Source organism: Triturus cristatus, chromosome 11 (genome assembly GCF_964204655.1).
Source record: "Triturus cristatus chromosome 11, aTriCri1.1, whole genome shotgun sequence".
Taxonomy (NCBI): domain Eukaryota; kingdom Metazoa; phylum Chordata; class Amphibia; order Caudata; family Salamandridae; genus Triturus; species Triturus cristatus.
In genome coordinates, this window is record NC_140594.1 from 182,522,171 (window position 1) to 182,810,528 (window position 288,358).

Consider the following 288,358-nt stretch of genomic DNA (forward strand, 5'->3'; position numbering starts at 1 on the left):
CAGGAGCAGCACTGACCTCTGCTAGGAGCAGCACTGACCTCTGCCAGGAGCAGCACTGACCTCTGCCAAGAGCAGCACTGACCTCTGCCAGGAGCAGCACTGACCTCTGCCAGGAGCAGCACTGACCTCTGCCAGGGGCAGCACTGACCTCTGCCAGGAGCAGCACTGACCTCTGCCAGGAGCAGCACTGACCTGTGCCAGGAGCAGCACTGACCTCTGCCAGGAGCAGCACTGACCTCTGCCAGGAGCAGCACTGACCACTGCCAGGAGCAGCACTGACCACTGCCAGGAGCAGCACTGACCTCTGCCAGGAGCAGCACTGACCTCTGCCAGGAGCAGCTCTGACCTCTGCCAGGAGCAGCACTCACCTCTGCCAGGAGCAGCACTCACCTCTGCCAGGAGCAGCACTCACCTCTGCCAGGAGCAGCACTGACCTCTGCCAGGAGCAGCACTGACCTCTGCCAGGAGCAGCACTGACCTCTGCCAGGAGCCGCACTGACCTCTGCCAGGAGCAGCACTGACCTCTGCCAGGAGCAGCCCTGACCTCTGCCAGGAGCAGCCCTGACCTCTGCCAGGAGCAGCACTCACCTCTGCCAGGAGCAGCACTCACCTCTGCCAGGAGCAGCACTCACCTCTGCCAGGAGCAGCTCTGACCTCTGCCAGGAGCAGCACTGACCTCTGCCAGGAGCAGCACTGACCTCTGCCAGGAGCAGCTCTGACCTCTGCCAGGAGCAGCACTGACCTCTGCCAGGAGCAGCCCTGACCTCTGCCAGGAGCCGCACTGACCTCTGCCAGGAGCAGCACTGACCTCTGCCAGGAGCAGCCCTGACCTCTGCCAGGAGCAGCACTGACCTCTGCCAGGAGCAGCACTCACCTCTGCCAGGAGCAGCACTCACCTCTGCCAGGAGCAGCTCTGACCTCTGCCAGGAGCAGCACTGACCTCTGCCAGGAGCAGCCCTGACCTCTGCCAGGAGCAGCACTGACCTCTGCCTTCAGGGCTCTGGCCTGTCGCGAGGGAGGGCAGAGATGCAGAGGGTGCGGGGCCTGAGCATGAGCCGAGCTACCAAGATATTTTGTAATTGAACTCATGCATCGCGCGCCAGTACATACATTACGCACTCTGCAATATCCACAATTGGGTTTGCGATGCATTTACTTATTATATTAAACTAGTTCGCTGCATTAAGTGACAATTATCAAAAGCAATGGATTCTAAATCTGACCTTAGAAACACGCAGCCCCCGCCCCCGCTGTGCTGCCCGCTGCGCCGCTGGTGAACCCAGAGAGTAATCAGTTGAGTTGTGGCCCCACGCACGGCCCTCGGAGTTAAAGTGCGCGGAGTGACACTTTACTCTTCTGTTTTCCCCGGGTAAAAGAGGGGTGTTTGGACAGCGCACACCCTGTGCTGATAGATTTCAAGGTGCTCTCGTGTGATGATCGAAGGGAAAAGAGGCGCCGTGGAAAGACGCCATTGCCTAGAACCACACAACGTAGTGAAGCGGGAGCCAGGATTACTGAAAGGATTATTATGTTTATGCTTGCAATTCGTATAGTGTATCTCTTTTTTCTCCTGCTTAATGATTTATGTTTAATTCTTTGAAGCGCTAAATCTGTGCATTGTGTCAAATAGTTACACATATTACATGTCAAATCAGCTTGACACAAGAAGCCTTGTTGGAAAAAAATGCAAAGTTAATGGAAGCCGGGTACATTATTTCAGTGTTATCACCGTTTTCCCCACTAACTTAACCAAAAGACCAATTTCAATATAGGCTAAACACCTCACCTATTAACAAAACAAAAGAGCTGGGTTTTGCAACAGAGGTACCGCCTTCTCATCCACACGTGAAGTGCAGGCCTCAGATGCAGACACTCGCGTGAAGCTCATACAGTGCAGGCTTTTTGCATTTATCACCCACAGTGGTGGCGAGGCTGGTTCAGTTCCTCCAAACCCTCTATGTTTAAGAAAATCAACTGTCCGAACTCACAACAAATTGCAAAAGAATATGCATAATGAGCACTTTCACAGCACTTCACTGGTCTCAGCATATTCCCATCTGTAAACAGATTACAAGGCAGCATTCCTGCAGAGGGCCAGACGGGCAGGGACACAGCTTGATCAATAAGATTGGGGAGGTAAGCTTCAGATTTTCCGACAATCACGCTGGCATATAATGTCAAAATTCATAATAGGACAAGCAGGGCACATAAGAGGTTAAAGGGGTAGTGGAAAGGGAGACGAATGCGGATTAATTGGGATAGTAAGAGAGAGAAAACACAATATTTTGCAAAATCATCAACATTTTTGAAGACTTTCAAAGCAAAAAGGGAGATAGTGTGTGTACTTCTTAGGTCGAGTGTGAGCCAACGCGCAAACGCTGCTCTACGAAGAGCTGTGGTAGTGGAGTACGGAGAGAAGCTTCACCCACTCCCCCGCACTTATTTTTCATTGGCTTGTGTATTTGTCCTTTGTAGATGCTGGCTTCTGATTCATTATGAGGCCTGTTAGTCCCTCCTTAGTACAGCCATGTCATCATTTGTATCCCCCCATGGCTACTTCCCCTTTAATTGGTTGTTACACGAGGCATGTACTATTTCCTTCGAGCACATGTAGCATCACGCAGCTTGGTCCGTGCCTTCTCCTCTCTTCCCACCAGCCCACCCGCCCTACCGTTGTCCATGCCTTCTCCCCGCCTCCCCCGCCCTCCCTATTTACCGATGTCCGTGCTTGTATTCCTGGATGCTGAGCATCTCAAGTGCCAAAGCTGCTAAAAGATGGTGCGATATCACCTAAATACATCTGTTTCTTTGCTGCCGCCGTTCAGAGCTACTGGACCAAAAGCAGAGGCCCCAATTGTAAAAATCCCCTCTAGGTGTGGCGTTTCCACCATTACTGCCCTGTACCTCAGGACAGTGCAAGGTAAGATTAGACGCTGACCTGCACACGGAAACAAAGGTTGGTGCTCACTGTTCTTACTGCCTCACTCATTAGAGACCACTGCAAACCGTTCTTCTTCAAAGCCACCATTTCACATGCAATTCAGTTTCACATAAGTCATGTGCAGTATTGCCGCTGACCGCGGCCCCCGCAGGGGGCCACTAGGCGGTCGGCGCCCTAGTGCTGCCGGGGCACCGGTCAACCCGCCCCCCCTCCCAGGGGGCAGGGACGCCGGCCGGTGTCTCCCTCCCCTCTCTCTCGCCCGGAAGTGACGCACAAGCGTGTCACTTCCGGGCTCCTGTGGGGAAGGGGAAGGGGAGGCTATTTAGCCTTCCCCCACCCTCCTGGCGACCTCTTTGTTCGCCTAGATGCCGCATGCAGGTCGCAGCCCCCTTTGATCATCCGAGCGACCAGCGGCCCAGAGCACTCGTCAATTCGCGGTGAGTACCTGCCTCCACCTCCCACCCCGGACTTGTCCCTGGACAGCACCAGGTTGACAGGGCCCTGTGGTACGGACTACCACGGGTGGGGGGAGGTGCGAGCATCGAGCGTGATGGTCAGGCGGCACGAGGAGGGCCGTAGTTGGTATACGGGCCGCGGAATGCGACGGTGCAGGGAGGGGCTGACCTCGAGCGTGCCCCAGGCAACCTTTGTGGCCGGGCTCCAGACTCATGTGGCGCGAGGGGGTGCTCAGCATGCCTGAGGCCGTCGGCCGACATCGTCTCCCCCCCCCCCCACCCCCAGTTGCAGGAAGCTATAGACAGGAGAGGTTGCAGGTAAGACTATAGCGGTTTTGGTGGGGGGCCCTAGCGGCGACGGTGAGCCACCTCCAGGGCTGTGGCGGAGTTACAGGGCGATCTGGAAGCAGGCCGGTACCAAGGGTACTTCTGCGCGGCACCATAGGGGGTGCCTGAGCCAAATCCGAGGAGCTTCAGGGGAGGGCCCCGGAAGCCGTGTCGGCGCCCCGCTAGTCCTGCGGGCGGTTGTGGGCCTGAACAACCGGGGGTTTGCTATGCGACGCTCCGCCCGAGAGGGGGGGCGTGAGTAGAAGTTACCAACGGCACGTGATCCTGGAAAAGAATCACCTGGACGGCAGCAAAGGCGGGGTTCGCTCCAGCGCTGCCCGGCTCATCAGGCGGGCAGGCGGCCCAGTTGGTTGTCTGCCCTTGGATCGCCCGTAAGATAACCCACCCATTACATATTGGAATATGTAATAAACCTGCAGCAAACTTTACCCAACTCAACAGTCTGTGTGTGTGTTATTTGGGTATGTATTCTGGGGGAGGGGGAACTGAGGGGTGCCCATGGCGGTACTAAGCTACAGGCAAAAGGGAAACCAAGTCGGCTGTGGAAAAAAAAGTTTGAAAATACTTAAACTCGCCCATATAATGCCTTCTGCCCTCTTACCCTCCTCGCCCAGGCTCCCATTACCGAACAACGAGTTGGAGGTGAGCCCGTTTCACATGAGCCATTACGTTACAAAAACAATGTTTTTGGTCGTTATACTGAGCAGTGAAAACTGTCTTCTCACTACTCGGTATAACAGAAATAATCGGTGTTTGTCACTTTTTGTGTTGAAATAATGCACATACAACATCCGGTTTGCTATTCTCAAAGTACCTCACGTTTTCAAAGAGACAATATGGGGGGCATGGAACCAATGACTTTAAAAAGGACAGGTATTGAACAACTTTGCTTCCACCATTTGACAGGGAGGCCACCAACACTTCTCAGCACGGGTGTGATCATTTCAATGGGAAAACAACAGCACTGCTCAGGAGCAAACAGGTATTCTGGGAAAGTGAGTACCTGCGCGCCTATATTTATATTCCAAGAACTGACAGAACTTAACATGTGTAAAGCTGCTCTTAAACCACTCTGCTCGACGCACCTCTAAACGCTTCCCTTTCTCATCTAGAATGCTTTGCCTTTGGACTTTGAAACACTGGAAGGTGTGCCTTAATGGCACACATGTTTTCTGTTTTGTTTCTGGGTTTCCCCCCCCCCCCCCAGTGGTGAGCCCTATGTGCAATGGGTCTAGGGAAACGAGGGTCCCAAAGCTCGCTGTGCTATAGCTAGGAACAGGGCTTTAAGTAGAATGAAAAAACTAGGGGGTCTCTCAGAGGGGCGTGACGGGCATAATTAAGAGCGTGGCTTAAAAACACTTACGCTAAAAATCTGTGCTTAGCATAGTGTGCTGTCTGACTGGTATTTGCTGCTTCTGTCATTGCATCAAGATATATACTACAAGTAACATCACACCTACAACAAGCCAGGACCATTGGCTTTGTCAATGGCTGTTAGTTGCATATGATACAAAAAAGCAACAACTTTGGTGTCGTTCAATCAATCAATCAATCGCGCATTTGAAAAGCGCACTACTTACCCATGAGGGTCTCAAGGCGCTATTCTATATAATATTGAAAATGATTCAGTTCTAAAATGATGAGACTGTGAAAGAACTATAACCACTCTTTTTGAAGTTACATCCAAGACAGTAAAGGGTGGTACTGCTGCAGAGTTGTGATCTCTTATCCCACCGAGGGTGAGGGCAAAAATGGAGAGCCCGATAGGGACTTGTTCCAGCACCTGCTTTTTAGACCCGGCTCACTTAAAGCCCTGGCTAGGAGTCAAGCCGCGCCTAACTGATGAGCCCAACAAGTCGGGAACATGTCTGTCACTGCTTGAGTGCATGTACTGACAGGAAGTGTCATAGCTGTGCGGACTGGGCTACCCTTCCCTTTTGGAACAGAACTATGACTGATGCGATGTGCTTGGTTTGTAGTGGCACAGTAAGCCAAAAATGACTGCCAGGAATGCAGCCTAGTGTCTGGGACTGATCCAAGATTTTCAGCCATCACTTCTCTGCTTGTCTCTCTCACCTGCTGGAAGGGACAGAATGTGCCATTCACGCGCACAGTCACTGCCATAGACTGTTCCTTTAATTCGGTTGTTACATGGTATGTCTTATTTAGTCTGTGAGCTCTATTTTCTTTAATGAGTCTCTCCTACTGCAGGCACAACATTGACATGCTTTCCTGCACCATTCAGCGCGCCATGCGCGCTTTCACTTTCCAAGCAGCCCAGTACAATGGCGGCCGCTTCTCTGAAAAAAATAGGTCTCGCATTTTCAAGAGTTTGATCTATTGGCATTGTAAATGACAATGTCTTTTATTTATGTGTTAATTATCAAAACAGATAAATAAAAGGCATTGTCATTTACAATGCCAATAGCTTAAACTCTCGCAAATGAGAGACCTATTGCATTGCAAATGCTTGTTTTTATCAGAGTTTATGTAAAAAGTCCTTGTGAAATCTGACAGTCACTGCACCATATCCGACTGAAAGCATCTGTACTCAACTATTTACCTGAAAGTACATTTATTAGGTGAGTGTAACACCCAAAACACCCCCGTGAAGTACGACCCTGCAGACGGGGGAGGGAGTCTTGGACAATGAGGCATATTTGAGCTCTACCAGAGACAGGCATCTGGGTTGAGCCACACCCCATCCTTCAGTGGCTCAGCCACCCCACTGGCTGGCATGCAGTAGCCTAACATGGCAGGGAGGGTTAGACAATTACACATGCGCTTCCTCGCCTCACCTAGCCTCAGAACGGCCTGTTGGCCACTGCAAGCAGGGGACGGGGACATTCTTAATTACTGCACATGCTACAGCACCAGGCAGGTTTCTGACTTGGGTAATTTATTAAAACCTGAGACCTTTATTTCCATCATGTCCCCCGCGATCTGTGCTAAGGAATATTCCTTCAGAAACCTGATGCATTGGACAGGTACAGGAAAGGAGAAAGTTACAGCAGGAGAAAAGAAGATGGTCTGCTTCGCAAAATCAGCCAACAATGCAGTGTTATCTACCAAGCGTTCCAAGTCGTTAAATATCTTTTTTCATTGGCATCCATTCTGGAATGAATTCATCCACCCACTTCTTACCCATCCAACTATTTATTCATCATTTGAACTATTCAGCCATGTCTCCAATCTCCATCCATCCATTCTCTAGACGAGATTCTATAATGAGAAATGTGTTGTAAAATGGACAATTTTTACCATTTTGTTTTAAAAATTTTCTTGAGCGAAGAACTTCTCCCGTCCCCACCTTTGTAGTCTTCAGGCGTGCTTACTGAGCTAGCTCACTACACACAGTATGGGGGCCGGTCTGACAAAATTTGCCAGGGCGGCTTTTAGATCACAGCCTTACCCTGAGAACAGCTCACATACACCGGTATGAAACTAATAAGTATGTATAGGGATGTAGAGTTTTATAAAAAAATCTTTTTTCCACTATACATGATGCTTTGTAAATCTACATGTCCTGAAAAAATCTACTTCTTTCTTTTAGTGCCAAGCAGTGGAGTGAGAAATTATGGCTTTGTTCTCATTATATGAGAACTCTGAAATTAGCCTCTCTAATTATGCCAGGGCTCATTATATATCAATGTTTGGTTACTAACATAGCTCAGATTTTGCCACCTTTCTGTGAACCTACCTATTAGTGCTGGAAATAGGTGAAAAGTGGTCATTACTGGACTGGAATGCCCTGTGTGTCTGTGCACATCCACATACTTACATGTTTACGGTTTTCATAAGCCTCTCTCCAATGTGTTTCCATTTTTGTAATTTTTTTTTAGAGTTTAATATAGTGCAAACTAGACCCCATACATTGGGTATCAGAGCACTTTACATAGCACCAGTTTCTTTATAGAAAGACACATTCAGAATTTTTTTTAGGCACAGGGAGATTAAGTGAATTGCCCATAATCACAGGATGTTGAGCATCGTTGCCGAGACTCGAACCCATCTTCAAGGTTGACCGCTCTAGCCGTAAGGCTACATCCTCGGTTGTAAATGTACTCCTGATAAGAGCAGAAATACAACATTTTCCAGGGTGGGGAAAATAAGGTGTAATGAAAGTGAATTTGAAATTGTTCAACAGATTTTCACAAGAGCAAATAGACACACATATAATTGCTTGTGCAAAAATGGAATTCACATTTTTTCGAGAAGTACGGTTTCCACGCCTACTTCTTCTGTAAACGTTTGTGAATTGCTGAAGTTCGTAAATCTGCTATTTCACCAAAAGTACTCCCCTGATGACCTAACCACTGTTAAATGTTTAAGTTTCCTGGAACAATCCCTGAACTAACATTAGGTGGGAAACCCTATGTGAAGCTGTGAATATAACACCACTATAGAGTGGGAAAGGAGGCACGTCCTTTTATTTTATATTCCCTAACACACCCTAGTGGTGTCATGCTTCATCATCGAGACACCCTGACGCCTAGAAGTCAGGGTGGGCTCGACCTTCTTTCAGGGAGCACTTAATTAGATGTTTTTGGCCAGGGGGATAAAGATTAAAAATCCCGCTGTCGGATCCCAGATTCCCTTTATTCTTGGATCTGCCAGGGACAATAAAAACAGAGAAATGGGACAGTAGGCATATTATGGTCCTAAAACCCTATTGCCAACATGTTCTAGCCCGCTGTTGCCCCATGAAGGGTGCTGGACTTTCTTCAGGGCGGGAATGGTAGCCCCCTGGAACAAGGAATAGTAAGAGAATTTCCCTATACTACTTTGAATAAGGGCAGAAAGCAGCTCCTTAGTTATCTTGGACTTATGTGTCTCGTATAATCACTCCATCTGCGGAAGGAAAAGAAAGAGACAAAACACAACCACCGTTGTATTTAAGCTCAGAATTGTTCACATATTCATGCGTTTGTGTAATTATACCCGTGTTAAAATGTTATGACGGTGACAAACGCTGAGACTGCGTTTGATATATTGGCATTGTCTATCATACACGCATATTTGTGTAATGCCCAATTTGACAGCGGCAAGTTGCCGCATCCTGTCACCTTTCACTCATTAGTGTGTGATCAGCATTAATGAAACATCCTTGTCGTTCACACTCATTCAAACATGTAAACATAACAACGCTGTATCTCATCACTGTGGTAATTTGATAAGAAGACCCTCTCTATATTCAATTGAACATACAAGTTCCTTACCCCGTTCTGGGAGAGGTTTTACTCCACGTGGGACCTCACCTTATACCGGGGTAGCCCTGTAGTCAAACACTGTTTCTGTTTCAGGATAGTTTTAACGGCCATGTAAATCAGGGTTGTATTGCGGTAAGTTAGTATTCACGATCAGCAAAGCCAGAATGAGGGGAGGAAAAAAGAGAAACGGAAAAGCAGTGAGATAAAGATGGGGGAGCCACTCCCGAGTGGGGTGGAGCTCACTCATACCTTCCGGCTGCTGTTAGCTGCGTCATAACTCACACCATCAATGGTCCTGCCCAGCGTATCGTCCTATTTGGAGGGGGTTCCCAACGCTTGGAGCTACGAGTGTTCCGCGGTTGTAAGCGGAGTTCTGTGATAAGTGTGAGTGAAGGCAGGGGATCTTGGTGAGCTAAAATACCCTACGAAACCTAAAAACGTATTTAATGGCGTAGGTTTGGGGCTAGATTAAAAGTATGAAAAGTGACACTATATTAGGATATAATGATCCCAAGTGTCTAATCGGTCGACTGGTTTCAGCAGTTGACCATACAAGGAAAAGGTCCTCAGTGTATGGTCTGTATGTAAATATGCATGCTTTTTGAAAAAACTATGTTATGTTATGTTAAAGCATATTTATAGAGCGCGCGGCTACTCCCTGGAGTGTCCCGGCGCTAAAACCAAACATAAGTCACGCAACATAGAGCAAAACAAACCACCACTAAAGAGCTAATAACTGGAAGTCCCACGTTTTAAGACTTTTCCTGAAGGTAAGGAGATCAGGACTTTGTCTGATAGAAAAAGGAAGGCTATTCCACAGCCGTGAGACAACTGCATGAAAAGATCTACCCCGTATCCGAGAGAGTTGCACCTTGGGAGTAATAATCAGAAGTTGGGATGAAGATCTCAAGGTGCGCTGAGGGAGATAAGGTTGGAATCGATCCCTAAGATAAGGGGCTCCAATCTTGTGGAAGGCTTTAATAACAAGAACCAGGGCTTTAAACTGAATTCTCTTCCGTACTGGAAGCCAATGAAGTGAAGACAGGAGCTGGGTGGTATGGGTTCTAGATCCTGTCAGAAAGATGGCTCTAGCCGCTGCGTTCTGGATCACCTGTAGTCGGCCCAAAAGATATTCAGGAAGGTCGAGATACAAGGAATTAACATAGTCCAATCTAGACATTATTAAAGCCTGAACCACTGTCTTCTTGTAGGGGATAGAGAGCAAGGGGAGAAAATTTCGTAACATTCTCAACAGCCCGAAGCAAACCCCGGCTACCGAATGTACTTGGGCCTTCATAGAGAGAGTTGAATCCAACTTGATTCCCAGATTTTTCACAGTGGAAACGGCCGACACAGGGGGGCACATATCCTGGTGCCACCATGCATGCCAAGTATCGGGTGGCCGAGGGCCAAAGAAGATTATCTCGGACTTCTCAGAGTTACATTTTAGATGGTTATGACTCAACCAGGAAAAGACTTTAGAGAGACATGCATTAATTAAGTTGCCATCGAACTCGACTCCTTTCTCGCAGGTGAACAGCAGCTGAGTGTCATCAGCGTATGACACTATTTTGACACCAAATTTCTTGGCGCGAGGGGCAAGGGGGACCATGTACAAATTAAACAATGTAGGACTCAAAATAGAGCCCTGAGGCACCCCAACATTCAAAAGAGGAATCACCGCCGAGAAAGGAGGAGACCAGATGGTTTGGGAGCGGTTGGCAAGAAAGGACGCAAACCAACTCAACACCGTGCCTTCAATACCGCTGTCGCTGAGTCTTTGCAGTAATTTAGGATAGGGAACGGTATCGAAGGCTGCGGAGAGGTCCAGTAAAACTAAGACGGCATTACCTCCTCTATCCAATGTAGCTTTAATAGTTTCTGCAACTTCCAGCAGAGCCGTTTCGGTATGTGATTTGTACATGCAAATAGGCTGTTTATTATAACTAGCAGGGAAACCAAAGGTCCTGAAGAAAGCCAATTGACCTTCCGGGGCAGTTTGTGGCTGAAACATGTCGACCAAATATTTGAGAAGGGGATTATTCACTATTCAAACTTCTGTCCTGGAATATTTTTCTCTCTTGTTAAAGTAATAAGGTATAAAACCTTTTTTTGTGATTCATTCAATTAATTTATGGAGTCCTTCTGCCTCTTTGGTGCCCAAAAAGGTTACGTCAGGACCAATTGTTGATCTTACCTTAATGTACCCTTGTTCTCTGACGTATTCTGGGTTACTCCATTAGTTTGTAATGGTTTCTCTGTGCTCCTGACAGGTATGGAAAAAACGTATGTTTGAATTTCTGATTTCAGATTCTGCAGCAGCCCATTTGCAAGTCCCATACATGCCTATAGATTAGATGCAGGCCGTAATAAAAGTCAATCGGAGAAATACATTCTCTCGATTATTTTTTTTAAATCTCCCACTTTCCTCTTCCAAATTGTTGGCATGTATTTTAGTCTAACACCAGATGCTTTGTACTTGGCAGGGCTGGAAGTACACAAGTGATACAGCTGGAAAACAAATGCACCTTCACAGAGTGCTTAACCAAAACGAATAAGGTAGTTCCTTAAAAGTATTAAAGCACTTTGCTCCAGGGGAGGGACAAACACAGAAAAAGAGGGCAAGTCCAAAAAAAGCAAAAAGAAAGGTCCTATGCCATGGTCCCCCGCACCAGAAAGACCAGATCGGGAGGCCGCTCCTTCTCCTTTCTCGCGGCCAAAGCCTGGAACGACCTTCGGCTCCACCTCAGACAGACATTGCTCCCCATCTTCGCAAGAAACCTCAAAACCTGGCTCTTTGACTGACCCCCCTCCTTAATGGAATGGATCATGCACCCTCCCTACCCCTAGCACCTTGAGACCCTTACAGGTGAGGAGCCGCGTTTAACAAGCTTCTGATTGATTGATTGATTGATTGATTGCAACAACAAATGCAACCAATGATAAGCAATAGGAAGGCTCTAAGTTCACCATAAGAACACAAACGATCTTACACAACCAACAGCTTGCGTTGACTGGTAGGTAAGACCTAAAAAGGACTCAGCAGTGCATTGTTTCCAAGTTTTCCGTGTCCATGTGTGACTAGTCAGTCCAGTTCCGTTTTTTTCTTAGAATTCTGGGACATGTAGTGCTGGTTTTATACTGGGTTAGGTAAGAATACAAGTCCCAGAATTCTAAGCAAAAAAAAACAGCACTGGTCTGACTGGTCAACCATGGACCTGTGTAATTTAGCAGCTATGGCAGTGGGGATCCCGCAGTCATCAAAGGTTTATGTCTAAAGTTAACTATTTCCAAATCCTCCTATTATGTCTAAAAAAGAAAAAAATCGTACCATTATTCGCGTTTTGATCCAGTTGTTTCAAACGTAGTCATTTTTTCCCCAAGTATATGGTAATGACAATGAATGAGGGGGACACGCAATCTGATTCTTCACCATCTCACCATTCCAAGGAGGCCGCCCCTTTCGCACACATCTGACATGACTATAGAACAACTTGGCGTCTCGTCCTTTTATTGGAAAGCATGTATTCCGCCTTTTACCATCTTCTCCCTAAAATATACATACACTGCTCAGGTTACTCCAACAAAATGTGTAATCAACATATTCGTGCTATGAATCAGGCGTTTTATTTTTTGTACGCACCACTGTACAAAAATGTGAAAACTCGAAGTGCATGTTATAAATAAAATCGATAGTGGCATGTAATTAGAAAAATTAATTTACACGGAAAGTACAATTTCTGCATTAAACGCGGGGATCCAAGATGGCCGCTGTGCATTCGTTCTCTTGTCCGTGCTATGAAGCCTGCTATTCAATGTGGTATTTCATTCATGCTTTATGGTGCTTGAACCTAGGTGACGCTGTAGGACAGCCCTAAAGGGAACTGTAGTGAGCGGGCTACATAATTCCTTCCACAGGAGGAAAGTGGTTCAGCTGTGCGCTGCACGTCGCCTTTTGCCAATCAACGCTTGCTTACTGTGCCTGTACCTAGTATCAAGAAGAATGTGTTCTGCTGCCGCATATATGGTAAGGCGATGATGCTTTGAAGCCAGACGGCTATCATTTTAAAGATATGTATTTATTTAATGCAGTTTTATATAGCGCGGACTTTACCCAAATTTGTCAGAGCGCTTTACAATAGAACCAAGTACGTTACAGAAGGAGATTAAATCACTAACAAGTTATAAATGCAATCGGGATAATTAAAACAGTAAAAATAAAATAAGAGTTGCCAAAATTAGGTTAATACAGGTCTAGAATACATATTTACAACGTTGAGCTCAAGTGAATGCCAAGCGGTCCTGAGGCTCATCAAAAAGGGTTGAATTAATCCTGGAAGTGTCTTTGGAAGAGAAGAGATTTACGAGATTTTAATGTAGAAGGGACACATATCTCAAGAGCACATTTGGAAGTCAGGTTGAGAATTCGACTCACCTGTTGATGAGTGTTGCAGCGTGACCTCTCTATTCTAGCACTACCTGAAGCTCTGCTGTGTCCACAGCACTATCTGGCAGCATAAAGCTCCTTCACCACAGGGTGGCCTCATCAGCCCGTATAACAAAGGGTAAAGCTACTCTGCACATTGAGAAGTTATGCTAGACTCAGATGGGATGTCATATTTTCCACATTTAATCAGGACGTTGCATGTCATTTGCCAGTTTTTAAAAAAAAGATTTTGGTGGTGTTATTAATTTTACATCTAGAGCATTTTTAAAAATCACTTTAACCATTGCCACCCTATTGTTACATAATATGGGTATTTAGATAGTGATTTCCATCCTATTTGCAAGACCTAAAGTGTTTTTCTAGGTGGGTCATTTGCATTATTTATATAGTACTTTATACCACTGGTGAGGCTTGTAGAGAGCTCGGGTTTAAATCTGGTTCCTCTGAGTGCACGGCTTTAAGGGCTTGTGAGACCCCTTTCGGGTGAGCCATGGGGCCCAGGACAAACAGGGGCTACTGCTCCTCAGCCATGGTGGCTGAGGTCATTCGTCTCTATGTCCCGTTGTCCGCCCTACTATGGCTCTACAAACTGGCTCGAGTACTAACCCTTCAGCACTTGACTCTCAGGGGTAGCGATTGCTTGTAGTCAAAGCCTTCTATGGGGAGATACAGCTGCTTGTAAAACATGGGTGTTGCAGAAAAGAGTGAGACTAGATGGAGCTGTGCTCGAGATGGAGCTGTGCATGCATGTACAGACCTTATTTTGGGTGGGCAGTAGCATATAAAAACCACAGCTGATGTGCATCGGTAGTATTAAATGGAGTCTACCTAGGAGAGACAGTTGAATACTCCAGTGCTCAAGCTCAGAACTAAACAATCACCCAGCGGCGCAATAATTGCATGCACAACCCAGTGCTTACTTTACAAAAAGGAAGTCATGTACACACTTAAAATGCAGTACTTTGCAGCACAACTAAGTTACAATTCTATGCAGTGCTTGGGCTACTCCGCCATTGTAATCTACTCCCCTTTTCCTTTCCCTTGGGTGTCTCGCTCCCTTGGCTGGACTGACTAGGTCTCTTCTCCCCTGTGACACTGAGGCATGTATGAAGGCTTAGGTGCATATTAATCTATGGTCAGTGTTACCACTCAGTTCTTAGCATGTGTTTGCTATAGTCACCACAGTTCGAGCCTCAATACTCTGACTTTTGGCTTCCGGCAGGGACCCAAATCACACATCTCGCGTAAGTCCCGCTTCTGGGAGGAGATACTCTGGCTGGCAGTTATACCTGTAGTCCAGCAGGAGGTAGCAGCAATGAGGTAGCAGGAGCTTCAGTGCGACGTCCTAATTGACTCTGGTGGACCCTATTTTGGGTCGCCAATTAAGTACAACAGGCAGACCTCAGTGGCGTAACGAAATTTGAGCCCCCCCCTGCAAAGTACATTGGGGGGCCCCACGCTCTGGACCCAGTCAAGAGCTCTCAAGCCCGGGGCCTGACGTCCATGCACAGTGCCGGAGGGGGCCGCCCTGCAGGTGCTAATGTTATGCTACTGCACAGGGACAGAGGCATGTATTTCTGATCCACCTGTAATATAATTCATTTTCATAAATGCTTTAGATCGAGGATCCTTGTAATATGGTATTTTTGCCACATATTGTTTCTCAAAATCCGTTGGGGCATACCATAAATCTTCCTTGACTTTGTCTTTCAGTCTAATCTAGATTTTACCAATGTTTCTAGTGCAAAGTGCTTCAAAATGCAGTGTTTGATTCTACTTTGTCCCTAACATTCTTGGGAGAACCCCAAACCTTACTTCAAAACATTGATTAAATCATATTTCTTTTCACAAATTTCGCAGTTTAATTGTGCACCTAAAAAAGTATTTGCGATTGCCACAGATTTCCCTAGAATGCAACTGAGGGACAGCAGGACACAAAATCTTCTATAACGTTGTTTAAGCGCCATCCAGTTTTGACCCAACACACTGGGCAATTGTGCTTACAAATGCATCATTATCACAAAATAGGTAAAATAATAACAGGCCACTATCCAAAATAATAAAATGCTTTACACATGTATTATCGTTCTATGTTGTTAACTATTTTAAAAAATCCAAGCTGAGAATCACCCTTCCATCTTCTCCTGACCCCCCATTTAATTTGGTGTTGCTGGCGGCTATGCTCCCCAAAACCTACAGTCCTGGCTACGGGCATGTACGGAACCTTGAGGCCTCGGTATCTCATGCGTCTCTAACCTTGCTTCTTGAACCCTCTGTCAATCCACTTCTGTCTAAAGCTTGAAGCCCCCCACTGTACTTCTCCAAGCCAGAAACCTCCCACTTGCAATCCAGAAGGCCTTGCATACCCCATGCCTATCTCCAGGCTAGTCTTTGACTCTGTTCTGCACGTCGCTAGATGTGCTTCCCAACACCACGCATGTCCCATCACTACACTGCATAAGTTACTTAAAACAGAGAACATATGCCTTATTTATACACACCTTATGCAAAACGAGCTCATAATTCTTGGGGCTGGAGTTTACATTTGCATTTCTTGTCCAAAATAAAAACATCTGCTATGGGCAATTAAGATACTGGAAGCTCTGGCTATGCTGTAATAGCCATCACACATTGCAAGTGACTTCAAAGCAAATGGAGAGGCGACAGGGCGCTTGTGGAGCACAGTACACACACGTGCATAGCCAGATGCACACAATTGCATACAGAATAACTGACTATTCATTCCCTCAAACCAGAAATTGCCAGCCTCCAATGACTGACTCCCATGCCTCATGCAAAATTAACCACTACGTCTCGTGCAGATTTAACCACCCGTTTAACATCAGACTGCTTAACTAGTTGTATGTATGTATGTATGTATATAATTCCGAGGGCTTCTCTATCTACCTTACTGATGGGCTGGAGAAGGATTTCAAACTTTCCTCATATTATTCTAAATCCAATACTTCAAACAATTTACGCAGACAGACATAGTTGCCTCTAAAGCAGCTAACCTACAATCGCCCGGGACATGGGGTTGGTAGAAGGGCTATATGATGCTTGAAATTTAGTTTTACAAATGGGGCCACTTAAGCATTGTTGCTCTTTGGGTGGATGGGTTTTAACACCTCCTTCGGCAGTAAAACACCTGAAGTTCCACCGAGTAGTTGATGTGAAACCCGAGCAGTGGTTAATGACATGTGAATGTTGTGGTGCACATTGCCGGTACGTTTGCGCAGGAGCGTAACTAAAACTAACCGGTCCAAAATCTAGTCAGTGAGTGTTCAGTGCTAAGGGGGCCCCTGGAGCGAGGGCCCCCACACTGCAGGGGCTGCGGGGGCCTTTCTTATGCCCATGGCAGACCTTTGGGTCAAAGGTCATAGTGGTGTGAGGGCGGTCACTGCAGAGTCACGGTAGCAGCTGTATTAAATGCATTGGGCAGTCTTGAATCATAAAGGTGGATGATGTATGCTGCTACTCAAGGTCATGTGGGCATGTAGATTTAAGGCCATCAGATTTACGTACTAGATTTAGCTCACCTGTGAACAAGGCTATCACAGCTGAAATGCATCAGGGAAAGGAAATGCTGCCTCTGTGTATTTGAATAAAGCTGCTGTTTTACAGACTTGAACCCTCGATATCTCTTCCTGTGTTGTGGTTTTAAAGGACAGGAGACTCCTTGCCTGTTCAAACGAGGCAGCCCTGCAGGGACGGGGGCTCCTAGCAAAGTGGAGAACTGTGCTTGGATATGTGTATATATATATATATATATATATATATATATATATATATATGCCATATTTCTGGTAATTTGAGGCACTTATATTTTATGAGAACCTCTGTGCATACAGCTGCAGAGCTCGAGCTCCTCTTCAAAGTAGGCGTCAAGAGCATTCATGTTCCAGATGACTCAGGCAGCAACCACAGCTGTCAGCTCTTGATATTATTATCTGTAATGGAACAGCATTCCACTTTTTTTTAAATGTAATTTATTTTGTAATGTGCACCATCACTGATAAACTAGAGTTTTTAAACACAACATAATACCACACACCTCCAATGATAATGGAATACATATTCCAATAGCTATGTCTTCAATCAATGAATCAGAGGTTCTTGTAGAGTACAGCTTGACACCCCAGAGGGGTCTCCAGACGCTGGGTGGGGGTGCGAGCCTCCTTCGGAGACGTGGTGGTCGAAGAGCCAAGTCTCGAGCTGTTTCCTGTAGTCGTTCAGGGATGGGGCTGTGTGGAGGTAGAGGTGGAGGTCATTTTATAATTTTGCAGTGAGATAGGAAAAGGAGCGACCTCTGCAGCGGCTGCGACAGTTGTGGGCCAAGGAGAGGGTGGAAGACCGGACGTCTCTGGTCGGTTGTTGGAAAATGATGCGTCTGTTGATGTAGGCGGTCCGGTTCTGTGGAGGGCTTTGTAGGTGTGCATGAGGAGCTTGAAGAGACATCTCCTCTGGGCTGGGAGCCAGTGGAGGGCTCTTAGGTGCAGGGTGATGCTGGATCTTCTGGGGAGGTCGAGGGTGAGTCTGGCTGCCAAGTTCTAGATGGTTTGGAGGCGGTTCAGGAGCTGTTTGGTGGTTCTGGCGTAGAGTGCGTTTCTGTAGTCGAGTCAGCTGGAGATGAGAGCTTGGGTGACTATCTTCCTGGTTGAGATTTGGATCCATCAGGAGACCTTGTGGAGGGTGTGGAAGCAAGCAGAGGAGACGGAGTTGATCTGTTGCTTCATGGTGAGATGGGAGTCTAGGATGATTCCGAGGTTGCGTGTGTGGTCAGTAGGGGTGGGTGCGGGCCGAGTACGGAGGGCCACAAGGTGTTGTCCCAGGGGGAGAGCATGTTTCCAAAGATGATGACCTTTGTTTTGTCTGAGTTGAGTTTCAGGCAGTTGGTCCTCATCCAGGTGGCGACGTCGGTCATGGTGGTTTGGAAGTTAATTTTTGCAGTGTCTGTGTCTTCTTTGAGGGATAGGACGAGCTGGGTGTCGTCGGCGTAGAAGATGATGTCAAGTCCGTGGGTGCAGGTGATGTCTGCCAGATGTTTCATGTAGGTGTTGAAGAGGGTGGGTTTGAGGGAGGAGGCCTGGGGAACGCCACATATGATGTCCTTGGGTGCGGAGGAGAAGGGTGGAAGGTGGATCCTCTGAGTTTGGCTGGAGAGGAAGGAGGAGATGCAGTTGAGTGCCTTGACCTGGATGCCTAAGTGGTGGAATCTGGTGACAAGGGTGTGGTGGGAGACGGTGTGGAAGGCTGCGGAAAGGTCAAGGAGGATGAGGGACGCTGATCCGCCTAGGTTGAGGAGGCATCTGATGTCATCCATTGCTACGATTAGGGTAGTCTCAGTGCTGTGGTTGGGCTGGAAGCCTCTTTCGGAGGGTTCCAGAAGGTTGTTTTTTTCAGGGTAGACCGTGATCTGGTGGTTGATGGCTTTCTCCTGGACTTTGGCGGGGGAGGAGAGAGATGGTTCGGTAGTTTTTTAATTAGTTGGAGTTGGCTGAGAATTTCTTCATTAGAGGTTTGACCTCTGCGTGCTTCCAAGCATCTGGGACAGTGGCTGTGGTGATGGAGGTACTGAGGAGTACTGTGAGGGGGCCTCCGATCGCTTCTCTTCCTAAGTTGTAGATGTTGTGGGGGCAAGGGTCAGAGGGGGATACAGAGTGAATGGAGTTCATGAAGGAGGCGGTGTCTTCGGCCGAGAGCAGCTTCCAGTCGTTGATTCGGTGGGGGTGGGAGGCATTGGATAGGGTGCGGAGGTGGTTGAGGGTTGTGGTCAAAGTTGCTGCAGATGTGAGATCTTACAGTGAAAGTAGTGTGCTATAGTGTCACAGAGGGATTGGGTGGGTCAGATTGTGTTCTCAGTGGCGAAAGGGTAGGAGAATACTCGGACGATGTTGAAAAGTTCCTTGGTGGTGTTGGTTCTCGCTTCGATCCGGGTATTGAGGGCTTCTTTCTGGGTTTCTCTGAGCCGGTGGTGGTAGCTGTTGAGGGCAGAAATGAAGAAGTTGAGGTTGGCAGGGATTTTGTTGGAGCACCAGTGTCTCTCCAGTTTCTTACAGTGGCGCTTGAAAGTCAGAAGTTCTGGGGTGTACCAGCTTGCTTGATTGGCAGGTCTTCTGCTGTTCGTGCTTTTCTGGTGAGCGATGGTGTCGGCAGCAGAGGAGATCCAGTTGGAGAAGTTTTGTGAGTTGAGTTTGAGGGAATCCACGGGGCTTTGTCTCGCATCCTTGAGGGCAGCTGTCCAGAGGGGTTTGGTGACTTTGCTCCAGGTGCATCGAGGGAGGGAGTGGTGTCTCGTCAGGGTTCCAACGGGCCATCGATGGAGAAGTGAAGAATGCTGTGGTCTGTGCAGTTTAGTTTGTGGTGTCGGAGAAGTTGGTGTGGTTGCTGGTGGAGAATATGGGATCCAGGGTGTGTCCTACGCTGTACGTGGGGTTGGTGAAGATTTGAGAGTGGTCACTGATGCTCATGTTTTTGAGAAGCGTGGTGGTGTTGATGTCATTAGGGTCCTCAAGGTGGAAGTTCAGGTCTCCCAGGAAGATGTAGTGGGTGGAGTCTATAGCCAGGGGGGCAATGAAGTCTGGTATGGCGCTGCAGAAGCTGGAGCGGGGGCCTGGCAGTCTGTAGGCGAGGGTACATCTGATGGTCGTTTTGGGTTTGATCTGGAAGTTAATGTGCTGCATGACTGGTGTAATGCTGTTGTCCAGGGCTCTGCAGTCCCTGTGGATGATGGTGATTCCTCCGCCGGGTCTGTTGGAGCGGTCGTGGTGAGTCTTCTTGTCTGGGGTTTGTGGCAGTGGCTATACAGGTGCGGTTGCTGGGATGAGCCAGGTTTAGGTGATTAACATTACGTCAAGGCCGAGGGCGGTTATGCTGTCCCATATTTCTGAGGTGTGTTTCCAGAGGATCTGACGCTGAGTATGAGCAGTGGAGCTGTGGTCTCTGGTGGGATGCATGTTGCTGGGTGGAGGTGTAGGTTGTGCGGTTTATTAAGTTGCAGGAGAAGTGGCAGTGGTGGCAGGTGAAAGATCCTTCCGTGGTGCGTGGAGAGACACTGCTACAGTTGTTCTCTCGTATCTTGGGCTCAAGGTTTCAGATTTTGTCTGAGGAGTATCGTCGACGGGCTGAAGGACTAGGGGTCCTGGCGCTGGGCGCGGTCCAGACGCAGACAGGCACCTACAGGCTTGCCTTTGGCGCGCTGCTGGCAGCCTCCATTAAGTGGCCCTGGGAGGTTGGAGGGGCAGACGGGATGCGAGAAGGCAGGGGGTTGGGCGGGAAGATGGCACGGGGAAAACCGTAGCGAGCCGGTATGTAACCCCAAGGACGCAGCGACAATAAACAAAACAACACCGGCCAGAAAACAACAAAAGTGATGCACAGGCAACACTGACAAATGAACAGTGAGAGACTTGCAAAGGCTAAAACGTAAACATAGGCAATAATTCCAAATTAAGACTAAGCAAAATTAAACACATGCAATACTACGAATTAAGGCAGAACAAAATTAAACACAGGCAATAATTAAAATTAAATGGTGTAAGGAACTCGCCACCTGCGAAGGTGGGAGAACAGCACCCGGACCGAGGTTCGAACTGGTGACAACACAGAGCAGGAGGACAGGGCGGTGTTTATCTGTTGGAAAGCTGCAGAAGGTCGCTGGCTATTCCCCTGTCTCTGTCTTAAGAAGCTTTCTGTATCTCTGGTGATTTTCCTCCTTTCCTAGGGCCATAGGGAGTTCCAGAGTTTGGAGCTGCGATAGAGAAAGATCTACAACTCCATTTCTTAAGTCTGTATTTGGCATAAGAGAGGTCAAGACTATTTGGTGCTCTCAGTTGTCGTCTAGGGGTATATTTCTGGAACTTCTGAGGCAGAAAAGGTTTATTCTCATTATAGCATATTATGTAGTATTTGGTCCGGTTTTGAATTTGAATTCGCTTTGCGACTGGGCGTCAGAGAAGCTGGTTCTGTAGGCTGACACATGATCAGATATTCTCAGCTGGAGCTAGATGTATCAGAGCCAATCTATGCTCTTGTTAAGTAGGCTGAATTATATGGAATCATCGTAGTCTAGCTTTGCTTGTGTGTAAGCATTGGCCTTGGCGACTTTATGAGGGAAGGTCAGAAAAAGAAACTGAAGTTTAGGAGTTAAAAAAAAATATATATAAAAATACAAGATTTAGCTACAGAAATGATTTGGGGTTACCTAGTCAAATTGGCATCTAGGCTAGTTCTCAGGTTGCAAGCTTTAAATATATATATATATTCACTGAAAAAACCATAGGTTTCACACATGTTATAGTTAGCGGAAATTTTACTGATAAAAAACCAATGAAATTCCCCCGTTATAGTTAGTGCAGGCAACTATAACTCACGTGACCGCAATCCTCTGCTGATGCTAATACTGTATTTAGACACTAATTTGCCCATGTCTTCTTCCATACATTTTTAGCTATACATATATTACAAATATTTTTTTTTCATAAAGACACATATGTCATCAGCAGAAGATTGCGGTCGCGTGAGTTATAGTTGCCTGCACTAACTATAACGGGGGAATTTCATTGGTTTTTTATCAGTAAAATTTCCGCTAACTATAACATGTGTGAAACCTATGGTTTTTTCAGTGAATTTGCAAGGTTTTTTAAATGCTAATTCCTAACTATAACGTGTGTGAAACCTATGGTTTTTTCAGTGAATTTGTACGGTTTTTTAAATGCTAAGTTACTTTACGCCATTCGTGGCGTGCGCGCCCACTTAACGCAGTTCGTTCCGTGCGCGCACGGTGCGCTTCGCGCACCGTGCGCGCACAGTGAGCACGCGGTGCGCTTTGCGCACCGCGCGCCCACTTTACGCAGTTAGTGCCGTGCACGCACGGTGGGCACGCGGTGCGATGACAAAGCAAGAAAGCACGTCAACAAATCTGTTTCTGCTTTCCTCCGTGACTATGGTATGGGTGCCATTTACCACAACAACTTGCGTTATGACATGCAAGACATTTATAGAGGAGATGGTGTGCACTTCAATGATGAAGGGAACAGAGTCTTCCTCTTGAACCTTAGACTCTGCATCGGTACTTACTTGTAGGTACCACTAAAAAATCATTTCATAAACACAACGGCTCTTTTTAGAGCCCCCTAATATCTAAACACTTAAATCTGATTTTCATTTTTTTTTTTTTTTTTTTTCTACCGTACGCTTACCGTAAGCTTACCGTACGCGTACCCTGTGATTTTTTTTAAAATCAATAAATGTTTTCTTTGTACTTTACAGTCCTTCTTTGACCCCCTCACAAATGTAAGGGGGTCTGTAACTCTCCTCATTGCCCCCTTTTCTTGTTTTCACTCTTTTTTTTCTGAGTGAAATACACAAAATGGCGGCCGCCGCTTCCTGGTTTCGGCCGATTCGAATGTTTACTAAGATCTAAGAGCCAATCAGAATCGCGCTCGCGCACGCCACCGTACGCTTACGGTAAGCGTACGGTAAGCGTACCGTAAGCGGGCTCAGATATATATATTGATTTAAAGGCTATTTTCTCAGAATCTACTGAACAGATTTACACCAAACCTACAAAAGGCACTTCCTTGACCTAGGGACTACCTCTCTGCCAAATTTCGAGTAATTCTGTTCAGCCGTTCGGGCTGTAGCTCGTTCTAAAGGTCCTATGGAAAAATGCATGGGGAAAACGCGTTTTGGGACCCCCCTTTTATCTCAGCCCCCGCTTGACGGATCCCCCCGAGACTTTCAGGGTAGGAGCGGGGCGTAGCGCCCCACCTATTTTGAGAAATTCGCGAGGATTCATCGACCGGCGCCAAAGTTATTCAAAATAGAATGTTGAGGTTTTCCTATGGAAAAGGGGTCCTAACTATAACTATCTACTGGCAACTGCCAGTAGGTAATATATATATATATATATATATATATATATATATATTGTCCAAACAAGTGCCCAAAAGCTTAAGGACGCACACAACACCAAATGTGAACCATCCGGTTTATTTTTCAAAAGGAAACTTGCATCTTCATTCCAGTGTAATTAATCCTTTAGCCTGACGCGTTTCGAGGCTCCAGCCTCTTACTCATAGGCAGCTATGAATGTCTCACAGAGAGCTCTGATTAAATAATTAATTGCATGCTTGACCCCCAGTGGGCCTCGCTGAGTGCGCTTGCCATTTACTGCATGCTGGGACTTGTGGTCCCATTCAGAGCGAATCTCACCCTCCAGTGGGTTCTGTTTGCACATAATATTTCCTCCAGTAGGCCCCAGAACGATGTGCAGTATTAATTACACTGGAATGAAGATGCAAGTTTCCTTTTGAAAAATAAACCGGATGGTTCACATTTGCTGTTGTGTGCGTCCTTAAGCTTTCGGGCATTTGTTTGGACATCAATTGACACGGCTGCCCTGCCGTGGAGGACAGCACCATCCCAGGAATTTAATGGAGAGGCTGCGTGGTATGAACCGTGTCTACACCCGTCTTTGCAGCACAGCAAATGAGGTAAATTAAACCTGCACATCGTTCTGGGGCCTACTGGAGGAAATATTATGCTTTTAAGACATGAATGTGCAAACAGAACCCACTGGAGGGTGAGATTCGCTCTGAATGGGACCACAAGTCCCAGCATGCAGTAAATGGCAAGCGCACTCAGCGAGGCCCACTGGGGGTCAAGCATGCAATTAATTATTTAATCAGAGCTCTCTGTGAGACATTCATAGCTGCCTATGAGTAAGAGGCTGGAGCCTCGAAACGCGTCAGGCTAAAGGATTAATTACACTGGAATGAAGATGCAAGTTTCCTTTTGAAAAATAAACCGGATGGTTCACATTTACTGTTGTGTGCGTCCTTAAGCTTTCGGGCATTTGTTTGGACATATATGTATATATATTTATTGGTTTAATAAACTGTGATCTTTAGTAGCATAGTACAGAGTATTAAAATACTGAGTATTTCCAACATGTTTAAAACAGAGCCTGTTCCAAATCCAACAGAAACACCTCACCAGCACTGTCTAGCCTATAATGAGTAAAAACTCCTAAGTATCACTGTGTCAACTTAACAGAGTACCTAAGCAGAAGTAAAAGAAAACTGAGAATCAAGAATAAAACAAAAAAACTAGTGATCCTCTTTAGGATTCAATCATTAACCAATGTATGGTGATATTTCATTTTGCTAGTATCAATGCAAGGTCGGTGAATCTACTTGTTATCTTACTGGGTTTCGATCTAGGGACTACCCGAATTGACGCATTACTGGTTCGTGTGTGATATTTCTGTCAGTTGGGGCAATGATGGTGTTGATGGTGTTGATTATTTGCTTTCAATAGTCTCTCAGTTCTGTGCACCCCCATACCATGAGGAAGAAATCCCAATCATCATCATCATCATCATCAAATCTTTATTTCGGCCACCAGGGCCATAAAAGAAAACACTGTTCATCATTACAAAACAATAAAGACAATTAAAATTACATTAGTACAATTTTTAAAATCGTCCAGCATTAAACTCATTTAGAAAGACTTGATGTAACGCATGCGGGTAAACCACATAGAAGTTAAAAATGTTGCCACCGCAAAGACTACTGGAGGGGAGAGGTCCGTTTTCAATATTCTAAATGCGGGAGCACAGTGACTAAAACCCATGTTTTTAAGAAGGGGCCGAAGCCAGTAGTTCCTTGCTCTGCGGTAGGTCGGGCAGAAAAATTTGATGTGGAGATCCGTTTCCTCAGGGAGTAAACATATAGGGCATTGAGCAGAGTGGTTTGAGTGTGCCCAACGTGCTGTGTAGGCCCTTAGTGGCAGTGTGTTATATCGCCATTGCATAAAAAGTTTCCTCGTTAGGGGGGGACCCATATCATCATAAATAAGCTCTAAATGGAAGGTATCTTTGAAGCCCAAAAAGTATGCTGTTTGAGAGCCCTCGCGGGCGCTTGAGATGGAAAGACTCAGGTGATACTCATAGTAGGCCTTGGAGAGAGACCCTCGTGAAATCTTTGGAAACGCCTGTGCCGGATCTGACCACAATTCCGGTCTACCGAGTGCTTCACAGGTACGTTTGATGTAGGTGAACCATGGAATTGAAGTACTTTTGCACAAACGCAGAATCTCCACCAGTTCGGCTCTATATTTCCAGAGATCCTGAGACGACCAGATTTTACGCCAAAAGGTCAAGGGTTTAAGACCGAGGACCTCTGAAATCGGTCTTAGGCCCAGGTCCAGTCTAAGCGGCATAAGTGGAGTACTAGTCGGTAGTGCGGTCAGCCGTCTGAGAAAATCATTCTCCGTTGTCTGGACTTTCTGCCCCATAGTGTGACCCCATAATTCAGCTCCATATATCACCGATGCTCTTGCTTGGGTTTTATAAATCTGCAAGCGGGGCGCGAACGGCCTATACGTTAGACCCCTCGCCATCCTTGCAATACCCCCCACAAGCTGAACGAGCTTCATATTCATCTTGGACAAGTGGGGGTCCCATGACATGAACTGGTTTAGGACCACCCCTAGGTATTCAAACGTGAATACCCGTTCAAGCCTGACTGTCCCAATAGAGGGCGGTGCTCGAGTTCTGGAGGGTGGATTGAAGATCATGTATTTCGTTTTTGTGGCATTGATCTCCAATCCACGGTCTGTACAAAAACGCACAAACCCATCCAGGACTCTCTGAAGACCCATGGGAGATTTAGAGAGCAGCAGGGTATCATCCGCAAACATAATTGCGGGAACCCTGCTGCCATCAAGCTTGGGAGCGTCAGTGTTACTCAGCTGGTTGAGGAAACTTATGACCCCGTTGACAAAGAGGCAAAAGAGAGTGGGTGCGAGAACGCACCCCTGACGAACCCCCCTGTCAACGGGGAAAGCATCAGACAGGGAACCATCCCTACCAAACCTTACCCAGGCAAAATTCCCATGGTGAAGTCTCTTCAAGATTGATAATATGTCAGCCGGGACCCCTAGGTCCATTAGGACTGCCCACAGCTTGTCCCTTGGGACCAAATCAAAGGCAGCCCGTAGATCCATGAAAATCGTGAATAAACTGCCGCCCTCGAGAAGGACCGTTTTCCAGTAGATAAGGTGCAAACGGAAAATTTGGTCGGTAGTCGAGATCCCCCTCTGGAACCCTGCCTAGTATGGACTCATAATCTCATTAGCTTCGATCCAGTCCTGAAGGCGATTCAGCATGAGTCTACCAAAGATCTTCTGGGAGACATCAATTAAGCTAATAGGTCTGTAGTTGGCCGGAAGCAGAGGGGAGCCCTTCTTAAAAATTGGGACAATCTCTGCACCCAGCCAAGTACCAGGGATAGCCATGCCTTCAAGGATGGCATTAAAAAGGATCGTGAGATAGGGCGCCCAAACATCCGGCTCCTGTTTGAATAGGTCACCTGGGATGCCATCCAGCCCAGGTGCCTTCCCGGATGCCAGGCCAATCACAGCCACACGCACCTCATCGACTTTAAGAGGAACCACCAGCCCTTCTTGATGTAAAGTGGAGATGGTACTATTTGGGACATCCTGTGGCGACTGATAGAGGGACTGAAAATGGTCTCGCCAGACCTTTGGTGAGATATTGGAAAGTGTGGCCGGGGCCAGCTCCTCTAAGCCGGAGTTGACACAACACCAAAATTTGCCCGAGTCAGCTCTGGCTAAGAAAGTAGTCAATCTTTCCCACTTATCATGCTCCCATTCCCCTTTGGCGTTAGTAATTAGGGTTTTGTAGGCTACTCTTCTTGCCCTAATATCCTCTTTGTCCTTACCCACTTTAATGGAAAGTAAGAGATCGGTTTTTGCCTTCCGGCAAACTTTATTATACCATAAGGGATGGGGGCTTTTCCTGCCAAGCCTCTTTATTTTTTGAGTTAGGCATTCTGAAAGGTGTTTAACCAGATCAACATGGATCTGTCCAAGTTGCATAGAAATAATCTGGGGAGCTCCTTCTGTTCTAAGTGCCTCAAGCTTTTCAAAAATAGTAATGACCTGTGCGTAAAGTAGAGGGACCTTCTCTTGGTGTGAGACTAGATGTTCCCATTTTACTCTACGCCTATTGTTAGCGAGAGCCAAAAGGTTCTCCTCTGCAGTCCCTAGAATACCTCTCGGGTCCAGTCCAGGGTGGTCATAGACTAGTTCGAGGGCGTTATGATCACTGTCCTGCCTAGATAGAACGCTAAAGTCCCTTACACGTGTCCATGAAGACAGGGGGACCATGACATAATCTATACGGGATTCGCAACCCTTTCGGTTGAATGTACATCTCGAAGGGATGTCCGACTTTAGCCTTCCATTGCAAGCTCTGAGGCCAAATTTCAGGGACAGGGAAGTGATTTGTAGAACTAAAGGGGAGCAAGCTCTTGCGGCCGGAGCCTGTGTGGGGGGAATGGACCACAGGAGATCTTCTTCCGAGGTCAGCCCCTCTAATATACCTGGGAGGGGCTCATAATGACAATTTAAATCGCCACCAATAATAAAAGGGATGTCCTCGGGAATTGTTTCCAAGACCGTAGCTAATTATGCAATAGTGGGCGATTCCTGTGCAATGCTCACTGGCCGTGCATAAATATTGACCAGGAGAAGATTGTAGGAATTAGGCCATTCCAGCAATACCGCTAGAATGTCTTCTGAATCGGTTGGAAAGATAGTGGCCTTACAGCCCAGATCTATAGCCACCCAGATGGCTAGACCGCCGGACGGGCGGCCCCTCCCCCCCCAGGTCGCATGTACTGAGAATGTGGCGAAGCCAGTATGTAGGACCTCTTCTCTTGCCCAGGTCTCCTGGAGGAGGCAGATATCTTTGCCCCCTATAAAGGAGCTCCAGGCCGGGTTGGACCATTTGTTGGCCAAGCCCGCGACATTCCAGGATAAAATCTTGAGGGGAAACAAAGCAGCCGTCACGTTTTGAAATTCTGGGCTGCGTGCCTGGTCTGGGCATGACTCCAAGTACAGGTCAGTAGAAGAGTTAGGGATTTGAGCATTGCTGCCCATAACTAGATTGGGCAAAGAATAAGTAGTCCCCTTAAAACCATCTGCATTTAGATGATTAGAATGGTGCTCCTGTGCAATTAGAATATCAGAAGGCAGAGGGGAGATGGAAGAAGAAGTTTGGTGCAAGGCTACACCACCCCCCCGAGTGGGTGGTCAATCCACCATATCTAAAGGGCTAAACCTGTTGTATGTGCGTAGGTAGTCGTAACAAGGGGGAACCGCAGAAGGGGGGTCCCTACTGAACCCTTGGCCGCCCCGCTTCCCTCCCCTACCAACCAGTGCCCATCGTTCTTGCTCCTGGGCAAGCAATATATTCGGATAAAAAAATGTAAGTGGCTGGGGTAGGATCAGGGATCCCTGGGTGTTATGGGGCCAGTTGCAAATATGTGCCACCGTCCGGGGATCACGAAAGTTGATCAATACACAATCTCCCTTGGTAAGTTTGGTGGTAGACCCCAACCATGGAACCCTCCTCACCATGAGAACCTCGCTGTAAATGCCCTGGGGTAGGGGTCTATTTTGAGAGAGCCAGTGGATGACCTTATTTCTTAGGGCATCAACTGGCTCCTTGGCAAAAGGGCGAAGTTCCGGGATACCAGTTAAAACAACGATATATGGAGCAGCCTCCGGGGGCAAATGAATTGGGCCACAGCCAGTATCAGTGCCTCGTGTCCCTAGTGTGGGTTCAGATCTCAGCCCACAGGAGTTGGAATCAGTGGGACAAGGTGTGGGCAAAAGTTCAGGTATATGCAGAGTAGATGCGGTTTGGGTGCCTAGCTGTGTGGACTTGGGCGGAGAACGGCCTTCCTTCTCGCGGGTGATTTGGGGATTGCTTACATGATGCTTCTCTGTTCTGGGTGCTTCTATGAGTGATTGAATTCCCTTCTGAAGATTCACTAAAGAAGTTTCTACTAAAGCCAAACGGTCCAGTAGTGGCAAAAGTAGGTTCTTCAGGAGAGAACTAAGATCAGAAGTGAAATGGCCGGCCCCACACGATATTGGATTGTGTCCCAAAGATATATGGGCGGGTATATCTATGGGGTCTGACCCTGTTTCGGTTAGACTTGGTTGATTGGATATGATCCTCAAATTGGACTTAAAGATCTTAGACTTTTGCCCTTTGTTGATTTGTGCATTTCTTTTCCTCTTCGAGATTGCGCCCTCTCGCTCTCCCTGACTGGATAGTTTAGTTGGGGGGTTGCTACAGTGAGTGTTAATCTGTTCTAGAGTTAGAGGGGGCCTTGGTGGTGGAAGGGAAGAAATGCTGAGTTCAGTTGAAGCTGAAGTATCAGAGTCAATGTCAAGAATAGGCGGGATAACTGGCTCAGGGATGCCCGAATCAGAAGCAACAGAAACTACATTGGGATCCTGCGCGTGAGGTGGAGAGATAGCCTGAGCGAGGGGACCCACTGAGGATCTTCTTACCCAGTCGATCTCCTGGGAAATGCGTCTTTCCAGGACAGTAATCTCATCGATGAGCAAAGAACCCGCCTTGGCGAAGTACATATCTAAAGTGCCAGAGGCAGCTCCGGCGGCGAGTGCAGATTTGCTTCTGGTTTCCCTGGCAGACATGGGTGCGGTCAGGTGCAGAGCCTTAGGGGCCCCTTAATTAAAGCAATAAATAACAGTAATGGGGCCCTGGGCCTGGCTCGCCCGTTCTCGAACGGCCTCAAACGGCCCGCTCTTTGCCCGGTCTTCGCCCCGGACTGCGACCCGCACGCGTCCCGCTGTCGCGGTAGTGGGCGTGCCTTATGTGGGAGGGAGGGGAGGAGCCGGGAAGAGGTGCCAGGTGCGATGTCCTAGAGCACCCTGGGCCTCGCAGTCCCAGCCGCGGGAGTCAGCCTTTTCTGGATGAAAGTCACAAGGGTCCCGATATCCCCGCTGTCCCTCCGACGATGGAAAGCTCCACAGCAACAACCAGGTAAGAGTCCGCGCCTGCGAACGGCTCCCGCGAAGCGGGGGCCGTGAGGCGTTATCAAGGGAGGATAATCAGGGGGAGGAGCCGGGAAGAGGCGCCAGGTGCGATGTCCTAGAGCACCCTGGGCCTCGCAGTCCCAGCCGCGGGAGTCAGCCTTTTCTGGATGAAAGTCACAAGGGTCTCGATGTCCCCGCTGTCCCTCCGACGATGGAAAGCTCCACAGCAACAACCAGGTAAGAGTCCGCGCCTGCGAACGGCACCCAATCTCCCTCTTTGCATTTGGGGCATTGCGCACCCGATTCAGGGTACATCCTGTTAAGCCTCTCAGGGCTCATGGATGCTCTATGCAAATAAAAGAAAAGGATCTAATTAAATCTTGGGTTCCTAGATATCTTAGGGATATTTATCAGTATCCTTATTCACTCATACTCACTAATTTGTTTGACTAAATCAGTCACCTATTTGCTCTAAGCTAGTTCAAGATGCATTTTGTGGGGGCACTGAGCATTCCATATGACAGTGTGATAGCTGCTTGTTTGCCGCTAATGGAGTAGATCCTTATGATTCATGAGCGCTTCATTGCTTCGGCTTCTGTTGTAGGCTTCCTGTGAGCAGAATATTTAGGTACGAAATCCATTGTGTTGTGCTCTTTGAATAACTTGGGGCCTATCTCCCTGGCACAAACTCAGCAAGCTCTGCTTCAATAAAAATCTTGCTCCCTCCACTCATCGAGGCCATCCAAATCTATTTAGGTTAGCTGCAGAAACTATTACTGCAATACTTAACAAGCTTTTTATGTCTTTGGTGGTATCGCTGATGTTCCTTCTTGTTGGAAGAGGGTTAAAGTTATGCCTTTTCTTAAAAAAGCGTCTGCAGATCCTGCCCAATTATTGTGCCATCTCTCTGTTGCTGGCTGTTACCAAAATGCTAGAAAAGGTTATCAACATTCAGCTCTTCAACTATTTGGAGGCAAACAACCTTTTTCATCTTATGCAATCACTGCATAGCACTGAAACTGCCCTTCTTGAGGTGATGCAAGCAATCAATTTGTTTTGGATGGGGATAAGAGTACCGCTTTGATTTTCCTCAAGCTGTCTCCGGTCTTCCATACTGTGTCTCACTCTTTTCTATTGCATTGCATCGTATGGTTAAGCTAGGAATTGGTGGTTAAACTTATTGCTGGTCTAAATCCTTCCCATATGGGAGAAAACAGGTTTGCACTCTATTCTTCGCCTAGGAAGAGGCTTGTCTTTGGAGTGCTACAGGGCTGTTCTTTGAACCCAACTTTATTCAACATATAAATGCCCCCCTTAGCCAAACGTATTGAATCACATGGCCTTGTGACCATTTCATATGGTAATGATTCTCAACTGCTCCTCTTCTTTAAGCATTCTTCCACACTTAAAGCTGCATCTTCTGTTGCTTTCCTGAAGGATGTTCTACATTGGATGCACAAGAGTTGCCTACAAAGCAATGCTGATTAAACTCAGATTTTGCTGTTTGGGAAGGTCAGTGATCAGTGGACAAACAACAGTTGGCCAGGGTATTGCGTCCCCCCACTCCCGTTGCTAAAAATTTAGGACTGGCCTGCTCTGGTCAATTAGGATTTTGTTTACATCTTACCTCTAAAGGCATGCAGAGCAATAGTGCATGTGTTGATAACATCATGGCTGGATTATTCAAATTGCCTATATTTTACAGGATTAGAAGACCTCAGGTGGTACAAAATCCAGTGGACCGTCTCATGTTAGACATACCCAAGAGAGAATCAGTTACTGGTTTCCTTAGGGATTTACACTGATTCCCCATTAAGAAAATAATTTTGTTCAGGTGGCAACATTTCATCTATCGGGCCTTCTATAAAAGCGGTACTCTGTATTTGAACTCTAGGACGGTACACTATAAACCATCCAGAACTCTCCGCTCATCTTCGACGCTGCTTGCAGAAGTACCTAGATTCCACCTGACCAGGTCCATTGGGCATTCTTTCTCAGAACTTGCCAGCAAGGCATGGAATCAGCTCTCTCTCCATGCCGTTTCACTAGAATCGTTATTTAAGAAAACTCCAGAAACATTTCTCTTCTCTCTTGGCTCATAGGCCAGCCTGTGAGCTTGCCTGTACAGATGTAGCACTGGGACACCCTACAAAGATACCCCTTCTGCATGAGAGTTTCTCCTCTCTCCATCGGGCAGCCGACTTAATTTGGGTGACCAATTAATATATAGCTCTTAATCAGGAGCCGCTAATCCCACTTCTGACACCAGTAGACTCAGTTTGGGCAATGCATCACTGTGCCAATTCAAGCCACAGATTATGTCTAGTAAAATGGAGTCTATTTCCTGAAAGATTGTTTTTGGATATTTTGAGTGATAGCTTTGTAAAAAGATGTAGTAGCCTGGGTAAAGTGACCATTTCTGCCAGGGAGAACCTCCCAGAGACAGATAGGGGTAGTGTTACCAGAAATTTAAAGAACCTTTCATGGCTAAAACAGCTGACCTAAATCCCATCTAAAAGTTTTACTTCAGTTCTATAGCTGTGGACCCCCATCTTCATGCCAGACTGTAGTCTAGTTTGTCCTCTTTCTACTTATCTTTCTTGCTCTCCACTAGGGTATAGCCATTGGCGCATAGGATAAGCTCCAGACAGGCCCCAGTTGATTAATTCCTGAGATGTTTCCAAACTGTTCTATAGCATTGATAGAACGCGGCACATCTGGTGGGGGGCGCTGGGTGGTTGACGTCTCATGGGGACCCGATGTGCCATTTCTAGGGTGAACTACTGTGTGAGCTTGTCATGTGCTGCCATCAGCCATATCTAGGGTTCAAGGAAGGCAATCATGTTTTGCCTTGTATTAGAATAGTGGGAATACCCACTATTCTAAGATTTTTCCGTCTGGATCTATCACCCCCCCCACCACCCGAGTCATCTATCCTTCATTTCATGTATTTAACTCTTTTAGCTAAGTCCTTGATCTGCTCCGCATTACCTATGCAGTTTTCTGTTGCTCCGCTATAGCCTTTTCTACTTTTGTGACACTGTCCACCATTTTCCTGTGATCATCCTGCAGCAAGTTCAAGTCAAATGCAAAAGTGTCTTTTTTAAGTTTTAGCGAGTCTGTAGTGGAGGCTATAGCTGCAAGTATTGGATCAAGCTTGTCTTCAGCATAGTCCGTTTTGACTTCACATTGATGCAGTGTGGAGCCACCCACTTTGAGCGCAGTGTAATGTTCTTCTGACCTGTGTCATCTCTTAGCTTGGAAATTCTCCTCATTCTGATACTGGGATAGGAAGGCTCAACTAGGATCCTGTGTCGCCCTCTCTGCTGCTGTGCTCCTTCTCTCAAGAAAAGTGCTGTCTCCTCTGCAGTGCTGTGAAGAAAAAAAGGAGGCGAGGGGGAGAGGTACTCAACCTCCATATGGTTGGCTGCGCTTAGGCGGGGTTTTGGTACGAGGGTCAACACAGTTCCAACTCTGCTGCCTGTGATGCGACAGTTGGTGCTGATTCCATTGAGTACTGTGAGACCGGCCTCGTGGCGTGGGCCCTCCCGACCAGCAAGTTACCCTACAACCACGCCGCACCTCGTGGACACGGCCTTCCGGCTCCCGTGGGCCAACATCCCGAGGGCCGACCAGATCCCCAACACGCATGCCCGGCCGAGGGAGAGAGGAACCCCCCAAGCCAGACCGAGAGGCGCCGACCCGGTCACACCTCTGGTCTCTTCCCCGAGGGAGGTTTCGATCGACCACCAGGCCCCCGGTGAGCGGGCGCCTCACCTGCTGGGCGTCTGGAGTCCCTCCCAGACCCACCTGAACAGATCAAGGGGCCGAGCGATAGGAAACCCCATCACACCGCCCCCCAGGCACCAGACCCCTCTCCGTGAGGACTCCGGACTTCAAAGAGGAGGGGGAGTATAACAAGGGGGGCTGACGGGACGGGGGGAGAGAAGACCTGGACTGACGAGAGCCTGCTGACTTGGTCGCGGCTCGATCGCTCCCCGAACAGAAGAACGCTACCCGAACTCTGAACCACCTGATCCCTGCGGACGCTGTCGCGGCTCCCCGAACTCTGAACCATCTGAGCCCTGCTGACGCTGTCGCGGCTCCCCGAACTCTGAACCATCTGAGCCCTGCTGACGCTGTCACGGCTCCCCGAACTCTGAACCATCTGAGCCCTGCTGACGCCGTCGCGGCTCCCCGAACTCTGAACCATCTGAGCCCTGCTGACGCCGTCGCGGCTCCCCGAACTACGAACCTCCGGTGCCTGCTGAGTGACTCGCGGCCCGCTCCTCCAAGAGAATCGGCAGAGATTGCCGAGAGAAGCAACATCCCCTCAGCTCGAGGATTGAGAGCTGTGCGCCGGATACCTCGCAGAGACACTGATTCAAAGACTGTCCCGCTACCCCTTTTCCCCTCTTCACGAGATCGCTGCCGCTTGTGGCATTAATTCTGCACCTGCCTGCCGGATCATAAAGATCCCTGACAACCACCGATAAAAGCATATTATCTTACTACGAATTACTGTGTGGTGTCCCTCTATCCGAAGAAGAGTGTAAGTGCAGCGTGTGCGATCCTAGGTACGAGACCCTTCCAGGAAGGGCCTCCCTGCTCTTGCTCGGCCTATCTCTGGGTAAGGTGGGCCTCCGGGTGGTCGGGAACGCATTCCGCAGCCTCCCCGGGGAACGCCTTCCAACATTTGGTGGCAGGCGATGGGATCCGAGCCAACACCTAGAGATCGTGCAGTAGACGGCTTACGCACTACCAAGAAGAATGGAAGGAGAAACTTCCCTAGGTGCCACAGGCACCAACCCAAGCACGGCATTCCAAAAGGACCAGTTAGAATCTTATACGCACCGAGAACTGAAACAATTTTGCAAAGACTTTGGAATCGCTACCACCGGACTAAGCACGAAAGAGGACTTCCAGGGGGCATTAAAAACCTGGGTCGAGGCGGAAACTCCCCGGACACAAACAGAAGGAGAGCCTCCCAACGAACCACGAAGCACCCTGGGGAGGAACGGCGCCCCCGAGGGGGCCTATCCCCAGAGTAACTAGCGGACCGAGAAAGAGGTCGCAACCACGAACTAGAACTAGCAAAATTAAAAATCGAAGGAGAGCTAAAACTAGCTGGAAAAAAACTGGCGGTGGAACAATTACGCCTACAAGGAGAACTAGAGGAAAAGAAACGACAGAGAGAACACGAAGAGAAAAAACTCCAACTAGAGCACGAACGTAGCCTAAAAGAAATCGAGCTCAAGGCTAAGAGGGCGGAGGCCCGACCCTCGGAAACCCAACCCATCTCCTCCACCGTGGAACCAAAGGTCCACATCCCCAAGGATGTGGTGAAAGAATATTATAAGAACGACGGTATTCAGCAATGGTTCAAGGCCTACGAAGTCGCCATGACCTCCCACCGAGTCCCGCAGAAAGACTGGGGGGCTGGGCTGTGGGGCCGGTTCCTGAGCGAGGGGAAAGATACCCTGCTGGACCTGCCCTCCACGGTGATGAACTCCTACAGTCACATGAAAGAGGCCCTAGTAGCCAGATATGGGCTCACCCCTGAAATGTACCGGCAACGATTTAGAGACTGCAAAAAGATACCCGGTACCACCTGGGTGGAGTACGTGAACTTTTACAGCCGGGCCTTGGACGGTTGGATCAAGGGCAGCAAGGTCTCCACCTTTGAGGAGCTATTCGACCTGATCGCTTGGGAACACTTGGCCGCTAATTGCTTCGTAGAGCTGCGCCAGCACCTCCTGGACAGCAAACTCACAGACCCTCGAAAACTGGCCGTCGAGGCTGACCGGTGGGTGAACAACCGGACCTCCCGGGGCCCCGTGGGAGACTACGGTCGCCACAGTCAGGGACCCCCCGCCAGAGGGGCGGAGGGAATCAAGGCCGGCAAAGGGAGCTCCCGGGGGGATCCCCGCTCAGCCCTCCCAGAGGACAATCTCCGCCCTTTCCAGCTCCACCTCCGGCCAGCACCGGGCCACCAGGGAGGCTGGGGCCCCGAGTGAGGATCACCTGTTTCCGCTGCCAACAGACCGGACACTATGCCAGCGACCCTCAATGTCCCCTGTACCAGCGGACCGCCACAACAACCCCGCCGGCTCGACAGATGGCCTCCGTAGCCCTGGGGGAAGAGATGGAAGACTCCGAAGAATGGGAACCAGCCGCCATGGCCTTGGTCTCCCTAAGGGACCGGGAGATGGTCCCCGGAACGTCCCTGCCCGCCAACACGAAGAAGTACCGACAGCAGGTAACGGTCAATGGTCACCGCATCGAGGGCCTCCGGGACACGGGGGCGAGTGTCACGGCGGTTCATTGTCACCTGGTCTCCGAAGATCAGATCCTGCCTGGCGCATTTTGCCCCGTCATATCATCAGACAATTCCGAGAGCCTCTGCCGGATGGCCCTAGTCCCCTTCGAATGGGGGGGAGTCACCGGCAAGTTAAAGGTGGCAGTCCGAACCTCCCAACCCGTGGACTGCCTCCTGGGCAACGACCTTGAGAATTCCCCGTGGGGACAAGTGGAACGAAGAGCCCACCTCGAGATGATGGGCCTACCCGAGTGGGTATGCGCCACCACGCGCTCAATGACTCTCCGGGCGCCTTCCTCCGAGGGGGGAGAGGCCATGCCGCTAAACACCACCACCATCCCCGAGATGCAGAATACACCACCAGAGGCCAACGACCCCCTTCTGGACGAACCGACCGCTCCCGACGAAGGGTCAGTGCCTTCCGACCCCGAAACCCTGACCAAACTCGAGGACTTGCCAGAACTGGCCCAGTGGCCCTGCGAAGGGGGCCCCTCCCGTGAAGAGTTCTGCCGAGAACAATCCACCTGCCCATCCCTCATTGGACCCCGACAACAGGCCGAGGCACAAGCAGCAGGCGACCGGACTGGCACCCACTGGGTATACTGGGAGGACAGCCTCCTGTACAGCGAACAGAAGTCGGCCGAGTTGGGATCGGCCCGGGTACTAGTGGTACCCCTACGCTTCCGAAGTCTCCTCCTGGGCCTGGCCCATGATGTACCCCTGGCCGGACACTTAGGCCAAGATAAGACCTACCAACGGCTCGTCACCCACTTCTATTGGCCCAAGATGCGAGCAAATGTGGAGGCCCACTGCAAGTCCTGCCCCACGTGCCAAGCCAGCGGAAAGAGTGGGGGCAAGCGCAAGGCTCCGCTACAGCCCTTCCCCGTCGTCAGTACCCCTTTTGAGCGGGTAGGAATCGACATTGTGGGACCGCTGGATCCCAAGACCGCCCAGGGCCACCGGTTCATCCTCGTCCTGGTGGATCATGCCACCCGTTACCCCGAAGCCATCCCTCTCCGCACCGTGACGGCCCCCGTGGTAGGCCGAGCCTTGATGGGGATCTTCTCCCGCATGGGGTTCCCCCGCGAAGTCGTGAGTGACCGGGGTACGAACTTTATCTCCCGATATATGAAGTCCCTCTGGCAGCAGTGCGGAGTATCGTACAAATTCACCACCCCGTACCACCCCCAAGGAAACGGCCTCGTCGAGCGCTTTAACAAAACACTGAAAGGAATGATCATGGGCCTCGAGGAACCCCTACGCCGGAGGTGGGACGTCCTCCTCCCATGTCTCCTATTCGCCTACCGGGAGGTTCCCCAAAAATCCCTGGGATTCAGCCCATTCGAACTACTATATGGAAATCCCGTCCGAGGACCCCTGAGCCTGGTCAAGGAGGGGTGGGAAACAACCCCCCGGGGGACCCCTCCGGATGTGTTCCGATACATCTTGGCGCTCCGCAACCAGACCCGGAAATTCAGAGAACTCGCAGAAGTGAACCTCGAGGCTAGTCAAGAAGAAATGAAGCGCTGGTATGACCAGAATGCCACGCTGGTCGAGTTTCAGCCGGGCCAACAAGTCTGGGTCATGGCCCCGGTGAGACCCTGCGCTCTCCAAGATAAATGTACCGAGCACCTCCAGCACCTCCGTCAAGTCCTGCTGGCTCTGCGCCGGGCCGGCCTCACCATCAAAGCCAGTAAATGTCAAATTGGGCACGGCTCTGTAACATATCTGGGGCACCAGGTGAGAAGTGGGCAGGTCGCCCCTCTCCAGCCGAAGATCGACGCCATCTTGTCCTGGGAACCCCCCGCAACCCAAACGGAAGTCCGGGCCTTCCTGGGCCTCACCGGCTACTACCGGAGGTTTATTAAGAACTATGGCAGCATCGCAGGCCCCCTCACAGAACTAACCTCCAAAAAACACCCCAAGAAAGTACACTGGACTCCCTCCTGCCAGAAGGCGTTCGACACCCTAAAGGCCGCCATGTGCGCGGCCCCAGTGCTCAAAGCACCCGACTACGCCCAGGAGTTTGTGGTCCAGACGGACGCCTCGGAACACGGCATCGGGGCAGTCCTCTCCCAGTTCGACGACAAAAGGCATAGATCGGCCCATAGCCTTCATCAGCCGAAGGTTGCTGCCCCGGGAACAGCGGTGGAGCACAATTGAAAGAGAGACCTTCGCAGTGGTCTGGGCCCTCAAAAAGCTACGGCCCTACCTGTTCGGAACACACTTCCAAATGTGCAAACAGATCATCGACCCCTGCGGTGGTTGATGCAGATGCGAGGGGAAAACCCCAAGCTGCTACGCTGGTCCATCTCCCTCCAAGGGATGGATTTCACTGTGGAACATCGCCCCGGGACGGACCACGCCAACGCGGACGGCCTGTCCCGATTCTTCCGCTTCAGCTAGGAGAACCCCCAAGTGGATGGGTAGTTCTCCCCGCCTTTCAGCTGGGGGGGGGCACGTGTGAGACCGGCCTCGTGGCGTGGGCCCTCCCGACCAGCAAGTTACCCTACAACCACGCCGCACCTCGTGGACACGGCCTTCCGGCTCCCGTGGGCCAACATCCCGAGGGCCGACCAGATCCCCAACACGCATGCCCGGCCGAGGGAGAGAGGAACCCCCCAAGCCAGACCGAGAGGCGCCGACCCGGTCACACCTCTGGTCTTTTCCCTGAGGGAGGTTTCGATCGACCACCAGGCCCCCGGTGAGCGGGCGCCTCGCCTGCTGGGCGTCTGGAGTCCCTCCCAGACCCACCTGAACAGATCAAGGGGCCGAGCGACAGGAAACCCCATCACACCGCCCCCCAGGCACCAGACCCCTCTCCGCGAGGACTCCGGACTTCAAAGAGGAGGGGGAGTATAACAAGGGGGGCTGACGGGACGGGGGGAGAGAAGACCTGGACTGACGAGAGCCTGCTGACTTGGTCGCGGCTCGATCGCTCCCCGAACAGAAGAACGCTACCCGAACTCTGAACCACCTGAGCCCTGCGGACGCTGTCGCGGCTCCCCGAACTCTGAACCATCTGAGCCCTGCTGACGCCGTCGCGGCTCCCCGAACTCTGAACCATCTGAGCCCTGCTGACGCCGTCGCGGCTCCCCGAACTACGAACCTCCGGTGCCTGCTGAGTGACTCGCGGCCCGCTCCTCCAAGAGAATCGGCAGAGATTGCCGAGAGAAGCAACATCCCCTCAGCTCGAGGATTGAGAGCTGTGCGCCGGATACCTCGCAGAGACACTGATTCAAAGACTGTCCCGCTACCCCTTTTCCCCTCTTCACGAGATCGCTGCCGCTTGTGGCATTAATTCTGCACCTGCCTGCCGGATCATAAAGATCCCTGACAACCACCGATAAAAGCATATTATCTTACTACGAATTACTGTGTGGTGTCCCTCTATCCGAAGAAGAGTGTAAGTGCAGCGTGTGCGATCCTAGGTACGAGACCCTTCCAGGAAGGGCCTCCCTGCTCTTGCTCGGCCTATCTCTGGGTAAGGTGGTCGGGAACGCATTCCGCAGCCTCCCCGGGGAACGCCTTCCAACAAGTACCTTCGGTAAGCTTTAGTGCACCATGATGTTGCATAGAGTTTCCCTCTTGTCCCCTGGAATGCTTTTGTCTACTAAGCACTCATCCATGCAGGGCCAGTGGATGTCCATTGTTGCTTTCTCATGACGTGCAGCGGTCAGGTGGAGGCGGGGGGGAACATTGCTCACCATCTACCTAGATGGAACCCAAAGCAAGAAAAGTGTGGACCTCCTGCAGTGCCTACAATGTCAGGCCTCCGCCATCGCCAGCGCACCTCTGTTACATTAATCATTCTGCTGCCTCATCTCACCAGGTTAGATGGATAATCAGGAATATGCTATTTTCATTCATCCCCTTTTATTTGGCCCTGTTTCTTTTTTCCTGTGGGTGAGAGAGGCAAAATGCCATCATTCTTATTGCAGATGCCCAACTCCTCAAGTTATTTCTTCGAGACCTGGTTTCAATGAGATGGGGAAAGAGGTCTGATGCCCAATGCATGTGGGGCATCCTGCACCCTCCAGCAGCACCTTGTCAAGGACTTCTAACTCTTTGCTACCTGTGTCCACTGCTCACCATTCGCCAGCCCACCTACCTCAAAGGTGACCGACCTTCATCTTGTCCAATTGTGTCTCCAGCTCTCCATGCTGAACTCTCCCCAGTTTCCTGCTGCGATTGTGTGCAATTTGCCTCTGGATGCGGACCAGGAGGCCACGTTTCTCTCAATGATTCACCAATCAGGCCGGCTATATGCCATACAGATCTCTTCGTGCCAGACTGTAGCCCCACATCATCAGCTGCGGCTGTCCAACATCTTGATGCTGCATAAGCCAGCCACTTCATGATCTCCCATTGCTGGCTGTGGCACAACCAACCTGCTCCAGATAAGCGGACTGTGATTGGGAGCCCTATCCCTTCACAGGATAAGTAGAAGCCGCCAGAGGTGATCCAGAGCTCTGCGAGCACACTCCTCACTCCATTGCATCCAAGACCACCCCCCAATCTAGAGATGTTTTCATGTGTAGGACAAATATATATATATATTTTTTTTTTTTAAAACAATTTTTATTAACAGTAATTTTGCACCTTTCCATATATAGAGTTCACGTTCACAACAGAGGTTGGATTCTTTTTTGTCAAAAGCAACATAGGTGATATCACTTTGGAACAACCATACATCATCTGTACATATAACACAGAGTACCTCCTGCAAGCCTTCCCCTACGTGGACCCCCGCCCCTCTAATGATGAAGTGTACCTTCTGCATCATGCTCTGAGGTCGGACTCAGAACCCGATGACGGGGGTGTGCATATATGACCCCTGAATGTGTTCCATTTTCCCCATATTATCTGCCATCGTCGGGGACAACCCCTATTAGCACATACCACCTTCTCCGCTACCATGGCGCTATCCAAGTCACGACACCACCATGCGTGTGAGGGGACTGCTTGCGCCCCCCAGTGTTGCGCAATATTTCTCTTGGCCAATGCTAGCCCTATGGTCACCCAGGTTTGTTCAGCGTGGTTTAGGTCTGTATCATCCCATATATTCAGTAAACACATCCGAGGCTCAGGGGGAACCTCACGCCCGGTTACTCGGGAGACCGTTGCCATAACCTCTCTCCAATATCCGGCAATGGCAGGGCAATCCCAAATCGTATGAAAAAAGGTACCCTGGAGGCCGCATCCCCGCAGGCAAAGCGGATCAACCGCTCTCCCCATTTTATGTAGCGTGGATCTAGTGTAGTATATCCTGTGCAGTATTTTAAGCTGCACCAATTTTAGTTTGGACGAAACCGCCACCTCCCGCGGGGACGCAGTCGCCTCCTGCCATTCGTGCTCATCCATGTCCCCAATATCTACCTCCCATTTCCGTTTAAGAAGTTCTGTGGGGTCTTTTTGATGGTTTATTAACTTACGATATGTCAGTGATATTGCTTTCTTGGTCAGATGGTCTGTGAGTAAACGATCCTCGAGTGGGGAGGACTCAGGTGAGGTGGTCCCTCTAGGTATAGCATTCCTCAAGGCATGTTGAATTTGCAGAAATTTGAAACTTTCCGCTCGCTGCAACTGATATTCTATCTGCAGTTGCTCAAACGGGACCATCTCACCCCGCTTCCAGAGGTCACCGACCCTGGAGATGCCTATCTGGTCCCACCCCGCAAATTCTTTACTTAAATGCATCATGCCTATCGCGGGAGAAACCCATAGCGGTGTCTGCCGAGTGATCACCCCCTCCCAACCAAGCCTGCGCTGCGCCGTGTGCCATATGTGTAGGGTGTGTTTCGTGGGGCCCGTCAGTGTATTTTTGGGGGATTTATTGTACAAGGCACGAAGTACTCCTGTCACCCCCATCTTATGCCTATCCATGCGCAGAGCCGGGTCGTCCTGCGGCGCATGCAGCCACTGATTGATTACCGTGAGCTGCGAGGCCCAGTAATATAGGCGTATGTTGGGTAGGGCAATTCCCCCGTCGTACCAACTCCGCATCAGTTTGCAGAGAGCAATGCGGTGGGGTCCGCCCTCCCACAGCAGACTGCCCATCTCCGCCTCAACCAATTTAAAGTAGGAGTCTGGGATTAGCATGGGCGTGTTTTGTAGCACATAGAGGAAACAAGGGAGGGCCATCATCTTGAACAGGGCTGCTCTCCCCAGCAACGTCAGCGGAAGAGAGTGCCAGTGTTTGACATCGCTCGGGAGTCTGCGGAGGGGCGGAAGTAAGTTGCGCTCAAAGAATAGGGCCGGGTCAGGCGTGATGTTAATGCCGAGGTATCGGAAACCATCCACCGCCACCGTTAGTGTTACTCCTCTAGGGAGTTGTGGTATGGGTCCATGCAGGAAGTAGAGTACTGACTTTGCCCAATTGATCAGATAACCGGATAATCTACCGTACGATTCACAGATGTCCAACAGACTACTGATAGACCATTTCGGCCGCGTCAGGTATACCAAAAGATCATCTGCATAGAGGGAGACACGGTCGTCCCAGCTCTCAGTCCACTTCAGTCCCGTGATGACCGGATCCTGCCTGATCCACGCCGCCAAGGGCTCCAGCACTAGAGCGAACAGCAGTGGGGAGACAGGACACCCCTGCCTAGTTCCCCGCCCCAGCGGAAAGTCCTCCGAAAGCCGTCCGTTCACTGCCACCTGTGCCAGAGGCGCACTATATAGCAAACGCACCCAAGCACGAAATTTGGGCCCGAAACCAAAGCGCGCAAGCACTGCAAAGAGGAAGGGCCACTCCACAAGGTCAAACGCCATACTGGCGTCAAGCGACAAGATAACCGCGTCCTCCTTAATGTGGGGTCCTCCGGCTAATATGCCATGCAGTCGTCTAATATTCATCGCTGTGTTGCGTCCCGGCGTAAAGCTGGATTGGTCCGGGTGTATGAGCTTCTGCAAATGAGGCTGCAGACGGGTCGCTAACACCTTCGCTAGAATTTTTACTTCTGCGTTAAGGAGTGAGATAGGTATGTAGGAGGCGCAGTCGTGGGGAGGCTTCCCGGGTTTTAATATCGCCACTAGTGTCGCGACTCTCTGGTCGCGGGGGAGTATGCCCTCCTTTAAGCTGGTTTCATACATTTTCAGCAGGTGGGGGACTACCGTGTCTGTCTCCTTCTTGTATAACTCTATCGGAACCCCATTCGGCCCCAAGGCTTTCCCAGACTGGAGGCCCCGAACGGCCAGGGCTATCTCTTCTGCGGAGAGGTCAGCCTCTAATGCCTCCGCATCCTCCTCAGGCAATCGCGGAAGACGTATGTCCCGCAGAGATGCCAGGTTGTCATCAACAGAGGCCGTTACCACGGGAGTGTACACTTGTTCGTAGTGGGTTGCAAAGGCCCTCACTATGTCGTCAGGATTCGTCACAAACTCACCCGTGGCCAACCGTATCTGCGCTACCCATCTGCTTGCCCTCTCTTTTTTATCTAGCCACGCTAGTAGTTTGCCCGCCTTATCTCCCACCTCATAGATTGTGTGTTGCGTTTTCGTAAGACGCACCCGGGCTGCCTCCCATAAGTGGTCCCTGTATATCTGTTTAGCGAGGTTCAATGCCTGGACTCTCGTGTCAGTGGGCTCTTGTGCGTGCTCCCTTTCTGCCTCGGTCACCGCCTCCTCAATCTCTAATATCTGTTGCGCCGAGGTGCGCCTGTGGGCTGTGATGGACGCAATGGCCTGTCCACGCAGCACTACCTTGTAGGCCTCCCAGAGGATAACGGGTGAGGTAACTGACTGCGTGTTGTCCTTGAAGTAATGTTTCATGGTTTTATGTAGGGTCTTACGTATGTTGGGGATTTTTAAATAGCTGGGGTGTATCGGGAAGATGCGTCTCCGCCCCAACAGGCCCGAGGAGCATGACAGCAACATCGGGGAGTGATCTGATATCCCCCTGGGGAGGTGTTTGACCTCCAGTAGTTTCTCAATGCATGCCGGGGAAGTAAGGAGGTAGTCGATACGTGAAAGACTGTTATGCGCGCTGGAGTGATGCGTGTATTGACGCTCCGTGGGGTGGTGTATGCGCCAGGCGTCTTGCAATCCCATCGCATCTATAAAGTCGCGCAAGGGCAATGTAGCCGTGCTTCGCTCCCTCGGGGGGTGCCTGTCCCACGCATCGTCCACTGTAGTGTTGAAATCGCCCCCTAGTATCAGGTCTTCAGGGGGTAGGCCTAGCAGAAAACTCCCCAGAGCCGGGAAAGCAAGAGAGTGCAATGCCGGAGGAATATATACTGTGACAAAATTGAAGCTGCGCCCCTCCCACTGCCCGGCCATCGCAAAATCTATATTTTTGAATGGTTCAGATTTAAAAAGTTTAACGTCATCCAAGACTGCATGGTATTGGCATTGAGGATGGCGTAAGCTACCATGGAGTTGGAGGGTATGTTGAATATGTTAGGTGTTTGGAACATTAAACTTATAGTGTGTGTTCAGATGAGTATATTTTAAATTACTATGATGTGATGCCAGCGGTGGGTGGTAACATGTTAGGGAGTTAGTACTAGATTGCACATTGTAATGCTTTAAGCATTTTCACAGTACATGTATTATAATTTTGCAGCACAGAGACATATATGTGACCAGAATCATATGGCTACTGATGGAGCAAGGACTTGTATAAAAGAGACTTGCTCAGATGCAATCCTCTCATATAACTCATAACACTGTTTTAATAAAGTATTGTGTAAATTAACATGCACCTCATTACATTTTTAGCACGATGAAGCTTGCATATGTGTTTTACTAACAAGTAACCCGAGTGAGACTTAAAATGGCTGCTAACGCGGGAAACTGTACTGCGCATGCGTCAACTGCATCTACACAGTATGACTGTCTTTCGCTTAGAGGGAATTTCTGCAGCTGCGCGTAAGCATCTAATATGGCCGCTTGGAAGCTCACATGGTAAGCATCTGCCTTGCTGAAACTAAAACATGCTATTTACTAAATGCTCATTCGGGGAGAGCTATTATAAGTAAATGGGATTAGAGCAGAGAAAGGTGGTATACAGTGAAATCATTTTATTCTGAAATTAATACGTTTCTTTTTGACTTTCTATTAGTTCGTATTTGGGCCTCCAAGTGAGACAGATGTCCATGTCACACTTGACCCCTCACGCAAGCGCAGTAACGACAAGCCAGAAGCCATGATGTCATATTTGAATCCCGTCCAAGGTTATTCCCGCAACATGTCCTGGGAACCTGATGGACATCCTGCAAAGTGAACAGACAACCGTTATATGTATACATTGTTGTTGATAAAGATGCGAATACGGGTGGGAAATAAAGTTTAGGAATAAGAATTAAGGGGCGGGAACATTAAACAAACAACCAAAGAAAATTATTAAAACTTAGCATGGTGTGATGATCATCCCCCCTTGCTTGTCCAATCAGAATTAGGCCTTCCATGAAACAGAAACATTAAAGGGTGATACATGCCATTAGAAAGGTATAATTGAAGTAGTTTAGTAAGTTAGTTAAGCTTGTGGTGCCGAGATGCTGCAAGACTGGGATGCTGTCCGAGAGCTGAACAAATACTGAAGAAGAATCGATTTGCAGACTTAGAATTTGAGATAATTAATTAGAAGAACATCACAGAAAAATCGAGGAGGGAAAATAAGGCAAATAATTAGAAGAAGATCGCGGAAGAATCGAGGAGGAAGATAGTGTCAGAGAGGGGGTGCGACGCAGGCGTCGTATCTAGAAGAGGCCATCTATCCTGTCCTGAAACCTGTCCTGAAGTCTTTGGTGCCGATTAGGATCCTGGAAAAAATTTCCCCAACCGAATTGAATCTGGACTTTTTTCCGTACAAATGGTAAAAGCGCCGTACAAACTGCCAATTACGATTCATATGGGAAAAAGTCCATACAAAGAGCATTGGGAAAATTCCCCCACACGTCCTCGGGTCGGGAAAAGTCTCCGACACGTCCCCGGACATTTTTACGTACAAATGGGAAAACTGAAGTCCCAATGCGCAATTACGATCCGTCCCATCCGTCTGATTGTACAACTGTATGGAAAAAAGACCGTCCGGAGCGAACTCCCATAGCAACCATGGAGATGGCCAAACAAGTGCCTGGTACGTGCTGTATCCCCCCCCCCCCCCCGTATGTTCGCGCCGTACCCCCACCCCTGTATGTACGGTGCGGACCCCCAGCGCGTCCGCACCGTACATACGGGGGTGGGGGTACGCTCCGTACATATGGGGGGCTGGGGGTACGGGGGTACGCTCCGTACATATGGGGGGCTGGGGGGTACGGGGGTACGCTCCGTACATACGGGGGGCTGGGGGGTACGCTCCGTACATACGGGGGCTGGGGGGTACGGGGTACGCTCTGTTCATACGGGGGGCTGGGGGGTACGCTCCGTACATACGGGGGCTGGGGGGGGGGTACGGCGCGTACCGGGCTCCCTAATCAGCTCGCATTGCTGCGTACTTAGCTTTTCCGGCACTTTTTAGGTGCCGTAAAAATTTTCCCATCCGGACTGCAGTCGGTGCGAATCGTAATTGCTGGTACGTAAAAACATGCCTAACTCCGTCCGGACGTCACGTCCGCGGTGTCCCGGATCACATTTGTATGTATTTTTCTGTCGGTTGGTCTTTTTTCCGAATCGTACGGGAATGGTGTTTCCGTACGAATCGTAATTGCATGTTTGTAAAGTTTTACAACCCGGTACGAGTCGGACGGAGAAAATGCTCCGACCCACGGTTTGTACCGGGTTTTTCCAGGATCGTAATCGGCCCCTTTGTCGGTAAATATCCTTTACAACGAATACTTTACAACAAATACTTTTATCCCGCATCCCTTTTCAACGCATTGTAATTCATTACGATTACCTTTACTCCGCATACACTTTCACCCCGCAAACCATTACAACGAATATACTATTACAACGAATATTCATTGTAATGGTATGCAGATACCGTGATGGCACTACGGAATGAAAGGGTATGCAGAGGTAGTGCTCAGCGTCACTTAGTCCATCAGTATAGATGAAGGGTTCCAGGCATGCATCCACACCTGACTGGTCTTTATAATAAGAGGCATTAAATATACATCTTGAAGAATAACGAACATTACTTGTTGAATCTTACCTTCGTGGACATGGCTACGGGATCAACTGGCAGACCCTCACCTTCATGGACATGGCTCTGAAACAGGTCGCTAACCCTCACTTTCGTGGACAAGGTGTAGGATGAGCTGCTGTGCGCGGACACCCGCATTGGTGCCATGGTTGGTGAAGATTCCTACTCATCATGAAGCGAGTAAAAAAGGAATGCGGAGGCAGTGCACAGCGAAACTTAGTCCCTTTTTTATATTTATGCCTGAATACGACGAAAGCACTAACACGTATAATATTTAACTTCACAGAGCGAATAGAACGAGAACGGATGCAGGAGAGATCTGGTTAAAGGTATTACTTACCCACCCAAAAGCCCTGTTTTCACTGTTATCCCGTGCCAGTAGGTAAGTGTCTAATTTATTTTAAAAACATTTTTTAGAATTGAAAGTTCGTGGCACTAGCAAGCGTTGTAAAAAAGTACGTGGTAAATGTACTTTTAATTGCTAGAATTCTTTTTTCGTTGTGTTCGCTTCGTAATAAGATCATGCGGAGTCATGGCATTTGCGTTGTGAAAATTTTGTGGTAACGGTATGCGGAGTAATGGGCTGCAGGGTAACGTCGTATATTCGTCAGAGAGGGGTGCGATCTAGAAGAGGTCATCTATCCTGTCCTGAAACCTGTCCTGAAGTCTTTGTCACCTGATTTTTCCCAGGGGACCCTCCCAGCTCCTTGGCCATGGGGTTGGTTTCCACACCATCCTACGTAACTATAATTCTGTGTAGTATGTCATTGTACTGCTCTCCCTATCCTCTCCTTTCTAAAGTACTGTCATTGTGAAATATGAATTTAATATAGGTGACAGAGTAAAGAATTAATTGACTTTTCTTCCCTGGAGAAACGGAGTTTGTACTGTATTCTTGTTTGGCTCACATGAATTAACTAGATAAACATTTAAAACTCCTCCCGAGTCTGTGGTTATTTCAGAATGGTAAGGAATACAAATAACCCTGATGTCATTTCACCATCAACTAGTTCCAACTAATAGGTCCATTGACCAGAGGAAAGAACTTTTTGATCAGTAAAAGATTAGTTAAATTTTGACAGGTAACTCATCTCATAAAATATTATAAAATTGACCCCCAGCAGTATTTACTAGCCTATGTGATTGTGTGTGTGTTTATGGGCCCAGGTGAGTATATGGTGTTGGAGTACCTGAGGTGGGTAACCCGCTGGATCACTACCAGTCAGTGCTAACACTCTGATGATGGAGAATCTAAGATGTTTTCCTAAATGATCGTAATAAATGGGATAGTTTCGATATTGGCTGAGATTTTGCTTTTGGAGTTTGCATCATTAGCACAAGTTAACACCAGTGAAATTTCCTCCACTACACTGCAGAGGTGCAAATGTCTCAATGCAATACATTTTTCATTGTCAGTGTGACAGAGGTGAAATTTCCACCAGCAGTGGAAATTGAATTCTGTTTGTTAATGTATAAATAAAGTTCTAGGTATGAAAGAGCTCTGAGTAAAAACACTGTACATTTTTCTTTTTGTCTCCAAAGAAGAACAGAAGCCATCAGTGCTCCTGAGAATCAATGGGTTGTGCCTCTTCTATGACATCTGTGAAAGTAAACAGACAGCATCCTGATATCCAGATTAATGGTAAGCTCTTGATTTGTTTGGGAACAGAAACCTCCAGTAGTTTATTAATGTGTACCCAGGCTAATCAAACACAGTTTTATAGAGTGGGGTCGTAGCTGTGACAGCACACAAAACACACCTTTATCATAGTGGTCAGATTACCACTTTTTGTTCTCAACTGTAAATTTACTCACAGTTGATAATACCTTCTAAAATACTTTGCACAGTCTAACATAAACTGCAACAGCTACTATACACACACACACACAATGCATCTAAGATCTCTCCTCTATGTCAGATATCTGCAGAAACTCCTCTATCTCTCTCCATCAACATTTACAATAATTCTACGTCCGTGGATCCTCCCATCTCATCACATCTTCATCAATCCACTTCCTAATGTTGGCATTCTCCTTAAATATTTTGTGTCTCCAGGGATCCTGCCCAGTGTTTAGTTCCACTGAATTTACAGAGGACAAAGTGTTGTTCTAGCTAACCTAATATCTTGGCTTTAGGTAGCTCAGCAGTCCACTCAGTTTATAGGCGTTTAAAAAAGAGACCCCATTCCAAGGCATGTAAAAGCCTATATAGGTCTCTGGTAGTGTTAAGAATTACATTTCTACTGGCTTGCAACATTATGCATTATGATTCCTTCATTTTATACCTCCTACTATAGTACATTAAAATGGATAGTAGCTAGCCAACCTGACAGTAGTATCCTGGGCTTCACACCCTTTCGTGACGCCGCTTATTGGCTGGCAACACTGCTCGTGGAAGGTTGGTTTGAAGTCGGGATTCTGTGAAGCAAGGTTTTAAGTGTCACTCAGCCATGTTACTGAGGCTGGTCCTGCTGTCGTGCTTAGTAGCTGCCTTGGGTTGTTTCATGTATGAAATAAACATATCTGCTGTTAACTCTGCTCCAGTGTGTTCGTTACCACCTGACTTGTGGCGACGAGAGTATTTGAAGCCCCGCCCTTCACAGAACCTATGCGAATCTGGTGGTCGTGAAGAGGATATCCCTCAAAGAGTCCATTGTGCAGCCCCAGCACTGTCCCAGGCATGTACCTGGGATGCCAGGTGAAATCTCCACTCTCGACACGTTGTAATCCAACAGGAAATTGTCGACACTGATTACCAGGTAAAATCCTCATAACGGGACCAGGCGAATGCGGACGAGTGGGGCCGGAGACGGGTCCGACGTTGGACATGCCTGGAGGCAGGCTTGAACTGAGCCGTCAGACGTCGTTGGCTCAGCCGGCCTGTGTAGGCCAGTTATCTTTCATTGCAGTTTAGGATTTCAACAGCAGTTGGCCCCTTCACAGAGGTGAATAGCATGCCATAAAGGGCATGTTACCGCATAATTAACTCCGTTTTCTTTGCACATGGTGTTGTGCACACCAATTTTGTAAGCATTGGGCACTGTATCTCATTCTGAACTTATTTTGTTGCCTCCATCCTGACTTTGTTGAGGGCATTGCTGAGCACTTCTAAGTGTGTCCTTTTCTACGTGCAGTGATGTGCACACCATTCACACACGGTGATGTGCACAACTTTGTATAGTGTCATAGTCTAATCGCATTGGCCTAAATACCTCGTGCGCTTTGACATTTTACCTCGCACAATTCGCCTTTTAACCCGAACTAACACTGCGTTAGCACAAGGTGAAGTGCAGACCAATTGCACACTGTGATGTGCTCACCTTTGGATAGTGACATAATCTTATAATGTTTTTTATTGTGCCGAACTACACTAATATATATGTGTGTGTGTGTATATATGTATATATATATATATATATTCAGTGAAAAAAACATAGGTTTCACACATGTTATAGTTAGCTGGACATTTTACTGATAAAAAACCAATGAAATTCCCCCGTTATAGTTAGTGCAGGCAACTATAACTCACGCGACCGCAATCCTCTGCTGATGCTAATACTGTATTTAGACACTTATTTGCCCATGTCTTCTTCCATTAAATTTTAGCTATACATATATTACAAATATTTTTTTTTCATAAAGACACATATGTCATCAGCAGAGGATTGCGGTCGCGTGAGTTATAGTTGCCTGCACTAACTATAACGGGGGAATTTCATTGGTTTTTTATCAGTAAAATGTCCAGCTAACTATAACATGTGTGAAACCTATGGTTTTTTCACTGAATTTGCAAGGTTTTTTAAATGCTAATTCCTAACTATAACGTGTGTGAAACCTATGGTTTTTTCAGTGAATTTGTACGTTTTTTTAAATGCTAAGTTACTTTACGCCATTCGTGGCGTGCGCGCCCACTTAACGCAGTTCGTTCCGTGCGCGTACATCAATGCTAGGTGGTTAGGAACTGAATACACTGCCCCTTTAGATGTTTTTTGCCTTTGTTTTTGCTGCCCCACTCAGAGTGCGAGAGAGAAAATGGCGGCCGCCGCTTCCTGGTTTCGACCGATTCCAATGTTTACTTAGATCTAACAGCCAATCAGAATCGCGCATGGCACCGTACGCGTACGGTAAGCTTACCGTAAGCGCACGGTAAGCGCAACGTAAGCTGGCTCAGATATATATATTGATTTAAATACTATTTGCTCAGGATCTACTGAACAGATTTACACCAAACCTACAAAAGGCACTTCCTTGACCTGAGGACTACCTCTCTGCCAAATTTCAAGTAACTCTGTTCAGCCGTTCGGGCTGTAGCTGTGTCTAAAGGTCCTATGGAAAAATGCATGGGAAAAACGCGTTTTGGGACCCCCCTTTTTTCTCAGCCCCCGCTTGACGAATCCCCCCGAGACTTTCAGGGTATGAGCGGAGCGTAGCGCCCCACCTATTTTGAAAATTTCGCGAGGATTCGTCGACCGGCGCCAAAGTTATTCCAAATAGAATGTTGCGGATTTCCTATGGAAACAGGGTCCTAATTATAACTATCTACTGGCGACCGCCAGTAGATTATATATATATATATATATATATATATATATATATATAATATCTTAATTATATAACGTATTTCAGTTTTAGTGAATTAAGTGCTGACATGCAATCTGTTTCACCACAACCTCCATTCTTAGACACTCCCGGGGATCATCTATTCCATGGAGGAATTAGTTTTGATGGCTTTGAAATGTATCTAGGAGCAATTGGTGTTATGAGATTCAGACCTGAGAGAAAGAAAGGTTTATTGCTTCATTTTTTAGGTTTTGTAGATAGATCTACGATTAAACATCTACCAGAAGTTCCGTCCAGAAAGATGAAGAACTGGATGATTTCCAAGAGCCTTTAGAAAACTTAATAAGTAGATTTGATGTTCCTCCGAGGTTGGTGGTTTCCAAACATAAGTTTTTCAAGAGGTCACAAAAAGCTACTGAGGATGTGGACACATATCTCGGCTTTATGGAAACTAGTGGCTGAATGTGAGTTTGAAAATTTCTGAAATCAGCTTACTAGGAATCAGTTTATTTGTCAATGCACTGATAAAACTATATGCCAGAAGCTGCTGTCCTTAAGTAACCATCACTTATTGAATGTATTGGGACAACCAAAAGTATACAGACCTCTTTTAAGTCAATGAAGGAACTTGAAGATAAAAGTGTTGAACAAGGCATTCCCAATCAGTGTAATGAAGTTAAGGTTGCTTCAGAGAAGATGCCACAGTTGTATGGTGCAAGTCAAGCCAATTTGTTCTTTAATCAGTCTAATACATGTTTCGTGTGTGGTAATCCAAGTCACAAGAAAGGTGGGGGGGAATTTGCACTTACCTGTGGGGAACCCAGTTTGTGCTTCAGACTGATTACAAGCTTTCGGTGTACATTCTTGGTGAAGATAATGTTAAAAAGCAACACACCTAGAATTGCAAGATTTTCAGCCTGATTCTTGAGTTCGAATTTGACGTCGAGCATATACCAGGAGGGAAAATGGGAGAGCTGATTATCTGTCTCGTTGTCCTATCCAAACTAACACAGCAGATACTGAACTCTCTGACCTTGAGGATGAAAGTTGCTTGGTAGCCTCAGTTGAACCGAGTAAAGTGGGACCATTATCTGAGTTAGAGTGGAAGTCAAGCACGCATGATGATGTGGTGTTGGGTGGAGTCTCTAAGTAGATGTTGGAAGGTTGGCCAAAGGACAAAATGCATGTGCCAAGTATCCATCCTTTCAGTAAAGTAACTGAGGAATTGTCCCTGGAAGATGGGTTGGTTATGAAACTATTAATCACAAAAAGGAGCACCGGGGGTAAGTAGTCAGGCCGCCCCCCCCACTCAACAACATATAACCACAAAGAGACCTGACATACTCCGAATAGTGAAGTTCAATTCTAGGACCGAGGGAGTCTTTTCATCATACAACTACCCTCACAGGTCAATGTAACCACTACTGGTGTGTAGGTCCCACTGTTCAAAATTCAATCTAAAAGACCTTCATGTACCACAATTCAAACAAGCCTCTAAGAGGAAAAATTCCACCACAGAAAAATATATCCTTGTGTGGAAAAATGTGTGGAAAAGTCAGAAATTACCTCACTTTAGTATCTCCAAGGGGGGCTGCTGGTATCTGTTCACCAGTATGCCCACACAATCATCATTGGTAACTTTCTTGACAATGAAAAATGTGAAAGTAAATTCCTCAGAGGTGAGAAATGAAAGAAAAAGAATCATTGAGAAGTGTGTGCAAAAGCACTAGCAGTGCGAATATCTATTAGTGCCCAACTGGTCCCAGAAAAGAAAGGAGATGCAATCCTTAAAGTTAAAATGGGGTACCCATCACTTGCAAAAGAGAACATTTTTAATATGTGCAGTGAGCGTCCTCAAATGAAAACGGCATCTATTTGGCTTGTGACGCCGCTTTCAGGCTCGCGACGCTGCCTGTGGAACCTCGGTGTGGAGTCAGGATGGTGTGAGGCGCGGCTTTGGGAGGGAGGGGTGGATGGGGGAAGCAGGCCACTGACAAAAAATGTGTGTGTAAAAGGCTGCTTTATTGGAACAGGTGCACATTACAATTTTAAAACCTTGGCCAACCACCTTCCAAAACTAAACCTCACTAAATAAAACATACCTAACCCCGCACCCCACCCCCTCCCCCTCCCCTAAATTCCTTCGAACCCGCCCGTACATTACAACATTACAACAATATCAAACATTACATTCCTGTATAACCCCACCAACAATCTCTAAATACAAACCTTCCGTTAACCAAACTCCCCTGCCTGCCCCTTTACAGCTATCGACCACCCAAACTGTGGAACCGAACTAAACTTACCAACCTATCCTTTCCCTGTCGATAACCCAACTCAACAAATAACTCAACCAACCTCCGTCCAAAATTCATATAACCCCCGCACAGCACCTGCTCCAAGCGACAATATACATAGCGTAGAAACCCCCTGCGCACCTGTCCCAAGAAAAACCACCAGAAAAACTCCAAAAAAGGGGGGGGAAAGGAAAATAGTAAAAAACTACAAAAAAGAAAGAAAGAGAGGGGAGGCCCAATGCAAAAAAGTGTTTTTTGTGGGAGGGAAAAAGGGGGGGGGGGGACAAAAACACCACTAGCCTAGCTCCCAGCCACCAGGTCACCAAACCTAAAATGGTGGCCGGGAGCAGGCGCCCAAAGCCTTTATACTTGGGCTACATTTGGGCTACAAAAAAGGAGCCCAATTTCAAAAATGGCCGGCGTGAGGCCAGCCACGCCACCCCACACACCCCCTCCCAAACCGCTCGGGGGGGGGGGACTCCCTGTGGTCGAATGCCCCCCCCCCCAGCCCCCCTTGGGAGGGAGGGGTGGGGGGGGGGGAAGCAGGCCACTGACAAAAAATTTGTGTGTAAAAGGCCGCTTTATTGGAACAGGTGCACATTACAATTTTAAAACCTTGGCCAACCGCCTTCCAAAACGAAACCTCACTAAATAAAACATACCTAACCCCGCACCCCGCCCCCTCCCCTAAATTCCTTCGAACCCGCCCCCTCCCGTACATTACAACATTACAACAATATCAAACATTATATTCCTGTATAACCCCACGAACAATCTCTAAATACAAACCTTCCGTTAACAAAAATCCCCTGCCTGCCCCTTTACAGCTATCGACCACCCAAACTGTGGAACCGAACTCAACTTACCAACCTTTCCCTGTCGATAACCCAACTCAACAAATAACTCAACCAACCTCCGGTAAAACTGTCCAAAATTCACATAACCCCCGCCACCCAGAAAGAAAGGGGTGGTGTAACCACTACCCACCCCTCTTTCTGCCCCCCAACAAAAGAAAAACCTTTATACCCCTTGATCATGATTCTGCACGTTCACACATCGGGACAAAACTTCCCTAATTTCGAGCAAATACAGATCCATACCCATCCATGACAAATGCACACCATCACCCCTGAAAAACTCAACCGCCTCAAAGCGAATTTCTTTGTGAGTCACTCTCCCGAAACCCAAACTGCGAATAAATCTAGAAATCTCTGCATTCACCTTCCTCCTTGCCCTGTCAACCGCCCTAGGGTTCAAAGCCCCTCTCCATATCCTCTGCGGGACCAATTCCGTCCAAAGCACATGGCAACCCGACCAACGCTCCTTCAACAAGGCCAGGTCCTTCTTCATTGCCCGCAATAGAACCACCCCTTTGACACTACAAAGATCATTCTCGCCCAAATGTATTAGCAGAATATCAGGGCATTGTCCCTGTACCATGGCAGAATTCAAACACGGAATAAGTTCCCTCCATAGCATTCCCCCTTTTCCTTTCCAGATAATCCGAAAAAGACGTTCATTGAACCCCAACATTCCCCCAAAATAACTTTTGCACGCTTGTACATGTGCCCACTTGATGAAAGAATGCCCTACAATCCACACCGTCAATTCCTTCGCATGGGGCCCCGCCACAGAACCTGAAAAAAGAAAAAAGAATGAGACTCACAAACAATTGGTTGACGCATGCGCCTCTTCTGCCTTAACTTTTCACATATTTATGAAAACAGTCCGAAGACCAGCGCCCTAACCGCATGATGTCACCCTGAAACCAACCCCGGTTATGCACTTCAGTTGCTGCCCCGATTCTAAAAGAATGAGTCCCAAACTGAGACCCATCCAAACCAATCCGCTGCAACCCTTTGCGCAACACCATGCGTAGCTGATAATCTGTGACACGGGAGCCATTCAAATGTTTAAAAACCAAATCGCTCCCCTCCCCCCCGACAAGATTTTCCATTGCTTTGCCAAACGCAGCGGACAAGTACAACTGGGGGTACCTGCCTCAAGCCATACTCCTTTACCGACACCCCTCTGATCCGTTTTTGAACTGGACAGCCAAATGTTCACACCCGTGTCCGTAAAGAACACCTCCTGCCAACAAATGCCCCGCTTTACTTTGGTCCCAAGGAGCTCAGAAACCCGAAAAGCCTCAAAAAACATGAAAACCATAAGGGTAGCAAACAAAGATGTCTCTAAATCGTCCCTACAAACTACAGGCAAAACTTCCAACAAGCGTGCTAAAGTCTGCCAAGAAATAGGTGAGCGAGACATAAGGGCCCCTCCCCGCTCCCTAGCCCAGCCCTCAAGCATCCTCCTTCCTATTTCCCCAGCAGAAGGGGAATAACCCCTAAAAAGCTTACCCATGAACGAAATACCTGCCAACTTCCCATCAATAGTAACTCGAGACAAACCTTTATCAATGAGGTCCAAAATAAACTGCACAACATCCTCTGAACTGCGCCAAGGCTCATCCCTTCTACCAGCTCCCGATGCCAAAAATTCCCTCCATGCCAAAGCATAAGCCGCACGCATGGAAACGGACAGAGAACCTACCATCAGTTGAAATACCCTACGTTGCCGACATACCAGAGGTGCTCCGGCATCGGAGTCGGTGTCTCGTCTGCCTCCTTGGCCAGCCCACGGAATCTCCCCCACTGCGAACGAGACAAAGCATCCGCAATGTCATTGTCCACACCAAGAACGTGCAAAGCCCTGAATGAGATGTCATAACGCAAACAGCCCAGCACAAACACTCTCAACAATTTCAAAATTTGCTCATCCCTTGCTGACTGCCTGTTGACTATCTGCACCACTGCCATGTTGTCTACACGGAAAAGCACCTTCTTATGCTCCAATTCCTTGCCCTAAATGGTCAAAGCCACCAGGAGGGGGAAAAGCTCCAAGAAAGTAATACTCCTCCCTCCATTCCTCCAATTCTGCGGCCACTTCTCTGCACACCACCGTCCTTGCCAGTAAATACCAAAGCCATCACTGCCTGCCGCATCCGAAAACATCTGCACATCCCACTGAACATCATCATCCCTAGCCAGTGGTACTCCATTGAATGAGTGCAAGAAAACTGACCACATATGCAGGTCCTCCTTCACCCCCGCTGACAAGCGCACGTGATGATGTGGCAAATGGTGACCTGCCAAAGCCCTGCCCAAGCGTCTGCAGAAAGTCCGACCTGCCCTGACGACCCTGCACGCAAAATTCAGATGACCTAACAACACTTGAATGTCTTTCACTGTCACTTTCTGTTTAGACAGCATCGTGTCCAGCAAAGCCAACATTTTGAGTTTTTTATCCTCAGGCAGACGGGCCTGCATTGCCACTGAGTCAAGCTCAATACCCAAAAAGGATATCACAGTATCAGGCCCCATTGTCTTTTCCGGTGCCAGGGGCACCCCCAGCTCCTCCATAAGCTTGTGGAATGTCCAGAGCATGCTGGCACTCCGAGGAACCCGGGGCACCAACAAAAAAGAAATCATCCAAGTAGTGCGTTACCAGATTGTGACCTGTGCGTTGTGTGAAACACCACTGTAAAAAAGTGCTGAAAAACTCGAACAAAGCACATGACACAGAGCAGCCCATTGGTAAAGCCTTGTCCACATACCATTTGCCTTCAAATTGTATCCCCAGCAAAGGCAAATCATCCGGATGAACCGGGAGCAGCCTAAAAGCCGACTTGATATCACACTTTGCCATGCCTGCAGCTGCGCCCCCGGTCACAACAAGTGACATGGCGACGTCAACTGAGGAATATGACACCGATGCGGCGTCTTCATTGATAAAATCATTGACTGATGACCCTTCTGGCCATGACAAATGTTGAATCAGCCGAAACTGCCCTTCCTCTTTTTTGGGCACCACACCAATAGGGGAAATGATCAAATTGTGAACTGGCCACTCATCAAACGGGCCTGCCATCCTCCCCTCACGCACTTCTTTGTTCAATTTCTCGCGCACCACCAATTTATGCTCTGATGCGGATTTTAGATTATCCGCCCACCTCCTGAGCCGAGGCCCGTGGTACCCCAAATGAAAACCCCCCCGAAAACCATCCAAAAGTGTCTGTCTTGCCTCCACATCCACATAGCCCTCCAATGCTAGTTCAAGCTGCGCCAATTTAATTGGCGTAGGAGCCCTTGGGCCCAGAACCCTGTGCCCACCGTCCGCCCGTCCAACCTGAGATTGCTGCGCATTGCCAGACATCCCTGCACCTGCCTGCTGCCCTTGCTGCCCGCCGGCCGGTCTGATGCCCCAACAGTTGAATCACTGACAAAATATCAAAGGTCAAAAAATCGACCTACAAAAATATCGGAGCAAAAATATCGATGACAAGAATATCGAGATCCTATCTACAACATGGTAAGTGCAAAAATATCGAAAATAAAATATAGAATGTCAAAAATATCGTTATTAAAAATATAGAGTATTTTTTAGTTTAAAAAAATATGTAAAATAAACCAAATAATACTTATAAATAAAATAAACATAATTAAATATATTTTATAATGTTTAAAATTAATAATTAATATATATAATTTAATAAAAAATTAATTAAACATATACATATAATATATATACTTACTTAATACATTTTAATTGTTTTAATAACTTATAAGTTGTTAAAAATAATTATAAATTACAAATACATCATACACATAAAACAATAAGATGAATAAAAATTAAATAATTATATATAACACATTTAAAAAATTACATTTAATTTGAATATTGTTAAAATTAATTATATATTACATTAGCTAAAATAATACAAAAAATATTAAATAGCACCGACAATAAAACTACTACTCCAGCTCCAAAAAAAAACAGTAAGGAAAATGTTGGAGTGTAACAATAGGGAAAGTGTTGGATAACGTACAGGTATAAATTACTATACCTACTGCAGGGAGTGCAACAGTAAGGAAAGTGTTGGATAGCGTAGGGGTAAAAATTATTATTCCAACTCCAAAGAGTGCAACAGTAGGGAAAGTGTTGGATAGCGTAGGGGTAAAAATTACTATTCCCACTCCAGAGAGTGCAACAGTAGGGAAAGTGTTGAATAGCGTAGGGGTAAGAATTACTATTCCCACTCCAGAGAGTGCAACAGTAGGGAAAGTGTTGGATAGCTTAGGGGTAAAAATTTCTATTCCAACTCCACAGAGTGCAACAGTAGGGAAAGTGTTGGATAGCGTAGGGGTAAAAATTACTATTCCCACTCCAGAGAGTGCAACAGTAGAGAAAGTGTTAGATAGTGTAGGGGTAAAAATTACTATTCCAACTCCAGAGAGTGCAACAGTAGGGAAAATGTTGGATAGCGAAGGGGAAAAAATTACTATTCCCACTCCAGAGAGTGCAACAGTAGGGAAAGTGTTGGATAGCGTAGGGGTACAAATTACTATTCCAACTCCAGAGAGTGCAACAGTAGGGAAAGTGTTGGATAGCGTAAGGGTCAAAATTACTATTCCAACTCCAGAGAGTGCAACAGTAGGGAAAGTGTTGGATAGCGTAGGGGTAAAAATTACTCTTCCAACTCCAGAGAGTGCAACAGTAGGGAAAGTGTTGGATAGCGTAGGGGTAAAAATTACTATTCCAACTCCAGAGAGTGCAACAGTAGGGAAAGTGTTGGATAGCGTAGGGGTAAAAATTACTATTCCCACTCCAGAGAGTGCAATAGTAGGGAAAGTGTTGGATAGTGTAGGGGTAAAAATTACTATTCCAACTCCACAGAGTGCAACAGTAGGGAAAGTGTTGGATAGCGAAGGGGTAAAAATTACTATTCCAACTCCAGAGAGTGCAACAGAAGGGAAAGTGTTGGATAGCGTAGGGGTAAAAATTACTATTCCCACTCCAGAGAGTGCAACAGTAGGGAAAGTGTTGGATAGTGTAGGGGTAAAAATTACTATTCCAACCCCAGAGAGTGCAACAGTATGGAAAGTGTTGGATAGTGTAGGGATAAAATGTACTATTCCAACTGCAGAGGGTGCAACAGTAGGGAAAGTGTTGGATAGCGTAGAAGTTAAAAATAACATAGTTATAAATAAAATAATTATTTAAAATAATTAGTGATTTAATTATTAAATAACTCAAAATTATTTACAAATACCAATAAATAATTATTACATATATAACTACCAAAGAATAATTAATTAACAATACATTAATATTAAATGCCAATAAATAATAATTAATAAATATTAATTACCAAATAATAAATATTCAACGATAAAATATTTTTCATAACCAAAAACATATGAATTATGAAAAAGTAAATACCAATTAAAATATATTTAACAATTTTAAAAAATATATACCGCAAAATATTAATTATGAAACATTAATTACCAATTAAAAAATATTGAACTATTAAATATTTTTCTTACGCCAAAATAATAAATATTACACATTAATTACCAATTAATAATTACTTATTAATATATTAATTAGAAATATCAATGCATAATATTTAATTATATTTAATTCACAATTAATGATTAATCAACAATTAATTATTTTTCATAACCAAAATATTATAATTTAAATATTTACCAATTAATAATTATTGTCCAATTAATTAATTATCAATACCCAACAAATGTAATAATTACTTAATTAGATTTCAATTACTTCCAACACTATTTCCCTATAAACGCACGACACACTCCACTAATAAAATAATACACTTAACATAATTATCAATTAATCAACTAATTAAAACTAATTGCCAATTAATAAAAAATAATTACCAATTAATACTTAATTAACAATAATATAATTATCAATACCAATAAATGAAAATAAATTATTAATTAATTACAATTAAATTACTTCCCACCCTATTCCCCTATAAACCCTCAACCCGCTACAGAACTTAAACGCTAAAATTTATTAAAATGAATTTATAATTCCTAAAAATGTATGGTTAATTCCATATAATTAAATTACTTCCCACCCTATTCCCCTATAAACCCACAACCCACTACAGAACTTAAACGCAAAAATTAATTAAAATTAATTTATAATTCCTAAAAATGTATAATTAATTCCATATAATTAAATTACTTCCCACCCTATTCCCCTATAAACCCACAACCCGCTACGGTACTAAAACACAAAATTGACTTAAAAAACCATTGTTAACATATAAAAATTGTATACATATATTTTAAAACCAGTAGAACACTTAACAAAAAACATATAACACATACATATTAAATACATAATAAAATACATAACAATAATATAAATATCGATATTAGTAACATCAATATTAGTAAAATCGATATATTTGATGTCGATATTACTAACTTCGATATTACTAACATCGATATTAAAATACTTACCTTAGGATCGATATTCTGTCCATAGATATTATTGACATGGATATTCTGTCCCTTCGATATTTAAAACTCGATATTAGTGTAGGTAGATATTTTAGTTTCGATATTTTGGCTGCTCACCCCAACAGTTAATGAGAGGATGTCTTTTCGCGCACTTAGAGCACTCGTGTCTATATTTGCAAAACTCCTGTGTGCATAAACCCTTGTTGAAATCCCAACATGCCCCTACTCCAGTTTGTGACGCGGCAGAGCCTCCCACCCCACCCCGGGTGGGCTTTCCCTGAAAGGCCCGATAAACTAAAGGCAAACCGCTAGCTGTGAAGATGGTCTTACCCCCTGGAGCCGCCCCCATTGTATGTTGCCACAAATCATTATCCAGCTCACCCCATTTTGCCTCTGCGTCCCAAGCCATTCGAGCCCTAAACTCTTCGTCATACTGTGCCCATGCAAAATCACTACCTGTAATTTGTGCCTTCCGTATGACATCCATATACTTAAATATAGCCACGCATCGCTCGGGGAACTTCTCGCAGTACACACTGGCGTAAATTAAAAATGCCGCTGTCCAATTCTCAATTGTCAACGGTACCCCCCAGCCGGCTCCAAATCCCCCAAAGCCAAAACCTCATCCCCACTACCACCCCCACCTACCCCTGCCATCCTCTGACCCTCCTCCACCCCTATGTCCAACACCTCGCCGCGCCCCTGAAGTTGCGACAAGCCCGAAGCAACCTCCCCCTCCAATACCCCGAACACCTTCAGACCAAGAAGGAAATATATCCAACCCTTCCCAATCCCGGTCCCCCCCAGCCGGCTCCAAATCCCCCAAAGCCAAAACCTCATCCCCACTACCACCCCCACCTACCCCTGCCATCCTCTGACCCTCCTCCAAAACCAAAGAACGCAACCCCCCCCCACCCATAGACACTGAAGCCCTAAACTCCTCATGCCCTCTGAAAGTAAGTAAATCCTGCTGAGAACCCCACTCCCCCACCTGAGCCCATTCCCCTTCCGCCCAAAGAGCTCGCTCCCACAGACCCCCTCCCTCCCCTTACAGATAAAGGGGAAGAAAACAATAAAGGGCTCTCACAGCCCCCTACCCCCTGCTCACCAACTGTGTCCGACCTGCCTAACACCCCAAAACCCGACTCCCCTCCCAATTGCTCTGAAAAACGCCCCTTCAGCGATCCATCGCCAAAAACCTGGCCTCTCAAATCCCCCACACTGCCTGTACTACCACCTGCCTGACTGAATGCCAACGCGCGAGGAGAAACTCCCCCACGCTCCATAAAATTGCCTTCCTGGAACGCCCCACAAACACCCTGCACAGAGACGCCTCCCGCCTCCTTCTTAGCGCACAAGGGAGCCTCCAGCAGCGAAGAACGCCTCTTCGACACGAGCCCTCCCCCGCGCTTGCCTCTCGCCACGGGAGAGGAATATGAGCGCACCGCTGCCCTCGTCTCACTCCCCACCAAGCCCCCATCGCGCCATACCTCCCGGCCCTCCCTGCTCACTCCCCCCGCCTCACTCGCCGGTAACTGAATTACATTACAAACGCCGGGGCCGCCTTTTTACCACGCTGGTGGCCCCGCTCACTCACCGCCACAGATTTCAAACGCTTCGGCGAGGTACAGGCAGCCACCGCTGTGGCCACGCAAGCTGAGGCCTGTCGCATCGGACGCGACGGCCCCGCGACCTGTCCAATTACGAGGTCCATCCGGCCCGCTTCACTTAGAAGCCGGAGAGCCTCCAGGACGCCATAATCTCCTTCCGCCATCGCTGTAAATGCTAATAAATGCCCTGACAAAAAACACCACTAGCCTAGCTCCCAGCCACCAGGTCACCAAACCTAAAATGGTGGCCGGGAGCAGGCGCCCAAAGCCTTTATACTTGGGCTACATTTGGACTACAAAAAAGGAGCCCAATTTCAAAAATGGCCGGCGCGAGGCCAGCCACGCCCCCCCACACGCCCCCTCCCAAACCGCCCTGGGGGGGGGGACTCCCTGCGGTCGCCTGCCCCCCCCCAATCCCCCCTTATTTGTCGCTCTGCCCGTGTTCCCGAGGCTGGCGTTGCATTCGTGCCTAGCTGCCTGGGGTGGTTTTGTGTATGAAATAAACTTATCTGCCAGTAACTTTGCTCCATTGTGTCTGTTACCACCCCGACCTTTCGCCTATATAAACTGTATTGTATTGTTGCTGCATTTGTACAATACTTTAAAACTCTGATCGGGCGGCTGAGCCGATGTTTGAGCATGCTACTCCTGATGAGTGCATGAATCAAAGAGCTCAGTCAAGTTGGGATGTATGACGTTACAACGCACACTTTTACAACGCATGCACTTACAACGCATGTTTTACAACGCATAATCCATTACAACGCAAGACATTACAACGCATGACACTACAACGCATTTTTAAAAACTACCTTTACAACGCATTTCCATTACAACGCATACTACCTTTACAACGCATACCATTACAACGCATAATATTAAATTGCATTTAAGGTAAGTATTAGATAGTATAGGGGTAAAAGTTACTTTTCTAACTCCAGGGGGTGCAACAGTAGGGTAAGTGTTGGATAGTATAGGGGTAAAAATTACTATTCTAACTCCAGGGGGTGCATCAGTAGGGTAAGTGTTGGATAGTATAGGGGTAAAAATTACTATTCTAACTCCAGGGGGTGCAACAGTAGGGTAAGTGTTGGATAGTATAGGGGTAAAAATTACTATTCTAACTCCAGGGGGTGCAACAGTAGGGTAAGTGTTGGATAGAATAGGGGTAAAAATTACTATTCTAACTCCAGGGGGTGCAACAGTAGGGTAAGTGTTGGATAGTATAGGGGTAAAAATTACTATTCTAACTCCAGGGGGTGCAACAGTAGGGTAAGTGTTGGATAGTGTAGTGTAATATTATGCGTTGTAATGGTATGCGTTGTAATGGTAGTATGCGTTGTAATGGAATGCGTTGTAAAGGTAGTTTTTAAAAATGCGTTGTAGTGTCATGCGTTGTAATGTCATGCGTTGTAATGGATTATGCGTTGTAAAAAATGCGTTGTAAAGGTAGTGCGTTGTAAAAGTTGCGTTGTAAAGGTTGTTCCCCGTCAAGTTGCCCTCGTAGGCAGTGTTTTGATGTCATTCATGAAGTTCAGAGTTGTGCTCTTTCCTTATTTTTTGAGCAGCACCTTCACTTGTGGTGAAGCAAAATAAAAGAGAGAGAGAGAGAGACCGAGACCGTGTGCTTTAGTAAATGGATACTAGTGCATGTAAGAGAGTCTTCGGAAATGAAGCAGGGCCTTTTTGGCGCGCTGTGTTGGACTGTAATTTCGAACCGATTGAAGGGGCATGTATGTGGAGTGGGTTTTTTTGTTGGTCCTGTCACTGTTCACTGGATCGAAAAAACAACTTACCCACTGGTCCTCTCAAGCTGGCACATCTGCCAGACTGCCAGACAATCTAGACCAGCACTGGAAACATGTTTTGGTTTTGTGCATGTGTGGTTGAGGCAATTGAGCTGGTGTTGCTAGAGATGTGAAGCTGTGTTTATTCATGGAGTGTTGTTTCAGGTCTACATCGGTGTTATCATTCTTTTGCTGCATCTATCCATATTCCAGACCCGATCCACACATGAGTGAAGATAAAGGTTTGGTACTAACTTGCTCTTGAGACCTGCCTTTGCCACTCCCTGATGTCTTTCAGACACAAACATAAGACCTGCCTGCCCAGCTCTCATCCCTCGAACTACTGTAGTTTTCCATAGCTCTGGGAACCCGATTTGCATTATGTGCAAAATGTAAGTGTAACTGACTTAGACCTTTAAAATCAGGAAAACTGAGATGTGCTTTTTATTAATAGATAGGAGGAAATTCTGAAACAGTAATGTTTGGCTTGGCCTAAATATTGGATGTTATTTTGTACACATGTTCTAATTATCAGGTACATTAGTGGTAAAGTGGTGCACTTTTTACCTGACTGTAGCCATATAGGCAATAAGATCAGTTTTTAGGTTGAGCCTACTAGACTACGCATGCGCTGTCTGTTGCGAGGCATATTGTGGCTTACCATGAGCATAGAGGGGATAGGAACCCGCCCATTACTTACCATTAGTTGGCTTTCCTTGTCACCCACATTTGCCAACCCCCTATTCATGCCCCAGCTTGTCAATCATGTCTTTGTCTCTACCATGGCGCATTGTGTCTTTACCATATGTATGTTTGCCTGGTGTCTGTGCTTAGTGTCAGAAAACTATTATTTTATGCGTAAGCACTTACTAAGAGCTTGCGTTTTTGAGCTGTATCCCTTGGGGACTTCCTTCCTCCCTCACACTGCTGCCTGTCCCCATGTGCTTCTCTCGCCCTTCTCCCTGTTGCGCTAGCCTGTTCGCTTCTGCGGGTTGCATCTGCCCCTCCCTGTTGCTTCCATGTCCCACAGCCCTCTCCTTGTTGCTTCTGTGTTCCCCTCACCTTCACTTGTTGCTTGTGTGTCCTCCTGTCCTCCCCATGTACCTTCTCTCTGTTCCTCACTCGCAGCATGTTGCTTCCGTGTTCCTCCTACCCTCCCCATGCTGCTTCCGACCACCCCTTTGCTTCACCCCCTGTTGCTTCTGAACACCCCCCCCCCCCTTTGAAATAAAAAAAAAACACTTTTGCGCATTGTTTTAGTTACTGATCTGGCAATGGTCAGTAGGTAAAAGCAAAAGAAACAAGCAATTGCAATGCAATTGGTCTCGCAATTGCAAGAGTTTGAGCAATTGGCGTTGTAAATGTCAATGCCTTTTATTTATGTGTTTTGAAAACCTGCTTGCGGTGCTTAAACACACACTTTGTACTTATAGTCCTTGCTAACGAGAAGCAAGGCTGGCCGAGCAATGCTGCACCGCATTGGGCATACTGTGCAGCATAGCTGAAAACCTTTGGCAAAGCCAGCAGGCACAAACTTGAGAACTATTGGCTTTGCAAATGCTTGTTGTTTTTGTTAAGGATAAAGCTGCAGTGCTTTATGTGTACACTTGAATGTTGCATACACTTCCTAGCCTCTAGTCATACACAGGCAGTGTAAACACTGCATGATTTAAGGTTAGGGCTTTTCATAATCAGAAGTCCTGTGTTCTCATTACTGACTTCCCCGCTCCTACAAAAATTGCATTTATTACCTGTGCCTCAATTAACCTGCTATGGGTAGCTAATTATGGGTTTCATTCCGACGCCTTATCTGTTTCAGACTTCTCACATTATATAAATGTAACCTATTATTATGAAAATCAATTTATTGCCCTGAAGGAGAAGCAACCTTTATAATTATATACATATACATTCAGGTCTGTTTACATTTAGCTTTTGTTTAGCCTTTGAATTTGCCTCCGAGTTATTTTCTGTTCTCTTTTCTTATCCTTCATACCCACACTATTATGAAAATCAATTTATTGCCCTGAAGGAGAAGCAACCTTTATAATTATATACATATACATTCAGGTCTGTTTACATTTAGCTTTTGTTTAGCCTTTGAATTTGCCTCCGAGTTATTTTCTGTTCTCTTTTCTTATCCTTCATACCCACACTATTATGAAAATCAATTTATTGCCTTGAAGGAGAAGCAACCTTTATAATTATATACATATACATTCAGGTCTGTTTACATTTAGCTTTTGTTTAGCCTTTGAATTTGCCTCCGAGTTATTTTCTGTTCTCTTTTCTTATCCTTCATACCCACACTCTTGGTGTCACATGCAGTTGGGTTTTGATCCTATTCTGTTCATGGCATCGACTTGTGCACATAGTGAACTGTTTCATAGCTTATTTTTTTCCCAAGGGTGAGATGGTACGTAGTGTTAGATGGTACACAAGGACCTGCCTCCATCTAGAAGTACAGGGCATGGAATTTTCATTTTCCTTTGGGGGTTTGTGCTGGAGATACTGTTCCAAAGGCTCTGTGCAGCTCTAAAGCAATACTGCAAGAGCCAAAAGGGAAATCTCTACTGCCATTTTTTTATTTAGTCGTCTAAGAAACTTGCAAGTAGAGACTCTGTCTATGGAATACCAAGTATGGAGGACTACTTTCTGCTCTGATATGCCACAACATTGTATGTTTACAGATGAAAAAAAGTGTGCCACGCATTTTCATATTTTCTAAGAGTAATTTTGTTAACATAATATGCAATGTAAAAATGTAATATATAATGTTGTCAAAGACTGTGGTTCTGAGCTATTGGGTGAGAAGTAGTTTGCAAGATTTACTCCTGTAGGTCTTTGGTTAAGGTTTAGTGCTCTGATTAAGACAAGGGCTGATACCTTCAACCCTAGCATAGTTTAGGCGTGGCTGACAGCCTAAGATGGAGGTCGCATAAGCGACAAGCTCTGGGCCCGGGACATTAATCCGGCATTTCCTGACATCTACTGGTGGCCCTGTAGCCCAGTGGAGCAACGCCTTGGTGGCGGATCCCGCGGTGACTTGCCCGGTATCATTTGATGGGCCCTGAGGTGCTGCTGGGGATCATCTGACATCCCGGGGCAGACCTGGCTGAGCCAACCTGGCGCTGCCTAGAGCGGGCCTGAATGCATTGGCCTGTCCTGCTCCCTCGGCCTGTACTTCATCATGCAAGACCCCGCCTACTGGCATAATTTTTGTACCTTGGCGGCTGCTAAATGGTGGTTGATGGGGAGCTGTGGGTGAGTGTGGGACTTTTGTTTGGAGAAGCACTACGATTGCTACATCCGTGACGCAGCGAATGCGTCTGCCGAGCCATTTCCTACACCTTCTCCTGGCCATGGACCCGTGGCGCTGTCGAGGGAGGTGAGTGCCTCCGAAGCCCTGTCCTGGACTGGCAGATTGTTTGGTACTACTGGAGGGCCCCCCCCCCACTCTCTCCTCTTTTGATCTCTGCCGTACCTGCCTGCGTTCTTTTCTGGACTGGAGGTCTTAATTGCCCGCACTTTGGGGGTTACTGCGCACTGCTGGCCGCACCGGACATCTTGGCATGGACCCTGGGAGGGCAGGCCGGCGCGGTGTATGTCAGGCCGGGAGAAGCTTGTCCTTTCCTCATCTCCCTAACTGCGGTGATGGCTGAGCACAGCTGCATGCTCCCATTTGTGAAGCCGGTGCTATAGACCTACGTGGCCGGCCTTGGCCACTGATTGTGGTGGTTGGTGGTGCGTTACGAGCGAACTGCGGGGGCTGATCTGGGGCCACCCCCACTCCCTGCCTGTGCCTCTGGAGCTTGGGAGTTCTACCTACATGTTGCAGTGGAGCAACCATCACTTTCACGGTCGTATTTTTCAGATGGGGGGGCCTGCGGTGCTGTGAGGTGGTACAGATACCACTGGGACTACCTTCTTCCCTTTTTCATCTCTTGCTGGCTATGAGGGTCCTGACTCCTTGTGTTGACTCGAAGATTCCTCGGGAGCGGATCGATGCCAAAAGGGGTCCACCTCTCGACAGCCCCAACCCTGGTGCTATTAAAGCACAGGTGAGTGGGATGGTCAAGCGGGGGAAGGAAAGGATGGGAACAGCAGGGAGGGAGATCTGAAAGGAAAAAACACTCAACACATTAGCTCTGCCAGAACACTGCGGGGTTAACTCAGTCTGTGGAGGGTATTGAACCTGTCGCACCTGTAAATCAATAAAGCTCGTGTTCTCCAGGTGTATTCATCCTGGGCTTCACACAAGCAACACTAGTTCTGCGCGCTATTTTTGGCTTCTAAGGATAAAGGGAAGGCATCATAAAAACACGCACCTTTCCACAGTAATCATGCGATATAACACACCACCACACACACGTAACCATACACACCAGAATTGTAGTCGTGCTTCACTTCACAGGGGAAGAGCAGATGCCGCCTCTTAAACCCCCTGTTAATACACAAATGAAAAGGAATTAAAATGCCTCTTTTAATTCCATGAAACGTAGTACATGTTCAGAACTGTATTCCACAAAACATAGGGTCCTAAACACCTAATCGTTCTAGTCTTGAGCTGTACCTTAGACAGGAGTACCTAGGAAGACATAGTTCAACATTCACAAGTATGATGCGTCACTTATTTTCAGAACAAGCGTGGACTCAGCGTCCGCCTCAATGATAGCTGAATGTCAAGGCAAGGTTCGGTATGGTGTAACTTGACTTTTGTCAGAACAAGCGTGGACTCAGCGTCCACCACAATAATAGCTGAATTGCAAGGCAAGGTTCGTAATGTGCAACTCGACTTTGTTTCAGAACAAGCGTGGACTCAGCGCCACCACAATGTTAGCTGAATTGCAAGGCTCGGTTCGTAGTGGTGCAAGTGCACCCTTACCCTACACGGGTTGAAGGCTTGACTCGAATTTGTCGGAGCCTCGGAATCCTCGGCTGCGTCTCAGAATAACCAGCAGCGAGTGGAACGCTGCGTGGTGATTTAACCTGAAGCAATTTCCGGGTTAACCACGTGAGCGGCGTCAGTAGCGGAGGCGCCGGGAATCATGGGGGATGTAGTTTTGGGTTCTGTGGCGCCCGTCCACTTCCGTGTTTTCTGCTTCCGTAGTTCCTTTGTTGCGCCCCCACCATCCGAGCGACCATTCCCACAGGGCTTGCGCCTTCAACGTTTCTTGAATGCCCTCACCGCTGCGAGGTATGTTCTTGGGGCTCTTTGGTTCGTGCCGGGGGAGGAGCGTGACAGCACATCCTCCTTTCGGGGTCCCTTTCTGTGGACCAGGTTTACCCGGGTGGGTTTTATGGAATAGTGACACCAGACGAGGGGCATGTACATTGGTTGCCGGTTCCCATGAGTTTTCTTCAGGTCCATAATTCTTCCAAGCCAAAAGATACCATAAGGACTTGTTTCTCATTTTGGAATCAAGTATTTTTCTTACCTCGTACTCGGGTTCTCCGTCAAGTAAGATAGGAGATGGTAGTTGTCTTGTTGGTTTAGCAGAAGGTTTCAGAAGGGAAACATGAAAGACCGGATGAACCCTCATATGCGAGGGCAAGGCAAGTTTGAATGCCACGGGGTTTATCTTTTTCAGAATGCGATACGGCCCAATGTATCGCGGATTAAAAATGCTGTACTTGCGAAATCGTAGATTTTTTGTAGATAACCACACAAAATCTCCCCGCCTATAGGTTGGGCCTTGCCTACGCCTTTTGTCAGCTTGCTTCTTGTATTGTTCCTTGGTCTTCTGTAGGTTCTTTCTGGCGGTTTTCAAGTTCTCTTGTATGACCGTGACTCTTTCTTGTACATCAGGTATTTTCTCATCATACTGAGGTTTTACTATGGGGAGAAAACGAGGATGGAATCCATAGGTACAATAAAAAGGTGTCATCTTACAGGAGCTATGCTGGGCGTCGTTGTACGCAACCTCTGCCAACCAGAGTAGATCCACCCATTCATCCGTTGCTTGATCTACGTAACAGCGTAGGTATTTCTTTAGAGTTTGGTTAAGACGTTCCGTCTGACCGTCTGTTTGAGGGTGGAAGGCTGTGGACGTATTGTTGGATATACGCAGCGTTGCGCACCAGGTTTTCCAAAACTTGCTGGTGAATTGAGGGCCCCTGTCTGTAATGATGACCTTGGGTAGTCCGTGAAAACGAACGATGTGCGTGAGTAGTAATGTAGCCAACTGAGACGATGTTGGGAGACCGGCACAAGCAATGAAATGGCCCAACTTTGTGAGACTATCCACTACAACTAAGATAGCTGTATATCCCTTGTCCTTGGGTAAACTCACTATAAAGTCCATCGACCCATTTTCCCATGGTATTTCGGGAGTGGGTAAAGGTTGCAGTAATCCTGCCGGTTTCCTATGGTCTGCCTTGGCCTGACAGCACACCACGCACTGTCGGATTCTTTTAATGATGTCTTGCCTGATATTGGGCCACCAAAAGTGACGTAGAATTTTCTCTAGAGTTTTGTCTGTTCCTGTGTGTCCAGCGCTTGGATCTTCATGGCACCACTTGAAGACAGTTTGACGTAACCCAGTGGTTGGGAGCAACAATTGATGACGTCGTACGGGAAGACCGTCTTTCAAGCGCCATTCGGTGTTCTCCTTCATCCAGTTCTTCCACGATGAGCTTTTTATGGCTTGTTTTACTTGGTTCAAAAAGTCATCCGTTTGGAGTACACAAATGATTTTTTCAGGAGGTATGATAGCGTGTACTTCGGGCTTGTGCATAGCAAGGGGATTGTCACGGCGAGACAGAGCGTCTGCCTTCCTGTTTTCTGTCCCTGGTCTATATGTGACAATGAAGTCGAATTCCGAAAAGAATAGCATCCACCGCAGTTGGCGCGGTGAAAGCAAGCGAGCTGACTTCATAAACTGCAGGTTTATATGGTCTGTATATACCGTTACGGTATGTCTTGCCCCCAATAGATAATGCCTCCACTCCTTGAAGGCATCCTTGATGGCTAGGAGTTCTTTTTCCGCTATCGTATAGTGGGTTTCTGCCGTGTTTAATTTGCGGGACATGTAGGCCACCGGGTGTAGTTGCCCTGTATCTTTGTTTCTTTGCGATAGAATGGCTCCTATCGCCACATCCGATGCATCCGCTTCAACAATGTAAGGCTCGGTACTGTCAGGGTGAGCCAAAATAGGTGCGGTGGTGAAGGCAGTCTTCAACACATCGAATGCCTTCTGGGCGTCTTCTGTCCATGTATAGGAAACATTTTTCTTCAATAGTTTAGTCAATGGAGCTGTTACTTGTGAAAATTGCTGAATAAAGCGCCTATAAAAATTGGCAAATCCCAAGAAGCATTGCAATTCTTTTACAGTAGTTGGAGGTAACCAATCTAACACTGCCTGTATTTTGCGTGCTGCCATTTCTTGACCGTTAGCTGATAGTAGTATTCCTAAGAACTCCACCTTTCTAACATGAAACTCGCATTTGCTTATCTTACAGTATAGGTGATGACTCCGAAGGGTAAGCAACACTGCACGAACGTGAGCTATATGATCTTCTTCTCTTTCTGAATAGATCAGGATGTCATCGATGTAAATGATGACCGTGATGTCAAGGAATTCCCGAAGTACTGAAAGGCGGCTGGGGCGTTGCACAGTCCATATGGCATTACGCAGTACTCAAATAAGCCATATCTAGTACGGAAAGCAGTCTTCCATTCATCGCCTTTGCGCATTCGTACCAAATGGTAGGCCCCTTTCAGATCCAAGCGAGTATATATCACTGCTTGACGTACTTGATCCAGTAATACGGGAATGAGTGGCAAAGGGTAACGATTTTTAATGGTGATGCTGTTTAGCGCTCTGAAATCCACACAGGCTCTAAGTTCACGATTGGCCTTAGGTATAAAGAAGAGTGGCGAAGCTGCAGGCGATTTGGACGGTCTTATGAATCCGTTGTCCAAGTAAGTGTCCAGGTATTGACGTAAATGCTTGTTTTCCGGTTCGGTGAGGGCGTACACCCTTCCACAGGGTACGACCGCTCCGGGGATCAGATCTATTTGACAGTCATAACTGCGGTGCGGTGGTAAAATATTAGCTTGGTCCTCGTCAAACACATCCCTGAGATCGTGGTAGGGCTCAGGTAAAAGCACTTCCTTTTCTTCAGCTGTGGCTATGACATGTGTCGGGGAGGATTCCTTCGCAAGGTTATGGCCTTTCAGACCACAATGTTCCTTACAATAAGGGGAGGTAAAGTTAATCACTTCTTTCTCCCAATCGATTGCCGGATTATGTTTTCTAAGCCATGGGAGACCTAAGATAACCCCATACTGGGGTGCATGAATCACATTGAAGCTGAGACTCTCCCAGTGTTGTTCTTCCCAAGAAATGACAAGGTTTTCGGTACAGTACCGAATAGGGCCAGAAATCAATTGCCGCCCATCCACAGTCATCACGATCTCTGGTTCAGTTTTAGGTAGTAACGGTATTTGTAGCATGGTAGCTAATCCCTTATCCATAAAAAGGCCTGTTGCTCCGGAATCTACCATGGCCTTAAAGGAACTCTTTCTTCCTTCAAGATGTATTTGTAGCATTATATGAAAGTGGGATGCAGGGCTTTCAACGACGTTTTGGACCGAAGGGATTGTTTTCATGCCCAAGAACCTCCCTTCTTGTCTTCTTGGGCCCTGGGGTTTTCCGCCTTCATGGTGTCTCCACTTCTGCGAGATAATACCTCCTTAGCTCGTCCCTTTGGCTTGGCTAGGCACTCCTTCACGTAATGCCCCTTCTTACCGCAGTATAAACATAATCCATTCCGGCGTCTTTGTTCCTTTTCTTCTGTGGTAAGAGATGCCCGCACTGAACCTATTTCCATAGGCTCGGGAGCTGTGTTATAGCCTCCTGGAACTGGTCTAATCCGGTCCATTCTGAGACGTAACTTATCTCCTCGTCTTTTATCCACACGACGTTCTGCCAATCGGTGGTCCAGTCTCTGGGTTAGACTAATAAGAGCCTTACAAGAAGTGGGCTGAGGGTCGATAGTCGCCAAAACGTCCTTAAGTTCATCCTTAAGGCCCTGATAAAACAATGCACTTTGTTTACTCTCAGGCCAATCGGTCTCAGTGACTAAACGTTGAAAGGTGTTTACGTATGCTACTAGGTCCCTAGTCCCTTGCCTTAATTCCAGTAATTCCCGGTCTGCTGTAAAGGTGGCTGCTCTACGATCAAACACGCGCTCAAATTCCTCACGGAACGCATCCCAGTCATACAGTAGCGGGTCGTCGCGTCTCACTAGTGGAACAGCCCACTGGGCGGCGTCTCCATTCAAATAAATATGGTAAAGGCTACTCGTGACTGGTTAGAAGGAAACGCCTTTGGTTTACATGAAAAGTGTAGGAGTATTTGAGTAATGAACACCTGTACTTTATGCGCTTCCCCTGAAAACCTTTCGGGTGCGGCTAGGGGAATAGGCGTGGGTAATTCTACGCTAAATGGTGTAGCAGAGGATGAAAAGCTCCCTGAGGGGAACCTTCCTGTACCCACATCAAAAGGATTGCGCTGCATTCCTGCGATTCTCTGTTTCAAGGCTGCTGTCTCTTCTCGAGAGGTGGCTAGCTCTTGCTGCACTAGGAATAAGGCACCTAAGACGTCCTCTAACGTGGCCATTTTTTGTATCGACCCGCCCAGGAGGAAATCAATTCGTGGGCTGGTTATTCTGTTGACTCGAAGATTCCTCGGGAGCGGATCGATGCCAAAAGGGGTCCACCTCTCGACAGCCCCAACCCTGGTGCTATTAAAGCACAGGTGAGTGGGATGGTCAAGCGGGGGAAGGAAAGGATGGGAACAGCAGGGAGGGAGATCTGAAAGGAAAAAACACTCAACACATTAGCTCTGCCAGAACACTGCGGGGTTAACTCAGTCTGTGGAGGGTATTGAACCTGTCGCACCTGTAAATCAATAAAGCTCGTGTTCTCCAGGTGTATTCATCCTGGGCTTCACACAAGCAACACTAGTTCTGCGCGCTATTTTTGGCTTCTAAGGATAAAGGGAAGGCATCATAAAAACACGCACCTTTCCACAGTAATCATGCGATATAACACACCACCACACACACGTAACCATACACACCAGAATTGTAGTCGTGCTTCACTTCACAGGGGAAGAGCAGATGCCGCCTCTTAAACCCCCTGTTAATACACAAATGAAAAGGAATTAAAATGCCTCTTTTAATTCCATGAAACGTAGTACATGTTCAGAACTGTATTCCACAAAACATAGGGTCCTAAACACCTAATCGTTCTAGTCTTGAGCTGTACCTTAGACAGGAGTACCTAGGAAGACATAGTTCAACATTCACAAGTATGATGCGTCACTTATTTTCAGAACAAGCGTGGACTCAGCGTCCGCCTCAATGATAGCTGAATGTCAAGGCAAGGTTCGGTATGGTGTAACTTGACTTTTGTCAGAACAAGCGTGGACTCAGCGTCCACCACAATAATAGCTGAATTGCAAGGCAAGGTTCGTAATGTGCAACTCGACTTTGTTTCAGAACAAGCGTGGACTCAGCGCCACCACAATGTTAGCTGAATTGCAAGGCTCGGTTCGTAGTGGTGCAAGTGCACCCTTACCCTACACGGGTTGAAGGCTTGACTCGAATTTGTCGGAGCCTCGGAATCCTAGGCTGCGTCTCAGAATAACCAGCAGCGAGTGGAACGCTGCGTGGTGATTTAACCTGAAGCAATTTCCGGGTTAACCACGTGAGCGGCGTCAGTAGCGGAGGCGCCGGAAATCATGGGGGATGTAGTTTTGGGTTCTGTGGCGCCCGTCCACTTCCGTGTTTTCTGCTTCCGTAGTTCCTTTGTTGCGCCCCCACCATCCGAGCGACCATTCCCACAGGGCTTGCGCCTTCAACGTTTCTTGAATGCCCTCACCGCTGCGAGGTATGTTCTTGGGGCTCTTTGGTTCGTGCCGGGGGAGGAGCGTGACACCTTGTGGTGGTGCAGAACCGGAGTGATCTGCGGTTCCTTCCTTTTACCCCCGTTGGTGTTCGCATACACACCCAGAACGGCCCGAAAACCTGCGGCGCCTGACCCGGTGGGGTTGCGCCTGAATTCACGTGAGCCGCCTTGCAGCTCCCATAGGGTCATCATAATTTGCTACGGCTAGGCTGGATTATAGACGATAATGGGCAGGAATGGACGAAGACGACGACGGACACTGGTAGGGCTGGCTCGCCACCCTCAGAGACCTCCTCGATACAATCTCATTGAACTGATGATGGAACAACACCTCTGCCTCTTGTTGATAAACTGGATGTGATACTCCAGGAAATCCAGTACTCGCGCTCGGCTATAGCGCAACAAATAGGCATTATATCCACTGAACTGAATTTGCTTAAAGACGATCATAAGAAACTTGCGGATAAGGTGAAAGACTTTGACCCCTCAATTACAATGTTACAACCACAGGTGAAGGAACACGACGTGCAAATACAACAGTTGTAGCCACAGGTTGAGGCGTTGCAGGTCTGGGCTGATGATGCGGAAGGAAGGGCCCGACGCAATAACCTTCGCATTGTTGGGCTTCCTGAAGGTGCTGAGGTGCAACTCCCCACGACCTTTGTTGAGGAATGGCTGAAGACCAGTTTAGCCCCCACCAGCCTATAGGCGCTTTTTACGGTGGAACGGGCACACCGGGTGCCGATGCGTAAACCCATACCAGGCGCTAACCCACGCCCAATACTGGCCAGAATCCTAAATCATAGAGATCAGGATCACGTCTTGCAAACGATCCGGGACACCGGCCCCATCCATTTTGGCAATACAAAAATCCCCATCCTTCCGGATTATACACTGGCAGTTCAACGCCTACGCTATTCATTCATGGATGTTAAGGCCCGAGCCCGCGCTGCAGGTTTGACATTTGCCCTTTTATTCCCTGTGAAACTCAAGATCATTTACAACCAACGTGCCTGTTTTTTGACATGCCCGAGAGTGCATGGGAATGGTTAGACAGGAATTTTTCTGACCCTGCACATGCCATGCGTCCTACACAACTACAGCAAAACCACGCCCCCCTCCAAGCCGAAGGAGGAGGGGACTCGCTACACAGAGCAGTGTGACTAATCCTCCATCGCAGTATTCAGTATTGGAGGGCAGACGTATGTAGGTTTGATTTGACCTAAAGTATTATCCAAATATTGATGGTCTACATGTTTCAACCTTTGAGTGTAGTCACAGGTTTTCGTCAGGATCTATCGACACACCGGGCGGTCTACACAGACTAAGGTGCATCCAACCCTGGAGCGTCTGTGTGCCACCTACATATACTTGCGAAGGTGGTAAAAAGGGTTCAGGGAGTCCTCTGCGTACAGATGAACTCGCGATTCTTACTCGAATCCTATCATGGGCTCATAAGGGAGGCAGACGGTGCTGCGTTACTCAGCTCACCGACTGCCTGCCACAAACCTGCGGTGCTTCCCCCAGGCGCCCGGATGCCTCCCTTATGAGCCCATGATACGATTCGAGTAAGAATCGCGAGTTCATCTGTACGCAGAGGACTCCCTGAACCCTTTTTACCACCTTCGCAAGTATATGTAGGTGGCACACAGACTACACTCAAAGGTTGAAACATGTAGACCATCAATATTTGGATAATACTTTAGGTCAAATCAAACCTACATTAGTATTACACCTCACCACTTTTTTAACCGTGACCCTGCTGCTCCATATTTAATTTATTAGGAAGTACAGTAGGATTACTTTTAACTTTATTTCACACACGTCACTTACACGTACTGACATAATAACAAACCTGCTCCGCTGTAATCAGGCGTCGAAGCACACCCGGGTGGTATTCGGCTGCTCGGGTGGACCCCGATGATGAAGCATGTCACCAACTAGGTTGGTGAGTGAGGGGTTTCATAAAAAAGAAATAATTTCTCTTTTTACTTCTCTGAGAACTCTCTAACAGACAGAAGGTTTTTACCTTCTCTCATTTAAGGATACCCCCTTCTTTGTTTATTTTTTACAGATAGTATACCTCCAAGAAACACACTTGATCTCTTCCGAGATCAATAACGTGAAAAGACGATGAGGGGGTCAGTTGTATGGTACTACTTACTCTGCTTTCTCCAGAGGAGCGGTGATTTGGCTGCGAGCGGGAGTCCCTTTCTCACTGACTGACCGCAGAATTGACGATCAGGGGAGATATGTACTCTTACAGGGGACACTAGATGGTACTCGTTTGGTCTTGGGGTCAATCTATGTGCCTAATACTGACCAAGATGCCTTCCTTTCCCGCTTCTCATGGGCCCTAGCGGACTGGACACAATATCTGTGGATATTAGGGGGGATTTTAATGCAGTGTTTGATACTCACCTTGCTATATCACACCGTTCCTTATCCTACGTGGCCGCTACTGTACAAGCAGCTAATTTGACTAATTGGATGAAGGGGTAGGGACTGTTGGATATATGGAGAATGCAACACATCGGTATGCGTGAATACTCATACTATCCCTACCCGCACTCCTTGCACTCATGCCTGGATCATTTCCTGTGTTCCCCAGACCTGTTCCCTATGATTGTGTGCACCACATATTTGGGGAAACCATTTCAGACCCCAACCCACTGGAGTTGGTACTTAACTGGGGTCGGATCCCCATGTCGATTCCCACATGGCGCCTTCAACCGCTATAACATGAGCACCCGATATTCCGGGATAAATTAGCCACTACATTACCACATACTTTACTGACAATGAGGGTACAGCGACGTCTCGGATTGTTGAATGGGAGGCGTTTAAGGTGATAATCCAAGGAGTTACTATGGGGACACTGGTGGGGATTCGGCGGGAGGCCATACAAGATCTTACAGACCAAGAGGACTTGTTGCAATCTCTAGAAGTGGCTGCTCAGACTGATGAAGGGAAGAAACGGGACCTCCAAGAAGCCAGGATTAGATATGCCGAGCTGTTCGAACACCTGCGGCTGATAGACTTGCGTGCATCCACACTGCGCACTCACGTGGAATCGGACAGGTCTGGCACACTACTGGCTAGGTTGATTAGGCCGCAATCCTCCCCACACCTATTCTGGCCATACATAATAGCCACCACGAATTGCTCACCATACAGGTAGAAATTAATAAAACATTCCATTACTATGCACTATGCAGCCCTATATGCCGCCCCCTCTCATGATGCAACGAACGCAACAGCAGCATTCCTGGAGTCAGTAGTGCTTCCCACTCTCATGATAACACAGGCTGCGGACTTGGAGGCCCCCCTGACCACTCCCGAAATCTGTGGTGCAATAAGGGGAATTGCCCGTAACAAGACCCTAGGCTCCGATGGGTTCCCCATCGAGTTTTATTCCACCTTCGCAACACCCTTTGTTCCTAAATTGCTCCAACTGTAAACTACCACCTTGACAGAGGGTACCTTGCCCCCTACGACTAGGGAGGCAATAGTGACCTCTTTGTTGAAACCTGATAAATCGCCAACAGATCTTACAGCGTACAGGCCCCTGTCGATCCTTAATACGGAGTATAAATTTCTTAGTAAGCTCTTGGCATCGAGACTGCTCCCTTTACTCCCCTCTCTGATCCACACGGAACAGTGCGGTTTTATACCTAAACGCAGCACTTCCTTGAATATACGCCGCTTCTATGCCCCCTTGCATTCTGCCTGAGCTGATTCTCCCCCATGCAGGTTGCCTCTCCTTAGATATACGTCAGGCATTTGATTCTTTAAGTTGGTCGTATATGCTGGCTGCATTGGTTAAATATGGGATTCCCCCAGCATTTATCAAATATGTGGAGCTACTCTATAGTAGACCCACAGCAAGGGCCAAGACCAGCACCAATATCTCCTCAGCGTATAATGTGTTTCGGGGTACACGGCAGGGTTGCCCATTGGCACCGTTAGAGTATGTGCTTGCTTTAGAACCCCTGGCACATCAGCTACGTTGCAGGATGGCACTATATAGTATCACGGTAGGTCGGCTACGTCACTCTGTTTCAGCGTATGCAGATGACCTGTTGATTTATTTTTCAGATCTGCATGTGGATATGGCACCTATCGCCTTGTTGTTTGAGCAATTTGGGGAGATCTCTGGTTTACACCTTAATGCCTCCAAGTCAGTGGCTTTTTCTTTTTACGACACATACACTCTTCCCACACTTCAATTTGGCCTAATGCAGTTCAGGGTGGGACCCACTACTTTTAAATATTTAGGGATCCATATCTACAGAACTTCTTTGGACTCCATAGATGGAAATGTTGTCCGTGCACTTAATAATCTCAGAACCCAAGTAGCGTTTTGAAATACCTTGCCTTTAACTACTGCAGGCCGTATATCCGTTTCTAAGATGGTTATGCTCCCTAGACTACTGTATCAATTCGCAAATCTACCCGTGATCCTTTCTGCCTGGATTTACAGAGCACTAGATACGTTATTGACATCATTACTTTGGGGGCAGGGCCCTCACAGATTGGCTCTTACCAAAATGCAGTTAACAAGTACTGAGGGTAGTATGGGAGCACCAGATTTTAAAGCATATTCCATAGTGGCCCAACTACAATGGCTGGCTTATTGGTTGGCTTGCCATCATTTATTTGAGATAGGTTATTCGCCCGAACACCTACGGGCTGGGACATTGCAATCATTATTATGCCCTGGAGCAAATCGGGTAAAGGACCCTTTATTTCTTTTACACATTGCGCTCTACTATTGGAAATTGGCAATGAAATATACCAGCACACCTGTCCCGTATGCCCCAAATGTACCCATGTGCGGCTTACCAATGTTAAGGGTAATATTGTCTGCCACTAGGGTACACAGCTGGGTGGAGGCCGGTGCGGTAACTGTGGGCTACTCATTTTTAGATGGGGACTTAATGCCTCATGGAGACTTCGTGCAGACTTATTCAGCTCCTCCTACACTGTTATTAATATACGCTGCGGTCTCACAGTACGTACATAGGTACTGGTTAGTGGACCAGAAAGAGCTCCGACCTTTCGACTGTTGCAGACGCTACACATAATGGGACATGGTAGTCACCTGGTTAGGTGGTTATATCGAAGCTTACGACCCCACCTGGGAGTCTGCTTGCTGACTCTTCGTCAAAAATGGGAAGCAGAAGTGAATAGGGAAATGTTTGTACTGCACAGTGCCTACCTCACACCCCGAGTGATACAGCATATGTACCCCAATTCCTCATCGAAGTGTCATAGGTGTTGTAGCCTGGAGGCAGATTTTAGGCACATGTTTTGGACCTGCCCCTTCCTTGTGGAATTTTGGACAGAGGTTATACAAGGCCTCACAAATCTCACGGAGACCCTCCTGGAATACCCCAGAGGCCTGTCTCCTAGATCTCATCTCCCTTCCCAAGAAGGCAAAAGTATTGCGCCGCTTCAAGAGTCTCATTTTAATGCTGGCCAAGAGACTTATCGCACAGCGATGGAAATCACATAGGGCGCAATACGAAGGGAAGTGGCGGGAGGAAGTTATGAAGTGGGCCAATCAATCAATCAGGCATTTGTTAAGCACGACTATTCACCCATAAGGGTCTCTGGGGGGGGGGGGTGGGGGGGGGGGTTTGCAGGTTCCAGTCCATCAAGGAGGGGCCCCGTCGAAGAGCCAGGTTTTTAGGTTTTTTGCGAAGATGGGAAGCGATGTTGTCTGCCTGAGGTGGAGCGGAAGGGCGTTCCAGGCTTTGGCTGCGAGGAAGGAGAAGGAGCAGCCTCCCGATCTGGTTGTTCTGGTGCGAGGGACCACGGCGTAGGAGAGCTGGGCTGATCGTAGGGTCCTTTGGAGTGCGTGGAATTTGAGTCGGCTGTTCAGGTATGCTGGTCCAGTGTTGTGGAGGGCCTTGTGTGCGTGGGTGAGCATCTTGAAGGTGACTCTTGCCTCGATGGGGAGCCAGTGGAGTGTGCACAGGTGCTGGGAGATGTGGCAGTGTCTTGGAAGGTTGAGGACCACTGCTGAGAGGAAGGCATTGCATCGCGAAAAATACAGAGGGTTGAGGAAGAAACCAACATCTTTGGAATGGGCACAACTGCTAGAATATTTCAAAATACAAAATGCAGATGTCGCCGTTGACTGATGTAATACTGAAGTTGCGGCCTACTCCCTCCCCTCCCTTTTCCCTCCTTTCCCCTCCTTCCTTCCGCCCCTTTCCACTCTCTCGCTCCTCTTCCACCTCTCCCCCTGACCTTACCCCCCACCACCCTCTCCCCCCTGGTCCCGGGGCCCTTGCCCTGACGAACCCAGACGGAAATTGGAACATATACTTAGTTTTTAGTAGCACAGTTCTTTATTGTTGTTTGTTTACCTTCGACACAGATCTGTTGCTTGATAATGGGATGGTAGACAGTACAGTTAGGATTGTGGTCAACATATCGATTATACATGTATGACACCTATCCGATTTTATTTTTTTTCTTGTCTGCATTGCCCATTTCTATGACCTATATATGTAAATGGATACCTTGAAGATGCAGTCATTGTAGTCCTATTATCTGTCATGATACCTTGTCATTTCCAGATGTTTTGTGGTATTAACCGACTAACGTATTCACAATTGGAATGTAATACGATTTTTTCCAACAAAACCGCAAATTAAAAAAAACTCTGTTAAAAAAAAAAACCCTAGTGTAGTTTCTGTGTTTTTATAAATACAAATCGGTACAGAACCATTTGAGAGCATGCTGTTTTTTTGACCCTCGTTTCCTTACCTACAGCAAAGCCTGGTTATCCTCTACGCTGAGAAACCGTCATCATCCCTGAGCCTGATAAAGACCATTCCCTTTGTCAAAACTATCGCCCAATATCATTAATTAACTATGATTGCAAAAGTTTTGCAAAAATTCTTGCTTCTAGATTAGAGACTGTCATACCCTCCCTTATAAAGCCTGAGCAATCTGGATTTATCAAAGGGCGACTTACCTCTGATTACGCCAGGATGTTTTAGAATATTCTTGCAATGGCAAAACGCTGTCCTGATCCTCTAGCTGCCTTATCGCTAGATGCTGAGAAAGCCTTTGATCGTATAAATTGGCACTTTATGTTCAAAACGTTACATTGGTTCGGCTTTGGCCCCAAATTTATCTCCTTTATCAAATTATTATATTGAGCTCCTCAAGCATGTGTCTCGGTTAATGGTTTGCTCTTCCCCCTATTTTGACCTACACAGGGCCACAAGGCAAGGTTGTCCCCTTTCCCCTCTTTTATTTCTTTTCAGTCTCGAACCCTTTCTTGACCGCATTCGCCATAGCCCCTTGATATCTGGTTTCCAACATAAATCACATGAAGTTAAATTATCTGCATATGCAGATGACCTTCTAATTTATCTTTTGAACCCTATAACTTCCTTACCTCCCTTCTTACAAGAAATTGATTTGTACTCAATGGTATCGGGTTATAAATTTTATTTTTCTAAAACTGAGATTCTACCTCTAAACATCTTGTGTTATCAATTCATGTCTACCACTAATTTCAAATGGTGTTCCTCTAAGATTAAATACTTAGGTGGTTGGTTTTCCCCTACCATTCCCCAAACTCTCTCTCATAATTTTATTACATTGAAAACTAAAATTCAAAACTCTTTTTCCACCTGGTCTCCTCTTCATCTATCTAGGTGGGGACGACTAGACACCATCAAGATGACAATTGTTCAACTCATCTTATTTTTTACTATATATGTTACCCTTTAAGATTCCCAATTATTACTGTAATCAACTCAATTCCCTTTGTTCTAAATTTTCATGGAACAGCAAACCTCCTCATATTGCATTAACCAAACTGTAAAACCAAAACACCGAAGGGGGTGTTCGATTCCCTAATTTTAGATGTTATCCCACTGCTTTTTTTACTTAGACAAACTTATGCATTAAACAAACAATATCACGATGAGCCAATACCTACTTGAACGTTCTCTACTAAATGAATTCTCTTTTTATGACACTTGTTTTATGTCCAATTGTATATTTATAGCTAACCACCCTATTTTAAAATATTGACAACACCTGTTACACTCACTATTTACTAACGGTTCCAATTCTCATCAAGCTTTTTTTGCCTCCTCTATTTGGTGCAACAAATGTATTAATTTTAGACATAAATCTTTCTATTTCAACCACTGGAAAGAGAAGAATATTATTTACGTACATAATCTTCTTTCTCATATTTCTGGTATTCCTTTTGCACCATACAAAAATGCTATGATTTACCCTCCTCATACCTACCCCAATATTATCAATTCTCTCGGGCACTTCAGGACTATATATCAAATAACAATTTTCCTCCTAATGTCACCCCATTCTCCCCCTTGACTCATTTGTATACCATTTCTCCTGACTTTAATGTGAAAGCCTCCCTTATATATAAACTCCTTTCCACTTCCAAACCAGAACGCCCAAAAACACCGATTAAATTAGCTTGGGAATTAGATCTATCGATCACTCTCTCAATTAATGAATGGGACAAGCTATGGCACAACATTTTCACCACCTCTAAAGCAGCTAATATCACACAATCACTGTTTTTTTTATATAACAGAGCTAACCAAACTCCTGTATTTATACATAAAATTAACACTCTCCTCTTTGCTGGTCCTGTCTATCTTCTAATGGTACTTTACCTCATTTACTATACCGTTGTCCTAATGTTTTTAAATTTTGGCAATCCGTATGGTTAAAATGTTCTCAGATTTTTCATCTCTGTATTCCATTATCTATTCAAAATGTGTTTTTAGTTTCCATGTCTCCTGCTCTCCATAATCCTTCGTTCAGGTTAAATTTATTTGATCTCTTTATTGCCATGGCGTTTAAAGTTATTCTTACCTGTTGGAAAGACAACTCAAAAATGTGTATGTTAACTTGGTGGAACTTTATCTGTGATGAACATAGAATCTCCACTCTCTCCTCTTCTTTAATCACTCAAAAAATTAAATCTGATTTACTATGGTTACCTTTTACTACCTTTCTATCTACACACTCACCCTTACTTTAACACTTTCATATACCTCATTTCTCACATTCCCGTTTCCCTCTTTCCTTCCCCTCTCTTCCCCTTTCTCTATCATTTAATTCTCTTTCTTTTTCCTACTCCAATAACAAAAAAATATATATATGTATATATATATACGTGATTATTCATTAATAAGTACCTAATTGTTCCTTTTATTTCTTTACATAAGGTTGTACATTTTTCTATTATATTCCTCTTGTCGATATGTTGCTTTTCTGCCTTATGTTATTGTACTTGCGGTACTGTTTTCATTATTCAATAAAAATTATTTAACAAAAAATAAATACGCTGACGGGTTCTTAAAGCAGCGGGTATACCTACTGTTCCAATGCCTTTGATGGTCAGGGTAACATTCCTTACTGTGGAGGCCTTAATCAAAATTGAACATTTTCAGATAGAAAAGGTTTATATATGAATTTCAGGGAATGGACTTTAGTAAGTATAGTAAGTACCACTTTCTGGAGTTTCTTCATTGGGCATGGCATGTTAAGATGCCGCATGATGGAAGAGAGGCCTCACTGTGATTGAATCCCTCTTTAAGCAGGGATAAATGGCTAAAGTATTATCAAACCTTTAGAAAGCGCTGGCTGCGAGTGATCCCTGGTTGAAGTCTTGATGTATGTTGAGATGGGAACAAGAAAGAGGCAGGGATTAAAGCTATATAAAGCACTGGTGACGTGTAGCCCTGGTGAAATTGTGATGCATGTTGAAATGAGGAAAAACAAACAGGATTTATCTGAGTTATAGAAAGCAAAGGTGGTGGATGAACCCTGGTTGAATTTGTAATATATGTTGAAATGGGAACAAGTAAAAGGCAAGGAAATCCCAGAAGAATCTTGGTCTTAACAAGGATGACTAAATCTTCTGCCGGTCTTTGTCTGATTCCGTATAAAGTAAATGCTTATAAAATGACATAAAGTTGGTGTCTGAGGCCAGTTAGTTTTAAATCCCTGTTTTGATGCTTACATCCATGTTTTGGGGGTCATGAGGCTTGTTGGATGGCATATGATCACAAGGTGATACTTTCAGTATTTGTAAGACTTGCTTGACTGTTGAACGTTTTGTAAACATAATAGGATAGAGGATGCTACTATCTTACAAATTCCTGCAGATTTGATGTGGTACTATTGGTTCATGCTATAGATAATATTCTCTAACCTCTTACCTCTGTCATAGGCAAATTAATATACCAGGATGTGAAAGCAATTTACCCGATTCTGTTTCATATTGGTGGTCCTAAGTGCTGAACATATGTGACATGGACAAATGTACTGCAGTTGTCAGAGATAAAGTTGACAAATTTGATAGAAATTGGACCCCATTTGTTACTTATGTGAAATGTGCAGCCAGTGACCTAGATTGTGCTTACCTCTGAAAAAAGTAACTGTACAATCCGTTATTTTTTCTTCAGCTAAATAATGAGCTTATGGTAATAAACCCCTAACATGTCCAATAGAGATCTGATTCTGCATTGTATCTCAATTAACAGACTAAAAAGCAGGGTTGATTATGCCTTTTATCACTCTCTGGAAGAGACCCTTTGTTGTGGTCGCTTTGGATTCAATGTCTAACATTGGCTTAGTAATATAGGATCCTTTTGCTGGGGGGCTAATGCACTTTAGGCTGCTGACTACTGAATTGTTGATTTGTTCTCCAGACGATACTATGCTGAAGTATAACAAGTGATCATTATATTGTGCCTCCTAATTAATATACCAGTTATACATGTCTTCATGGAGTCTATTGAAGTATGTTTTTTATGAAAAACTTCTGATACATATATCGTTTGCAAGCTTCTTTGACAGTTGTCAGATGATTTAGAGCATGTAACAGGCGCACTACCTCTGGCCCTGTTAGGGGAGCCACATTCAAAAGATTATCTTACTCCAGTGTCATTGATTAAGTATTTTTAGATGTAAGATTATTGCCACTATTTGGTGACATGAGAGTGGACCCTCATGAGGATAGCTATCCCAATTCTCTGTTTTCAACTTTGACTGGGGACACACTTAGAAGGACAAATAACAATAGGAACAACACCTTATTGTATGAATAAATTTTAGCTAATAATTGCCGCCGTGTCTTTTGGCCAAATGTGTTGTCTAACAAGAAACTTTATGGAGAGATCTATGTCTTATTTGTGGCCTACCTGTCTGATTACATTGGCTCTCCTAGTTCAGAGATTCCTATATCAGTCAGTCAGTCAGTCAGTTGAATGCTTTATTCGGTATGTACAAGTACAACCATATAGCAACATACATTAAAACAGTAAAGAATCAAATATGAAAGTTAAATAATGAAACATCTAAAATTACATCACTATCCATACCAATATTGTTAAATCAGTAAAGTATATCACTTTGTGTACAGGGTTAAATTTAATCATTAGGTACATTCTAGTAGTAGTTATTAAGGGGGGAGTTAATTCAGTTTAGACATTTAGCAACAGTTTGTTTGTAATAAAAATTTGTGCAAATGCCAATACAAAAATAAATACACAACAACAGTGTAATTAACAGTAAATCACCAATAGTCGTAAAATATAATAGCCAGCGGGTGAACAGGGATAACGAAAGGAGGGAATCATATAATAATTGATTTCCTGTGCCAGGTACATTTTAAAATATAGGTGGCCACGCGATAGCACACATTCGGGGAAGCCAAATCAAACAACAATTGTATTGCGGCTCTTGTATTGTATATCTTATATTCTAAAAATAGTTGCTTCAAATAAAACTTTCTGAAACCAGTATAAAAATTACAAAAGAGTAAAAAGTGACAGATGCTCTGTTTAGATTTCCCATCGCATGGGCACAGACATAACCCGGGTTTTTTTACAGTTGGGAAAGCCACCAAATGGTGGACTATTCCCAGCCTCAGGCGTGCTAGAACGAAGCGATGAGAATTAATACTAACAAATGTAAGATAGGGTGGGAGTCTTGTACTAAGGTTGTACTCCAAGTATAATTTGAATGTACTTTGCATTGCATACTCCTTCGTTCTGGTCCCTTTTGCATGGTCCAAATAGGTGGTTTTAAGGTTACGCTTTGTTAAAACCGATGTTGTTAAAATATCTTTAAAAATATCCTGGCCAAAGAGAGTCTTATACCAGGAGTGAATATGTTCTAGCCAGGGGATTTTCGAATGCCAATCTAGTTTAATACAATCCAAAATTACTTCCTGGGTAAACCTAGTTTCTTCTTTGGCCCATATGGACCGCCATAGGGACAAGGGACGCAATGCAATCAGATCTGCGACATAATTTATGCCTAGCTCTCTGTGGGTAATCTCGTTTGAGGCAGAAGCGGGGAGGCATAATAATCGTTTCAGGTACTTGTTTTCCTCTTGCTGGATGGACAGAGCAATCTGACGATTATATCCCCATATCCCTGCTCCATACAAGGCAGAGGACATACACCTTGAATTATAGATGGAAATCATTTCTCGGATTCTACGACCCCCCAATTTGGAGGCGAATCTGAAGATGCAATTTGTATTTCTGGTCATCTTCAGACCAACACAGGATTGCTCGTTTACCCATCTCCCATCACCTGAAAAGGTAATACCTAAGTAGCAGAAATGTCGGACTGCCTCAAGTTTATCCCCATCTAAAAAGAATGACTTGTTTTTCAATATTTTCTTGCCACAAGTCATGGTCATAGTCTTACCCTTGTTAATTTTAAGCTTTCTGCCCTGAATAAAAATATGAAACTTCTCAATTAACTTTTGCAACCCATTCGCAGTCCTGGAAATCAGGACCGCGTCGTCCGCATATAATAGGACGGGTATTTGCTTTCCATTAATGATGGGAGCATCAGCATAAGATTCTTGTAAAAATTGATCAACCTGATTTATAAAAAGTGAGAATAAAAGGGGGGCAAGCACGCACCCTTGTCGGATCCCTCTACCAATTTTAAAAAGGGGGGTGCATTCGCCATTTGTTCCGAATCTAACCTTACTTGAAAGATTACTATACATTCTGGCCAAGAGGTGGATGATTTCAGGTGGTGCACCCATGTCAAGTAGTACTGGCCAGAGCAGTGCGTGTTCCACTAAATCAAATGCAGAACTTAGATCGGCAAAGCACATAAACAAATTCCCCTCCTTGGCTTTAGTGTACTTGCCGATGATAAGTTCAAGGTTCACGCACTGCTCCATAGTTCCTAGACCCCTTCGGAACCCGAACTGAATAGGCGAAAGAACATTATTGTCCTCGGCCCAGGTCTCTAATCTCACCAGAAGTATACGACTCAAAATCTTTAACGACGAGTCTAAAAGTGAAATTGGGCGATAATTTCGTGCTTCGGCCCTAGAGCCCTTTTTGAAAAGAGGTACTAAGATGGATTGACCCCATGAGGTTGGTAACTCGTCCTCGATTGCTGCATTAAAATAACGGGTTAAAATGGGGGCCCATAAAACAATTTCAGATTTGAAAAAGTCCACGGGGACCCCATCTGGACCCGGGGCTTTCCCCCCCTTACTCTTTTCAATTGCCACAGTCACCTCACTTAAAGTCACCGAGAACAGTAATTTCTCCCATTTAAAACAGGTTGGAGTATCAGTTAAAACATTAGAATTAAGAACGGAAGTAAAATCAGAGGTAAAATCGGAATTAAAAATCCCAGTGAAGTGAGCTATCCAGGCCTGACAACTGACATGCGAGGTTAGTTCAGGGACGTTGTCATTCTTCAGGAATGGACTATTTATGGTGTCCCAAAAAAGTTTATGATCTTTAGTATCTGCAGCCAGATCTAATTTTTCCCATGCCGCATCCTGCAATTCCTTCTTCCTAATAGAAAGTGCAGTTTTATAATTATGGCGCTCTTCCCTGATCTTACAAACGTCTCTTGGAGTGGCATCAAGTGAGGTTTTTAGCCTTTTTAATGACTGAGCACAATGGTCATCAAACCACACCGCCGTAACTTTCCTTGGATTCCGAGGTTTGTGTGTCAGGGACTTCTCAATGGTTTTTGAAATAATTAGGAATTTGGATAACAGAATTCGTGGGCATGGGTCCAGCAATAAACAATACTCAACCTCTCCATAACAGTTTGTGATCACATTGGCAACAAGTTTAGTGGGGTCAACTTTTGTCCATTTCACTCTCATCCCATTCGGTCTTTCTGCAACAATATCCTGAATTGGTTGACCAAAGGTATTCCTTTTGATTCCCCAACCCAATAGTTCAACGGTTACACTGTTGTGATCACTGACCTCTTGTTCAATCACCCAAACATTGATATAAGCTACAGAGCAAGATATCATAATATGATCAATAAATGATTGGCTGTTCCTCCCATGGAATGTCGGACATCTAACATTGTTTTTGTTCTTATTACATTCTAGGAGGTCCAGGTCATATTTGGCCAATAGGTTATTCAGAGCACTACCATAGTTGTTATGCGGGAAATGATTATATACACATGTTGTTTCCCTTTCCGAGTACTCCTCCCTATGGCCACACGCCCCCTTGAGTGCATAAGTACATGATTTAATGTTAAAATCTCCCACCCATATGATGGCAGCAGGTTTGGGTGTACTCAATAAAAAGGCATCAATGGCCTGCTCTATGTCAGAAATAAACTTTCCCTGTTTGTGCCCGGCAATGTTGTTATAAAAGTTCACTATTATTAAGTCTCTGTATCCACTATGGATCATACGCAGAACCGAGGCATGTTCACCTAGAACTACATGATCACTAACACAGAACTCAGTCAGTGCAGTGGATATCAGGGTCACGAGTCCACCCTTGGCTCGACCGGCTTGGGATGCCACAGCCTGCACGTTAAAGGAAGTATAGCCCTCAACATGTACTTCAGCCCTATCCCAAGTTTCTTGCAGGCAAATAATATCATAACCTTGTTTGATAAAGTCAGCCCATATGGGGGTGTTTACCTTAGAGGCTAGCCCGGCTATATTCCACGTAATAGCCCTAAGGTTCTCTTCTAAGGCTATTTGGGATGAGTTAATAACTATTGTGGCCGATGGTATAGTTGGATTTATCATGCATTTTTCGGCAGTACATATGGTGGTATCTAACACAGTTGGGTCATTAGAAGTTCTTATAGTAATGTTTTCCACATCCTGAAGAGACCCATCACTGCTTTGAGGGTCATCAACCACATTGAGTAACACAGTAACGTTCCCCACAACTCCACCTCCAATTTGACTCTCCCTCTTCCCCTGCCCGCACTGTAATTTTCAATCACAATCATCCATGTTGGAAAAAACATCAAACCTGTTCCCTAATTCTAAAGGTGTAAAAGGCCTCAGGTGCTCCATTCTCCGAATGTTGTTATTCCTGTGGCCACTAAAGGGAACCATATTCCAACCTTGGTGATCGATTCGCTGATTTGATGCATAAAGGGCAGTGGGGTCATTTGTATAAACTGAATGATTTTTCCTTACATAGGATGTGGGGAAAACCAAGGACCTGGGATAAAAATAGGTCAAAGATCGAGGGCGGATTTGGCTATTACCATTGCCCAGGGGCCAGTTCAATATAAGAGCTACCGCTTCTGGGTCTCTGAAATTAATCAGAACTATATCTCCATCGGCGTCTTTATTCCTTCCACCAAGCCATGGGAGACGTCTAACATGCAATATCTCACCGTTTACTTTCCTATTTATAGGTCTATATGTTCTTAACCAGTGGATAGTTTTGTTTTTTAGCTGGGCGTAATCCTCACTCTTATTATCAGCTAAAACAGGAACCCCAGTCAACACCACCACTAAGGGTGCAGCTTCTGGGGGTAAATCAACCCGAAGACCATGAATCCCAGGGACCCCCTCCAACCTTGGGTTATCCTGCGCCTGAACAGTACTCCCTACTGGGGCAATACTGGCTTCCTCCACCAAATCCATAACGGGCTTACTAACTAAATGTCCCTTATGCAACAAAGGTCCATTTCTGCCCTGATCCGGGGCTAGGTGGCCCACAGTCTGCATTACATTCCTACTGAGATCAGGAAGTTCCCTAGGTGGATTTATAAGGGGGGCTCCAGCCTGTTTACTGGTACCATCCGTTGTAACCTTACCTACAACGGCCATATTTCTCAATGTAGATTCGATGTTCTCTAGCCTGTACTCCAGCTTCCTTAAGGGGTCAGTAATGGGTAAAAGGAGAATACTAATCATGTCCCCCAGTTGGGGTAAAAAATCCAAGGGAATAGGCGCCTGTGGGATGTCTACAGCTGATAGAGCAGGCTCTGGGGGGGTCACAACAGGGTTCACAGCCATTAAACAGGTACTAATGGCCGCCGTCTGGCTATGATCTGGCCCAATTAATGACCCTGAAACAGACCCATTAGAAAGATAGTGGCCAAATTCAGAATGCTGTGTCCTGGGGCCATTGATCACCCCCACCCTACGCCTTTTTTTCCTGGGAGGGGGGCCGTGAATAATCCCCTTTTTCTGGTTCTTAGCCTTTTTTCCTACCCCCCCGTCCCACAAGCCGCGTATTGAGAATTTTAGAATGACTTATGGCATGTGGGGGGAGAGAATCGCTGATAACCTGAACACTAGGGACACAGTTTGTGGGCGAACAATCACGTAACAATAGCGGAACACCCTCTTGCGAGAGGGGGGTGTCGTTTACACCATTACTACCACTATCGACAACAGGTATGTTTGGGGAAGCAACCTCTGGAGCTCTACGTTTCATGTTATCAATAGACCGACGACGTTCTAGTCTGCGCTCCTCCAAGGTAGTGTCCAGCTCCTTATCCGTTATGAGAGGTTTTTTAAAATATCTGTCAAGGGGGCCATTTACCACTGGGCTTGGTTTCTCCCCAGGCATAACATTCTCACTAGAGGCCATGGCAATATTTAAAATGAAGAAGAAGAAACTCCCAATTACCACGATGCAGCAGAGTCACTCCTGGCCCAGCCCAGCCTCGATCGGCCTCGGAGGGTCTCAGAGGGTCCGCCCTTAGTCCGGGCTTTGTCCCGGGTGATGTCCCGCACACGCGTCCCGCTGACGCGTAATACCTTCAGGTCTTATACTGGCTATGGATAGAGGGGGCGGAGTCGCGGGAAGAGGCGGCAGGTGTGCTAGATGGAACACGCACAGCCTGCTGGTCCTCGCAGTCCCGTCCTCCTATACAGCAGCTCCCCGGTCAGATTCCAATGCCCAACGAATGAAGCCAATGTCGTGCTGTGCTCCAGAAGGCTGCAGGTAACACAGGTCAAGTACTCCTTTGCGAGCGGCTCCCGCGAAGCGGGGGCCGCGAGGAGTTTTCAGCGGTCTGCAGGGGGCGGGGTCGCGGGAAGAGGCGGCAGGTGTGCTAGATGGAACACGCACAGCCTGCTGGTCCTCGCAGTCCCGTCCTCATATACAGCAGCTCCCCGGTCAGATTCCAATGCCCAACGAATGAAGCCAATGTCGTGCTGTGCTCCAGAAGGCTGCAGGTAACACAGGTCAAGTACTCCTTTGCGAGCGGCTCCCGCGAAGCGGGGGCCGCGAGGAGTTTTCAGCGGTCTGCAGGGGGCGGGGTCGCGGGAAGAGGCGGCAGGTGTGCTAGATGGAACACGCACAGCCTGCTGGTCCTCGCAGTCCCGTCCTCCTATACAGCAGCTCCCCGGTCAGATTCCAATGCCCAACGAATGAAGCCAATGTCGTGCTGTGCTCCAGAAGGCTGCAGGTAACACAGGTCAAGTACTCCTTTGTGAGCGGCACCCGCGAAGCGGGGGCCGCGAGGAGTTTTCAGCGGTCTGCAGGGGGCGGGGTCGCGGGAAGAGGCGGCAGGTGTGCTAGATGGAACACGCACAGCCTGCTGGTCCTCGCAGTCCCGTCCTCCTATACAGCAGCTCCCCGGTCAGATTCCAATGCCCAACGAATGAAGCCAATGTCGTGCTGTGCTCCAGAAGGCTGCAGGTAACACAGGTCAAGTACTCCTTTGCGAGCGGCTCCCGCGAAGCGGGGGCCGCGAGGAGTTTTCAGCGGTCTGCAGGGGGCGGGGTCGCGGGAAGAGGCGGCAGGTGTGCTAGATGGAACACGCACAGCCTGCTGGTCCTCGCAGTCCCGTCCTCCTATACAGCAGCTCCCCGGTCAGATTCCAATGCCCAACGAATGAAGCCAATGTCGTGCTGTGCTCCAGAAGGCTGCAGGTAACACAGGTCAAGTACTCCTTAAAAATTCATAAACAGTTTTTCCACAATATATAGAATACTTTTTATAAGGAAACTGATCAAAAGAAAATGTATATGGGCAAGGTGGCTGATTGGTATAATGATGAATGTAGCAATGCCAAACTGGTGGTAAAGCTGGCTGTCAAGGACTGTAAGCGATTAAGGATTATAGATGCAAGACGCAATTATAACCTTGCTATGAGCAAAGCCAGATGGAACTGGGACGACAAGATCTGGTGCGACATGCTCGCAGCTGCCAAAATGAAAGACAATTGATCCTTCTTGCATATAAAAGCACAGGCCCATACAGACAAGATGAAAACATTTTCATCATATTGAACCCAAAGAATGGGTGTGCCATTTTTCTTCATTAGATGATGGAACAAAAAATTGAGATTTTACTCAAAATTTTGTCCAGGTAGTATCTTGTGTGGATATGTCCGCAACTAACTTAGAAGTAGATGAATGTTTAGTTTTCTTCCTTGAGGACAATGAAAGAGCAATTGCTTTGCTAAAATCAGCCAAGGCCCCAGGGCCAGATAAAATTCCATGAGACATGTTTAAAATAGAACCCCAGATTTGGACCTGTTATGTAAATCTATTATCTAATGCTATTGCAGCTGGTGGGAAAATCCCTGACTTATGGAGGGGGGCAGAGATAATTCTGATCTATAAAAAGGGTGATGCTTGTGCCCCCTCTAATTACAGGCCAGAAAGTCTAATTGACGAACTGTAAAAGATCTTTGTGAGGAAGGGCACATTTTATTTCCTTTTCAGGCAGGACAAGCACCTCAGACCAGGTTTTAGATTCGCCACTCTTTATTGGAAATGCGCTCTACTTTTACGACAAAGGATCTATGTAGCTTTTGTCAATATTAGAGCTGCATTTGATCTTATCCCAAGAGATATCCTGTGGGGAGTACTGGCAAACACGGGGGCCCCTCGAAACCTGCTCTAACGTATTATAAAGCTCCACACTAATAACTATGCCCAAGTGTGATGAGGTATTAAAGGAGAGCTAACAGATTTCATCCCCATCAAGTGTGGAGTGTGCCAAGGGTGAGTACTGGCACGGCAATATTTACTCACTACATGAACGATGTAGTGAAAGCACTCATGGACTGCAGGAACGATTCATCCACATTGAACAATAGGTAGGTTCTTATTCCCCTTTTTGCAGACGATTCTCTTCTTTTCTCAAAAACACCAATGGGGCTCCACTGCCTTATCAATAAATTCCTGGTCTTCTGTAAGACCAGAGGATTTGAGCTCAATGGCAATAAAACCAAGTTCATGGTGTTTGGGATCGGCTCTCCCAAGACTTTATCCATTACAGATGACACCGAAGTACCTGAGAGAACATAGCTTTGACAACTTAGGTGTCAGACTAACAGACAACCTCAAATGGCTAGCCCAAACCACCACGAGCAGGCTGTTAATCAAGCATAGATCCAATGCCATTCTGAGACTGTACATAAGGACAAATTCTTGTTCACTGTCTCTGGCTCTGTAGGTTTATTGGGCCAAGGCGCTAAGTGCTGCACTCTTTGGTGCTGAGGTATGGGGCTACGCAGATACACATCAACTAGCCTCTGCAGAGACTAGTTTTGCTTGGTATCTTGTATCTCTGCCTTCTAGTGCCTCCCTGATCCCGGTTTTCTTTGTTTTTGGTCTGAAAAGAATAACTGATCTGGCATTATACAAACCCTTAGCATATTGGGTCTTCCTCTGGTTTACATCTGAGCGTAGTGATTATAGAGACTCTGTAAAGTACTTATCAAAAAATACTAATGCCAGGTGGGTACCTTGCTTAAAATTCGTTCATGATTGGTTTTATAAGCTTGGTTTGGCGAGATTGTGGGACAATCCGGAATCCATATGTAAAGATGAATTGGCCAGTGTCAAGACCTGCTTTTGGGCACATCTCTATGAACTATATGCAGGCACCGGGGATAAGGGCCCTCTGACTAATACCTGGAATTTAAGATTACACCCTGTTTTGAACCTTTCCTGGACACAATAACCCCGCCTTTAACAAAGAGTTTGTACATGCACTTCCGAATGGGTATTCTCCCACTGAGATCTTTCACAAGCAACTGGAGCAAAAATCTAGCCCCTAGCTTCTGCCCAACCTGTGAACTGGATTCTGAAACTGAGGTGCATGTTTTGATTTTCTGCTAGGGGTATCTAGGCAGCGCAGAAAATGGATACGCCCAATCTGTTGCCCAGAGAATATTGAAAAGTGATACCTCTCACCTAATTGTGTTGCAGTCAGCCATTTTTCAGTAAATGCCTGGTTCAAGCATAGTATGATTCTTTCCCAAATTACCATCTGAGCCAAAGTACGTATGAATACTTCTAGGATATATTTGTAATGCATTTTATTTACTATTTGTCATTATAACAGGCACTATGCACTTTTGAATACTTTTAAGTATCGCATGCAAAATTATACTCCCTTGATTAGAGCACTTTTTAACTGTTGTCCATTAAGTGTATACCAATGTACTATGATGCTTTTATCTTGGGTACATTTTAAATCATTTTATCTACTTAAAATCCCATGGAGTAGCGCGATCAAAGATGGCGGCTTGCCACTGATGCTCCGGCTCACCTGTCCTAACGATGAGGCTTTTTACGCTGAAAACGCAGGAATAATTTAGTTCCTTCCGTCAGAAGTCCTTACTTAACCAGTGAGAAGTGTTTGCTCCGGATTTCCAGCGATTCTAATGACTTTTGGACCCCTTTGGCCCCCGTCCCTCCCACACCGAGGCTTCCCTCAGCTTGGCTCCAAAGTTCCTGCCTGGAGAGGGCAGGCTACGGCCTGGGTTTCCTCCCACTGCTGGTTTTAGCTGCTGCACTGGCATATTTATCTATATTTTCATCTTGTTACTTATCACTCTTACCTGTATTTAATAATTTTCATGAGTATGGAAAGCAAATCTTCAGCAAATAAATGCAAACAGACCGTTTCTCCTCCACCTGTGAATTAAAAAATGGTAGATTCATCAGAACCCTCCCTTACTACTATTCTGGAGGAATTGAAGGCTGATAGATCAAATACTGGTAGTATTGCCAAAATGATGAGCTATTACCAATGATCCCCCTCATCAGTACTAGATTGCTTGAGTTAGAAAACAGAAAAAAGGAATATAACCTACATATTTTTTATATGCCTGAAGATATTGAAGAGAATGATTGCAAATGAGATCGAGAAAATGTCTTACCTAATTTATTGAATTTATTGAATTTGAAGTTCTCAAAAACATTTGAGATAGATAAAGCACATCATATCCCATCTCGCCGTAAACCAGTCCAAATTAAACCCAGGCAAGTCATCTTCAAGGTTCTGCGTCATCATCACCTCGTCCTTATCAGGGAAGCAGCTCGAGAAATTCCTTCTCTTCTGGTTAATGGCTCGAAGATTTTTATTCATCAAGACTTCACCAAGGAGACGGTTGCAATATGACGAGATTTTGCTGCATTGAGACAGCGACTGAAAAAGTCTGGCTTCAAATATGGTCTCTTCGATCCGTCCACTATGAGTATTTGGAACGACGACATCTCCAAATCCTTTCCCCCATCCGGAGGAACTCCAAGCTTTCCTGGATAGCCATTCTCCTCTCTCAATGGATACACATGATTCTTCAACTTGAAGTTGTTTAAATAGTATCACTATTTTACCTTCCATTACTTGTGTGGTAATTTGTATGTGCAAAAACAACAGTTGATGGACAGAATGCAGAAAAATGTCATACATTCACCCCAGAACAGAGATCTGGGCCTAAATCCATCGTTTTTTTGTTCACCATGCCATTCCAGTTTGAACCCAGCCATATGCAAATCAGTCTTGACCCTGTGCCTCATGGGATCAGTCCAGCCCAAACTGCCAAGCCAGGTCCTCCCTGGACTGTAAACAAGCATTCTAGGACCAGTTTTGGGGTGTCACCCCTCTTCAGCCAGGATAACTTGATTCCAGTGGCATGGAGAGCACGGGACCCACGTCTGAGCATACCCGTCCCACTCGGGTGACAAATGCAAAAACAACAGTTTATGGACAGACTGCAGAACAATATCATACATTCACCCCAGTACACAGATCTGGGCCTAAATCCATCGTTTTTTTGCTCACCATGCCATTCCAGTTTGAACCCAGCCATATGCAAATCAGTCTTGCTGTGCGTCATTGGGGACAGTCCAGCCCGAACTGCCAAGCCAGGTCCTCCCTGGACTGGAAACAAGCATCCGAGGACCGGTTTCGGGGTTTCACCCTTCTTCAGCCAGGATAGCTTGATTCCAGTGGCATGGAGAGCACAGGACCCACGTCTGGCCAGGATGCTTGTTTCCGGTTCAGGGAAGACCTGGCTTGGCAGTTCGGGCTGGACTGTTCCCATGAGGCACAGGGTCAAGACCGATTTGCATATAGCTGGGTCTGAACTGAAGTTGTGAAGTGAGCTAAAGAATGATGATGGATTCAACCCAGATCTGTGACTGGGGGTGAGTGTCTGAAAAGTTTCAGCACTTCGTCCATCATCTCCTTGTGTTTGCGTAATTCATATGTGCCTTAGATTTTAACTCATTGCTATTCCTGTTATTATTATGATATTCTTTTTAGCACGGGTGTACCACTCTCCTCTCTTCTCTCTTCTTAAATGCACGTGTGTGTCTCTTTAATGCTTATATATGTTTTTCACTACTTTGTATATACATTTGTTTCTTTGCTTTATTTCCTCTATGTTCCATGGCTACTACCTTGGTCTCTTGTAATACTTCTATTGTATATTTTACTCCTTCCACTCTTTCTCTATTTTCCTTCTTCTTTCGCTTCATAATCTATGAATAGTACTCATAAAGTTATAGTTGTTTCATTGAACATCAAAGGTTTACGACATCCAGTTAAAACATTAAAGATTTTAGATTATTTATGTAGACAAAAAGCTGACATTTCTTTATTGTATGAAACTCACGTTGATGACACCATCTCAGCATACATGCAAAGGAAGTGGGTTGGTCAGATCATCTCCTCCCCTGCGCAAGGTAAAAAGAATGGCGTGGCTATTCTTCTTTCAAAAAATCTCCAAATACAAACTGTAAACAAACAATCTGATTCTCAAGGTACATTTCTCTTAGTCAAAGTTAAAATTGGAGATACGATTTTACACTTAATTAATATCAATGGGCCAACAGCAGATGACCCTATTTTTTGGTCTTGTATTACCTCTGAAATTCTTTAACTTGGGAAATTTTCCTTAATTATGGGAGGCCACTTTAACCTGATTAGTGACCCTCTTTTAGCTCGACTATCCTCAACCAAATATACACCTCTCAAAGCGTTTCACTCCCTCAGAACGTTATTTAAAAACACTAAATTGGTTGACATCTGGAGACTACATTCCCCTACCCAGAAAGAATTCTCCAAACCCCATAACTCTCACTCGCGCTTAGACTATTTATTGGTGTCTAGAGGCTTAGTGAAGTCTATAACTCAGCCTACTATTGGAAGCATTGAAATTTCGGACCACACAATATTTTGCTTCTCTTATAAACTGGTAATTTTTCTGTCTCTCATTCCCGTTGGTGTAGGAATGTAGATGTTGTTCTTCAAGACATTCATAAAGACACAATTTTAAAAGCTATTCACGAATATCTTTTACATAACCCCGATGATGTTACCTACCCTATTATAAAATGGGATGCTTTTAAAGCTTATTTAAGAGGGATTGTTGTTTCTATAATGGCCCACGAAAATAAGACGTTTAACACCAAGTATTTGCAGTTAGAAAAACGGATTGCAAAGTTTGAACTATTGTTTATATCGTCTCAAAATTGTGTTTTTAAAACCACACTGCAAAAATTCAGATACAAATATAATTTAATGTTGAGTAAAAGAGCCGGTATTCAGATTGCTAACCAGAAAGCTAAATTTGCTTTTAATGCTAACAAATCAGGAAATCTTTTGGCTAATTATCTCCTCATCAAGAAAGATAGAGATCAAAATCACGCTTTACACAGACACAATGGTACCATTGCTGTGTCTACCCCAGATATTATGGATGAGTTTCTTAAATTGTACTCTTCATTATATAGTAGCCCGAATCTTCTAGATCCTCAGATTATTGACAATTTTTTAACATCTGCCAATCTACTGCAACTCTCCCAGTCTGATAAAATCAAATTAATCAACCCTATCTCGACAGTTGAACTTCTAATTGCTATTCAATCACTTAAACCTCAAAAATCTCCTGGCCCTGATAGCATTCCTGCAGAATTTTATAAAACTTTTGCTGACTTTCTTACTCCTTATATGCATAACATATTCACTAAATTCACTCAATCTGGTTTACTCGAAGGCTGTTTTACAGAAGCATTAATTATAGTCTTACCTAAACCAGATAAAGACCACACCAAGGTTTCAAATTATTGTCCTATTTCCCTGATAAACCCGGATTGTAACATTTTTGCTGCAAAAATCCTAGCTACCAGGTCAGCTTGAACTTTGTTGCCCCTTATTCACATAGATCAATCTGGTTTTATGTCAAAACTATTCTCTCTTAATAACACTTGTCTCCCCTTTCATGTTATTCGTAAGGCCTCTACCTTTACCTCTCCTGTTGGCCTCCTTGCTTATGACGCGGAGAAAGTGTTAGATAAAGTTCATTGGCAATTTCTTTTTCGAACACTATCTTCTTTTAATTTTGGTAATAATTTTATTTTAAAAAAAAGTTTTTAAAAAAATGGTATTGACTTTATATGGCTCCCCTTCTGCTCGACTCTTTATTAATGGTCAATTTTTAAGTCCCTTTTCTTTCTATAGTGGGACCCGACAAGGCTGTCCTTTGTTACCTCTTCTTCTTTTCAGGCAATTGAACCTTTTCTTTCCCATATTCGAAATTCTGTTGATATTGAAGCAATTGTGTTAGCTGATGTAAACCTTAAAATGTCTGCCTATGCAGATGATGTCCTACTATATCTTAGTAACCCAGCTACATCTATATCCGCAGTTATATGTGAATATTCTGCTGTTTCTTGTTATTCCTTGAATACTCATAAAACAGATTTTTTTCCCCTGAATGTCCACTGCACACCTTCGGTATTGGATAATACTGAAATTATCTGGCAAAGAGAGAAAATTAAGTATTTAGATATACTCTTTTCACTTCCCTTAAAACACTCCATTACTGTCAACTGTGATTTTTTATTTACAAAAATTGTAGCAAAAATTCATCAGTGGTCCACACTACATTTGTTATGGTGAGGGAAACTTGAAACCATTAAAATGGTACTAGCCTCAATTGTTACCTACACCTTGTCCATGGTCCCCATACAATTGCCTCTCTCAGTTCACACAAAAATTGATAAGTTAATTTCAAAATTTGTCTGGAATCACAAGCCCCCTCGTATTGCTTATACTAAACTTAAATTGTCTAAACTGAATGGAGGATTTGGCATACCCGATTTTTTTCAAGTACCATAAAGCATTTATTTTAAAACAAGGTTCACTTTGGTTCACTTGCATGGACCCTAGCTATTCCCCTAAATGGTTACTAATTGAACGCAACTTAGTATCACCATTTCCTCTCCCATCACTTCCGTCCATGTCTAATTCAAATACATTTTTTAAATCCTCCCCCCATCATTGCATCCACTAAATTGATTAATGCTGATTTTGATGCGTCCTTTTCATCACGTATATCCGATTCTACTATGATTTCTATTTGGCACAATCCTACATCAAGTTAAACCGTACAAGTGCATTTTGGAAACTATGGATATCGGCTGGCATTTTCTTCCTCCAGGATATTTGTGAAGATGCTGCTTTATTATCTTTCTCTGAACTACAGATCAGATTCATGTAACCCAATACCGAAGCTCTTAAATATGAAATTCTCTGTAATACACTGCTTAACACCTTTCCAAATGTGCTAACCCAGATTAAAACCCCGGATTCGGTAAATTGTATTAATGCTTTTTCTGCCTCTCAACATACTGTCTCCAAATTTTATAAGCAACTTAATTGTACAAACCTTACCTTCTGATCCGCGTTTTGGAATGCAGAACTCACCTTGAATTTCTTGTTAAATGAATGGAGACAAATATGGACCATCAATATTTCAGGGTGGTTTCCTGTATCATTATCTCAAACTAACGCTTTTATTTTATTCAATTGTCTATGGACTCCTTATAAATTATTGAGGGCTAAACTTATATACTCATTACTTTGTTTTTTTTGTTATTTTTTTTTATTTTATTTTTTTTTGAATCCGTTTATTACAGGACTCAAAAAAATTGTACAAGTATGGGCCTACAACCTTCCGGCCGGCCGCTAGCAATATAAGGAGCATACGGTATACATTTGTAAAACACATGGTGCCGCTGCCGAGCATTTACAGGAGATAACATCGTTGCGTGTCACATTATGCAGACCCCATCCTACGGTTCCATTTTAAATTTAAAGCACAGCAAACACAAACAAATCCTCAATCGAAATAGCAACACGTGCTCCCCTAGAGGGGGAATCTAGCCATCTATAGGAGTCTCAAGAGGGGGGGGAGAGAGATCAGAACTAGGATTGGGGACACCCGATGCCCAGGTACCGGGGGGATGAGTTGGCTAAGGGGACGGGGCCGGCGATGGATCAGGCAGTAGGGGTGGAGCACAGATTCCCCCGCGGTAGGCGTTCCAGGGGCCCCACACTTTCACCCATGTCGCAGGCTTACCTCTCGCCACATACACCACCTTTTCCCGAAACATGCACCAGTCCATATGCTCCTTCCAGGCCGAGACTGTCGGGGTGCTCTGGGATCCCCACAGCTGGGCAATATCACGCTTGGCAACCATATATCCCAGAGTCACCCACCACGTCTGCGGCACCGAGTAGTCGGTAGGCTCCCACACATTCAACAGGCATCTCCTCGCTTCGGGCAACAGCGCCACATGCGTGACCACTCGCAGCACCTCATGCACACCTCGCCAGAATCCCTCCACCTGCGGGCACTCCCAAAGGATATGCAAAAAGGTCCCCAGCGCACCACACCCACGCTTACACAAACCGTCCTCAGCATAGCCCATACGCAGGAGCTTTGGCCCCGTCATATAGACCCTGTGGAGTATCTTGAGCTGGACGAAACGAAGGCGAGCCGGTATGGCCACCTCTTTCGGGGAGGCCACCGCGGAGATCCAGTCCTCGTCGTCCAGCTCCAGCCCATCGGCTACCCAAGCCTCACGAAGGGCAGTCAGCAAGTCTGAGCGATCGTTGATTAGTTTTTTATAGATCAGTGAGATCGTGCTGTCAGGGACGTGTCCGTCCAGCACTCTATCCTCCAGGGGGGAGCACTCCGGGATGGAGGCGACGTCCGGAAAGACGGAGCCCAGCGCATGCCGGACCTGCAAGTACCGAAAGTACTCGCTGCCCTGCAACTGAAATTCCGTCTGCAGCATCTCGAACGTTTTAAATCCTCCCCTCGTCCAGAGATCCCCCACTCTGCTGATGCCTATTAAATCCCATTTCTCAAAGCCCTTCGAGGTCCACAAGGAGCCCAACCGCTCAGATGCGTATAGTGGTGACGCCCGGGTCAAACGGTCCTTCCACCCCATTGCAGCATTAGCCGTGTGCCACACTTGCACCATGACACGCGTGGGGCCCGTCAGGCAAGCGTCGGGCGCGCTAGAGTAGAGCGCTCGATTATAGTCACCACCTGGAAGTAGCATCCTATCCATTTCAAACGCAGGGTTTAAGGCTGGCCCATATAGGCCCTGATTAATTGCGGCTAGCTGGGAGGCCCAATAATACCGTTTAATATCCGGGAGGGCAATCCCCCCATCATACCAGGGGAGCGTCAGCTTAGACAGGGCAATACGTGGCCTCCCGTCCCAGAACAGGCGGCGCTGCAAACTCTCCACTTCTCGGAAGTAGCGCGCCGGGACAAGGTCCATCGTGTTCTGTAACGCGTATAGGAAACGCGGCAACGACATCATTTTAAACAATGCCGCCCGGCCGAGCGGCGAAAGCGGCAAAACGCCGCCAGCGCGCGACATCCTCTTTCAGACGCTGGAGGGGGGGAAGCAAGTTCCGATCATACTGAGCCTCCGGGTCCAGAGTAATGAAGACACCCAGGTACCTAAATCCCTGCGGGGCGACCTGGATCGGACAGCCCCGCGGGAGGATAGGAGCCTCCCCAGAGAGAACGTACACACACGATTTAGCCCAGTTGATGACCAGACCGGAGTTACGACCGAATGAATGCAGAACATCAACTAGTACTATGAGTGATTTACGTGGGGAAGCTAGGTACAAGAGGATGTCATCAGCGTATAAGGATACACGGTCCTCATACTCGGGGGTCCAGCGGAGACCACGGATGGAAGGCTCCCACCGCAGCCACTCCGCCAGGGGCTCCAAGGCAAGTGCAAAAAGGAGCGGCGATAAGGGGCAGCCCTGTCGAGTGCCTCGGCCCAGCTCAAACGGAGCCGATACTCTTCCGTTCACCACCACCTGTGCCAATGGGCCCGAATACAGCAATTTGACCCAACTGATGAACCCTGGGCCAAATCCAAACTTCGCAAGCATCGCCCAGATATATGGCCATTCAAGCGTGTCAAACGCCATGGTGGCGTCTAAGGACGCCAAAATGGCCGGCTCCCGTATAAACGGGGCACGTGCGAGCACACCGTGCAAACGCCGCAGATTAAGGGCCGTGTTGCGATGAGGAATAAAGCCAGACTGGTCCTGATGAACCAAATCGCCCACCACGCCGACCAGCCGATTGGCCAGTACCTTAGCGAGAATCTTGGGCTCCGCATTCAGCAGCGAGATGGGCCGATAGGATGTAACCCGGTTCCGAGGTCTCCCCTCCTTGTGGATGACCACGATTGTAGCCAGCCGCTGGTCCGGCGGGAGGGAGCCCACCGAGTGTGCCGCCAGTAACATAGCCCGGAGGTGGGGTGCCAGCGTATCCGGTCGTAACTTGTACAACTCGATAGGGAGACCATTCGGACCCATGGCCTTGCCGGAAGCGACCGAGCGTATGGCGAGGGCGATCTCGTCGGAGGTGGGAGCGGCGTCCAACGACACCCTGTCCTCCCCAGAAAGGGAGGGCAGCGCGATATCACTGAGCAGGGCGAGGGAATCCTCTTCCGAGCAGGAAGACACCGGGGAATACACCCCATGGAAATAATCCGCAAAGCAGGAGACAATTTCTTCTGGCTCGGTCACACACACACCATCCGTTTTCTCAATCTGCGGGACCACACGATTCGCTCTCTCTTTTTTGTCCAACCACGCTATAAGCTTACCAGCCTTATCACCCACATCATACAAACGCCCCTGTTGCTCTCTACTGAGGCCCCTGGCCGCCTCCGTGACGAGGGCCCTGTAGGCCGCCTGCTTGAGTTGGAGGACATGTAATGCAGCATCCGTCACCCCACCTTCTAGATTCCCCTCCAACTCGGCTATTTCAGCCTCCATCCGGGTCACCTCCTCCCGCTCGCGCCTCCGGGCATGGGAAATGAGGGATAGGGCCTCTCCTCGGAGTACTGTTTTGAAGGCCTCCCATAGTGGTATGGCCGAAGGCACAGACCCCACATTCTCATCAAAATATCGCTGAAGGGATTTAATCAATGCAGCGCGAATGGAGGGGTCGCGCAGGTACCAAGGATTGATTGGGACCACCCTACCCTCACCCCTTGGAAAGACATCAAAGTGCAGTAGGAGCGGGGAGTGGTCCGAAATACCCCGTGGCAAATGGCGTACCTCTCCCACCCTCCCAACATAGGCCGCCGGGACAAGGACATAGTCTAGTCGTGAGAGGCTACCATGGGCTCCCGAGTGGAAAGTATACTGTAACTGCGCGGGGTGTTTTAAACGCCAGCAGTCCACTAATCCAAATGTATCTAAGAGGCCGGGGAGCCACGCCTGTGCCCGGGGGAGGTCCCTAGGGGGGTGACGATCCAAAGATCCAGATACCACCGCATTGAAATCCCCCCCCACAACCAAAAGCCCCCCCGGAAGGCCAAGGAGAAGGCGCCCAAGGTCCGCAAAGGTGGTCGACTGCAGCCCCGGTGGGATGTATATTGACACAAAGACAACCACTTTGCCCTCCAGTCTTCCCACCAAGACCGTATAGCGTCCCCTATCATCGTGGAGCACCTCATCAATCTCCAACGGGAGCGAGTTCTTCACCATGATGCCCACACCCCGTGAGCCGGACGTAAAGCCCGAGTGAGCCACTAGGCGATATCCACGCCGATTCATGGCGCAGAAGGAGTTACCAATGAGGTGCGTCTCCTGCAGGAAGACTACATCAGGCGAGATTCGCTTCAAAAATTGCAGGACCACACCCCGTTTGATCCTGTCCCCCAGTCCATTCACATTCCAGGATAACAAAGTTAGTTCCCTACCCCCCATCATATACAAGAGCCATCATTCGTACCCGAGAGAGCGCCTTAAAACCAACACAATAATACGTTTGCCTTGTGGTAAGAACGAACAACACCCCATCCCAACCCACCCACCCCAACAGAACTCCCCCCTCCCTGCACCCCTGCATGAGCCCAAACAGCCCCCCCAACGTGCAGTGTGCCTGTCGCCCCATATATAGTTAGACTAACTAAGCCCCCTAGAGGAGGAGGGAGAACCCCCAAGAGACCCAACACAACCTCCATAGGAGGGGAACTTACAAAAAACTGACGCAGAATTAAAAGTGGCATCATTTTCGTCCAGAGTGAGGCCCATTATGAGACCCTCAGTCCTGATCCAGCGTGCCGTCACCCCGCGCCGCCCCCCCCCCCCCCGCCCCCCCGATCACGATCCCCGGGCAGAGTATCCAGCCAGTCCCCAGCCGCCTCGGGACGATCAAAGAAATGCGTGCGACCATCCACCTCCACACGCAACTTGGCCGGGAAAAGCATGGCATACTTGAGGTTTAGGTCCCGAAGACGACGTTTGACACCTAGGAAGCTCAGTCTCTGCTTCTGGACCGCTGGAGTGAAATCAGGATAGAAATTAACCTCCATATTGTCTAGCTTGACCGGTCCATGCAGTCTGGAGGTTTGCAGGATAGCGTCTCTATCCCGAAAATTGAAAATCCGGGCGATGAGAGGTCTCGGAGGGGCTCCGACATTAGGCCGACCCCCGGGAACCCTGTGAGCCCTCTCCACAGCGAAGAACTTGCTCAGCCCCCGTGGCTGGAGATGGGTAGCAATCAGGTCCTCCACAAAAAGATCCGCCGCCGCCTCCTCGCGTCCCTCGGGCACCCCGATAATGCGGATGTTGTTCCTCCGTGCCCGACTCTCGGAGTCCTCCAGGCGCCGATCCATTAGCGCCGTCGCCCGACTAAGCCGGCGCACCTCCGTTTGCAAGGCCGCCACATCTGTCGTTAGGCCCGATGTGGTGTGGGCCAAAGAATCTACTCGGTCATTGGTTTTGGAAAGATCGGCCCTCACCAGGCCAACATCCACAAGGACCGAGTCAATCTTCTGCGCCAGTGTATCAAACCGCTGGCCCACCGAGGCCTTCATCTCGGCAATGGCGCCCATAACATCTCGCAGAGTCAAATCTGCGGGCAGGTCTGGGGTATCAGGATGACTCTCAGGGGGCTTGCGCGGTCCATCGGGCGATCCCTTCTGGAGGGTATAGCGGTCCATACTGTTGGCCTGATGGACGGCACCGCGCCGGGTCGATTTGGTCTTTACCCGGTCTCCATCTTGTTTTGTGGCCATGGCCGCCAGTCTCCCAGTCGCACCAGCCACGCCGTGTAGGGCAGGAAAGCAGACACAGGCTCCGGGGGGGCCCCCTCGGGGCAGCGGGGTGGACACAGCCGGCAGGCAGGCAGGGTCTCCCAGCAAGGCCACACCACACCAACACCAAGGGCTCCGCGACCCAACCTTGCAGAGACAACAAGGTGGTGCGAAAGTGAAAGTGCGGGGCACGCGAGTCGCCAGGCCCTGCCTGCCGCTGTTGTTCACTTTGTCCCTGGATCACCCCACTGCGCAAATCCGGGGTCCGGCGAGGGGAAGGCCGCACACTTCAATCGGTGCTCACTCCGGTGTCCGAGGTCCGATTCGGAAGCGGGAAACGGGTGCCACCTCAGCTCAGGTTCACCAACCTAGTCCCCTCATCCAGGGCAGGATAATGTCAGGATATTCGTAGGAGGTCGCGGAGGTCCTCGGGAGCCTCGCACCTACGCGGCCATCTTGGTTGCGCGCTAGGCTCCTCCTCCCTCATTACTTTGTTGAAACTGCAAATGTTATGATGGTACTTTAAAGCATATGCTTTTTGAATGTAATGTAATATGTTAATTTTGGAAGAATGTTTGGGATATCATTGTTAAAATACTTCCTATTTCTGAGGTCCTCACTTACAACATTCTTATTGGTAAATCTTATGTCCTATCATCCACCTTATTGGAGTCCCATTCTAAACTTTTTAATCTCCTTATGTCTATTACTTTTAAATCCATTACTTCCAATTGCAAATCAGGTGATGCAATATCAATCCAAGCATGGTGGACTTATCTCACTTTTATTAGATCTGGTACCCAATTATCTTACAAGGGACCATTAAAAAATACATCATCATTTTAACAGTTATGGAAACCAATTGATAATTATATTAATGCTTATCTATAAAACATTTGGTAACACTATTTGCTTTTATTAACAGTATTGTATAACTAATGTTTTGAGGAGTAGCCTCGTTTGTTCCATTTTTCAACTCGTATAATTTTACTGCTTCTATGACAATTGTAAACTATATATAGATATTGTTATGACAATATTTTTGATGTTCACATTATTTCATTATATACACCAACACTGTATAATTTTTTGTTTTGTCTTGTCTGCAAAAAATCCTAATAACATATTTTGAACAGTAAAACCCCATGGAGTACCAAATGTAATATGCATTATGCACCTTAGAATGCAATTAATTATTGCAAGTAAAACTACACTGCTTTGACCAGAGTATTTTTATCTGCAGTATATAATCTTAATATTAGCACATCATGATATTTTTATTTTTTGAAAGTCTGCTGCAGTTAATATGGGTGATCCAATCATACAACTATAATAGGACTTGTTTCTCTGGGTTGCTATTGTTTATATACAAGTTCATCACATTTTAACTGTTTTTTCTCTATGTATACTTTGATGGTTTCTGGATAACCGAATGAAGTATTTTCTATCTATCTATATGATTTGCACTCTACCATGCAATACTTTCCCACAAATTATACATTGTTGCAATGGAGAACGACCTTTACAATGCGGTCGTTACACCCCGGGCATTACAACGCAAGTCGTTACAACTACTTGCGCTGGATGGCGCTCTAAGCTAAGGAATAGTATGATTTACTATTCCAGCACCTTCCCTACTGTTACGTAGGCTGGAGTTGGAATAGTAAATCATACTATTCCTAAGTCCAGCGCCTTCCAGCGCAAGTCGTTGTAAAGAACGCAATGTAAAATACCGCGTTGTGAATGTATGCTTTGTAACGTCATACATTCTTACAAACTGCTTCAGTGGATCCTGTTGCAGAATGTGATGTGGCAAATATGTCTGAATCATATAAAATCTACAGTCTACCATGACTTAACTGTCTGTGGTTAGTGTATACAGATTTCTTATTTTATTTAAGATTCCAAATGTTAATTGTATCTTTTCCTTAAACAGTAGTGTGGACACTTTGTTTTTTGGAGCAACAGACCCAGCTTTTAGTATTTTTATAGTTTTATTCATATATTTGCAATTGCTTTTTAAACATTGCTTTATATATATATATAAGCATTTTGGGACTTCGTCTTGGAAGCTGCCCCTAGTGTTCCAAACTTGCAGATGCCATTTTGGACGCACACCTCTCCTCAACCTTGTCCCGCAAGTGGAGCAAATCTGTTGTATAATCAGACCCACCATGCTTCTGATTTTGGTGAGCCTTTGCCTTTCTGAGTACATTTTCTGAACCGTTTAGTACTTTTTCCTACTAACTAGTTTCTACTTTTTATTTTTTTATATATCAACTTTATTGATACTTATTGAAAAAAAAAAGAACAACAAAGTATTGAGTACAAACAGTATGGCTGCTAATTGGGTACTCATTTCATTAGATAAGGAGCATAAGAGGGTTACAAAACCAGGTTGCCCTCCACTCTTACAGTTACTCAACACACAGACCTGATTTTGATACCTACACGAAAACGTATTCTATTCTTAAATCCATGGGTATCAACTGTACCTCCTAGAAAGGATATGCTTATATTGTTCCAGTTGTACCCCCATATGTGTATGATTATTCAAAACAATATATAAAACAATCAACCACAGCCATGCCATAGTATTCCTAAGGACATTGCAGGTAATACTGCCACATTAGTCATGTATACTGTAAAACAATATGGAAAAAATGTGAGGTGGGTCAGAAAGTGCCTCATGTAAGCAACCACCATAGAGCTGCTGGTAGGTACTCACCAGTGTGCTCACTTTATCATCATCAACACTTTCACGAGCAAAGGAATAAGTGACCTAACTCAACTAAATGTGAATATTGAAAAAAGTGTGAAACCTATATAATCGTGCTAACTACCATTACGCCCCCGTAATGTGTAACAAAGAGTCACCTGAACTCCCCATTAAAATAGGTTGTGAACACCTATCATATGTATTTAATCTTTGTCTAGTGTTCACACCCAATTTAAACCACGGCATGTTTAGACCATTTTAAGTTGAACAGCCGACATGTTTCATTGACTTACAGTTTTGCGGCAATTTCATCAGGGCATGGGAATATGTCTCCACCTCAATTATACTGGACCTGCAGTGGTTGAATAACAAAGAGAAGGAAGAATAATGCCAAAAGACTAAAGTGTTTTTTAACAGCATATTAGGGTTCCCATGGTTCCCTATGTGTTGACCATCATCGCTTTTCGTGTCATGCTAAAAAGAGCATAATTACCAGGTGGACGCCTACCAGCAGTTCACCAGGAATGGCTTATCCCACATGTAGCCATAAGGCGGCAGGAAAACGCCTGCACCTGTGAGTAAACATGGGCACATCAATTTCTGATCACGTTACTCACACTGAACTTTAAAAAAAAAAATAATAATTATGAGGCATCATAACTACACATTCATCCTTCCTTTCCAATAGTTGTGGAGTCCTCCGGTATCGTTACATCCAAGGCACCCAACCGTTAACCAGCATGCAGGCATATTTTCATTTGTGTTACAGCATACAATACCGGATAGCCCTCTCACAATTTCACTCCTTAGCCGGTTCTACTCATATAATAAAAACTGACAAACATGACACAAACCACACTCGGACAGAGCATGGGCAGATACAACCACGTGCTCATTTATTCATAAACTCACCGCCGGGACCCCATATACACAAGGACTCTCTCCAAGAAGGAGCAGTCGAGAGCGTCAAGCGCTTTCTCGAAGTCAATGAGTAATAGAGCACAGGTGTCCTTGATTTGATGCTGTTTATCTATTGCCGCATGCTCCCAGCAAATACAGTGGCAGATACTGCGATTGGGCATGAAAGCTGCACTGGTCTAGGTGAATCAGTGATGTTAGAACTTGCAGGAGTCTGTATGCCAGGGCTTTAGCAAATATCTTGACCTCTGTGCTTATCAGAGAAATGGGATGGTACGAGGCACATTTGTCTGGGGCTCGACCACTCTTGTGGATGACCATGATTATGGCCAGATCTAACTTCAGAGGAAAGGAGTCTCTCTCCAGAGTCTCTTTATTTAGATTTAGAAACCAGGATTGTAGAATCTTACAAATTTGCAATAGTACTCAAGAGGAAAAGCGTTCGTTCCAGGTGTCTTACCAGAGTTAATTTCTTACAGAGCCCCCTCATTTCCCTCTATTGTGAGGGACTGGTCCAGCTCCTCCCTATCGCTAAGTGTAGTGATGTCAGTGGTATGTCTTAAAGCAATAGCCTAGCCTGCTCTTGTAATGTGCCAGATTGAGCATGGGTCCCCTCAGAGCACTCCCAGTCAGACAGTGACCGGGAAATGATCCCAAATACCCAGCTGAAAAATATGTGTCTCTGTCTTGTGGAGAATATCGGTTGGTGGAAGAAGCACAAGGTCTATACTTGACAAGGTTTTATGTGCAGCTGAGGTATGTGTGCATTGCTAGCTGTGGGGATACCAGACTCTTCAGGCATCACACAACCTTAGTGAGATCATCCAATCCTCCAGTAGTTTAACTCTTCCTGTCCGCCCATTGGTGGAAACCCAAGTGGAGTCCAGTGCTGGGTTCGTGGAGTCATTAAAGTTGCCTCCTATAATAGTGATGCCTTGTGGGAAGTTTAGTACCACTGTCTCAGCCCCTTCGATTGGGAGCTTGGGGAGTTGGGATGGCACATACACACATAAAAAACTCTAGTGTTTCCCTTCAAGGTGACCCTTCCACTCCCCTGGGAGTCCACAGCTGTTGCTGAAAACACCAGAGGGAAGCTCCTATGGAGCAGTTTGGTAACTCCACTAGATCTCCTTGTTTAGGATTAATTAGCCAGGGTAGATCATTGGTAGTATATGTATAGGAATAATAGTGATCTTGATGGAGACATCAACATATTAGGTCAGTAAAGGAGAACATTTCTCTACTCTCCCCAGTGGGAGCCACTGAAATGATGCCATCATGAAGGGCCCTCATCATCCAAGCCACTCATCTGGGAATCGGTGGATTCTTTGCAAGCAGATGCAACTGATTCTTCACCACCAAGGTGGGGGGGGGGGATAGCTTCCCTTCTGAAAGCCAGTAATTAGTACAATTTTCAAGAACTTTGTCTGGGAACGGAAGCTCTGTTTCTTCTGGAAATTCTGGGTATCAGAGGTTGTTGCATTCGCTTTATTTTCTGGACCCTGAACATGGAGAGTAGTATGGACACATTAGTTTTAAGATCTGGTGCCTCATCTTACAAGGTCAAAACCTGACTGTCCACTTCTGAGACTACTCAGACCTCATAATTTTAAAGGTCCTGGCAGAGGAGAGTCACGTGTGCTTATCTCACAAATTGTAGTCTCAAAGTCTATCCAGGAGGCCTGGAGTGCCTGTACCATGGCACCAGTATTGGTGGCATTGGTCAGTGGCTGGCCTAAGGAGGTTTTGGAGGAACGTCTGGTGGTTCAGCTGGGGAGCAATGAATTTGGTGATCTTGGGCTGGGGCAAAACAGTATTATCAGAAGGGAGCTCCTTTGGTGTTTATTGAATCTTCTTCGTCTATGTCTGACACGTTCTTTTTCAAGTCTCTGTCTCGGTCTAAAGCATCTCTGAGTCCCATACATGGTGAGTTCCAATAGGAAAGACCTCAAGGCACATTCAGGAAACCACCGAATCCCCAGTCGTCAGTTCCTCTCCAACATTCATGCAGAGCAGAGTAGGGGCAGGGTAGTGACCAGTTTTAAATTCAAGTAATTGCTTTATGGGACTTGACCAGTCTGCTTGCTGTGCTCTTGAGGAATATCGAGCACAAGCAGTTACAGTCACGGCAGGGCCCCCACACTTGTATAGTATCTTCGATAGGGGGATCCCTGATGTATGACCGCTCCAGCCTATGCCGGTGTTTTCTGGAAGCCTCGTTTAGGGGTCTCTAGCCACTCCAGGATGCCTCCTCGCTCCCATAAAACCATGGAGGGGAGGGCAGCACTTGCCTCAAAGGTAAATTCTGCCAGGGATAGAGCCCGATTCCTCCTATAATGGTCCCTTTTAGTTTATTTAGCTTCAGGATCGGTGAAAGCCCCTAATCTCAGGAGCTCCATCAGTACCTTTTACCTTCTGGGTGCTTAACATTTGTGGGAGTCAACAGGGCAGTCTCACCGTGCCACCCCGCACTTCAACGAGGCCTCCTCCTGAATGCAGCAGTGGACCAGTCCAGTGGGATGGTGTGTCCCTGCTGCCTATCACCGCCGCTGCCGCAGGTTCGAGGCCCCTCTGCCTCGGGAGGCCGGTACTGTTGCATTTCTTGTCATACTGCCTGTGTATTTTTTTTGCTGCCCTGTGTATTTGATATTTGTCTACCCCTGTTCCCCCTGTTGTGCCTTCTGTAACCCCGATGCCCCTGCCTCACCCGTTTTCCCGCCGCTGCGTCCCCGCCCCCTGCTCGCCTCCCCGCTCCCGCCTCCCAGCTGCTCCTCCCTCCCACCTCCCTTTCAATGGCGGCCGCGCCGCCGGCGTGCTGAAGGCGCACCTAAGGCAAGCCCGTCCGCGCCTGGACCATGCCCAGCGCCAGACCCCCTGGCCCCCGCGAACACCACGACACCCGACGCCGCTACGACGCCAACACCCTCCACGCACTCAACACCGGACGAGCGCACAACTGCTTCCTGGCCGCCCGAAGCACACCAAAGGAGCCTTCTCCTGCCGGAGCTGCAGCTTCACTAGCCTCCGAGCTGCCAAACCACCCACCGTGACAGAACGCAACCATCTCAGATGCATACTACTGAACACCTGCTCCGCACGCAAACACGCCGTCGAACTCTGGGACCTGCTCGACACATCCTCCCCGGACGTCGCCTTTCTCACAGAGACCTGGATGAATGCCTCCTCGGCACCCGACATCGCCATAAGCATCCCGGACGGCTACAAGATTAACCGCAGGGACCGCACCAACGGAGTAGGAGCTGGAATCGCCATCATCCACATGAACACCCTCAGGGTCACGACCAGCTCCGACGACACCCACAGCACCGCCGAATACCTACACTTCCAGATCCACACGGATCCCAACAATACCCTGAGAGGAACTCTCATCTACAGACCCCCCCGGACCCCGGCCTCAGTTCAGCGACTCCATCGCCGACTTCGTCAGCACACACGCCCTTGCCTCCACAGACTACAACCTCCTCGGACACCTGAACTTCCAACTTGAGAACAACAACGACACCAACTCCACCACCATCATTGACAACCCCACCAACCTCTGTCTCAGACAGCTCGTCACAATGCCAACCCACTTCACCGGCCACACGCTTGACCCCATCTTCTCCGCTAGCTCCCACGTCACCTTCAACCACCGAACTCCACTGGACCGACCATCGCTGCATCCACTTCACCTTCTGGAAACCCACCACGCACCACCGCACTCAACAGATCCCCCGCCGGTGCTGAAGCAAAATCACAGAAGACCAGCTAAATACCACCCTCGCCCGAAACCCACCCGCCGACCCCACCGACACCAACACCGCCGCCCGCAACCTCAGGCGTTGGATCGATGACTGCGCCAACACTCTCGCCCCGATCAAGAAACCCTCCAACAGACGCACCAACAACAAATCCAACAGGTTCACCACGGACTTTCAGGCCTCCGAGCAAACCTGCCGAAAGCTAGAGAAGAAATGGCACCGCGAACAGACACCGGACAGCCACGCAGCCCACAAGAACGCCATCCGCAGACACCATCACCTCAACAGATCCGCCAAAAGGGCCTCCTTCAAGGATCGCCTCGATAACAACGCACACAACAGCAAAGAGCTCTTCAACATCGTGAAAGAACTCTCCAACCCTAGCACCAACACCAACGGCATCCCACCATCGCAAGACCTGTGCGACTCCCTTGCCACCTTCTTCCAAGATTGCAGACATCCACGACAGCTTCAACAACCGGACTGCCCCGACAGTCACCGACACCTCAGACCACACGGACACCACCCACATCAACCCCCTGCTCACCTGGACCAACATAAACGACGACGACACCATCAAAATCATGAACACCATCCACTCCGGCTCTCCTTCAGACCCATGCCCACACCACATCGTCAACAAAGCTAGCGCCACCATCGCACCCCACCTCCGCAAGGCCATCAACATCTCCTTCGAGACAGCGACCTTCCCGGAGAGCTGGAAGCACGCCGAGATCAACGCCTTACTCAAGAAACCCAAGGCGGATCCGAGGGACCTCAAGAACTTCCGGTCCATCTCCCAGCTCCCGTTCCCGGCGAAGGTCATCGAGAAAACTGTCAACAGACAGCTGACCCGCTACCTCGAGGAGAACAACATCCTGGACCCGTCCCAGTCCGGGTTCCGCAGCAACCACAGTACCGAATCTGCCCTCATCGCCGCCACCGATTACATCAGGGCCCTGCTGGACAATGGCAAAACCGCGGCCCTCATCCTCCTGGAGCTATCAGCAGGGGCGTAACAAACACCCCCGCAGCCCCCGTGGTGCGGGGGGGCTCCCAGTCTTCAGTGGTGAAGGGGGCCCCCTCAGCTCTTCGGTACAAATCTGTGGGATTGCTCTAAAGCAGCTGCAGTCTGCAGCCTGCTCTGAGCTCCTCGGGTTGACCCAGGGCTGAAGAGAAACAAAGTAACATGTTACATTGTTTCTCTTCAGTCAGAGCCGCGAGCCAGGCCCGGAAAAAGGATGGGGGCCTCAGAGAGAACATTCCCCACAGAGCACTGCTCCTCTGAGAAGAGGCAGTACAGAGCTGACAGGGCCAGGAGCAGGGACATTTTAAGTATTTTAAGGATTTTGGGGGCCCTGGGCCAAACTTATTTTGAGGGCTCCTGTTTGGAACAGCTTTGGATTTAGATCCAATTTCAGCACTTTCATGCACCCTTTGGCCAGGTCACTTACAGTGCACAAGCACACTAGTGCACATTCTAAATGTGTTTAAATCTAATATTAAGGGATAGGGGCTTGTGTTTTCAATATTGTAACACAGCAGCAGCTCACAAATGTTACTGCAAATGTCCTCTGTGTCACTCTCCCATTTCTCATATTTCAGGTCCTTTTGATCTAAATTAATCTTTTTTATGGATTTTTCATGAAACATAAACACAACATTTCTGTAATAGACTTTCACATATCGCCCACGTTAAAAATAAATTAAAGAAAAATGGTATTTAAAACAAACTGTCTAAGCATTACTCAAGGTCACCAGGACAAGACTCTGCAGAGCTAGCTCTATGAGGGGGTCTTTGAAAGGCCGGGGCCCTGGGCCAGAGCCCACTTTGCCCATGACTTTTTGCAGCTCCAGGAATAGGACTCGGCTGGAACGCATTGGAAGGTAAGCAAGCATTGGAAATGCAATAGTCCTCGCATTTGTTTGTGTTGGAGCTATTGGCATTGTAAATGGCAATGTTTTTACTTATTTGTTACAGAGTGTATGCACGTGGTTTGTTGTGGAATCATGTGGGTTGGATTGAATTAGTTGGTTGTGTAATTGTGTGGCTTGGAATTGTGTAGTGTGGAGTAAATTTGTGTATTGGAATTATGTGGCATGGGTGCTGTGAAATGATGTGGCTAGTAATTATGTGGTATTAAGTGTCCTGGAATTATTTGGAGTGGGATTGTGTCAAGCTACATACAAAAACTTTAACTGTCCTCATGATATCTAGCACTTTTTGTTTTTAAAGAGATAGCTTTGGTATTTATCTGTGAATAATCTGCCATAAACATTGCGCAAAGTATTAACCTTTTCAAAACTAGGGTGACGGAATTCCATCGCACGAGCAATGGGAGGAGCAGGGGAGGCGGGGCTTTAGTAAGAAGCAATGCAGATAAGTGGAGGGACTATTACACACTGTAACAGGAGGAAGCATGAAAGTACTGTCATGGCCAACAACATTGTTATCTTGGTGAAATCACCTGGGCATCAACAAAGCACCCTGGGATGGGACTTTGGAAAGCAGTCGACCAAAAGGGCACAGCAGAGAGTGAGTGGCAAGCGCTCTGACTCTAAGCTTGACCTAAAAAGCAGAGATATGCTGCTACTTTGGGTCGAGGAAACCAGGTTAAAGTTTCAGAGTCAGACTTTTCATCCAGCATGCATAGTGCTGTTGGAAAAATCTGGGCAGGCTGAAAGTCAGTGACTTGCTGACAGCTGAACACCTAGCATAGCAGGGCCTAGGAAGGAGGGGGTGAGAGGGGCACGACCTCTGCCTCCCAGAGTACACAGTGGATGCTGCGTTCCAAACATTAGTTGTTGGAGATGCCAAGATGGAACAGTAAAGCTTGACACAGGTACCAACCCTCAAAGTGATGCCTGAAGGGGTCTTTTGTAATGGGGTCACTTTATAGCTGCTATGACCATAGCTTACTACTATCTCTTCAGGGGACAGGAGATACACCACCCAAATGTCATACTCAAAAAACAGGTCCTGTTAATGCAGGTAAATGGGAGGAGGAAAGTGGGGAGCAGGCTGAGATAGGCCCCAAAGTTCCTCTTCCTGCTGGCCTATGTATATCCACAAGCATGTGTACACAAGAGGGATAGTTGCCCCGTTCCCCTTACCGGCTTGGTGTTAAACATGCAGGCTAACAACTGCATGTGTAGTCTTGCGATGAATCTGACCTATACAACAGTTCTATGTGTACAAGTCTCAGAGCCCCATGTGCATGTGTACATATGTCTTTTGCATTCATTGCTTTTGGGTACAACTCCCAGGGCCACAGATGAACCTGTGTAAACTAGGGATGACGACAGATGTTTTTCTACATTCCAGTGTCCGTGTTCATCCTCCTGGGTCCCAGTCACATGCATGTGCACATAGGCAGCTTGAAGGCTTCTTTCTACTCCGTGTAAAACCAGGAGCCTCCTGTTATATTCAATGCATTGATATGTTGACATCAGAGACTCGGTTTAACCCCTTCTATCCTAGTGGTGTACAGTTGGAGAGGTACGGAAGGAAACAAAGTAGTTTTTTAAAAAAGGGGGTGTCTCCCAGGCAGTCATAATGGAATAATAAATGGAGTACTGGTTCAGACAGGCATCCCTTTTGGGTCCCTCTAGGTACACGCAGACACCGGAAGTTATTGTCTCCTTGGCTGAAGCACACGGTATCCATGACACTGTGGGGCTGCCGCCATGACAGTATTCCAATGCTCTCTTACCTGAGGTGTCCCACATGTTCAGCTCTATCCGCTGCTACCTAATCTCAAAGCTCGCGGAGTAGTTCTCAAAAACAGCAGGCACGTAGTTCTGAAAGACGGAGGTGACAGCAGCTGCGAGTTAGTACACCACTTTGAATTTTACTTGTGTTGATGGAATATTATATTAATAATGTAAATATTTTGCCGACCCATTGATCTTTTATGGTTCAGGTCTTTTTATTAATTTATCCAGGAACAAATACTCTTACCTAAATCCAAAGGCCGACGAGGTAGAACAGTTGGAGAACAGAAGAAGGAGATAGAAGGTGAGGAAGGGAAGATACCAGGGGAACTGGGAAAGGCGAGAGGGAGAAGCAATAAAATATCAGGGGTTGTCACTCAGGGAGCATAGCCACTCTCGCCAGAATTAGCTCTTTCGCAAAGTATTCAGTGTCAGCAGGCTGGGTCTTTTAGTGCGTCATACCGACTGCGGTCAGTCTTTGTCTTGCTGATCAGGCATGCCCCCTCATCCTGTTAGCTGGCGTACTCATACGTAAAGAGGACTAGTAAGTTCCCAAAAGTCCTGTGCCAGAGATTGAATGCATGGGCCCCTCATTTTGTCAAAGTGTAGCAACTTGTTCTCCAGGGAAGCAGTAAGCTTTTCCATCCCTGTGAGGTAGCACAGTTTATGAAGCAAGTCAAAGTGAGACGACAATGTATTGGTGCCCCATTTGGTTTTGATGACATGTTTAGCCCCACACAAAGCCAAAACCCATTATTATTGCCTTCCCTTTGTTAGAGTGTAGAGGGTGTGCTGGGGCATTGGTGAGGCTCAGTAGGACGTAGCTAGAAAGACAGGGTATATCTGTTGCAAACATTTCATTGATATCTTTCAGACGGCCTACCAGTAGTGTTTGAGCTTGGGACAGAACCAAAGGAGATGAGTCAGTGTGTCTGGGTGGCCGAAGATTTGTTAACAGCCATTAGGACTGTTGAGGTTCCATTTCACCTTCTGGCTTGATTTGTAGTACCAATAGTGTGTCACCTTAAGCATTGCTTCTTTTCCTGAGGCACAGAATGAGGTGTACACTTAGTGAAAGATGTCAGTCCATTTCTTTAGGATAAAGTGAAAGTCCAGCTCCGCTTCCGAGCTGTGGGGCAAGAATATTTGCACAATTCCCATGTTTTGAATTGTGTACTCAGACCCACCTTATCCAGTATTTTCCACAGAAAAAGGCCAGTGCACTCGATGGAAAGCCTTGTCTCACAATTGACAAGAGAAGTTATGTTTGTGACTGGTTGTCTTTGTCTTTATCGATTTAGAGAAATTTGGGGAAGACACCTTGGATTGTTTCTGCAGGACAGTAGATTGAAGAAAGAGGTAGGTCTTAGTTTTGGGCTGATGATCAATAAGGCAGGAGATGGGGAAACTTGTGAGTCTTGAGTTGGTAGGTTGGGTGTTGGCTGGAGATCCTTGAGTTGTTCTCTGAACAGTAGCAGGTTGGATGGGTTTTGATGCTCTACAGGAAGTCTGTTACAAGGGCTGTTGTCAAACATTAAATGGATCAGCCCTCTGCGGAGTATTTTAAAGTGAGTTATTAGGAAGGCGATGTGGTGTTAGAACACAGCATATTTTTGGGGATGATTTTGTCCTTGATCGATAGTGGTGCTTATCAGTAAATGGCTTTGTGAGGTAGTGGCGTGGAGGTTGAAAAAGCAGCAAGAGCGAGTTGTTAGCATCCAGGAAATACAACAATGGGCTGTTTAAATACATCTGTCCAAGAATGGTAACAGACAGTTGCATGTGTTAAAAACCTTAGCCCTGCCAGGTCTTTACAATTTATTATCGGAGTGTGAACACCAATGAATTAGCAAAATTTTAAGGCAGCAGGGAGAGATTCCAATACCAGGTTTACTAATGTCACAGCTGATGGAAAATGTTGATAAACGTACTCTGACCATAAGAAAAGTGTACATCCCATTTAAGCCAATGTGCTGACCTAATAGATACACCTCATGCAATATTCTTTTTTTTTTTTTACCTTTTCCTATGTTTGAATATGCCTGGGGGATTTTGGGAGTTATGTCAATGTGGATGTATCTGGGTATGAGGTATTGACCTGGTGGGGGATCTTTTTCTTGTTTGCATAAGAGTCCACAACAACATTGCAATGTCACTGTACCGAATACAACGAGACTGCTGTATGAGTGATAAGGGAAGTGAAGGGGTTTGAACAAGGCTATTATAAATGGCCCAAAACAAAAAGTGCTTGCGGTGGGTCAGAGTTAAGAATGTGTCCCCCACTCCAGCAAAATCCTCTCCTCCTTCAGTGGCCTTTTTGCATGTGTGTGTGTGTATGTAGAAGGAGATAGAGACACAGAGACACAGAGACACGGACACAGAGACACGGACACAGAGACACGGACACAGAGACACAGACACAGAGACACACTGACACAGAGACACACTGACACAGAGACACACAGACAGAGACAGAGAGAGAGAGATTGATTCAAACAATGTAATCAAACAGCACCGATTTGCTACAAAAGGTAGTTGGACAATTTAATGTGTGTGGCAAGGTGCAGAGTTTTTTCTGTGTCGTCACCCAATACATTGAACAGCTGTGGCGGTGGGCTCTACGGGAGCCAGGACAAATAGCACTGGGGAACAGGCACCATCTGGCCTCTCTAGAGACACCAGTGAAGACCCTGGAGTAAACAAATACAACCTTTGAGGCTAGGGGTTCTGGGAGACTATGAGGAAGAAGAAGGGCAATAAGGTCTGTACAGGATTAATGAAGAGCATAGTGATGGATAAGAATGCACTGGAAGCGCTAATCAAGGGACCCAGCGAGAAAGTATGAAGGAAAGAAATCACAAGGTGCTATAGGGACAAGGTCGGCTGGGGTATAAAAGTGGAAAAGAGAGGTAGGGAATGGAGAGGGTGAGAAAATGGACGAAGGGAATACAAAGCAGATAGCATAAAAAGAGCAGAGAAAGGGAGATAAATACTGTACAGGAGATAGGAAAAGCATAGTGGAATGATTTTGATGGGATGGGAGAGAAAAAGTTGGAGATAAAAGTGATAGAGGATAGAAAGAAACAGGCTGGGGTGAGAATGAAGAAAATATAGGATGCTCAGAAATACTGGAAAGGAAGAGATAGAAAGCCAGAGGGAGGAAGGAGGTGTGAAAGAGAAGGAACAGTGGATGCACTTTTGGAAAAACCGAACGAAGAGTGGGCCCGATGTTGCATATCCTGACCGAAGTCTGCATTAGGAAACCCACCTAAAATAGGCAAACTTCAGAGCGTACTGATGGCAGGGACCCTGTAGTGGATAGACCACCACCTATAATAGACTGCAGGCAGACTAAGCCCAACTGTTAACTCCACCATCCAGGGTTACTTATAACGGCCGTATTGGTACCAGTGGAGTAGCAATAGCCCCCGCAGCCCCTGCAGTATGGCAGGTCTCTGGTCTGAGAGATCTTGAGTGGAGCGGAGAATGGGGGGGCTCCATCCATGTACTTTGCAGAGGGGCCCCCTCAAGTTTCGTTACACCACTGCCTATCAGCTGCCTTCGACACTGTCTGCCACTGCACCCTACGCACACGCCTCCACAACGCAGGGATCTGAGACAAGGCTCTGGAATGGACCACCTCCTTCCTCTCCGGCAGAACCCAGAGCATACGCCTCTCCCCTTTCCGTTCCGAAGCCTCCGAGATCATCTGCGGCGTACCCCAAGGATCATCCCTCAGCCCGACATTGTTCAACATCTACTTGGCTCCGCTCGCCCACGTCGCCCGACTGCACGACCTCAACATCATTTCTTACACTGACGACACCCAGCTGTTCCTCTCCATCACCAAGGACCCCCTCACCGCCAAAACCAACCTCCACGAAGAAATGAAAGCCGTCGCCGACTGGATGCAGAACAGCCGTCTGAAGCTGAACTCGAACAAAACAGAGGTCCTCATCCTCTGCTCCACCCCCTCAGCCTGGGACGACTCCTGGTGGCCGACCGCACTGGGAGCAGCACCAACACCCACCGACCACGCACGCAACCTGGGGTTTATCCTCGACTCAACGCTCTCCATGGCCAAGCAAGTCAACGCCGTCTCATCCTCCTGCTTCAATACCCTCCGTATGCTCCGCAAGATATACAGGTAGATCCCCACCGAGACAAGAAAAACGTCAGCAGCAGGCTGGACTACGGAAACACCCTCTACGCTGAAGCCTCGGCCAAACTCCTGAAACAACTACAACGCATACAGAACGCCTCTGCACGCCTGATCCTCGACATCCCTCGCCACAGCCACATCACACCCCACCTGAAAGACCTTCACTGGCTTCCCGTCAACAAGAGGATCACCTTCAAGTTCCTCACCCACGCACACAAGGCACTCCACAACACCGGACCGGCATACCTCAACAGACGACTCCCATTCTACACCCCGAACCGCCAGCTCCGCTCCGCCGACCTCGCCCTCGCCACCGTCCCCCGCATCCGAAGAGCGACCACCGGTGGCAGATCGTTCTCCCACCTCGCGGCCAAGTCCTGGAACACCCTCCCCATCCTCCTACGACAGACCCAGGTCCTTCTAACCTTCAGGAGGCTACTCAAGACCTGGCTATTCGAACAGTAGCAGCACCCCTCCCCCCCAGCACCTTGAGACCCTCGCGGGTGAGTAGTGCGCTTTACAAATGTTCTGATTGATTGATTGATATATTTTTTGAAAGATTTCACTGATGCCCCTTATAAGTTTTCTCACACTACAATACATTTTGAATGAAAGCTATGTTTATCTGCACATCTTGGTCTTGATTACTGTTATTATAATCCCCTATTTCCAAACTGAGCTTAATGAGATCCTTAGTTTTGCTAATAGGTTTTTGTTCCTGTTGGTAAGCTTCTTCTTTTGCACCTGGGTTAACCTCACTATTGGTGACATGTTCCCTTTGTAAATAGCACTACTGGATTTTCTTCACACTATAAAAGCATGGCTAACGTACTGAGGCTTCCTTACACTCAAAGGTATGACCATCAAAGTGCCCCTTTTCTGTGACAAATTCTTTTCACATCTTACCACGGTGTGTGATTTTTATAAACCACTGTACTGTCTCTACGTCTGTGCTCTCTAGTTTGGACAATATGTATTGCACTTATAGTACGTTTTCTGTTACACCTATTATAATGGTATCTTACAGTGATAAATCTTTACAGTGTATGACTTCACATTTAATTGCGTATTGGGCTCTATGCGCCATAGTGTTTACCCACTGTTGATTGGGTTTGGTGTGCACTCATATACTGGATGCTTTTCATTTAGAAGATATATTATATACCATTTGGCCAGTGTTTATATTACTTGTAGAACCGTTATTAAAGGAAGTAGCCTCGCCTATTCGTCCTGATGATGACCAGGTCATAAATCAGACTTCGTGTCGAAACATCAATGCTTCTTTTGTTTGACAGACTATATGACAGAACTACATATTTGAACCCACACAACTGTTGAAATAGAACAAAATTTAGGGGTGCTTTAGAGTATCCTATATCATTTTCAGCGGTCACTGTGCTGTATCATATGTATATGTATCATAGAAGAGCTATGAGCTAACCAAATTACCTTTCCTATACGTTATTGTCCAGGCCTTCACCTGTTAAACTAAATGATATGTTTACTGTTGTTCCCTTCACTGTAACTAACCCACATGAATACACAAATTAGGGCCCGATTATGATGTCGGTTGGATAGCCTCCAACCGCTGGTCAGAGTCTTTCTGACTTACCTGGTAGGTTTAAAGTCCAACCGGCATATTATGATGACAGTGGTCAGAGTTTTAACTGGCGAGGGAATCCAACGAGGTTCCCAAGGGCTCAAGGCGCCCATCGGCCAGTCAGAAAGCGTTCCTAATCCTTTGAGGTCGTTGCCGCCAGCGGAATAATGATGTCGGTTTCCGACAGACAATTCATGTTGTCCTTTCCGACATGGATTGGCTGTTGGAAACTGACTTTGGGGACCCCTAGAAAGCCCCCCTTGCCCCCGGCCCTCTGCCTTTGGGCCTGCGGGTACCTATGGTGTCCCCCCAAACATCCCTGCATCGTGTGTCAGACACCAGTGCAGGGATGTTTACAAACTTACATTTTTCAATGGGAGCTTGTGCTGCAGACGGTTTTGGCCCACCACACAAGCTCTCATTGAAAAATGGAAGTTAGTGACCGCACCATGTGCGGTCGCATTCTAATGGGGTTGTTGAAACCGACGACCTATGGTCAGGTGGTTCCTTCCCTGAAACTGTGTCGGTCGGAGGCAACTCCGACCAACATCGTAATTAGACCCTTAATGTTTTGGAAACTCAGTCTTATTGTTTGTGCCACAGCATCAAATGTATATTCACACAAGGTAGAGATATCTTGGAGCCATAATCTTGCATTAAAATATATTTTCAAGTTTTATGAAGGCACATTTTTTAATTGAATACTCATGCCATGCTAATTGGTACATTTTTTAATGTTTGATACTATTCCGGCTATTTACTTGAAGTAGTTCTTATATTTTCCCTTTTTTCTCTCCGTTTTTTAAAAAAAAATAATGTTGGGAGCATTAACATATTGATCAGTCTAATGAGCAGTACTTGTATTAGAACTACTCCCAGTTTTAGGGTATTATATTTTTTTGACATTTCTGTCTGTATTTATTTATGTTATCTGCATTTATTCACATTTAGTTTGGGCTGTGTGAAAAGCTGCAGCTGGTATATATATTTTTGTATATATGGAACCAATACATGTTTGTTCATGTTTTCATGCTGTATGTATCCATATACGATATAAGTACACTCAGATCAAAACATGGACATTGTAGCTCACACACATTCACATCTGCAGCTCTTTAATGTTAATTAGAAAACATTATGTTTTTTTTAAACTCCCTGGGCTGTCAGAATGTACATCTATTGACTTTGCAGTTTTGGCGAGCAGCACTAAGAATTTGTATCCATATTTAAAAATACATCTAGACAAGGAAATATATGGTGTTCGGTCTGTACTTATCTGTACAAATCAATAAAAATGGGAAACTGGGGGGCTTGACTAGTCGCGAAGCGCGATGGCCGCTGCTTAGCGGAGCTCTGCAGATCCCTCATCTCCCTCGTCTATCCGCAGCATTTATCCGTGCTCTAATCTCGCAGTCTCCGAAGGAGAAACTATCCGTTCCACGTTTGCAGGACAACTAACCTTGCAGAAAGTCCAGTGATTGCGGCTTGAGGGTGTTTGCTGTGCGGCCTGGTGGGGACGTAGAGACCGGGGCCTCGTGTAGCGGATGGAGCGGAAGGTGAGGAGTGCTCTAGACACACCCCCGGCAGGGGGTTTTGTACCAATACACACTGGAGGCACGTCCCGTGCTGCGGTTGAAGTAGTGCATCGCCAGGAGGCCCAGCACAGGCTCGGATGCACCCGGGGCCTGGGGGAAGAGAGAGCGCCGGGGCATCGATTTCAGAGGCAGTCGGTGCGCAGAAGAGGTGACACCAGGGTCAGCCTGGAGAGCCTAGAGAGGCAACGTGAGCAGTGTATTGGGCTCTAGCCGGGCCATCCCCTCCCCTCCCCTCCCCTCCCACCCTCTTACCTCAACGACGTGGGGCTGAATGATCCTCCAAGTGCGGGTGAGCTGGACATCGTGGAGGCACTGCAGGGGGACAATAGAGGCAGAGTGAAAGCCTGAACTGGGGGTGAACGACGCTTGAAGGGCGTCTAACAGCTGGGGGCGGAATCGCTCACTCCGCGACGGCGAGCTCGCGCCTGCAACGGTATTTGCATATGGCCCTGGGGACACAGACGGTGAGGCCCTTTCTTGAGGGCTAATAAGGTTGCAAAACCCGCAGACGTAGACCAATTACATCTGTGGCACCATCAGCTCGCTGCGATGGCGCCATCTACCCTGGTATTGTGGCACTTTCAAGGAGTGTAAACATATTGACTGCCTTTGCTGGCGCCCTGGTGCTGTCGACCCGACAGCAGGCTTGACCTGGCCCCTGTCTGAAAAGGACTGATACGATCCCTCGTCACCTGGTAAGCGCTGCTGCCCCTTTGAGAGTGTAAGTCACTGCCGCTTTGATGCGCATCGGCCCCCCACTCTGGACTGTAGCAGACATACCCTCAGTGGGACACTGAACTACAGTGCAGACGAGCCATTAATTCCACCGGATCCTCTATGCCTCACCTTTGGTTCATCGTCCAGAGCCCACGAGACAGCTGAAGGGGTCCGGTGGAGAATTGGAGTGACACACTACCTTGGGGTGCTCAATCTCCCTGTTATCACATCAGGTGCGACCCAGTGATATCATGTCTTCATCAAGAGGCAGCATGCCAGTGCAACAAAACCGGCTGGACAGATGTACGCTCCCAAAGACATCTATGCCTGATTCCTCTCCTGGTAGCAAGGGCAGCGCAGTGCAAGGAGAAGCAACGCAGGAACCCACATTGAAGCATGTTATGGCGGCGATTGCGGATATCAAAACCTCCCTAGAACACAAGATGGACGCCATCACTGTTGACATTAACTTTCTCCGGGCTGATATGAACAAAAATAATTAATAAGTCAAGCAGGTGGAGCTGAAGACTGCGAGTCTGGTGAAGGATGCCTCTGAGCTGCAACGAGAAGTCAAAGACTTAATATCTTTCGGGAAATTTGCGGAATCCAAGCTGGATGACTATGAAGGACGTCTACGCCGCAATAACGTACGAATCCTGGGCATCCCGGAAAGATCAGAAGAGCAGTCCACAGATCTCTTTGTGGAAGAACTTATTCTGAAACATCTGCAGCCCAAAGGCCTTGGGAAACTCTTCGTGATCGAGCGGGCCCACAGAGTTCCCGGGGGTCGGCCTAAGCCCGGGGCCCCCCCTCGTCCGATCCTTGCAAGGGTACTCAACTTCCGTGACCGAGATGTCATACTCCAACACGCCAGGGCGGGACCACCCTTGAAGTACGAAAATGCGGACATCACATTCTTCCCGGACTTCACCCAGCTTGTTCAGAGACAGAGACGCTCTTTTCTGGGAATTAAAAAGGCTTTGAGAGATGAAGGCTACAAATACGCCATGTTATTCGCAGCCAGGCTCCGAGTCGAAGCTGATGGGCGAGCCTGGTTTTTTGAACATCCGGAATCGGCAGCAGAGTGGCTTGAGAATCGTTGACACCTGGAACATTTGACACAGTGGGGAGACTGATGGGGAGGGTGGGTGGGAACTGGTGAGTGGCGTGAGTCCGGGAGTGGGCTTCCAAACAGATCTAAGCGAGCTGTGCCTGGAATCTTAAGGGAGGCCATGCTAGCGAGCGACGTCCGACAGTTGGAGTCTTTCTTAATGTATCTCATTGAGTGGTGGTCTGAGTTACCTATATAGATTGTGAGATTGGGAGGACTTTCCTTTTTGAATTGGGGGGTGGGGGGGCACCACGTACCCGCACTTCTACTTTTAGTTATTTGAAGGCACTCTGCAAGTTTAATCGTGGGCAGTTCCAAGCCCAGAGTGCAGGGGAGCAGGGAGGGGGGCAGTTGGGAGGGAATGTTCTTGTTGTTTGTATTTGTGTTTTTGGAATGTACGGTGAAATTGACTACGCAGAATGTAGACATGGAGCGGGAGTAGGGGTTAGAGTCCTTAGCTGGAATGTCAACGGGCTGGGAGATAAGATCAAGCGCAGTATGGTGCATCAGTATTTCAAACGGCAAGCCCCGGATATTATCCTGTTGTAGGAAACCCATTTAATTGGCAACAAGTGCCAAGCGATGAATAGAGGGGGATACAAATTGGCAGCGCATGCGGGCTTCACAACAGGTTCCAGGGGGGTGGGTATATTGGTCAGGAAATCGTTCCCTTTCACGGCGCAATCTACATGGACCGATAATAGGGGTAGATATGTGGGAATATCAGGGCAATGGGAGGGTCGAACTATCACGTGTGTTTCAGTATATGTCCCCCCTGGCCTTCAGAGTGAGACGTATAAAGATTTGGGTGCAGTACTGCTGACGTTCCCGCCGGGTTCCTGATTGTAGGGGGAGACTTTAACGCAGTGGCGTCCGGTGCGCTGGATCGCTACCCCCTCCCCCCCCCCCCCGGACATCAGACCGGCGCAGCAGTGGTTTTCCAATTTTCTTGAGGCAGTTGGACTCGTAGATTGATGGAAGATGCATAACCCAGACAGTGTACAATACACTTTCCGATCCGGCGTCCATCAGAGTTTGTCCCGCATAGATTATATTTTGGTCCTGGCGGCGCAGGCCTTTGATATCCGAGAGGTCCACCATCTAGGCAGAGGCATCTCAGACCACTCTCCTGTCTGGATGCGATTGGTTTCTGGGGCAAACTAGTGTGGGGAGAATCGCTCCCATTAACCTTTGGTATTTGTGTGACCCTGACATTCGTAAGAAATTAATTCAGGCCACAGATAATTATTTCCTGGAAAATGAGGGATCCGTATACTCAGCTCAGACATTATGGGAAGCTTATAAATCAGTGGTCCGTGGGGCAGCTTTATCCCTTATTACGAGTATGAAAAAAGATAAGCAGAAAGACCTGGAGGCAGCTGAGGATGCAGTGCTTAAACTGGAGGAGGAACTAGAACACATAGTGACCCCTGAAAAATTACACTTTTTAAGCTTGAAAGAAGACTAATTCAGAAGGATAGTGACGGATAGGGCTAAGACACAGGGCAGAGAACTGCAGATCAGACTCTATGAGCATGGGGTTGATTGCCTGGTTGGACAGGAAGGAATGGGCTTCACGACTGGTACTCAAACTCACAGGCGAAGATGGTGAACCCATCACAGACCCGCAACGCATAGCAGACCGGTTTGCAGAATACTATCAGGTAGTTTACAGAACAGAGGGGCAGTATACAGAGCCAGACAATGTTGCCCTACTTCGAGATATTAAGCTCCCCATCCTAGCTGACAAACATCGTGAATACCTGGAATCCGCCTTTTCGATTGATGAGGTGGCCCAGGCAGTACGTGCGATTAAGTCTGGCAAAGCTTCGGGACCAAATGATATCCCGATTGAGCTGTACAAGTTGAGACCAGATAAGATAGCTCCCTACCTACATTCAATGCTCAGAGACAGTAGGGACAAAGGGGCACTTCCAGTAGACCAAAGAATTGCTAATAGTGGTCATTCACAAAGAAGGCGAACCCAAATCTCTTTGCACACCCTATAGACCGATTTCGCTGCTTAATGCTGAGCCTAAGATTCTAGCTAAAATGCTGGCTATACGTCTCGTCAAAGTAATTGATACCCTGGTACACCCTGACCAGTCCGGCTTCATGCCCCACCGTACCACCGCCCTCAACTTGCGTCGGCTCCATGGGGTGTTGGGTAGGGTACCAACTATCATGGAACCCACAGTCCTTGTGTCATTAGATGCCACCATGGCATTTGACATGGTGGAGTGGCCGTATCTCTTTGCAGTTTTGGATAAGATGAGATTTGGTTCCCAGTTTGTGAGTTGGATCCGACTGTTATACACACCACCCATGGCCCAAGTCGTAGTGAATAATCGTAAATCAGGGGTATTTGAGCTCGGCCGTGGAACGCTTCAAGGGTGTCCACTGTCGCCACTTCTCTTTGCCTTGGCTTTAGAGCCGTTGGCAGCATGGATTCGCAGAGATCAGATGATCCGTGGTATGCGTTGGGCCCCAGACTGGGAGGATAGAATATCGTTGTATGCAGATGATGTACTGCTGTACTTGACCTCCACGAGAGTCTCTTTGATATGTTTGCTCGACATTCTTGCCATATTCAGCAGGTATTCCGGATTTACCATAAATTGGTCTAAATCTGTGATTTATGTCTTGCACGGTGGCCCGCTAACTCTTCTGCAAGGCTGCCCGATACAAATTGCTCTAGAAGGCTTCTGGTACCTTGGTATATTCATTACATTAAGCGCTACGCTCCGGTTCACTCGTAATCTTCTGCCACCTATTCAGAGATTAAAGAGCGATATTGGTCTCTGGGAGGCTCTGCCTCTTTCCGTCTTAGGTAAGGCCGTTCTTTTTAAAATGATTGCTTTACCACGTTTTTTTTATGCCCTCCAGAATGCAATGGAACCAGTCCCCAAATCATATTTTAAAGAAATAGAAGCTCTACAAAGAAATCTTTTATGGGACGGAAAACCTTGGATCGCATTAGCGAAACTCACCCTCAACTGGTATGATGGCGGCATCAGTCTTCCTGACATTAGGAAATATTATTGGCCAGCTCACCTGGCTGAGATCAACTAGGGGACGTATGGTCGTCATGATGACCCGGGATACGCCATGGACAGATGGCTCCTCCCAGGTGGGGACTACAGTAGAGCACTCTATTCCAAACCCCGTAGATTCCCCCTTACGGGTCCAACCGCACACTCAGTTCAAGTTTGGCATTAAGTGACTAAACACATGGGGTGGGACTGCAGGCTCACACTGGCAACTCCCCTCTGGAATTCTGAAAAGCGCTATCCTCTCATTTTCAGCTCTCCAACAGCAATATAAACTGGCCGGTACTGAACACTATAGATATCTGCAGATTCGGCACGCACTCCAGACTCATATCACTAGTAGGTCCCCCCCTCCCGAAGCATCCCCTCTCGAGGATAGGATATTGGATGGCCATCTTCCCGAGAGGTCTATCTCACTGATCTACAAAAAACTGATAAATAATATGGAGGACCCACTCCAGTCCCTTAAGGACAAATGGGTCAAGGGCGGCATTGAATTGGATGACGAAGACTGTCAATCAGCGGTCTCCTCCCCAAGGGAAGTGGCTGTCCAAGCTAGGCTGCGGTTGGTGCAGCTAAAGATTCTATACAGAATATACATCACTGAACCAGATATGGTATGGATGGGTGGAACGGATAATGGTGAGTGTAGACGTGGATGTGGGGAGGTAGGTACGTTTATCCACATACTATGGGAATGTGCCTATATACAGTCATACTGGCAAGTCTTGTGTCAAACTCTCCGGGATGTGCTCACAGTTGACTTGCAGCCCGAAGCCCGCAGATGCCTTTTAAACATTTGGAAGCCAACGGACATCACCCTTCATACTAAGCAATGGGTGACCCTGGCTCTAATGGTGGCTAAAAGAAACATAGCACAAAATTGGAGAACCCGCCAACCGCCAATGCTTGATAAATGGAAGGAAGATTTGGACTGGTGTATGTTCCGTGAAAAGTCAGTATATGTAGCCAGGGGGTGTCCCGGAAAGTGGAGTAAAGTATGGGGGCCCTGGAACTTGTATAGCGGGAATATTTGTATCCCACCAGCATCACTAAATGACGATGAGACTCTTGAAACCTCCTAATTGTCGTATATTGTATATTTATATTTGATTCACTGTAGCCCATGTGGGAGATATGGAGGATGTATAATCTCTTGCTCATGTCGCATAATGGTATCTACCGTTGATTTGATCATAATAAACAGAATTATAATAAAAAATAAAAAAAAACAATGGGAAACTGGGAGCCTTACTTGTAAGCTGTGGCTTTTTAATGTTGATGCTTTATATATGATTTCAAAAAATACTGCTGAAAGGTTAGGAGGGACATAGCACGATCAAGACTCCTAGTCAATAATGGTTCTCTTCTACTTTTCAGTCATCGAGCCCAGTACAGCCATACACCAAGAAAACCCATCATCCTCCACCTCACACTTTCAGACTCTGACGTTGAAAACGGGCAACTTACTTGAGATTGCAGATGGCAAGAAACTTGGACGCTGCCACTCAACCCCAGGCAGCTTCGGACAAGGTAATACAGCGGAGAGGAGGGCGCTCTTTTCAAGCGGCACCAAAAGTACCAGAAGTAGAAGCCTCTGTCCGGACAGCAGTATAGAGAGAGGAGCAGGCGCCAAATCCACGGGGGACGCCTGCAGCCTCACCAGTGAAGACTTCCAAATGAACTGAGGCCGATTCCTCTGCCCAAGGGTATTGGAGCGCTTTACATGAGCAACAGATTACATTACAAGGACAAATTCTTTCTTTTTTTTTTTTTGCAGATGGAGAATATGTGATTTGCCCCAAATCATAGGATGTTGAGGCAACACCGGGAACCAAACCTGGTTACCTAGTTCCAATGTTGGTCCACATCTCTTCCTTTCTTTGGCGTTTGTGCCAGTGTCAAAGTGATTAAATTGTATTGCAATTTTGTGTGTGTGGTGACGTGTGTCAGAGAGATTAAAAAAATGGGTGGGGGGGCGAGACAGTATCTTTTTTAGGATTTTTTAATAATTGTTTTTAGATCTACTTACAATTTTGTATTTTATGACATTGGGTCATGAAAGAGTGGCGCAGGCAAGGAACAATCCAGTCTTAGAGTGATGTAATGCTTCTAGCAGGAAAGGGGCATATTCAACAAGAAGATTTATGTCTTGAAAAACGCTCTGGGTTAAGAGGTCTTGTTATTTATTTTTATTTTTTTCAGCTACGAATAAATGTTCCCATGTCATTTCTGGCAGTAAGGAATAGCTTCACTTGACACTAGGGGCCTGATTCATAAACTGCATTTTGTAGTATGTTTTATACCACATACCATACTTCAAAGTGCTACTAATAAACTATGTGCAAAGTTTAAACCTCTGCATTACCTATACATATGTGTGTGGAATTCTCCACCCCGGCTGCGGAGTCTCCACACATGTAAGTATGCATTTTAGTAGTAAATGTGGGAAGTACACCGGGGAGGTTTAAAAAGGGGCAGACTTAATACAAAAGTGGATGGGATTAGGGAGCAGTATGAGGGGTTTAGGGAGGTCCAGGGAGGAGCTTAGGGAACGATGTTTCCCACCTGCCCGCAGTAAGCCAGTTGCTATACACAGTTGAGAAGACAAGCAGCTTACACTTTTGTAGTAAATTTACACCCAAGTTTGTGAATACTGAAAAATATAAAACTTACTTAAAAGTGTAAATTATCAAACCCTAATTCTTTTAAACCCCTTTTGTTGCACCAGAACTAAATTCTATTTAAATCAGTACCTGTTGCATTTACAGTAACAAAACGGCGATGGATCAATGCTTAAATTAATCCCAGCCACTTTTCATTGATCTAGGCCTCTTTCCTGTCAATTTCTATTCTCTGTCACTCCAAGTGGGTAGCAACCAAATTAAAATCAGCCTTACTCCTGTCCAATGAGACGAATCCAGCCCAAACTGTAGGGCCATGTCCCCTTTGAATGAGAATAGAAGCCACTCCGGACCGTTTTCAGCTTTGTTGAACCTCTCCATTGAGAGGCAGATGGCGCAGCTGTGAGATGCGGGGCTTACATCTGGCAGTACCCGTCACACGTAGAGCATCATACTGAGTCAAATAAAATAGTGATTGGTGAAACTCTTTAATGTATGTCAGCGACTGTTAATTACTCACGGTCAAATTTCAGTTCATCTTTTTCCTCACTGTGCCGCTACAGGAGCAAACCCTTGGCAAATTAGCGCTGGCCCTGCTCCACTAGCAGACGCCCAGTCTGAACTATGCCAGAGGACTCAAGTTGCACCTCACTTAGGCCCACATGCATCAAAGCAAAAACCGGTCGCAAATGGGCAGATTCTCAGAATCTGCCCCTTTGCGACCGGTATTTTTGCATTTGGGATGCATCATCCCAAATGCAAAAATCGCAATTTAAGTAATCTCTAAATTGCGATTACTTAAATTGCGATTGCATTTAAGGAATCTCAAATTGAGATTCCTTAAATGCAATGCATTAAAGTAAAAATATTAGCGAATTCGCTAATAGGGGGAGCAAATTACCATGAAGTTGAACTTCATGGTAATTTGCAAAAACTTTGAAAAATGCACTAAAGTGCATTTTTCAAAGTTCCATTTTACACACACACATGCCTTTGGGGCATGTGTGTGTGCGATGTATTCATATGCAGATTTCAGGGGGGCAACAGGGTGTCCTTTTGACACCCTGGCACCCTTGAAATTGCATGAGCAATTTGAGATTCTCTAATTGAGAATCGCAAATTGAGAATGTCTTCCCATTCATTCCTATGGGCCTCTAGGCCCATAGGAATAAATGGGGAGGTATTCCTTAATTGCGACTCGCAATTTGCGAGTCGCAATTAAGGAATGTTTAGAAATCGCTATTTTGTAAGCGATTTCTACATGCATAGCCTTTTGCTATTCCTTATTAGCGAATCCTTATTTTTCGCTAATAAGGAATCGCAAATGGCATTGTTGATGCATGTGCCAGTTAGAGACCCAACAGGGCTAAACCAGTCTAGGGTTCCTTATTTTACTGTTCAATTGGGACATGCCCTGGAGGTTCATGCTGAGCTGTTGGCGTAGGAGCTAGACCATGGCTGATGGCTCAATTGTTTATCCAGGGCCTGCTAATGTATTTTGACCCACCGACATTTGTTTTTGCACCTCTCCCTTCTTTTAAAGTGTATACCACTTCCTTTTATAACAAGCCCTTTAAAGTATATTGAAAAAAGCCGAATTGGTTGAGTATATGTCCTTATTTTGTGCCTTTGCTGACAAACTAATAAAACACCAATAAATGTGATCTGAGTCAATAACCTCACAAGTGGTCCTGCCATTAGTAAGGCAAAAAAAACTGCTTGTGATATGCACTTCACAATTAATCAATATTCTTATTTTAGATGGGGCAGTATTGTAGTCCGTTGAAATATTAATGGTTGATTTTGAGCTGCATATTCGAAGTAATCAATCACCCCTGCTTCGATTTTAACTGGTTATAGAAGATAAAGCACAGAGATGTTAATGGGTGTTTTCAGGACCACTCCGCATGGTCATGTGGAAGAAGCAGGGATGTGGGCCAAAGTTTTCTGGTTCCAGGGTCTCCCATTAAGACACGGGACAAGCTCAACTGCTGTCTTTGCCATTACTTATAGGTACAGTATTTTGAGCCGTTTAAAACTGAAGTGGGAATTTTTGGAAGGCTGATCCACCAAAGTATTCTATTTCGTTTCCGTTTTTATAAAGTAATTTATTTGAAAGATGCATACCTTGATGTTTTAGAGGTTTGTTTGTAAGAAATTGAGAAATTGAGTGCCAAGATCAGCAATGACTATATCTAGTTTTTGTGAACTTGTAATCATGGTATTTGTATTTAAATAATATGAATGAATATGTTTATTTTTATGTAACTGGAGTATTGCAAGTTAAAGATTTCACCAATAATAAATGTATTTGCAAAGAACACACACCATTCTATAAATCAATCTTGCACACTAATAAGAAGAGTAAATCTTTCAGTGATATGACATCAGGTGACCAATAAAAATAAAATGCTTTATCAGTTCACTCCTGAAACTGGATTTGAAATATCTGAAATGTTCCTCTGTTCATTAGTGCTAGTGCTGATGGCTGGATAAACTGGTTTTCCAGGCATCAGGGACTGTGCGCATCTTCGGTCAAAGCCCATGTAGACCTCACTGACACAGCAGAGCAGTGATGCCACCCCCACTCAGCAAGCAGCCCCACATATGATAGATAGCCTGTGTGGCCAATATGTGAGTGTGCCGCTGTTATAAGATATGATAAGACCGTACTCAAAAGTAAGTGGGTTAAAGGCTCTAATTTCTGGGTTACCCCCCAAAAATGCAATCCAACCCTTCCCTTATCATGCTGCTTCTGTGGGTCCTGCTTTTTTAGAAATTCTCTAGAGGGTCATTCAGCTGCGATGAATTGTACTTACTGGCAGAATGCTTGCCTTGGTCCATCTGTGCGACTTTCTCGATGTGTAGAAAATTAAAGACTTTTCAAGATTCTGATTAATAAAATGTCAGCAGTGTGGACATTGACCAAATATCTACTTGTCCAAGTTGTAAAAATTATTTGTCCTTTATAAAGCATCCTCTTGTCCCATATTTTGCCATGTAATGTTGTGACAAATAATGTCAGCTTTCTCATATCGGAGTTAAGATCAATATCCCTGTGATTGTGACCAGTTGGAGTAAGTCGCAGTTCAAGTAGGGTCTGCGACCCACTCTGGTTTCTTAGTTTGCTAAGCGACCTATTAGTAAATAGGCCGGTTCACAAAATAAGTGTCTGGTTACAAAAAGAAGAGTTGCAAATTGCAACCGCTTTTTGTAACCAGAAACTTAGCACATTTGAAATGGGAACTGGACTTATGCATGGACTTGGGAATACAACCATCTCTTTTTTTCCCTTCCCATAACCAGACTGGTAAACAAGCAACACTAGGAACAGAGTATTCCACTGCCCCAGGGCTTACACCATTGCAGAAGAAAAAACAATAATTCCATCAGAAACAAACTCCTAAGTAAATCATTTGTGATTGAAAAAGGACACCTAATGCTCTCCACTTCTGTCCAAAGGATTGCTGAATGGAGATAAAAGGGAAAGCCCTGAAAAACTGCTTAGGATCTTGAAAAGACAACACTGGATACCATAGTGCCCACGTTCGTGGGAATACTGTCCTGGAACGCTGGTCAGCAAGCCAGCTAAGGCAACCCTAACACACGAAAAGTTAAGTTGGAGCATGATTGTGATCAGCCAGAGAGGATGATCTAGCATTGATGTCCCAAAGAAAAGTAATAATGCTGTAGCAACATATCAAAGAGGTGTGGCCTCAGCCCCACCAAATCAAATGGATAAATTATGTAAGGATGCGAAATTGAACAGAACATTTGGATAACTGACCTGCAAAACAAAGACCGATCTGCAAGGACCGGATAGACTAAGAAAAGAAATAAAGGTGCAATTTAATCAAATACTTTAATGAGAAGAGAGCTTTTCAAAATGAACCAGAAGGCAGTGATACTGCAGTCACATAAAGAACAGCATGGCAAAACTACAGACTTCATTAAACGTAGCAAAACAATAGACATGAATAATCTGTTTCCAAGTTCAAAAGATGTTCCTACAACCCCAATATTAGACCACTGTTACGACTTTGGGCGGAAGGACGCTAGAGGATGCCAGGGAAGATGGCCGCACTTTAGTGTAGCTCTGCCCGGCTGATCCCCCATCCACCCAGTATCTGCCTAAAACGACGCATCGCTGACCACACACCAACTGCCCTGCACGGCGAATCCCCCTGCTGCTGGTGGGGTATTTCCGGATCCCCTGTGGGCATCTAAGTGGCCAGAAACTGAAGAGCGAGATATGGCGGGCAGGAGATAAAATGGCGGCTGCCGGTGCCCGGAACTGACTCGACTCGTCGACCGCGGTGCTGGGAGCTGAGGGCGGCATATATTGAGCGGTGATCGTGCAGACTCCTGCCTGATGAAGAACACTGGAGCTGGCTGATTGTGTGGCCCAGGGGCCGGCAGAGGTGAGCAGGCCCGTATTCGTGCCAAAACAAAACTACCGCACGACTAGGCGCGGAGTGCGACGGCCTGCATGTGCCCGCTCTGAACGAAGGTTGTTGCCCATATCGCAGTGGAAGAGCTGCGGAGCCTGGGATGCGGCTGCGAGCACAGCACTTGACTGGACTGAGCTACGTGGAGTCACCGCACGACGTGTCCGAGGATTTTGGTGGTTGGGGATGCTGTTGCCTGCATCACTGCCCACACCGGTGCAGTCTCTACCCCGAGGACAGGATCGGAGCGCGACAGAGCTTCGCTGCCACCAGGCCCCCGGAGCGCACGGACCATTGCTGCAGGATGCTGTCGATGCCTGTGGCAGGTGGTGGTAAGTGCGGCACGGCCTTACTTGGGCCTGTGGCTGCGGTAGCGGGTGTGGGCCTGAGTGCTGGGCAGCGCCCTGTGAGCTGCGGCCTGTGGGCGTGGTGTGTGTTGTTTGGGGCCCGCATGGGATTGCATTACAATTGTGCTGGACCTGAGGTCTCCAGAGCTGTTTGCTGCTGGCCGGCCGCTGGTTCCTCGCACTTTCCGAGCTCCTACGCTGCTGATAGAGACATCATGCGGCTCATACTCTGATTGCTGGGGTACGTGGGAGGCAAATCACTCATGTGCGGCAGGGAGAGTCTACTGCTGCTAGTTTATTGCACCGCTAGAATCCTTCTCCCTGCCTGTTACTTGGAATTTGCGCCCCAGGTGCCTTTGCGTGGTGGTGCCCAAATTGCGTCCCTAGTGCCCTATTGTCGGAGTTGCAGTCTCATACCCGTATTCCCCACCATCCACTATGGGGAAGCTGGATAAGTTACAACCTTGACTCACGTTTGAGGCTCGAAAATCTGGTAGGACCCAGCAAAAATCAGCTTCGGACTCTGAGGCTAAGGTACAGGGGGAGGTCCTAACCACGTTAGAAACCAAGTTGCTGGCAATGCAAAAAAGCCTCCAGTCCAAAGAGGGTAGCATGTCAACCATCAATCACAGACTGGGCCATATGTCTGCGCAGTTAGAAAAGCAGAACGCACGAATGGGGGAGGTGGAACAGAGGGTCTCCACCATGGAGGATGGTCTCAGTGAGGTTGCCAGCAAGACGCTAAATATGGAAAAGGTATTAGCGCTCATACAGACCAAGAACGAAGATTTGGAGGCCCGGTCCCGTAGAAATAACGTTCGGATTACAGGCCTTCCATAATCCACGAATACTGGTAGAATGGAGTCCTTTGTCTAAACCCTGATCAAGGAAATATTTGACCCTGAGAACTTGTCCTCCATGTTTATAGTCTAGCGCACCCATCGTTCATTGGCAGCGCGACCAATTCCGGGCGCTCCACCTTGCCTTATAATTGCTCGCCTATTGAACTACCAGGACCGTGATGTAATTTTGAGACTGGCCAGAGATAAGGTAACCATCTGTTATCAGGGGAACACACTGTCCTTTTTTCCAGACTTCACTGTCGAAGTTCAATCTGCGCATCGGGAGTTTGGTGCCGTTAAAAGATTCCTTCAGTCCGAAAGCATCCCATACGCCATGTTGTATCCTGCGCATCTGCGTGTGGGGCCGGAGGGGAACTTCAAAATGTTCACAACCCCTAAGGCGGCGATGGAGCACGCCAAGCAGTTGAAGCGGCGTTGGCGCAAGGCCACGACTGGCCAGGATGAGGAGGAACAATGATGTTAATTGTGGGCTGTTAATAAGTCTTCTTTGTTAGCCATCCTGCTGGTGGGACTCCCCTACTTGCTTCATGTCTCTAAGTTCACTGTTCTCACACATGTATGGCCCGGGGGGAGATATCTTCTTACATATTTGTTGGGTTGGATGCCTTATGATTATATATTCGCCCTTTGATCCTAGCACAGGTAGTAGACCTGATCAGCCACCTCCTACACTGTAGGAGGCCAGTAGCACTCTGACACCCACTGTATGGGTGATCCCCACACTATGCACTCTCTTTGTTGTTGCTGTTGGGTTTTGTTTAGCCAAGACTGGGATGGCTTTGGCAAGTTGGGCAGGCCAAAGTGGGAGGGAGGTCGGACGGGGGAGGGGTTGGGTACAGTTGGCACTTTTTTATTGTACTAAATATGTACCCTGGGGACTTGCTCTAAAAGTTAGATCTCATACCTGTATGCTCTCGATGTTTCCTATGGCATACAGGTAGTAATTTCAGATTCCTCACTTGGAATATACGCTGTTTTAACAGTCCCAAGAAAATTCGCACTGTAATAGCATGTCTGGACAGGTTGAATGTCCAGGTGGCCTTTTTGCAGGAGACTCGCCTCACTCAGCTTTCTGAGAAGAATGTGGGCGCACGGTGGGCGGGGGTGAAAGTAGCCTCCTCTTATTCCTCCTATTCCTGGGGGAAATGATACTCTTCAAGAAGGGCATACCATTCAGGGTCCATAGCACAGAGAAAGACGAGCAGGACAGGCTGGCTATTGTGCATGGGACAATTGGTGGCACGAGTGTTCTTTTGGTTAACGTTTATGGACCGAATGTGGATGATCACTCCTTCTTTGCGGATGTGTGGCACCGTATTTCTGCATTCCCCACTGCTGAAATCATTTGGGGGGGACTTTAATACTTGTCTGGACATGCATGCAGATAGAGAGGGGAGCGGGGCTCTGCGACACACTTCTGGGGCTCCTGGATGCTGGGAATTTACATGATGTCTAGTGCATGAGGCACCCTGGTGCCAGGGAGAGTACTTTTATCTCTACTGTCCATGGCACGTGGGCCCGATTGGACTATTGGCTTTTGTCTGAGGCTGTATGCACCTGGGTGGTAGACGTTCAACATTTTGCTAAAACTCTGTCTGATCACTCCCTTGTACTCCTTGAACTGAGGGTTCCTAATTGTGAGAGACCGCCGTTCTTGTGGCGATTGCAACCGTCCTCTTTGACAGATCCGGTTTTTAAGCATACAGTTGGCGAAGCAATTCATAATTACTTCAAGGAAAATGAGGGCACTGTGGAAAGTGCCGGGGTTCTTTGGGAAGCGTTCAAGGATACAGTTCGGGGGGTATGTATTTGGGCACAGGATGGGCTCCTTAAAGATCTGCGCTACAGAATTAAGAAGCTTGCTGCGGAAATAGCCGCTCTGGAACTTGACTACGCTCGGAATCCTGTCCCCAAAACACTGTCAGTGATTTGTGATCTCGTTTCGGAACATAATGAGACAGTGGATCAAGAAATGGTGCATAGATCTCGCCAGAGCACTGCTCGCTATTAAGGGGAGGGCGGTCGGCCTAGCCGCTTGTTGGCGCAGAAGCTGGCGGCTCCTCGTAGCCAGGCTTACATTACCGAACTGCTGGACAGTGAGGGAGTGGCGCACTTTGGCACTTCAGAAATTAGCGGGATGGTGCTGGATTTTTACTCTGATCTGTATTGGGAACATGATCAGCCATCTGTGGCTGAAATCAACGCCTATTTGGACGAAATGGCGCTTGGTTGGCTGTCACTTGACCAACAAGAGTACCTCACATAGCCGTTTAATGTTGAGGAAAATAAATTGGTGATTATGTCACTCCTACTTGCAAAGTGGCGGGTCTGGATGGCCTTCCTAGCGAGTTTTATAAGCCTATGACGATGACCTAGTGCCGCGGCTTCTGGAGGTATTTGCTGAGGCGTACAATTAGGGAACGCTACCTCCCTCCCTTAGGGAGGCCCTACTTGTAATGCTTTTGAAGCCTGACAAGGCGGCGGATGTTTGTGATTCCTACAAACCCTATCTATTATTAATATTGAGGCCAACATTTGGGCTAAAATGATTGCCACCAGACTTCAGCCATTAGTTCCTAACTTGGACGGGACTTGTATCCTCCAGATCCACAACGCACAACCTTAGCACTATTTTTGCTACATTACACTACTTTGAGTGGGATTTTCAGGCAGTGGCCATCCTGCTCGACGAGTCCAAGGCGTTTGACTCTCTTCAGTGGGAGTATATGTTTACCGTCTTGCTGCGGATGGGCCTGCCTTAATTCTTCTTAAAGTGGATCCATCTCCAGTGGCACGGATCTGCATGAATGGTTGGGTATCTGAAGCTTTCTCTATCAAATGTGGCACGCGGCAGGGTTGCCCCCTGTCGCCAATGCTTTTTGCACTCGCATTGGAGCCCTTAGCTTGTAAATTGCATCAGCGGCATGCCCAGGCGGCTTTGCGGTTTAGTCAGCGACCGTTAGTGGTGTCGCTGTATGCAGATGATATGCTGCTCTATGTACGCGAGCCTACCATATACTTATCAGAACTACTGCAAGAATATGTCAAATTTGAATGGTACTCGGGCCTAGGCATTCACTGGGCTAAATCCACTGTGTTTCTGCTGACGGCGGACACCAAGGAGATCGAACTGGACTTTCCCTTGAAGTGGGCGTTCGACCCTGTGAAGTACTTGGGTATATGGCTCCACAGAGATACTGAGGTAGTGATTACCGGTAATTATGGCCGTGCTGTCAACACGTTTACCGATTAAGCTGCACGCTGGGCTAAGTTGCCTCTTTCCCTTGCAGATCGCATTGCGTTCATAAAAGTGACATTTTTACCCAAACGTCTTTATTTGTTTGTTAACATCCCTATCCATTTGAATATCGTAATGTTTAATATGCTGCAGTCAATCCTGCTAACGTTTGTCTGGGGGGGTAAGAAGCCCCGTTGTAGCTGGAGCGTGCTGACACAGCCCTTTGAGCGCGGTGGTTTTCAGGCCCCTGACATGCGCTTTTATTATTTATGCGCTCAGGCGCAGTTTGCGCATTTCTGGTATTGTCCACAAAGGTTCCAGCCACATTTGGCAATCGAGGCGGACGCTGTGCTCCCGATGCCGCTGGTTGCAGCTGCCCTAATGGATGGTGGGGGGGGGACTGCGGGCTGAAATTAGTCCTGTTCACTGCACGGCCTGGGCATGGTACACCCTTGCCAAAAGAGCTCATTTGGATTATCTCTATGCCCCAAAGCTACCACAATGCACACCTGGACATTTCTGCTGCGCAAGAACAGGCTGCCTTGAAACCACTGGGGGAGGTGGAGATTACTCGACTTGGTGATTTATATAACCAGGGCCAATTCCGGGCGCTGTAAGACCTGCAGAGTAGACACGGCGCGGGTCTGATGCTGGGGTTCACTTATGTGCGGGTGCGGCAAGAAATCCAAGATATTTACCCTGCATATCCATCTGAACCGCGCACACTGCTGGCACTGCAGGCAGTGCTAGCAGGGGCAGAGTGTAGGGGCTTGATAACAAAACTGTATAATGCGTCCCTTAGGGAAGCTGATCTCATTGAATCCCCCTCATACAATGAGTGGAAAGCTGTCTTCTGCACCTCACTGTCGCAAGATGCCTGGAAATTCGGTTGTGCGTTGACTGGGCGGCTGACTGCGAACTGCAATCTCAGTATAATCCATTTGAAATACTTACATCAGCTCTACTATACCCCGCTTCAATTGTGCAGATTCGGCTTGCGAGAAAGTGCATGCTGCATGCGATGTGGTGTGGTAAATATTTCATTACCGGTACTATTTTTTATGCGGTAAAGTCTAGTAAGAATAACCCAGTAAATATAAGAGGCAGAATCCGTGGTATTAGAGGTTTTAAAAGGCTTTATTCCTATACAAAGGAATACAATTCGAATTGCAGGCTTTCTATTCCATCACCACGAAAGTTCAGGAAGGAAGGGCATACATTATTGACAGATAAGCAGTTTTATAGAAAATGCATAACAGTGAAACAGATGCAAGAGGCGTAACAGCTGATAGTACAGATAAAATGTGCATACGTAACTAATAGAGGCGGATATATGGGCGTAATTTAATAAACGTCATCATACATGATGTCACAAGTGGGTGGATCCATAAAAGAATCCTGCAATGTCAGCAGAAATATTTGGCAGAGATGCGCGCGCAGCCGCATGACGTGTGATTGACGTGCAACTAGAGGGTGAAGGGGACTTGACATTTAGCTCTACATGTGGAGACAGAAGTCTGGGGGTCATGTCAACCTAATCCCAAATCATATCTAATATCCTATGTTTAAAGAACTGTGTTATCCAAAAGGAAAGGTCTCTAGGATAGAATCTATTCTATACTGACTGTTAGTGCGTGTGCAAGCGTCTAAGTGTCTACATGAGATGCGAGGGGGTAGGAATATTCCATGGTAACGGGGGCTATGAATTACTTGCATGAGGACAGCGAGGCCTGGCCCTTTGCACGGTAGCTGGAGGAATGTTTACCTAAACTACTAGACAGGAATGCATCGGATGAGGAGCGGAGTAGATAATCTTGAAGGTGAAATACAGTTTTTGGCAGGCAACAGGCTGGATCAGGCACCGTTAGCCGCGCAGAGAGTAGGACAAAGTTCATGGATACAGATGCAGGCTCAGACTGGAGCTTTCAGAGGCAGAAGGCAGGAAAAGGCTTGATGACAGAATTCTGGGCCTACTCGCCTGAATCTGTAAAATGTGGAAAGTGAACCACATAAAGTCGGTGGCCTTTCATACTTAGGAATGGAATATCTGACCCATTCATGGCGGATCTGAAAGAGGACATGTTGACGGTGGACGCACATATATTTGCGTCTTCAAAACTGGAACTGGAGGGAACATACATGTACTTATAGCATGCACATGGAGCCGTTGGGGTCTACGATAGGGGACATAACTGGTCACAAAATTCATATTTCCTCATTCCCTCCTTGTCCCCTACGGACCCTCAGGAGATATCGATCTTCATCAATCCATTGATCTGCTCATATAGCATCATTTGTTCTTCTTTCTTCTTCCGGGATCTTGAACGAAAACTTGGATGTGGGATACACGATGTAGCACACAGACCACAAATCGCTAGCCCACATTGTAGACATAAGCAGCAACTGAATAGTATGAGAAAGCCAATACCTAGGAAGGATAGGATTCTCCATCCCCAGGCTGACAACACGCCCCAGAACCAACCGGACCAAGTCCAGGTGCCTGGACTCTGGTGTATCTGGCTTACAATCTTATGAAGGCGAGTTATGGCTTTATATACTGACGGCGAATTTTCTGGTATGAAAATGCAGCAACTTGATCCGATGACCCTACAAGCTCCGCCCCTATCGGCCAGGATGACGTCAAGGACAAGACGATTTTGAAGCACAACAATCCGCATAGCAGACTGCTCTTCCGTTAAATTGCCTAAGGCGGAAATAGTTTCGTTCACTACTGCTTCAAGGGTTCTGGTTAATCTACGTATCAGCTTACTATTAGTGACTGTACCTATATAGGGAAAGAAACCTTTATTGAAATCTGTGTATTTTTCCCATGCTGTTTCAGTGTAATCGACAATTGGGAGATCTCTCTGCTGTCTATTGTGTACTAAATGGGTATTTCTGTGATAATCAGGAGGAGCTAGGAAAACAGGTGGTAAAAGGAATGCTATGTAACAGGTACCATCCCAATCTAGAGGTAGACGTATATATGCGGTCTGGCCACATATAAAGTAGGAATGACGGGAAGCTCTAAATGTAGACTTGCCTTGATCACTGAATTTTATTACAGTGGTGCATTTACTATGGCCCATGTGTATGGAACCATTCTTTCTTACACATAATTCCCCTTTTACTGGGAATACTGACATGGCGGGCAAGATTGGTGTAGCTTCAGATTCAACGTTCAGGATCATGAGGTTAAGTGTAAAATTACCTAATCCATATACTTCATTTTCTAGATCAGTTCCTGTTCTTTTGGGAAGTCCCTCCTTGTTAGGGTAGCAGACTTTAAGCAAAACTAGGTTCAGGTTTCCCCATACCCAGTTGTCTTGATAAACTGCGGAATTTGAATCTAGGGAATTAATCAAACTAAACCATGCTCCACAGGAGCCATTGTGTGTGAACGGATATGGAAAGAGGGGCAAAACTCCCTTATAGTTCTGATAGGGAGGGAGTCGGCCACATATCCAACAATTTGTGGCATTGCTGGTCTGATGGGAATGATGTAACATACTAATGAATGTGTTGTTGCGCAGCGCAAATCTATAGGACAATTCATGCGGAGGTAATTCGCTAAAAGAATGTTCTGCAGTTACATTGTAAACACGCTTAAGAATAGGGTAATACATGTGCAATAGTATGCTGACAATGATGATCAGAAGACTTAGAAAAAACAAAATTAATAATGTTACTGTGCAGTGACTACGAAGTGATTTACAATATGCATGCTTCTTAAGCTGCATCTGTTGATTTCTTTCTCTATTCCGGTCTAGAGGACACATGTCAGAGACAAATTCAACCGATTCACCTTGGAGAGGACTTAAACAATCAAATTGTCTGACTTACTAGACCTTAATTTTAGTTTATAAAGTTCCGTGTTTGTTAATTCAGCCAAGGGGAGCTTTGAGTCTGTCTGTGAGGGGATGCAGGGCTGAGCGTTCACACTAGATGGTAGTCCATAAAATTTCTTGATATGACTCGAGTGCAACCACCCTTTACGTCCCTCAATCTTCACGGCTGTCCTTGTAGTTAGTAGAACCAATTTTGGCGATGTCCATCTAGGCTCCAGTTGGGTCTTTCGGTCAAAATTCCTGACCAAAACCAGGTCGCCAGGAACCACGTCATGGGGCTTCACCTCAGTATTATCGGGAAAAGCTGCGGCTACCTGTGAACGACAAGATTGTAGTGCAGACATCAAGGAAGCCAGGTAATCTGTCAGCATATTACAGTCAACATCAGTGATTTTGCGAGGTATAGGCGTCCCCCACATATTTGGTGGTCTACCGAAGATCACCTCGTACGGGGATAGCCCTGTTCGAGAATGTGCTACCATTCTCATGTAAAAGAGCGCAACTGGTAAGGCTACTATCCAATCGACACCTTTTTCTCTACATATTTTGGACAATCTAATTTTCAGAGTTTGATTATGGCGTTCCACGAGACCTGCTGCCTCGGGATGTCGGACACAGTGGAATTTCCATTGGTAGCCTAACAAAAGGGAAACGTGTTTCATTAGTTCGGATGAGAACGGCTGGCCGTTATCTGAGTAGACAACACGTGGTAAACCGTACCGTGGGAAGAATTCTCGAACTAACTGTTTGGCAGTAGTCGGGGCAGTGTAATCTGAAACCGGGTAGGCTTCTGTCCAACGGGAAAGAGCACAGACAACTACGAGAACATATTTGAATCCTCGACATCGTTCCATCTGGATATAATCCATCTGGAGGACTTCAAAAGCATGATCGGGAGTTTGAAATCCACCCTGCTCTACGGGGATGCTTTTACTTGGATTAAACTGACAACATATCATACAGGTACGAACTTTTTGTTTAGCTGCGGCTCGTAAATGTTTGTTAAACCAGATGTGTTGAATGCTGTCTAGCATAGCTTTTTCTCCTAGGTGCGCTGGACTATGTATTGTGTTAATGATGACTTGAACCATGGAGTCGGGAAGAAACCATATAGATTTTTCCTTCGTCATCCATCCTTGATCCGTTTGGATCCCTCCTAATTCAGTCCATTTCTTTATTTCTTCTGGTGTAGCATGTGTCTGTATGTCAATTACATCAAGGGCGGGATCCTTAACTGTCATGCAATGTGTTGGTGTCGGAACTATTGTCTTTGTCATGTCAGTTGTGTGAGTCTGATTCTGAGCAGTCTGTTTAGCTGTTCTGTCAGCTAGGTCATTACCCTGAGAAATGATATCGGTAACTTTTGTATGGGCTTTGCATTTCATAATCGATATTGTAGTAGGTAGATGAATCGCGTCTAATAGGGCTTGAATGAGGGGTCCGTGTTGGATGTGGGCACCGTGAGAAGTTAAATAACCTCTCTCTCGCCACAGTACGCCGAAGTCATGGACGACTCCGAATGCATAACGTGAATCTGTGTATATGTTGACTTTCTTATTTTTGGCTTGAGTACAGGCTTGTGTCAGAGCGATGAGCTCTGCTGCTTGAGCTGACAAAGTGTTAATACAATTTGTTTCAATGACTTCAGTGTCTGTTGTGACTGCGTAAGCGGCCACTAACTCTCCTGTACTTGTTCTCATACATGACCCATCTACATACAATGTTAAGTCTGGATCTGACAAAGGGATATCTGTCAAGTCTTGTCTAGGTTTCGTCGTGATAGTAATGACTTCGACACAATCATGTGCCAATGGATCTGTTCCGCCTACTGGTAACAGTGTGGCAGGATTTAACGTATTACAACGTCTGATTTCTATGTGTGGCTGAAACAATGTTAATTCGTAACCGGTGAGTCTCGCTATAGTCAAGTGTTGTGTTTGTGTGCGGTTCAAAAGAACCTCTACTGCGTGTGGTACTTGTACTGTCAATTGATGTCCTAACACTATGGCATCGCTTTGTCTGATTGCTAAAGCTGTTGCTGCCACTGATTTCAGGCACGCAGGAAGAGCCTGAGCTACTGGATCTAATGTACTAGAGAAATAAGCACATGGTTTGTGTGATCCTGCTTGTTCCTGAGTGAGTACTGACAAGGCAGTACCTTCGCGTTCTGTAACAAAGAGTGTAAACTGTTTACTGTAACATGGTGTTGCTAAAACAGGTGCTTGGCATAAAGCTTTCTTTAAGCTTTCAAAGGCGTGTGTATGTTCTGGAGTCCAAGGGAGGACAGTCGATGTGGCTGCCTCCTGTGTTGTCAACTGGATGAGTGGTTTTGCTAGAAATGCATATTGAGGGATCCACTGCCTACAGTATGAAGTGAGGCCTATAAAAGCCCGCACCTCCTTTTGTGTCTTGGGTGGTGGCATGTTAGCAATTAACTGGATGCGATCAGGTGTAAGCTGCCTTCCCTCCTTGGACAGCGAGTGCCCAAGGTAAACAACTCGCTGGACACAGAATTGCAGCTTAGAAGGGGACACCTTGTGCCCTTTGTCGGCCAGAAATTTTAAAACCGTCAGTGACGCTGTCTCACATTCAGGTTCGCTTCGGGCGGTGATCAGCAGATCATCGACATATTGAAGCAAGGCAGTGTTAACTGGCATGTGGATACTGTCAAGTTCTCGTTTCAGTGCTTGGCTATAGATGCTGGGGCTTTCTGTAAATCCTTGAGGTGCGCGTGTGAATTTAAAACTTCGTCCATTTAAACTGAATCCGAACAGATATTGACTTTCCGGATCGATTGGGACGCTAAAGAAAGCATTCTTGAGATCAATTACAGTGAAGAACGTTGCTTCTGAGTCAATAGCTGTTAGTAATGAAGAGATATCTGGGACCACAGGGTATTGTGGTACAATACATTTATTTAATTCGCGCAGATCAATAACTAATCGATATACTGGTGGTGCCTTTGGATCCGTTCTTTTAAGAATCGGAATTATCGGGGAGTTACATACATTGGAGTCGGTTTCGACAATCACTCCTTGTGCAATGAGCTCGTCAATGATTTGCAGTAAAGCCACTACAGCATCTGGTGGTAACTTGTATTGTCGCATTTGTGGTAGTACTACTCCTGTTTTCAGTGTAACTCGATATGGTGTAATGTTCATGCAACCAACATCAGTGAGGCCTTGTGCCCATAAATGTGTAGGTAAATTCTGCAGTCGGTGATCCATGTCTCTGGACACGTAGTGACCTTTAAAGTCACGTAAAAATAGTCGTACTCCTTCCGGAGAACAACATATTATAGCTCCTAGAGCTTTCAATGTTTTTATGCCTAACAAGTTTTCTGGACATGATTTAGTAAGCAATAAATCTGTAGTACGTGTCAATGGACCGACCGTAAGTGGAAGAGGTTGTGTTACGTCATTGATTATAGGTTTTCCTGAGAATCCAAGGGAAATATTCTGTGAGCCTGAGAGGGGTGCCCCTGGAACTTCACTGCGTCTTATAGTTGTTCTGCTTGCCCCTGTATCAAGTAAAAACTTTCTGTCTTCCCCTAATAGTTCACTATGTACATAAGGTCCCTCTTGGTCTACAGGAACCTCTATAAGGGGTAAGCCAACTTCCCTCTCTAGGCTATTTCATGTGTATCGCTGATAATCGGGATAATCTGCTTGTGCATACTGATACATCTGTTGTGTTGTTGCTTGTGTTGCAGCAATAGGCTGCGCTTGTGGTGGTGCTACGATCTGTTGTGGAGCTGCCTGTTGCGGAGCTAGTTGTTGCGGAGCTAATCTAGGTTGTGCATGCTGAGGGATTTGTTGTTGATTCTGATCCTGTCTAGGTGGACGTGGTCTCTCCTGGGTTCTACCTGTGGCAATATTATGTTTCAGGACTGGACAATCGTGTATATAATGACCTTGTTGTTTACAATAGTTGCATGTCCCTTTCGTAGGACCTGCGGAATCACCCTTTAGGTGACCATCAGCTGGAACTGACTGAGCAACAAGCATTTTCATTTTTGTATCTTTCATACGTCTTTGTTCATGTTCTTGTTCTTCTCTAATTCTATTGTGGTGATATTGTAACATCTGTAACATCTGTGATGGGGTATTACCTTGCCAGGTACTTTCGAATTTCAATACTCTATTCTTGATTTGCAGCAGAGAATTTTCAACTAATTTTGTCACAAACAGATGTGGATATGACTCGCTACTGGCTTTTATGCCACTATTTATACCAAAACATTTTTCAAATCGGGAATAGAAATCACTAGTATCTTCATCTGGCTTTTGTTTACAGGCTGAGATTGCACCCCAGTCTTCCTTTTTCGTAGTTAATAAACGTGGCAGTACCTGCACTAGTAGCCCTACTAGTGCTGTAGTCTTTTCCCCAAGCCCTGCTCCTGCAGCTCGGGCCCTCTCTTCGTTTTCTAATGCTGTCCAATCTATCTTTTGGTCTCCCACCTCCCATTCCTTTTCTTTTAGTTTCTCATAAACACCGGCGGGTAATAGGACTTTTAATATTTTCATAATGTCGGGGTAGGTATACTCTCCCATGAGTAACATGTCTTTTATCTCACGGTGGAAACCTGCTGGATCCTTGTCATGGCTGGGTACTACTTTCTTCATTTCTAATAATTCCAGTTTAGTTATAGGCGTGTACACAAACACGCGCGTAAAGTTATTACCGTCACCTCTGATTGGGTGCACTTCGCGTAACGGGTTCTGTCTATCTATGTGATACATTTTTCTTCCCATAATGGGAACTGGAACGTGTTCTGGGCATACGAAAGTTAAATATTGGTTTCGAAATTCTAGAATTTCTTTAATCAAATCAGTACCTGACCCTCTCCATATATTCGTGAGTAGTTCTGTCAATATGTCAGGTAAGGGTCCTGGATCGGAGTGTTGGCTTTTATATAATATAAGGAGGTGTTGAATCATGTATATACTAGCTAAACGCTGTTCGTATGGATCAAGATTCAGAAACGTGTGTGCAAGTACATCATCATTGTATTCGCTGGGACTGTCAGCCCATTGTACTGCTGACCTGGCTAATTCTTGCTCGTCCATGGAATCGAGCATATGGTACCCCCTTCGATCTCGGAGTAATTTATCAGCGGCTTGGAATAGGTGTTCAGGGGATCTTGTATTTAACATAGGGGTTTGAAAATGTCTATTATGTTCTGGACGTATCGGACGTATCGGATCATTGAAGCCTCTAGTATTATTATGGGGTCTTCCTCTACCTACATAAGCTATCGTATCTAATTGTTCTGATTCTTGCTCCTCCTCTTCTTCTGATTCTACTCTGTCTGTTTCTCGTCTTTCTTTATGTATTCGTTCTACTTCCTTGCGGATCTTTCGACACATGGCGATTATACACGCCTGTCTATCATGTTTCTCTTCTGATATGTTCTGACCCCATTTGGCAAGTCTTTGCATGGTATCGTGATCTGCCCCAGGCCTGTCTTGATTCCTAATTACGCAATTTATGAAAAAACGTAGTAGTTGTCTTTGGACATCCACTTTCTGGTATTCCATAGCTTCATTAATACTTTCTGGACCTCGCCCTGTTTGGACAAAGCGATATATTTCGTCTAGGTGTTCACCCATTCCTGGTATCGTCATTAAATATAATGTAGCTCGTCGTATACGTAGTGATGATATGAGCAATTTGTCCTGTCTACCTGGCACTGGATCGTATCTACAATCCACAAGCTGTTCTTTAAACATGTCGGATGTCGCTAATTGGGGTGTACGTTGGAGTGCTAAATCTCTAAGGGTCTGTTTATTTCGCGGCGGGGTGGCAAACATGTCTGTCGTACCTCCTGTAGCACCATCTGAGGTGCTAGGCACGAAAGGATTCGTTGGGCGTAGGATAGAGATTGTAGATGCGGGAAAAACTGTAGAAACGGACGGACCTGTTGGGACTTGCGTAGGAGTTTGTAGTTGCGGGGATACAGACGGATGCTCTTGGTGTTGAACACCATCGGCAAGCGGTATGTGCGGTATGGCATTAGCATACTCGGGAGCTACGTCATCTAAATAGGAGGAAAGGAAAACGTCCTTTGCTGTTTTGGGATGTGCTTTTATCGGGAGCAATGGAGGAGTTAAGTCTCTTGGTATTTCCGGGGTAGCCTTAGGTAACCCTTCGGCCAGAAGAGGATACATACCATTCATAAGAGTGTTTCTTTGTCTATCTACTTGCTCTGATTTTACTCGGGTACCTTCCTCAAGTAATAGATTTTCTCGGGTTTTATTTGAATTCTCTCTACCTTTCTCTTCCTGTCTGAGCGCTTTTTCTGTACGTCTATATGATTCTTTACGCCATAATTCAATGGCATCTTTCTGTGACTGTCTGGCTTTCTTTTCCATAATTCTTCTTCCACTCTCATGATGCAATCTGCATCCCAGGTCCCCGCTGCGGGCCATCTCTGACTTTCTGGCAAATCCTTGGTGTAGTCCACCCATAAATCAAGAAATAATACGGCATCTAGGCCATGCTTATGATACATAAAGTACCCTGGAGTGTCCCTAGGTGGGATGGGAACAGCTTCTTCAAGTACACCTTTTCTAGTTTTGATCTGTCTTAGTTTCGAAAAGAGCGGCATTTTTAGACCTTATTACTAGAACACACTTTATACAAGGAACACAATAATGAACAGTCATTCACACCACAATATATAAAACGTATTAAAACATTTAACACTTAACAGTTTTAACGAACGATGATAACTAATAGAAAACTAGTTACTGACATAATACTGACACTAGATAATACTTATTTATATGCAAGACATACTATATATATACTGCTAAACAGTACAGATACACTGCTGAAACAGTGCAGACCGGATTTGTGTACCCAAACCCGTCTTGACCGGCACAGACTATGTGCACGTTAAATGCCTCCCCGGTAATGGTACTCACCGGGTAGCTCGGAACGGAAGGCCTCGGAACGGAACTGAAACTGGACCGGACTGGACTCGACTCGACTGGACTCGGAACTTCGGAACTTCGGAACCTGGTGGGCCTCTGTATACCTCGGATCTTGCTCTCTCAGCTAGGCTCTGGTCGGGATACTTCGCACTTCTCACCGCCTCGTCTGGGTGTTGATCGCAGCCTCAGTCGCCCCCGCTTGGCCGGAGGGAGATACAGGAAATCCTGCAGGTACGCGTTTTTGTCCGTTCAGCTGTGGCAGGAGACCGGGCCTGCAACGCACCGCCGGCGCGTGAGATGAGAAAGTGTCCCTGTTCGGGCGCCAATTTATGTGGTAAATATTTCATTACCGGTAATATTTTTTATGCGGTAAAGTCTAGTAAGAATAACCCAGTAAATATAAGAGGCAGAATCCGTGGTATTAGAGGTTTTAAAAGGCTTTATTCCTATACAAAGGAATACAATTCGAATTGCAGGCTTTCTATTCCATCACCACGAAAGTTCAGGAAGGAAGGGCATACATTATTGACAGATAAGCAGTTTTATAGAAAATGCATTACAGTGAAACAGATGCAAGAGGCGTAACAGCTGATAGTACAGATAAAATGTGCATACGTAACTAATAGAGGCGGATATATGGGCGTAATTTAATAAACGTCATCATACATGATGTCACAAGTGGGTGGATCCATAAAAGAATCCTGCAATGTCAGCAGAAATATTTGGCAGAGATGCGCGCGCAGCCGCATGACGTGTGATTGACGTGCAACTAGAGGGTGAAGGGGACTTGACATTTAGCTCTACATGTGGAGACAGAAGTCTGGGGGTCATGTCAACCTAATCCCAAATCATATCTAATATCCTATGTTTAAAGAACTGTGTTATCCAAAAGGAAAGGTCTCTAGGATAGAATCTATTCTATACTGACTGTTAGTGCGTGTACAAGCGTCTAAGTGTCTACATGAGATGCGAGGGGGTAGGAATATTCCATGGTAACGGGGGCTATGAATTACTTGCATGAGGACAGCGAGGCCTGGCCCTTTGCACGGTAGCTGGAGGAATGTTTACCTAAACTACTAGACAGGAATGCATCGGATGAGGAGCGGAGTAGATAATCTTGAAGGTGAAATACAGTTTTTGGCAGGCAACAGGCTGGATCAGGCACCGTTAGCCGCGCAGAGAGTAGGACAAAGTTCATGGATACAGATGCAGGCTCAGACTGGAGCTTTCAGAGGCAGAAGGCAGGAAAAGGCTTGATGACAGAATTCTGGGCCTACTCGCCTGAATCTGTAAAATGTGGAAAGTGAACCACATAAAGTCGGTGGCCTTTCATACTTAGGAATGGAATATCTGACCCATTCATGGCGGATCTGAAAGAGGACATGTTGACGGTGGACGCACATATATTTGCGTCTTCAAAACTGGAACTGGAGGGAACATACATGTACTTATAGCATGCACATGGAGCCGTTGGGGTCTACGATAGGGGACATAACTGGTCACAAAATTCATATTTCCTCAGTGGGCAGGCTAATGCGGATTTTATGCACCTCGCATGGAACTACGCTGGTATACATAACTTTTGGTTACAGGTCACGCAAGTGCTCACAGATGTTGTAATGGAATCTGTGGAGTGTATGCCTGCTATCCGTCTGCTGGGCTGGGTACAGAAGCTTAAACCCTGCAATAGGCGGCTGGTGGCCATCTCCACTTTGTTTGCCAAAAGGGCTGTGGCGCAATGTTGGGGTGCTAAAACTGTCCCAACAGTTAAGAAGTGGATCCTTGACCTGCTTTACTGTAAGGAACAATTGGAAACTTACGCGGAGGAATTGCCTGAGGCCTCGTGCCCTAAGGACTTCTGGGCTCCCCTTACGGGGTACCTTCTTGGGAATCCAGACTTGAGATGACTTGTTGTAATATAGAGCTATTGTATGTGTGGGGAGAGATGGGACTGTTATTGAGTAATGTCATGTGTCACAACGTATTTCACCTAGGTATATTAGACTTATGTTCACAATGCCGGGATTGGGGTGGGTGAGAGTGGAAAGCTTGTTTGATGCAGGTTATTTCTCTGAAATGAAAAATGGCTTGTACTGCTACATTGTGCAAAAGTGCTTTGTTGAGCTCTATCATTGGGGCGCTGTATGTTTTATTATTACAAGGTGCTCAATAAAGATACTTAAAATTTTTTTTTTAAAAAGGATAAGGGCGATATACCACTGAATCTAGATGTAAGAATGAAAGCCAAATGATGCCAAATCTCGATTAGTAAACGAATTTCTACTTAGAATCAAAAAGGTGATGCTCTTGCTGCAAAATAATTATCTGTTCTTTTATAGCAGATCAAAGGCATTTTTTTGTTGAAAAGGCTTTATTCAGTATGCATAATATAGTTTGTAAGTTACAGGACTACAAAGATTGTAAAATAATTGAACCAGTCCTATGCTAATAAAAAGTCAAAATAAACAATATATAGGATAACATTTAACAAAAGTGAAAACAATCGGAGAAAGATCAAAACAGAACTCCATGTAATGGAAGCAAGAAACTGAATAAGCCTGTAAGCGGAGAAGGGAAATAAAGAAATGAAAGAGAAAAAGAAAAGTGGAAAAAAAGGTGGGTGGTGAAGGGGGAAATATATGACTAACAGATAGAAGCAACAATTGAAGAAGAAAAAATAGACCTCAAGTAATATAAGAGAAGGCAGTGGAAAATACAGAAAGATAAAAAAAGAACAGAATGTGTATAAAATTACAGAGGTTTATAATACTGTAGAAATACTAGAAGTATCTAAAAAGTCTGTAAAGGTAACCAAAACAACTTTCAACAATGACGCGAAGCAGGCCGTATATACGTTGTGTCTAATCTGATTATTTTATACCAAATGCCACCAAGCTTTAAACGATACATTGAAAGAATTCTTCCAATTGGTAGTTATAATTTGAAATGCAATGTCTAAGAGCAAGTTAATTAACTTAATATTAAAGGCAGAGTGCAACCATATATCAGATAAACTTACCAAAAATACATGAACAATACTGAAGGGATAATTTACATAAAAAATATGAGTAGTTTAGCACCAAACTTGCTTCGAAAATGATGGAATATTTGGACAGAAAAATAACATGTGCATGAGGTCAGAATCATTAACCGTACAAGACTAGCAACGTGAGGCATTGGTTTTATAGTTGTTGCTATGGATGTTGGAGTAAAAAGCAAACTATCATATCTAAAGTATAATGTGTGGGTAGTAATTTCAGCAGTAAGAGTTTTTTCTCCTGTGAACTGTGAGAAGACTTGTTATTTAACAGTAGAGATTAAGTCATTATTTCAGTTTAGAAAGGAACACATTTTGATTGGAAACTATTAGGGCAGCGTGATTTTTGATGGAAATTAAAAAAGGATATAATATTAGAGTTTTGAATTAATGAATTGACACTTCTCTATTCCTCCAGGAGTGCCAGATAATGGATTTGCGGTTGATTTTGACATGTTAATTATACCAAGCGGATGAATGGGGGAAGAAATCTTTTGGTGATTTTCTATACTTCAAATAAATTTCAAGAACTTAGCAGGTACATTTAAAAATAAAAGTTGAAAACAAGGAGGTCTAGCTGAAAAAGTAAAACATTATTTAAATGTAAAAGTATGAATAAAAGATTTTTCAATATCTACCCACAATGAGAAAAAAGGTGTGTTGGCATCGGCCAGCCAAAAAGAAGCTTGTTTTAAAGTGAAAGCCTTATGATCTACATGGAAATCTGGAGAATTAACTCCACCCAATGAGCCGTCTCTTTGGAGCTTTGCCATAGCAAGTCTGGGATTGTTGTTATTCGTATAAACTTTGAGAGAATAGAATCCTTTTTTTTTTTTTAAATAAGTGGAAAGTATTTTAATTGGCAGCATAGAGGTGAGGCACATAATTAAAGGATAAGGCATCATTTAAATTGAGTCTCATCTACCCCACCAGGAAAGAAACGGGGGATTCCAACTACTGGTAAGAGATTTTTATTTTTATAAATAAAATGCTTTAAGATTGATATGAACAGTTTCTTTAATCGATTTAGCAATCCATAAACCTGAATATTTAATCCTATGGGGGCCCCAGAAAAATTTGAGGAAGTAAAGATATCTTTGGTGCAGTATTTATTTAGTGGTAAAACTTAAGTTTTATCAGAGTTAAAACTAGTGAAAATTGGTTGATTTCTCTCAAAATAGAGGTAAGGTGTCATTCAGTAACTGAGAGAAATAAAAGGATGTTGTCTGCGTATGCGCCCAATTTTAACTGATTAGATCCATGTTTAAAACCAGAAGTTTGAGGATTTTCTCTGAGTCTTGATAAAAAGGGCTCTAATGCTAGGATAAGTTATAAAGGGAAAAAGGACGACCTTGACAGAGTCCTCAATGTAATGAAAAATAAGGGGACATTGGACAATGAACACGAACACAGGCTCTTGGTGAATTATATAACAAAGAGACCAGGGCCGAAACTATACCATTTTAACGATGCAAAAATAAAATTCCAATCAACTCTGTCAAAAGCTTTTTCTGCATCAATAGTTATGGCCGGCAAAAGTTTATTTGAAAGATATGCTTTAGTTAAAACATTAAGAAACCGGCGTCAAACAGGAATCTACCGTTACTATAATCTGATTGTTTCTTTCTAATAAGCTTACTAATAGAGGATCCGATCGCAAAGCCAGAATCTTTGCACATATTTCATAGTCAATATTAACTAGTAAAATGAGTCTATAATTTTTACGAAGTGAGAGGTCTTTACCATCTTTGTGAATAAGACAAATAATTGCCTCTTGAAATGAACTGTTAGATGAACCACTGGAGAGAAGATGTTGATATAGTTCCAATAATTTAAGGAGCAAAATATTAGAGTAAAATTAAATAGAAAAACCATCTGGAACAGGTGCCTTCCCTTTTTTAAAGAGCAAAATTGATCAGGCAATATCAGCTATGGAGATAATATGTTCTAAGGAGGAGAAATCAATCTGGTCAGTAGAAGGCTTCCGAGTTGTGTCTAAAATTCTTTGCTTATTTTCAGATAATTTCCTCATCTTTAAAAATATGAGAGACAGAACTATCTAACAAATCCTTCATTTTCATTTGTTCTTTTTTTATGTTTAAGGTAGTTCGCCAAAGTATGCCAGCTTTGTTTTGACCTCCTTAATATCTAGCACTAGATTTAAGAATATTCATGGAGGAATTAAGGGTAGAAGACTTGTTAAAGGCTAACTTTGCTTTAACCAAATCCTCTAACACCTGTTTGGAGCTGGATGTGTCAAATGTATGTTCTAAAGACTTTATTTTGTTTAAGGATAATTGGGAACCTGAAAGCATTTTCTTTTTCTGTTTGAAGACAAAATGCATTATAAAATTCTGTGCTGATGCTTTAAATGTATCCCATTATATGTGAATAACGGAACTAGTGGCTTCATGGATATGAAAAAAGTCTGACATAAACTTTGTAAAAAAAAAAAAAATTGGGAGTTTTCCAGTAAACCGTTTTTACATCTCCAACAATAATCATTTCTTATATGTTAGAAAATCCATATGTGTAATCACAGGGATATGGTCTACAATCAGTATGGATGCAATCTCAGAACTAACTAAATATTGTAGTAAAGAGAAGCTGAGAATAATATAGTCAAATCTGGAATGGGAATTATGAGTAGGGGGAAAAAGGAATATTCTCTTGAGAGGATTATTGAGTCTCCAGGAGTCCATTAGAGACAATTGACCGATGGCAGATTGAAACTGTTTGTGCATTTTTGGGGGGAATAAAGTGCACCTTAGAAATTCTTTCTGTGAAAGATCCATAGTCTGATTACAGGCACCCACCAGAAAGAAATATTTATTATTAAACTCTAAACATTTCTTAACTGTGTCCTGCCAGAAAGTGTGGTCAGGTTGTGTAGGACAATAAACTTTAAAAACAGTTATAGGAATATTATTGACCAATAAATCAGTTGTTATCCAGCACCCATCAGTATCTGTTTGCTGTGATGTAAAAGTAACATTTAAATGTTTATTGCACAGTATAATTACTCAATTCTTCTTTTTAAATGCAGGGTTAACAAGAACTTTACCTGCCTCCTGTTTCTGCAATTTATGTGCCTCCAAATCAGATAAATGGGTTTCTTTAAGAAGAGCAAGATTTAGTTTACGTCTGGCCTGATGAGACAAGACTCTGTCTTTTAATAGTATTGTTCAAACTTCTAACATTCCATAAGACAACTCTGAATGATATAAATTCAAACACCACAGGTAGAACGGTCGATTGGTAAATAATACACAAGTAGAAAAACTTCGTATTGTTATAGGAGAAGGAAACATGAAAGGGAAATAGAAACCAAAAAGAGACACGGGAAAAGATATGCAAGGAAATTGTAAAAGGAAGTAAACAGTACATACCAAGAGAACAGTGACTGTAAAACGTACCTGAAGTAGAACACGAAGGTTGGGATTGAAATAGCACAGAACAGGAAAGACACATCCATGGAGCTACAGGAGTGGCACCATAATGACACAATCTTATAGCACAACAAGGAATTGAACAGACAGCACCTGAAAGGAAAAAACATAAGTGGCTGTTAACTACAGTATCCACATAGTAACTACATTAAACCTCAAATAAGAATAAATGTATTGTGAAGAAGAGGGTTTAGAGACATCCATCTTCCCTATGATCAACAAATGTTTTGAGCTTCTCCAGATCTTAGTATGTGATTGTCTTATCTTTGAAAGGTACTTTAAAGAAGCATGGATGGATCCAACCATTATCAGGCATTCATTAAACAGCGAGCGTGTCAGAGAGCCAGAAAGGCCTTATGTCTAGATGCAGTCTCCCTTGACAAATCCTGGTTAAGAAAGATATTGTGACCCATCCAAGCAAAGCATATTTTTGGATCTTGCAGCATTGAGGACATTAAGTAGATCGAGATATTCAAGGAAAAAAGGCTAACACTTCTTGGTTTTGAAGAAAGGGATCCTGTCCGATGACCTAGTCTATGTGCTCTTTGAATATTGAGTTTTCTGGTAGATTGGAAATGAAAGTTTTGGAAGAAATGAAGAAAAGAATGAAATTAAGTCTGTGCCTCTGGAATGTTGTGTTAGGCAAGAAATCCTTAAATTGTTTCTTCTATTCATGTTTTCAAACTCCTCTGCTACCTTTTTAGCTAAGAAATTTCTTGTTGCTTAGAGTCAATTCTAGCACTGGAGTCCTGAAGATCACTAATTTGTTGTTCCACTTCAGAAATCTGTTTATCGAGAAAGTTTTCAGCCTCTTATTAGTCTCTTCCATATGAGGACAAAGAGCACGAATTTCATCAAGTAAAATCTCCGTGGAGATAGAAGAAGAAGCTTTATCAGGCTATGGGGGATTATATTTCAGGCATTTAGTAGCAGGAATAGGATTAGAAGACTTAACTGAAGAACCCTGCTTGGGGATAGCTGAAGGCATATTACCTGGTTTAGAAGCCATGTCAAACATTGTATTAGGCAACTGTGTTGATGAAAGAATGTCAAGGCTATCAGATAAGGGCACAGTAGTAGTATGCAGTTTAAGGTGTCTTGTTTTCCCCATAGAATAATAGGACAAAGTAAAGATGGAGGAAGAATGCCAAAACTCGGCAGGAGAAGTTCTAATAATTACAGCATCCAAGAAGGCTGATGGTGTGCTCCAGTCACATATAGGTAGAATATGCAGCTCTTGAGTTAGACCACATGAATGCCCATGCATTAAAAAGGGAGCTGCTGCGAGTCCCTTGTAAAAGTGAAAGGTCTCATTACAAATGCAAGTCGAAGTGAAACCCTCGAGATAGTAGTGAGAAAAAGAAAGAAGAACAAGCGCAGGAGCACTTTCAAATGGGCGTTGCATTGCGCCCTGGCTGAGGGAACAATGCATTCCAGATAAAAAAGCAGCAAAGTACGTCTAAAAACGCTGTAAAACGCTCAAGCAATCCCAGTGGTCATGAGGAAAAGCATGAGCGTCTGAAAACCCCCCAACAAGAGGTGTGTCCAGACAATAACAATAGTGCCATGCCATCTTCTCACCCTCAGGAGCTCCGATGTCAGGTGGCCAACTAGTGCTGCAGCTTAGCTACGCCTCCAGATTACCCAGCAGTGGCAGTCCCTCCGCCATCTGCATGCCCATTTCCCCCCGCCAGATCAGTATTGCAGGGGGAATAGATCCGCAAGCGTGGCACAAGCAAAGCCCACCCGCCATGCTTCCGCCACAGGCAATCATAACGGTTGCCTGGCGGAGTGGAAAAGGCCGAGGATATGGGGGCAGTGCCTCGAAGGCCCCGCCTGCCCGATCACGGTGCTGACGTCAGCCAGCCTTTCCATGACGATGAAACTGCCATGGAAAGGCTGGCGGAGGCTGGCTTTGGGGGGCCCGATACGGGCCCCTTCTGTGGGGGGCTGGGGGGAGCAGTGGTGCACTGGGGGCTACCCATGGTACCCCCTCCATTTCCATGCACAAGGTGGTAGGTACCGCGCGGTACCTGCCACGTTGTGCAGGGAAATGCACAACATGGCAATTCAACATTGCGGCGGGTGCTGCAGCCAGCAGCACCCACCGCAATGTTAAATTGCCAGATGCGACCGCTGCGGTGGCGGTCGCATCATGATTAGGGGTGCGGGACCGCCGCATAACAGGTGGGCGGTTCTGTTACCGCTAGGATGGCGGGCGGACTCAAGTCTGCCCGCCATCCTAATGACCCCCAAAGTTCACTGTTGCCTGCTAAAAAAGGCCCTTCAAATTGTGAGCATGTGCAAAATTTCTGAATTTAGAGAGGAAAACTACTATTTCATGGTTAAAATAGTGAAGGGTCACCACTACGTTGCATATTGCTAAAACATTTTCCTTTCAATTTACTTATTATCATCGTAGAGGTTTCTTAATGCGACTGGAGTTTTTAAAAACAAGATCCTATGAGCCTTGTAGTAGCTTATTTCTGCCTGTAAAGGCAAGCTTAGAAGTGTTGCTTGGACCGGCTCAGGCTCTTTTGAGAAGCAAGGTAGAGAAGGAGCAGTGATGTCTGCTCCACTTCACTTAGTGCTTCAACCTAGGCATCCATGAGTAACAAAAGAGTTATGTGGAGATTGGCTGCCAGACCAAAGCATGTAATGGTAGCACACCTACCCATTCATCTTTTTAAATGAAAAGAGGCTGGCAGTACAAGAAAACAGAGATCAGGTGGAGAGCCACCAGAGACTAGAAACTTATCTATAAAGTGATACTCGATTCTTGTAAGCTTAGCACCCTATGCACTCATATTTGCTTTGTGGCCATCTTTCTGCATGGGCAATCGCTAAGCAACTCGGAATTCTAGAGCCATTTTTGCTGTTTGCATCCATAAGAGATTTGAGATCTTCATGTGAGAAAAAGCAATGTCTGTAAACCTTTTTCGGTCTCGCCTTGCTATCGCGTAAGCGATTGCACAGCGAGACTATTGTAAGGGGCTCCCAATAGTGCTCCGAAAAGCGGATTGCATGGCGAGCACGCGCACAATTAAGCGCATCGTGCCGCCATGCAATCCGTTTGGCATCGCACGTCAAAGGGACCGCTCCCCCGCCTGGAATGCGCTCCCCCGCCAAGCGCGTGCGCCACGCTCCGCCAGGCTTGTCTTGTTCATTCTGTTCAACGGAGTGGAATAATGGCAAGTGCCTGATTACGAGACAGGACAATGATTTGTAAGTTTTGACTGCTAGTCGTCGCAACTGATAATAATTTGTCGACATTTGAGTCGTCGTTACAATACTTGGATACAAAACGTGAAGCTTTCCGATTCCTCAGTGGGGTATGAACAAAAAAAGCGAATACACCAAATGAAACAAAAAGAGAGAGATCTCAAACCAAATGGTGCCATTTAGAAATCCAAAAGGTGCTAATAAAATTATTTCAGCTGCGTGCTAACTTGAAATGTAAATCTAGACGGGGAGAAGGGTGTGGTGGAACTCGGGATGAGAGAGGCAACTCTTGGCGTCCTTCTCAGGTAAATAATTAAAAGTACCGAGTACGGTAGCCTGGAAGGCCATACTTTATGCATTTGACATAACAGGAAAGGGACTCACACTAAAGGAGGTGACCCCTTCTAAGACCTGTGAATTTCTTGTGAACCCGGAGGCCCGCAGGCACCGCCTCCCTGTGTCCTTTTATTTTAAGAGCATTATTAGCCATCAAACAGCCCAGCATGCCCCGCGACTCTCTCACGTGCGGCAACCACACGATTTTGGACAGTTGTCCTATTCTGGTGCTTCGATAAAAGTTGTAGCAGCGACTAAATATTTGATGTCCGTCTGGGAGTCAATTATTCATTGGTTGTTCAATCTCACCGGGTGGAGTTTGGTGAATATGTATCCTATTTCTAATTTGCAGTGTTATTGTCCCGGAATGTAAAGTCCAAGTAGCGTCCCCACATGACGCCCCTGTTGGGTGAGGGCACCTCTGTCTTTCTAGTACCCTATAAATCTTTCTGAAACTAGAGCTGTGTAGCGGAAAACAGGCGCTGAATCAAGGAAACGGGCAGCCGCGCTGTCCGTGAGCTCGAAAGCAGACAGTGATAGCAGTGCGTGTCCAAAATGTAACAAGCATTTGCAACGCAGTGGGTCTCGGATTTGTAAAAGGTAGAGCAATTGGCATTGTAAATGATCATTTTTTTAATAGATTTTTTGTTTGCAGCAAAGTACTTTCCTACTACTATGGTAGTCTGAGGTTCCCAGTAACACAATATCTGCCTACGTGCCTTAAGAAAAGGTAATGACAATTCATCAAAACACCACTTGCCTTTAGAATGTCATTCTCACAATAACTAAGTCAGTCCTACTGCCTTAATCATGACTTTTCAAAATAAGCATATCAGGCCTATAGCCTTTATCAGTGGCTTGTCGCCATAGCCAAATCTGTCCCTCTGTGTTGAGCATAAGCTGCCCTTCAAGTCACAAAAATCAGTCCTTCTGTCTTGAGCATAAGCTGCCCCTCAAGTCACAAAAATCAGTCCTTCTGTCTTGAGCATAAGCTGCCCCTCAAGTCACAACAAGCATTGGCATAGCCAATAGGTCTCGCCTTTGGGACCTTATAAGTGTTTAACCATGCAACAGTTAATGTTGTTGCCCCAAAGATATTGTGCTGCATAACTAAATACTTATAAGGTCCCAAAAGCGAGACCTATTGGCTATGCCAATGCTTGTTTTGATCTGGTTCCTGTGCGTAGGAACTGGTTTTCTAGGATGAAAGCCCTCTTCTATTGGGTCCTACTCATGGGGTACCCACTACCTGCCAGCTGACTCTTACACTGGGACTCATTTAAAGTTATTAATCACTCGAACGTACACCACAGGTGGCAGTATGGCCACAAGTTTAAAGACCATCACTGAAGGAATGTGTGTACTTTGACTGGAACCTGCTGTAAGTACCAGACCAGTAGTCTTATTCCCAACATTTCCTCGGGATACTGCATACAGTACATGGGGATTTATGAGGGGGCAGCACAGCCTTTTTACAAGCATAAGCCCAAAGTGCTCTCTGCTACTTTTTTGGCAAAGCAACATTTATTTCATAGACATTGTTTACAAACTTGTAATTAGTTCAAGATAATATCTTGAGTTTAGAAGAATCCCAAACATTTTGCTTCTCATTTTAACATCTGTTGCCCTAAGTATTTATGTCACTCTTTTTTTTTTCCTTTTTTTTATTGAGCAGAGCCATCAAGAAGCACATTATTTACACATAAAAATGAAAAAAGAGAGAAAAAAAAAACTTGAACTGAAAACATCACAATTCCATGTTCACTCATTAGTGATTACACATAACAACCAAAAAAGAAAATACCGTCATCAAATTAACAATCAAAAAAAATAATCCCAAACCCTCAAATTTCTTAGTTGTCCCCACCCGTTTGGCATAAGCTTCTTCGAAAGACATTGTCCTTTTCATCTTAATCAACCATTTCTCAAAAAGAGGTATTTCCAATGCTCTCCAATTTTGTAAAATCAAAGAACGGGCAACCGACATGGCAATTGCAAGAAAACATCCTTCATCTTTCGAAAGTACAGCCTCCCTAATATCTAACCCGAACAAAGCAGCTTCTGCTGAGGGTTAATACATTTTCTTAATTGCCCTACTAAAATAAGCAAAAATATCTTCCCAGAACTTTTTTAACTTGGGGCAAGAAAAAAAAATATGTCGCCATCCCCCTTCTGCTAAGGTACCACAACGAAAGCAACTATTTACCACTTCTGGGTATATTTTATTTAATGCTTCTGGAGTATAGTATGCCAGCCATTGGGCAAGGAAAGCCATTCTTTTATAGTTAGCAGCTCTCAAAGCCTTATTACCTAAAGTTGAAATCTTTTGCCATTCTTGATAAGAAAAAACACATTGTGTATGAGCTTCAACTTTCTCCAGCATCTTTAACACCAAAGGGGATTTATCTTGAGAGTTCAATAAACGATACCAATTGCCCACTCCAGATAATCTCGAAACATATAATGCAGAAGCAATTCTACCTGGGGGGATGTTGAATATAAAATTGTATTTTTTCAAAAAATTACTAACTTGAATAAATTCAAAAAAGGAAGGTTTATTGGAACCCAAGTTCTAACCTGTATTTCTTCCCAAGAAATCAACCTACCCTGAATACCCAATTGATTCACAATCCCCAAGCCAGCATCATTCCATTTTTTCAATTGAGTAGAATTAATATATAAACCTAGCTCTCGACATTCAGTTAACTTTAGTGAAAAAAAGCCAGAAAAATCTTTTTGTTTAAAGATAATATCAAGTCTATTTGAGAAATCTATTAACGTTTTGTATCTTGTTCTCTTTGGGAGTTTAGATGTCTTCAAAAAAGTAGGAAGTTGGGTTCCAGCCTCTTGGATCATTTTGATGATAAAAAAGTTGTCAGCTCGATGCGGATTAGACAATAAACATGCTACATAATCCAAAAATGATGCATCATAATATGAACGAATATTTGGAAGTGCCATCCCAACCAGCTGAGTATCCAATTGCAAAATTGGCAGCTTAACTCTAGCTTTCTTTTTATTCCACACAAATGCCCGAATCATAGAATCAATCGCTTTGAAATAACTAACTTTCATCTTTACCGGAATGTTAGTAAACAAAAATATCAAAAGAGGTAAAATAGACATCTTAATCAATGCCACACGTCCTATCAAAGTCAAAGGAAAATTAGACCATTTATCCAACAGTTTCTGGATCTTTATGCTGGTGGCTTCATAATTATTCTTGACCAATTCCCCATAATGACCTGTAATATAAATTCCCAAATACCGTATGGGATCGGTTTTCCCTGCCTGTTGTTTTAGTTCTTCTGGGAGGCATGCTGACCCAGAATTTAACATTAAAATTTCAGTTTTAGAGGGATTGATTTTATAACCCCCTATTTGTTCAAATTTCTTAAATTCTACCATTGTTGAATGCAAATTTAATTTTTCTGGATCTAGATATAAAATAGCGTCATCAGCAAAAAGTTTCAATTTTGGCATTCCAATGATTCGGGATCTAATGTTCCTATTAGCTCGTAATCTGATAGCTAAGGGTTCAATAAAGAAAGTAAACAAAAGGGGGGATAAAGGGCAGCCTTGCCTGGTCCCACGATTTATCTCTATTTACCCTGCCGGATCACCGTTGACTATTATCTGTGCCTGTGCACCCAAATAGATATTTTTAATCATAGTTATTACTGCGGACGGGAATCCAAACCTAAAAAGTGCATAAAATAATGAATCCCAATTAACTAAATCAAAGGCCTTCTCTGCATCCACCATCATAGTGCAGGCAGGTGTCTTATTAATATTAAAGTAATCTAGGGCTTGAATCAAAAAGCGGGTATTAGTCGTCATCATACGGCCCGCCATAAACCCTGTTTGATCCCCATGAATCACTACCTTAGCTGCTGAAGTGATACGTTGTGCCCAGATCTTCATAAAAATTTTATAATCGGTGTTTAATAAACTAATGGGTCGATAAGAATTCAAATTGTTGGCCGGTTTACCCTTTTTTACAAAGCTAATTACTATCGCTTTTTTAAATTCAGAAGAAACCAGCCCACCCGTTTTAATGTGATCAAATAATTTTTCCAAAAAAGGGGTCAGCTCCTTCACAAAACATTTATAAAATTCGCTCGGGATACCATCCTCGCCACAAGCCTTAGCTCCAGCCAAAGACTTGATAGCTGCCGATATCTCGGCTTCTGTAATTCTCATCTGTAGCGTCGTCACTAGATGTTGAGATATTCTCTGCATTTGAAGTGGAGCCAAATTCTCCTGAATCATCTCCGAATTAACTGGGTATTTAGTAGTATATATTTGTTGGAAATGATTAATAAAAATTCGAGGAATATCAGCTCTGTCAGTAACTAATAAATTTGTTTGGGGATCTATTATTTCTATGATGCAAGCAGATTATTGTCGAGCCCTGATTGACCAAGCTAGCATCTTACCCACCATTTTACTTTCTTCATAGACTTTCTGCGAGTATGTCTGGGAGCTATTTATTTCTTCTAAGATGAAAAAATCTCTTAATGCCTTCCTAGCCTGATCCAACTGAGTCTGATTTAAGGAACCTACCGGATTAGAAGCATGGACCAATGACTGCTGAAGCTGTGCTATTTTATCTGAACGTTCCCTAATTTTCTTAGCGGAGGCGGCAATCTTCTGCCCGTGGGCAGCGGCCTTAAAACCCCCCCCAGACAGAAAAAATATGAGCAGTCCCTTCATTAATGGAGAAAAAATCTTTTATCCAGCATCTAAACTCTTCAAGCCATACTGGATTTTGAAGGCGAAGGCGGTCCATCTGCCACTTGAACGTTCGCTTTTTGGAGAAACCCATTTCTATAGATACTTGAATATAAGCAAGATCGGAAAAAACATTAATACCAATATCTGCATCTCTAACAATCAATGAACGTGAAACCAATAAAAAAATCGATTTGAGATACAGTTTGATGTTGGCGTGAGGAACAGGTATATTGACGAACAGTTTGATTAAGAAAACGCCATGCATCAATTAACTGAAGATCTTCTACCAAAGCGTCAAAAAGCTTCTTAGTTTTAGTTTTCAGTTGTTTTTTCCCTCTATTTGAAGTATCCATTTTCAAATCCTGAATATAATTAAAATCACCTCCAAACACAATTTGCCCCGAGACCCCAATCAAAAGTTTATAAAGTGTACGTAATGCAAATTCGTCATCAGATATTGGGCCATAATAGCTAACAAAATTCAAAAGCTGACCATTCAGTGACACCTGTATCCAGATGCACCTCCCCTGGGGATCCCTTTGTTCCTGTAAAAACTCCCAGTCGAATTCACGAGAAAAATAAATCGCAACCCCCCGCATTGCAACACCCGCTGAAGCAAAAAAACACCTTGAAAACATTCCTGGAATATAACATTTTGGGGTATTAGTTTTCAGATGAGTTTCCTGTAAACAAGAATTTGAGGTTTTAAAGTAACTAACAACCTTATTAAGCCACCGTATTTACGTCTATTCAGTATTCCATTGATATTAGCAGAAAGAATTTGACATATACTAGATAGACTCATTCTATCAGATAAATACTAAAAAAGAAGCAAAATATAAAAAACTCACTATACTGCCAGACTATTCTAGATTGATTCCTGCACCATTTAACGCCTTCCGGATAGCACCTGCTCATTTTTTCTATTAATCCCAACCACCCTAGCCCTCCCTCAACAAAAACCCTCCTCCCCATATGAAATGTGGTTAAACCCGCTATCCACATACTCCAACCCCCCCTGTGCCCGTACTGGTGCCCTGTTATTGCACCAAAGAGTGACTTCCCACCCTCCCTAAAACAAAAACTATTCTTTAAGCTCAAGACTCTGCAAATCCTTAAAGCAACTGTGCCCAAAAAAGAATTCTTAAGAAGACAAAAACTGCAGAAAAACATCCAGCAAGTTATCTTCCAATTGAAATTGCCTTAAGCATCTACTGTGCTTCTTCTAAACGGGTAAATAGATGAAACTTCCTGTGAACTAGAACTTTAAGTTTGGATTGTTGTGCAATCGAAGCTTGTGCCCCTTTAGCTTTAAACAAATAAAGTAGCTTGACAAATTCCTAGCCGCCGCTGCTGACATTTCAGAGAATATTCTGCATTTCACTCCATTTTCAGTTTCAAACTGTCTCATCTGGATTGCCTTTGTCAATACTTTTTCCTTAATGCGGTAATCTGCAAAGTTAACCAGTATCGTACGGGGGAACTTCTCATTAGGAGCAAGATGAGTAGGGACCCGATGAGCCCTTGTTAAAGTTAGGTCCCCCGAAAATTCAGGTATCACAGCCTTCTTTATAAATGTCTCAACCCACTTAAGAATATCCCCTCCTTCAAGTCGTTCCGGTACACCAACTAACCGAAGATTAGAGCGACGTGAAAAATCCTCAAGCTCCTCAATCTTGTTCTCCATAGTTATTTTTTCACGGGAAACTAAATCCACTTGTTGAAGAACACTATTCATTTGGTCTTCTAAAGAAGAAATCCTTGATTTAGCCTCATGAACACGACCCGGAAGACTAGCAACTGCTTCCTCTATTTTTCCCAGTCGCTGCTGGATCGATAAAATTTCTAACTGCTGTGTTTTCTTCATGTCTCGAATTTCCTCGAGAATCATATTTAACATCGTTTTAATATCCATCTGACATGAGGCAGCCTTCTCATCCTGGAATATGAAGTCTGATTTTTTGCTTCCTTGCTGAGACCCACTGATATCTAAATCAGACCCAGGATCTAGTAAAATAGAGCTACTTTCCAGCGAGACGTTGGTACCTGAAGGAGCTAGGAGCCCTTGCTGTTCTGACGGAGCATACTGAACTTGCCTATCTGGCTGGCCCTGAGCTTGGGCCAAGATGATGCTGTTTGATTATTGCGGCTGAAGGTCATTTAAACTGGTATGGAGAAGAACGGGCGGAGACTGGAGGAGTGGAGTCGTAATGGCCATTGCCTCGATGGAAGCATTAAGTAAAGATAGAGTCGATAAGCCTGTAGATGGTGCCTGTGCCTGTAAGGAATGTCCTCCTAAAAGAGGCAACCCTGGAGATGGAGAGGAGAGTAACCCTGAAGAAGGTACTGATTCTATAGGTGTGGCTCCGGTTGTGGAATCCCCTGTTGCCCCCAAAGTACCCTGTTCGAAAGAATCACTTCTCGGTTTATTAGTCAAAGTAATGGGAAGTAGCACCTTCTTAACAAAAAGAGGAAAGTCTCTAGCATTTTTCTGCTCCTGATTTACCCGAGCATTAGTAATCCCAGTAGAAATAGTCGAGTTTTGGTCCCTGGGAGGAACTTCTGCAGACTCCATCGGTCTTATCTCTTTTAAAGGGGGATTATCAAACTCTAAACTTTGAGAGCTAGCGGAGGACTCAGCATGGTGCACTTTGTTTCCTCCCTTGGACTGGTTCAGCTTGGCTTTTGCTGAACGTGCTTTATTTTTTGCAGCAATCGCGACATCCACTTTCGCTGCTGCAGCCGCCAGCTTGAGCTATTTCCTCATTGTGTAATTTATTAGATTAACTCTACCATCCGAGTTCTAAATTCTTATCACCGAGGATACTGATCCCGCTTTCGCGCCCTCCTCCTCCTACTACTACTCAACACAGTTTTAAATTAGCTCCTTTTTTTTTTTCAGCCTTCCAGCTCCAGAAGTGTATTTCTTAATAAAAATAAATAAATAAAATAAAAAATAAAAATTCCACAATTGTTCGCAGCTTAGCACCTTCAGAGCAAGTCGCAAGCCAGAACTAATCAGTCTCTCCAAAGGATTAATCCGGTAAGAGCAGCTATATATACGCCACACTCCCGATGCTCACCTCCTGATTGAGTTGAAAAGCCGCCGGTTTAGCCAGCACAATTCCACCTTCATTCACCGGTCTCTCTTTTTTTCCCCTTTACACTGAAACAGGTGCCTCCGTGATGAAAATGGCATTCAGAAAGCTCACAAATGCCAAAAAGGAAGGAAGCAAAGAACTAGCTACAGCGGCCAGCCCCACACACAAGGTCCACAGGGCTAAGCCAAAGACATCCGCAAGATGGAACCGTTGCCTCCCAAAAGCTGAAGAGAAAACATCGAGTGATTCCGTTTTCCCCAGTGCCAGCCAGATTCAGCTCCAAAAAGTGGTTGGTGAGTGGTAAACGGCACTCGAAAAATGCCGTGAAGCAGAGCCGAAGCGAGGAAGAGATCAAACTGGAGCATCCGGCATCAGCGTTCTCCACATCTGACCCGCAGAATCGCCATTACCGAGAGGGGGAGGAGCATCACTGAAGCTACTCGCTAGCGGGAAGCAATATTGGCCGCCCATCGCCGACCCGTGTTTCAAGCTTAGAAGTGTTGCTTGGACCTGCTCAGGCTCTTTTGAGAAGCAAGGTAGAGAAGGAGCAGTGATGTCTGCTCCACTTCACTTAGTGCTTCAACCTAGGCATCCGTGAGTAACAAAAGAGTTATGTGGAGATTGGCTGCCAGACCAAAGCATGTAATGGTAGCACAATCACCCATTCATCTTTTTAAATGAAAAGAGGCGGGCAGTACAAGAAAACAGAGATCAGGTGGAGAGCCACCAGAGACTAGAAACTTATCCATAAAGTGATACTCGATTCTTGTAAGCTTAGCACCCTATGCACTCATATTTGCTTTGTGGCCATCTTTCAGCATGGGCAATCGCTAAGCAACTCGGAATTCTAGAGCCATTTTTGCTGTTTGCATCCATAAGAGATTTGAGATCTTCATGTGAGAAAAAGCAAGGTCTGTAAACCTTTTTTTGATCTGGTTCCTGTGTGCAGGAACTGGTTTTCTAGGATGAAAGCCCTCTTCTATTGGGTCCTACTCATGGGGTACCCACTACCTGCCAGCTGACTCTTACACTGGGACTCATTTAAAGTTATTAATCACTCGAACGTACACCACAGGTGGCTGTAGGGCCACAAGTTTAAAGACCATCACTGAAGGAATGTGTGTACTTTGACTGGAACCTATTGTAAGTACCAGACCAGTAGTCTTATTCCCAACATTTCCTCGGGATACTGCATACAGTACATGGGGATTTATGAGGGAGCGGCGCAGCCTTTTTACAAGCATAAGCCCGAAGTGCTCTCTACTACTTTTTAGTTCCTTGCTCTGACTTAGACACCATATGACCAGATGGCTTCAACCTATTTTATTTTAGTGTTTTTGTAAAGCCCTCATGTGACAAATGGAGACTACAGAGTGCTTTAGGGACACACAAGGAGAGTAAAGGCTGCATTCCAGTAAAGCTCATTAAATTGCAACCCTGTGGTGAAAGAGGTGGGTATTCTTGTGTTTCCAGAAAGATCTGATGTTGGTACCCAGATGGAAGCGTAATGGGAGAGCGTTTCAGAGAGAGAAGCCTTGTTGGCGCATAGACTTTCTCCCAAATCCTTTACATTTTGATGGTTGTAGTTAGAGACGGTGATGTGATGCCAGCTTTAGGCATCTGGTCAGGGGTTATGGAGAGATAGGATGGGGCTAAGTGACGAAGGGCTTTACATACCAGGCCAAGGATTATAAATGTAGTCTGTTTTTTGCCAGGCAGCCAGTCAAGATACTTCAAGGCTGTGGTGATGTGATCTAAGCCCTTCAAATGAATGATCATTGCAGATTAGTCAAGGTTTCGGTTGGGAGTTCAGCATGTACTCTGTGGCAGTACTGATGTTCCAGAGGGACACTGATATGTTGAGAGAAATATGATTATGAGTTTTTAGTGTGGGGAGTATCCAATGGAAAAGATGGAGGTGGAAGAACATGCTTCAAGTGTCAGCATTTACTTTAGTGGTAAAGGATACCAAAATAACTTAGATTTGGATGTGGGAAAGGGCCTAAAGGGCTCAGTTCAGTTTGCGGTCAATTAGTATTGATAACCAAGAAGGCCTCAGTTTCTGAGCAAAACACACCCCAAAAAGGGTCTTAGGAACTATATGAAAAAAAATCTGTATGTGATTTATAGGCTGCATGATGACTATGCCCATGGCGTCCCCCAGGTCCATCTGCTGAAGTGAAGCCTTGGTCACTAAGGACCCGTGGGTTGCCTTGGATTCCTCAGTAGACCAGACTTGTTATTTGCGTCCCCCTATTATGTTTTGGCTCCTGAGACTAAAATCAAAATGCCCATGCAGACCATGTGGTTGAAGGCAAACCAAGTGGGTCTATTCTGGAACCCCAACAACATCGTTTTGTTAGGAATCTCTTTCCTAGCTATCATGTGAGCCAACTCTCATTAACATTTTCTGGGAACACAGCCAAACCAGGCCTTCTTCAAGATTATCTCTATCTGCTACTTTCAAATTTGCCGGGGGTGTTTTGGGGGGTCATATTGGCTTCTGGTTTTACAATTTGGGTATGCACCTGCAGGCTTTTTTAATCTTCTTTATGTTCTGGACTCTCTCATCTAAAGTGCTGGCAATCCAGTGTATTCCTCCTGAATCTGTGCCAGTCTCGATGCAATGTCTGTTCGCTTCAAACTTTTGAGACATATGTGAGGAGTGCAATTGTGAATGGCTTCTTTATCAAGTTTGGGCCCAGGAGTTAAGTCCTTTTTTCCTCCATGGCCTGACCCTTCTTGTGTACCATTCGGTGTAGATTCCTCCATGCTCCAAGAGTGACACCATGGTCCCCCTTGATCTTTTGGCAGCAGAACCATTACCTGTGAAAAATGCGTTGTGTGTTGTTCTGGGGTGAATGCTAAAGATTAGTGTCTGTCAATGTGTTTGATGTTGTTCATGATCCCTTTGCTGGTGTCTGAAGTGGATCTCTTAGTTTGCTTCTTGTGAGTGAGTATCACTAGCATCTCTGAGAGGAGAAGGCATGGCCATGGCAGATTGTGGCTCTGGTGGTGGGCCTGATAGTATGGGCAGTGGTTCTCAAGACTGTCATCTTCCCAATCACATTGCTCTCTGGTGTTTTATATGTAGGATATGCGTATTAACTGCTGAATATGTGTAGATGTCTTAATTCACAAGGGTCATGTTCTGCCTTGATACACACTTATAGTGAGCACTCTAGTACGGCCCTTTTAATTCTGGCGGAGTAGGAATCCATGCCCCCTACAAAATGGGCTTTATTGGGTTGAAGACTAGAGTGACTGTTCCCTCATGCTGTTTCCTGAGGTAGTGTTTGAGAGCTGTGGTGGATCTGAGGACTCTGGCTGTTTGGAACTTGAGTCTCTGGCTCCTCTGCAGGTTGTGGGATCATCTTCCCAGTGTCTCGGTGGTATGAGGTTGGAGACTTCCACCCACAAATTGAACTGGCTGATATTGCTACACTCAGAGACATGGTTGGAGCAATGTAGTGAGTGGGAGTTCTTGCTAGAATACAAAGAAGCCTTGTTCATCAGGACATTGGGACTATTGAACTTATGTGAAGAAGTTCATGACCAAAGAGCTGGGTTTACTAAGAAGGGGAAGATTGTGCCAAGTGGGTAGTGGGTGTATCTCCAGGCGCTCAGAGTAGATGTGTACTAATACTCTTTTCTTGTTCCATGTCTTCCCATGTTCTAGTTCCTCCTGTTTCTCTTGTCCCTGTCTAACCTTTCCCCTTGGTTCTGCCACAGATTACCTTGCAAATGTCAGAGGAACAGGGTCGAAGTCAGGGTCATTCATAGTGACTTTTCTTTTGTCCCTGAGATAAAGAATGACAGGGTCCTGACAGGATTGAGCTGGGAAGAGCTGCAACTCGTCCTTGTGCTGGGGTCTTCATTGCAATAGAATCTCTTAAAGTTCTTAGACTGTGAGTTCTGCATAACTACAGTTGACAGCGAGTGGCTGAAGTAACACCATCTACCTTCCGCCACTCATGCAGGATTACTCGTACTTGCTCTGCGCTGGCACAGTGAGTGTACTGGGTTCCTCTGTGATCTCTACTGGGCATAAAATTGTTAGCGAGCAGGTAGAGAGCCTGTGGCAGGCAGCATTACCTGGTATTTATTTAGTATTAGATTGGGAAGGATTATGGGCAGTCGTCACAACTCGTGTCCCTTGCACCAGCTTAGCTCCAGCACCACGGGCATTATCCCCTGATCCTGCAAAGTACAACACACTACCAGTGGGGAATGACACAAACTTCAAAGGCATCCTGATTTGAGTCCAAATGTAAATTGTAATGGCCATCATGACATTCTGCCTAAATTCTATACCTATATGATGAGTATATGCTTTCTTTTGAAGTTTTCCCCATATGTGGAACCAATACTTAAAAATAAATCCTCATCCCCAGACTCCGACGAGCTTTTAAGGAACAAGAAAGAAGGTGCCAGAGATCACTAGTGAATTTTGAGGGCTATTAGTGGTAGAGTAGAAGGAGAGTAGTGATCGGGGTTAATAACAAAAAGTATTCACTTGCCAAAATCAAAGTAGATGTTTTTTTTTTATTGAACCTCGAGAGTGCAACTTTGAGGGTAAGGAAATGCTTGCATCAAATGAAAAAACATATTAATTCAGAACATGGGAACCAATGACAAGTAGTTCTACGCCATGGGGAAGACATCATTCCTAATACCATTAATGCGTGACCTAACACATTAATGCTCAGAAGCAGCGATATCTCGTGGTGGGAATGGTGACAAGGGAAGCACGCCTGTAAAATCATCTGTATGAGAACAGTGGTCCCAGTGTATAGAATCATTCAATACAAAACATTTAGACAAACAATGTACCAAGAAACCTTTTTAAAGGGGTTCAAATGCCTATTTAATCACATTGAACACAAATAATTTGTTATTACTGAGCTCCATAGTACAGACAATATTTGAATATCATAACAGTGCCCAGGAAAGAGGAATGGGGGTAGGGAGGTGAGTGATAAAGTGTAGGATTTGGAAGGAAGTGAATACAAAAATTAGATGCATTAAGAACAAAATCAAATTTGTCGGCAAAATTAACTCTCTGCCGTATTTACATTCCGATCAAATCATGAATCTAATATCGACAATTTTTGAAAAAGCCATATATATAAAGAGAATCACAGTACATCCTGAACTGGTGATAATATTGGCAAAGATGTTGTGTCGACGTTTCGACCCCTTAAGGCATGTAGGTACTCATTGCGACCTTACGGGATGGGGTCTTCATCAGGACTGGGGTGCATGTGGAAGGGGGGGTGTGTGGGCACCTAAAAAACAAAGTTAAACATGCGTAAGGCTATTGGATCTATAAAAAGGAAAAGAATCTAATCAAATGGTTTTAAAAGGAGGTTACCCTATCTGTCAGAAGACAGGATTCTGAGATGTCAGAGGATCATCAAAGGTAGAGGGTAACAGACTCCTCGAGGGTAACGACAGAAGCGGGAAAGGCCGATGTATCCACCTAAAACGAACATGTGAGTTAGTGGATAAGGTGGAGATTGAGATTTCAAAAAGTTCGCTCAATTATTGAGCGCATAACTTACTGCGTCGCAGAAGAGCTTTTCTGTCGAGTTACATCAGGAGGCTCCTATTAATCAGCACTCCCGGGAAGAAATCCATTGTGAACAAGGCAAACGGGGATAAGTCACCACTAATTCACCATCAAGGAATTAATCTAGTAAAGGGAAGGGAGGGAGGGAGAGGAATTAACAACCAGAAGTCAAACAGGACCTGCATAGATCAAAAAACATGAATGAACGGCCATAATGTGCGCGTTGCTGTCAGAATCACGAAGGTGTCGTGATCTCAGAAATAGGACCCCAAGGGTTCTTAGGTGTATTAAAAAATACCCAAAAGGTTGGCCGGTCACTGCGGAAGGTAGGACCGTGTCGAATAAAGGAATAAACAAAAGTTAAAAAGAGCGGCTTAAGTCTAGGGTGGACACAGCACTACATTAAAAAATATACAGTTGTCAAGGAGTTAAATGGGCAAACTGTATAGAGCGTTGCCGAAATCAGATTGAGCGAAGCTACAGCGATGCTCTTACCCTGCTTCTCCGGTCCCGTGTGAAGGATGAAAGGGGAAGCGAGCCGAGTGATCGTAGGCTTACTTAAGACGCGAGATCATCACGTGATCTCCGTTACCGTGCTGGCGCTAGATGCCGGTGACTTAGTGTAATGGAAAACAGACTTTGGTTGGAAGGATTAACGGGAGCGGTGGACGTAGTTCTGTGGTTGGCAAAATTCTCTACAAGGTGAAAGTTGTCCTAGTATGGTTCCAACAAAGATAAACTAAATGTATATATACACACGTTATAGCAGCAAATAATAAACATTGTTCATAGGTAGTTTAAATATAACAATCAAATATCAAGTAAAGTTTATCACAAAATCATATCGCATATGACAATAGTTCCTACAGAAAGTAAATGAACTAAGTACTCGCTAGTATTAGTTGAGAAGCAATGAAAAAAGGGTAATTAGGAAATGATACAGGAAAAAGTTACAAATCCCTAGGATGGCCCAAGAAGTTAAATTCTAAGGACTGCTAACTGGGCATAGCTACCATCAAGTTCATTTAATCCATTGATTACAGTGTCCATTTTAGTCATCCATTTAGATTCTCTTACATTTAGAATAGCTGAGAGATTGCCGCCTCTGGGGCCCACTTTTACCTTTTCCAACACCAACCATTTGAGATCATCAGGCTTGTGATTTTTTATGACACAGTGTTCAACAAGGGGTGCACCCATTACATTACACCTAATACGGCTGTGGTGTTGCAGAATGCGAGATTTGACTTTTTGTTGTGTCTGTCCAATGTATAAGAGTCCACAGGGACACATAATGCCATAGACTACATGAGTAGAGTTGCAATTGGTAAACGAGCTCAAAGTGATCGAGTGTTCTTTGTAGCAAAAAATTTTGGTGACAACAGTAGATTCACAGGCCTTACAATGACCACACTTGAAATGCCCCAACACCGGTGGCAAGTTCCAAAGCTCTTGGATGGTTGGCACTGTAGCTGTTTCAAGGAAGGACCGAACTACATAGTCTTTCACACTTCTGGCTTTCTTGAAAGAATGCATAGGTGGGGTGTGTTGGTCGATGTCATCCGCTACCAATTTCCAGTGTTGGTTAATCACTTTCTTGATTGCGTTGCTACGTGTTGAAAATGTAGTAACGCAAATCATTCTCTGCAAAGCCGAGTCTTGTCTAACCTTGGGTGTTAGGAGAGTTTCTCTCGGGTTGTACCAAGCCCTCTTACGTGCTCTCTTGATCAGCCTCCTCGGGTAACCCCTAGTGATTAGTCGGTTACTGAGATCTTCAGATTCTTTGAAATAGTCATCCTTTTTGGTACAGTTTCTGCGGATCCTCAAGAACTGACCAAAAGGTAGATTATCCCTTAGGCCACGTGGATGATGGCTGTTGTATCTTAGTAGGGAATTTCGTTCGGCAGGTTTGCGGTACAGTGTTGTGTGCAGTTTATTGTCCTCACTGTAAATCTTAATGTCCAGGAAAGGAAGCTCATTGGCATCGGAGTGTATGGTGAACTGAATATTATCATTACAATGATTAAGCCACTCGTGGAAGTTCGCCAGATCAGCCGCATTCCCATTCCAAATCATGAGAATATCGTCGATGTAACGTCTCCACAGATCAACTTTGTTAGAAAATGGATTGTTATTGAAGATGAACGACCGTTCAAAGTGATCCATATAGAGTATTGCTAAATCTGGAGCAAAGGCAGCTCCCATGGCTACGCCCTTGGTTTGGACGTAGTATTCTCCTTGGAAAACAAAGAAATTCTTATTCATAGCAATCGTCAAGAGTGAAATTATGAACTCCGTTGGTACTCTCATCGGGGTTGGTCGTTTGTCCAGAGCTTCACTAATCACAGCCAAAGCAGGTATCTGTGGAATACTTGTGTAGAGGGACACGATGTCACAGGTCACCAGTAGCTGGACGTTGGGATCAAAGGCTAATTGATCAACCAGGTTGATTGTCTGCATCGTGTCCCTTAAGTAGGCTTCCGTGTTTTCCGCCAGTGGTTTCAGGAAAACATCCACATATTTGCATAAAGGTTCCAAGATGGAGCCACATCCTGACACGATAGGACGTCCAGGCGGTTTCTGGAGATCTTTATGTATTTTAGGCAAGGTGTATATGGTAGGTAAACGGGGATGTCTCTGGTTGAGGTAGTCAAACTCCAGTTTACTTAGAATACCTTGCCCATACGCTTCAGTAGTGACTTTCAGAATTTCCTCTGCTAGGTCATTAGTCGGGTCAGATCGTAGTTTGGAATAACTGACTCCATCTTGAAGCTGTCTCAAAATTTCATCTTTATATGTTGATGTATTTTGGATAACGATGGCTCTACCTTTGTCGGCGGCCTTTATGACAATATCTCTATTGTTCTTCAATTTAATAAGAGCCGCCCTTTCCAGTTTGGTAGTATTTGGGATGGTATATTTATGAGTGGCTAGTAATTTCATGACATCAGTTAGTACCATGCTCTCGTACGCCAAGATTTTACTGGTCATTGCATTGGCGGGTGGAACAAAGGTGGAAGGGATCCTCAATCCTGTAACTGAGTGTGGTAAAGTAGACAGGGACTGCTTGAAAAAGTATCTTAAACGGATCTTCCTGAAAAAAGCATGCAGTTCGACCCTGATGTCAAAATCATTTGGATGGGCTGTGGGTATGAAAGAGAGTCCCTTGGATAAAATGCGTTCCTCGTCTTCAGACAGTATATACGATGAGATATTCACCAATGGGTTCTCCTTCTCTACCATCTGTATACTTTCCTCCTCGTTGATATTTCTCCGTGGTTCTCGGTCTGAAAGCGAACCTGCTTCCCTGCGGATGCTCTGCCCCTCTCCCAGTTCATAGTGTTGGATTGGCGGCCTCTCTGTTGTCCCCTCTGCCAGGTGCCTCGTCCCCTGGGTGGTCTCCATTGGCCTTCCTCTAAAAAAGAGGGAGGGTAGTAGCCTTGAGGAGGATACCAATTGTCGTGGTAGTTCTGGTCAGAGCTGGTGGATGGTTGCTCGTTGTCACTTCCAGAGCTGATGGAAGAATTAGAGAAGGTAGTAAAATTTCTTCTGCCTCGGTACGAGCCTCTGCCCCTGCCTGTGAATCTCCCTTGGGTGTCTTGCTTGTAGTAATCCTCGTTAAGATAAGGGTAAGTGTTCTTTTTCTCGTAGAAACGAATATCTTTAGCAAGTTTTTCCAACTTCTTGCTCTGAGTTGTAAGTTCAAAATCTTTTAAACTTTTGGTCTGGTTAGCCAGAGCTTCTTTAGCATTGGATAAGGTGGAATCTGCTGCGATCTCCAGTTCAGGATGTACTGTACTGATGTACTGTGATTCTCTTTATATATATGGCTTTTTCAAAAATTGTCGATATTAGATTCATGATTTGATCGGAATGTAAATACGGCAGAGAGTTAATTTTGCCGACAAATTTGATTTTGTTCTTAATGCATCTAATTTTTGTATTCACTTCCTTCCAAATCCTACACTTTATCACTCACCTCCCTACCCCCATTCCTCTTTCCTGGGCACTGTTATGATATTCAAATATTGTCTGTACTATGGAGCTCAGTAATAACAAATTATTTGTGTTCAATGTGATTAAATAGGCATTTGAACCCCTTTAAAAAGGTTTCTTGGTACATTGTTTGTCTAAATGTTTTGTATTGAATGATTCTATACACTGGGACCACTGTTCTCATACTGTTCTATACCCAGGTCCCAGTGACTATATATGGGTTTACCCTTTATTTTGACTACTTCAGAGCAGGTACTGACCTGCGAGGTTCCGTTTGGTGATTTATCACCTTAATAAGATGGCAGAAAGCGAGACTCTTTCCTACACAGAGGAATATATCAATCAGTTGTTACAGGATCCTGCTAATCAATTCCTATCCTCAGACACCCCCAATATTGACTTTACCCTGAATGACAAGGTGACACGTTTAGAACGTCTTGAGAAAAAACTAATACGTACCCGCCTTCATGGCCATTTACTCAGCAAATACCTTCAGGCAAATGTGATACCTGTGGGACTCCAGATAAAAAACGAGCCAGCAATTTTTGTTGACATTCCTAAATTTAAGGAAGGCTTCAGTTTTGTTGCCAACAACGCCTCACGCCACTGGATGGTTTTGGGAGTGGAAACTGCAGCCGAACAGGTACAAACACTATTGAGAGAAATTGCTTCCCTCAAACAGGAGATCGCAGCAGATTCCACCTTATCCAATGCTAAAGAAGCTCTGGCTAACCTGACCAAAAGTTTAAAAGATTTTGAACTTACAACTCAGAGCAAGAAGTTGGAAAAACTTGCTAAAGATATTCGTTTCTACGAGAAAAAGAACACTTACCCTTATCTTAACGAGGATTACTACAAGCAAGACACCCAAGGGAGATTCACAGGCAGGGGCAGAGGCTCGTACCGAGGCAGAAGAAATTTTACTACCTTCTCTAATTCTTCCATCAGCTCTGGAAGTGACAACGAGCAACCATCCACCAGCTCTGACCAGAACTACCACGACAATTGGTATCCTCCTCAAGGCTACTACCCTCCCTCTTTTTTAGAGGAAGGCCAATGGAGACCACCCAGGGGACGAGGCACCTGGCAGAGGGGACAACAGAGAGGCCGCCAATCCAACACTATGAACTGGGAGAGGGGCAGAGCATCCGCAGGGAAGCAGGTTCGCTTTCAGACCGAGAACCACGGAGAAATATCAACGAGGAGGAAAGTATACAGATGGTAGAGAAGGAGAACCCATTGGTGAATATCTCATCGTATATACTGTCTGAAGACGAGGAACGCATTTTATCCAAGGGACTCTCTTTCATACCCACAGCCCATCCAAATGATTTTGACATCAGGGTCGAACTGCATGCTTTTTTCAGGAAGATCCGTTTAAGATACTTTTTCAAGCAGTCCCTGTCTACTTTACCACACTCAGTTACAGGATTGAGGATCCCTTCCACCTTTGTTCCACCCGCCAATGCAATGACCAGTAAAATCTTGGCGTACGAGAGCATGGTACTAACTGATGTCATGAAATTACTAGCCACTCATAAATATACCATCCCAAATACTACCAAACTGGAAAGGGCGGCTCTTATTAAATTGAAGAACAATAGAGATATTGTCATAAAGGCCGCCGACAAAGGTGGAGCCATCGTTATCCAAAATACATCAACATATAAAGATGAAATTTTGAGACAGCTTCAAGATGGAGTCAGTTATTCCAAACTACGATCTGACCCGACTAATGACCTAGCAGAGGAAATTCTGAAAGTCACTACTGAAGCGTATGGGCAAGGTATTCTAAGTAAACTGGAGTTTGACTACCTCAACCAGAGACATCCCCGTTTACCTACCATATACACCTTGCCTAAAATACATAAAGATCTCCAGAAACCGCCTGGACGTCCTATCGTGTCAGGATGTGGCTCCATCTTGGAACCTTTATGCAAATATGTGGATGTTTTCCTGAAACCACTGGCGGAAAACACGGAAGCCTACTTAAGGGACACGATGCAGACAATCAACCTGGTTGATCAATTAGCCTTTGATCCCAACGTCCAGCTACTGGTGACCTGTGACATCGTGTCCCTCTACACAAGTATTCCACAGATACCTGCTTTGGCTGTGATTAGTGAAGCTCTGGACAAACGACCATCCCCGATGAGAGTACCAACGGAGTTCATAATTTCACTCTTGACGATTGCTATGAATAAGAATTTCTTTGTTTTCCAAGGAGAATACTACGTCCAAACCAAGGGCGTAGCCATGGGAGCTGCCTTTGCTCCAGATTTAGCAATACTCTATATGGATCACTTTGAACGGTCGTTCATCTTCAATAACAATCCATTTTCTAACAAAGTTGATCTGTGGAGACGTTACATCGACGATATTCTCATGATTTGGAATGGGAATGCGGCTGATCTGGCGAACTTCCACGAGTGGCTTAATCATTGTAATGATAATATTCAGTTCACCATACACTCCGATGCCAATGAGCTTCCTTTCCTGGACATTAAGATTTACAGTGAGGACAATAAACTGCACACAACACTGTACCGCAAACCTGCCGAACGAAATTCCCTACTAAGATACAACAGCCATCATCCACGTGGCCTAAGGGATAATCTACCTTTTGGTCAGTTCTTGAGGATCCGCAGAAACTGTACCAAAAAGGATGACTATTTCAAAGAATCTGAAGATCTCAGTAACCGACTAATCACTAGGGGTTACCCGAGGAGGCTGATCAAGAGAGCACGTAAGAGGGCTTGGTACAACCCGAGAGAAACTCTCCTAACACCCAAGGTTAGACAAGACTCGGCTTTGCAGAGAATGATTTGCGTTACTACATTTTCAACACGTAGCAACGCAATCAAGAAAGTGATTAACCAACACTGGAAATTGGTAGCGGATGACATCGACCAACACACCCCACCTATGCATTCTTTCAAGAAAGCCAGAAGTGTGAAAGACTATGTAGTTCGGTCCTTCCTTGAAACAGCTACAGTGCCAACCATCCAAGAGCTTTGGAACTTGCCACCGGTGTTGGGGCATTTCAAGTGTGGTCATTGTAAGGCCTGTGAATCTACTGTTGTCACCAAAATTTTTTGCTACAAAGAACACTCGATCACTTTGAGCTCGTTTACCAATTGCAACTCTACTCATGTAGTCTATGGCATTATGTGTCCCTGTGGACTCTTATACATTGGACAGACACAACAAAAAGTCAAATCTCGCATTCTGCAACACCACAGCCGTATTAGGTGTAATGTAATGGGTGCACCCCTTGTTGAACACTGTGTCATAAAAAATCACAAGCCTGATGATCTCAAATGGTTGGTGTTGGAAAAGGTAAAAGTGGGCCCCAGAGGCGGCAATCTCTCAGCTATTCTAAATGTAAGAGAATCGAAATGGATGACTAAAATGGACACTGTAATCAATGGATTAAATGAACTTGATGGTAGCTATGCCCAGTTAGCAGTCCTTAGAATTTAACTTCTTGGGCCATCCTAGGGATTTGTAACTTTTTCCTGTATCATTTCCTAATTACCCTTTTTTCATTGCTTCTCAACTAATACTAGCGAGTACTTAGTTCATTTACTTTCTGTAGGAACTATTGTCATATGCGATATGATTTTGTGATAAACTTTACTTGATATTTGATTGTTATATTTAAACTACCTATGAACAATGTTTATTATTTGCTGCTATAACGTGTGTATATATACATTTAGTTTATCTTTGTTGGAACCATACTAGGACAACTTTCACCTTGTAGAGAATTTTGCCAACCACAGAACTACGTCCACCGCTCCCGTTAATCCTTCCAACCAAAGTCTGTTTTCCATTACACTAAGTCACCGGCATCTAGCGCCAGCACGGTAACGGAGATCACGTGATGATCTCGCGTCTTAAGTAAGCCTACGATCACTCGGCTCGCTTCCCCTTTCATCCTTCACACGGGACCGGAGAAGCAGGGTAAGAGCATCGCTGTAGCTTCGCTCAATCTGATTTCGGCAACGCTCTATACAGTTTGCCCATTTAACTCCTTGACAACTGTATATTTTTTAATGTAGTGCTGTGTCCACCCTAGACTTAAGCCGCTCTTTTTAACTTTTGTTTATTCCTTTATTCGACACGGTCCTACCTTCCGCAGTGACCGGCCAACCTTTTGGGTATTTTTTAATACACCTAAGAACCCTTGGGGTCCTATTTCTGAGATCACGACACCTTCGTGATTCTGACAGCAACGCGCACATTATGGCCGTTCATTCATGTTTTTTGATCTATGCAGGTCCTGTTTGACTTCTGGTTGTTAATTCCTCTCCCTCCCTCCCTTCCCTTTACTAGATTAATTCCTTGATGGTGAATTAGTGGTGACTTATCCCCGTTTGCCTTGTTCACAATGGATTTCTTCCCGGGAGTGCTGATTAATAGGAGCCTCCTGATGTAACTCGACAGAAAAGCTCTTCTGCGACGCAGTAAGTTATGCGCTTAATAATTGAGCGAACTTTTTGAAATCTCAATCTCCACCTTATCCACTAACTCACATGTTCGTTTTAGGTGGATACATCGGCCTTTCCCGCTTCTGTCGTTACCCTCGAGGAGTCTGTTACCCTCTACCTTTGATGATCCTCTGACATCTCAGAATCCTGTCTTCTGACAGATAGGGTAACCTCCTTTTAAAACCATTTGATTAGATTCTTTTCCTTTTTATAGATCCAATAGCCTTACGCATGTTTAACTTTGTTTTTTAGGTGCCCACACACCCCCCCTTCCACATGCACCCCAGTCCTGATGAAGACCCCATCCCGTAAGGTCGCAATGAGTACCTACATGCCTTAAGGGGTCGAAACGTCGACACAACATCTTTGCCAATATTATCACCAGTTCAGGATGTACTGTGATTCTCTTTATATATATGGCTTTTTCAAAAATTGTCGATATTAGATTCATGATTTGATCGGAATGTAAATACGGCAGAGAGTTAATTTTGCCGACAAATTTGATTTTGTTCTTAATGCATCTAATTTTTGTATTCACTTCCTTCCAAATCCTACACTTTATCACTCACCTCCCTACCCCCATTCCTCTTTCCTGGGCACTGTTATGATATTCAAATATTGTCTGTACTATGGAGCTCAGTAATAACAAATTATTTGTGTTCAATGTGATTAAATAGGCATTTGAACCCCTTTAAAAAGGTTTCTTGGTACATTGTTTGTCTAAATGTTTTGTATTGAATGATTCTATACACTGGGACCACTGTTCTCATACTGTTCTATACCCAGGTCCCAGTGACTATATATGGGTTTACCCTTTATTTTGACTGTAAAATCATCTGAGCATGCCATTTGAAATCTGTTTCACCAGAGTGTGATGAGCCAAATCCCCATTAATCTCTATGCATTTTATGGTTGTGTGTTCTCAGTTCTATATAGATGGCCAGGGAGACTATAAACACCACAATATCAATGTCAGGCCACGAACAAACAGATGTGTCATCTTTTCCATCTTAAATACGGATTACAAAATATTAAGTAATACTGGCTAAGATCTTCCTCTCAAAGCCTGAATTAATTTGCTTAGAGCAGAATGGATTTATCCCACCACCAGAAATACCACACTCAATCCCCGCCGCCTATATCCCATCTAAGAGTATGCCAGGGATAAATTGCCCATCACGGAATGCCTGCCAATGGATACTGTACAGGCGTTTAACGCAGTCATATCGGTATACATCTGCAGAATACTTCGCCATTTTAAAATCATAGTGCAATTGATATCCTAGAGGAAGCTTTTATATACAACGCCCACTGCTATGGTGAGAATGGGGTGGCATGTGTCAAGCACATACTGACTATCCAGGGGCATGAGGCCGGGATGAACTCTGTCCGCAATTCCAGTTAACCTAGCCATGGAACCTCTGGTGTGTAATGTTAGATGGCAGGGCCCTGCTATGGGGCAAGCACTGTGGGATATGTTCCATATCATTATATGAGGACGATATGTTGCTCTTCATTCGCGACATAGAGACGGAATTGATGCCAATAGCAACTATCCTAATGGCCTTTGAAAAGCTATGGGGACTGCAATTAAATCATAAGTTATGTGTGTTTCCCCTGAGATACCCAGAGCTTCCAAGTCAAGTAATGCTATCGGGGAGAACGATGCAATGGGATCCCAATACATATAGATACTTAGACATCAACGTATATCACACGGAAGCACACTATTAGATAGAGCACAACATAGGCCACACTATGAAATTAGTGAGATTGCAACTGGCCTTCCAGACAGTACTGCCTCTATCATTATCAAGGTGCATAAAAGTTGCCAAAATGGTAATGCTCTTACAACTGCTATATTATTTTGCCAACTTACCATTTGGGCTCCTAAGAGTGATATTTGTCAAGCTCGACACATTGCTAAACACATTGATTTTGAGGTTGGGACTATGAAGAGAAGCGTAGCTAAATTAAAGCTACTAACCGAAAGAGGAGGTATGGGTACACAAGATTTTAGAGCATATTACATAGCGGCAAAACTCCAATGGGTGATAACAGGGCACCACACATATGACACCGGATTGAGAAGCGCAAAAATACAGGAGGAGGCACTTCAGGCGCTCATGCTCCGATCTGCTAAGACTAAGAAGGATTTCCTTTTAATGCTCAGAACAACAATAAAATGCTTGCAGAGGAGCCTTGCTATTACAAAGCCAGCAGTGCCATATGATCTGACAATACCATGTCGTCCGCCCTCCCTGTTGCCACGGACGACATCTGCACTCTCCTCGACCAAGGCCACTCAGCAGCACTCATCCTACTGGACCTCTCAGCAGCCTTCAACGCCGTCTCCCACCGCATGCTAGCTGCCAGACTCCACGACGATGGCATACAGGGAACTGCCCTAGACTGGATCCGCTCCTTTCTCGCTGGCCAAACTTAAAGAATCAGGTTCCCACCCTTCCTCTCTGAACCCACAGAGATCAGATGCGGAGTACCCCAAGGTTCCTCACTCAGCCCCACGCTCTTCAACATCTACATGGCCCCACTCGCAACCATCATCAGAAAATACAGACTCCACATAGTATCCTACGCCGACGACACCCAGCTCATCCTCTTCCTCACCAAGGAACCTGATACCACCAGACTCAGCTTCCGGGAAGGAATGAAGGACGTCGCATCCTGGATGAGCAGCAGCTGCCTGAAGTTCAATTCAGAGAAGACAAAAGTACTTGTCCCCGGATGCACCCCTCTGCGTGGGGCAACACCTGGTGGCCACGCGTCCTCAGCAAACCTCCCACACTCACGGACCACACCCACAACCTCGGTATCCTACTCGACTCCTCCCTCACCATGAACCAACAGATCAAAGCCGTATCTTCCACGTGCTTCAACACCCTCCACATACTCCGCAAGACCTTCAAGTGGATCCCCCCGAAGCCAAGAAGACCATCACACACGCACTCATAACCATCAGATTGGACTACGGGAACGCCATATACGCCCGGATTAACAAATCTGTACTCCACAAATTCCAGACTGTTCAGAACACAGCAGCCAGACTCGTCCTCAGCATCTCACAACAAGACCACATTACCCAGTGCCTACAAACCCTCTACTGGCTCCCTGTCGAAAAGAGAGTGACCTTCAAGCTTCTCACTGATGCCTACAAATCCCTCCACAACACCAGACCCCAATACCTCAATGAAAGAATCTCCTTCCACACCCCCAAGAGAAGCATCCGATCCGCGGACCTGGCCTTGGCCAAAATTCCCCGCATCCACAGAACCAGAACGGGAGGCAGCTCCTTCTCGTACATCACGGCTAAGACCTGGAACAAACTCCCCCTCAGCATCAGACGAACCCCCACACTGCAAGCATTCAGGAAGAGCTGGCTTTTTGGTTGACGCGGAGCTGGCCGACACCCTCCACCCCCCACGCCCCCAGCGCCTTGAGACCCTCACGGGTGAGTAGTGAGTTTCACAAATCCCTGATTGATTGATTGATTGACTAATTGATACCATTGCAAGGCTTCCCAAATGCAGACGGTAACTTGACCCCCAAGCCGGCATTGATAACATCGGCCATCTCTTTCACAAGGAATGTTGATGGAATTCCAGACACTGATAGATGGCTGGCAAATAAACAGAGGTCCGTTACGCCTTTATAATAAGATAGTGTATGCTCTCAGACCTAAATTGAATACTACTGTACAAGAGCCGTCAACGCATGCTGTACTGTAAAAAATCTATAGGATAGGTCGCGGGCGCAAACAGATAACCTGACGCTATATATCTCTACTTGAAGACACAGGCACCTCCCGGCAGGCCCTAAGGGACAAATGGGAGAAATTTGTGGACCACGTATTTCATGAAAAGGAATAGCAAAGGGCGCTGGGAATACTCAATAAAGGTCTTGCGAAATAAGCAGTTTAGGTTTATCCAGTGCAGCGTATTGCGTTAACCATATCTTATAGCCATAGAGTCCACTGTAGCAGGCTCTGCTGGCCATTAAATGCCCCAGGGACGGGCCTTTTATGGCCAATAGAGCCTGCTTCAGAGGGCTCTAAGGCTATTAGAACACTCCGGCCCTAGAGGGCAGAATGTTCTAATCTGTAAAACAAAGGCCTGATGGAACCTTAGGGGGTTGAAATCCCAACCCCCTCCGTGAGGTCTTTGTTCACAGCAACAGCCATGAACACAAATTGGAATGTTGATGCTCCGGGCTTCTACCAGGCATTAGCAGCCCGGAGCACTCCATTGTCTTCAATAGAGCGCTCAACATTCCAATGTTCAAATACACATTATAAGATGAACAAGATCTATCCTAACGCACTAGCAAATTGCCCCAGATGCAGAACTGTACCAGACAACTTGCTACATATGATATGGGATTGTCGGGGGGTGTACGATATTAAACATAATTGATGTGCTGATGTGGAACAAAGACAGCAACATGGCAGTGTAAACAGATGAACCAACCGACAGCAGTACCATGTGTTATGTAATACAATGGCAATTGAGAGTGTAAACCCTATAAATGTAGACAAGAACGCGATCTTTAGTACTGCTAAATTGTGAAATACTTGAAAATGGCAATAAAAGGTTGTTAAAAAAAAAACTAGATAGCCAGCGTGATTGCCCGGCAGTTCATCCACCCTCCATAAATAGTTTTCAGCGTCACTCGCTGTTCTCTCTTTCGCTGTTGGTCTTCTCAGAGCTGAGGGTAAACACAGTCGCCCTGCTCCTACAGAGAAAACCCAGCTTTAGTCACAGAAGAACACTCACAATAGCCTTCTATTTGAGCTCAATGCATTCATTTCAGCCCATAATTCCCTCACTTCTTCGAATGAGCTTTTGTGAAATCAGGGGGCATATTTATGAATTTTGTAGTGCTGGGCAGCCCAGCAAGTCCCTTCGTCACAAAGGCAATAATGCGCAGTATTTATCCATTACAGCACATCCCTGTGCTTTACCCTTGCGCTAGCGCCGTTTTGGCATCCTAGCGACAACACAGGCACCCTTGCACGGCACTGCAAGGGTGCCTGCCTGTGTTGTGGGCAGGGTTGTTTTTGTGCAGGAAGGGGCACCTTCAAAAACTATCCTGAAAGGAAGAGGAAGTAATGAGGAGGAAGAAAGATATTTCTCCTCGTTGGGCCTCACCTGGGGAGGCGTATCTTTTTGCTGCATTCCCAGGTTTACCATGTTTTGCAAATCTGGGACTGCATCAAAAACCAAGGGGAGTTGCATGGGAACACCCACACAATGCCCATAGAACGCCTACCCAGGGCAGAGGAACGCAATGCAGCGGTTTGCACTGCATTGCATTATTTCAGATTTTTGGAGCCACTCAAAGCCACGCAAAGTGGGTTTGCGTGGCTTCAAAAATATAGCTTACGTTTGCGTCGCTTGCGACGCAAATTAGGGCATCAATATGTCCCCAAGTGATTTTTTGTGCACATTTTCAGTGACAGAGTGGCAAGGACTGTGTTTCTCTCATTTCATCATCACACACCTGCCTACAAGAGGATTTCACTTCTATTGGATTGCAGAGGCTGCACCAGCTGACGCATCCAGCCACTGGCCAAAGTTATCCCATGGGAACTGTTAGTCCTACTGTCGCCTGCTGATCATACTCACACCTGTAGGCGAAGTTTATGGCCACAGGTGAGGAATGCAGGCACTATCTGATAGAAGCCATTAGGATGCATACTGACCACAGGAACCTTCAATTCCACTAGGTGTCTCGCGCACAGCTGAGCAGCTGCCTTAACCACTATGTAATGAGGGTCATTGATTTGTTATTATGTTTTGCCGAGGATGAAACAAGGGTAAGATCTATACTTTGTCACACAAACATAAGTTAAGACCTTGTTACTTGCAGGTAACCCATCTATCGAAGCCACACTGGAGGTTCGCACGAGTTGTTCCCGGTGCTGATATTTCATGGATTAAAACATTACAATGATTTATTGAAATGTATGCAACATTATACCATAAGACCAGAACTGAGAGACTTTTGTGAGTGGTATCCTCACACCAAGACAGACATTTTGAGATAGCTAAGACCAGAACTTTATTAAAGCAATACTTCAGAAGGTGCAGCATGTTAAGGAACGCATGGGAAAAGGAAATTGCTGCACAGTCGTCAGAAGGAGTGAAATTCAAGTGAAAATTAGTTGAGTGTTGGACCTGAGGGTATAGGGGGAATGGTGGGACGATGTTAAAAGGGGTGAGATGAAAGTAGAAGAGAGGATGGATGTGAGCTGTTAAAAGCAAGCACAAAGATGTAGTGGGGCAAGTGTTGAAAGAGATGAAAGAATGACACAAGCTTTATAAGTTGGGGCAAATGGAAGTTTTAAGAGAGAAGGGAATTTGAGAAATGCTGGAATGTTGAGAGAGGGAGGGGTTGGGACGACAGAGTAGAGATGGGTGGCACATATTTTAGAAAGCATGAAAGGGAAGTGAGAACAGAACCAGTGACGAAAGAGGAGAGAGAGTCGGGAGGAAGAAATAAGTGTTGGAAATGGTAGAAGAGGAGGAAGGGTGGGACGTATGCTGGGAGGGACGAAAGAAAAGGGTGGGGCTCTTGTGGAGTGGCTTTGGTATCAGTGAGGATGGACAAGCATTGGCTAAGGCATTCCTCGGTCTGGCCTTGAGTTGGCCCAGCCTCTTAAGCTCGTACTCGACTAAGGGATTCGATAGTCACCTCGACCCAGCTGTTTACACTGTTTGGTAATGGTTAACGTATCTTGTCGGAAAGCATATATTGGACAAGACTGTTTGGGTCAAATGTAGCATGAGGGGGGCCTAACTCCCGAGACATTGTATATCTACTGGAATACCCAGAATCGACTGCGAAAAACACTGCAACGTGTGAAGGGTAAAATGTCCCACCGACAATAGCCCTGTTCCATGCTGCTCCTCCTTTTCTCATTTTGGCAGATTTGGTATGTGTTTGTGTACTGGCGACGCAGGTCATATGACAAGTACGTGTTTTTCTCTTTGCCCACAGAGTGCTAGACTTTAGATGATGAGGATAAACCCAACCTGGTACTCCTTTTATCATGGGTGGCTACCTTCACCCTAACCAGACCATGAAATGAATGATGGTTCATGGCTACTGATAAAGAATTGGTCGGATATGTTGGATAGAGCGCATTTGACCTTTGCCCCAGTGGGAAGACTGCCTACCGGCTCTCTCCGTATAAGTGTGATAGTGTCTCATGACTGGGCCCCATGCTTCCACCTGATCACACCGGGTGTTTGAAGTAGGGCTTGGGTGCATGAGTGGTGGAAGCCCTTAGGTTGGGTTCCCCCATCTTGTACATGGAACCTAATCCTGTGATGTACTCCCTGGCGCTTAGAGATCGCTGCAGCTGCGGTCTTCCTTTCACTGGCCCCTCTCTTGGTGTGCAAACCACTGAAAGGCAAGTATGTGCCTGGTTTGAAACATTCAAGACATATTCAAGAAATAAGAAGGCTCCTGTGTGTTCACCTTGCCTGGACCACACTGTTTGCAGCAGGCCAGCATGTAGTCCAAAGCGTGAAAAACTTTAATAAATGACGGCGATGGGCCTAGCCAAAGCTGCAGACAATGGCCTTTCCACACATCCAATGTCTTGCTCACCATGACCCATTGACTGACCCTTATTGGACAGAAGTATACTGGTTCAAAGTGAAACTTCATCTTTGTACTGGTAGTTATTGAGGTGCACCACACTTAAGGCAAATGCATTTTTGTATGATTGGTGTCCTCCAGAGGTTTTAGGCCAACTTTAAATCTGAGTGATCACTTGGCTCGAGCCACTGCTTAGGCTCAGTCAGAGGTCACATTTTGATCTGGTGTTACACAGGTGAACACCTGTGAAGAGAAAGGCTGGTATCAGAGGGGTTAAACTCAGGTTGTCTCCCCTAAAGGAGTAGGGAACGTACCTAATGTCAGATGAAAAGACGCTGCTGCAGTCTACACAAAAGAATGGCAGCTCACTGGCGGCATGTATAGAATTCTGCCTTACTCAGTCCGGCGTAGCAACGAGCGAGCTGCCATGAAGAGTTTCATGTACACTACAGAGATTTCCAATCCAGGAAGCCTGTGGTCGCTGCCCATCCCAAACAGGAACTGTAGGGAACTATCCTGATGTGTGCAGGAAGGCCTATGAGGTGTCCCACCCTACTGCTGCATTGTTATTACCCCAAGGACTTGCAGCCTCTGACCTGAACACGAGGGCCTCCCAGTCATGTCTCCTTTAATGCTATCCTGAGCCATGTCTCCTTTAATGCTACCCTGAGCCATGTCTCCTTTAATGCTACCCTGAATCATGTCTCCTTTAATGCCATCCCTATGACTGCTAGCATCTGACCTGAATACGAGGGCCTCCGAATCATGTCTCCTTTAATGCTATCCTGAGCCATGGCTCCTTTAATGCTACCCTGAGCCATGTCTCCTTTAATGCTACCCTAAGCCATGTCTCCTTTAATGCTATCCTGTGTCATGTCTCCTTTAATGCTTCCCTGAATCATGTGTCCTTTAATGCTATCCTGAGTCATGTCTCCTTTAATGCCATCCCCAGGACAGCTAGCATCTGACCGAAACACGAGGGCCTCTGAGTCATGTCTCCTTTAATGCTATCCTGAGTCATGTCTCCTTTAATGCTACCCTGGGCCATGTCTCCTTTAAAACTACCCTAAGCCATGTCTCCTTTAATGCTACCCTAAGCCAAGTCTCCTTTAATGCTACCCTAAGCCAAGTCTCCTTTAATGCTACCCTAAGCCAAGTCTCTTTTAATGCTACCCTAAGCCATGTCTCCTTTAATGCCATCCCCAGGACTGTTAGCATCTGACCTGAACACGAGGGCCTCCGAGTCATGTCTCCTTTAATGCTATCCTGAGTCATATCGCCTTTAATGCTACCCTAAGCCATGTGTCCTTTAATGCTACCCTGAGCCATGTTTCCTTTAATGCCACCCTAAGCCATGTCTCCTTTAATGCTATCCTGAATCATGTCTCCTTTAATGCTATCCTGAGTCATGTCTCCTTAAATGCTATCCTGAGTCATGTCTCCTTTAATGCTACCCTAAGCCATGTGTCCTTTAATGCTATCCTGAGTCATGTCTCCTTTAATGCTATCCTGAGTCATGTCTCCTTTAATGCTACCCTAAGCCATGTCGACTTTAATGCTACCCTGAGACATGTCTCCTTTAATGCTACCCTAAGCCATGTCTCCTTTAATGCTACCCTAAGCCAAGTCTCCTTTAATGCTACCCTAAGCCATGTCTCCTTTAATGCTATCCTGAGTCATGTCGCCTTTAATGCTACCCTAAGCCATGTGTCCTTTAATGCTACCCTGAGCCATGTTTCCTTTAATGCCACCCTAAGCCATGTCTCCTTTAATGCTATCCTGAATCATGTCTCCTTTAATGCTATCCTGAGTCATGTCTCCTTAAATGCTATCCTGAGTCATGTCTCCTTTAATGCTACCCTAAGCCATGTGTCCTTTAATGCTATCCTGAGTCATGTCTCCTTTAATGCTATCCTGAGTCATGTCTCCTTTAATGCTACCCTAAGCCATGTCGGCTTTAATGCTACCCTGAGACATGTCTCCTTTAATGCTACCCTAAGCCATGTCTCCTTTAATGCTACCCTAAGCCAAGTCTCCTTTAATGCTACCCTAAGCCATGTCTCCTTTAATGCTATCCTGAGTCATGTCTCCTTTAATGATACCCTGAATCATGTGTCCTTTAATGCTATCCTGAGTCATGTCTCCTTTAATGCCATCCCCAGGACTGCTAGCATCTGACCTGAACACGAGGGCCTCCGAGTCATGTCTCCTTTAATGCTATCCTGAGTCATGTCTCCTTTAATGCTACCCTGGGCCATGTCTCCTTTAAAACTACCCTAAGCCATGTCTCCTTTAATGCTACCCTAAGCGAAGTCTCCTTTAATGCTACCCTAAGCCAAGTATCCTTTAATGCTACCCTAAGCCAAGTCTCCTTTAATGCTACCCTAAGCCATGTCTCCTTTAATGCCATCCCCAGGACTGCTAGCATCTGACCTGAACACGAGGGCCTCCGAGTCATGTCTCCTTTAATGCTATCCTGAGTCATGTCTCCTTTAATGCTACCCTAAGCCATGTGTCCTTTAATGCCACCCTAAGCCATGTCTCCTTCAATGCTATCCTGAGTCATATCTCCTTTAATGCTATCCTGAGTCATGTCTCCTTTAATGCTATCCTGAGTCATGTCTCCTTTAATGCTACCCTAAGCCATGTCGGCTTTAATGCTACCCTGAGACATGTCTCCTTTAATGCTACCCTAAGCCAAGTCTCCTTTAATGCTACCCTAAGCCAAGTCTCCTTTAATGCTACCCTAAGCCATGTCGGCTTTAATGCTACCCTAAGCCAAGTCTCCTTTAATGCTACCCTGAGCCAAGTCTCCTTTAATGCTACCCTAAGCCATGTCTCCTTTAATGCCATCCCCAGGACTGTTAGCATCTGACCTGAACACGAGGGCCTCCGAGTCATGTCTCCTTTAATGCTATCCTGAGTCATGTCTCCTTTAATGCTACCCTGGGCCATGTCTCCTTTAAAACTACCCTAAGCCATGTCTCCTTTAATGCTACCCTAAGCCAAGTCTCCTTTAATGCTACCCTAAGCCAAGTCTCCTTTAATGCTACCCTAAGCCAAGTCTCTTTTAATGCTACCCTAAGCCATGTCTCCTTTAATGCCATCCCCAGGACTGTTAGCATCTGACCTGAACACGAGGGCCTCCGAGTCATGTCTCCTTTAATGCTATCCTGAGTCATATCGCCTTTAATGCTACCCTAAGCCATGTGTCCTTTAATGCTACCCTGAGCCATGTTTCCTTTAATGCCACCCTAAGCCATGTCTCCTTTAATGCTATCCTGAATCATGTCTCCTTTAATGCTATCCTGAGTCATGTCTCCTTAAATGCTATCCTGAGTCATGTCTCCTTTAATGCTACCCTAAGCCATGTGTCCTTTAATGCTATCCTGAGTCATGTCTCCTTTAATGCTATCCTGAGTCATGTCTCCTTTAATGCTACCCTAAGCCATGTCGACTTTAATGCTACCCTGAGACATGTCTCCTTTAATGCTACCCTAAGCCATGTCTCCTTTAATGCTACCCTAAGCCAAGTCTCCTTTAATGCTACCCTAAGCCATGTCTCCTTTAATGCTATCCTGAGTCATGTCGCCTTTAATGCTACCCTAAGCCATGTGTCCTTTAATGCTACCCTGAGCCATGTTTCCTTTAATGCCACCCTAAGCCATGTCTCCTTTAATGCTATCCTGAATCATGTCTCCTTTAATGCTATCCTGAGTCATGTCTCCTTAAATGCTATCCTGAGTCATGTCTCCTTTAATGCTACCCTAAGCCATGTGTCCTTTAATGCTATCCTGAGTCATGTCTCCTTTAATGCTATCCTGAGTCATGTCTCCTTTAATGCTACCCTAAGCCATGTCGGCTTTAATGCTACCCTGAGACATGTCTCCTTTAATGCTACCCTAAGCCATGTCTCCTTTAATGCTACCCTAAGCCAAGTCTCCTTTAATGCTACCCTAAGCCATGTCTCCTTTAATGCTATCCTGAGTCATGTCTCCTTTAATGATACCCTGAATCATGTGTCCTTTAATGCTATCCTGAGTCATGTCTCCTTTAATGCCATCCCCAGGACTGCTAGCATCTGACCTGAACACGAGGGCCTCCGAGTCATGTCTCCTTTAATGCTATCCTGAGTCATGTCTCCTTTAATGCTACCCTGGGCCATGTCTCCTTTAAAACTACCCTAAGCCATGTCTCCTTTAATGCTACCCTAAGCGAAGTCTCCTTTAATGCTACCCTAAGCCAAGTATCCTTTAATGCTACCCTAAGCCAAGTCTCCTTTAATGCTACCCTAAGCCATGTCTCCTTTAATGCCATCCCCAGGACTGCTAGCATCTGACCTGAACACGAGGGCCTCCGAGTCATGTCTCCTTTAATGCTATCCTGAGTCATGTCTCCTTTAATGCTACCCTAAGCCATGTGTCCTTTAATGCCACCCTAAGCCATGTCTCCTTCAATGCTATCCTGAGTCATATCTCCTTTAATGCTATCCTGAGTCATGTCTCCTTTAATGCTATCCTGAGTCATGTCTCCTTTAATGCTACCCTAAGCCATGTCGGCTTTAATGCTACCCTGAGACATGTCTCCTTTAATGCTACCCTAAGCCAAGTCTCCTTTAATGCTACCCTAAGCCAAGTCTCCTTTAATGCTACCCTAAGCCATGTCGGCTTTAATGCTACCCTAAGCCAAGTCTCCTTTAATGCTACCCTGAGCCAAGTCTCCTTTAATGCTACCCTAAGCCATGTCTCCTTTAATGCCATCCCCAGGACTGTTAGCATCTGACCTGAACACGAGGGCCTCCGAGTCATGTCTCCTTTAATGCTATCCTGAGTCATGTCTCCTTTAATGCTACCCTGAGCCATGTCTCCTTTAATGCCACCCTAAGCCATGTCTCCTTTAATGCTATCCTGAATCATGTCTCCTTTAATGCTATCCTGAGTCATGTCTCCTTAAATGCTATCCTGAGTCATGTCTCCTTTAATGCTACCCTAAGCCATGTGTCCTTTAATGCTATCCTGAGTCATGTCTCCTTTAATGCTATCCTGAGTCATGTCTCCTTTAATGCTACCCTAAGCCATGTCGGCTTTAATGCTACCCTGAGACATGTCTCCTTTAATGCTACCCTAAGCCATGTCTCCTTTAATGCTACCCTAAGCCAAGTCTCCTTTAATGCTACCCTAAGCCATGTCTCCTTTAATGCTATCCTGAGTCATGTCTCCTTTAATGATACCCTGAATCATGTGTCCTTTAATGCTATCCTGAGTCATGTCTCCTTTAATGCCATCCCCAGGACTGCTAGCATCTGACCTGAACACGAGGGCCTCCGAGTCATGTCTCCTTTAATGCTATCCTGAGTCATGTCTCCTTTAATGCTACCCTGGGCCATGTCTCCTTTAAAACTACCCTAAGCCATGTCTCCTTTAATGCTACCCTAAGCGAAGTCTCCTTTAATGCTACCCTAAGCCAAGTATCCTTTAATGCTACCCTAAGCCAAGTCTCCTTTAATGCTACCCTAAGCCATGTCTCCTTTAATGCCATCCCCAGGACTGCTAGCATCTGACCTGAACACGAGGGCCTCCGAGTCATGTCTCCTTTAATGCTATCCTGAGTCATGTCTCCTTTAATGCTACCCTAAGCCATGTGTCCTTTAATGCTACACTGAGCCATGTGTCCTTTAATGCCACCCTAAGCCATGTCTCCTTCAATGCTATCCTGAGTCATATCTCCTTTAATGCTATCCTGAGTCATGTCTCCTTTAATGCTATCCTGAGTCATGTCTCCTTTAATGCTACCCTAAGCCATGTCGGCTTTAATGCTACCCTGAGACATGTCTCCTTTAATGCTACCCTAAGCCAAGTCTCCTTTAATGCTACCCTAAGCCAAGTCTCCTTTAATGCTACCCTAAGCCATGTCGGCTTTAATGCTACCCTAAGCCAAGTCTCCTTTAATGCTACCCTGAGCCAAGTCTCCTTTAATGCTACCCTAAGCCATGTCTCCTTTAATGCCATCCCCAGGACTGTTAGCATCTGACCTGAACACGAGGGCCTCCGAGTCATGTCTCCTTTAATGCTATCCTGAGTCATGTCTCCTTTAATGCTACCCTGAGCCATGTCTCCTTTAATGCTACCCTGAGCCATGTGTCCTTTAATGCTACCCTGAGCCATGTTTCCTTTAATGCCACCCTAAGCCATGTCTCCTTTAATGCTATCCTGAGTCATGTCTCCTTTAATGCTACCCTAAGCCATGTCGGCTTTAATGCTACCCTGAGACATGTCTCCTTTAATGCTACCCTAAGCCATGTCTCCTTTAATGCTGCCCTAAGCCAAGTCTCCTTTAATGCTACCTTAAGCCATGTCTCCTTTAATGCTATCCTGAGTCATATCTCCTTTAATGCTCTCCCCTATGAGAGGTGCTAAACTGATCGCAAGGACGTGTGCACCTCTGTTCCTGCAACCTTCTTACACCCCACTCAGCCCCCGAGTCACACTGTGCCTAGCACCAACTTTGTCATGTGCCAGGACAGTTTGCATTGCTCATTGTCAAGAACTCCATAGACTGCATCACCCTGGCCATCACTGAAAAGAGGGAGAGAGAGAGAGATGGCTGCACAGCACTGATAGTGTCCGTGCAGTGCATTCTCCATTTGCGGCCTGCAGAAGAGTGCACTTAGTTCAGGAAGTGAGTTAAAATTGCATTTAATCTTGTACCCTTGTAACAAATTCAGGCAGCACCCTGAAGAGCATAGACTGCGATATGGTTTATCCACAACACATTACTTAAGACATTTATTAATGCTGCGCGACTACCAGAAGTTACTAAACATGTGTCTACTTAAAGAAAATAAAATCTTTTTTATTTTTCAGAAAGCATAACATCTGTTGTTCTCCTACACGGTTCATGTGATGCTGTAGCCACTATATACACATATGCAGCACTGCATGGACATTCCATTTATTGTACGTGGTGCCAGTGGTAACTGAACTAGGCATTCTAACACACACCAACTTCATGAGTAAATCTTGAAAGATTGACCTTGATATGCCTGAAAGCCAGAGCCTAAAAAGGAGGTTGTTGGCCATTCAGAGGGCTTGCAGTAGTACCTGGAATCTGTGGATCTAGGGTCAATGGCAAAACTTGTCACAAAGATTGAGATTGCCTACATGCCTTTGGGTTCCACAAGGCAACTGTCTTGTTAGTGAGAAGGGCTGAAAAGTGAAGGAAGTATGTGAAAAGCACTGGAAGGTGAGAGAGAAGCAAAGGATTGACACCTGCTAGAAAGGGTGAGACAGAAGGGTGGATTAGGTGTCAGAAGCTGAGAGGGATGGGAAGGTGGGACAAGTATAGAAAGGGGTAGACATGAAAGGGAATGCCGAACAGGTTTTGGAAGAAACAAAAGATACTAAAGATGGTGGGCTTTCCCTCTCCTCTGCCGTGCAGCCGTACCTGGAACCGAGTGCCCGGAGGACAGAGGAGCTCCCCGCCGGTGCCTGCCTCGCCCCCGACCCCAGGTAACACGTAGCGGTGTGCGCTAGGCCGCTGTCTGCGTGGGCGCCTCAGGCGGGTTGCAGGCTAGCCGGGCAGTGGTGTGAGGGTCGGAGACTGCCGGCACGTAGTAATAAGGCTGCGGGGGACTGCCGCAACTCACTAGCGGCCCACTGAAGGCTGGGGCAACTTCCCTTCAAGTAATAGCGGGACAGCGATAACTGGCATACTGTACTCAACTGCTGGGGACTGTGCTGCATGATTGCAGGCCGTTCCCTTGGAGCCTACTTGGTTTGGGGGAACTTGCTTACACTGGGACTGCGGGCCGGAGATGGGTGGAACACTAAGGCGATAACAGGCCCCCACTCTGAGTGACTATTACGACCCGTACCTGTTCACCCCACATCGGAGCCGAGAATTACCGTATTAACCCTAGTAGGAGCCCAGAGGCGTTTTCTGCACTGTTTTGCCCTAAATGTAAAGTACTGTTCTCCAAAGCGGAATAGGCTCATCAATACTTCGAGCAGGACATAACCTACCACGCTTGAGGAACTGTTGTTTGCCCCAGTACTTCCCACCTAAGAGACAGCGACTACCAGGTATTGGTGACAATCTTAGACACATTACTTTTTGGAAACCTTATTGCTGTACGTGGAATATTCTTGCCATATTTTTGGATCTCGCCCAATTTTAGATAAAGATTCTTTTATTTTTATCTAAAAACCGGTGTGGTGCCCTTTTGTGAGTGCTTTGGGACGCTTTTTCTGCGGACATAGTCAAGGAGAGGGCAGAGCTGACTTCACCTCATTTCACTGACCTGACAGGAGCCCCGACGCTGTGGTCGCCCCCGCCGCTGAGCACCTGCCATCGCTCAGCCGCGGAGTGGGGCGGACTACGGCTCCCAGCCTGCCGAGGGACACAGACCACTTCCTGGTTCGACGCGCCTGGAGGCGCTTAAAAGGAGGCAGCTACCGCCGCCTCGCGGACGCGCACGGGCGGTGCCGGGCGGAGCCCTAGGCCGGAAAAGGCCGGGCTGGGCCCCCCTACTGTCACCCTCGGAACGGTCTCCTCAAGTAAGGCAAATCGAACTTTCCGTATTGGTATTGGTATTTCCTTAATGATTGTGACTTAGTTAAATTGTGCTACCTGCTACAGTTTTGCTCAAGGCTCCGTGGGTGTTTCATTACTCCCCCTATACCAATTTGTTTGTCCCTCTTTTTTCCAAATACTACGAACAATGAGTATATCGGGTAAAACTCCCCTCGTAAAAAAGACTGTTAAAGGCACTTTGGATCATTTTGTGATTAGAACCGTCCCGGACATGGACAAGGAGGACTCTCTCGCTGAACAGCGTGCTGACAGGCGACGTTCGATTGACCATATTAAGAATATGCGCACGTCCCCGCACTCAACACGACCAAGCACGTCGGTCCGTGACAGCATCTATGTCACCCCAACAGTATGTGATTCTTCTACTATTGAAAGCACTCCATTGCTTTTCCGGGACAGAACCAATCTAATAGACCCTATTGTTGATTCTATAGCTGATTCTATTAATGAAATAAATGAAATAAGTGTCATTATCTCTACCTCTCCCTGTAATCTTCTCTCGCTTGTTGAGCCTCGAGCCCCTACTTCGCCTCCTGTGGTAGAGATAGCCCAAAAAAAGAAACGCACCCAGAAGCTCAATCTTGATATTCGCCAAGGTCCCCCGCCAACAAAAAGAAGGAGAAAGTGGGGAGGTAGAACGTTAAGGAGCAAACTAAGTAGGCCTACTCAAACTCCAAATCTAAATTCCAACCAAACTTCTGATCCTGTTAATAACCACGCACAATACACCCCATTATTGCACACGACATCTGCCCTGCCTACCCCTCAACCCATTCCATCAAAGGAGACTCCTACTACCAATATTACTGGGACTATTGAGCAAATAGTACGTTCTTTTATTCTCCCAGTAATAGAGAGACTGGACAGACTCACTGTCCAATTAGGCTCCCTAGACCAAGTAGTCAGGGAGAACATAGTAGCACATAAGGCTCAACCTAATAGTGTTCCATCATCTGTATCCCTGGTAACGGCAGTACCAACCCCTACATTTGTTACTCCAAAGAAAGGGTTACTACCATCTTCGACATCTGCCCCATCAAAGCCTGCCCTTGTCCCCGTGGAAAAGAGATGTGTAAAAAACAATAATCGATCTTCCCCCCCCCAAAAGGGAGGGGTAAAGAACACTAATTCCTCTAAACCAAAATCCTCCCAGCTAAGTCCATCCCGTGTATCACGTCTACCATCTGAATCCAGGGCGAATAACACACAGGGGGGTGGGAACCCTATAAACCTAAAATTTGCCCCTGATCTAGGTGTTTAAACAAAACTAGATGTATCAAGAGAGCCGAGGACTAGGCTAGTAGACCTCCCCCCGGAAGCAGCTCCGTATGTAGTCATTCTGACAGGTGTCTGGGGAGGGGACTTCAATTTAAATCTCTGTAAGGGAGGTGATACAAATAATTGTGGTATTGTTGATGATCTGGGTTACAATATAACGCATTTTCCTCATACAAAACTAGGGAACACTTTGACTGAGATAATATTTAATCTTGATCTCGGTTTTGCAAACGATCTTGTCTCACCCCCAGTTCCTTTTACTCCCACGTTTAACGGCAGGGGACTATTCAGTCTGATTGACTTTGTTTTGGTTTCGCAATCTTCTAAGGAGCAGCTACGTAGCTTTCGAACAGGTACCGATCCTAGTAGTGATCATTTCCCCAACATCCTCATGATCACCACTCCTGATTTGTCAGAACTCCCCAGTAAGCGTACCCTTTTAACACAAGAAACACTAAGGGTAAATAAACTAAATGGCTACGCAATTAAATGGGATAAAGTGGATGCCGAAAAGATTTCCTCAGCAGTGCTGAGTCGTACACTCCCACACATCGAAGTATGTTTAAACTTACAATCTGTCCCCGAACAGGTATTGGCCAGCTTTTCTGTCATTACATCCGAAATTAAGAGAGAGTTGTTCCGTAAAACTAAGGGTGTTAATCAAACAAAAAAAGGCTGGTTTAATCCCGCAACAAGGAGCGCCTACCTCTCACTAAAGAAAGCTCTGACCAATACCGTAAGGGACAAAGGGGAAGTGATAAGACTAAGAAAATGCTATAAGCAAGCACTCAAATCCTGTAAGGTGGATATCAAGAAGGAACTATGGGCTAAGCTACATCAGAGCTGTTCACTTAAGGACTCAGCCACCTTCTGGAAAACAGTAAGAACACCCTTTTTAACCGACCAACAAGAGATCCCACGGATTGAGGTAGCAGTGGGTGAGGCAGCTTGGGTTGATCATTATTCTAGGATTTTTGGTATCCTGGAGGATCCTCCGACAGAACCCCCCCCAGAAAGTTTGGAGATGCTGGCCACTCAAAATCATAGAAGACCCTCCCTCTCCTCTAACCTTAACCTTCATTTTGAACATACCGAGGTACTCACGGCATTGCAAGTCTCTAAATGTGGCAAAGCCCCAGGCCCTGACGGGGTCCCCGTGGACCTATTTAAAAACAACTTAGAATTATGGTCCCCCATTCTTACAAAGGTTTTCGAAGCAGCCATCAAAATTGGCCCACCAGAGTCTTGGACAACTTCCATTCTTCTTCCTATTTTTAAGAAGGGCGACCGTAATAGCCCCGCCTGTTACCGTCCAATTTCCCTTTTGGACTCTACAGGAAAGGTGATGGGTCGGTTACTTCTTGAAAGACTCCAAGACTGGGCTGAAAGCAATCAAGTGGTCTCTGACCTTCAGTATGGCTTTCGAGAAGGACTAGGGACAGTGGATCAGGCACTAAACCTTTCATTATTGATAGGTAAATATGTACGGGCTAAAAAGGGGAGGTTGCATTTAGCCTACGTCGATCTTTCGGCGGCCTTTGATTGCGTCTCCCATACCAAACTTTAGAAACTCCTTCTAACTATGGGGGTTGATCCCCCTTTGGTGAGTTTCATTCAGAGTCTCTATACAGGGGCCTCAGCAAAAGTACGGTACGGTTTGGGGGGGGAAGTCACAACATAATTTCCAGTAGCTAAGGGTGTCAGACAGGGATGCGTACTGGCACCCTTTCTTTTTAATCTATATACGAATGGTTTGGAGGCTGCGATGTTGGTAGGAAGCCAGGATTTGCCCATGATTGATCATCGTCCAATACCCGCGCTGCTTTATGCAGATGACGCGGTGATCATGGCCTGGACCCCGTGTCAACTCCAACTACTTCTTGATAGATACTGTGACTTCATGGCAAGCCTAGATCTAAAAGTAAATATAAAGAAAACGTTTGTCATGTATCTGGGGAAACGTCTCAAACATTCTGGCGGTATCCAGATAAATAATACCATCCTGGAGACCGCAACTTCCTATCCCTATTTAGGTATTTTGATAGACAATTCCTCTAGTTGGGGTCCAGCCCTTCTGGCCAGAAAGATGGGGTTTCTTAGAACTACAACAGCCTTGGTCACATTTGCGCAAAAACTAGGCCAGCGTCCCCCGCGGGAGTTGATTCAGATCTATAGGGCTAAGTGCCGCTCAGTGGCAATGTATGGGGCCGGGGTTTGGGGCTACGTTAACACGGAAATTATCCAAAAAGTAGAAAATGGCTTTTTCCGGTATCTTTTGGCTACTCCCAAAAGTTCGCCAACCTATGGTTGCCATATGGAGTTGGGGGAGGATTACATTTCCGACCTTATTGCTATTCAACCAATTCTCCTATGGCATCGCATTTGGGAAACTAACGAGTGTAAAATGATCCGTTTGCTTATCTCTGATTGTCTTACTCTGGAAAAGTGGAAAAACATTCCATGGTTGCTTTATGTCCATAATCTTTTGAGAGACGTAAACCTGGAGTCTTTTTTCAAGTTCCCTGAGACTATAATTGAAATGTCACGTGAAAAACTGAAAAATGTGTGCTTATCACATTTATTTGAGCTTCGTTTAACAACTGAGATTCTCAAACCCACAAACCTCCATCTTGTTTCAATACAAGTCTCATTTGGGATCCAACCGTATTTACTATCTAGTGTTAACTCTTATGAAAAATATCTCCTAACACAATTTCGGTTTAATACTTTCCATCGGCTGATAACATTCCCAAAGACAAAAGATTGGTCTAGTAACCTAACCCTTTGTCCTTGTAATGGACAATCAGAACAATCTCCATTGCACGTAGTCTTTTTTTGTAGCTATTATGAATTCCCACGTAAGAAGTGGATCATTCCCTTATTAAAACTCATAGGTTTACGCCAGTGTCGCCCGGCCCTTCTTGCTTTACAATGTTTGGACACTGAGTGTAGCATTTTGCCAATAGCCCGTTTTTTAAAGGTTTGTGTTAAATACCGTGCAAACTATGATTAACTATAAAATGTTTGAGTGGGATTGGGATCCAAACTGAAAGAAATAATCTGTAAAAATGTGTTTTTCCTATTATTCACATATAAGATTTACTGTGATTTATATTAATTATTTTTAAGCTTTTAAAAAAAAATCTGTTTTAAATTTTTTGTGTACTTTTATGGACACAAAATTTGTATCCGAATAAAGTTTTAATTGAATTGAATTGAATTGGTGGGCATGTGTTGAAAGGGGTAAGAGAGAATGGAAGGCAGGAAAGGTGTTGGAAGATGTCAGAGAGGGGAAGGTTGAGATAGCTGTTGGAAAAGAGAAGATGAGTGCTGGAAGGAGTTAGGATAAAGAGAATGACACAAGCATTTAATTGGATGAGATCTACCTGAAGGGTGGACCAGCGTTGGAATGGATGGGAGGTGAAGAGATGAGACACGTGGGAGAAGGGAAGGGTGGAACAAGTGTTGGAATGTTTAAGAGACACGGAAGGGCAGGACAAGAATTGGACAAATAGGAGGAAAGGGTAGGTAGTAGACATGAAGGAGACCAGGAAAGGTGAAACACATGTTGAAAGAGGTAAGGGAGGATTAAGAAGCCCATGCACTGGAGGAGGAGCCTAGCGCGCAACCAAGATGGCCGCGTAGGTGCGAGGCTCCCGAGGACCTCCGCAACCTCCTACGATTATCCTGAAATTATCCTGCCCTGGATGAGGGGACTATGTTGGTGAACCTGAGCTGAGGTGGCACCCGTTTCCCGCTTCCGAATCGGACCTCGGACACCGGAGTGAGCACCGATTGAGGTTTGCGGCCTTCCCCTCGCCGGACCCCGGATTTGCGCTGTGGGGTGGTCCAGTGACAAAGTGAACAACAGCGGCAGGCAGGGCCTGGCGACTCGCGTACCCCGCACTTTCACTTTCGCATTCACACCCCCTTGTCGTCTCTGCGAGGTTGGGTCGCGGAGCCCTTGGTGTTGGTGTGGCCTTGCTGGGAGACCCTGCCTGCCTGCAGGCTGTGATCCACCCCGCTGCTCTGAGGGGGCCCCCCCCGGAGCTCGTGGCCCTGCTTTCCTGCCCTACACGACGTGGCTGGTGCGACTGGGAGACTGGTGGCCATGGCCACGAAACAAGATGGAGACCGGGCAAAGACCAAATCGACCCGGCGTGGCGCCGTCCATCAGGCCAACAGTATGGACCGCTATACCCTCCAGAAGGGATCTCCCGATGGACCGCGCAAGTCCCCTGAGAACCCTCCTGATGCCCCAGACCTGCCCGCAGATCTGACTCTGCATGATGTCATGGGCGCCATTGCCGAGATGAAGGCCTCGGTGGGCCAGCGGTTTGATACACTGGCGCAGAAGATCGACTCGGTCCTCGTGGATGTTGGCCTGGTGAGGGCCGATCTTTCCAAAACCAACGACCGAGTAGATTCTTTGGCCCACACCGCATCGGGCCTAACGACAGATGTGGCGGCCTTGCAAACAGAGGTGCGCCGGCTTAGCCAGGCGAGTGCGCTTATGGATCGACGCCTGGAGGACTCCGAGAGTCGGGCACGGAGGAACAACATCCGCATTATCGGGGTGCCCGAGGGACGCGAGGAGGCGGCGGCGGATCTCTTTGTGGAGGACCTGATTGCTACCCATCTCCAGCCACGGGGGCTGAGCAAACTCTTCGCTGTGGAGAGGGCCCACAGGATTCCCGGGGGAAGGCCGAAGGTCGGAGCCCCTCCGAGACCTCTCATCGCCCGGATTTTCAATTTTCGGGACAGAGACGCTATCCTGCAAACCTCCAGACTGCATGGACCGGTCAAGCTTGACAATATGGAGTTTAATTTTTATCCTGACTTCACCCCAGCGGTCCAGAAGCAGAGACTGAGCTTCCTAGGCGTCAAACGCCGTCTTCGGGACCTAAACCTCAAATACGCCATGCTCTTCCCAGCCAAGCTGCGAGTGGAGGTGGATGGTCGCACGCACTTCTTTGATCGTCCCGAAGCGGCCGGGGACTGGCTGGATACTCTGCCCGGGGATCGTGATCGGGGGGGCGGGGGGGGCGGCGGGGGGAGACGGCACGCTGGATCGGGACTGAGGGTCTAATATTGGGCCTCACTCTGGACGAAAATTATGCCACTTTCGATTCTGCGTCAATTTTTGTAAGTTCCCCTCCTACGGAGGTTGTGTTGGGTCTATTGGGGGTTCTCCCTCCTCCTCTAGGGGGTCTAGTTAGTCTAACTATATATGGGGCGACAGGCACACTGCACGTTGGGGGGGCTGTTCGGGCTCATGCAGGGGTGCAGGGAGGGGGGAGTTCTGTTGGGGTGGGTGGGTAGGGATGGGGTGTTGTTCGTTTTTATCACAAGGCAAACGTATTTTTGTGTTAGTTCTAAAGTGCTCTCCGGGGGACGAATGATGGCTTCTGTATATGATGGGGGGTAGGGAATTAACTTTGTTGTCTTGGAATGTGAATGGACTGGGGGACAGGATCAAACGAGGTGTGGTCCTGCAGTTTTTGAAGCGAATCTCGCCCGATGTTGTCTTTCTGCAGGAGACACACCTCATTGGCAACTCCTTCTGCGCCATGAATCGGCGTGGCTATCGCCTAGTGGCTCACTCGGGCTTCACGTCTGGCTCAAGGGGTGTGGGCATCATGGTGAAGAACTCGCTCCCGTTGGAGATTGATGAGGTGCTCCACGATGACAGGGGACGTTACACAGTCTTGGTGGGAAGACTGGAGGGCAAAGTGGTTGTCTTTGTGTCAGTATACATCCCACCGGGGCTGCAGTCGACCACCTTTGCGGACCTTGGGCGCCTTCTCCTTGGCCTTCCGGGGGGGCTTTTAGTTGTGGGGGGGGATTTTAATGCGGTGGTATCTGGGACTGTGGATCGTCACCCCCCTAGGGACCTCCCCCGGGCACAGGCGTGGCTACACGGCCTCTTGGATACATTTGGATTAGTGGACTGCTGGCGTTTAAAACACCCCACGCAGCTGCAGTACACCTTCCACTCGGGAGCCCATGGTAGTCTCTCACGACTAGACTATGTCCTGGTCCTGGCGGCCTATGTTGGGAGGGTGGGAGAGGTGCGCCATTTGCCACGGGGTACTTCGGACCACTCCCCGCTCCTACTGCACTTTGATGTCTTTCCGAGGGGTGAGGGTAGGGTGGTCCCAATTAATCCTTGGTACCTGCGCGACCCCACCATTCGCGCTGCATTGATTAAATCCCTTCAGCGATATTTTGATGAGAATGTGGGGTCCGTGCCTTCGGCTGTACCGCTATGGGAGGCCTTCAAGACAGTACTCCGAGGGGAGGCCCTATCCCTTATTTCCCATGCCCGGAGGCGCGAGCGGGAGGAGGTGACCCGGATGGAGGCTGAAATAGCCGATTTGGAGGGTAATTTAGAAGGTGGGGTGACGGATGCCGCATTACATGTCCTCCAACTCAAGCAAGCGGCCTATAGGGCCCTCGTCACGGAGGCGGCCAGGGGCCTCAGTAGAGAGCAACAGGGGCGACTGTATGATGTGGGTGATAAGGCTGGTAAACTTATAGCGTGGTTGGACAAAAAAGAGAGAGCGAATCGTGTGGTCCCGCTGATTGAGAAAACGGATGGTGTGTGTGTAACTGAGCCAGAAGAAATCGTCTCCTGTTTCGCTGATTATTTCCGTGGGGTGTATTCCCCGGTGTCTCCCTGCTCGGAAGAGGATTCCCGTGCCCTGCTCAGTGATATCGCGCTGCCGTCCCTTTCCGGGGATGACAGGGTGTCGTTGGACGCCGCTCCCACCTCCGACGAGATCGCCCTCGCCATACGCTCGGTCGCTTCCGGCAAGGCCATGGGTCCGAATGGTCTCCCTATCGAGTACAAGTTGCGACCGGATACGCTGGCACCCCACCTCCGGGCTATGTTCCTGGCGGCACACTCGGTGGGCTCCCTCCCGCTGGACCAGCGTCTGGCTACAATCGTGGTCATCCACAAGGAGGGGAGACCTCGGGACCGGGTTACATCCTATCGGCCCATTTCGCTACTGAATGCGGAGCCCAAGATTCTCGCCAAGGTACTGGCCAATCGGCTGGTCGGCGTGGTGGGCGATTTGGTTCATCAGGACCAGTCTGGCTTTATTCCCCATCGCAACACAGCCCTTAATCTGCGGCGTTTGCACGGTGTGCTCGCACGTGCCCCGTTCATACGTGAGCCGGCCATTTTGGCGTCCTTAGACGCCACCATGGCGTTTGACACGCTTGAATGGCCATATATCTGGGCGATGCTTGCGAAGTTTGGATTTTGCCCAGGGTTCATCAGTTGGGTCAAATTGCTGTATTCGGGCCCATTGGCGCAGGTGGTGGTGAACGGAAGAGTATCGGCTCCGTTCGAGCTGGGCCGGGGCACACGGCAGGGCTGCCCCTTATCGCCGCTCCTCTTTGCACTTGCCTTGGAGCCCCTGGCGGAGTGGCTGCGGTGGGAGCCTTCCATCCGTGGTCTCCGCTGGACCCCTGAGTATGAGGACCGCGTATCCCTATACGTTGATGACATCCTCTTGTACCTAGCTTCCCCACGTAAATCACTCATAGTACTGGTTGATGTTTTGCATTCATTCGGTCGTAACTCCGGTCTGGTCATCAACTGGGCTAAATCGTGTGTGTATGTTCTCTCCGGGGTGTGGAAATTTAGCGTGCAAACTGAACATCATCTGCGCCATCTTGCCTCTCCCCAGCGTCACGCACAGCGAATGCGCGGCCGCCATTTTAGACACCCCACTCTCTCCCCACTCATTGTCAATCGTCAGCGCGGTCCCCTTGGCGCTGCAAGCATCCCCCGCGCGCTGGCCACCCCCGCTCTCTCATACAGGCCATAAACCCTCTCCTTCTGCGCGACCCTGCTACGGAACCACTTCCAACCGACAACCCATACATGGTCATGCCTCTCCTTTGATAACCCCCTTCCTCTGCGCCCCATTGTCTGAACTGGTCCCAGGCCATCACCTAGCCCTGCGGATGCAGTTTACTGCCCCTACTGTAAGGGAAACACCCCACATCAAAGGGATTACAGTAGATCAAAGCCCCTACCCCCTGAGACCCGGCCAGTTGCACACACCCCGGGAATTAGCGGAATTCCCTGCTGCGCGATAGCCATCTCCCACTGCGGGTAGGGTGGGAACTTCTACTGTATCTATGTGTGGGATCGGATCTGAACCGGGGCTCCAGGGGATATTCCCCCGTACTTCAAAAGAATCTCAAGAATGTACTATGTGTAATAAAGCAATAAACCAGTGTATAAGAGACCAGGTCTCAGAGATGCGGTTAGAGCACCTCGTGACGATACCTTGCTGTCTGATCTGATGTGTTCTGCTCCGACGGAATAAAACCTTGTTTCCTGCCTTCCAGTCTCCGGCGCCTGCCTCTTTTATTGGTAAATTATCGAGTGGTATGAGAGGCGATTATCGCCGGGCAAATACTTGGAAGGTTATCGACTGAAACTGCCGCTACCATTTAACAATTGGCGTCCCAAACGTGGGGCCCATCAGCGACACGTGGATCCAGTGGGAGAGGTCCCGACGACAGAGTGAACGACTGCAACGATCGGGAGAGCTCCTGCCCAATAGACCCTCGTCTGGCAGCCGATCATCCGAACTTCACTGGTTCCGAGCAGACCTCTCTCGAGTGATCTACGGTCCTGACTGGGAACCATCAGGAGTGCCGCGGCAAATACGGAGAATAGAGGACGATCGGGCGCTGGAGGCGGAAGACGAGAAACTGTCCATGCGGTCCGGGTAAGGTCGTGAAACACGACAAAAGTGCGAAATAATTGATTGATTGTTTGAATACTAGTATTGCTCATTGATTGTTCTTTTTGAGATATTCGCTGTCTACAAACGGGGAGGAGTAGAAATACTCTCTCTCTCTCCCTTTGCAGATAGTGAAGGGTAGGTAACGCAGACTTTTGTCCCCATTGAAACCCGTCGTGCCTATCTTTATCTCCCCATTGATTGATTGTCCGAACATTGATTGTTTTGAAGAATAGTGCTTTTTGAGATATTCTCTGTTTGCAAATAACGTAGAATAGGAATATTCTGTCTAGTCTTTGCAAATAGTGAAGGGTAGGTAACGCAGACTTTTGTCCCCATTGAAACCCGTCGTGCCTATCTTTATCTCCCCATTGATTGATTGATTGATTGTCCGAACACTAGTTGTTCGATATTGGTTCTTTGGAGGTATTCTCTGCTTACAAATAACGAGGAATAGAGATATTCTGTCTAGTCTTTGCAAGCAGTGAAAAGATAGGTAGTGCTGACTTTTGTCCCCGTTGAAACCCGTCATGCCTATCTTCTCCCCACTGATTGGTAGTTGGTTCTGCCCGGACCGCTTATTAGAGGTGAACCACCCGGCTCCACTGGAAGGCACCCCTAATAAGGACATGTTCACTAAACATGGACTAGTCGCCGTGGCTTATAGCAAGCTGTGGCATAAATATACCAAGAAGGAGCCCGAAAGTCAGTGGCCACTGATGGGATCCTTCGACGACCATAAGATAGAAGCGCTAGAAATAGCTCTGCGTAGCAATAAGACGACGCCTACTATGCTTGACAGTATCGGCATGTGGCGCAAAGAAGCAACGCAACGGAAAAAGAGGGAAGAAGTAAAAGCAGAAAAGGAATTACGAAAGGCAGCTCACCTTGCCGCTAAAAAGTTAGAAGAAGACATAAAAGAGAGAAGGGAAACTAAACTAAGACAGGAGCCCGAAACCTCAGGCCAGTACGCTGTTAGGACCCCTTCTTTGCTCTACCCTGTGTTGTCCTCCAAGCAGCAAACGAATGACGAATTACTGTTAGGTCCCCCGACCATTTACATGCCCCCTCCGTATGCACCCTCCCAACCAGTAGTGCAACACCCACAACCCCCGAACACGAACGAAGGCAGTACAGGGGCCTCGGCCCTCACGGCCTCCGCGCCGGCTGAGCCTCTTGTACTGAACCCAACGTCGGCTATAACGCTAGATGACCATGAGATGAGAAAGAACGATTCCACCAGAATGAATCGATTAACCAAGGATGAACGAGCAGGAATCGATAGGATAGTAGGGACGCTGGTGGAGCGAAAAGAAAGTGAGGAGTATATAACGGATGTGTATAAATCGTATGCCGACAACCGCAGACGACACTTTGTCGTACGGCTCTGTTATCACGCCCTGAATGCATATGAGGATAGGTACCACGATAAAGGTCCCGAAGGCTTAGCGGCCCTATATAGAAAGATAGACATCGGGGAAGAAAGAGAGGGCGATGTAGCGAACCTCTTCACTCGTACACTCGAGGTCTACCGACATCTTAAAGAACATGGACAAACAACCGAAACAGAAACCCCCATAGCAACTAAACCCAAGGGAGGAAGGGCCGATGCCATGATGCCCATTAAAGAAGCTGCCCCCTACTGGGTCCCCCCACGGGGTCAGGGAACACACGACGACATCAACCACCAAGATGCGAAGGGAAGGGTTGTATATAACTGGGTCTACCAGCCGTGGGACCGGCAAGATATTTTGACCTTTAGAAAGACCCTACCCGACTTGAGAAAGAACCCGACTGCCTTCTACACTGAATTAGGTACAGCCTTAGGCTCAACGATAATGACGTTAGCAGATATCGACTTGTTCTTTGGGCTATGTCTGCCGGCTGATGTGTGGAAACAAATCCGGAAAGTTGACCACGCTGAGCCGTTCGGATATACCTGGGTACAACTCGATACCATAGATAAACAGCGAGAACCAGGACAGAAACCCCCGAAAGCCATCCTAGAGCTCCCAGATAAGATTGTACAAAAGCTGAAGACTCTAATCCCTGAAAGAAAGGTAGACTGGTCGATAGTGACGGCTTGCCGCCAGAAACCCCAGGAAGACGTGTCTGAATACTTCTCCCGATTCGAGACTGTGTTTTCCGACTACAGTGGCCAAGACATGACCACCGCAACCGGACACCACCTCTTTGTCCAGAATTATGTAAAGGGTCTGTCGCCAGAAGTTTCCCAGAAACTACAGACCAGCGAGAGTAGTTGGGCAGCCTCCAAACCCGCAGCCATTCTCCAGATGGCCCAATACTACGAAAACCAGAAAAACGAGAACGATAGGGCGTCAGAGAAGAAGAAAAAGGAATTAAAGGAGAGGGTGATGATAGCACAATTGCAAGGGGTGACAATAGGAAGGGAACCCCCGAAGGAGAACTACCAACCAACCGCCCCTGGAAAGCAACCCCCTAGAGACCATGCACCTACACCCTACAACGGACGGAGGGACTTAGATGGAAATCAATGTGCGTTCTGTAGAGGGTTCGGACACTGGAAATCCCAGTGCCCGGTCCTTCTGGAAATGAACAAGAATAGGGGCCCCAGAGACGCAGCATATGACCCCAGAAATAGAGAACAGGGACGAGGGCACACGAACAACACCATCAACGACAGGCCAGGCAGACCAAACACCTTTGATCGCCCCCGACAAAACCAGTGTCAGCAGTCCGACTATGAAAGCACTCATGACTTCGCATAGGACCGCCAGGGGCAAGGGAGGGATCCAGTCGAACTCCGTGTTGACCAGCAAGGCCCTTACGTCACCGCTAAGGTCTTGGGCACAAAATCTCCATTCCTGGTAGATACTGGGGCGACACGTAGTGCGTTATCTAAACGACTGATTCCTAGGGCACCCTTGTCTGGCTCACACGTAACCTCAATAGGCTTTGACGGAATGCCCTCCACTAACCCCTTATCAGCACCAATCCCCTTTGACTTGGAAGATAACACCACTGACACGACCTTTCTGCTCTCCTCCAACACCCCCGATGCTATTATGGGACTTGATTTGCTAAAACATTTTCGAGCCACTATCAGATGCTCCCCAGACGGAGTTCGAGTCATCCTACACGATAACCCAGATCTGTTCAGACCCTGTCACACTCGGCGTATGCTCTCTATAACCGATGCTGATATGTCCCTACTCGACACATTACCTTCACATCTATGGGCTAAAACCGACTCAGATGTAGGGCGCATGGTGATCGACCCGGTACACATAACCGTCCGACCGGACGCAGTGCTCCCAAAGCTTCCTCAGTATCGGATATCCCCCGAAGGCGAGAAGGCATTGGTGGAAATCATCGAGTCCCTGGTCGAGGCAGGAGTGGTAGAAGAAGTAGTGAGTAATGTTTGCAACAGCCCTATCCTACCCATTGTAAAGAAGCAAGGCGAGGGGGATGAGAAAGCCTACCGTTTCATTGTTGACTTGCGAGAGGTTAACAAAGTAGTCATACCCCAGTACCCCGTAGTCTCAGACATCACCACCATCCTCACCCTGATTCCATCCACCGCCACCATCTTTACTGTTATTGACCTCAAGAACGCATTCTTTTCCATCCCCATCCACCCAGACAGCCGCTACCTGTTCGGCTTCACCTTAAAAGCCCGTTCGTACAGATTCTGTAGGGCACCCCAAGGCTATACTGAGAGTCCCAGTATTTACAGCCAAGCCCTCAAGAGGCAACTAGATGCAGTCCAACTACCCGATGGAGTGGCATTGATACAGTACGTCGATGACATTCTTTTGGCGGCCGACACCACCCCTCTTGCCGTCACGGCCACCATTCACCTCCTTCGCTTCCTTGCGGAGAACGGTCACAAGGTCTCCAGAAAGAAATTGCAATTCTGCCAGCCCCAAGTAACGTATCTAGGCCACCTACTATCCAAAGATGGGAGGAAACTTACCCCTGACCGAATTCAAACCATCCTAGAAACCCCTGTTCCCAAAACTCAGAAGCAAGTGCGGTCCCTAGTGGGCCTCACCTCCTTTTGTCGTCAGTGGTTGCCAAATTTCAGTCTTATCATAAAACCTCTGCTTTCCCTACTGGCTAAAGATACCCCCTTCCCCCTCCCCTGGACACCCGAATGCCAATCCTCCTTCAAGGAATTACGAGACGCCCTCTGCTCAGCCCCAGTCCTAGGAACCCCAGACTACACTAAACCTTTCTCCCTTTACACCCACGAAAAGGAGGGATGCGCATTGTCTGTCCTAACCCAGTCCATAGGCCCTAAACAACGCCCTTGTGCCTACTTCTCTGCCACTCTCGACCCCGTAGCCAGAGCCTTGCCCGCCTGCCTTCGAGCAGTAGCCGCCGCTGCTGTCTCTATCCGACAAAGTGAGGGGATCGTGCTCTCGAACCCCCTCACTGTATTGGTGCCCCATGCTGTTGATACCCTCCTGAACCAAACCAAAACTCAACACCTGACTAGCGCACGACTGACTGGGTACGAACTGACTCTGCTTGCACCCCACATCACATTGAAACGATGCACCACTCTGAATCCAGCCACTCTACTACCTCTCCCTGACACTGACCCCAATGCGTCCCCTATACATGACTGTGTGACCCTCACCGACGAACAGACCAAGAGTAGGGTTGACCTCCGGGATACTGCCTTCCCGAACCCTGACGGAGAACTGTGGGTGGATGGCTCATGTATCAAGCTCCCCGATGGCACCACCTCAGCTGCCTATGCAGTCACCACGGCCCGAACCGTTGTTGAGACAGCCCGCATCACCCAGCGATCCGCACAGGCGGCTGAACTAATTGCCCTCACACGAGCCTGCATCCTGGCAGCAGGGACAACCGCAAACATTTACACAGACAGTCAGTATGCCTTCGGGGTAGTTCACCACTTTGGGCTCTTATGGAAAGAGAGGGGATTCTTGACCTCGCATGGCACACCCATCCTGCATGGAGATCTAGTCTCTGCCCTGACCGAAGCAGTCCTCCTCCCCACACGGCTGGCTGTGATCAAATGCCAGGCACACAAGAAGGTGACAGACATTGTAGGACAGGGAAATGCACTAGCTGACATTACTGCCCGAACCACAGCCGAGAATAGGTCCACGACCCGCATGTACGTGACCAGGTCACAAACTGAGAATTGGAAGGATGCTAGGGAAACGATTAGGGATATCCAATTAGCCAGCACACCACACGAATTAACTGAATGGGCCCGGGTAGGATTGAAGGACGATGACGGTTGTTGGCGAACTAAAGACTCGAACAAATGGTTGCTACCCGACTCATACTTGATCCCCATGCTGACCATGGCACACTCCCCCGCACACATAGGGTCTGCCCCCATGATCGAACTCATCTCCAAAGTCTGGCACAACGACAGAATACCCGACTCAGCCAAACGACTGGTCCAACAATGCCTAGTATGCCTCCAACACAACCCTGGGAAAGGAACTGCTGTACCCCGGGGAGGGTTTGGGGTCCCCAATCACCCCTTTGAAGTCCTACAAATGGACTACGTCCAGCTAGAAAGGTGCCGAGGTTTAAAGTATGTGCTCGTCGTTGTGTGTGCCTTCAGCAAGTGGGTGGAAGCCTACCCAACCCACGACAACACCGCTATGACTACTGCAAAAGTACTACTGAAGGAATTCTTCCCCCGATACGGCCTTTGTCGAATTTTGTGGAGCGACAATGGCCCCCACTTCGTAGCCGAAGTTATCCAACTCATCTTAAAAGGGTTGGGTGTAAAACAGAAGTTCCACGCGGTCTTCCATCCCCAATCTGCAGGCTTGGTTGAGCGACACAATGCCACATTGAAGCTTAAGATAGCAAAAATAGTCGCCACCACAGGGCTAAGATGGCCAGACGCTCTCCCGCTAGCATTGCTATCAATGCGTTCCACCCTCACCAAACACCACTTAACCCCCTACGAGGTCGTCTTCGGGCGGCCCATGAACCTTTGGACTGCACCAAAACCATCGTCCATCCACGACGTCCCGGACGTCCTCATGTCTGACTATTTGTATAACCTAACTAAGACATTGTCTGTTATCCATCAGCAGGTGCTGCACGCCATTCCCGATGTTTCCAGGGGCCCGGGACACGACATCCAACCCGGCGACTTTGTCTTAGTGCGTAACTTCCAACGCACCAAGAGTCTGGAGCCCCGGTGGACGGGTCCCCTGCAAGTCCTGATCACCACCCGAACAGCTCTTCGAGTGGAGGGGAAACGCAATTGGCTGCATGCACACCACTGCAAGAAGGTATCACCGACCCTGACAACCACGGACAGCATCACCGCCCAAGAAGAACTCCTGGACAAAGATCGACCATCCCTGAGCCGCTGCCCAGATACAGAGACACTCGAGTTAGTAAGATATCCTGATCCCACTGTGCCATCCAAAGAAGGGTATAACTTGCGACGAAAGGAGAGAACTTCGGCTAAGCAGACCACAAGCTAAGTGAAAATCTCAAAGCGGTAGCCTAGTCACCCCAAAGGCCACCAGGAGAGAAACCAAACAAAGTCTGTGGTTCTGCCCGCTACCGAGTCTCTTGAAGGTGATGGAAGCGCCCAACATGAAGATGATGGAAGCAACCGGACGTCCGAAGATCCACTACAGAAACCCAAAGACTGACCGAATGCACAGCTTAAAGACTATTGCACTTTTCATTACCCTTCTCTTCTGCCTTCTCCTCATGGTCGCCTTCTGGATCATGGAGGAGAGCACACCCGCTCATAAGACATTACTGGCCACCGTTCAACCTACCACCACGAAAGAACATCATCTGATCTCGCTTTCACCCCAACTCCGAGAAAGGCGTAAGGAGTTCTGGAATAACTCCTTTGTACAGTTGCTCCACCAACACAATCTTGCTACCAACGCCACTAATTGCTGGATCTGTGGACTGCTACCACATGCCACTGGACACTCTATCCCTTTTATCCCTTCACCTTTTTCTGTCCATGGCTCCTGCCTCGCCTGGCTAATCCTCCTGCAAGAAAGCTACAAGGACAATGCCACTTCCGGCAGAACCATGTCACACTTCTACCATGGGTTCTGGCTGAACAAAACTGGAAGAACTTCTGCCCTCTTCTGCCCTCTGAGATCGAACACTTCCTTTCACATGGACATCCCTGCCAAAGAACGAGTTGAAATGCAAGTGTTCAACAATCCAGCCAGACCCACCTTCTCTTACCTCCGGAAACGAACGGCCGCCACCCTAACAGTGGCCCTGTCCGTCATCAACATCACTGGGTCTGTATGCCTCGAAGGCCTGGGGGCACAGCTGGTGGGCCACAGCTCCTGCCTCATCACCCGAACATTGGACTCAGTTGACCCACCCTCCTTTGTTGCCTCCCCGAATATGTACTTCATCTGCGGTACTAAGGCCTACACCTGGCTTCCGAAAGGTTGGGGAGGCACCTGCTACATCGCCTTTGTCCTTCCTCCGACGTATGTGGCTCCAGCAAACCAACACCGACAGAAACGGGCCAAAGACATTGTTCAGGCCGACTCCACCGGAGCACAGTTCATGGACGCAGTCAAAGGCCTTGTTCCTCTCTGGGGTCCAATGGCAAACAGCCGTGCCATCCGCCACTTAACCCAGGCAGTCGAAACGGCAATGAACATTACAGCTGGCGCCCTCGCCAACAACACCGCTGAGCTTCAGGCCGTCCGCCTGGTGGCTCTCCAGAACCGCCTTGTTCTACACGTGGTTCTAGCAGATCGTGGAGGAGCATGCCGCATCATTGGGTCCAGCTGTTGTACCTACGTACCGGATAACTCACCCTCAGTCTACAAAGCAATTGAACACCTCCACAGACTGTCCGCAGAGGTCCATCAAGAACAAGAAGAATGGTCGCTGGGGAGTTGGTTTTGGGACACTATTAAAGGTTGGGGATGGAGGCTGTTTTCATTTATCCTGATACCAATTGTGATACTATGTGGATGTTGCTTGGGGATTCAGTGTCTGCCACCTTTATGTTCGCTTTTTATGAACTGCATCTGCCCTAAGACTTTGGACTTTGAAACCGAGCGGATGAAAGCTCTGAACGAGGTGGAGGTACGGGGTATTATGGGGATAGATCCAAACTAGGCAAGCTGGCGAGATATGTTAAAAGGGAGGACTGTGGAAATTTAGCGTGCAAACTGAACATCATCTGCGCCATCTTGCCTCTCCCCAGCGTCACGCACAGCGAATGCGCGGCCGCCATTTTAGACACCCCACTCTCTCCCCACTCATTGTCAATCGTCAGCGCGGTCCCCTTGGCGCTGCAAGCATCCCCCGCGCGCTGGCCACCCCCGCTCTCTCATACAGGCCATAAACCCTCTCCTTCTGCGCGACCCTGCTACGGAACCACTTCCAACCGACAACCCATACATGGTCATGCCTCTCCTTTGATAACCCCCTTCCTCTGCGCCCCATTGTCTGAACTGGTCCCAGGCCATCACCTAGCCCTGCGGATGCAGTTTACTGCCCCTACTGTAAGGGAAACACCCCACATCAAAGGGATTACAGTAGATCAAAGCCCCTACCCCCTGAGACCCGGCCAGTTGCACACACCCCGGGAATTAGCGGAATTCCCTGCTGCGCGATAGCCATCTCCCACTGCGGGTAGGGTGGGAACTTCTACTGTATCTATGTGTGGGATCGGATCTGAACCGGGGCTCCAGGGGATATTCCCCCGTACTTCAAAAGAATCTCAAGAATGTACTATGTGTAATAAAGCAATAAACCAGTGTATAAGAGACCAGGTCTCAGAGATGCGGTTAGAGCACCTCGTGACGATACCTTGCTGTCTGATCTGATGTGTTCTGCTCCGACGGAATAAAACCTTGTTTCCTGCCTTCCAGTCTCCGGCGCCTGCCTCTTTTATTGGTAAATTATCGAGTGGTATGAGAGGCGATTATCGCCGGGCAAATACTTGGAAGGTTATCGACTGAAACTGCCGCTACCATTTAACAGGGGAGGCTCCTATCCTCCCGCGGGGCTGTCCGATCCAGGTCGCCCGCAGGGATTTAGGTACCTGGGTGTCTTCATTACTCTGGACCCGGAGGCTCGGTATGATCGGAACTTGCTTCCCCCCCTCCAGCGTCTGAAAGAGGATGTCGCGCGCTGGCGGCGTTTGCCGCTTTCGCCGCTCGGCCGGGCGGCATTGTTTAAAATGATGTCGCTGCCGCATTTCCTGTACGCGTTGCAGAACACTATGGACCTCGTCCCAGCGCGCTACTTCCGCGAAGTGGAGAGTTTGCAGCGTCTCCTGTTCTGGGACGGGAGGCCACGTATTGCCCTGGCTAAGCTTACGCTCCCATGGTATGACGGGGGGATTGGGCCTCCCAGCTAGCTGCGATTAATCAGGGCCTATATGGGCCCGCCTTAAACCCGGCGTTTGAAATGGATAGGATGCTACTTCCAGGTGGTGACCATAATCGAGCGCTCTACTCTAGCGCGCCCAACGCTCGCCTAACGGGCCCCACGCGTGTCATGGTGCGAGTGTGGCACGCGGCCAATGCAGCTATGGGGTGGAAGGACCGTTTGACCCGGGCGTCACCACTATACGCGTCTGAGCGGTTGGGCTCCTTGTGGACCTCGAAGGGCTTTGAGAAGTGGGACTTAATAGGCATTAGCAAAGTGGGGGATCTCTGGACGAGGGGAGGCTTTAAAACGTTCGAGATGCTGCAGACGGAATTTCAGTTGCAGGGCAGCGAGTACTTTCGGTATTTGCAGGTCCGGCATGCACTGGGCTCCGTCTTTCCGGACGTTGCCTCCATCCCGGAGTGTTCCCCCCTGGAGGATAGAGTGCTGGATGGACACGTCCCTGACAGCACGATCTCACTGATCTACAAAAAACTGATCAACGACCGCTCGGACTTGTTGACGGCCCTTCGTGAGGCTTGGGTAGCCGATGGGCTGGAGCTGGACGACGAGGACTGGATCGCCGCGGTGGCCTCCCCGAAAGAGGTGGCCATACCGGCTCGCCTTCGTTTCGTCCAGCTCAAGATACTCCACAGGGTCTACATGACGGGGCCAAAGCTCCTGCATATGGGCTATGCTGAGGACGGTTTGTGTAAGCGTGGGTGTGGTGCGCTGGGGACTTTTCTGCATATCTTGTGGGAGTGCCCGGAGGTGGAGGGGTTCTGGCGTGGTGTGCATGAGGTGCTGCGAGTGGTCACGCATGTGGCGCTGTTGCCCGAGGCGAGGAGATGCCTGTTGAATGTGTGGGAGCCTACCGATTACTCGGTGCCGCAGACGTGGTGGGTGACTCTGGGGTATATGGTTGCCAAGCGTGATATTGCCCAGCTGTGGGGATCCCAGAGGCCCCCGACTGTCTCGGCCTGGAAGGAACATATGGATTGGTGCATGTTTCGGGAAAAGGTGGTGTATGTAGCGAGAGGTAAGCCTGTGACATGGGTGAAAGTGTGGGGCCCCTGGAACGCCTACCGCGGGGGAATCTGTGCTCCACCGTTATTGCCTGATCCGTCGCCGGCCCCGTCCCCTTAGCCAACTCATCCCCCCGGTACCTGGGCATTAGGTGTACCCAGCCCTAGTTCTGATCTCTCCCCCCTCTTGAGATTCCTATGGATGGCTAGGATCCCCCCTCTAGGGGAGCACGTGTTGCTATTTCCGATTGAGGATTGCCTTGTGGGTTTGTTTGTATTTGTTGTTCTTTAAGTTTAAAATGGAACCGTATAGTGGGGTCTGGATAGTGTGGCTCGCAACGATGTTACCTCCTGTGCATGCTCAGCCGCAGCACCATGTGTTTTATAAATGTATATCGTATGCTCCTTTCATTGCTAGCGGCCGGCCGGAAGGTTGTAGGCCCATATTTGTATATTTTTGAGTCTTGTAATAAACGGTTTCGAAAAAAAAAAAAAAAAAAAAAAAAGAAGCCCATTCACTCATCTTCATCCATTTCAAGCTTGATTCAGGCTGGTAATGGATCCTCAACATTTGATTGATGTGTGGTTGAAGGTTGATGGCAGCGGTATCAAAGCATTGATCTCCCATTATCCCTCTGATGACTTTGACACATTCAGTCACCCCTTTCTTCTCTAGATTCACTTAGTATGAGATCCATGAAATGGATGTAAGCTTGTTCCAGTCTTTTTAGTTTGACCGATAGCAGTTGGTTATGTGTCCCCCATCTGAGTATCCTCGAAGACCGATGTTATGGGGGTAGCTACAGGTTTCGGCACCTTATTGTACCATTATTACACCACTGATGGAGCTTCTTCATTTTTACATTGTTCAGGTCATTTACATATTGTAATGGTAGTGGTACCTGGGTTTTCCATCAATGTGAAATATATGTCTGGTGCATGACTTTCAATAATCGGATAATGAATGACTACTCGTTTTGTAAACCTCAATCCAAGTATGAAGAGAGTGCTATACATCAACTTTTACAATTCGCCTTTAGGATTTTCAACTTTGGCTCAGCTTGATTCGAACTAAATAACATTGACTGGTTTTCAATAAAATGGACTTTTTATTGAGCGAGTGCTGTATTGAGCCATTGCTTTCTCCAATTAAAAGTAGCTAAAAACATATTTCATTACCTTGAATTACACAATTGCCTAATAATGGCAAATACATAAGTGCAAATCTGACTGCAATATATCAATAGCATTTATTTAGTGACATCTATTAAAGCAAGTCATTGGCTTCATTGAGAACAACATGCTGCTGTTGACTAGTATTAGGGGCTGCGGAAGATTGACCACGTTTCACCAGCACTGTCATCTCTGCATTCGCTCCCTGTGGCAAAGACAGTTATCTGAAAATCCATCCTCTTGGGCTATAGGATACTTCACACTGAGCTTTAATGATTCCTGCAAAGTAAATGTTGATGGTATAAACTTTTCTGTTCCTAAAATTCGGAACTTCGAGATAAATTGTGTGTGCCTTAGTCCAAGCTAGTCTGAGTAAGAAGGAAAGTCATCCGAGTGTCAGCAGAAAAACGAGGGACCACAATTACTTCCCAGTCATCTAGTTTACTTCAAGTCAAGGTGTCCCTCTTCATAGTCCTCTCCCAAAGTAAGGTGTTCAGGGTGCTTGTTCATCCTCCCTAGCAATACATCTCAAGCTCAGATGAGGCTTAAATTTGGGCTTATGGACCAGCAGGTAGTACAGAAGGCCTCATTAATCAAGTACATTTTTTCTTTGGTAAATGCCGAGGCTGGTACGCTTAAAGCATACATATAGAAAGAGATGCAGTGCGGGACCTCACACAATCCCTAGATGATAAAAATGCATCTGCTTTAAAAGACCTCAAAGTAGATAGCAAATGGTACCCAAAAGCAAGTAGAAAACACTTTTAAACTGATGGTAAATAAGAAATCAGATTTCGCGTATTCCTGAGAGACAAAGCAAACTTCAGGAACAAAAGCCACAGTTCGAGGTCCATCAATTCATACAAGTGACTTCAGCATCAAAAATACCTTGCTGAAAGTTAAAATCGATATTTCAAAATGAGGCTGAAGCAATTACAATTTTTTTTTTTTGCCTCACTAAACCGGTTACCAAAATGGGCGGATGCGCCACTAGTGAACAGTTGCAGACTGTGGGCCTTCTTTAGATCTTGGCGGTACTACCATCGTCTCGCCGTGTTGGCTGTTCCAAGTTCTCCATCAAGCTGACGGCCATCCGCCCGCCATATTTACATGTTGCAGCAATAGACAGCTGGCGGTGGCGGTCTTCTCTGCTGGTTCACAGTACTCTTGCGCCATCATGCCAGTGGGTTTGCCCCGAGCCTATTTAGATGTTCTCGTCGTGCTGGTGGTGTTCTGGCGGCGGAGTCCTGATGGAGTGAGGCCATAGTGGTGTGTAGACGGGTAAGTACTACTCATCATTATCTTACTACATATATATGTTGTGAATGTGTCATAATGTATGTGTAAGTAATGTGTGATGCCTTTTTTCTACATATAGCATTGCACACCAACAACATACACACACTATTGAATGTACACCCACATGCACCACAAGCCCAACATCCACAAACAGCACCACCCAAAAATATTTATTATGTGTGAATACAGGTGTGTTCATTTAACCACGATAATTTGTTGGATGAACACTTAAGCAAATTTCATGTGAGAGCAATGTTAAAGTATACAAGGCAAAAGCAAATGTTAACACAAGAATCATAGTGAGACAAGTGACATAGAAGCCTACCTTAGATTCTGGCGACAGTAGGGTTGCTGAGCATCATGGGGAAGTAGCTGCAACGCAGGGAGGATCTGGACAATAGGGTTCAAAACGGAAGTGGGAAACTGGAAAAACGTACGTTTTCACCTTCTTTCTTCCATTCCGCCAACTCGAGTTTGGAGGTTTCCCCATCACAGTTGCCTGGATGGAAATGCGCATCATAATCGGGACGGTGGGAATCTTGGCTGGACTCCCTCCGACAGCCGCCACTGCCTCTGATGCTGTTGACATGGGAGCAAGATTCTGATGGAGGCGACGCACCTCTGACTGTCTTCTCTCCATAGGCCCGCAGACATCTAAGTACAGCAGATGGGCCGCCAAGTTGGCGGGCAGGAAGACCATTGAAAAAGCGTAGGTGGGACGTGATCAATCAATAATTGTCTGCTTTAGAGGAGACTTCCCAATTGTCATTACATTTATGAATAAAGCAGAACAGCTATTACTGGAAAGGAATCAGCCAGAAGTGGTGAAAGGAGATGGTGTGGATCACATACAGCTGGATTTTTAGTTGGAAACACTTTACCCTGAGACTGTATTTTATAACGTGGTGGAATGCATCACATGAATTTTAAGTTCTGATGTGTAATAGGACACCAATGACACATTGTTTTAAGTATTTTTTTTGTAACACAATAATATTAGTGTGCATTGCTACAGACTGTTTCCAGGGTGTATGCCTAACTTTTGGGTTTCTTAGGCTGGTATCCTTCCTTTTCTGTAAAATATAAATTGAAGGAATGTGGATTGGATATTTTACAACCCCGTGGAATTCAGGGAAAAGGCAGTTTTGGTGCCTCAGGTGGGCATGCACGCAATGAGGGTAGAACGCTTTTGTATCGTGGGTTGCCTCTGGGGAGGGTTTTCCACATCTATGAATTTTAATTTGGACGATTTTTATCAATCGAAAATAACTTACTTACTTACAGTCCTTGCCATATTAGGGTTAGCCATCTGGGCAGAGAAAATTATTATTGGTTGCCATGCCATAATTTGGACATGACAACTGTAACTGTGACCTAGCAGCCAATTGCAGGCAGGCCGCCAGGTCAAAGGTTTCTGCTGATGTAAACAGCTGAGACTCCACCAAAGGGCACCCTCTGGTTCTCGTTCTTCTAAAGGGGAGAGAGGAGCCATAAGATTGGCAGATTGGGCGTTCATCACTTGTGTCAGCTGTCTCATATCTGCCAACTCCCAAATGAGTCCCTTTCCTTTCTCAAAATGCTTGTGTTAGGCCTGGCAGCCTTAGGGTGGTCTTTCCTCAAACGGTTCGCCTGCTTGCCTCCAGTGTTGCTGGGTTCTTTTTGTTGGCTTAAGGACTCCGAGCACTCCACTATACCACTGCCAACCAGTGGTTAGTGCATGTGCTTCTCCCCTAAAACATGGTTTGATTGACTTAGCCACAACTGGCATATTTAATTTACCTATAAGTCCCTAGTAGAGTGCACTGCATGTGCCCAGAACCTGTAAATTAAACGTTATTAGTGGGCATGCAGGGGGGCCTGGCCACTAGGTGGATGGGAACGGACGCATGAGAGCAGAGCTCCGCGCCCGACTCCGTCTTTTATCCTGATTGGGAATAATAACTGAGCCCCCCGAGCCCCCAGGGGGAAGGAGAGTGGGGCTCGAAGCACTCGCACCCAGGAACAGCGGGTATGAAAGCAGAGTAGGCGGGGGCGCCGCCGAGAGAAGATTGAGTTGGGGAAGCAGACCCAAGATGGCGGCGTGAAGGTCCCGGGATCGAACAGGTTGCGGGACCGGCGCAGCCTGAGAGGACGGGCAGGGGCCACCAACGAGGAAAGAACCCCCCAGTGGAAGCCCTGACTGACCTCGCTGAAGCAAATAGGGGATGTCGGATGGCCGAGCGCCTGGGGCACAAAAGACATTGGAGGTGGCGGGGACGCAAAATGGTGGCGGAAGCGACTAATGATGCAGTCAGGCTGCCGCTGTGAGTGGAATCCGAGGATGGCATTGCGGCCTCGGAGATCGCGCAGTGTGCGGGTAGGTGGAGCTGGAGCACTGCTGGCAGTGGAGTTAGGGGGGTGACAGCGCTCCTTCCTCCCCCCCCATCTTACTGGTTCTGAGGGCGGCACTGGTGGCATACTGGCGGCCGGTGAGATCAAGCCGGCGCATTTGGGGGCGATTTGGGGTGCTTTGGGCCCCCGGAGGATGGCGAGCAACGAGGAGGGGGCGGCGCTCCTCTAGATCGATTGGCTGGGCTATGAGGCTGTGAGGACGCAAGATGGAGGTGGGAGTGACTTGCGAAGCATACCAGCTGATGAGGGGGCCGTTGCTGTGACAGAGCCAGAGAAGAGCGCCGCGGCCGCAGAGACAGCGACGTGAGAGGGCAGGTGGTGCGGAATCACGGATGTCAGCGGAGTGAGGAGAGCGGCGGCGCCCATCCCCTCCGTGTCACCACTCTCTCCCTGAGGGCGGCACTGGTGGTCTGGAGGCAACGGGCGGGAACAAGCCGGCGCAGCTGGGGGCGGCTTGGGCCCCCCGGAGGTCAGTGAGCAATGTGGGAGGGGCCGTGCTTCTCCTGATTGATTAGCTGGACTGTAGAGGCCCCAGAGGAGGAGGTACTGTTGAGCACTGGGAAGATAGCCCCAAGCTCTGGGGAGGCGACAACGACAGAGCGGCCACAGGTGGCTGGACCTGGCTGGAGAGGTGCTTGGCTGGAGGGGGATCGGTTAAGAGGAGACGGCTGGAAATAGGGGCAGCGGTCGTGGAACCAGGTGAGGGGCCCAGGCGGAGCGGAACTGGATCCGGAATTCAGGGCAGCAGGCAGGGACGATAGAAGGGGAAGAGTGCAGAGAGCGCTGAAGGGACGGCTTACCCACCTGAGGGGGGGCCGCTTAGTGAGGACCCACCGAGAGGTGTGACGCATAGCCGACCACCTGGAGGATTTGCGGAGCTAGTGATCGGAGGGAGCATGGGGAAACCAAGAGGGAAGCAGGCAGGAGCGCCCGCGGAACAGGAAGAGGACACAACCTCTCGGGAAATGCGAGAGGGTCAGCAGCAGCGGCCAGAGGGGTTGCCCCAGCAACAGGTTGATCGTATACTAAAGGCCATAACAGACACCAGGGAGACCCTGCAGCTGGACATTGCACATGTGACGCAGGGCTTGGGGTTGCTCCGAGCAGACCACACCAAACTGGCCGACAGGGTGAAACAAGCAGAGACGGCCATAGGAGCCCTGGAACCAGCTCAAAAGTCGATGGCTGCGACGATGACAGATTTTCAAAGTAGGCTGCGGACTCTGGAGAGGCGGGCAGAGGATGCCGAAGGGAGAAATCGAAGGAACAACATCCGGGTGGTGGGGCTACCTGAAGGGGTGGAAGGATCCAGCATGGTGGACTATCTGGAGGAGTGGCTAAAAGGGACTGTCGCACCGGAAGGATTGTCGTCATTCTTTACAATGGAGAGGGCTCACAGAGTACCTGCCAGGCCCTTGGCACCCGGGAGGCCACCAAGGCCAGTGGTGACCAGGCTGCTTCATTACAAGGATAGGATCTCCTGTTGCAAAAGGCAAGGTCGGCGGGGCCATATACAGTGGACAACAGTAGGGTGTCATTATTCCCGGATTATACGCTTGAGGTACAGCGCCGCAGAATGTCGTTTGTGGCAGTGAAAGGAGCACTCCGGGATGTGGGTATCCAATACTGTCTGGTGTATCCGGCCCGATTGAAGATCACAGTGGATGGCAAGATGTCCCTTCCAGGACAGCCCAGAAGAGACCTGGGACTGGCTGGAGAGGTATAAAGCGGGTATAGGAGAAGCGGGGAGTGGAGTTGGGGGCGGGGCGGAGGGGCCTCGTCCGGGCAGACTGAGGCGTAACCGGCGACGTCAATCAGCGGCTCAGAAGCCGACAGAGACTCAAACGGACAGGGAGAGAGCGGCCGCTTTGCAGGCCATCTCGGCTATCTCTCAAGTGGAAGGGGGGTCACCCCCAGCGAAGACTGACACGGAAGGGGGGTCCTTGGAAGAGGACGCTGAACAATCGGATTCCAGAAGCTTGCAAATGCCTCATGTGACCGCCGGGACGGCGGATGAGCTAATGGATGGGTGATGTAGGCCCTGGCCGGACATGGGAAAGGAAAGTAAATCAATCACTGGGGGAAGATTGGGAGGGGATTAGATGGGTGTTGAGCAGGCGGGGGCCTGCTTGCTCTGGCCCGGGGGCAATGCGGGGGTGGTGTAAAATTCAGGGAAGATGATGTGTTGATGTGAGGCTCCTGTGGGGGCTGGTTCGTTATTACGGGGGTCGGACGCAGGTTGGAGGCCTATTACGTGTCCGAATCTCTGAAACTAAGGGCGTACCTAAGGGTATTGAGGGAGCAGTTGAGCAGTAGTTTGGATGGGTTCTAACGTTGTAGTGCCTGTTCTGGGGGGAAGGGAGTTGGGGAGGGGTTGGGCGGTGGTTGGGGGGAGTTAGGGACACCGGTGTGCTCTTAGATGGAGGGTGTGTGCAGGGGGGGGATTGTCGGACAAATGGGGTCGATACATGATTTGAAATGTATTACATGGAATGTGCGGGGGCTTCACACAATGCACAGGCGACACAAAGTGCATGCCTACCTAGTGAGACGAGGGGTGCAGGTGGCGCTCTTACAGGAAACACATCTCAGTTGCTCTGAGGGGGCAGCATTGAAGAAGAGGTGGAGGGGGCAATTATTTTACACAACTTACTCGGCCTTTGCCAGGGGCGCACTGGTGTGGGTCAGAGCAGGTGTCCCTTTTCAACCAACGCAGCACTTGATTGACCCAGAAGGACGGTTTGTAGCGGTGATGGGGAGGCTAAATGGAGTGGAAGTGGCTCTGTGCAGTGTGTATGCTCCCAACATTGACCAACCCTCCTTTTTTGAGAGATTGTCAGGGAGCCTGGCACCATATTTAACTGGTGCGGTAATATTGGGGGGAGATTTCAATTCCATAGAAGGTGTGGATAGGGATAGATCCCACCCTCCGCTTCCGAGTGCCCCAGTACATAAGATCTCCAAGGCGAGGAGAGCATGGCAAGCTAATTGGGGACTGGTCGACATTTGGCGTGCCCAGCATGCGGAGGAGAGGGATTACTCTTATTATTCTGGCCTCCAGGACCTGCATGTGTGATTGGACGCAATATTAGGTACACCTGATGTTCACGCCAAGGTGATAGGGAGCGAGTATTTAGTGAGAACGATCTCAGACCATAACCCGCTATTAGTGCGGATGCGATGGAACCAAGAGAGGTCACCTATACCGACTTGGCGGCTCAGACCGGAGGCATTGGAGGACCCGGTTTTTAGCGAGGAGTTGGGGGCGGGTATTGCACAATACTTTGAAAAGAACGAGGGGACGGCGACATCGGCATCAATTGAATGGGATGCGTTTAAGGTGGTGGTTAGGGGCATCTGCATTAGTAAGGTGGTGGGAGTAAGGAAAACATTATTGGCAGACCTGGAGAGAGTGGAACGGCGATTGCGGGAAGTGGAGAGAGATCGACCAGGGGCGCAGACTCAGGTGTTGGAGGCTAGAGAGGCAGTGGCGGTACAGGTGGAGAAACTGCGCTCCTATGACCATAAGAATTATAGAGCACGGATGCATGCGGAGGGAGACAAAGCGAGCACTTTGTTGGCATGGTTGGCTAACCCGGTGCCCAGGGGAGCGACGATATTGGGCTTGGCATCTCCCATGGGGGAGGTGGTGGTTACGCAGGCGGGGATAAACAGATTGTTCCTGGAATATTATGCTGAGCTCTACAGTACTCAACTGACTAGGGGTGCTGATAGTATAGGGGAGTATCTCGAAGAGGTGGCTCTGCCGAGCTTGAGTAAGGAGGAGGGAGACGTGCTGGGCAGTGAGACTACGGTGGGAGAGATCAAGAGCGCGATTAAGCACATGGCCCACAACAAGACGCCTGGGGTGGATGGCATGCCCATAGAATTTTATGCCAAGTACGTTGAATGTCTGACTCCGCGTTTACAGGTGGTTTATAAGGAAGCGCATAAAATAGGGAGGCTGCCTGAGACGACTAGGGAGGCTATTATCATCCCACTCTTGAAACCCGGGAGGGAGGCCACGGATGTGAAGGCTTACCGTCCGCTTTCAATGTTGACGACCGACTACAAAATCCTGAGCAGGATCCTGGCATCCCGTCTACTCCCACATATGTCGAGGTTGGTGCATCGGGATCAATCGGGTTTTATACCTAAACGCAACACGGCTATTAATGTGAGACGACTGTTGCGAATGCTGGAGGAATATCAGGCTCCGACTTCGACTGCCGTGATTCTATCAGTGGACATAGAAAAGGCGTTTGACAGCCTGGAGTGGCTGTATCTATTTCAGGTGATGCGCACAATGGGTTTGGGGGAGGCATTTGTGAGATGGGCCCGAATACTGTATGACTCTGCGACTGCCAGTGTACGAATGGGGGGGATGTTGTCACCGCCCTGCTCTGTGGGAAGAGGGACGCGTCAGGGCTGCTCGTTGTCACCGCTCCTGTTCGCATTGGCGATTGAACCAATGGCGATGCGAGCTAGAACAGGGAGGCATTATGCTGAGCTGGAGATGTGTGGGGAAGTACATTACATTTCGCTTTACACTGATGACTTGCTGATGTTTTTGGCCGGTCCTGACGAGGAGCTTAAGGGAGCGACGGAACTGTTGCAGTTATTTGGGGAGGTATCGGGGCTGTGCGTGAATTGGGAGAAGACTTGCTTGTTTCCGGCAGCCCGGGCGATGGACCCCCCTACTAGGCTGGAGAGAATAAGGTGGGAGCCCTGTTGCCTGCAATACTTGGGGACTAACATATACCATGAGCAGGCGGACCTATTGGAGGGTAATGTGTATAGAGCAGTGCGAGGGGTCAAAGGGAGTATGGCATTTTGGAGTACCTTGCCGCTATCAGTGGCGGGTAGAGTAGCACTACTGAAAATGGTGGCATTGCCTAGACTCTTATATTATTTCAGGACGCTGCCGATTTGGATCCCGGGTGGGGTGTTTAAGACACTTAGAGCCATGGTAGGTGGATTTCTGTGGGGGGGGGTGGCAGGCGGCGAGTCGCACTGGCTAAGATGATGAGGCCTAGAGCGGAAGGAGGGTGGGCAGTCCCGGACTCCGAGGTGTATTATTTAGCGGCCCAGTTGCAGTGGCTCACGCAGGCGGTGGCTCGGAAATTTAGGGGTCCGGTTGGCTCAGAGGACTGCTGGCTTCCGAAGCATGTGTTATCGTTTATAGTTCTTGGACAGCGACTGCGAGTGGAATCATTGAGGATCGAGGAGAAAACATTAAGAGCGTGTTGGAATAGATGCAAGCGCAGGAGCGGCAATATTCAACCATACGCTCCGTAGATTCCCCATGGCATGTGCATGGCCTTACCGCATGGCGGAGACTGGTCGGCGCTAGCAGAATGGGAGGAGATGGGGCTGCAAATGGTTGGGGACCTATATGAGGAGGGGGCCCTCTTGCCTTTTCAAGCATTACAGGATAGGTATGGTTTACATAGGGGTGCCTTTTTGCTGCATGCTGCACTGATCTCTGCAATTCAGAAACACTGGGGTGAAGGGCTCTCGGAGCCACAGATATCTCTGACTTGTCAATATGTGGTAATGGCAGCAGGGACGATAAAGGCAGTAACATGTCTGGGTAGGCGAATGGTGACGGAGGGACTGCAGCCACTGACTCAGTTGCGCGAGAAATGGGAGGCAGATCTGGGGAAGGACATCCCTGAGACAACCTGGGCTAAAATAGTGGAAAGGGCATGGAAAGGCACGCGGAACGCCAGGTTCCAACTTATCCATTTTTACATTATACATAGGGCATATTTAACCCCGGGGCAGATAAATAAATATTTTCAAGTGGATTCAGCATGTTGTCCAAGGTGCAATAGGAAGGCAGCGGACTTACAACATATGCTGTGGAGCTGCCCGCAGCTTGGCACGTACTGGGAGGAGGAGGTTTAAGTCCTGGGTGGGGTGACAGATAGGCAGATAGAGCCCAATATGGGGGCATGCATACTGCACTGGTTTCCGCACACGGCGCGAACTAAGCTAACGAGTAAGTTCATTGACCTGGGGCTCCTATTGGCTAAACGGGAGCTGACAAGGCAGTGGAAGTAGAAGCAGGGCCCTAGAGTAGCGCGCTGGAGGGCGGAGTTCATAAACTGGGCGGCTAGTGAGAGTATGGTTCGGTTGCAACAGGTCAGGAGAGCGAATAATGAAAAAGCGATGGAAACGGCACAGGCATGGGAACCATTGGTTACTCAGCTGAAGGTCCCAGAGCCGGATTCGGATACAGATTCCCTAGAGGCGTCTGGGGACAATGAAGGAGTACACAGAGCATAGATAGATTTGGGTGCGCTACAGGGGAGAAGGAGCGGGAACGGAGCTAAAGGAAACTGGGAGCGCGACCTTCATACGCTCAGAGGTCCGCACACCCTAGCACGAGGATGATGACTGATTATTCTAGGTAAAATACTTGGAGCACACCGGTGGATGGGGTTAGGGGGTAGGGGGAGGGAGGGGTAAGAGCATGTAGGGGGCACCATGTTTGAGAGCATTGAGTTATTGAGACGGAGTCGATTGTATATACTGATGTTAATGTCAACAGGAAATGAGGATGATGGATAGTTATCTGTAGCATGGCATGAGATGAGGATGATACTCAAATGGTCAATAATATATAATTTGGCAATGTACCAAGGGAAAGTCTCCCACTGACAATGTGGCCTATATGTGGGGGTTTGGATGTGTTGAAAATTAATAAAAATATTTAAAAAAAAAACATTTGTGGGCATGCAGCACTGGCTGTGCCACCCACACAAGTAGCACTTTAAACATGTCTCAGGTCCGCCTCTGCAGAGCCTGTGTGTGCAGTTCATAGTGCCATGTTGACTTGACATTACAAACCCATTGACAAGCCTTAAACTCCCCTTTTATTACATATAATTCACCCCTAAGGTAGGCCCTAGGTTGTGTAACGAAAAGGATGGTCATGTACTTTTAAGTTTCACATGACCTGGTAGTGAAAAACACGAAAATCCGTTTTACACTACTGTGAGGCCTACCCCTTTAATAGGTTAACATTGGGAATTCCTTATTATACTTGTCAGCTCTAATTCCAGTTTGAGAAGGAGTAGCTCTGTCATGTTTCATATCATTGGAATGGTAATGATAAATCCTCTTTACTGGCAAAGATGAATTTATCACTACGCTTTTAAAAATGCCACTTTTGGAAAAATAGCATTTTTCTGCTCTTAGCCCAGTGTGCCTGCAGCCCGTCTATTATACATGACTAGAGTGGGTGACAACTGAACTCTGTGCATTCCCTCTAGATAGCCACACACAAACGGTGCTGTGCTTAGGTGTCACTAAGTGGCCATCCACATCCTGAAGGCCCATCTTGGGCAGGATGGGAGGGAGCAGCTGACACACCAGAAAAGGCTGTCCCCTGTCCCCACACAAAGGGGTGCATACCCCCCTGTAGAGAGTCTGGAACCAGAGCTGGGAGGAAGGACCTCTGTGCACTTCTATGACCCTCTTTGAAGTCACCTCCACTCCAAAGGCACAACTGGGTACAAAGACAGGGTCTCTGACCCCACCAAATCCAACACTACTCGACCTGTGAAGAAACTCTGCCAGGATGAAAGACTGCTGTGCTGCTAGAAGGATTGCCACTCTGCTGGGCTGCTGCTCTGGAAGAGCTTCTTTTCTGTTGTGCTGCTGCTTGCTACTCTCTTCCCTGCTGAGGAAGGACTGGACCCAACTCACTTGAACCCAAAGTGACTCCAAGGGCATGCTGGCTTGCCCATGTTCTAAGTCTCAGGGACATCAAAGAATTCTCATCTACCTGTAACAGTGCCTGGACTTTGCCTGCTGCACGTCTTGCTCTGCCAAGTGGTGTCAATCCTGTCCTGGACCCTTGGAAGTTGCGCTAATTGGAACTGGCGTATCCCCTTCAATGCTAACGCATCGCCACCACTGCATGGACGGTGGATCTTACATCGCCGACTGTGAGGCACATCACCTCCTGTTCTTGACGCATTGCTTCCATCCTTCGGCTTGACAACAGCGCATCTCTGATTTGCTTGGCTCAATACCGAATCCTCACCTCTGTGCTTTTTGCATCTCGACAATGCATCCCAGGTACTTTTCAGCAGGCCAAGACTGGTCCCTGTATCTGACCTGCGCTCAATCAAGGTCGGCCTGAACTTTTGGATTTACCCCAGTTAAGCGCGACCAGATGTCCCCAGGTGGCGCTTTAAGCTTTTAAGTATTATATTTCCATTTATTCTTTAAAACTTCATAACTACAGTTATACTTATTTGATTTTTGTTGGTTTAGTCTTATTTTTTTCATAAAAATATGAGCTATTTTTCTAACGTGGTGCAGAGTCTTTTAGTGGTGTTTTCACTGTTACCGTTTGAAGTGTAGCACAAATACTTTACACATTACCTCCCAAGTTAAGCCTGCCTATTCTACGCCAAGCTACCAGAGGATGAGCAAAGGTTAGTTTATGGTGTGTATCTGACTAACCTTGACTGGGATTGTGATTCCTGCTTGGACAGGGTGCATACCTCTGCTTGCCCAAAACCCAATTTCCAATAGCTAGTTTTTTTCTTTGTTTATGTCCTCTATAATCCCTGCATATCCCTGGAAACAGCTTTCCATTTTGCTCCCACATACTTGGTACTCTGTCAAGGATGACCTAACAATGTGGCAATGCCGCTATAATTAAGTAGAGAACTGCATATGGAAATTATGAAATGCTCAATACCTGGCTGTTTACGGTTTATTAGGATCCAAAATATTGCTGTCCTGGCATACCATGGCCCGCCCTTAATATATCTGGATCCAATAAACTTTGTTGAATGTACACTCTTTTATGAATGTACAATAACATACGAGAGATGCGAAAGTGGGATAAGTGTTGGAAGATATGAAAGAGAAGGGATAGAAGCACAATATGGTGGAATAATTGAGAGAAGCAAAGACGGGATGAGTTTATCCAAGAAGTGACACAGAAGGGAATGGTGTAACTTGTGTTGCAAGAGATGGAAGAGTGAAGGATAAGTTGGAATGAGTGAGTGAAAGGGCGGTAACAACAGCTGTTAGGTGGGATACAATAGACCGGAAGGTGCAACAAGCATTGGAATGGCCCTGGAAGGAGAAGAGTGGAGGATGTAAAAAATGTGGAAAGGTGTGACGGATTGGACTTTGCCATTTATCAATTGTCCTTCATCCCATTGTGCCTCCTTGCTGTAGAGGCAAATACACATAGTTATCACCTATAATGATGTGTTACCAATTTTAACACACATTTCCTCCCAATTACTGTCGAAATTCTCCAAACGGATACTGACTAATTTAAAAGTGGGCCTGTAGTCCAAAATCTGAATTTTATCCCTGAGGGCCTAACCATCCAAACAGGGGAGTATTTATAACTAGTGATCGTACAAAGGCAGACAACTCACCGTTTCGAGGAAAACATTGAATAATTTCTATTTTTGCGAGCTTAGAGAGGCAGATGCCTGGACAATAATGTGGGCGAAGGAGGCATTGCCAGGAATAATTAAGTCATTTCGAACACCGCTCATTAGCAGGCAAACAATTAATATTTAACCTTCATGCTGTCGATAACAAAAAAGCAAGCCAATTTATGTTGTTATTATTATAAATAACTTATATAAAAAACAAGGGTATACCGTAGGATAGAAATGAACATGCGGTCGTTAAGTATTTTCCAGGGAACAATAAAAATATTTTCCAAGTAAGATGAAGTCATAAAATATTTATTTAATCCGTACTTCAACTTTCCTATGCCTTGACAAATGTGAAAATTAACCTAAAAAAGAACAATACCTTGCTTTTGCAGTCTCGCTACAGACAGCTTCAGTTGTCTGTCACAGAAAGTATAACATAAATTACTATACAGAGTGGGCTTTGGGTCAGTGTCAAGCTTACTACAGGATGGCTTACTTGTCTATCTAAGGGCCCTGCTCGTTATTGGTTGGCTTTCCGCCCTACTCTTTTAGCACTAATTGGTAGTGTGTCCCTCTCCTTCCTACAGCTCTTTCTGCAAATAAAGCACAATGTAATATTTTCTAGCTTACGCGTCAATAATTTTCAATTCTATTAAGGACATGGAGCCAAAGATTATTCTTCTCTTTGCTTTACTACCAACATTTCAGAAGACAATCTCTATAAAATAAACAAAACTACATTGCCCATGTACCCCTGAACATCACATATCACATGCTCCAAGCATAGGTGAGAAACCCACATAAGTACAGATGCCACCATTTTGTGTCCTCTTTCTTTGTAGGCTAAGATCATTAGTAGGGAAAACTTCACCGGAAAACAAAGCAATAATCACCAGAGTCCAAATAAATCTAAACGTGAACTTGACAGCTTCCAGATGATCCAACAGGGATGTTCAACAACCAATCAGGGCCAGTGACAGATCTCTGAACTGGACCTCCAGGAGTGAAGAAGGCAACAAGCCATACACAATTCCCTCTCAAGGTAGCTCAGCTAACCAGACCCGAAACAGGTGCTCAACCGTTATTCTGGTCCTTTCCTTTTTTTTTTTTTTTTTGTATTGTATAAACTTTTGTATAGCGCTACCTGCCACCCTACGGGTATCCTGGCGCTGAGAGACTATGATAACATGGGACAGTACAAAACGAGTAGTCGATGGTCAAGAAGGATGTCAACTATTCTAGGCCAAAAAGCCATGTCTTAAGATCTGTCCTGAAACTCAGCAACGTTTTAGCCTGCCGCAGCTCTTGGGGAATCTGATTCCAGAGGCGGGCTGCTGCCGTGCTAAAAGCCCTACCTCCCATCTTGGTGAGTTTTACTCTGGCAACAACTGCCAGGCTTTGGCTGGTGGACCGGAGGAGTCGATTTGGTTCGTACCAAGAAAATCTTTCACGCAATGGTAGCGGGCCAGTATTATGTAATGCTTTATAGACCGTGACCAATGACTTAAACTTAATCCTTTGTTTGACAGGAAGCCAATGGAGATCCCTTAATGCCAGTGTTACAGATGAATCACGCTGTCTCCTGAGGGCCAGTTTGGCTTCAGCAGACTGTATTCTTTGCAATCCCTGTACAATATAGAGGGGAGCACCCAAGTACAGTGAATTACAATAGTCCAGTCTACTCTGGATCACACTCTGGACCACCAGGGGCCTTGCCTCATTAGGGAGAAGCGGAAGAATTTGACGAAGAGCTCTCAACAAAGCAATGCAGGTGCCGATAGTTTTATTCGCCTGAGATTGCAGCTGGAGGTCTTCGTCCATCATAACCCCCAGGTTACGGACTGTTTTTGCTGCCGCTATTGGGGCGTCCTCTGGCCAGAGCCGAAACTCGCCCAGGAGATGTTTAGTCATTTTGGCTGCACAGCAATGCAGTAGCTCCGTTTTCCCAGCATTCAGCTGCAGTGAGTTGGCTCTCAGCCAGTCAGAGACTTTCCTCATGCAGGCCTGGAAGGAACTCAGAGGGACTGCATGCTCTCCTTCCAAGGAGAACATTAGTTGAATATCATCTGAATAGTTAACCACCTCGATCCCATAAGATTTTATTAAAGGGATCAGGGGCCCTAAGTAGACATTAAAAAGTATTGGGCTAATAGCTGAGCCCTGAGGTACTCCATGGCATACCAGGGACCAAGGGGAGACAAATGGCGTCAAGGTCACTGCCTGTTGACGATCAGTCAAATATGACCGTAGCCATTCCAAGGCGCGGCCCGTCACCCCCCGACCCTCTAACCTTGCCAGCAGCACTGAATGACTGACCGTATCGAAAGCGGCCGACATGTCCAGCAGCACCAGCACTGAGGAACTGCCACTGTCGGCTCGCAGTCGGAGTTTGTCCAGGACAGTTATCAGCGCGGTTTCCGTCCCATGCCCAGGCCGAAAGCCAAACTGGTCCCTATCTAGGATCAGATGTTCTTCCAGAAAATTGGACAGGGACTTACTAACCAGTTTTTCCAAGATTTTGACTGGAAATGGTAGAAGGGATATTGGACAGAAATTAGCTGGCTGTGATGGATCAAGAGAAGGTTTTTTCAGTAGTGGGGTGACTATCGCTTGCTTCCACCCACATGGTACAATACCTTAATTTCCTGAAATGCAAAAGAGCAAACATAAAGCCTACAAATGGAAGTCGGCCATAGAGAATATTGTAAACATTACAGGGTGGGAGAAGAAATCACCACAATTTTACATCACCGCATTGTTATGAAAAATCCAAGATGTACAAATGAACACAAGAAATGCATCTAATGGTTTGGTTAATCTCGCCTCCGTGTCCCTAATAGAAATGAAAATTCTTGACGCGTAAGCTAGAAAATCTTTCATTTCTATGTCAGGATCAGAGGCTCCAAATATGCTAGTTCAAAGCTGTGTTACCCCCACAGATGCAACATCCACAATAGACTTATAGTAAAACTTTCAAAATGTAGATTCTGTAGACCAATCTTTGGTATGACGAATGCTAGTGAATGTAACACCTTCTGGGAAAACAACCCTGCCTGCCAAATCCAGAGCACGAACATCAGATACCCTCTTACATGATATTAGGCATAACAGCATAGTGAGCTTAGCCGAAAGCTGTTTGCGCAACACATATCTGTTTGCCGGCCATTGCTCCAGGAATCTGAGGACAACATTTACATCCCAAATGGATGAGTACTTGGCTCTTGGAGGATTGGACATCCGAATGCCCCTCATTAATTTGCAGACTAAGAGGTGATCACACCTCTTAGTCTGCAATAGTATGAAATTATTCATAGTCCTGTATGGCAAACCGGAAGAAGCCAGATCAGAAAGGAAATGTATCACCGTGGAACACTCTGCCCCCATGGGATCAGTACCCTATTTGTGGGCCGGAAGTTGAACCGGAGTAGCACCTCCTAGATATAGGGCTACCGGGAACCAAGGCTGAGTCCTCCAATATAAAGTCACGAGAATGATCTCTGACATCTGAGTTGCGTCATAACTCTGGGTATCATAAGGAACGAGGGAAAGGCGTAACCCCGGAACTGAGACCAGTCCTGGAGGAACCCGTCTGTAGCCTGGGCTTCCAGATCTGGTCGCCAACTGAAAAACATTGCAAGTTGACAATTGAGTTGAGATGCAAGCAAATCCAATCTGCACATACCCCACAACTTCTGAATGCATTGGAACACACAGGGGTTCAGCTTCCAGTCTCTGAATACCCGTAAATGATGCTAATTCCAATTGGCTATAGTATTTCTCTTGCCTGAGAGATGTTCTACTGTGATGGAGATGTGATGACTGAGACAGAAATGCCAGAAACCCATAGGAATCTCCACTAGTAGATGGGACTTCGTCTCCCCCAATTTGTTGACGTATCCAACAGCTGAGATGTTATCCATCCTCAGCAATATGCAACAATCTGTCTTTACGGGAGAGAGACGCCTGATTGCGAACTAGCCCGCCAGTTGTTCCAGGCAGTTGATATGGAGACTCAGCTCTACGTCCGACCAAAAACCTCCTGTCGAGAGTGTTCCACACCCCGCCCCTCAACAGCTGGCATCCAACTCTATCACAACGTCTGGGGTGGTGCCAAAGATGGCTCTGCCATTCAAGGACTCCATGTGATCCAACCACATTATCTCTGTCCTTGCTTTGTCTGAAAAGGGAACCTGTTCCATGTAAGTGAGCCCCTTTCTTAAATGTTGGATTTTTAACATCTGAAGGGCTCTGTAGGGAAAGGGACCAGGAAAAAGGGCCTGGATCGAGGAGGCTATAAGGCCAACAAACCTGGCAATTGACCTCAACGATGCAGTCTGTCTGCACAATGCAGCCCTCAATTCCCTCTTGATGTTGCAAATCTTCTGAGATAGAAGAATCAATTGTGTTTGGACCGCGTCTATCTGGAAACCCAGACATTCCATTAGTTGTGCAGGAGACAATACCAACGTCTGTTAGTTGACTAAAAAACCTAAACTCTGCCGAAGCTAAATGGTCCATGAAAGGTGAATCTTGAGCATCTGAGAATCCTGTGCCATCAAGAGTAGAGTGTCTAGGTACACAACTCTACAAGCTGTCAGCGACTCCACCACCGGTCTCATCATTTTGGTGAAGCACCAAGGGGCGATAAGAGACTGAAGGGCAGGGACGTCAATTCCAATTCCAGACATTGAACCCACCACAGGAATTGCAGAAACCTCCTGTGAGGTGGGAAAATGGGACGGAAAGACAGGCATCCCTCGGGTCCAGCCGGGCCATAAAGTCGCCTTCCTGTAGAATATCCCTTAGCAAATGAATGGCCTCCATTTTGAAATGTCTGTACAATATCCAGACTTTGAAATCTTTCATATTGAGAACTAACTGGTATCCACCCCCTTTCTTTTCAACCAGAAAAATGGGACCTATGAACCCCGTGGGGGGAGGTACCGAAAGACAAATTGCCCCTTTTTCTTACAGTGCTTGAATTTCTGAGTCTATAAAAGACTGCTCTGTTTGAGGGAAATACATTTGTTTTGGTGGGCCAGATTGAATCTGCTTCCAGTTGTATGCAAACAAGCCTACTCGTCCCCTCCAAGGTCACCTTGGAAAAAGTAATAATTCTCACCAGAATATCCAGTGTCTTGATTCACACCTTGTTGTCCATGCCGGTTGCAGCGTCGAAAGCAGGGGCGACCTCCTGTGTAGCGCGTGGGGTAGAAGGTGGTTCCGCTTGTTCTCCATACAAGCCACTTCTACCCCTGGGGTAGTACCCTTGTTGAGAGCCTCAAAAGGAGCCCCGGCCTGATGCACGTCCTACCGGGCCTTGCCCGCCCTGCCAAAAAGGCTTCTGCTGATCACCTTTTTAAGTGACATTAGGGCCTTGTTTAGAGTGGAGTAAGTGGAGCAAAATCTGACTATCTCTTTAACAAAGGGGCCCCGATCAACAGGCCTTTGGCCACCGGGCCGGCTTCAGAGGTGGCCAAATCATTAAGATTGAGGTGTATCCACATGAGGATAGATCTCCAGCATTCTATGGTGATAGCACAGTTGGTATTTCCTAACTGACAAATGGCTCAGGGTCTACTGGGGAGGTGGAATCTTTGGCTTGGTATGCCAGCTTGAGTATCTTCGTCAGGGGGCCAGACGTGTCCAGGAGCTTGTCCTGGCAGTTATGACATGCCCGATCAAAGCCCTTCTTAGGGTCCTTTGCATATTTTTTCATAAATGTGACCATGGTAGGGTCTACTTCTGGTGTATCTGCGACTTTACCCACCAGGTCTGGATGAGGACATTTAGTTTGGAGGCGTCCTTAGCGAAGCTCTGACAGAGGTGCGTTACACATACCGTCGCTTGACCCAGCAGACCTTTCCAACTACAGACCTATCTCACTCCTTCCTTGGATAGGTAAAGTCGCCGAAAAACTTGCGAATAAAAAACTGTCGCACTACCTAGAGTCAAACCAACTCCTCAACGACTCACAAACAGGCTTTAGACCAGGTCAGGGCACGGACACTGCTCTCCTCGCAGCAGTAGAAAGAACTAGGGATATCATCGATACAGGAGGATCAGTGGCAGTGGTCCTCCTAGACCTAAGCGCGGCCTTTGACACGGTCAGCCACCAGGTCTTAACCCAACGTCTGGAGAATATTGGGGTCAAAGACAGAGCGCTGAAATGGCTATCGTCCTTTCTCTCTCGACGCTCCTACCAAGTATGGGAAGGCGAAAGCCGCTCCCCCTCCATCCCCCTCCAGTGCGGCGTGCCTCAGGGCTCATCCCTGAGCCCCACGTTGTTTAACGTTTACATGGCCCCACTGGAGGAACTCGTCTCTCCCTTCGGAGTCACTATCGTCAGCTATGCTGACGACACACAATTGGTGGTGACACTCTCCCACCCCAAGCTAGAGCCCTCTAATCTCCACGACTGTCTCTCCAACGTACATCAGTGGATGAGTGACTCTGCTTTGAAACTAAACGGCTCCAAAACGGAGATCCTGCTCCTAGGACATAAAACCACGAACCTCCCCTCTAACATCTGGCCTGCCTGCATGGGTGAACCCCCCACTCCCAAGAAGGAGGTCAAGAGTCTCGGAGTGTGGCTGGAGACCGATCTTACCTTCAGGACACAGGCAAGAAAGACGGCCGGCATATGCTACGGTCTACTTAAATCTTGCAGGAAGGTACTCCCGCTACTACCTTTCCAGCCGCGTCTCATGCTGATCCAGGGCCTAATTTTATCCAGGCTGGACTACAGCAATGCCATTTACCTGGGCTCTCCAGAATCCACTCTTCAGACTCTGCAAAAAGCTCAAAACGCCGCAGCCCGACTCCTAACGAACACCCCGGCTAGATCATCTGCCAAACTCGCACTTAGGAGGCTGCACTGGCTCCCTATCAGGGAAAGGGTCACTTTCAAGGCCCTTTGTCTCGCCCACAAGGTATTACACAACACCGGCCCTCCCATACTAAACAACTGGATCACCCCCTATAGACCCACCAGAGCGCTCCGCTCGGAGCACGGAAACCTCATTACGATTCCCAAGGTGAAAAAGGCCCGCATAGGTGGCCGCCGTTTCTCGGTCAACACAGGAAATAAATGGAATGCACTCCCTCTGAGCCTCAGAGCGGAACCCAACCTCCTTCGGTTCAGAAAATCCCTCAAAACCCTACTCTTCCCCTAAGCTGTCACTTCTACTGACCAAACCCCCTTTGCGAGTAAAAAAGGTTCAGCGCTGGGATACCCACTGGGTGACTACGCGCTTTATAAAACCATAAATAATAAATAATAATAAATAATATTCCCCAACCTCCTGTGGAGGGGCCCTATTTGATGCCCTGGGGTAAATGATTTCTGTGGGCTCAAAGGTAAGTACTCGAGGGGTCTTGGAGGAAGAGCGTTTTTTCTTAATGAGACCAGGTTTATTTCTTCATCGCTGTCATCAGAATGTGATGACGAATGTCATCCCTGGGTATCGGCAAAGGAAGAGCTGCATGAGTGAGACGACTCTCCCCCCCCCACACCCCCCCGCTCCCCCCAGGGGGCACTGTAGTCATGTTTAGTGTCTCTCTTACGGCACAGTTTCTGAAATGCATCTTTGCTTTCATCTTGCTTTTTTTTTAAAGGACAATCTTATTTCATGCTGAAAGGATTAACGGTTGCCAGCTCTGTTGATGTGCATAATCACATTAGGACCCAATGCCCGGACGTGGGCCTTATTAACTGATTGCTGTATACTGCAATCAAGTGCATTGTCCAAATACTGCTCCAAATGATCACCAGCATCATCAGGGTAATATTCCACATCAGCCTCATAAGGCTCCCACTGTGCCATGCTCTTGATGTGGTCTAAAAATTAACCCAGAAGATCTAGAGAGAGAAAGGGGAGTGTCAAATCAGGTGTGCAGAGAGATGCCTGGAAACCACACTCTAGGCTAAGCCTGCATCAATTTATACAACCCTGTGCACTATTCAGACCCTCCCGGATTATGCAGTTTTTAGTGGCAAATTTCGCTGCAAAAGTAAAGCAACGTTTGCAGCCCAAAACCTCAAAATGTGCAATATGTTTTTTGTGGGCAAAGAATGTGCCTGCCACAAAAATACTGAAGGCTTGTGCTCTGTCACTGCTGGAAACTGTGCTATGTCACAGTCTGTGACATTGTAGAGTCTCCAGCAGCAGAGTGCCTGGAATCAGAGAGTGTCTGATGTCAAAGAGAGCAGATTACTATATGAAACCTGCTCTTTTTGGCATCAGACAACCTATGCATGCAGGGCAGTGGGGATGGAGGGGTGGGAAACGTGGGGGGAGGGCGGTTGCAGAGAAGGTTGAGGGTAGGTAAAAAAATAATTAAGAGACATGTGGGAGGTTAGGGGTTAGAGTCTGCAGGGGGCACACAAACATGTGAGGCGGCCTGCAGACTATTGCTCAGGAGGGGGCTAGGTGCACTTCAAAGGCAGGCAACAGAGGCATTTAACACCCCTGATGCCTGCTAGCCTGTTGCTCACCCTCTCTACTGAATCAGTGGGAGCACAGAGCCAGCAAAAAGGTGAACTGCATTTTTTTTAAACACATTTTTGGGCACTTTTGTTTAAAATCGCGGCATTTTTACAAAACTCTGGGTGTGAGGGGAGCAATTACTTGAGGCCACCAATTAACTGAAGGGACACCACAAACACTCCAATAGCTTTTCTGAGCATCCGGTGATAGAGCTAGATTTCATCAAGATTAGGCATTGCTTTATTTTTGTGCTTCAGACAGACTGCATTTAAAATGACGCAGATTTTGGTGCAAAGTGGAAAACACATGGGACATGAGATTATGAAATGAGGCTAGTCAAATGTTTTTTAAAAGGTGCACTTTGGTGCATTCAAAATGAAAGACATGAAATGAGGCCTGGTCAACGCTTTCATTCTAAAACGATTGTGCTGAATTAACATGTGTTTTTGCAGTGTAGAGAAAACTCGTGATTTTAGTGGCCTCTTTAGCTGTGAAGATAATTATTGAATGTGTTCTCTCTTCCCAGCTCTTTCCCCTATAAATTACACTCCCTATTCCTGTCTTAAGAGGCTTTGGCTTTGTTGCATATTTAGACAAATATATTCCATTCATAACACATCTTATAATGTGTGTTAATTAACCATGCACCAAACACTACACGAGGGGCTAAAGCATTTTGCATGAAAATCTATCTAAAACATTAGAGCATGTTGCTATGAGTATGTATTAACTGTGTGCGCTTTGAAAATTTGCACTAGTGCATGTTTTATGCTATGTTGCACATTTTTGCATGTTGTGCACAAATAATAGAAAAGCTACTTTAAACTAATAGCTTTTGCTAGGAAAAATAATACAAGGTATTAGTGCGGGGGTGGTAAATAGAATGGGTTCTATTTCGAAAATTAATACTGTTTTGAGTTTGTTTTATTTTTGGGCCTAAGATAAAATGGCTGCCTGTGAATCCAGCAAGGCTGTGAATATTATTGAATGAAAGAGCATGCGCAGAAAACAGCTACATACTGCCAAGTGCCTCGAGTGAAGACCTAGTTCAAGGCCACTGCGAACTCTAAATTCTTGCTATTCTGCCAATGTACCAGTGTTTGTGGAATGTGCTTATCCTGCGTGCGATGTCACAGGATGCAGGAAGCTGGAATGAAACATTTTTCCTAGTAAATGTTGCTGAAATATATGATTATATTTATCATTAACGCGTCTTTTGTCAAAACCGGATTTGCAATGAGAACAGGATGGTGAGACCCTCATGTCATCTATGGTAGCCAATCAGTGCAAGCTTTACTGAAAACTGCAACAATTATTAGTGTAGTCAGCCAAGAATTAGAGTATTAATAATGACCTCTTAGGGGGCGTGTTTGCTTTTGGCGTTCTCTTTAAGCCTTGGGCCTAAGTCTGAGAGGGAGTAGAGGAGAAGAGACAGACGAGATCAGACATCACATGGGTTAGGTACGAGAAACGTCGCAGGTGCAGCCTGGGAGGAGATTGCTGCAGCCTGGGAGGAGATTTCGTCCGAGGAGAGGTGGGGTTTTTTGCTCATATTTTTTCAGAGAGTCCTTGCACGCCATATTTTTGGCAAGGCAGATCACATTCCTCTGATGGTCTGTGAAGGAGGGGCTGTCTTACTCCTTGTGTAGCACAGAGACACAGAGGATCAGACCAGGGCAGAGAGTGGAGCTGGATAGAACAGGTTCATGCTTTGACTAATTAATTAGTTTTTGAAAAGATTCATTTATCTTATGCATTTATTTCTCTTTAAGGGAGATGTTTGCCATTTATTAATTATTGATTAGCCTTGCAAGACTCACTCTTTTCTTAGAAACTCTTTAAGAGTTTTGACTGACATTTTGCGCCCCATTTTTCTTTACTACATGTGATGCTCATACGCAGACAGTAATATGTTCTGTATTAATGCTATTTTTCCTAATTTCCAAATTCTGTAACCTGATTGATATTTGACTAGTGAATAAAGGGTCAGAAAAACTTCACTTTTAACTAAGAAAATAGAACCCTTTAAAATACTCACAACTCTCTTTATTGGCTTAAATATTAAATGCATTTTTGATTTTTCATGTTTATGTAAAGTCTCCTGAAGGTAATATACAGTGGCAAGGGTCCAGTACCTTTACAGCGGTGAATTAGAGGTTTTTCATTCAGAAATTACCGTGAAATTACCGCTGCATCACCGGTATTGTTCTGCACATGCTTGCTGTGGTGCTATTCAGAGCTATAGAAATAGGACTACACTCGCCCGAGACGGCCGTGGTCCACTCCCGCTCCACTGTGGCTTACACCAGCATCAGAGGCAGTCGGCGTACATGCTGCCACATGAAAGAATGGCGTGTGTGGTTACGGGTGCTTGCATTTCACGCTGCAGCGCACCCCAGTAAAAACACACAGCAGTGAGTTGAGGCGTCCCAATCAGCCTCGTAATGCAGAAAAGCAGTCTGCGAAGAGTATAAAAGACATTCACGTGGTGTCAGAGTAGCACAGCACAGGAAATGACAAGTAATTAACCACAATCAACCATAAAGAATACGAGGTACTTATCTGGCTGTGAAGCAGCAAAGAAAGAGGACAGAAAATGGTGGCATCTGTACTTATGTTGGTTGCTCTCCTATGATTGGAGCATGCACTGGCGGCTCCTTGAGGGAGTGCTTTGGGGTGAGGCGGGGGAGGGGCATTGTGGGGGGTAGTAAACTCCGGCATACGGCCGAACAGAGTTATGTAAATAAATAAATAAATAAAACAATTTACATTGCACGCGCTGCAACGCCAACTCGGCGATGCAGCGCCCGCAATGTAAATTGTTTTATTTATTTAATTAACTCCGTTAGGCTGTATGCCAGAGTTTACTACCCCCCACCCTGCCCCTCCCCCGCCCCGCAGCACTCCCTCGAGGAGCAGCCACTGGGAGCATGTGAAAAGTGACGTACAGGGGTACATTGGTGATGTCATTTTGTTTATTTTAACATGATTGGCTGCTGAAATTTTGGTAGTAAAGGAACGAGAATCATAATCAGAACCTTCGGTCCTGACATGGAATTTTGTTCTTTCCCTCAATTCCTCCCAACTACTCCCACCCTCACTTTCTGTCCCACCCTCGTTCCAAGTTTTCCACATGGATCACTGCTGTGGCATTGTGTTGTCGCTCTCTCTCTCTTCCTTCTTCTACGTCTCTCTCTTCTTCTCCGCATCTCTGCTGCCTCCCCCCATCTTTCTCCAGCCACCCCTCTCCCGCCGCCTCTCTCTCCTGCTCAGTGCCGTCTGCCGCTTCTAGTGTTGGATGCTTTTAAAGTACACCGGCACTGGCAATGCCAATATTGGCGACTTGACATCTTGAAAGTGTATTAGTCATACCTTCAATGCGCCTTAATATTGCTTGATGCAGTAGGGTATGATACATTCGGAGGCCATCATGAAAGTATAGAAATTAATATTTTCATACTCTTAAAATGGTTGTGACATTTTGTTACACAACATGGCGTGATGCAGTATTATTTTTTATACTTTCAAGATGGCTGCCATTTGGTTTCACACCACGTTGCTTCATGCAAGTCGTTGCTATATTAGAAGTATAGCAAAAACACTTTCATGTGGCCTTCGCTGGCATTGCCATTGCCAATTCATGTTAGAAGCATCCAGCATTGGTAAAACCAAAAGTGGCGACCAAATTGCATTTGTCAAAGCAAGACTAGTGCTTGTGCTTCTTGCCACAGTTTTGCTGTACATTTATTATTCAATTTAATGTAATTGTACTGCATTTTTAAACCATGAAAAGATGAAGCACTTCTCAGTAACAGTCAGGTACTCTAGTTGTTCAGCCTTCGTTGTAAAGGCTGTTTCCCGCCCTTGTCACGTGCCCTCCTCTTGCTCTTCACTGAAAAGAAAGAGGGCGAAGGAAACGACTGGCACAGGTAACCGCAGCATCAGTGTCCTCTTTGCAATGGCAAAAGAGGCATTGGGCAGCTTTCGGTGACAACCAACGTTTTTCCCCCACCAGGCTGGCTGTTTCTTTGGTGGGAGAAATTATACCCTTGGATGTTTCTTTCTCCCAATTCGGCACTTCCTCCAGAAACTGAAAGATTTTCTGTTACTTTCCAACGCTGTCTCTCGCTTCTTAGTCTCCTGTTGGTTTTTAACACAGATAGTGTGAATGGCAAGTCCTGGCCTGTTTACTAAAGGTTTACTTCATTTTCTGTGGTCAATGGTGGGAAACGTGCCTAGGTTATAGTAACGATATACTTGCCTTACAATGCAGTGGCAGGTCGATGTAGAGCAGAGGTCTTCAAACTTTTTTGCTTTGAGCCCCCCTAAGCAAGTTGGTTTGAATTCAGGCCCCCCTCCAAAACTTTATGAGAAGGATTGGGGGAGCGGTAGAAACGGGCTGAGCACAGTGGACAAGACTTATGAGATCATTTCAGTGGTACTGTAGTTCACAGTCCACACTGAATGTGAGACTTCTAAAACCGCAAATACATCGAACAAAACCACTAATTGACCCAAAAATACTGCTCCCAATAATTGGGGTGTTGTGAACCCCTCACACTACTGGGCCCCAATGCAACTTCGCCTGCAGCACCAATGATAACTGAGGCCCTGCATAGCAGGCTATCACCTCTGCTGCTTTCACCTCTTCCCCACCTTGCTTAACCATCATGCCAACCATGCAGCAGGCTCTCTGTCCCTTTCAAGAACAAACAGAAGCTCCCACATGATATCCCTCTTTTTTTCTGCAAGGGTGCCCTAAAGTTACATATGACAAGTCCTCTTGACCTCTTTTTAAAGTGAAAGTGATAATTGTGATGCAGTGTGCCCCTCAGAACCCTTGACTGCTGCACCTGACCTACTTCACTAATGATAGATTGCTAAGCATGGCAGAAGCTATCTCCTCTGCCATTTGTTAAAAGCAGGGCTCCCATTTTGCCACACCCCCTCCCTGCCATCTCTGTGAGGCTAAACTAAGGAGCCATCTCTGCTTCAATTTTCCCCTCCCTTGAGCCATTGCTCCGAGGCTGAAAGCAACACTGACTTACAAGTGTGCATTGGGCCCTAATGCAAGCCAAGGAGGGTGGAAAAACTGCCATGATTGCGGTTTACTCGCCTCCTCATGCCATGGGGCCCTGGTGCCCCTCTACCTGCAGCACCAATCATACTTTCTGGCCTTGAGTGTGGGGAAAAAAAGCAGTAAGTGTGATCCGGTCTCTAATGCTAGCGAGGACAATGGGCCCCTACAGCACCTTTTTCATAGTAAGGAAGACATAATTGTGGGACAGTGGTCACTTACACCCTTGCCTCAGTACCTGTTACACTAATGATTGTGATGGCCCTTTTATTAAAAAAATAAATTTAAAACCTATATACCGCACCCTTCCTAGGGGGGCATCTCTCTGAGGAAGTCGCCTCTGTTCATTTATAAATGAAAAAATTAGCACCCACATAGTGCCCCTTGTTCTGAGCCTTAGCTTTGTCACTACCCATGGATCTTGTTCCTTTTGTGTTTCTCCTCTGTCGTTACTAATTAATAATGACACATATTCACAGTGCTTTCTGTCGCAGGCTGGGACTTCATAGCACTATAAACACATGTCAGTATTACACACTGCGCCAACTGGGATACAATTCTGTGCCTGTCTGGTCTCACACACAAACACACAGACATCAACAGTGATCACATTAACCAATGTGAGAGGTCACATTAGGCACACTAAGATTACTTTTTTTTGTGGTAATTTTATATAGCGCAAATTTGATCCGAGATGTTGCAGCACTTTACATGAGCACAAATTACAGTACACAAGGTCACGTTCGTTTGTAGGCATGGGAGATTAAGCGATTTGCCCAGAAAAACAGGACCTTTAACTTGCATTTATTTTTTATTTCAGTGTGTGGGTTACTTTGTTGCCTTTGTAACTGCGTATAAAATAACAAAATCCTTACAGAATCGTTTGTTCTTAGCCACCTCTTTGACCCTGCCACCACACTCAATGACCCCAGCCCCCATATTGAGGGGTTTCTATACTTTACACTTCAAGTCTGTTTGTAAAATTAAACGGCATGGAAATGCAAGAAAATAAAGAAGGCCACACTTCCAGGCGATCTTCACTTACAATTCTTTGCTGAGGCATTTGCGCCCCCCTGGGAATGCCGTCACGGACCCCCAGGGTGGCGCGCCCCACAGTTTGAAGACCTCTGATGTAGAGGATGCAGTGTGGTTGTTTTGCGAAACATACCATGCGGTATATATCACATAAATCACATTTTGCCAAATTTGTTCCCGCAGAGATGCCCCTCATCTTCCCTACTGCAGCTTCTTTATGCAGACTTATTATGTGCACGCATGTGTGTGCTTGAACACGCGTGTTTATTGCTTTTTTTTGGCATTTCCCGGGAGTATCGAACAGATGCTGTGTTTGACTGCAGCACTGACCTAGCACGAGGCCGGTCTAAAGATCCCTACAAGTCGCCTAGATGGAATCCACTGCCTTTTTTTTCTAAATAGCTCACGACTGCAGTTTGTGATGTGCATTGCTCCAGCCATAGTACGACCCTCCATTTCTTTTGTTGCAGAAGTGGTCTTTAATCCCTGGATGCTTGATTGTGCAGTAACCTAGCAACCAGGACACAGACAGCGGTTCCAAGCCTCCTGCTACAAAGAGAAAGCCAACCACACAGACCCTTGTAATATGCAGACACTTAAGTAGGAACCCAGCAAGAGACTTAAATGGCGCCTTCTTCACGCTGTGCCAGATAACACAATGGCATATGTTCACTTCCTGCCTCCTTTTCAAAACTGGGCTCTGGAAACTGGTACACAGCATAGCAGGGGCACTGGTGTGTCCTAGATCACACTTGATGTTAGCATCATAACGACCCAATCGATCCAACACAGTGTTCAAAGGTTGTAGCCAATCACATGCCCGGTGCAACAATCTTTTTGGCCCCCCGCTTCCCCCTCCCCCTGAGTGACCTCAAAGACCCTCCAACAGTGTCTATGATCTCTCCATAGTTCCTCTCTCACATACATTTCATTTGTTTCATAGTGATACTCATACCAGTGTAGGTGTCAGAGCACTTTATATGACACACACATTATACAGAGACAGTGAATCATGTGTGTGTAATCAGTCTATAGGGAATGTTACATGAGACAATGAGATTTACAAGGTGTAGGAATCGCATGTCATCCTTACTAGTAGGCAGTATGTTTGAAAAGTGTTTGGTCTGGTGAAACAAACTCAGAATTTAAAACGCAACAAAGTGATCGGCATTACTAATGAGAATGTTTTTCAACCTAAACAAACCCTTTCTAGCATTATTAGGATAATAAAAAAATGGGGGGGTGGGGGGACCATAAAGTTCTAACCTATACCATGCAGTTTGCATGCATGTTTTAATTACAGTTCATAGGTCAGAGTGCTATATTAGGATTGTAATTTATGAACTGCAAGTGATGGAACGGGGTTTTCTATATCTTAATCTTCAGGTGTAATCATTAAATAACCCCCGCCATTGGTGGTATGGACCTTTGTTCATCGACAAGCAGACGTTAAATTATGTACATCAACCCCATATAAATGATAACATTATTTAAATACTTTAGTTCAGCCAATAAAGAGAATTGTGTGAGATGAAACTTAGGTGTTCAGTATCATTACACATGAAGGAAAATTAGGGGAAATGCATGTTCAACATTACTGGGTTGGTAGAAAAGGTGGATTAAACTACGCCTGACATTAGGGCAAATAGTGTTCATGAAAATGGTCATCCTTCCTCAACTACTTTATCTTTTTCAGAATATTCCAATCCCCCTCAATAAAACCTTCTTCAGACAACTGGACTCCTTAATGGTAAGACTAGCCTGGGCTAGCAAACAGACTAGAATTGATTTGTACTATCCGGTGGCACAGGTCAATAGGCATGTGTAGGAGAGTAGGATCTGCTTCTTATAGTTACCCCCACTTTTTGCTGATGTTTCACTGTTTTTCGATTTTAGTCTGGCGGGGGCCCTGCTGATCAGGACCCCAGCCTAGCTGCTTCCTCTCCAAAATGATTACAAGTACTGTAGGTACACTCCAGATTGGATTCTGGAGTACCCTTATAAGTCCCTAGTAAATGGTATACTATGTACCCAGGGCATAGGTACCCAGAGACCTACCAGGGGCTGCATCATGTATTATGCCACCCCTGGGAAGCCTTCCAAAATGATACCACAGGACTGCTACTGCAGCCTGGGTAAGGGGGTGCATGCACCCCATACTGAGATACAGGTTCACTATATTCCTCCATATCACTGCACATATAAACCTATCAGTCACCCCTATGGCAGGTCTTACTAATCCTGAAGGCAGGGTGCTAGGTTTTATGTGAGAGGGTGCCCATGCATGAGCAGAGGCCCTCTACAGCCTTCGGAACCTTTATTCCGGGGTTGTTTGTGATGCAGCCAGACCATATACTCTTAAGTGCCTTATAACCAAACGGTAAATGCTAACTTTGGGATGGCTGCACGGAAACATGTCATGTTTGGTGTCAATCACCTTGGAATCATACCCCCACACCAGTAACTGGTGTGGGAGTATGATCCCGCCCTTCTAGAGGGAGAGACATGACAGCACCGGTATACCCGCTACAACCTAACAGAGCCCTAGCATCACAAAATGGATGCTGCCAGCCACAGACACGAGTCTGCCCTCCTGCTGCTGGATGAAACTCCGGCAGGGGAGGTCTGGACAATAGGTTTCCTGTCACAGGGAGATGTCACCACCTCCCAGACAGGCTTTATTGTATTGGGGCTGGGTGGGTGCACTCCAAGAGTGCTTTGAAGCTCAGCACTGGGGGCACATTTGGTGTCCCTGAGCATAGTCCAGTTCAAACCGGTTGCAGAGGCTACCAGACCCTGCTCTGGCGCGAAACTGGACTAATGAAATGGGTGTAGCCACCCCTCTTTCCTGATCCTCCCATAGGTGGGTCCCTAGAGTTTGTCCAACCCCTTCCTTGGGTATAAGAAAGGAACCCCTGGCTACAACATTTTAGATTACACCTGGAAGAAACTCTGATACTGAATCCTGGAACTTCGACGATCTACATTGAACTGGATGACTGAAGAATCTCCCTTGGAGAAAAGGAGTTACTCCCCTTCAAGGCAGGCACCAAAGACGCATCTGTCCAGTTTGCATCTCCGAAGCTCCCGACGGATTACGAAGAAAACAGGAGGTGGGTTACCGTGGTCTTAGAGGTCGATCAGCGCCCACATCAAGTCTGAGGGCCGTATCCCTCGTGGCGACCGTGCAACCTGAACCCCTGGACACCGCGACCATTTGCACAAGCATCAGCTTTCCAACGACTCCTGCAGCTGAGCTTTGGGTTACTTGTAGCCCTGACCCGAGCAGCTTTTGCACCAAAGATTGCCCGCCTACACTCCACGAGTGTTCCGTGAGCTGGCCCTTTGTGTTTTCTCTCGAGGTCCCTGCGCGATCCCTAGTCCATCGACTGGTGGGTCCCTGTGAAGGCAACCTTACTTCTAATTGGGGTTCCCTGGTTGCTCCAGATGTGCCCTGACTCTCCATGGCTTGGGGAGTCCCCAGGATCTTTCTGCGTGGGTTGCTGTTGCCAAGGCTTGTTGGGTCCAATCTGGGCACCGACAGCGCAGCACTCTACATCCTTTGTGGGACAGCTCGAATCTAGCTCCTGGTTGTTGTCGACACCTCCTGGTCCTTGTGGCTGCAGAGTCAAGCTTCACCTCTTCGCACCTGAAACACCCGACATCGGTGGACATTCGTCTATCGTGCCCCTGGTGACTGGCAAGTGACCCAGACTCTGTCCCCTCTGCTTTCAGGTTCTTCTGATCTTCGATCCAGGCTTGGATCACACTGGACACTTTTCTCCTTCCTGGCAGCAGCACTTTGCAGCAGGTCGCCATTGAAATCAACGACGATTCCCGACACCATTTGACACCTATGCACCCGGTTCCCCTGGGTGAGGTAACTCGAGTACTCCGGTGCTCCCATGGGTGCTGGCCCCTAGAGCCCCCTAAGTCTAAAGGGGTTTGCTGAAAGTCCTTTCCTAAGTGTCCTTAACTTCTAAAATTCCAACCGTGACATTCCCATTGAATAGTACGGGGCTCGCGCCTGTGTTCTCACACTGCACGCGTCCCCCATGGGTCTCCTGTGTCACTACCTTGGGTGGTTCCTTGGGGTCCCAGTGCTTCTACACGCTCTAGGCACTGTGTCTAGTCAAGTCGTTGTTCTTATACCACTTTCTTAATATATAGTTTGGTCCGCCCCTAGGGCCCATTGTATATTTTGCTATTTACTGTCGTTTTAGAACTGTAATATTGTGTGCCTTGCTCTCTAACTTCATAAATAGGTTAGTAAAGAGTGTTTGGAAATAAATACATATATTTTATATATATACCTTGTGTGGTTCTCCTTACATTTAGTAATTCAAGAGGTTATAATCTGGTAAACCAAGCTGTTTTACACTCCTTCACGACTTAGCCTGAAGGCTGCTCTCCATAGCTACCACTAGGATAGCTTTCAATAAAGGTTGTCTTTAAACCTATCATCAATAAGGGTTGTTTGGACCGGTACAAAGTGCCCACTATAACTAGTGGACATCATATGGCAGGCCAACTTCTCACAGCATGCAATTGGTACCATTCGATTAGACCATCTCCTCACTTCACCTAGACTAGAGGCTGGCCTTGCCTCCCCATCCCATTGCACTCTGCATTACTAGCCCGGGCACGTCTCCCCACGCGATGGAGTGCACCAGATGGGCATGCTCTAGAATATCCACACTAACAAACACCAATACATTATACTCACTACATGCACTGCTAATCCATCATTCGAGACTTCCAATGACTTCGGAACCACTGATGATCAAATACCTGAAATGCAGTAAACTGAAGACTGTGTGGGATCTATTTCCGAATGGCCACTTTCTATCATTTGCTGAATTCCTTGTCACTAATCACAGCACTCTAACCGATTGAAAAGTGTTGATTGAGAGTAGTTCCCTATGAGGCGGAAAGAGCCTCCCGAGTGGGCGCTACTCACCCTTATTATCACGAACCCCAGTAAAGCCCGCCTGGTCACAAGAATGTACAACTGCTGGATAAATATGTTACTCTGTGGTGAATTAACTATGAAGAGTAAATGGGAACAAGACTTGGGACACATAATCATGGATGAACAGTGGAAGTGTTGCGGCAGTGACAAGTGCGATGCAGGCGCATTGGGGAGCGGGGCTCCTGGAACCCGCCACATCCGCGGCCTGCCAATACATCATGATGTCTGCTGGTACTTATAAGGCGGTGACTTGTCTGTACTCCAGAATGTTGCGCGAGACTCTGCGGCCGCTAACGGCACTGAAGGCGAAATGGGAGCTGGAAGTGCAGACTGAGATCCCTGACGCTACGTGGGCGGGGCTGGTGCGGCGAGCTCGGAAAAGTACCAGGAACGCGCGCTTCCAGCTGATACACTTCTATATTCTCCACAGAGCCTACCTCACACCAAGTAACCTTGGGAGGTATTTTGGGGTGGCAGATGCGGCGTGCCCAAGATGTGGAATGGTGGGAGCGGAACTGGGGCACATGCTGTGGGACTGCCCTCACCTACAAGACTACTGGAGGGCAGTTGGTGAAACGCTGACCGAAGTGACGGACAGGGACTTACGATACACTAAGGCGGTCTGTGTCCTACACTGGTTTCCTCACACACCCAAGAACAAAAATACAAGTAGATTTATTGACATGGGCCTCCTATTAGCTAAAAGGGAGGTGACGAGACTCTGGAAGTCAAAAGCGGGCCCCACGCACGGGAGGTGGGTCAGGGAGCTGCAGAAATGGGCGGCGAGCGAAAGCACGCTCCGATACCAATTAGCAACCCGCAAGGCGGATGACAGGGCGCTAGAGGCGGCCGCGGCATGGGAGGGACTGGTGCAAGCCCTGCGAAATAGTATGCTGGAGGAGGACGAGGCGCCGTCCGAGCCCGAAGGGGCCCCCCGGAGCAATCCAGCCACACAAACACAGTGAATAGTTATGTACTTCTGAATGGTACCCAGTTTACAAGTGAGAGCCGGGAAAAGTCGCAGTTGCGGGAGTGAGCACGGGAGGTGGGGAGGGAGGGAGGGGAACGGGGAATGGGATGGGGGAGGGGCAGTGTTGGGGGCGAGGGACGGGGAGGGGGGGAAAAACTCTAAAGCGGAACGTAGTCACCCTATCTTGTTAGCAGCAAAAGTAAAGCTCAAACTACAGTTCAGTCTGATGACCCCTGAACATCGCTGCCCGGCCTCCGGGATGTGGGCTCATGAGCTGTGTACGGCTGTCTGAATGGCCACAGGATATGTGGCATTGGTATCAGTGATGCAGGCACAGTAATAATGTATGCTGCTGCTATTATTGTTCTGCAATAAAAACGGTTTTACTAAAAAAAACAAAATAATGCAAACTACTGGAGATGTGAGACCCCCTAAAGCACACCTGCTATGCCTAGTGTGGCTCTGCTCCCAACCCAAGCATATTGGGTAAAGGTATGGAAAATGGTTTGTGGAATCAAGCACAAGGATTAACTTTGGATAATTTGTATTATGAGAGATGGTGGGGACGGGCTAGCCAAGGAATATCTCATTAATGATGCCTTTGACTCGAACTGTGTAATAACATCTTCATATTCTGTGATTACACTCATGTCTTCTGACATGCCACTTTGTCAAAGTTGGAAATTTAAAAATAAAGAAATAATATGATAAAAAAGGAATCATCAGAAACAACAACAACAAGAGATAAGTACCAATTGGAGAACATGCACATACCCAGGATACAAAAGGTGTTGGGAAAACGTGCCCTGGCCCTACTTTACTCTGGTATTCCACAAACATAGCTTGCTTCTTCTTCCAAATGTTGGACTGCATAACTCCTATTTTGCACTTGACTGACGTTTCCTGTCACCCTTCCTTCCACGCATGTCATACCATTCAATATCTTCTGCTTTATCAGTTATTGGGCCACACTCCCCACACATTTCATGTTGCAAATGCTGCTCATGTAAACACTACAGGTAGCTGAATGACAACTGCCCTCCAACTGTGTTTCTGTGTGTAGACCTACAGAGTGCCTATACACCAGAATAGATGGCTATCTCCAAAGGTTGTTAAAATCCATTCTTGTTTGCTTGGTGCAATATGTTTGCATACTCTAGTGAGTAAAAAAAATACTTTATTAGGTTTGGCCCAAGGAACTCCAGCTTAATCTGGTGCAACCATTCAACCTTTATGGTGTGGTTTCTGAGTGAGCAATAAAACACAACAAAATGACACATTTCATTTCTAAATAATATTGTACATTAGAATGAAAAATAAAGGCATAGGATATGACTCTGGCTTTGGGACTTTTATTTTATTAGGTATATGTAGCTTAAACCTAGCTCCGGGGAGAGCAAGGCTTTCGGTAATGAACAACCCCTATGCATCATTCCATTCCTTCCGATAAAAAGTGGACTTAAAAATGTAACCAAGCTAACATAAAAGAAAGTTTCAATTCTATTCAGGATGCAGAGGCGAGGATTATGCATTTCTTTCTTCACTTTTTATTATTCAACAGGTTCAAGGATCAAACAAAAACCTGCAAGCACTGCATATCCATGAAACAAAGCAGCAGTGTACATGACAACCGTCAACCATTCCCAATACAGTACGCATGTCCATATACGTCCATGCCTTCTGTAGTCCTTCCTCTTCTTCACTATAGGAAGTTCAGTTCAAGCAGCCTCAATCAGCCTTGCAATCAGAGCCTATGAATGAAACAAACTCCATTAAACACATTCTGCGACCGTACTAGGCAAAGCCCATTAACATTATTACATTATAACATTATTACGCCAGAGTTGATTGGAATTGTAAGTCCCGTGAACAAGCCACAACCTTGGAATTATTCATTGGCAAGAAAAGAGTGAAATACATATCATGAAAATACACAGTTACCAAAACAGTAAGAATAACACCAGCTCATTTTTTAATGACAACAGTATCGTTATAGCCATAGCATGAAATATGTGATACTTCCTGTAACTTGAAACCGCAACTATATAGAATACACCCCCTGTAAATCCAGATAGATGGGGGAAGTCATATTGCCAATATGTTAAGGGTGGGATAATCCTCTCCTACGCGTCCTTAATAGAATTGAAATTTTCCTTTACGTTAGCTAGGAAATTTGTCATTCTATTGCAGGACTGGAGGTGAGGATTATACATGTCTAAAGCTTACTCACTACCAGAGATGCGGCATCATGAATTGGTTTGAAATAAAACCTTTTGAAAGTGGATTCCGAAGACCACTCTGCTGCATTCATAATGTCCTCCAGACTGCTGCCTACCTGAACGGCCTTGGATGCCATAGCACTCCTGGTTGAGTGGGCTCCAAAAAGGTGAGTATAGCTCCACGCCTCCGACATAATCCATTTTACCCACCTGGCAATAGAAGGAGATGAAACCACCATTAATGGGTTTTTGATGGCGATCTACAGTTGTCTCTCACCTGGTGGCCTTACCGTTGCTGTCATCTCTTCATAAGCTTTAAGGCACAGCTCCACACACAGCTTGGGATAACCCTCAAATGTTGGATAAGTTACTGACCTGGTATTTGTTTTGGTTCCTTCGAGATATAGTAAATGTAACCCTTCTGGGATGAAAACTCTTGCTGTGAAGTCCAAAGGTTTGATGTCAGAAACTCTCTTACAAGATATAGCGCAGAGCAACAGGGACAATTTCGCTGACATCTCCTTCCTAGAGAGCTACTGATTATCCTGCCAGTTGGAGAGAAGTCGTGGAACCTCACTGACATCCCATAACCCAGAGTATCTGGGTTCTGGGGGCAGAGACGTTCTGATGCCCTTAAGCAGTTTACACACCTATGGTTTTTATTGATGGAGTGATGCCCCACTGAGATTGCCGATCAGAAAGAATTCGCTGTGCAATAGGCAAGCCCAAGCTAGACAGTTCTGTAAGAGGATTTAATACGTCAGTAACCGGCTACCCTATGGGATCCAGGTGTCTCTCCACACACCAATAAACCCATCTTCTCCAGGCCGATCTGTACTGTTTGGCTGTACCTGGGGCCCATGACTGCTGGATAAGTCTCTCAGCTTCGTCTGAAAGTCTGCCGTCCTCCCATCGTCGCTTAAAAACCTCCAAGCCATGAGTTCTAGGTGACCCTGTAAAACCAGTGGATGTGGACTGCCGCTGGAGTCCTAAAGAATCCTGCGGAATGATGGCAGTTGCACTGGTGCCATCCACAATAGTTCCAACAGGGTGGGGAACCATGCCTGAGATCTCCAGATCGGAGTTATGAGGATCAAGGACCCTCTCTGCCGACGGACTTGAGCTGCCATTCTGGGAATTGGAATAAAGGGTGGAAACGCATAGGCCCAACCTGTTGTCCAATCCTGCAGGAAGGCATCTACTGCTGATGCTCCCGGATCCGGTCTTCAACTGGCGTGCCGGGAAAGTTAGGCATTCAGTCTGAAAGCGAACAGATCCACGGTGCATGGACCCAACTGGTCCATGGGACGTGGAAGGATGCTAGATTCAGCCAGTTGCCAACCGCTGGAGTCCTTTAAATGTCTAGAGTTCAAGTCCACCACCGTGTTCCAGGCTCAGGAAGATATTCAGCCATCACCGAAATCTAGCGTGGAGGCAGTAGTGTCAAAAATCCTTGACCAGCTCCGCCAATGCTCTTGAGCGGTAACTTCCCAGTCGATTGATGTACTGGACTGCTGTCATATTGTTCATCCTCAGAAGGACCAAAATGAGAGTGAATCGCAAACGATCCCGCGAGAAAGTCCAAGCAGGTGATGTGCAAATTCAATTCCTTTTCTGTCCACTGGCTGCCCACGGAGATTGTACCTCACCTGGCACCCCAGCCGAGCCAGCTGGTGTCCAATTCTATTATCAGGTTCGGAAGGAATCGGAAGATCGACCACCGTTCCACTCCTTGTTGTGGTCTACCCACTATTGAAGTTCCATCCTGGCTTTCGTTGTTAGAGAAACAAGTTCCGAATAAGTGATAAGTGAGACAAAAATAAGTTGACAAAAATATCGAGTTTACATACTTGGAAAGTAAAGCACGAAAATATTGTATCAAAAATGTTATGGAACAGAAGATTGTCAAAAATAAGGTAAGTACATCACAATTTTAATTAATATACCATTATAAGTAATGTATTTAAAATATTAAACGTATATAATAATATAAGTATAAAAAGCTTTAAGTAATGCAAAGAATGCATATACATTCTTTAAAAAATATTAAAACCAAAATTAGACAATTTTTGAAATATATTAAGTTAAAAATATTAACAATAATTGTAAATAAACATTAACAAACATATACGTAACCAACATATATATGTAACCCAATTTAAATCTTAAATTAATATACAAATATTTGTAATACTCTGAACTAAATACATCATTAAAATATATGCATATATTGTTTCAAAATAAAAGTTAAACAATGTCTTACAAATTTACATTAATATTAACAATAACTTAAACATTAGCATTAACAAACATATTAACAAAAACATATCATAATTAAAAAAAACATTTATATAAAAAAAGTAATATTAAAATACTTTTTCAGAGTAATATAAACATGAAATAAAAACTAACTATTAAAAGTAGCTACAAATTAAAATAAAACACTAATAAAATAGTTGGGCTTCAAAGGGGTCAGATTAACTAACTAGTCAAACTCCGTTTTAAGCAAAAGTAGATAAAGTGGTGGACTTTGAAGGGGCTAGGTTTATTCTTTCCTCTCAAACGTATGCAACATCATGGAAAGTGTTGGACTTTGGAATAGTTACATTTACTATTCCTACTCCAAATTAAGAAAAGTCAGGGAAAATGTTGGATTTTGGTGGGGTTAGACTTATTATTCCTACTCCACTACAGGCAAAATCAGTGAAGGTGTTGAGCTGTGGAGAGGTTAGATTTACTGATCCCAGTATACCGGGAGCAAAAGCAGGGAAGTGTTGGATTTCTGAAGGATTGTTATGCGAACTTGGGTAGTTGGTTGAGGGCGGTGCGAGCCCTTCTCAAGCAACAGCCACAATTCTTGTCAGGGTGCACCACAAAAAGTTACTAAATTAACCTGTGCGCTTAGACCTCTGGTAGCTTGGCACAAAGCAATCATGCTTAACTTAGAAGCAAAAGGTGACATAGGTATTCAGCACTGAAACAGTAATAAAATGAACATAAAACACAAGAAAAATCCCACACCAATTTAGAAAAAAATAGTCATTTTCAATAAATTTAAATAAAATAACACCACAACGACCAAAATCCAATCAGTAGAACTGGATATATGCAATTTTAAAGAATTAGGTAAGTATAGTACCTTAAAGTACAAATAGCTACTCGTGGTCATGTGGTCGTGCTAGACTGGGGTAAAGTCTCAATTTGATGCCTACCATGATGGAGCGTGGTTCAAACCAGGTTAGTCTTGCTGAAAAAGTTACCTTCTCAAAGTCTGGCGGGAAGAGTCAAGTTCGTGGTGGAGGGGGCCACAAGGAGAGCATTGTGGAAGGTTGTCGCTGTAGCACAGAATGCAGGCCAGGCGTTGTAGATGGTTGTCACTGTTCCACAGGATTCCCTTTGGGTGACACAGACAGCTGTTGCTGGAGCTGCGCATTGGCGGTCATAGCGTGCTGACGAGGCTGTAGAGTGAAAGCAGATCTTGCGTTGCCAGTTGTCGCTGTAGTGGGAAGAGTTGGGGTGGTGTGGGCGGCAAGGCCTTGGTGCAAACAGAGGCATTTGAGGTCACAAAGAGCCTACAACTTCAGAATATGACCTTCTTCTTCAGGGAGTGCACCCTGATACCAACCATGGGGTTAGGACCTGAGGAGTAGGAACTCGCTCTTGCAGAAGCCAGCAGGGTCCAGGCGCCCAAGCTGCAGCAGGTCAGCTGGGCCATTGCATGTAAGGTCTCTGGAGCTTGTTGTGCCTGGTAGCTCAGAACAGGATGTCTGTAAGCTGACCCTTGGATTCAATCAATCAATCAAGAATCTTTATTTCACAATGGTTCCAAAGCATATAAAGTACACAAGATAGTAACAACATTAAAAATATAAACAATTAATAGAAACGAGAAAAAATTCATATTTGAAATCCTAGATTTAAAACACTTTTTAAAAAAAACAAATAAAAACTCATAAAGTTTTATAAAGTGTGTTGTGCTATAACAATTAATAAATACACCACTGCTATCATCAGGTCTCCCATTCTATGTTGGCTCTCCTATTTTTAATGGAAGACCAGGGAAACAAGTCTGTAGCATTACATATAAATGTATCACTCAGTTTTTCGATAAAATAAAGGGCTGGACGACATTGCTTAAAATTATATTAGTGCAAAAAAGGGAGAATGAAAATCTTCCTTTGGAGATCATAAAAACTGCAAAAGAATAATATATGTAAATCCAACTGGGCTGACCTTCCATCACAAGGACAGGTTGTACTTATTGTTTGGGAAGCCTATCATCAAGGGAACATAATTCATACGAAACCTCACTAAAAGTAAATGGTGTTGAGGGTTTGTTACAAACCCTCAGGGGCAGATTACGATGCGGCCCTTAAAGGCTCCGACCGATGGTTGGGGCCTTCCTGGCTGCATCGTAATCTGCCCCTCGGTTTACTTTCCGACTGCTGCATTATGATGCTGGCGGTCGGAAAGTAAACCGGCCGGTCATTCCGGCTGGCTGCCTAAGGGCTCATAGAGCCCGCTGGCCAGTCGGAGCCGACTCGTAATCCCAAAGGGCGGGCCTTTCCGCCCTTGGGATTACGACGCACGGTTTCCGACATGGTTTCGATGCCGACCTGTCTGACATGTTGGAAAGCATTTTTGGGGGGCCCCAGCAGGGCCCCCTTGTGCGTGTGGCCTCGGGTTGGGGGCCTGATGATCCCTGCAGATTGTGGCACGCATCTTGAGGTGCGTGCCACAGGGTTCATGGATGAACACCACCCCCCATTTCTTAATGGGAGCTTGTTACCATGATCTCCCATTGAGAAATGGGAGTATGCGACTGAAGAGTGGTCGGTCACATTGTCGTTAGCAGGTTGAGACAGCCGACCAGAGGTTGGTCCATCGGTCCCAGGACCGAGACAGTGCCAAGTGGATGCAAGTCCGCCTGACATCTTCATCATGCCTTAAATATGATTCATCGACCTGTGTGATGGGAGGGGGACATAAGGAACAGCTTTACTGAGAATTTTAGTCAACTTGATTCCTCTCTCTCACACACAACCTTCGCTAAAAAGATTTCTTTAATTCTTGTCTTGGACATATTCAAATAAGTGGATGGGTTAGAATATAACTCTTCCAAACCCAAAGCTCCCAAAGTGCACTTCACATATTGCAACCAAGGAATCTTATGAATGTGGTATAGGGATGGGCAGTCCCTGATGATATTTTGTGTCAGGTTGACAGTGTCCCTCCTCCAGATCGAGTGCCGTAGCAATTTTGGGCTAACCAGAGAACATCAGAAAGCTATGGGGCACCAAGTTCAATATGGCAATTATAATTTGGGCAGCTGCGTGGAAAAGTGAGTAGCTTTTTAAAAAAATTATCCTCTACTCTTTGTAAAGGATCTATTGCCCCATACCTCTGCACCACATGTTACAGTGGAAATGGTTGGATTCATTCACCTTGGGATGAATGAAGCAGGCCCAGTCTTCCTTCTCAGAGAGAGCAGGGCAGACTTTCTTCTGTAGTGTCCAAAGGTTCAGAAGTGTACTCCAGAGTTGGTCTGAGGGTCTAATATGTATTCCTGGTGCCAGTGGGAGAAACTTCTAGATTTCCTCTCACATCTGGTTCTGGAATGTCCTTCCTTCCCCAGCCCTGGCTCCAATGGGTCTAGGGTGACAATAGACTAGCGTGAAATCTTTTGTGGGTGTGCTGAGGCAGCTCCTTTGAAGTGCAATTGTTGTGGGTGACAGCTCAGCTTCCACCCAGCCTGTCAGGATGACCCCTTGCCCACATCTTTGCGATACTGTCTGGGAGGAATATAAATGGCCAATTGTCAACTACATCCAGTCATATCACCCAGGATACAGGCTGTAGGCACCAAATGGTTAGGACAAGAAAATGCCAACTTTCTAAAAGTGTAATTTTCATGATTGAGACTTAAAATCCAACTTTACCATTAAATAGTGTTTTAAATTTCAATTTCTTTGAGTGTAAACAAGATATTTTTTCACTGCCAGGACATGTAAAACTTAAAAGTACCTGCCCAACATTTTAAATACACTGCACCATGCCCTATGGGCTGGTTATGGTCTGCAGTAGGGGTGACTTATGTGTATTATAAAGGAAAGTTAGGGCCGGGCAAAAGGCTTATTTTACCAGGTCAAAATGGCAGTTTAAAACTACACACAGCTGCAATGGCAGACCTGCGACATGTTTATAAAGGCTAGTTATTATTATTATTATGGAGTGTGGATGCGATCTCCGAATAGAAGATGGGGCCATTGAAGTTAGGGCCATATATTTTTTGTATTGTGATGCATATGCAACCTGGGAGTCCCTGAATCAAGACAACCCGCCTATGTGTGCAATCTCAGAATAAACAGGTCTCAACTGTACACTTCTTTTGATCAAAGTAACAGTAGGGACTTTAGCAGCCAGCAAAGCTGCTGGATCTGGTAGAGAGGAGTAGTTGTTTCAGATGGGCTAATATTTGGTGGGCTTTACAGTGGTCATTCAGCCATCGTACATTCCAGGTCAGAAGATTTAGATTATGTGTTGATTGCATGTTGATGCATGAGGTTGACTGATGTCAATCTTCACTATAATATCTTTTATCTTTCCTCTGGCATAATAGGTCTCTGATGTGATACAGTATATTTGCGTAATAATTATACACCTACATTAACTGTCACCCACATCTACATCGAGCCAAACTTCTCAAAGAATATAACCAAGGAGACTTGCTAGCATAACATTTGTAACAATTATTAACTTATGGTTCTAACAAGGGTATCTTAATGTATTTTCACTTGTAGAGGCCAGAGTGGCATATTCATTCGGTCATAGATGCTCTAGTCTTATCAATTTACAGTGTAAACTTTACAAAACATTCACATAAATTGATACCTCTTGGCACCTACTAAGCAGTTACTGCATGCATGCTGAGTAGGTACAATCAACATTTGGTCATGTATGTGGGTCGAGTAGAGTACAACATTGAACGCTTGATTTGTAAGTACCCAACCAATCAGGCCCTATATGTATAAGTCTTAGTCCCAGAATTGTCAATAAGCAGCATATTGTTGCTGTGCTATTCAACTTCATCAAATTGCCTCGCCGTAGAGGCAGGCGGCCATCGCCCTGCATCGGTGTTCGCTTCATATAGGTGTTCTCATTTTCCGGTTGGGTGGAGACTCGTGCTTTGCCATTGTGCATAAATCTAAGCCATGCGGGGTACAACATAGCTTACTAGGTCTTTCAGTTTCTTTTTGGTTGGTAGAAATTTCCTCCGGGTCTCTTGGACGGGCAGTATAAAGTCTCAAAAAGGAAACTGTGGCCCCAGCATACTTTATCTGCGATTTGTCCCAAAGCCAGGTAAAGTACAGTGTCTTTATCTCTGTAGTTAAGCAATTTAGTGAATATTGGGCGTGATAGGGATCCTGAGAAAGGTCCAGGTGCCAATGATCTATGCCTGGTTCAGTAAAAAATGCAGAGGACAAACGTTCCCAGCCAAAAATGTCTTCAAGAACTTGGTTTGTTGATTGCCATAATCGCCAAAGTCTATATGGGCCTTTCCGCTGCATCTATTCTTACATCTTGCCTATTCAGTCGCTCTTTCATGTCATTTAGCCCACTGGTGAGTGTGTCAATTTTAGCATCTGTTGTGACTAGACTGCCCCTCATTTCCAGAAGTAATGTCTTCACATCACCATCCTCTATCTCAAAGGACCCGGCTCCCCTTTTATTACAGCCATCCGTGAGTTTGGATTGTTTCACATCCACCTTTCCCATTTTGAAGACAAGGGTGTAAAGTAGGTAATTCGTATAGGTGCACCTGAGGAGCAACGCGCAGCCCTCACCCATTGGCAGTCAACCACATGTCTATCTCAGTTACTCTTGGGTCCCTGCCAAGCGCAGGTGATATATTTTGGTGGTTTCAATCCCAGAAAAAGTCATCATTGAACTACCAACTCACAGCTGTGTCAGGTTAAAACAATTCCAAGACTCACCAGCTGGACGCCACGCAGCACACCTCTACAACTGAGGGGCATGTGTATAGAATTAGATCTCACTCACCATAAGTGCAGATGTGTAAATGAGTACGCATCACCAGCCCTCCTGATAATCAATGGCAGCGCCCATGCACTAAGGGCTGTTATGTTAGGTGTGTGGCCACAACAGTTTGCACCACTATGGCACAGTGTTTATCCCCCTACTACATGCATAGAGAAGGTTTGCCTCTGTATCTGGGAGTCCCCAAGCAATCACCGGCTTCTGCACAAGACCTCCAGCAAGGGGTGTGCCTCAGAATGCTGTACACCCAACTGCTGAACTCAGGCTTGCATCTCCCACAGTCAGCATGGTGGCGCCAAGTTGTAAAATTGCCACAACACCATCTGATGTTTAAGTCTCAGTAGCTCCAAAAATCAGCAACCGCCAATTCCAGGCCATGGCCTCTCCGCCACTAGGTGCGTCCAGTTTTCATGTTGCCAACTCTCCAGTTCCATTTTAGTGGTGCCGGAAGCACAGCATTAAGGAGCAGCCATTAACTATTACAATCACAACCTCAGGCCTGGGGAACAGTGATCCCAGGTACCAAGGCGCCCACCAATCAGTCCTGCAACCAACCCTCCACCGCTGAAGTGCTGCCAAAGCAGGTCCACTGCATGGTAGATTCCACGTCTGCCCCAGGTCCATCAGCCGCAGCGCACAGCACAAGCCATATATGTCTCTATCTGTTGTGCACGGCTGATGACCTCTGACACTATCTTTAAAAAAAAAGTTTTTTATTGTATTTTAGAATACACAGACAACAAACATCTCAGGCTACAGTAGTGCTCGTTGCAACAGTGCCAATGGCATACATAGCAGTAAGAAGTAGTACAGAACAGCATTTTTCCCTATTTTCACCACTAAGAGCATAGTTGGTTATACAGCAGGAGTTATTAACATATCTGGATTAGACCGTACATAGTCCGTTGGGGGCGTCCAGTATTCTTTAGGCCTTGATTTTGGTGGGAGCTCGTCTTCGTATGTTTTCAGAGTGTCTCTACAGGACACCATGTCCATTATCCAATGTTTACTGCTTGGGGATTGTTTACCATCCCAGGGCATTGATATCCTCCTTTTTGCCAACAGTAACGCTATCGTACATAGTTTTAGCTTTACAGAGCGCAAATGTTTCACTAGGCCCAACAGACATACTTGTGTTGTACATTCTATTTTGGATTCTAGTACACGGCCTAGTATTACAGTTATTTGCTCCCTGTACTCCTTGACTTTAGCCCATTGCCTTGCTAAATATATAAAGTCGGCGTTTTCCTCCCCTCTTCTTCGACAGCAGGCGTCTGCGCAGAGACCAACCTCTGGCACCATCTTACCGGCAGTCGAGCAGCACACCCAGGAGCGGCAGCCAGTGTGGCACATCCATGGCATACAGATGCCAATAGACCCAATTCAGACAGGGGGCTTGCGTTTTTTAAGACAAAAATGGCTTTATTTTGTCTGTCTCCTGCCTGAAATTGCCTCTGCTTTAATGGAAGTCAATGGGGGAATATATTCTCCCAATTCTTTTTGTTTTAAATCTCCCACTTTCCTCTTCTTAAATGTTGGCATGTATGGGGTCAAACCAGCTCTCCCTCACGCCTCAAGCCAGTCTCACCGATGTAGCCTTGGAGCGCTGCTGCCACCAAGGCCCGGGCTTGCCGCCGCTGATCATCCTCCAGCTCAGTCTCTGCTTGATCATCGGCTCATACACCTTAGCTGTTGATGTATAATTTAAATGGATAATTGTTGCGGATGTTAAGCTCCAGCCATTGGGGCTAAATTGTGGCTGTAGAGTCTTCCACGCCCGGAAGCATGCAAATGAACACCCCACACATGGAGCTCTGTAACAGATGTCCTTATTCCTCAGCATACAACCACACACTGCACACATTGTGTCATAAGCATATAACCACACCTTAACACCTTCCACAGATTACGTATTTCCAGTATAGTGTCCCCCCAGAACCCTCACACTAATAGTCAGATTTCTTGTAATAATATTTAAGGAATGTGTTTATTCCAAAATCAAAATTTTAATTGTTGACCCTGAAGAGTGAGTTGTGATGACAGATACTGTATAAGAAGATGAAAATAATGTATTGGGTATCATGTATATACACACGTAATAGGTGTTCTCATTCATTTGATAGACTTGTCCACATCCTTTGGGATTCTATCTTGTATAAAGATTATTGTGAATGGTCGTTTTAATGTGCTTTGCAGTGATTACATTAACAGGTTCTCTGTTCTACCCTTGGATGGCTTAGATCCAATATGTACATGTAAAGATGAATACAGTGTAAGAAGAAGTCCAAAAGCAATCCAATTGGTATGAAAGATTTATTCCAGAATTAGTGGAAAGACCACCAGTCCAACAGCAGTTAACATCCAAATGACCAGGATTCATCTCCAACCTTGCCAGCATTCTGTTGCTAGGCTATGACAGATGGAATACAGAACACAGCCCAGCCCCAGAGGCAATGGAAATACACATGACACAGGTAGACAGGAAAAGAAATGTAATAACATAAGTAAAACCACAACACATCTCCCTCCCCCAAATTGTCAAAAGTTCAGAACAGCAGGAAATAAGAAAATGTATAAAAAAAAAACCTTACATAATAAATGCATGTACTCAGAACATTTTATAGTCCTTGTGCAGGATGGTCTGATCCTCAATCTTCGTTGACTTCCATGGTCCGGAACCTTAGGAACATAGCCATGACCATCAGGTGCAGAATTGTGACAAGATTCATCTGAAGATACAAGATCACGTCCAAAAACCTCAGAACCAGGCTCCCATTTGACTAGTCGAGACATGCTCCACACTTCACCAGAATCTAAAACAACCACATTTTTCCTAACCTCCTTGATAATGAATGGACCCATATACCGTGAGTGACCCTTCCTCAAAAGACCAGGGGCCATATGTAGGAAGCCAAATACCGGTCGGTAACGGCCGATTTTCGGTAAATATACCGTTACCGACCGGTATTTTGGCTTTGGCTATGTAGGGGGCATATTTCTGGATTCGGTAATTTACCGAATCGGTAATTTTACCGATTCGGTAAAAACCGAATCCAGAAATGATATGTAGGTAACACTCAAATGAGTGATGTGTAGGGAAAATAATTCGGTATTTAGCACCAAATATATGTTGGTGCTAAATACCGAATACATTGCAAAAAGCAATATTTCGCCGGTCTAACAGTGCCATGTGGCAGACATACATGCCCTTAGGGCATGTATGTGCGCCACATGTGCACACATGCAGGAATCAGGGGTGCAACAGGGTGTCACTGTGACACCCTGCCACCCTTGATTGTGCTCCCCCCATTACCGAATCGGTATTTACCGATTCGGTAATGGTAACTGGCTTCCCATTGATTCCTATGGGCCTCCTGGCCCATAGGGATCAATGGGAAGGTATGCATCATTACTGAATCGGTAAATACCGATTCTAAATTACCGACCCATTCCGAATCGGTAAATATTACCGATGGATTACCTACATATCATTTACCACTTCATAAATACCGATTCGGTAATTACCGAATTTCTCCGATTCGGTAATATTTACCGAATGATTACCTACATACAAGTTACCACTTCTTAAATACCAAATCGGTAAAGTTCGGTATTTAAGAAGTGGTAAATTGTATGCTACCTACATATGGCCCTTGGTGACTACCCACTTGGAAGTGTAATCCACTAGTAACAGCACATAGCGCTCATCATGTGCAAAGGACTCAAATGGTCCAGCAATATCTAAACCCAACTTGGACCAGGGTTCCGCAGGAATCTCTACAGGCGAAAGTGGTGTAGTGCAACTTTTTGTACTCTTGTCACTATTGGCACATTCCCAGCAATCCTTTACCACTTCTTCAACCTGCTTATCCATTGTTGGCCACCAGTACCACTCACGGACCCTGGCCTTAGTCAAATTCCTTCCTAAATGCCCTTTGTGAGCTAAGTTGATCAGCTTGCTCCTAAGTTTACATGGAGGTATTGCACAATTTCCCCTCAACAATTTCTCATCAAAAACACTTAACTCATCCTTCACATTGATGAAACATTTCAAGCGTTCCGGTATGTCCTTCTCTGCTGGCCAACCCTCAATCGTGAATTTTTTAACCATCTCTAATTCATCATCATTATGAGAGACTGAGGACCATTGATCCTGACTAACAGCAGACTCGTGTACCCATGCAACCAGAGAGCCATCAACTTCCACACTGGATTGATTTATAGGTAGCCTCGAAAGACAGTCTGCAACAACATTCATAGATCCAGGGACATATTCAACAAAGAAGTTGAAATCTCACAGTCCCTCAATCCAACGTTTGATTCTCGGCGAAACATTTTCAGCATCCCTACAAGTGAAAATTTGGCATAAGGGACGGTGATCAGTCCTAACTGTCACAGGTAAACCCCAAAGATAGAACTTAAAATGATGGATAGCCAAGAAGACCGCCAACGCCTCCCGCTCAATAACAGAATAGCGTTCCTCAGCACCCCTGAGTGAACGAGAGGCGAAAGCAACAATCTTGAGCGCTCCGTCAACAATCTGTGATAACACTGCTCCCAAACCAAGCATACTAGCATCAGTGGATAAGACCGTTTTCTTGCAAGCATCAAAATGTCCCAAAGTGGGCATGTGGCTAATCACATCTTTAATAGAATTGAAAGCAGAAGAACAATCATCTGACCATGTAAATTGAGTACCCTTCTTGAGTAACAATCTGAGGGGAGAAGAAACACTAGAAAAATTAGGTATGAATTTGGAGCAAAACTCAGCTAACCCTAAAAATGAACGAACTTGATCTTTGCTGACCGGTGTTGGGGCTTTTACAATTCTCTCAACTATATTAAGTTTAGAACTGATACCATCAGCAGATATGGTGTGCCTCAAGTAATCAACAGAAGACACACGGTATTTACACTTTTCTTTTTTGATAACAAGACCAGCTTCTTGCAGACGTTGCAAAACTTTCCATAAAACATTGTCATGATCTCGCACGTCCTTCCCATAAACCAAAATGTCATCTTGGAAAATCAGAACTTTAGACAACCCTCCCAAGACTTTATTCATGACCCTTTGAAAACAAGCTGCTGCAGATGCTAACCCAAAGGCGTCACAAAAGATGTTAAGTGCCTGGAATCTGGATGTAATTGAACTTGATGATAAGCAGAAGATAAGTCCATTACACTGAAACACTTGGCATCCTTGACTAAAGCAAGAGTTTGAGAGATATTTGGTAAGGGTTGCCTGTCGACCCAAATATGTTTGTTCAACCCACGCAAGTCCACACACATGCGGATCCCCTTACCACCATCCTTGGATGCCAAAACTATGGGGGCCAACTATTCAGAGCACTCAATCTCCTCGATGACACCAGCTGAGAGTAGTCTTTTGAGTTCTAACTCTAAGGGTTCCATCAACATGTGTGGAACTTTTCTAACTTTGCTGACAAAAGGTGGAGCATTATTTTTTAGAATAATCTTATGTTGGAAATTCTCCAATAAACCTAACTTATCACTAAAAACTTTTGGAAATTGAGAACACACGTCATCAGCTGACGAACAAGGAGACAAAAGTAGAACTTTTTCGGGCGAATTAGGATCTAATTTGATTCCCATGTCTCTTTGGTGTCTCCACCCTAAAAGGTTATCACCTCTTTTCGCCACATACACTTTTCCAAGTGTCTCTCTGTCCTTGAACTGAATCCTCCTTATGACAAACCACAAAACATCAATTTTAACATCACCATATCCTACGGGACTGATGTCTGGGGGAAATAGTTCAGTCTTTTCAAAAACAGCATCCCAATTAGCATCCCCAACCATAGTGTAGGGTGATCCTGAATCAGCCAGTACTGAAAATCGTTCACCACCAATCAACACTTCACATTCAGGCATCTCTAATGCATCACTGTCAACAACACCATCTTGTCTGATACAGCAAACAAACTTCTTTTCTTGTTCAATATGTTGTACCGTTTGGTTCCTACCACTACGACATACTTGTGCGTAATGACCTCTCTTTCCACACTTATTGCATACTACAGATCTAGCAAAACAACTTGGACTATTAGGAGAATGATTATCACTCCCACATATAAAACATTTAAAACCATTCTTATTATTTCTGAATCCAAATTGTTCGGAATCAGAAGACTTACTTTTGAAATAAGGTTGTTCGGAACTAGGAAACTTCTTATCTTTCTCGTTATAATTCCCCTTCACTCCACATTTCGAATCCTCTTTCTTAACCTCATCCCTTTTTATCTCATGAACAGTTTTATCATCAGTAGTAACATCAGATGCTTTTTCTACTTTCATCTCACGTACCCACATGTTCGTATTTTCCATGCTTTCAACAATGGATAACGTGTCTTTAAGATCAGGATTCTTAGCAAGAAGTTTTTGTTGAACTTTTGGATCATTAGTGCACCTGACAATTTGATCTCTTATAAGGGAGTCCGTAAGCTGTTCAAATTCGCAGGTGCGAGCCAGTGTCTTTAAGGTAGCTACATAGCTGCTAATCTTTTCTTGCTTACCTTGAATTCTAGAGAAAAATTCATGACGCTCTAATACTACATTAATCTTAGAACCAAAATGATTTTCAAGCATCAACACAGACATGTCGTAAATGTTCTCAGGTTCACCCTCACCTCGTCCTAATGGAATTTCATCCAGGCTGTCATAAACATGTCTACCCTCCACACCTAAGTTATGTAGGAGCGTAGCTTGTTTCCGCACAGCTGAAAACTTTTCTCCCCCAATGGCCAATAAATAAGAATCAAAAAGGGGCTTCCACCTTTTCCAGGGTAAGATAGGCTCACCAACATCACTTAAGAACTGTTGTGGTTGAGACATACCTGAAGAAGTCATCTTTAGAGCAACCAAAACAAAGAAAAGCAATACCAAAATATGCACAACAGTTAAGGATAATGCTTAATGCGCATACAATGTGCAGGAGAACACTATAATACAGTTCCAGGAGAGTACATATCTCTACAACAACACTGTGTTCACAACATTGAATGAACAATTTTAAAGTATGCGCATCACTGACACGCAAAGTAACAAGAATTCCTTTACCACAGATTCATGCGATTGAAAGCGTGCATATCGCTGACACACATCAGGAACACCATTTAATGTTAAGGCAGAAGTGTGCGCATTACTGATACGCAAAGTGGCAATCACTTCTGAAAATTCATTCCAAAGAGGCTTAAGTGTGCGTATCACTGATACGCGTAGAAGATAGTTGCGTGATGGTTGGCGAGACGCGATTGGCAGCGTCCGCTTGTTTCCAGGGAAAATGGCGGCACGTCGCGTCCGCGTCAGCCGACGTCAGCCGGGTGGATCGAGGCACGTTCACGCTGCACCAGTGTTGCACCCCGGTGAAGTCATCAAAGATGAAGCGCACGCCGCTGAAAAGTGAGTGAAGCACGTGAGGTTTCCTTTTGAAATACAATGGTAGTTGGCCAATTTCTACCAGTCGGTTGTTGAAATATGTTCAGACTATAATCGCGCAACACCAGTGCTCCTCAATAATGTTTCCAAACTAAATCGCCAACAAGCCGTCCCGTAACACCCACAGCAGGATGTGACCAAACTGCGTTTCAATATGACACAAACGCTCTAACTCAATGCTCAGTTTGTGTAAACAGTTCAGAAAGGGTTCAAACACTGCCACAGCAACCCTTAGGTTTGTCAAGAATAATTAGTTCCAGCACGCTTTGCTCCAATAAGGTCGTCTCATCTCAAGTAGATGAACGTAAAACTTCTCGCTCAAATAAAGTCAATTGGATGAACGTAAAGCTTCTTGCAACACTCAATCAATATTAGTAGCGGAGAATTCAAGTAATGTGAGTCACGTACCATAAGTCCATAAGCCAATAAGTACATCGGAGTACTTGTACTTGACAAAGAAAACGCTGGAACTGGTGATGGGTTCGCTATGGGGAAACTGGTGGTCATCAATTCCTGTCCCCACGCAGGAAACTCGTCGCCAGTGTAAAGATGAATACAGTGTTAGAAGAAGTTCAAAAGCAATCCCCAATTGGTATGAAAGATTTATTCCAGAATTAGTGGAAAGACCACCAGTCCAAACAGCAGTTAACATCCAAATGACCAGGATTCATCTCCAACCTTGCCAGCATTCTGTTGCTAGGCTATGACAGATGGAATACAGAACACAGCCCAGCCTCAGAGGCAATGGAAATACACAGGTAGACAGGAAAAGAAATGTAATAACATAAGTAAAACCACAACAGTACATTTTAGAAAATGTACTCAAGATTTCACATGAATGATGTATGGAGTTCATGTAACCCACTGGAACAGGGATATACCCTAGCATCTTCTGTGCATAATCTTAATCTCCAGAATAGACTTTTTCTTAATGTTAGAACCATTAGTACCTCAATATAAGTCAGTTAATAGCCAGTAAATTAGTACTTACCATCATGGTAGTGTGACATTGCAACTGCTTCATGAAGAATCAGTGACTCATTTATTGAAGTGTTAAAGAACACTGGACTGCTTGCATAATAGGTCTTTGGACATTGGAGGATGCATTTAAGACCTGTAGGGGTCTATAAAGGTTAATGTTGTAATTTGTCTAGAAATAAATCAATTCTGAAATTCGAAAAAGCAGTGTCAGAAAGGGGAAAAATTGTACCTTATTGAAAATACTACTAAAATGTACGGGCATTTGAAAAACTAAGAAATTAGCTGAATACATTGTTATGTTTAGAGGTTGAAATAAATGTTTTCTACAAACAATAGCTTTACTGGTAAAAAGGAGAGAAATCTAGCAAGTGTCAGGAAATATGACTGGAGACATCGCTTACAGCTCAAAACTCAGATGGCATGGAGGAGCGAATCTCCAAAACCCACTTGCGCTGAGGCCATCTCACACGAGAAAATGCTGGTGCTTACTATCAAGCACTCAAAATATACATTTGCTACATCATCAATCAACTGTGAACTATTTGGGTTAGGAGATTAGTTGGCAGGGAGTTAAACCACCAAAGAAACTTATTACAGCAATTAAGGAAGCACCAATACCACAAGGAAACGATTAAGAAAGCATCAACACCAAAAATGAGGAAAAACTACGGGATTTCTAATTGACCAATTCAAGTATTGCATGAAGGTTCTGATTAAGAAAGTACTTTGCTCAGTCAGATGTCATGAATCTATTCGAGAATGGGGGGGTTGTAAAATGTAAAAATTCTAATGCTTGTCCAACAATCCTCCACTTTGGGAAGCCAAATGCTGGAAAACTAGAATTAATCCTGTAACGGTTGCAAATTTTCCAGGAAAAATATTAGGGTAAGAGAATAAGAGAGCCAACTCACAAGATAGTGTATTCTTTGGAATTACTCTGGCTTCTTGGGGTTGGCATGGGTGCAGCAATAACACAGGGTTACACGGGATATCATAAGTTACAGTCAAGCACTGACCTCCCAATCCCTAATTTATGGAAAACATTTAATACATTCTCACTTAAGAAATGGCATTTGTTTTACATCAGTGTTTGAACAGATAAATTATGACTGAACCAAAGCAGCAGTCACCAGTTTGTGCTCACCAGCGTGTTTGGGGACTACATAGTCCAAGTGCCTTTGCGGCAGGAGCCGCCCACGACCATCACTACCGCCAGCTGGGAGAAGCGCCTAGAGACGCTTTAAACAGAGGCGCAGGCTCCCGCAGCGCGGGACGTGCGCGGGCGTGCCTGTGCAAAGCCCAGACCAAGGGCGGGCCCGTCTGCGCCCGTCAGCGGCCGGGCTGGGCCAGGTCATTTTCATCTGGCGCATTGGACATCTACGGACCTTCATTCTGACTATTAGGCCCACGGACTGAAACCTAGGAACTGCGGTACAAGGTCACTACATTATATTGTTGTGGAAACAAATTTTGTCAGAGGAAAATGGCACAGAAATCATCAACAAAAAGGAAATCACTAACGGGCCAAGGAGTGGTGAGGACTTTGGATGCTTTTCTTTTAAGGGCAGAGTCAGCCCTTATCCATGAAATCGCTCTTACCGAGCGTAGACTGTCACTAGAACCACAACCCCCTTCAAGACAGCCTATAATGTTTGACCCCTTAGACTACTCGAACTCTGACCCCAGTTCTCCCTTGATTAATGCATCGCCCAATCAGGTCCCAGCACCAGAGGACGTCCCAAAAGATATGCGACACAGCCACTAGACCTAAAGTGTTTACCAGAGGCCAAAAAAGCTAAATTAGCCAGGGGGTAGTCCCTTGCCCCAGTCCAAAAAACAGAAAAGGGCAGGGTTCCAATAAGCAACCATATCCTATATCAAAAAGAGGGCGCAGCAGCCTAATAAGGGAGGGTGAGGAGGAAGGCAACCGTCCAGTGACCGACACTGTTACTACTGCTAAAGAGTCTCCCCATTATCTCTACCTCCCCTGCAGATTAATGACAGTGGGGAGTTCTGGACTAATATGGGTGAGGTTAAATCAGTCTTATTGAACCCGCTGATACAAAAGCTATCCAGATTGGAAGCGAGCATAAACAAATCAGAAAAGCTCGCAAGCCTTGTGTATACAAATCAGCAGAGCCAGCAGAGTCAGCAATGCCACAAGAGCACTCAGCCTCCCCAGTCACACCAGGCTAACACATGTCATTGTAGCACTAAGATCGTCCAGCCTAGGGGGCGTGGCCAAAGGCGTCAAGATGGCGATCGCACTTTGAGAGTGCTCTGGACCCCCTCCGTCATCCGCCTTCTATCTGCCACCATCCGCTGCCATCCACCCTCGTTTCTAGCTGCAGCAATCCCTGTGCCTTACCTGCTTAGCCCCGGAGTGCCTGAGCCCAGGAACAGAGCCTTTATCAGCCGGTTCTGTCTCACCGGCCAGCTTCAGTAACTACAGAATTGCGGCCCCACCGGCGTCCCGCTCCGGCGCTGCGGAGCTCGGACGCCGCTGACTCTTCCATGGCGGGTCTCGCCCGGCGGCCGAGACAGTGGAGTTGGTGGACGGGCGCTCAGGGCGAGATTCTCCATTGTTGCGGCTGAGAACTGCGGGGAGCGGCTGTCCCTGTGCCGAGGTGCGGAGGCTGGTGCCTGTCCGGGCCCGTCGGCCTGAGTGCGGTGAGTGCGGAGCCGGGGGCGTGTGGGAGCTCGGCTGCCAGTTTCGGGCAGCGGTGTCGGGGGAAGACTGACCTGTGGCGGGGCCGCGCCCGGGACCTGCGGGCCCCGTGGGTCTCCCGAGTGCAGCTGAGTGTTTGCATCCATTTTCCCGCATGGCGAGGCCTGCACTGCGGGTGAGTGCGGCCTGCGGGAGCCGCGGTGGACTTGACTGGTGTCATCGCTGCTGCCGGAGGGGGGGCTGGAGAAGGGTCGCTCTGTCTGCCCAGCATCGCCCATGAAGTAGCTGAAGGAGAGAGAACATCTGGCCAGGTTTGACATTGGGGAGTCCTGGACGGCCGGGGCTGTGGGTCTTGGCCCACCCTCGCGGCGGCCTTTCCGCCTTGATTCTTTTGGCGCCCTTCCTTTCCCCTCGGCTCAGACTTGTTTAACTATCAGTGGGGGCCATGGCCATAGACTACTTCGGGCGTCGGCCCGTCGCCGCTGCCTGGGTGGCCTCGCTCACAGATCTCTACAGCTTGGCCCCAGAGACACCGGGGCCTGCTTCGGGCCTGCGGCAGACTTTTGGCCTGTGGGGCAGTGGAGCAGGACTTGGCCTTCACAGTTCTCCCTTGATTAATGCATCGCCCAATCAGGTCCCAGCACCAGAGGACGTCCGAAAGATATGCGACACAGCCACTAGACCTAAAGTGTTTACCAGAGGCCAAAAAAGCATAATTAGCCAAAGGGGTAGTCCCTTGCCACAGTCCAAAAAACAGAAAAGGACAGGGTTCCAATAAGCAACCATATCCTATATCAAAAAGAGGGCGCAGCGGCCTAATAAGGGAGGGTGAGGAGGAAGGCAACCGTCCAGTGACCGACACTGTTACTACTGCTAAAGAGTCTCCCCATTATCTCTACCTCCCCTGCAGATTAATGACAGTGGGGAGTTCTGGACTAAAATGGGTGAGGTTAAATCAGTCTTATTGAACCCGCTGATACAAAAGCTATCCAGATTGGAAGCGAGCATAAACAAATCAGAAAAGCTTGCAAGCCTTGTGTATACAAATCAGCAGAGCCAGCAGAGTCAGCAATGCCACAACAGCTCTCAGCCTCCCCAGTCACACCAGGCTAACACATGTCATTGTAGCACTAAGATCGTCCAGCCTAGGGGGCGTGGCCGAAGGCGTCAAGATGGCGATCGCACTTTGAGAGTGCTCTGGACCCCCTCCGTCATCCGCCTTCTATCTGCCACCATCCGCTGCCATCCACCCTCGTTTCTAGCTGCACCAATCCCTGTGCCTTACCTGCTTAGCCCCGGAGTGCCTGAGCCCAGGAACGGAGCCTTTATCAGCCGGTTCTGTCTCACCGGCCAGCTTCAGTAACTACAGAATGGCGGCCCCGCCGGCGTCCCGCTACGGAGCTCGGACGCCGCTGACTCTTCCATGGCGGGTCTCGCCCGGCGGCCGAGACAGTGGAGTTGGTGGACGGGCGCTCAGGGCGAGATTCTCCATTGTTGCGGCTGAGAACTGCGGGGAACGGCTGTCCCTGCGCCGAGGTGCGGAGGCTGGTGCCTGTCCGGGCCCGTCGGCCTGAGTGCGGTGAGTGCGGAGCCGGGGGCGTGTGGGAGCTCGGCTGCCAGTTTCGGCCAGCGGTGTCGGGGGAAGACTGACCTGTGGCGGGCCGCGCCCGGGACCTGCGGGCCCCGTGGGTCTCCCGAGTGCAGCTGAGTGTTTGCATCCATTTCCCCGCATGGCGAGGCCTGCACTGCGGGGGAGTGCGGCCTGCGGGAGCCGCGGTGGACTTGACTGGTGTCATCGCTGCTGCCGGAGGGGGGGCTGGAGAAGGGTCGCTCTGTCTGCCCAGCATCGCCCATGAAGTAGCTGAAGGAGAGAGAACATCTGGCCAGGACTGACATTGGGGAGTCCTGGACGGCCGGGGCTGTGGGTCTTGGCCCACCCTCGCGGCGGCCTTCCCGCCTTGATTCTTTTGGCGCCCTTCCTTTCCCCTCGGCTCAGACTTGTTTAACTATCAGTGGGGGCCGTGGCCATAGACTACTTCGGGTGCTGGCCCGTCGCCGCTGCCTGGGGGGCCTCGCTCACAGATCTCTACAGTTTGGCCCCAGAGACACCGGGGCCTGCTTCGGGCCTGCGGCAGACTTTTGGCCTGTGGGGTGGTGGAGCAGGACTTGGCCTTCACTGCTGGTCCCCTGGCCGGTGCTTACGGAGCCTCCCCCCTCCCGCCTGCCGCGGGTGGGGCCAGGAGGCCTGGAGGTGCGCTGTTTTCGGCTACCAGCACGGGTAGCAGAGGGTGGGCCCTGGGTCCGGCTGGGGGCCTGATCTGGCTCCCGGGGGCGCTGGCGGCTACGGAGACGAGTCGAGAGGCCCGTTGCTTGCGCTGTGGAGGGCCCTGGTGAGTGGGGTTGGGGGTTGGGGATCGGCCACTACGTTGGGTGGCGGTGCGGAAGAGTGACTTGGTGCCCCCGCCCCCTCCTCTCCCGCCATTGTTGCCCTACGCTTCCACTTCCCCTACAGTCTGAGACCAGATCCTTCCATCCTCCATCACGGCCGGCGACTGGCTAGCTCCTTTATCAACACTGGTTGCGATCGCCCGCTTCCCTGTGCTGTGGGACGTCCTGTGGGCACGCCGGCGCTTCCAACGCTCTCGGATCCTCAGGAGCTGGGGGTTGGGGGTGTTTCCCTTGACCCTAGGCTGGTGGAGGCCTCCGGAGAGGGGCGTTGGGGTGGAACTCGGCCACCGTATCGGGTGACGGCGAGACGACGCCTCCTGCCCCCCCCTTGTTGGACTTACGGGCCTCGCTTCCCTCCACACCGCGCTCCCAGTCGAAGTGTGCGTCCTCGGACCGGATGGTAGGAGTTTGAGGATCCCCCTTCACACCTGATCCCGGGCCTCAGCCCCCCTTGGGCCGCCTGTCCGTTCATGCCTCCGGGGGTGAGGCTGCTCCGCTTGGTCGGGGGGACCGGTCTTGGACATTGCTGCTGCAGTAGTCGCCTGAAGGGGTGGCCATTTTCCGCTGGAACGTTACCCACGGTCTATCGCAGCGCTTTAGTCGTCGAGCTGTGCCTGTCTCCCCGGGGCCTAGTGGGGGATCTTGGGCGCCCGGACCTGAGTATCGAAGGTCTGGGTGTCGACGGCTCCCCCTCCTCCTCCGAGGACAGTTTGCTCGCCCAGCCTGTGTCGATAGGATCCGGCCCTGGTGGCCATGGGCAAGAGTCACACCCTGCAGGCTTCGGCACCCCAAACCCAAACGAAAATGGACCGATTCACCACGTCGGACTGAGACCCAGGTGGCGGGGCGCCCAGCTGGTCGGGCGCCCCCGGGGGCGACCCCCACCACCATCCTGCAAGCGATAGGCGCATCGCAAACATTTGTCGAAAATAAGATCGGAGAAGTAAGGGTCGACATGGCTTTCCTTCGTTAAGCTCTGCGCAACGGCACGGCTCGAGTCATGGAGGCGGAGGCCCGTATTTCTACAGCGGAGGACGACATCGGCCAACTTAAGACCCAGACCTCGGAGCTCCACCGCCGGGCTGAGGATGCCGAAAATAGGTCACGGCGCAACAACCTCCGCCTTGTGGGCTTTCCTGAGGGAGTGGAACATGTTCGAGTGGACACATTTGTGGAAACCTGGGTGCGCTCTTGGATGCCTAAGGACTCCTTTTCGCCCTGGTTCGCCGTCGAGCGGGCCCATCGCTCCCTGGCTCCCAAGCCTCCGCCTGGAGCCCCTGCCTGACCCATAATCCTCAGGTTCCTCAACTTCCGGGACAGAGACGCTATCCTAGGAGCGGCCAGAGCACGGGGCCCGTTGCAGTTTCAGAACGTCCAAATCATGATCTTCCCGGATTACACCAGGAAAGTGCAGGCTCAGAGGCGAACCTATGACGAGGTAAAACAGAAACTCCGGAGCATGGGTCTTCGCTATGACCTTCTCTTCCCGGCCCAACTCAAAACCAAACGATCTTCTTTGATACCCCTCAGGTGGCTTGGACCTGGCCCACGGAGGAGCGGCCCCTCCTGGATCGGTCGTCCTCCTCCCCCGTGCATCGGGCCCCTTCACGGCCGCTCCCGACTGCACCTAAGCCTCAGAGACTCCGGACCAGGTCCCGTAAGAAACATGATTGTCGGGGGACATCCCCATCACCGGGTGTGTCGCCTGGGCGCCCTTGCTCCCGGGCTTCGAATCGGGGCTCCGGTTCCCCTGGCCCGACTACCCCGCTTCCAGACTTGAGCGGTAGGCCGGGCTCCACGGAGGCTTTACGTCAGGCAGTATCCGACTTCGACCTCTCCAGGAGCCCGGCGCTCCACGGATCCGGTGACGAGGAAGCAGCTTGAGACTGGCATTGAAAACTTCCTAAATTGCCTCTTAAGCTCTAGTGCATGGCCGCTCCTTCAATCTCTCAGGCAGAGGCAACACAGCCTCGGGATTGCTACCTATGTTGGGACCAGGTCTCTAACTAATTCATCCCACTTGTACTGGTTGAGGGGGGGTGCCCTGATCCCGGGGCTCACACACGATGAACAACTTACTTCTTCTTCCACTCCCTGGACTTACTTGCAACCCCTAATGTGTGTAGTCTTAGGTGTAAGGGCAGCGGAGGGTGAATCTGTATCCGTACATAAGGAGGGGGGTCCATCTCCACCACGTTCTTGTTTTGCTAACCGTTTTAGCTTAGCACCTAGTCTGTTTGCGAGGTTGTTGTTTTGAACTGTTTTCTTTCCAGGGCGACAGATGCTTCATTTTCAGAAGTGTAGGGTGGGGGGAGTTGGGGGGAATGGGAGGGGGGAAGGACCGTTGTCTTCCGAATGTTTGTTGTTTTTAGCCGCCCACGGGTCGCTGTTCCTTGTTTTCATTGGTAGACGACCACGCACAACTGCCTTTGACGACGACATGAGACTTACCAGCCCACGCGCCCCTTGCGCAAAGGCCTCAGGCACGGATCACTGTCTCCCTTGGGTCTGGGGGGTGCCCACGCAGCTGTCTTCCCTCCCACACACTACCCAACAGGATGGCGTCTACTCTACATAGGACCCTACACATCCTCTCCTGGAACGTTAACGGTCTACTGGACCGGATTAAACGTACTGCGGTTCTTCGCAGCGCCCAGCGGCATGCCCCAGACATCCTGCTCCTGCAAGAAACGCACCTCCTGGGCTCCCGATGTGACTTCCTCGCCCGAGTTTGGCACTCTAGTTTCACACGAGGCTCCCGGGGGTGGCCATACTGCGCCGGAAGGGACTTCCCTTCACCTTGTCACAGGCCGAAACTGACTCACAGGGCCGGTGTGTGACCCTGATCAAGGGGCATCCCCTTAATCTTCTGTGTACCTACATTCCTCCCGCCAGCCTGGCCTCTACCCTTCGTCAGCTAACGCTGGTTTTCGCCTCCCTTCCAGCGGTCTGACGGGGGTTGGGGGCGATTTTAATGCGGTCCTGCAGCCCTCGCGTGACAAGACGGGTGCCCCATCGGTTTCCCATTTGTCTTCTGCAAAGCGACTATCTGACTGGTTGTCCGCCCTGGGCCTCTGTGACGCCTGGAGAGTGTGGAATCCCCGTAAGGACCAGTACACACACACCTCAGCAGCCCACCACACGCACTGACCTGCTTCTGTTACCTGCCACAGACTGTCAGTTGATGTCCGGGGACGCGATCTTACCGAGGCGCATCTCAGATCACTCCCCCGTCTCCCTCCGTCTCGGTAACCCCTTTAATGGCACCCACACGGTATGGCGGATGAATGCCTGGTTCCTGCAGGATGCGAACTTTGTTTGATCCCTCGGGCAAGAATTGAAACATTACTTCTCCACTAATGTGGGCTCTGCCTCCTCGCCGGGGACCTTGTGGGAGGCCATGGGCAAGGCTGTGATGCGAGGGGTGGGTAGAGGTCTGGTCCACGCGAAGCGTAAGGAGCAATCCGCCCGGCTGGCTCGGCTGGAAGCCCAGGCGGCGCGGCTGGAAGGCCAGGCGGCGCGGCTGGAAGGCACCCAAACTGACCACGACGATGCCGATTCCACTTGAAAGCTCACTTTGATCCGGGACGAGATCTGTCAGCTCTCACTGGAATCCGCCAAAACGCTCTGGCGCTCCTCGGTCGCGCGCGTGTATGGCTGGGGCGACAAAAATGGCAAACTGTTGCATAATTCAGTGTCCTATCCCAGGGTCAACCGTATTATTCCTGAGATCCGGCGTGAAGGGGGGGCTCCTTGCGTCACCTCCCGGGCCATTGCTCACATGTTCGCCGGCTACTACGCGACGCTTTACACTGCCCGAGCCCCCCAGTCTTCCCTGGTGGCCCTATTGGCCGACACCGGGACCCAATTGCACTGTCTTCCCCCGACGGATTCCGAATCTCTCGACCGCCCTATCTCAGCAGAAGAGATACAAGGGGCTATTTCACTGTTACGCTCTGGCAAAACGCCCGGGCCCGGCGGTTACCCCCAGGAGTACTATGCGACCTACCGGGACACTTTGGTTCCGTACTTGGTGGAGTTGTTCAACCATGTAATGGAGGTGGGGTCCTTCTCACCTGAGACGGACGTGGCCACTATCGTAGTCCTTCCAAAGACGCAGCCGCCCTCCCTTGCTTGCGCGGACTACCGCCCTATCTCCATCATTAATACGGAGATCAAACTCTTTGCCACTGTGGCGGCTCAGAGACTTTGCCCCCACTTACAAACGCTGGTGCACCCTGACCAATGCGGTTTTATGCCTGCCCAGGGTACTAGGCACTGCATACGCCGCCTCCACCTCGCTCTGGCACACCGTCACCGCCTCACCCCGTTTCTGGCACTGCTCTTCCTAGACTTCGAGAAAGCCTTTGATATGGTGGATTGGGGTTATCTGGCGGATATGTTGGAGAGGATGGGTCTCGGACCCGCGTTCCGATGTCTCATCCGGGTCCTGTACTCTGCTCCTAGGGCTAGGGTCCTCATCAACGGCGTGCTCTCGGAGCCATTCCCTATCCAGAGGGGCACTCGCCAGGGCTGTCCGCTCTCCCCGCTTCTATTTGCCCTGGCGATGGAACCCCTGGCTTGCCTCATCCACCAAGACCCCCTCATCCGGGGCTGGGCCTGGGATCCGACCCAGATTGACAAAATAGCCTTATACGCGGATGACGTTCTCCTCTTTCTGATGGATCCCGAGTGCTCTGGCCCAAGATGTTTGGATGCTCTCGAGGCCTTCAAGCAAATTTCTGGGCTCAGGCTCAACTCGGCAAAATCCACGTTGGTCCCCTTGCATCCATCACGTGCGTGCTTCAATTGGCAAACATCCATCCCCCTGCGTAGGCAATCTTTTAAGTACCTGGGGGTATGGATTGCTCTACATCCGGAGCTTGAGTGGGCCTTGAATATCACCCCTCTAGTTACTAGGGCAAAGGCGGACCTCAAGAATTGGCAATCTCTCCCTCTCAACCCCCTTGGCAGAAGTGCCCTTTTCAAAATGATGGTCCTCCCCCGCTTCCTATACATATTACAGAATGTCACCTTGTATCTCCCAGGGAGTTGGTTCCGGGAGCTGGACCGGGTCCTTACCCGCTTTCTATGGGGAGGAAAGAGGCCGCGAATGTCTCTGGCGCACTGCCGCATACCACCGTACGATGGGGGCATGGGGGTGACCAGTCTTCACCTCTACTACCTGGCCACACAGCTTATCGTGATCCACGACTGGTTTGCGGGTGGCTGGTCCGACCCGGCATACAGAGTGGAACTCCGGACATTAGATTTTTTGCAGCTCCAAGCCTATCTGTATGGGAGCCCAGTCACCAGGGCGGTGCTTGTGTCCTGGCGTGCCGCGCTGAGACATGTAAAGTGGAACCGGAAACTGACCAGACAGACGCCTCTGTGGAATGGGACATGGCTGGCGGAGGTCTCCTCTCTCCTGGACTTTCGCAGGTGGGACCTCATAGGGATTTCGCTTCTGGGAGACGTTTGGGTGGGGGACCATGTCAGATCATTTGCAGACCTACAGCACCGTTATTCCCTCCACTCCTCCCAATTCTACAAGTATTTACAACTCGGACATGCCCTTCAGGTCCACATCCCCTCCCCCACATCCTTCCCAGAATTCAGCCCCCTAGAGGCCCAAGTGATGATGGGGAACCTGGGTAGAGGGGGGTGTCGCGGATCTATCGCTCCCTAGTGAACAACGGCCCGCGGTCCTGGACCTCCTTCGCGCTTGCTGGGAGGGGTGGCTGGGTCCCCTGGAGGACGCAGATTGGAGGGACGCCCTTACGGCCCCCAAAATGCTGACGAGCTCCTCCAAGCTGCGGCTAGTCCAGCTCTATTATTTCCATGCGGCATACCTCACCCCGCGCGCCTGTACAGAGCTCGCTTGCGGCCCTCCCCATCCTGCACGCGCTGCCAACAAGCCCCGGCTGATTTTTATCACATGGTATGGCAAGGTCCTGCCCTTGCGCCCTTCTGGGCGGGGGTGGAGCCCGAGCTCATGCAGGCCCTTGGGTGGGAGGTACCCCACGACCCACTGCGCATGCTCCTGGGGGTGTCTGACGGCCTTGATGGATCCCGGGCTGATAAGCGTTTCCTGGGAACGGCGTTGGCGGTGGCAAAACGCGACTTCGCGGCACTCTGGTCCCAAGCTAAATCCCCCACAGTTCGGAGATGGAGAAGGGGGGTGGACTGGTGCGGTACCCACGAGGAGCCTCTTTTCTAAACTAGGGGTTGTCCTGAACTCTTCAGCAGAATCTGGGGCAAATGGTTTAATCTACTGCGGGCCTGAGGTTGTCATGTCTATCTTGTATGTGGTCATATATAAGCTGGTGGTCTACCTATGCCATGACTGTCTTTATAGATCTCTGTCATTCTTAACGATTGCATTGTGCGTGTATAATGTGTCTGATTTGCTGCCAATGAATTTCTTGTTCTCTTTAAATACAATAAACTTGATCATCAAAAAAAATATCGTCCAGCCTTATAGGCCCAATAGCTGTCCAAACGATCAGCCCAGCACCCCGATCCTAGCCTAGTGTTAGCACCCCATACTGCCCCATTGGATTTTCAACTCAACAACAGCAACAGGGTAGCAACGGGGAGGCCAAATGATACAGTGCATACCCAAAGTAGCATCCAAGATCGGCTGTTAAATATTCAAAATGCACCACCCCCTAATAGGCTTAATTATGCACGTAGGGAGGAAGCACAGCTACAAAGCAGCCGTGGGACAACATAACAAGCCAGTGAGAGAAACAACAGGTGTTAATATATTACATCTACCCCTAGAAGAAACACCCTACACTATAGTGTTGGCTAATGTCCCTACACTGCCATATGGAGCAATGGAACATTGGACGAATCTGAAAAATAAATCACTACACGAGATAAGCGTAAGGACACGTCTATCAAATCCCCTTTTCACAGAGTTTAAAATGGTGAGACGGGTCAGTTGGATAGGGAGATCAAAAAAATCTCTAGAAGGCGATTGTGTAGTGTTATCATTTGGGTCACCAGATCTGGTTCAAACAATACTAGAAAGGGTGGGTAACTGGTTCATGGAGAAAACGGGGATTAGCATCCTACCTCTTGGTTACTTTTACAAACCACACGGCCTTACACAGTCTCCACTAGGGGAGAACCCGGGGGGGAGGCAGAGACAGCATACATATGCCATCCCTGTGAATAATTACTATGACGTTTTCAACCCCTTAGATGATAATGACTGAATGTCCTCATTAAATGGAGGACCAGCCGTGGATGTAGGCATTATAAGGAACAACAC

At 46.7% G+C, this 288,358-nt stretch overlaps 1 long non-coding RNA gene across 1 annotated transcript; it reads left to right on the forward strand.

Moving 5' to 3' along the window:
• Window positions 1-12,865: 12,865 nt before the first annotated feature.
• LOC146783874 (uncharacterized) lies at window positions 12,866-137,115 on the forward strand. Its single transcript, XR_014970957.1, has 3 exons — window positions 12,866-12,981; window positions 49,239-49,338; window positions 132,881-137,115. It is a non-coding gene; the product is annotated as an uncharacterized LOC146783874 (long non-coding RNA).
• Window positions 137,116-288,358: the final 151,243 nt, after the last annotated feature.